The sequence below is a fragment of the Hemicordylus capensis genome, chromosome 2, assembly GCF_027244095.1.
Source record: "Hemicordylus capensis ecotype Gifberg chromosome 2, rHemCap1.1.pri, whole genome shotgun sequence".
NCBI classification, from domain to species: Eukaryota; Metazoa; Chordata; class Lepidosauria; order Squamata; family Cordylidae; genus Hemicordylus; species Hemicordylus capensis.
The window spans coordinates 238,840,023-239,083,643 of NC_069658.1; the positions used below are offsets into that span (position 1 = coordinate 238,840,023).

The 243,621-nt window shown below is 48.8% G+C and overlaps 4 protein-coding genes across 7 annotated transcripts; all 4 read left to right on the forward strand.

Annotated features, from left to right (window-relative positions):
- The first annotated feature begins 7,728 nt into the window (after positions 1-7,728).
- On the forward strand, positions 7,729-58,720 carry LOC128344060 (H-2 class I histocompatibility antigen, Q9 alpha chain-like). 2 transcript variants are annotated; one of them, XM_053293493.1, is made up of 8 exons: positions 7,729-7,885; positions 17,079-17,354; positions 46,821-47,096; positions 49,242-49,529; positions 50,261-50,347; positions 52,116-52,151; positions 56,410-56,442; positions 57,014-58,720. In XM_053293493.1, the coding sequence occupies exons 1-8, from the start codon at positions 7,816-7,818 to the stop codon at positions 57,016-57,018; spliced, it is 1,071 nt and encodes a 356-aa protein (XP_053149468.1). In that variant the 5' UTR covers positions 7,729-7,815; the 3' UTR covers positions 57,019-58,720. The 2 variants fall into 2 exon arrangements, with proteins under 2 accessions (XP_053149468.1, XP_053149469.1); XM_053293494.1 differs by lacking the exon at positions 17,079-17,354 and having other exon boundaries at positions 7,736-7,885.
- A 39,152-nt stretch (positions 58,721-97,872) lies between these two features.
- On the forward strand, positions 97,873-118,059 carry LOC128344062 (class I histocompatibility antigen, F10 alpha chain-like). Its single transcript, XM_053293496.1, has 6 exons — positions 97,873-98,152; positions 107,498-107,788; positions 108,752-108,838; positions 110,008-110,043; positions 115,741-115,773; positions 116,350-118,059. The coding sequence occupies exons 1-6, from the start codon at positions 97,897-97,899 to the stop codon at positions 116,352-116,354; spliced, it is 708 nt and encodes a 235-aa protein (XP_053149471.1). The 5' UTR covers positions 97,873-97,896; the 3' UTR covers positions 116,355-118,059.
- A 14,430-nt stretch (positions 118,060-132,489) lies between these two features.
- LOC128343240 (H-2 class I histocompatibility antigen, Q9 alpha chain-like) lies at positions 132,490-193,560 on the forward strand. Of its 2 annotated transcripts, none has more exons than XM_053291971.1 (8): positions 132,490-132,645; positions 152,105-152,380; positions 176,157-176,432; positions 178,526-178,810; positions 179,515-179,601; positions 180,770-180,805; positions 191,244-191,276; positions 191,852-193,560. In XM_053291971.1, the coding sequence occupies exons 1-8, from the start codon at positions 132,579-132,581 to the stop codon at positions 191,854-191,856; spliced, it is 1,065 nt and encodes a 354-aa protein (XP_053147946.1). In that variant the 5' UTR covers positions 132,490-132,578; the 3' UTR covers positions 191,857-193,560. The 2 variants fall into 2 exon arrangements, with proteins under 2 accessions (XP_053147946.1, XP_053147945.1); XM_053291970.1 differs by lacking the exon at positions 132,490-132,645 and adding an exon at positions 138,729-138,885.
- Positions 193,561-208,013: 14,453 nt separating this feature from the next.
- On the forward strand, positions 208,014-227,529 carry LOC128345147 (class I histocompatibility antigen, F10 alpha chain-like). 2 transcript variants are annotated; one of them, XM_053296638.1, is made up of 6 exons: positions 208,014-208,759; positions 213,633-213,908; positions 219,958-220,233; positions 222,574-222,855; positions 223,612-223,698; positions 225,473-227,529. In XM_053296638.1, exons 1-6 carry the CDS (start codon positions 208,690-208,692, stop codon positions 225,508-225,510), a joined length of 1,029 nt encoding a protein of 342 aa, XP_053152613.1. In that variant the 5' UTR covers positions 208,014-208,689; the 3' UTR covers positions 225,511-227,529. The 2 variants fall into 2 exon arrangements, with proteins under 2 accessions (XP_053152613.1, XP_053152614.1); XM_053296639.1 differs by lacking the exon at positions 208,014-208,759 and adding an exon at positions 209,656-210,114.
- The last annotated feature ends 16,092 nt before the right edge of the window (positions 227,530-243,621 follow it).

Here is a 243,621-nt window from a genome sequence, read left to right on the forward strand (position 1 = left end):
GGTTTGAGCGATAGAACCTCCTTTCGAGGTCCCGGAAAGAAACCTTCAAGGAAACGGGACGGAACGGGTGCCCCCATACTAGGGAATTGGAACGTTCCCCTTCTCGTAATCAGGTTAGTAAACCTGTATGTCATGTATGCAATGCTCGTGCATAGGAATAGGGAGGGAAGACGCGACCAAGAGGTTCACGCAGATGAGACAGTAAATCTCTTCTGGAAAAGTTTGTATGGTTATGTGCAAAAAGACAAGAGTATCTCTTCTAAACAGCAATGGGACAAATTGTGGAAATGGACGTTGGAGGTAACCCCCCCGACTCCCTGATGTGCCTTGTGATGTGCCCCCTGACTACCTTGATGTGCCCATCCCCAAGTTACAGTACTACCTGCATATACTTCATAACCTTGTGTGTTTCCAAATCCTTGTGTGTAAATCTTTGTAGATATATCATGTACAAACAACCACTTTGTATATAATTGTGCTTTGGCAACGTACTGTATGCTTTGGTAGTTTGTTGGTTCAATAAAAAAAATCTTGTCCTATAAAAAAAATCTTGTCCTAACCAAGAGCTCGAACTGGTAACTTTCGCTTTTGAAAAGGGGATTCCTGCCGTGTCTCCACCTCCCCGTCGATCCCATGGCTGCAATTCTACTTACAGCCAACAGATGGAGCCCGCGCTCCATACGTGAAGATCTCGGACAACTCTGCAGATGTCTGGACTCCAATCTGTCCAAGTGCCTCCATCTTTCTTAATCCAAAAAGAACAACTGCCGATTAGAAAAGGATCCCCGACTAGCGAAAAGCAAAGCCACTTTGTCTTCCTTCTTTCAAGGCCACCACTGGGGTGTAGACCACCAGACCAGGGGCCTAGCTAGGGGAGAGGAGGCCCCTTGGAGTGAGGGAGATAATGAAGAAAGCAGGGAGGGCTGGAGCGGGGTGGGGGCCCCAGGTTCTTTGAACTCACCCGCTCAATTATTATAGCAACACCCCTGCTCCAGACCTCCCTTGGCAATACAAGCCACGTGAGAGGGACAGGGTTTTGTTTCGTTTTTAAATGTGCCACCAACAACCACCAGACACAAAACCTGTAGTTGCCTCCCTGCACCCTGCAAAAGCACAAAGGACTCCAAAGATCATTTGTGCCGTTCAAACATTCAAGTCATGCCAAAGTGGCATCATGTTAGATGATGTCAAAGGTGACTGATAGCCATAAGAACAGTCAAGGGAGGGGTCCAGGCTCCTTTAGAACCCAGACCCTGATCAAGCGGGCCCATTTCCCCTCCCCCTCCCTGCCAAAGGTGCTTGCAGACGCCACTGCTCTTCCCCACAGAGTCCTCCCCAATGAACACAACACTCCTCTGCAATAATGCTGCCAAGTTTCCAGTTTGGAGGAATTCCTCCCACTCTTGTGGTCTGCCCAGCCAGAGAGGCGAACTAGGCGGTCACCAAGGGCACCGAGCTTGAAGGGGCACCAAATTAGAGGAAAGCGATGCTTCCCCTCTATTAAATATTCTAGGTCGAGATAAATGGCAGACAGAACATCTTGCAGATCAGTGTGCAGGTTCTTTCCTTTATCTGAAGCACAGCACCCTCTTATGATGCTTTAATACTTGGAGTCAGTGTCTGACTGATGCCACGAGCTCTTGACTGCCTTCTTCGGAGTTGCAAGAAGAGGCAACCTTACATCGGCTGCCAGAGATTCTCTCCTGGGGACTGCTGGTTCTCCTGGGGCGGCGTTGTTGACATGACGTCACAGCCAGTATTCCCTCTAACAGGGATGCCCAGATTTTTTTGACTACAACTCCCATAATCCCCAAGGAACGGCCATTGAAGCTGGGGATTCTGGGAGTTGTAGTCAACAACATCTGGGCATCCTAAGCAGGGCCGGACTGGAGGCACCGAGAGGGCGGTGGAATGTATGTGGGGAGGGTGCCGGCTTTTGAGCAGAATGGGTAATTGGGGGTGGGAGTATTCACTGCTGCCGAGTGCAATGGGGTGCCCCACGGATGGGGCATACCGGAAATATGCCCCGTTGCCCTGTGGGCCAGTCTGAGCCTGCCTGTTAGAGGGAACACTGGTCACAGCAGCCTCGCTCTGTCACGCCACAAACCACTGAAATCTTCGGTCTCATACTTCGGCTAATGATGATGATAATGATAATGATGATTAGTTTGCATTTATATCCCACTCTTCCTCCAAGGAGCCCAGAGCGGTGAACTACATACTTAAGTTTCTCCTCACAACAACCCTGTGAAGTAGGTTAGGCTGAAAGAGAAGTGACTGGCCCAGAGTCACCCAGCTAGTATCAAGGCTGAATGGGGATTTGAACTCGGGTCTCCCCAGTCCTAGTCCAGCACTCTAGCCACTACACCACGCTGGCTCCTCGCTGCATCCTAATGATGCAGAAATGATCTCATCCCCTGCTCAGTGACTCACTAGGAAAGGTTTCCTAGAGAGAGAAGAAGATGCTCCTCTATTGTCCTGTAGCCGCCTGACTGGCAACATCTCCCGCGCACCCGGGTGGGCATCCAGCAAGCAGCAAGCAGGGAACAGCCGTGTTTTCTCCCTGCGCAGGCTCACTGGTGGTGGGCTTTGTTCTTTCGTTTCCCCACCAAGAAGCATCAGCAGTGTACCGTAATGTTGCTAAGCTTTTGGTTTCTGTCTCTTTGGGCTGGTCTCACCCATCACGAAGCTGAGATCTGAAGGGGGCGTGTCCTGATGGGGGCAGGGCAGCTCTCTCTGGCTTCCTGGAACCGGCAGCCATTTTGTGCCCGACGGCAGGCAGGCTGAGAAGAAAACAGAAATGCAAAATGGCCTCGTCCTGCTGCTGGAAGGGGCTGCCCAGGCGGTTCTTTAGCTGGCATGATTACAATCATGCCACACAAACTGGACACACACACACATAAGTCACATACAAGCCAACCAGTCACAGTTCGGAGTTTATTAAAAGTTTACGAATGAATGTTCCCATCCGAAAGCTAATTGACTAACAGGAGGAGCAATTAAATAGCAATCGCTGGGAAAGCCTCAAATGTGGGCCACAGGATGGAAAGTAGGCATGCATCCCTCCTGCCAAGCGAACAGGTGATCCCTACCGAGCAAACCAAATGTGCACTCTGTACATGCTCAGAGAAACTCTGTCTCTACACTGCTCTCTTTTTAAAAGAGGCTTTTGTCAGGGGGAGGGGAAAGATGTACTGAACATTCTCAGAAAGTGTTCTTAGCACCATTTCTTAAAAAGAAAGAAAGAACTCAGCACCAGGGGCAAATTAACCTTTTTTCCTTCTATAGGCAGAAAGGCTTTTGCCACCCTTAAAAAAAACAAAAAAAAAACCTGTTGTGCAGTAGCAGGAGTACCCTGGGAGGCGGGAGAAAAGTCCTCCCCCTTTACTTCAGTTTTATAAAAAGCCACCATGGCAGTAGCTGCTGTGGGAAAGGGGTGCGACCGGGTGAGGGGAAAGTTCCCCTTTTTGCACCTAAAAGATCGCCACTGCCAGCGGCGGCTGGCTGAAGGGGGTGGGGGGCGAGGAGGGGAGAGTGCCACCTCTTTTTACCCCTAAATTAGCCCACTGCTGACTGTGCAGACAGTGGCCAGCTCAGCTCCTGCCTCCTCCGCAGTGAATGCATACACAGGCTGAGGCTCTGCTATCAACTGCAGCCTGTTTCCGGCTCCCCCATTTGGGCCAGGAAGTGGGCACCCCATGGACACTGTTGGACAGAGAGAGAGAGAGAGAGGACCCCACTGGCTTGGGGAACGGGTGTGAAGAGTGGAGCCAGCCTGGCCCTCTTGGCAGCACCTTCTTCGGCCATGAGGAGACCCCTCATGCCGCTACAGAAAGCCAGCTGGGCAGTGAGCTTGGCAGCCGGGATGGCCCAGAGGGGCAGCCCCCCACGTCCCAGGACCAGCAGAGCTTGCCGCCCGCACAGTCTGGGGCAGGCCTGGAGAGGTAAAACGGAGCACGCTCCCCTCCTCGCCCCCCACCCTCCCTGCAGCCTGCCGCTGCCATCACACCCCATCACGATGCCGCCAGCTGTGATCTTTTAGGGAGCACAAGGGGGAACTTTTCCCTCATCCAGTCGCCCCTCTCCCCACACCAGCTACTGCTGTGGTGGCTTCTTAAACCATTGAAGTGGGGGTGGAACTTCCCTCTCGCCCCCTGCTGCCGCCCTCAGAGACAGAGGCAGGGCAACATTGGAGGAGCTGCTCCTCAAATTTTGCCACCGTAGGCAGATGCCTCCTCTGCCTCTGTGTTAATCCACCCAGGCTCAGCACTAAGGGAAAAGCTCAGATACACTTTGCCCAGCAGCACCTTTGAGTCTTCTTTCCAATATAATGAGTTCCCCGCCGGTGGAAAATCCTCTGTACTTTCTCAGAGATGCTCACAGTTGCACTCTGACCTCTGGATTTCAGGGGGAGGTCTAGGGCCTGCACTCCCCCTGGCGACCCCCCAATCCTCCTTAATCTGTGGTGCGATAGCCACTGGCCCGCACTGCACTGGGCAGCCGAGGGCGATTATAACCTGTGCTGGGTGCTTTATTTTTGTATTTATTCGATTTATTCATTTATGAGACAGAGAGACAGAGCTTTACAGACAGAGAGGGGAGTGGGGAAAGAAATATGTGGGATGGGAATATATTAAGTGGTGTGTTGAAATGTTTCTGCTGCTAATGCATATTTGAATACATATATACCTCTTGTGTATTCTTACACTCTTGTGAGTTCAGTTGCTGTGATGGGCCACACCACTTTCCTGCATTCCAGACAGAGGCAGGCAAAGGACCTCTTCAGAGATACGTCATTACCCCATTGCAGGGTCTAATCTGGAAAGCGCCCTGAAGTCTAATCATTGTCCGGTTGCATCCTTCCACTCTGAAAGGGAGGGGGGACATTTTGCAAGACTTTTCCAGTAACTGGGACCAGAGGTCATTTCTGACCTCTGAGCCAGTTTCTGCTTTACAGTGTGGTGTAGTGATTAGAGCGTTGAACTAAGATGGGGGAGACCCGAGTTCAAATCCCCATTCAGCCATGAAACTAGCTGGGTGACTCTGGGCCAGTCACTTCTCTCTCAGCCTAACCTACCGCACAGGGTGGTTATGAGGATAAATTCATGGAGGACTGGTCTATCAATGGCTACTAGTCTGAGGCTATAGGCCACCTCCAGCCTCAGAGGCAAGAGGCAGGTGCCTCTTGAAAATCCAGTTCTTTTATTGGCATCAGGAGGCTTTGCATATGACCAAACTCCAAAACCCAAATGACCACAACCTTTTAAAGTTTAAATGGTTTATTCAAAGACTTGAGGCATGTCGAATGGCAATGAGCAGCAAAAGAGACATACAATGAAAATTCACAGCAAAGATACATCAAAATTGAAACATAACTTGTAAACTAATGGCTCAGCGGAGAAATGCTTGACGATCGAGCAAGAAGTTGCCGGTTCGAATCCCCGCTGGTACTATATTGGGCAGCAGTGATACAGGAAGATGCTGAAAGGCATCATCTCATACTGTGTGGAAGGAGGCAATGGTCAACCCTTCCTGTATTCTACCAAAGACAAACACAGAGTTCTGTGGGCGCCAGTAGGTTTGTGCCCGAAACGTTTTGGAGGCCATTATAGAAGCCTCCGAAACTTTTTGGCCACCGGGGCCATTTCGGCTTTCACAGGCAGTGGGGGTTCTCCTTTAAGGGTGGGGGTGGGTGCACTTACCCCTCCCACCGCACTTCCCCCGCCAGCGCTCCGTTGTATCAAAGTCCCTTGGGGTATCAGCGTACCTCCCTGTCGCCCCATTGCCATCCTCGGCTGGAAGTATCAGGCGCATGTGCGCCTGTCGCATGCATGCACGTGCATGACAGACGGGCTTACGCGCACATGACAGGATGACGACAACAGGGCAGCAGGGAGGTATGCTGCGCCCCGAAGGTTTTTTAAAGTAACGAGCGCTGGCGGGGGGAAAGCGGCGAGAGGGCTGTGTGCACCCTCCCCCACCACCTCCGAAACACGGAGGAACGGTTCCGGGCACATCCCTAGTCGCCAGTGATAAGGGCAGGCTGCCGTGCCCCTCCCTTTTAACCCAATGAATTCCAGTCTGCTTCATGCCATGCCTCAGAGATTTCCAGAGGCCTGAATACAGCAGCATTTCTCTCACACACACCCCGGTTCATTTCCAGAGCAGCCTTTGCCCCCTGCCAGGCCTTGCCCTATTTTGCCCCAGAAACAACATGGTCAGGCTGGAAAGGCCTTCAGCAGCACCCACAACAGAACTGCCATCACCCGTAATCTGTTGGAAATAGGTGGTGTTTTAAAGTTTCCCAGTAGGAAATCTTGCTGGGGGTGCAACTAAGAATCTTGAATTGGTTACATCATCAAAAAGAATCTGCTAAGTATAGTGTGGATTTCCAACTTTTAAACTGAATTTCACACATTGAACATCAAGCAATTGGTATGAGTTCCATTTGTATAAAAATTAATAAATGGAGACCATTCTGCCAGCACTGGCTGAAAGTCAGACTGAATTACTTCTGAGTAGTCCTACTGATAATATTTCATTAAAATGAAATATAAGATGTGAAAAGCCAAGGCCTAAAAACCGACAACTCCTTATGCAACATTTCATCTGCAGCAAGGCCTTGATGTTTGGCTCCGTAAAAGGTAAGGCACTGTTGTAGCTCTTTATTTGCTTTCAAAAAGGATTATAAGGCATTTCTTTTTTAAAACTGACCTTTTGTTCGGCCCATTAGGAATTTGTCAGGTGATTTTTGAGAAGATGCAATATTTCTTATTATTTCACACATTTACGCTGCTTTTCTGCAAGGTTGCACTCAAAGCGGCTAAAATACAAAAAAAAAAGAGCATGCTTGGCTCTTTGTTTACATTGTTGGGCTATTTAAGTGGTTATAATGTTTTTTATAACATTTTAATAATAAGGATATATTATCACTAGGACTTTGCGTTTTAGGAAAGTTGCCCGGCGTGATCTTTGAGAGAAAGAAAGAAAGGAATCGTCCCTCTCCTCCCTTTCACGATGGGCAGCGCCCTCTGCTGGTTGCAACATCCCCAGGAGGGCCCGGAGGAGGCTCAAAGGAGGGCTTCCTGCTAGCACAAGGAAGACAGAGGAATCCCTTTTTCCAAGACAAAATGAAACTCGCCCATCCATGGATTACTTCTCCAGGGGGCAGAAGCCCTTCCACCTCCTGCATGCTCAAAGATGCATTTTGGATTCACCTGCTTGAAGGAATACAGTTGAAGTCAAGTTCGTCTGGCTCTTGCTATTTAACACACGGACTTCATGCCAGCAAACAGGCGCTGCTGCCAGGCGCTGTAGCGGGAGGAGAACAGCCGCCACGCAGCCCCCGCGTCTCTCCTTTACTTGCTGCTGCCTGCAGGGCTGCCTGATTCTCTCACTAAGAAGCAGCATTTGAGCTCCGTCACTCATTCATGTGGAGCGCTGGCCCGCCCCGAGACCCTCCGAGCGAGCGCCCCCCTGATCTCACCCCATTTCCTCCTCCCTCCCTTTATTCTCCCCCATTTCCACAGCCGAGTCACCCGCCGCCCGAAGGGGATTCCCGAAAGGAAGTGGGAGCACAAACTTTCTCTTTCCCTTTCCAGCCGCCTAGCCTGCCGGCGACGGGTTTGCCCGGCAACCACTGACGTAATCCGAGTGGGATATTCCTACTGGTCGAATATTTCCTCCTCAGCCAATCGTGGCTTTTAGTCCGCATTCCTGGGGTGTGTCCTTCTTTCGCTCCGGAGTCCGGATTTGTGGGTTGTTGAGTCTTGCGACTCTCGAGAAGACAGTGAGGTGATCGGACTTGAGTTCAGGATGGGTTTCCCTCGGGGGCCGCTGTTGCTCCTGGGGGCGGCTGCCCTTCTGCTGCTGGGGTCCTGCCTCGGTGAGTATTTCTGCGGCGAAGCTCCCCCGTTTGCTCGCGGGGGGCAGAATTTGAACCTGGGTTCGGGGTGGGAGAAGCAGAGTCTTCGATGCAATCGGTTCCCCCGGCCTGCAGTAAGGCGAGGGGTGGGGAAAGGTTTTGGAAGCAGCGCCCCCCGAGCTCTCCCTTTGTGAATCCCTATTAGGTAGCCTGTATGTTTTAGTAAGTGCTCTGGGGCAGGGACCTCACCTCTTGTTCTGTCCGGTACAGAACTTAACTCGAGGAGGGTCTAGCAAATAAAAACAAATTCTCCTCCTCTCCCCCCAAACGCTCTTTAGTCCTTACCGGTATAATTGGCGATAACAGGAATGGATCACAGGATTCCCCGTGATGTTATGTGGGATCTCTGAGCCGAGTGCTAAATCTCGGTGGAATCTCTTTGGCAATTTCTCATCATGTTTTCCTTCTTCTCTGATTCTGAAGCCTGTACCTTCTTCTGTCTGCCTCTCGGCAAACTTGCCCTGCTGAAAATGCTGCGTATATGGGGTGTGTGTGTGTGTGTGTGTGTGATTCACGCACACAAAAAAGTTGGCCTGGCATTGGGATGCCAGAGGAGTGTGTGGTGGGTGGGGGTGGGGAATGCCTCTTTCTCTCCTGGGCTGCATGTTTGCCTGGCTGAAGAGACAACCTCTCCCTCCGCCCCCCAGCAGAGTGCATCAGTCCTGCAGACCTTTGGCTCCCTCAGATGTCCTTCCCCTTCCCACAAAGGCTTCTGTGTTCCTCTCCAGTGTGCAGTTGGTAAGCAGTTCTACTTCTAGGGTCTCTTTTGCCTTCTCTCTGCCCAGCACCGGGCACAGCATTGTAGACACCTCAGACTGAGTGGGGAGGAAGAAGCTGCAATTTAATTCAGACCACATGGTGGTGCTGTTGGTGGGTCCGTTGGGGCTTCAGTCAATCTGCTACCTGAGGAAGCCTCCTTGCCCGGCCCCACGATTGGTTTGTTGTCGAGAACAGGGAGCAGTGGGGAAGGCTTTGGAAATCCTCGGGGTGGGAGGAACTGCTTCATCCTGGCTTTTCTGATCTGGGGCACATGGAAGGAAGGACCTTTGTGGTTCTGTGGGTCCTCCTGGCCACAGAGGACAACTTCCCCTACTGCCTTTGAGGGAGGTGTCTGCTTTGAGGGAGGCAGGGGCGGCACACCCCCCTGTGTGGGGAGAAGAAGATTCAGCCCCTCTCCACCAAGGCTGTAGTCCTGGTCCCAGCCCCCCCCCCGGCTGCTCAGTCCCTGCTCCACTCTAGTCCTGGATGTCTACATTAGTCCCCACAAGCAACTTATCCCTGGGGGGCAGGGATGGGGGGAGAGTCGGCACAAGATATGAGGAAGCCCCACTGCCAGATGAAGAACAATCAATCTGGTCCTTTAATTCCATGGCCATGCCTTGCCTCTTCTGGGAAATCAGCTGAGAATGAGGAATCTGCAGCCATGTTCCCTTCTGACACCAGAGGGCACTATTTTATCATTGCAACTTCTGGTTTGCCCTGAAGGCCACTGGAGCTTGGAGGCAGCAGCCCTTTCTTTGCCCCCTTTAGGGCTGCCTGTGCTGCATCCCCCTCCTGAGGCACATGGACCCCTCCAGCCTCTCCAAGTGCCATCTCACTCTCCCCACTTATCTGTCTGCCTCCCCAATAGACTCGGGGAAGGCAAGAGAGAATGTCTCTTCAAAGGACAAAGCAGGGTTGTAGCTTTCGTTGGGTCCAATTAACCCTTTGCAAAGTAGCCAGCAGCACATGTCTGAATCCTCCAGGCCTCTTGTTCAGGCTGGATGTCACACAAAAGAATTGAGCAACCATGGAAGCCGCAGGACGCAAGCGCCTGTGCGCTGCTGTGAGTGGTTGTGCCAGTGCCCTGTTGTGCAGCCCCTTCAGGTCCGGTTTTCCTGTGCACAGCAGCCCTGGCAAGCCAGTTACACCGACTCATGTCAGCCAAAATCGCGATAGGGGCCAGCTGTGAACCGCCCCCTCCCCCCGCCCAGATGCCTCCTTCAGCTTCATCATGGAAAAAGACCCAAGGCCAGTTAAGACGCGAAGTGCGTGATGTGAGTGCCCTTGTGCTGTCTTGCGTTTCCTGGCATGGGGCACTTTGGTGGTTCTTTGGATCGTGCCCACAAAGGAGAACTTCCCCGGCTGCTTCTAGTCCAGATCCGATGCAACCAGGGGAGGCTTGCTCAGGGCTTGTGGTTTGAACTGGAGGGAGAGTCACCAGTAGCGTTGATCTGGACAAAGGTCTTGGAAGTGGTTTCAAGCTCCCTCATCTGATCTTCCCTGAAAGGAGATTGAGCTGGAGGGAGGAGTAAGAGATCTCAGAAAGCCACAGACCTTCTGAATAGGAGGGCTGAGTGTGTGTGTGTGTTTGATCAAAGCGGCCTGGCTTGTGGGTTGAAGAAGCCTTTAATTCCAACCACTGAGCTGCTTTTAGTGTGGCTTTTGAGATGAGGCTTGGGCTGCATGAGACAGATGCCACTGCAAGGAACAGTGAGAGTGGGGGGTTACTGATACAGACACCAGCCAGGCAGGGCTTATGTTCAAAATCTGGCTGATGTTCAGACTGGCCAAATGGCCTCTGTCCTTGCCTCTAGTGACATGATGGGCATCAGAGGGCAAACTGCATTTGCATTAAGCATGTGACTTGCCTTGCACAATTCTATTCTTCTAAAGAGCAAGGAGGGGGATTCAGATTGGAACTGCAGCACTGGGGGAGAGGAATTTCAGCCCTTTGCCCCTGCTGCAGTCCTGATCTAGATCAGGCCCCCTATGTGTGGGTAGAAGAATAAGGCCCCCTCCCCCAATGCTGTAATTCCAGTCCCAGCCCCTCCCCCCCACACACACACTTGCTGCTCAGTCACTGCTCTACTAAATTCCCGGATGTCCACGTTGGTTCCTATGAGCAACTATCCCACCTATCCCTGGGGTGTGTAGATGGCATTGGAGTCCTCACAACACAAGGGGAAACCCCATTGCCAGATAAAGAATCCAGGCTGCTCCTGGATCCCAAACTCTCCCTAGTTTCTCAGGTTGAGGCAGTGGCCAGGTGTGCTTTTGATCAGCTTTGGCTGATACACTAGCTACGTCCATTTCTGGAGGCAAATGACTTTAAAACAGTGGTACATATTTATTTATTTATCTATCATATTTTTATACTGCCTGATATAGGCGGTGTACAAATTTTAGTATTAAAAATCACAGGTTAAAATACATAAAACACAATAAAAACAATATAAAACAAATTATTAAAATTCTAATTAGAAGCTTGTGAGAACAGGAAAGTCTTGAGGGTCTTCCTGAAAACAAACAGAGAAGGAGATGCTCTTATCTCAGCAGGGAGCGCATTCCAAGGCCGTGGGGCAGCCACAGAGAAAGCACGGTCCCGAGTCGCCACCAGACGAGCCGGTGGCAACCATAACTGGACCTCTCTAGAAGATCATAAAAGGTGAGAGGGTTCATGGCAAAGGAGGCACTCTCTTAAATAGCCTGGACCCAAGCTGTTAAGGGTTTTATAGATAATAAGCACCTCCGCCTTGGAGGTGGAGTAGCACTATATGTTAAAGAAGGGATAGAATCTAACAAGCTAGAAAACCTAGGTGGTCCAGAGTCCTCCACAGAAACCCTGTGGGTGACAATACGCCTGAAAGGAAATGTGCTACTGGGGACGTGCTATCGCCCTCCGGATCAAAATTCTGACAGTGACTGGGAGTTGCAGGAGGAAATCAGGGAGGCGTCAAGGAGAGGCAGTGCTGTAATAATCGGTGACTTCAATTACCCACACATAGACTGGGTAAATTCACAGTCAGGTTATGACAAAGATAGATTTCCTGATACACTGAATGACTGTGCCTAGAACAGTTGGTTTTGGAACCAACCAGAGAGAAGGTGACCTTGGACTTCATCCTGAGTGGCACCCAGGACCTGGTGCGTGATGTCAGTGTCATCAACCCTTTAGGGAACAGTGACCATAGTGTGATCAAATTCAGCATACATGTGGGGAGAGAATCACCAAGGAAGTCTAACACAGACATTTTGAATTTCAGAAGAGGAAATTTCTCCAAAATGAGTAGTATGGTTAAAAGAAAGCTGAAAGGGAAAATCAGGAGAGTCACTTCACTCCAGAATGCATGGAGTTTACTTAAAACCACAACACTAGAAGCCCAGTTAGATTGTATACCCCAAAGGAGGAAAGGTATCACTAAGTTCAGGAGGAGGCCAGCATGGCTAACAGGTACTGTCAAGGAAGCCATAAAAGGGAAGAAAACTTCCTTCTGAAATTGGAAGGCCTGTCCAAATGAGGAGAACAGAAAGGAACACAAACTCTGGCAAAAGAAATGCAAGGTGACATTAAGGGAGGCGAAAAGAGAGTTTGAGGAGCATTTAGCTAAAAACATCAAGGGGAATAACAAAAACTTCTTTAAATACATCAGATGCAGGAAACGTGCCAGGGTGGCGGTTGGACCATTAGACAATGAGGGAGTGAAAGGGATTATTAAGGAGGATATGGAGGTTGCAGAGAAGCTAAATGAGTTCTTTGCGTCCATCTTCACTGCAGAGGATACTGAGCATATACCTGTTCCTGAACCAGACTTTTTGGGGATGGAGGCTAAAGAACTGAATCAGATAGGAGTGGCAAGAGTTGATGTTCTAAACTAGAAAAACTGAAAACTAGAAATCGCCAGGGCCAGATGGCGTCCATCCTAGAGTCCTCAAAGAACTCAAATATGAAATTGCTGACCTCCTTGTTAAAATATATAACTTATCCCTGCAATCAGGGTCTGTGCTGGAGGACTGGAAAATAGCCAGTGTAACACCAGTTTTCAAAAAGGGATCCAGGGGCGATCTGGGAAATTACAGGCTGGTTAGCTTAACGTCTGTTCAAGGCCATTTGATGGAAAGCATCCTCAAGGATAAAATGTAAAGCACATAGAAGAACAGGCCCCGCTGGGAGAGAACCAGCATGGCTTCTGCAAAGGGAAATCTTGCCTCACAAAACTTTTGGAGTTCTTTGAGAGTGTCAACAAGTGTGTGGATCAAGGTGATCCAGTTGACATAGTATACCTGGACTTCCAAAAAGCTTTCGACAAAGTTCCTCATCAAAGACTCCTGAAAAAACATAGAAGTCATGGGATAAGGGGGCAAGTACATGTGTGGATTGCTAACTGGTTGAAGGACAGGAAACAGAGGGTCAGTATAAATGGAGAGTTTTCACAAAGGAGGGAAGTAAGAAGTGGGGTTCTCCGGGGATCTGTACTGGTACCAGGGCTTTTAAATGTATTCTTAAATGATCTAGAAGTAGAGGTAAGTAGCGAGGTGGCCAAATTTGCAGATGATACCAAACTCTTTTGGGTAGTGAAATCTATAAATGGATTGTGAGGCGCTCCAAAAGGATCTCTCCAAACTGGGTTGAGTGGGTGACAAAATGGCAAATGCGGTTCAACGGGATGTGGAGAACCTCACTGGTGAGGCTATTTCATAAACAGGGTGCAACCACCAAAAGGGTCTTCTCTCTGGTAACCAACCACTTCACCTCATTTGGCAGGGGCACCCAGGGAGAGCAGGGTCTCTGATGAAGATCCTACGGTACAGGTAGGGACATATGGGGCAAGGTGCACTCTCAGGTAACCCGGTCCCAAGCCATTTAGGGCTTTAAAGGTTAAAACCAGCGCCTTGAATTGGGCCTGGGAATGGACTGGGAGCCAGTGCAGCTGACAAAGCAGTGTCGTGATATGCTGTCCCAGTTGCAGTTAATAATCTTGCAGAAGTTCCCTCCTGCCCTCATTTGATCATCCTTGAAACGAAGTTGAACTGAAGGGAGGGATTGGAGAGATTGCAGAAAGCCACAGACTTGTTGAGTTTGAAGTGTGTGAGATCAAAGCAGTCTCTCCTGTGGTTGAACATGGTTGTCTTCCATTCAAAGTAGTGAGCCGTCTTTAATTTGGCTTTTTAGAACTTCTAAGAACAGCCCTGTTGGATCGGGCCCAAGGCCTAGGATCTGCGCCAGGAGTATCAGGTCTGCCGTCTGTTGACACAGGAGAGGATGAATTAGTGATCTCAACTTGTCTTTGTGCTCGGAAGGTAGAGACACTGTCACATTCTGAGTGTTGATGAGGGCTCCAAAGTGTTGAAGGGACTGGGAGAGGCAACAAATGACCTTTCTGATCATGGATGACGAATCCATGGTTCAGGAGCGGTTGTGTGGTCTGTTGAATCTCCATGTAGGCCTGTTGATGTGTCTGAGATCTGATGAGCATATCGACTAAATAGGGGTGGATATGAATGGCTTGCAAATGTAAGCGTACCACAAGGGTCACCATCACCTTTGAAAACACCCATAGGGCCAGTGAGAGGCCAAAAGGCATTGCCCTGTATTGAACTGGGGATTATTGCAAGCGAATCTGTGGTAGTGAGTGCGTATCGGGATGTGTACGTAGGCATCTGAGAGGTCTATGGAGGTAAGGAATTCCTGGGATTACACAACCTCCTTGATGGATCGCAGAGATTCCATGTGGAATGGCTTTTTTTTATGAACAGGTTCAGATGCTTGAGGTCTAGGACCACACCCCAGGACCCATCTTTCTTGGGCACCAAAAACAATATGGAGAATATGCCTTGCCATAATTCTGTTGATGGTACTGGTTCCATTGCCTTGATCTCCAGCAGATGAAGAATAGCCAGATACATCTATAGTTGTTTGGATCAGTTTCTGAGGATGGGTCAGGGGGAGGTGTCTCAAACCCTAATGCATAGCCATTTGGATTGTGTCCAGCACTCAGCGGTCAGGAGTGGAGGCCCACCAGGGTGAGTCTCCCCCTGACCAGAACAGAGTCATTGTTTACACATTTGGTAATTGAGGGTGGAGGGGAATCATCTGTTGTGGTCTGGAAGACCCCATTGTGTGTTGCTGCCACTGGGGATGCCAACCAGGTTATTTGGTTGTGGGTCTCTGATCTCCGAAGGAGGAGATATGTTCTGTTGGGAGGAAAGAAGCTATTATGGGGCCTTCCTGATTCAACCTGAGCGATATCTAAAATTAACTGAGCGGACATCAAAAAATTTGTGAGTGCGGACACGTGAGCACGCCTTAGAGGGAAAACTGGTGCCACCAGACTAGTAGTCATTGATAGGGACCTATTTGCATCAGCAAGCAACCATAGACTTCCACGCTTCTTCACAAGGTTTCAGTCCCCCTGGGTGGAAGCTATAGATCCATTAGTGGCACCACACTCCCCCTCCTCTCCAGCCTTCTAGATGCATTTCCCCTGAGGGCCATTATTTGGAGAGTCATTCAAAAAGTGCTGTTAGAAAGCTCAGACCTGATCATCATCGCACCTTATTGGCCCCAGAGGCCATGGTTTTCCGACCTACTGAATCTCTCAATTCAGCCCCCTTGGCATCTTCCTCCACGACAAGACCTTCTGTCACAGGTCTCCACCCAGCCCCTTAGTGGCTCCAGATCTCCACGTGGAGGTTGAGCGCTCGGCCCTCGCTCAAGCGGGATACTCACTGGAAGTACAGCATACTATCCTAGTTTCTAGAAGATCATCCACCAGTAGAATTTACCAGTCTACTTGGTCAGTTTTCTTGGGGTGGGTGTGCCAGAAACATGTATCTCTGTTGACTGCAGGGGTCCCCGAAGTACTGGCTTTCTTACAATCTGGTTGGAACTTAAAATACGAGCTAGTACACTGAGACGTCAAACTTCAGCCCTCGCCTCAGTGCTCACATGGTCTTCCCCAGATTCTCCCTCTTTAGGAACATAGGAAGCTGCCATATACCGAGTCAGACCATTGGTCCATCTAGCTCAGGATTGTCTTCACAGACTGGCAACGGCTTCTCTAAGGTTGCAGGCAGGAATCTCTCTGAGCCCTATCTTGGAGAAGCCAGGGAGGGAATTAGAAACCTTCTGCTCTTCCCAGAGCGGCTCCATTCCCTGTGGGGAATATCTTGCAGTGCTCACACATCAAGTCTCCCATTCATATACAACCAGGGCAGATCCTGCTTAGCTAAGGGGACAAGTCATGCTTGCTACCACAAGACCAGCTGTCCTCTCCATTTACTCTCAGCTCTCTTTACTCTATTCTCACCTTACGAGGTTCCTTAGGGGCACCTCAGTAGGGTTCTTAATGCACTCACTAGGGCTCCCTTCCAACCGCTCTGCTCAATACCTTTGAAAACTCCTGTCATTCCAGGTGCTCTTCCTGGTTGCAGTTGCTTCAGGAGGAAGAGTGTCTGAATTGGGTGCACGCTCCAGTCGTAAGGAGCTCTATATGTTACACCAGGATGCAGTGGTGCTAAGACTAGACCACCTTGATTAAATCATGTCTACTCCAGATTCCCATCTGAAGTAATCAGGGGGTGATGAGCACGTGGAAGTTCTGCTACAGTCTTGGACTTTTAACTTGACCTAAGAGTTTCTTGCCAAAGGGACTTGCCCTTTGAGTCAGCTACAGGTGAACCAAAATGGAGATCTTGTGGTCCCGTGGGATCCAAGTGCAAATGGTGGTAACTACAGGCTTCTGGTTCCAAACCAGACATAGAAGGGTGCAGGCTCTTGTGTAACAACCTGTTTTTAGCAGAAAGCTCCAACAGGAAGGGAAAGTCCCCATACCAGCTAGGTTTCCACAGCTGTGTTTTGATCAAAATTTTGGTTGGGGTTGTGGGGGAATACAACCAATTTGAGTGTATCTAACAGGATCTTGGCAGAATGAGCAACTGTCCTTTTTGATATATGATGAAAACAATGGATAACTTCAACGATTTCCATTTATACAGTGATTGTTACAAGAACTATCTGTTTCTTTGGAAACAGTTCTCCTTGATCCCTTTGCCCTATTGTGGTCTGCAGATATTAAATCCCTGATATCTTTTATTTTCCACGTTCTAGCCCTTGTTCCCCCTCCCTCATTCTCCCCCCGCAAGACTTCCTTGCCTCTTCTTTCTCCCTGCACCCCACATACCAGTTTGCTTTGCCCCTCTCTCTTCTTTGGCCTCCTGGGGATCTCTCTCCCTTGCCTGGGGCATCTTCTCTGCTTATACAGAGCCCCCTCATCCCTCCCCACATGTGCAGAGTCTCCTCATTGGGACTGGTGGAACAGGATGGCAGGAACGCTCCAAGGCTTCAGATCTGCCCCCCTCCCTAAGTCTGCCCCCTTCTCTGTTCACTCTGCAGGTTCCACCTCTCATTCTATGAAGTATTTCTCCATGGCAGTGACAGAGCCTGGCCAGGGGCTGCCCCAATACATCACGGTGGCCTACGTTGATGACCAGCTCTTTGTTGAGTATGACAGCAACACCAGGAAGATGATGCCTCGAGTCCCCTGGATAGAGAAGGTGATAGAGGAGGATCCACAGTACTGGGACAGGGAGACCCGCAGAGAGCAAAGCATTGAGCCAGTGTACAGAGGGAATCTGAATATCGCAATGGATCGCTACAACCAGAGCAAAGGTGAGTGGAGGGAGCGGGGCCCATGAATTCCTCTGCATATGGGGGGATTCATGTGATTGCCATTGCGATATTGCAAGAAATACAGATAAGCAAATGTTTATGGCAACCATCCATATGCTTAGCAGTTCTATTGAAGGAGATCAGCAACTCTCAGCTGGACCGCTTAATTGCACTTGAGCCCCCACTAAGCTTCCAGATTACTTAAAGGACACTTTAAGCACATAGATCTTTACAGTGTGAGTGGCCTTCCTTTTTGCCATGGGTTCTGTAAAGAGGCCTTTCCTGCCCTAAGCACCGGCAACCTCCAGCTCTGTCAATCCATGCATTAAATAGGACTCTGTACCAATCGATGGACATGGACTTAGTGAGAGGAACTGGCATGCACCCTTCTCAATGACATCCTCACCTTCTTCCTCAATGTTCTCTTCCCCACCACCGCCCGTGCTCTGGTTAGAGCAGGGGTATCTACTCTGCTGCAGGTATTGAGTTACAACTCCCAATATCCTTGACTAACTGTTGGGCCCCTGTGGTTGGGAATTATGGGAGTTGTTGATGTACAACAGCTAGAGGGCTGAGGGTTGGGCATGCTTGGGCTAGAACAGCCCCATCACCTACTGCCTCGGCGTTTTCCTCTGCTGTGCTCCCCATCAGCCTTCTCTCTAAGGTGCACGCCTGGGCGCGTGTGCACATTCCCCAAGCCCTCCGCACAGCTTCCTAAAACTGTCGCTTGCCGTGGCTGCTGCTCCCCCACACCCCCGCCTTTCCCCATCGCCTCACCACCTCCACCTCTCCCCATCTGCCGTGGGCTCTCTGTTTGCCACCAGTACCGCCCAGGCTGTTCCTTCTCTTTCCCCCTCAACCAGCTTGTCAGCAACAAAGAACAGAAATAGGATGGAAAGGAGTAAGGACAGGTAGAATGCAATTAATTTCAGAAATAACCATTGTACAGAACAGGGATTGATTTTATTTTGGCTGTTTTTACCACATGTGTACATTAAACCAACTTTAGGATATCTTCATAGCAGCTGGTATCTATTCCTCCTAGAGGAACAGCTAAAAAGAGGAGATCTAGTTCTTGTGGTAGCAAGCATGAATTGTCCCTTTTTGCTAAGCAAAGTCCACCCTGGTTTGCATTTGAATTGGATATTACATGTGTGATGTCAGATATTTCCCTTAGGGGATGGGGCCGCTCTGGGAAGAGCATCTACATGTTTGCACGCAGAAGGTTCCAAGTTCCCTCTCTGGCATTTCCAAGATAGGGCTGAGAGAGACTCCTGCCTGCAACCTTGGAGAAGCTGCTGCCAGTCTGTGTCGACTGTACTGAGTTAGATGGACCAATGATCTGTGACTTGGTAGAAGTCAGCATCCTATGTTGCTCCTTTTTATTCATTCATTCATTCAATTCCTATACCACCCTTCCAAAAATGGCTCAGGGCGGTTTACACAAAGAAATAAATAAATAAGATTATTCCCTGTCCACAAAGGGCTCACAATCTAAAAAGAAACATGATAGACATGAGCAACAGTCACTGGAGGGTTGCTGTGCTGGGGGTGGAGAGGGCCAGTTACTCTCCCCTTGCTAAAAAAAGAATCACCACACTTAAAAGGTGCCTCTTTGCCAGGTTAGCAGGGGTTGCTAACTTTTAAACTGGTTGCTTCCTTATATGTGGCTGAGGGAGAGCAAGTTGTCTCAGCATAGGCTCACTCCAGTGGTTGTTACTTGTCTCCTTTGGGGCTTTTGTTTTAATAATGAGCCATTTGGGGTCAGGCAGCCATTTTGTCATACCTTTTGCAGTGTAAACTGCTTTGATAACTTTCCTCATTAAGAACATAAACATTTTATTATTATTTATTTATTTATTTTTACATTTATATCCTGCTCTTCCTCCAAGGAGCCCAGAGTGGTGTACTACATACTTGAGTTTGTCTTTCACAACAACCCTGTGAAGTAGGTTAGGCTGAGAGAGAAGTGACTGGCCCAAAGTCACCCAGCTAGTTTCATGGCTGAATGGGGATTTGAACTCGGGTCTCCCCGGTCCTGGTCCAGCACTCTAACCACTACACCACGCTGGCTAATGATAAATATTTGCCCCCAACCCCCCCCCCTTTTAACTCACCCCCTACAGTGCTTTATTCTGTCTATTTTCAAGCTCCCTTCTTATTTGGGGATGGGCTCCCTCCCAGGCTCCAGATACATTTGTGGGGTTCTGAAGAAACCATCGTCCCTCCCTGTGAGTTTTGGCCCTTCAGTCAGATGGGGAGCACCTCCTCCCCCTTGTGCCATTTCTTGCAGCACCAGCTGCTGATCAGAACTTGTTTTCCCGTCTGTTTTCCTGATCACTTTAAAATGGGCATGAAAAGAGGTGAGAAAGCAAGCACTGGCCAGCAGACGGGGCTACCAGAAAGAGGTGCAAGGAAGGTCGGTGCTCCCGGTCTGTCTGGAGCACCAAAAGTCACCAAGAAGGATGACAGTTCCCTACAGAACTCGAAGCAGGAGTGGCTTCCAGCTCTCGGAGTATCCGATGAGAGAAGCCACTTCAAATAAGCATCGTGGCATTATGCGCCCTCTCTCTCTAGTTCAGGCCTGCTCAACCTTGGCCCTCCTGCTGATGTTGGCCTACAACTCCCATAATCCCTGGCTATTGGCTACTGTGGTTGGGTATGATGGGAGTTGTAGTCCGAAAACAGCTGTGGGGTGCCTAAGTTGAGCAGGCCTGCTCTAGTTGAAGTGAAGCAAGCGAAGCAGCAGCAATCTGGACAGCTCAGCAGCTGCAGCCTCTCCGCCCCGGCTCTCTACTTCTGAGCAGCACAGTCAGATCAGCAAAGAGGGATTTTGGAGCTGGATCCCTCCGGGTGGGGCATTCAATGCAATCCCATTAGAGGGCTCTTTATTATGTTAATGTGGCCAGCTGTTCCCAGTTTATCCAGAAAAAAATCACACTAAACTACAGGATTTAAAAAACCCAGACAGAAATCGGGAAAAGCTTGAATTTGGAAGGGAAACCCCAAATAATGTATGAAGTGCTCCCAAAGATCTTGAACTGCCTTCAGTGGAAATCTGGCCGATGTGTGAACACACACACACTCTCACTCACACTCCCAGGGCGCTTTCCAGATTAGACCCTACAACAGGGTCTGCTAAGTGTGCTTCCTTACATCCACTAAGATACATCCACTAAGATGTATCTGCTAAGTGTGCTTCCTTACTTCCTGTGTTGTGACACCGCAATTCCTACGCGGTCAGCAGGGTGCCGTTCACATTTCCGATGCCTTGTTTCACATTTAATCGCCAGCGTAGTGCAGTGGTTAGAGTGCTGGACTAGGACCGGGGAGACCCGAGTTCAAATCCCCATTCAGCCATGAAACTAGCTGGGTGACTCTGGGCCAGTCACTTCTCTCTCAGCCTAACCTACCCCACAGGGTTGTTGTGAAAGAGAAACTCAAGTATGTAGTACACCGCTCTGGGCTCCTTGGAGGAAGAGTGGGATATAAATGTAGTAGTAGTAGTAGTGGATATAAATGTAGTAGTAGTAGTAGTAATAGTAGTAGTAATTATATAGTGCTATAACGTTGCGTGTGCAGCGTAAAAAAGGCTGTATTTTCCAGTTGTGGCATTTTTGCAAGACTGCTCCCCCTGCTGGTAGCTTTGCACAACAGCCTTTATTTACATTTTGAATGTGGTCTGCCCAAACTGAAGTATTTTACCACTATTGGGCAGGTAATCTATAAAGTGCCCAGGAGAGATTCGTGGTGAAAGTACAGTGTGAAAAACTGCCAAGTGGCTGGAGCTTGCAAGAGAGTCCATCTAAGCCTTTCCTCTCAGGAGCCAAAGAGGTTTATGAAGTAGGGATGTGCCTGAAGTGCAGTTTAGGAACTTTAGGGAAACTCAAAAGAGACCTTGTAAGAAAAAGGAGAGCAAGTGCTTACCTGCTCTCTCCCTGCTTTCTGACGCCCCTTCCAGTTTCCTGCTGGGGCAGTAGGCATCCCAAAAAGGCCTGTGTGGCATCAGTATGCATATGACGTCCTTTTGGGCCTGCCCCTGCCACCAGATAAGCTGCAGTGCACTACCTTTTACACCAGAACATGCTCAGGGAAAGTGGATTTTTAGAAGGAATTCTGAAAAAGAAACATACCACATTTTTCATGGAAACAGCCCTTCCAGGCTCCCACTCTCCCCTCTTTCTCCCTCGCCTCCACTCCAGCAAAGACTGGGGGGTGAGGAAGAAACACAGAAAAAGAAACTCTTCAGAAGGCGGGGGGAGAAATGTGCCCGAGGTGGCAGGAACCAGCTTGCCAGGCAGCAAATCTTCTTCAGAGTCTTCTGCTGGCTGCTGCATCTGTTCTCCCCACATGCTACCGCCCTTTCCTCCGTCTCCTTGTAGCCAGCTGCTGAGCCTGCTTGCTTGAATCGACCGTGGCTCCTGCTGCCTTGACTTGTACTCGTCCTCCCTCCCCCCTCACCAGTGGTGATGCTAACACATCATCATCACAGCAGCAGAAGCGGCTGGGCTGTCTGCTCACTTGGCAGCCTTCTCACCAGTGGTCTCTCTCATTATTTTCATCTGTGTGCAGAATGAATTTTCTTTTGGGCAAAAGTATCAAGGCAGTGTGTGCCCACACATGCATTCAGAGTGGGACCTTCCTGATTCAACCTGAGCGGGATCTAAAATTAACTGAGCGGGCATAAAAAAATGTGTGAGAGCACGCGCATGCCTTAGAGGAATCATTGCTTCTCACCCACCCGGGCAGGCCCCACTATAACTGTGCATGCCAAGCCGGGCTGGATTGGGCAGGGCAGGCAGCACTGCAACTAGCCCTCCTTGCCTACCTGGCCATTGCCCATGTGAGTCGCATCGCTGGGCTTGACTTCCTGGCATGCAGGGGCGTATCTTGGGTAGGGCAGGCAGGGCACGTGCCCTGGGCGCCACTTGAAGGGGGGCGCCATTTTTTTAAATGGAAAAAAAAAGTTTTAATGGCTACCGAAACAAAATGGCCACCACACATGCTCAAATGGCCTCTGCAAGGCCGAAGTATCTGGGAAAAGTCAAATTCTCCATTTATTTTTAAAAATTATGTAATAGTGATGCTACAATGCATAGTAGAGAATTAGACAGGCACTTCTGTTTAGTTTTCCAAGTACACCTCCACATAGTATTTGGGTATTTTATGAGCCCCAGCATACTGACATTTGTAGTTTTCGAGCATTTTTTGGTCTGGCTATGTCCACTGCGAAATAGTTTTTGAAATATTAAAAGATTAATGAGCTTGACTTGTATTTTTGAGCTGATATTATGGTAAAGTTATCTGAAAGATGGGTGTCAGATGTTTGGACAGGGGACACAATTTCAGTGCTTGCCCTAGGCGCTATTTTCCCTAGATATGCCTCTGCTGGCATGGTACAGGTGGGCTGCTCGGCATGGGTGGGCCCCAGGCCTGCAGGGGACCAGACATCCGCCCAGAAGTCTGGTCCAAAGGATACCTCTGCCTGCCATGGTCAAGGCAACCTTTTGCCCCTCGTCCCAGTTGCTTCAGTTCTTTGGGCCACCCTGTGGAGCCAAGTCATGGGGTTTTGTTTCTGAATAGTCTTGAATAATGTGGCTCTTCCCATTTTCTTGGTGGAATCCCAGGCAAGGCCAGCTGAAGGAGTTCTTCCAACAGGCTTTTTCTAGAATGTCCCCAGGGTTTTCCAGGTCCTATAAAAACACCTTCAGGAGACTGGGTAGAAGCTAGTGACCCAGTATTGTATATGATGATATTTGTAAAGGCTAAATCTCTTTTCGTATAAGGCTTTTACAGAGTGCTGTAGAAACCTCACTGCATTTCTGTCCCCAAATAAATTTAACTAATCTATTGCCACTAATTTTGTTGTTGAGGTATCAATGTTGAGACATTTTCTGGGGAGAGAAACCTTAACAGGAGATCGTTTAACTGCTGCCATTTTCCCCGAGCTTAAGAGTCTTTCAGAAAACCATGTCTTAAGCACCTCCGAGATTTTTCACAAGAGAGGGACTTGAGTTCAGCATAATGATGATCAATTAAAAAATACCTCAGTGCTGAATGGATTTCTGTTTCCACACAAGAGTAGAGTGTTGCTTAAATGCTCCTTTTAGTTTTGTCCTCAGCATTTTGCCCTCACAGCTCAGTTTAGTTATAGAACCTGATATTTTATTGGAAAAGAGTCAGTGGTAATAAGATATTCACATACTGAATTGACTGGTTTCATCAAGGTTAACCGCCTTGAGCCATTTTGGAAGGGCGGTATACAAATCAAATCAAATCAAATCAATAATATTACATGATCAGCATCTAAGTTATTAATTATTTATTTGGGGTGGGGGGGTTATCCCACCTTTTCACTCAGAGACCATCCAAGGCAGCTTAACAGTTAAAACACAAAGCCAATATAATCAAACTGCTGTAAAATCTCTAACAGATGTTGCTGCTGATGCTCCAGGTGCTGCTTCATGGGGAGGAGGAGGAGCAATAGCCGCTCCCTGGAGTGAGCTACCCAGCAAATGGGATAGATGTCCCAGCTGTTCTCTTCTGGTGATCAGGGGAGACCTCCACAGGTGGGCAGCTGGAGAGTCCAGAGTGGCTCCTGGCATTAGGGGAGATGGAAAAAAGACTTGCGAAGACCGAGTTGTAAGCTGCTCCCCACCCCCAAGGACTTGGGTGACATTCTTGGTTCCTTTGATGCTTAGTAGTAGTAATCTCCGTCCTCTTTTCATACATCCCCCCCACCCCAGATCAGTGGCAAACGGTTCAGTGCTGACGGCAAAGAATCAGGCAAGCCTCAGGGCACCCTTAGAGATTGTCCAGGTTTCCTTATTTATTATTATTTATTACACTTCTACTCCATCCCATCCAATGGCTCTGGGCAGTTTACAAACCCCAGCAAAATATACTCATTCAAAAATCAAACTTAAAAGCATAAAATCTAAGCAGTTAAAACCATTTTAAAGCCCTGGAAGGCCAGAATGTTGCCTCCAGCCGTGCTGGTCTCATCTTAGAGCGGGAGAGCCCCACGGCTGGCTGAGAGAGAAGCAGGAGGTCCCTCTTATCTCTTCTGGCAGAGTCCCTTTAGCAATCAAGAGAGATCGCTGCTTAGGAGGAAGAAATGCAGGCGGAGACTCTGTGCACACTGACCTGGGAAGAAGCGCCATGGCCCACAGTGGGACTTGCTTGGCAGAACAAATGCATCAGCGTGAGCTTTGTGAATGGAGAGCGACAGTCTGCCTCTGGCTCCGGGCAGAGGATTCCAAGTGCAGCCACAGGCAGGAGGACACTCGGACAGAGGGACTGATAATTTCCCTCCTGCATGATATCCCTGTGGACAGTCCCAGGGCAAAGGCTCTCTCGCTCTGGCCTTAGAAAATGCCCTCCAGATGCAGAAATGGTGGAGGGGGGGAAGTGGGTCTGCTCCCACTGGCCGAGCTCCCACTGGGTTCATGAGCCAAGGGGTGCAACTGTCCATGTATACCGTGGCAGCAGAGTGAGTGGGGGTGTTTCTAAATGGCCAAGACTTGGGGTGGGGTGGGGGGTTTCCAGTGTCGGAAGGCGGGGCCAGTGGGTATAGTCCCCCCCCATATTCAGGTAACATGAGAAAGGGAACGAGGGCTTCTATCAACAGGCAGCATCACAGCCCCGGGTCAGGCATGTGGGTCCCTCTCTCACCCTCACAAACACCTCCCATTAGTGAATGATGCTTCTGCAGTTGAAACCAGTGTGGCAGGTGCAGCCAAGGGAGAGGCGTCTGGGACCCAAACAGGATCTGGCCCCCTCTCCCCCTCCCTGAGGTTCCCGGGTCCTCTGGGGCAAGAGAGGCTGACCTGCTGGACCCCGTCTAAGCCAGGCAGGCTGGGTGGGAGGGACGCCTGGCTCCACTGGCAAATGCTTCCACAGCTGACACTTTGAGGATGGGAAGGGAGCAGGTGGGAAGCGGAAGGGAGGACCAAGCTGCCCCAGGCCCCAGTCTAGATGGCCGGACTCAGGCAAGCCCTGTGGCTGCTGCTCCCTCCGGCTGCCCTCTGGCCCCACTTCTCCCTCCTCCTGCTCTGGCCATGAATACTTGTGTCATGTTTTCCAGCAAAACTTCTCAAAGCTGCTTCCAGAGAGGAAAAGTAAAGCCTAAAGAGAGAAGCTTCCCTGTCCCCAAAGGGGCTCTCCGTCTAAAAAGAAGCATAAAGTAGACCCCAGAAACTTCTCCTGTGGGGAACTTTTCTTCCCCCTCCAAGAGGCAGCCTGGTGCCATCTGCCCCCAAGGAGCCCGCCTGGCACACGCCTCCCACGAGGGGCCCCCTCTTCCCAGGAGGAGCCTGCAGCCAGCCAGCCAGCCAGCCCTCCTTCTTCAGCAGGGAGTCAGGCCGAGGAAGGCGCTTCAGGCCAGCCTTGCCTGGGCCTTAAGGAGGGGCCTGGACAGGAACCCAGCCCAGCCTCAGAGCCACCAGACGCCTTTCCCCCTCAGCCGACGCAGCCCAGCAAACGGCGCGAGGAGGAGCCTGTGGGGAGCGTCCTGCTTGCCTCCTCCTCCTTCTTCTTCCCCGGAGGACTTCTTTCCCTCATGGCTCACTGGGCTCCAAGCCCTCCCAGCTCTCCCTCGTGCCTTCCTGGCCAGCCCTGCTCAGCCTTCCTTTCCTACCACTTGCCATGCTCTGACTGGGCTCCAAGTCTGCCCAGAAGGACTGGCTACATAGCAATAGAGTCCATTCTGACCCACCTGCCCCCCCCCACACACACCTCCTCCTCCTCCTCTGCCCTGACAATGGGGTTTGCTGATGGTCCAAGACCCCCAGCAAAGCCACAGGCTGGGCCCGGCCATACTAGGAGGGAGAGAGACTCCACACCAGCTCTTGCCCCTCTCAGATGTCTGCCTTGGGCCATCCAAACACAGGCACAGCTGGGCCTTGACCCTCACCGCCCCCAGTTGTAGGGTGGGGACGCTTGTGAGGCAAGAAGGGGGGGAGGAGACTGAGGGCAGCCTGAGAAGTGCCCACAGCCCATTGTAATGCAGCCCACAGTCCACCAGGTGGCACCACAATCCACCTCCTCCCACTGTGGAGGGTGGGCAGGTCTGACAACAGGATTCAGACTTCCTGGGGTTGTGCCTGGGAAGAAGGACCCCTTTGGGGTGAGTTGCTTTTTAACATGGTGATTCTCTTTATTTAACAGGGGGAGAGTAACTGGCCCTATATCCATCCCCAGCACAGCATCCCTCAAGTGACTGTTGCTGGTGTCTATTTTAGGTTTCTTTATAGATTGTTAGCCTTTTGGGGACAAGGATCCATCTTACTTACTTACTTACTTATTATTTCTCTATGTATATCACTTTGGGAACTTTTGTTGAAAAGCTGTGTATAAATATTTGTTGTGGTGGTTGGGGACCAACCTGACCCTTGCAAGCCCTGCAGGGAGCATCTCTTCTCACACTCTTTGCAAAGCTTGCAAGCAGCTCTAGGAGAGAAGGGGCTGTGCTGGGACTCTTCCCTTTTCCCTGCTCCCAGTGCCGTTTCCAGACCTTGCAAGGGTTGGTTTTGAAAGGGGGCTGGCCCCGCCAGGGCCATGGGGTAAGGTAGCATTTTGCCCCTTACCTCAGGCACTGCATCACCTTGGGCCACCCTGTGAAACCGAGACAAGAAGGAGGTTTTGTTTCGTTAGCAATATCGACTACTGCAGCTCTTCTTCCCAGTGGCTTGCTGGAATCCCATGCAAGCAGGTACGTATCCAGGGTGGGGCAGGCAGGGCAAGTGCCCTGGGTGAAGCTGAAGGGGAGGGCGCAAAGTGCCTGCCATGTCCTGCCCCCACAATTAAAAAAAAATAAATTAAAAAAAAAACATTTTCAAGTCTGGGCCACCGGTGCCCCCCTTGGTGCAGGCACGCTGCACAACTTGCCAGTCGCGAGATCTGTCCGGGTGAGGCGGGTGCTCTCCCTTTGGCTGCTGGCAAGTGGAGGAGTGGAGAGTGTGTGCCGCGTGGCTGGACGACGAGCAGCACAGCGTGCTGCCCTTGTGTCATGTTGTGTCGTGTGTGTGCTGCTGCCTGCTGCTGTGTGTGGCCTGGCTGCCGACACAAGGAAGGAGCGGTTTTTGCCCATTCTGATTCTGCTTGTGTTGTTGTTGTTGCCAAAGTAAGTGTGCTGCAGCTGCACTGAGCAGTCAGTTCAACAAAGAAATGTGTGTGTGTGTGTGTGTGTGTACTGTGTCCATCGTCCCGTCTGTCTGCACGGTGGACTGGTGGGGCATCAGGTCAGGCGGGAAGGAACACAACAAGGATGGAAACAATGAGAGAGAGAGAGAGAAATCTGCTGGAGGGAACCTAAAGTGGAGGTGTGTGTAGGCCAGGCTAGGAGGATTGTTCTGGTGTGGTGGAGGCCTTAGTTTGGGCAGCAGCGGGCAGGGGCGCTGCCCGCAAGGCATGAAAAGTGGCTGGCCTGGCTGGCTCCACAGTGTCCATTCCCTCAGCTGCTCAGAGCGTTGCTCATGACTCGGGGGGGGGGGGACACAACTCTCCTTGCTGCGACCGAGCACAGCGCAGCCCCGTCCTCCTCCTGCCTGCCTCTGTCCTGCCTGTGTGCCTCCCCCATTGCCGCCCCGACAACCCAGCAGAGAGAGAGAGAGCAAGGAGGAGCTCGGCGAAAGCCTTTCGTTATGGCCACGCCCACTTAGGAATTACTGGTTTGCCTCTGTGAGGCAGATTTGGGGGCTGAGTGAAAAACAAGGAAGACTCATGGGGCAAGCAATGTGCCTGAGCTTAAAGACAAGCATCCAGCTTGGTTTAACCTGATCGCTTATTGCTTTGAACTATGAGAACTTCAAAACTCTTGGCCCAATTCCCTCCATTCCCTTAAAGGGACAGAAAGTCCTTCAGACCCAGAAATCCAAGCGTCCCTCCTTTCCTCTATTCAGAGGCTTCCCAGAGCCAACAACCCCTCCCGCCTAGCCCTAGACCCTAACACGAAAATAAACTGACCAAACAGACCACGCAAAGGCAAGATTTCACAAGCCCCGACAGCTCTCCTGCCCCCGTTTTTGGAAGCCTTTGTACATCTGGCCGGACGAATCCTAATTCCCCCAGATTCAAAAACACCGCTAAATAGTTCAATACGTGAGAAAGAGTGAGAGAGAGAGGCATAGATCATCTCTTTTAACCAAGGGGGTGGGAGAGACAAGGAGTGGAAGCGGGAGAGGAGAGAACAGACTCAACTTTATCAAGAGATGTATGCCCCCGACGTAGTATGTAATCATTTTTTCTAAAGAGAATGAATCGATTTTCAGATGGGATCAGATGCGGAAATCCGATGGGGAACAGGAAAAGGAAATAATCGCAAGGAGCTGGAAATGCGGGCAGAATAGAGGCTGTTTTAGTATGATTGGCAAGACATTGGAACTCAAGGGTTTGGTTTTCATTTCCAGGGACTGACCTGCTTAACATCAGCACAGTTGTTGCTTCTGGTGCCTTGAGATCGCTTGGAGGTCAGGTTTTGGAATTCGTAGCACCCACAAAGCTTTTTATTTTAACATTCTTAGAAGTTATTCATGCAGTGCTGTTTTATTCAAAGCATACAATAAAATAAAATCTGCAGTCCAGAGCTATAGACTCTAGACGCTATAGCTCTGCTGCAGTCTATATCCTCAGCCTGCCTGCATGCAATCACTTAAGAGGAGGGAGAGAGGGCCGCTCGAAGGGCTTCTAAAGGTGAACAAGCCGGGGACTTATGAGAAATCAAAGTATGTCTCATGAGACTGAGCAGTGCAGGAGAGTGGAGACGGGGGTGGAAAGCACATGTACGTGGATAGGTGGGGATTCAGAGCAGGACCAGCTCTTGGGAATTCTCTGCCAGGGAAGCTAACCTTATATTTTTATATTTCTCTCTCCATTTAATTCATGCCTTGAGATCGCTTAGAGGTTTTGGAATTTGTAGCACCCACAAAGGTTTTTATTTTAACATTCTTAGAAGTTATTCATGCAGTGCTGTTTTATTTATTTTTGAGTTGCTTACGTCACTGCAACACAATACTTACACCTAATCAGTGCCAGCGCGTCCATTAAGGCGAACTAGACAGTTGCCTAGGGCGCCAAAATGGAGGGGGCGGGAGAAACGTGCCTCGCAAAAGAGCGCACGCAATTGATCCACCGCCTCTGCGCTGCTCCAGCTAAGCCTGGAGTGGTCCAGTGTTAAAAATCCTCGTCTTGGATGCCTTTAAATCAGCCAGACGCCCAATGCATGAGGAATGAGAGAGTCTCGCAGTTCAGCCCGACAGAGCTAGAGGGCGGTGGCGGCAGCGGCAACCTCTGAGGCTTGCAGAAAGGCTACTGCAGCAGGCGCAGGGAGAGCCGCCAGGGTCTTTCCCCAGCCGGGTGCGCAGGGAAGGGACGCGCGCGCGCCAAAGGAAAGGAGGAGGAAGAAAGGCCGCCCCAAGGAAGGCGAGAGGTGCGGGAGACGCTGCTGCGGTCGGGGGCTGCCTGCCCTGGGGGGAGACTGGACTCATGGGGTACACATTCCTGTCACAGCGACCAGTTGCGCGGGCGGGAGAGGCGAGTCCCGCTTTTGCTGCGTCCGTGGGGAGCTCATGCTCGTTGCATGTGCATTTCGCCTGAGAAATGGGACAGGGGAGGGGCTAATTTAATTTTTTTTCCCCGCGCACGCCCCCCCAATGTCTAATTTTGTGTGAGGCCAAGGTTCATATGAAGAGTCAACGCTCTGCTCTTGGCTGCGCTGAAGATTTACGTTGAAAGAAGCAGCAGCAGCAGTGGGCGTCATCTAGACTAAGTTAGTCATGACTAAGTCGTAGTAGTCCTGTTCAATTAATGGCACTTAAGTTAGTAATTTGTCTCATTGATTTCAATGATGTTTAGTCCCGAGGACTGATGACTAGTTTGGATGCTGTGCAGTGATTTCTTGTGACTTTTTTTTTTAAAAAAGTGGCAGTATTATGAACAAGTGGGGCTGCCGACCATAAAAAAACCTAGCCTTCCTTGTGCCGTTAACAGCAACTTAATCTGTAGCGATCAACAAGCTAAGTTGTTACGGTACTGATGTCTGTAGAATCAAGCTGCTGTGAAAGGCAGAGCCTGGTATAAGGCATGCATTTTGAAAGCAAAGGATTTGTGCCTTTGGCATGCATAAGTACAGAAGCCTATTGCCTTGCTTGTGTTATAACAAAATAATCACTTATTATGCACAACTAGTGAATTGGTTATAATAGCTACTTCTAAGGATCCCTAAGTCATCTAATGGTGCAACGAGGAAGTAACTTGCCTAGGAAGTAAGAGGTTGCTGGTTTGAGTCCCCACTGGTATGGGAAACACCTATAGCAGACACAGCAGCAATTTAGTAAGATGCTGAAAGGCATCATCTCATACTGCGCGGAAGATGGCAATGGTAAACCCCTCCTACCAAAGAAAACAACAGGGCTCTGTGGTCGCCAGGAGTCAACACCGACTCAATGGCCAACTTTAAGGATCCCTAGCAAGTACTTTCCCTCCACTCCCTTTCCCTCAATTGAATGACTGGAGATTTGGAGGGAGCCATTAGGACTTTATTTCAGTGAAAGTCTTCACAAGCTATTTTTTAATATCAGAGACCAAACTCAGCCTTGGACAGAGATAATACATCTGTGTTTGAAATATGATTGGCCGGGGGGGGGGGGCGCCAGAAGGTGATCTCACCTAGGGCGCAAAAAACCCTAGCACCGGCCCTGCACCTAATCCTGTCTTCCCAAGCAGAACAGCAGCAGATTGGTAGAGAATCTATATTATTTGGGGGAGTTTGTTGATGTATCCCCCCACCTCTTATTATAATCATCGCAAGAGGGGTGTGGAATTTTGTGGAATAGAAAATGAAATCAAATGGGAACAAAAAGATTTATATAATTTTACCAAACTGGGACAGAAGCTAAAAAGCAAAATAAAATCAGGTGACTAGTTTAGAATAAGAGTTTTGCTACAAAGGCAGATGCTGTGGACCAAGGTTTTTGAAAGACTGCCTTTCCCATATGAACCTATAATTTACTGATGCCCTCAGGGGGATTTATTACAAAGTAGGGGCGTTTTCTTGGATGTAGATTTTTTCCCTGTTAAAGAGCCAGATGGTATTTGAAACCAGATGGTTTTCCTCCCCAAAGGTGGATTAATCAAGCATGCTGTGCACAGGGGAGCATATTATACTCTTGCTTATCTGCACTGGTTTACTTCAGGGGCCAATTTAAGTTGCTGGTTACTACCTTTAGACCTGGGTACCCAAAGGATTGCCTTCTCCCTCATACTCAAAAGCAAAGACTTGGCTCCAAGTTTCTTCCATTTTCAGAGGAAATTCAGTCATACAAAGTTCAATGGGACTTTGCTTGTTTGGGGACAGTTACTTTCAGCATGTGCTTATTCTAAGGGTCAGGGCGCTCAACAGAATGATGCATTGGGGTGCCAGATCCCCCAGAGCCGGCCCTGATTATGGTAAAGACAAGTTATCTGAAAGATGGGTGTCAGATGTCTGGACAGTGTGTGTGTGTGGGGGGGGCGCAATTTCAGTGCTTGCCCTAGGCACCATTTTCCCTAGATATGCCCCTGCATGCAAGGCAAGTGAAAGGAGCTTTTCCAACAGTCTTTTCCTAGAGTGTCTCCAGGGTTTTCCTGGTCATATCTATAATTTTGTTCTTGTTGAGATATTGATATCGGAACATTTTCTATGGAGAGAAACCTGTGAAGGATCTTCTGTTAAGGTCCTTTAACTGTTGTCGTTTTTCCCAAGCTTAAGAGGCTTACAGAAAACCATTTCTTAAGAGGCTCCTAGTTTTTTCTCAAGAGAGGGACTCAAGTTCAGCATAATGATGATCAAATGTAGCAGATATAAAATACTGTACCTCAATGTTGAATGCATTTCTGTTTCCAGGGAATAGTCCGGTATTCCTTCATCCTCCTTTTGGTTTCGTCATCAATATTTTGCCCCCACAGCTCAGTTTAAGTATATAGCCTGACATTTTATCAGAGAAGAGTCAGTGGTAATAAGATAGTCCTATAATGAATTAATTGGTTTAGTCAAGGATAAATTAACATGAGGAGGATCTAAGCTATTTTTCCTTTGGAGTGATTTTTTTTATCCCATCTTCTGACTCAGAGACCCCCCCAAGGCAGCTTAACAATCAAAATAAAAACGAATAAAATGCCAGTGTACAAACCACAGGAAAACCCCTAACAGATCTTGCTGCTGCTCCAGCTGCTCTTCCGTAGGGGAAAACTAGCCCCCCTCCCTGGGATGTGGTCCCCAGCAAATAGGATAGTTAGCAGCCCTTGCTGTTTTCATTGCTGGGTGTGGAAGACCTCCACATGTGGGCCACTGGAGAGTCCAGAATGGTTCCTGGCTCTTCCTGGCATCAGGAGGAACAGGCAAAAGCCTTGGGAAGACTAATACTCCCTCCCCAGGACTTGGGGGTCACTCTTGGTTCATTGGATGCTTAGTAATAATAATAAGCTCAGTCCTGTTTTTATACTTTCAAAAATCTCAGTAGCAAATGGTTCAGTGCTGATGGCAAAGCACCAGGCAAGCCTCAGTGCTCCTGTAGATGTGGACCAAGGGCTTGTATAACACTGCTGGTCCCCTCTTAGTGCTGGAGAGCCCCATGGCTGGCTGAGAGAGAAGCAGGAGTGCCGGTCATCCTCCTTCATCTCCTCTGCCAACGTTCCCTCAGCAATAAAGAGATCTCACAAAGAAATTCAGGCTAAGATCCTGTGCATACTGACCTGGGCGTAATCCCCATGGAACACAGTGTGACTGGCTTAAAGGAAGAAAATGCAGAAGTGTGAGTTGTGTGGATGTAGAACTCCAGTCTGCCTTTGGCTCAGATGCTGCTGGCCCAGGATTCCCAGCATAAACCCAAGTGCAGCCACACGCAGGCAGACCCTCCAACATATACTCTGTGACTAGTTCTCTCAGTCCCAGGGCAGAGGCTCTAAAGAAAGCACTTCCCAGGTCCAGTAAACAGGGTGGGGCTGCACCCACCAGCCAAGGCCCCCCCCTCAGGGGCACATTGGACATTCATAAGCAAGTGGGGGCAGATGTCCATGCTACAGGGTGGCAACATGGTGACTGGCGGGTGTGTGTGTGTGAATGCCTAAGGCATGTCTACCAGTGAGGAAGTGGCCCGAGGGTGTGTTGGAATCAAGGGGGCAGTGGTGTCAGCAGGCACATCGGGGTCAGGAGGTGGGGACAGTGGGTGCAGTGGTCGTCCCCCACTCAGTTAACACAGGGAGGAATTAGTTGGAATGGGGGCTCACATGAACATGCAGCATCCCAGCCACAAGTCAGGCAGGGCTAGAAAAGGGGTGTGTGTCCCCTTTCTCACACTTCCACCCACCCACCACGAGTGGGATTGATGCTGCTGCAGCTGGAAGAGGCATGGCAGGTGGGCGGGCAGGGTGCAGCACAGGGGGAGGCATCCAGCACCCCAGTAGGATCTGGTCCCCTTTCCCCCTGCCCAAGGCGTCCCCAGACAGCCATCTATCTCCAGCAGGGAGTCAGGCCGAGGAAGGCATTCCAGGCCAGCCTAGTTGCATATGCCTGAAGGAGCATATGCATATGCCTTTCCCACTAAGTCAACTCAGCCCAGCAAACTGCTAGGTGAGGAGCATTTGGGGCATGTCCTGCTTGCCTTGTGATTCCCGGGAGGGTTCCTCTTTCTTTCCTTACTGTTTTTACTCGCTCACTTGGAGCCAAGCCCTTCTGACTCCAAGCCCTTCTGCCTGGCCCGCCAGGCCACCCCGGCTTGACCTTCCTTTCCTGCCACTTGCCAGGCCCTGACTGGGCTCCCAGCCTGCGTCTCGGATGCCCCCACTCTCATGCCTGCACACATGCACCCCCCATCCCACTTCTGCCTGCATGGCCTCCCTCCCCTGCTGCCCCCCCTCCTCCACCCTGTCCGTGAGTTGCCTGATGGTGCCAGACTCCCAGCAAAGGGCCCAGCCATGCCAGGAGAGGGAGAGAGTCCACAGCAGCTCTGGCCCCTTTCAGTCGCCTGTGTTGGGCCATCCAGACACAGGTGCAGCTGGGCCTTGACCCTCACCGTGCCCAGCCGCCTGGAAGGGTGGGAATGCTGGTGGGGGGAGGATACCGAGGGCAGCCGGAGCCTCTTGTGGGGAGAGAGGAGCAGAAGTGGCAGCTGCCCATGGCAGTCCAGCCCACAACCTGCCTCCTGCCCACTCCAGCTGTGGCGGGTGGGCAGGTCTGACAAAAGGAGCCAAACTTTCTGGGGTTGTCCCCTGGAAGGAGCCCCTTGAGAGGAGTTGCCTGGCCTTGCTCAAAGCAAGTCCTTCCTGAAAGCAAAGCCTTGGAAAGGCATCGAGGGGGAGCTCTTTTGAAAACTAGCAGCTGGGCTTTGTATCTCTGTTTATTTTTCACCCTAAACTGAATCCAGCACAAACCACTCTGTCTCTAAGCCACTACAGACGTATATCTGTGTGTGCCATGTATGTTAATATCTTTACATCCTCCACTCACTGAGCACAGGCGACCGGAGAGGCCTCGTTTGTGGTCCTTGAGCCCAAGTTCAAATCCCGGCTCTGATCGCAGTTGCTTCAGTTGCTCACCTGTAGAGTGGCAACAACTCTGGCCTCCCTTGCAGGGCTGTTGTGGCAGAGGCTGCACAGCATCCTGTGCAACTTCATTCACCTTCACAGTTGTCCCTGTGATGTGAATACCCGGCTCGACTTGGGTCCGCATTTTAGCCAATCAAACAGACTCAAGGGAATCAACCAGAGGCTTTAATTGCTTCGCGATAGCAAGGTACCCAATGCAGCTCACGCTTCACATTGAATACAATGAGTTACAGCTAGAGATGTTCTTTTATACAAACAACAACATGAATGCAAAAAGGCTCTTGACCCTAATGCACATAGCAACTGTGACCTAACCCCTTTCAAGCACGCATGTCCATCAGGTGATTTCCCTAATATGGTTAGATCCGCTCTTTCTTCAGCGTTAGCATTTCAAGCGTTTCTCATGGGAACCTGGCTTGGTTAGCATTACAATTGCTACTATGCGAGCTAGAGAGATAAGAGTAGTGGCAGCTATTGTCAAAGCAATGTTGCAGAGTTTGTGTCCTTGGGCTTTGCTGAGGTTTCTCTGAGTTAGAGCTTTTTAGCTTTCTAAGCAAAGGGAGTTTCTTTGGTTTACTAACAAAATGGAGTAGCTTTGGTTTGCTAAAACACATCAGTGGGGTTTGCTGATGGTCCAAGACCCCCAGCAAAGCCACAGGCTGGGCCCAGCCATACTAGGAGGGAGGGAGAGAGACCCCACACCAGCTCTTGCCCCTCTCAGATGTCTGCCTTGGGCCATCCAAACACAGGCACAGCTGGGCCTTGACCCTCACCGCCCCCAGTTGTAGGGTGGAAACGCTTGTGAGGCAAGAATGGGGGGAGGAGACCGAGGGCAGCCTGAGAAGTGCCCACAGCCCATTGTAATGCAGCCCACAGTCCACCAGGTGGCACCACAATCCACCTCCTCCCACTGTGGAGGGTGGGCAGGTCTGACAACAGGATTCAGACTTCCTGGGGTTGTGCCTGGGAAGAAGGACCCCTTTGGGGTGAGTTGCTTGGCCCTTCAGCGAGCAGAGTCCTGGGACACACAGCCTTGGAAAGGCATCATGGGAAAAGGTCTCCTGAAAACTGGCTCCTGGGCTTCAGATCTGTGTTTATTTTTCACCATAAATAGAATTCAGCCCCAACCACTCTCTTATCTCTAGGCCGTTCTAGACCTAGATCTGGGTGCTCCAGATATGTTACTATCTTTGCATCCTCCACTCACTGAGCAGAGTCCTGGTTGCTGGTCCTTGAGCCCAAGCTCAGATCCCTGCTCTGGTCACAGTTGATTTATTTAGTACATTTATATCCCGCCCCATACAAAAAGGTGCCTGGGTGGTGAAGTTGCCTCAGTTCCTCATCAATAGGAGGACAGCAACTCTGGCCTCCCTTGCAAGGCTGTTGTGTCAGTAAACAAGGTCATGGCTGCAGAGCTCTTGGCCCACCCAGCATCTTCTGCAGCTTATTAGCTCCCCTGTTGTCCCTGGGGAATCTGATTACCTCTCTCCATTAGTGGTTCCCAACCTGGTGGCCTCCAGATGTTGCAGAACCAGAACTTGCATCATTCTCCGCTACAATTTTTTGCAGATTTTCCGTATGGGTGGGGTGGTGGTATTTTCACTGTTTGTGGCTGAAATGCTGTGCTTTGTTGAAACTGACTGTGCTTGTTTGAAGGCCCCACCGCACAGTCCTTTACTGCCCCCCATCAAGCCTACCCCCTCCTTTCCCCCTTTCTCTCACTGCCTCTCATAAAGCCTGCACCCCCCCCCCTTTCCCAAGCCAGGCCTACTGCCCCATCCTTTCCCTCTTTCTTCTGATCAAAGTGTAATCTTCCTATCAAAAATTAAGAGGAAAAACTTCTCTAATTTTCCTTCCTTACAAGTGCTCCATGTTAAGTGTGATGATTTTCCAGAGGTGGAAAAGAAGAACAATGCATTTTATTGTTATGTATTTTGTACAGATTGTATTGTATTTATTTCATTAGAATAAATTTTAATTCAATTTATTTTATATTAATTTAAATTAATCTTGGCCTGCCAGAACTTCAAAAGCTAAATTTTGATTAAATTCATTTTAATTAATTTCACTTTAATTTGATTGATATTGTTACTTTAATGATCAGCACCCTAAAAATTGACCTCGGCCCCCATGAGCCAAGTCACGGTCGGTTTCGGCCCACCAGGTCATTCGTGATGTGCACCCCTGGGCTAGAGCTTAGCTTTTTTTGAGGGGGGGGAATGAAAGTTGAAATCCAGGTGAATCTGGGAGGTCTAAGCAATCTGGGTGAGATGCTTAAAATCCAGGTGAAACCCTGAATTTGGGGGGGGGGGGCCTGGCATACTCCCAGGGAGCTCCCACGCCTTGCCAAGCCTGCAAGAAGCTCTAGGGGAGAAGAGGGGGTGGTGCTGCTGGCAACCTTGGCTCCCCCCTCTCCTTCATGCCGCTTTCAAAGCATGCAAGGGGTGGTTTTGAAAAGGGGCTGGTGTTGCGGATTTGGAGTGACTGGCACCTTTGGGGGGGTTCCCAGCTGTTGACACAGGTCAGTTTTGAGACTGTCAATGTAATCTTTTAAGCTGAGTAACTGCGGCTGCAATTTCCTAAAACGTCACTAGATGGCAGCAATGCGCTACTCGACTGGCTGGCTCTTGCCTAACTACTTGGATGCCAGCTAATTTAGAAGTATTGATCCATGAGATTTCTCTCTTCAGGGGAAGAGCTCCCCTTGTTCTCTGTCTCCAGCAGTGGAAATCCCACGGGGGGGGGGATCAGCTCTTTATTGGGAATGCTATCTTATAAAATTAGCTCTCAGCCTCGATGGGCCAGCGTGTTCACTCTAGGAAGCAGCTCTAGAGGCTCCACCTGTGGGGAAATTTTGGCTAGAATGGCCCTCACCTAAATTTTGGGGGGGTTTAATATCTGGTTTATTTTAAAATTCAAAACCTGATTTCGGGGTTTTTAATCACTGTAATTGTTTAATTGTTGTTTTAAAATGTTTTTAAATTGTTAATTGTTATGTTGGTGTTTTTAGTTTTTTTAGCTCTTTACTGTTTTAGTGGTTTGTTTTAATTGTAAACCACCCTGAGCCATTTTGGAAGGGCGGTCAATCAATCAATCAATCAAATAAATAAATCACAGTGCTGGTGGGGGATGGGGCTAATGGCCCCCTCCCCAGTCCTTAAAAGTAACCCCACACACACACTTTCCAACGGGCCACCACTGGTTCTGTACACACCACTATCGTGCAGCACCAGTTCCTTGTTCATTTAAGCAGATACTTAACATTTCTGGCTGGGGTGGAGGGAATGTCCTGTGCAGAAACCAAGCCTGGAGCCAGACACTATGCTATTATCACTTGTAGGGGAGAGTCCTGATCGTGCAGGCAGGGAGGTGTGATTTGAAGTGGCCCAAGACACATTTCTGGGTGTGCAGCACCATTTTTTTATTCATTTAAGCATGGAGTGAATATTTCTGCACATTCCTAGTGTAAGCAATTGGAATGAGCATCTTAGCTTAGCAGTACAATCAATAGCTTAAAAAAAAACCCACCTTTAATCTAAGTAATTTTATGGTAGGCAAGTTTTAAATGAATTAGACCAACAGAGAACCAAATACTTTGAACTTTTTGAAATTCATGTCAGTCTATGTAAAATTAAATAAAAACCAGCAATGGTGACCCAAAAAAGCATCACCCCGCCCCCTGTCATGGCCCACTCTCATTTTGGTAAATGTTTTATGTTTCTTGGGATACCTTCATGAGTACAGGAAACCAAATTTCATTTTTATTTTAATTGGTTTGACATTTAACCCTAAAATGACTGGACTACATCCCCCCCACCCACCGTGTAACATGAGCTGATGATGGAATATACGAATATCTGAAAGGACCTGTTGTTGGAGCAGGGCCACTCTGTTGCCAGATTTGGCTTATTTTAAGCCAAATTTTGGGTTACATCCCATTTGACCTACGAGTATACCCCTCAGGTTCTGGCACAGGGGAGGCAGTCAGGCACCAGACCCCCCTCCCCACCCACACCCACACTTTTCAGTCCTGGAGATATTTGAACCCTCACTGGGCTCCTCCTCAACACCCATCAGGTCACATTTTATAACATAACTGGACTTTCCTGCCCTCCCGTCTGAAAAATGCACCTCTTCTCTACACGCCCACTGGGGGCAGAGTGCCAGAAGCAAGGGATGTGCACGGAGGTTCTTCGGCGCTGGCGGTACTTTAAGGGCGGGGGAGGGTGTACTCACCATCACTCTGTCACATTTTCCCCGCCAGTGCTCTGTAATCTTTAAGCCCCTCAGGGTAATCTTTAAGCCCCGTCATGCGTGTATGTGCGCACGCAACAGGTGCATGCGCACTCGCTACTTCCGGCCACTTCTGGCCAACGGAGGAAATGGGGCAGCAGGGAGGAACGCTGCCGCCCTGAGGGGCTTAAAGATTAGAGCGCCAGCAGGGGAAATGCGGTGGAAATGTACAGCCTCCCCCGCCCTAAAAGTACTACCCCCGCCAGCACCGAAATGCTGAATACCCGCCCAGCGCCGAAACGTTTCGGAGGCCTTTACAATGGCCTCCGAAACATTCCGGGTACATGCCTACCAGAAGCTTCTGCTTAGCTGAGCTTGCAAGCAGAGACCCCAAGGACCCCTCCCACACCCCTGCCAACAGGACTGCCCACAGGAGCATCTGAGGGGAAAGCGGGGATTAGATTCACCAACACCCCGATTTGTGGGGGAGGAGGGCTGCATTTGAAAGATCCCTTTTGTTTGCATGTCGGTGTCACTCTGGCCTTTCCTTCCGAGAGAGAAAACTGGGGGATGTGCAGCATGTTGGATGTCCACCTGCCAGCTCAGGAAGCCCCCCTGCGCCCCCCCTCTTCTAGTAGCCTGAGCAATGAATGCAAAGGCCAAGAGATGCCTGAGGAGTGTTGGGGCACTTATGAGTCACTTTAAAGTTTGAGATCTTTTTATTTTCATATTAGCACATGAGGACATCTAGGTTACACAACAGATCCCAAAATAATTATCAGTTCAGTTCACATTGACTCCTGCAAAGGATGCCCATAATTCATAAGGGGGACCAGGCCCTTTCCAAGCGCTCTGCCTTTTCTGGGTCTCCCATCCTCCTCACAGGCCTGGGAGGCTGGGCCTTTTCAGTACTTTTCCACCTGCAACTTCTGCCGTGCTGATAGAGAAGGGCCCAGAACACTCTCCCACTTGCTGGCTATGGAGAACTTGACAAGAAATTCAAAGATTTCCAGGCAGAATATAATTAATTTCAGAAATAACCATTGTACAAAATGGGGATTTGTTTATTTTTATTTTGGCTGTTTTATTACATGTATAAATTAGACCAGCTTTAGGATATCCACCCCCCCCCCCAGCATCTCCCACCTGCACTGTTGTACATTCTGTACTCTTAATGCCAAGAAAAATACCAAAAATACATTTTATAGTGGTTATTTTAAAATAGGTAAAGGGGGATGAAGCAGGATCTTCCAGCACCTTTCTCCGGTCAGGGAGATTTCTGCCACCTTTTTCCTTCCACACACCCTTGGAATATGTACCACAGGAATAATTTAAACTTTAAAAACAGCCGGTATCTACTCCCTTCAAAGTGGTTGCTTTCTTCTGTTTCGCAGAGGGAGAGCAAGTCGTATCCGCAGAGAGTCCCTCCAGTGGTTGTTCCTTGCTGGTGTCTCCTTTGAAGCTTTTGTTTTAATAGTGAGCCCTTTGGGGTCAGGCCACCATTTTCCTCTAGCTTTTGCAGTGTAAACGGCTTTGATAACTTTCCTCATTGAGAAACAGTACATACATATTTTAGGTAATTATAATATATCTTTGCCAAAAAAACCCAAAACCCTTTAGCATTTTCCCCCTGCCTGGAATCTTTGAGCTTTATTCCAGATATTTTCAAGCTCCCTTCTTAGTTAAGGCTGGGCTCCCTCCCAGGCTCCAGACACATCTGTGGGGTTCTGAAGAAAGCACCGTCCCTCCTTGTGTGTTCTGGCCTGTCAGTCAGTCGGGGAGCACCTCCTCCTTGTGCGATTTCTGCAACACAACGCCAACTGCTGATCAGAACTTGTTTTCCCACCTTTTTTTCATGATCACTTTAAAATGGACATGAAAAGAGATGGGAAAGGAAGCACTGGACAGCAGTCGGGGCTACCAAAGGGAAGTGCAAGGAAGGTCAGTGCTCTCTGCCTGCCTGGAATGCCCAAACTCACCAGGGTGCTTTCCAGGTTACACGCTCCAGCTTCTTGCTAAGGGTGCTTCCGTACTGCCTGTGACTTGAAACCGCTTGCCTGTGCTGACAGCAAGGTGCTGTTCACATATCTGATGCGTTTTGGGGGGTTTTATCTTTGCATTTCAGTGTCACAACATCGCATATGTGTGGCCAAAAAAAGAGCTGTATTTCCCCTTTAGGGTTTATGTACATTTTGAGTATGATCCTGTCAAGCTGAAGCACTTCCAAGCACTGTAGAGCTCGCAGTCTGGAAAGCACCCAGGAGGGACAAAAGGTTCCTTCAGAAGGCCAGGCAAGTGTCTGAAGCCTGCAAGAGAGGCCATCCTTAAGAAAGGCAGGAGTTTGAAAAGATGCCAGATAAACCAGCATGTTGAAAAGCCCTTCCTCTCAAAAGCTAACGAGTTTTCCAAAGCAGCAAATCTCCCCACCACCACCACCACCACTCAAAGCTTCTTAGTTGGAAGTCCTGAAACCTTCGCAGGTTCTGTTTTTATGCATGATATTCTTAATTTGACCATACCATCAAGCACCCACCATTGAAAATTAGATCTCAAAAGAGCAAATGTGATTCAAAGCTGTGTCTTCGTTTCAGCAGGAAAGTTCCCATAAGAAATCAAGGAAGGAAAATACCACCACACCACCCCCGCATAAAAGCTGCAATAAATTGTAGCGGAGGATGATGCAAGTTCTGGTTCTGCAACATCTGGATGCCCCCCCCCCCCCGGTTGGGAACCACTGATGGAGAGAGTTCCTCAGATTCCCCGGGGACAACAAGGGAGCCACCCACTAGGTGGCCATCAAAGACTCCTCCCTCTCCCTGGAATGCAGCCCAGACTGCAGGGGCGGCCCTTTCATGAGGCAAGAGGAGGCAGTCACTTCAGGCAGCGGATGACAGGGCCCCAGCAGGGCAGTACCAGCTCTTTGCCCAGTTAGCTCCCCAGCTAACTGGAAAAACTGATGACTAGCTGCCTGCAAAGAGGCACCTTTTTAACGTGCTGATTCTCCTTATTGAGCAGGAGGAGCATAACTGGCCCTCTCCACCCCCAGCACAGTCCCTCCAATGACTGTTGCTGGTGTCTGTCTTGTGTTTCTTTTTACTACTACTACTACTACAGATATTTATATACTGCTCTTCAACCCAAGTTCTCAAAGTGGTTTACGTGGAAAAATAAATAGTACACAATCTATAATAATATAGATTGTGAGCCCTTAGAGGACAGGGAGCCAGCTTATTTATTTATTTATTTATTTATTGTTTCTCTATGTAAACTGCTTTGGAAACTTTTGTTGAAAAGCAATATATAAATTGCTGTTGGGGACTGATTTGACCCTTGCAAGCCCTGCAGGCAGCGTCTCTCCTCACACTCTTTGCAAAGCTTGCAAGCAGCGCTAGGAGAAAGGAGGCTGTGCTGGGACCCTTCCCTCCTCCCTGTTCCCAGGGCCACTTTCAGAGCTTGCAAGGGTTGGTTTTGAAGAGGGGCTGGCCCCACCAAGGCCGTGGGGCAAGGCAGCATTTTGCCCCTTGCCTCAGGCACTGCCACACCTTGGGCCGCCCTGCAAAACAGAGACAAGGAGGAGGTTTGGTTTCGTTAACAGTATTGACTAATGCAGCTCTTCTTCCCAGTGGCTTGCTGGAATCCCATCATGCAAGGCAAGCGAAAGGAAGTTTTCCAACAGGCTTTCCCTACAGTGTTCCCAGGACTTTCCTAGTCATAAATATATAATTTTGTTGTTAAGAGATTGACATTGGGACATTTTCTATGGAGAGAAACCTGAACAGAAGATCCTTTAACTGCTGCCGTTTGCCCCAAGCTTAAGAGACTTACAAAAAACCATGTCTTGAGAGCCTCCAGGTTTTTTCTCAAGAGAGAAACTCAAGTTCAGCATAATGCTAATCAAATGTAGCTGATATAAAATACTGTACTTCAGTGTTGAATGCATTTCTCTTTCCAGGCAATAGTGTTCTTTAATCCTCCTTTTAGTTTCGTCCTCAGCATTTTGCCACACAGCTCAGTTTAATTATATAGCCTGATGTTTTACTAGAAAGGAGTCAGTGTTAATAAGATACTCACATATTGAAGTAACTGGTTTAGTCAAGGATAATATAACATGATCAGCATCTAAGCTTTTTTTTCCTTTATTTGGAGTGGCTTTTTTATCCGACCTTCTCACTCTGAGACCATCCAAGGCAGCTCAGTAGTCAAAATAAACATTAATCAAAAGCCAATGTAATCAAACCGCAGGAAAACCCCTAACAGATCTTGCTGCTGCTGCTGCTCCAGCTGCTCTTCCACAGGCGAAAACTAGCCCCCCTCCCTGGAGTGTGGTACCCAGCAAACAGGAGAGCAGCCCCCACTGTTCTCATTGCTGGGGGTGGAAGACCTCCACCGGTGGGCAGCTGGAGAGTCCCGAGTGGCTCCTGGCATCAGGGGGGACGGACAAAAGCCTTGGGAAGACGGAATTGCAAGATACTCACTCCCCAGGATTTGGGTGTAACTCTTGGTTCATTTGATGATTATTAATAATAAACTGTTCTCATGTCCCCCCAACCCGCTCCCACTAGTAAAAAGGTTCAGTGTTGATGGCAAAGAACCAGGCAAGCCTCAGAGCACCCTTAGATGTAGTCCGGGCTTATGCAGCTCTGCTGGTCCCCTCTTAGAGCTGGAGAGTCCCACGGCTGGCTGAGAGAGAAGCAGGAGAGCCTGTCGGTCCCTCTCATCTCTTCTTTCAAAGTCCGCTCAGAAGAAATATCACTGGCTACGTGAAAGAAATTCAGGCTAAGATCCTATGCATGCTTGCCTGGGAGTAAGCCCCTTGAATACAGTGGGACTTCCTTCCAAGAAAAACATGCATAAGCGTGAGCTGCGTGAATGTAGAACTACAGTCTGCCTTTTTCTAAGATGCTGGCAAAGGATTAGACGCAGAAACCCAAGCTCACCCAACATGCAGGAGGACCCTCAGACATACCCTGTGACTAGTTCTCATGCATGTGACAGTCCTGGCCCAAAGAAACACCCCCCCAGATTCGGTAAACAGAATGGGGAGAGAGTAGGGCTGCCCCCACCGGCCAAGGCCCCCTCAGGTGCACATTGGACCTTCCTAAGCAAGTGGGGGCAGCAGTCCGTGCTACAAGGTGGCAGCTTGGTGACTGGGGGTGTCCATGAGTGCCAGAGGCTTGTCTGCCAGTGAGTGAGTGGCCAGAGGATGCACTGAACCCAGCGGCGGGGAGAGCGGGGTTTGTCCCACAGGCACATCAGGGTCAGAAGGTGGGACCAGGAGGTGCAGCCTCTTCCCCACCCCACATATGCAGTTTTAACAGGAAGAGGAATGAGTTGCAACCAGGGCTCACCTGAACACACAGCATCACAGCCAAGGGCCATGCAGACCTAGAACAGGTGGGTTCGTCCCCCTCTCACACTCACACACACACCTCCCATTAATGTGATTAATGCTGCTGCGGTGGAAACAGGCGTGGCAGGTGGGCAGGCTGGGTGCAGCACAGGGAGAGGCATCCAGCACCCCAGCAGGATCCGGTCCCCTTTCCCCCTCCCCAAGGTGCCTCTGGTCATCCAGCCAGCTCCAGGGAGTCCAGCCGAGGAAGGCGCCTCAGGCCAGCCTTGCAGATGCTTTAAGGAGTAGCCCAGACAGGAGCCACCGCTCAGCCCCAGAGTCACACAACGCCTTTTCCACAAAGCCAACTCAGCGCAGCAAACTGCTAGATGAGGAACATGTGGGGAATGTCCTGCTTGCCAGATTCTGCCTTGGGCCATTTGCTCACAGCTGGGCCTTCACTCTCACTGCCCCCAGTGCTTGCAAGGATGGGAATGCTTGTGAGGCAAGAATGGGGGGAGGAGACCAAGGGCAGCCTGAGGCTCTTGGGGGGAGAAAGGGAGAGAGAAGCAGAAGTGGCAGCTGCCTCTCGCAGTGCAGCCCACAGTCCACCAGGGGGCACCACAATCCGCCTCCTGCTCACTCCCACTGTGGAGGGTGGGCAGGTCTGACAAAAAGAACCAGACTTTCTGGGGTTGTCCACTGGAAGGAGCCCCCTGAGAGGAGTTGCTGGGCCTTGCTGAGAGCAAAGCCTTGGAAAGGCATCCAGGGGAAGGTCTTTTGAACACTAGCACCTGGGCTTTATATGGGTGTTTATTTTCAGCATAAATAGAATTCAGCACCAACAACTTTATCTCTAAGCAACTGTACACGCGTTTGTGTGTTCTATATCTGTTAAGATCTTTGCACCCTCCACTCACTGAGCACAGGTGACTGGAGATACCTGGTTGGTGGAGTTCAAATGCCTGCTCTGATCGCAGTTGCTTCGGTTCCTCACCTATAGGATGGCAACCACTGTGGCCTCCCTTGCAGGGCTGTTGTGACAGTAATTAAGGCAGAGGCTGCACCGCATCCTGTGCAACCTATTTACCTTGGCGTTCGCCCCTGGGGCTGCCTCTGAGGAATTATCTACACATAGTCAACCAGAATTTCCCAGTCCTCACTAGAGTCTTTGCATGACTCTCTTAGGAGAAAAGGCTCAAGGATAGGGGGCGGAGGGGAAGAGGTGTCCCAAAGCAGCCCAAGGGAGGCTTTGTGTTTACTGAAACTCCCTCCCTCCCACAGACACCCCCTCCAAAGGGCAGGAGAGTCCACCAAGGGTTGCTCTGCCTCCCTCTGCACCGAGCATTAGTTAGCTTTAGCTCTGCTGATAAAATCATGGATTAAAGAAAGAGGAAAACTGAGATTCCTGTTCACAAGCTTTATTCAAAACGAAATATTCTTTACATCGTGTTTTATTTACTTGACCTGCCCTAACCCTGAATCCCCCAGAGGGGCTGGGCCAGTAGAGTCAGTGGGGGACAAGAGGAGGTGGGGAGGGTCAAAGGGGAAAGGGGGGGGGCTCTCTTTGGAGGGGGGGCTCCAGAGGCCAGCCAGCTGCACTGAGCATCTCTCTCTCCTCCGCTTGTCCTCATTTCCTTTTTCTAGAGCCCCCAAAGTGACACGCCACCATTCATTCCGACCTAGGAACAGGCGCTGCTCCTCCTCCCAGCAGTTCTCAGGCAGGAGCGTCTCTCAAGGCTGCCGAGTCGACACTGACTCACAACTACTGGCGATGGAGAACCTGCTTCTCCGTCAGGAACCCTGGATGGGCAGGAGGGCAGGGAGGGGGCGCTTGAGGAGTGGCCCCCTGATAAAGTCTGACATCACCACCTGCCTGGAATAGGGGGGGAAGTGGGCGGGGTGGGGGGGCCTCTTCCCACTGCAAGCCCCCCCTTCTTCTTCTTCTTCTTTCCCCACCTTTGATAGTTTTTGGGGGGAGGGGGCTGCAGAGGCTGAGACTTCCCTGGCGGGGGGGGGGAGGGAAAGCGCTGCCTCCGCCGCCCTTTGGATGAAGCAGGAGGTCGCAGTCCCTCCCTCCTCGTCTCCTGTCGGGTCCCCAGCTGCTCCCTGGACTGGGGGCGGCCTGGAGCCTCGCTGGCCTCGGGCACAACCAGCCCCGCCGGACATGCCTGGGCGGGCCACACCCAGCGTCGCAGCCCAACCAAAACACCCCCTTCAGCCGGGACGAGGCCCCCGAGGAGGAGCCCCACCACCACCACCTTCAGCCTGGCCGCCTCACCCGGACTCACCCCGCCCCCCCCTTCCGCGTCTCTTACTTTCAGGGCTTCACACCTGGCAGTTCATGTACGGCTGCGAGCTGGGCGAAGACGGGCCCAGAGGAGGGCATTCTCAGTATGGCTACGACGGGAGGGACTTCGTCAGCTTGGACAAGGAGACCCTCACCTGGACGGCAGCCGACGCGGCAGCCCAAGTGACCAAGAGGAAGTGGGAGGCTGAGCCAGCCATTGCCCAGGGGTATAAGGCGTACCTGGAGGAGATCTGCATTGAGTGGCTGCAGAAGTACCTGGACTACGGGAAGGAGACGCTGCTGAGGAGAGGTGAGAGGCGGGGGCGGGGGCGGGGGCGGGGGCGGGGGCAGCTCCTCCTCCTCCTCTCCCCCCACCCGCCCTGTTTTCCTCCTAGACGGGGGAGGGGCAGAGCCGTCTCAGGCGGCACCAGTTATTGGCCAGAACTGAGGGGGAATCCCATTTTGGAAATCACACAAAATCAAACCGTTTCCTGGAAGGAGAAAAGTAGCCCCGCAGGGAGGGACACACAGCCGGCCCTAGACCGCCCTCTCCTTCGGGGAAATGTTTTTTTAAAGAACCACCTCGTGGAAAGCATAGTCCTTCCTCCTCCCTCCCACTTGTAGCCTCAAGTAGTACAGTCCACGCTAGTCAGTGTCACTCTGGAACCTACCAACTCCGTTTTAGGGGCAGAATCCAAGCCGAGCAGAGTCACGTGATCTCAGTCTGTTTTGCGGGTGGGGACTGAGGCGGGCCATGGGCAGCGCTCTGCTCTGCGTTCAGCCTTGTGAGACTGAACGGGGGTTAACTTCCACCCCCCCTTAGGTGGGAGGCTTAGGCTTCCGGTTTGAGGCTGCTGCTAACCCTCACTCAGCTCCCTGAGCAAAGAGGCCTTTTTAAAAGTGGTATTGATTATTGAACGGGGGAGAGGAGCAACTGTGTCCCTATCCAGTCCCAGCAGCACAGCATTATTCTTCCAGGGGCTGTTGCTGGTCTCTACCTTATGGTTCTTTTTTAGATTGGGAGCCCTTTGGAGGCAGGGCATGAAGGATCTTTATTTATTAGTGATTTTTCTATGTAAAACGCTTTGAGAATTTTTGTAGTAGTAGTGATGCATCCGGCAAGAAGCAGGGTTTTTAAAAACAGAGTATCTTGGAGCATACGCAGATTGCTCCAGTGAAAATTCCATCTTTTCCTTTCCTAAGAAAGCGTGTATCCTGTAGGAAGTATAGAAATCCTTGACAATGTCACCTTTTAAAAAAACAAACATTGTAAACTAAAAAGAATATTAAGCTTCATTTAAATAGAAACAAAGGCTGTGCTCACACGACTGGTGGACTAATCTTATCCAGCATAGCCTGAACTCTGCCAGTCACACACACTAGTGATCACTGATAGGAAAAACCTGGGAAAGTGCTGCAGATCCTGCTTAAAAATGGTACTTGACTGGGATCATTAGCCAGGATTCAGATCGGCTGAATTCCCAGTCAAGTGCCAATTTTAACCTGTATCTGCAACTCATTTCTGGGTTTTTATATTCAGTGACTGGGAGCGCATGCGAACAGTGGATAATGTTAGCCCGCCAGACATGTGGACGCGGCCAAAGTACAGATTAAGGAAGGACTGGGAGGACTCTCCATCCCTGTAGGGCAGCAAAGAACTGCTCTTCCTGCATCCCTCCCTCTGCTCCAAGGTCTGTCAGTATTCTGATTGGTTTACGGCCTTTCATTTTGGAGGAATCTGAACTAACTCAGTCATGGAAGGGGCTGGAGAAGATATTCACCCCAAAGTCCAGAAGGAGTTCACTGGACAGTTCAGAGAACCACTAGTTACTCCCTTTGAGCATTTTCCAGCATGACAAGATGTTGAAGGATGCTGTGGAGGCCCCCTCTCTGGAGGGTTTCATCTCTTGGGGGTGCTGCAGTTGTAGAATCACCACTGTGGAGGTGGGGCTAGAAAATGGTACCCGAATGTGGGGTCCTATTATACTGCAGCAGGAGCTTCAGCCTTTTTAAAGCAGCGTGCCCCTTCTGTTTGAAACATTCAGCTCAGCTCCCCATAGAGAATTTTGATCTGTGTCTACACAAAGACACACTGGTTGCAATCATGAGACCGTCCCTGGCTTACCTCCAGACTAAGTGACGCATGAGTCCCCCCGCTGAAATTAAGAGAAGTCAGTTTGTCTCACTAATTTCAATAGCACATCTCAAGAATCATTTCATCTGGATGTGACTCTTCTAGTAGTAGCCCAATCCTCTGATCAGGAGGCCATGGAGCTGCACTCTCTTCTCTGGTTGGTGAGCTTGGGAGGTGGGGAGTTCTCCTCTGAGTCCCCCTTAAAAGTACCCCCAGGGGTTCTGTGCCCCAGCCTGGAACTGCTGCACTGTAGCCTCCGTCCCTCCAGCCGATAGAAAGCTGCTAGTACCTCCACACAGACTAAGGGTGTCATTTCCACAGAGCCGCCATCAGTGAAGGTGACACGCAAAGTTAAGGCAGGCAGTGACGGCATGGAGACCCACATCTGCCAGGCCCACGGCTTCTACCCCAAGGAGATTGAGATCAACTGGATGAGGGACGAGGAAGTCTGGACTGAGGACACCTTCCATGGACAAGGCCCCAACTCGGACGGGACCTACCACAGCTGGCTCAGCGTTGAGATGGACCCCAAGGACAGGGGCCGCTACCAGTGCCGCATAAGGCACGACAGCCTGGAGGAGCCTGGATACTTCGTCTGGAAGGACTCTGGTGAGGGGGTGGGGGCCCTGGCTGGTTTGCCAGAGAGGGGGGTGGGGTTCCTAGTAGGTTATGTATGTATGTATGTGTTTATTTTGGCCCAAGGCCAGCATAGGTAGGTTATGGGGAGTGATTTTTTTACCATGGAGGAAAGAGGGAAATCCCAGAAGAAACCACTTCAGCAGCATCACAGTGAGGTGACACGCAAGGCCGGCAGGGATGGCCTGGAGATCCTTCTCTGCCAGGCAGCCCTTCTTCTACCCCAAGGAAACCACTTCAGCAGCATCAGAGGCTACATAGGCAGCTCCCAGAAGGCCCCTGTGTGTATCTTGGGTGCAAAGAAGCCGGTCAAGGCTGGAGGAGGGATGTGGCCACCACTACCAGGGGGGTGGGGACGAGTAGCCCTTGGAAGCCAGAGGAAGAAGCGTGCAGGTATTCTGGCTATGCAGGATGGCTTGAATGGGGGATAAAATGGAGATGAGGCAAGTCCAGGCCTTTCTCAATGACAAGGCTTTGCAAGCCTCCCTGAAGGACTTGGAGGCTGGGCTCTGGTGGGCCTCCCCAGAGAGGGACTCCTGCTCTATCCAGGGCAGTCCAGGGGGTGGAGGCCGTAGCCCAGGGGTCTGCATGGGGAGGGGTTCCCAAGTGTGGTCCTTGGCGTCTCTCCAGTTAAAAGATCTCTGCTGAGGCCGGGGAGAACTGCTGCCCTCTGATTCAATCGGTGTGCGTTTGTCCCATTTCAGCCTCTCTGCCTGTGGGAGTCATTGTGGGAGCCATCTTGGCAGCGGCAGCTGCTGTTCTGCTGGTGGCTGGTATCGTCTTCTGCATCAGTAAGTAACCTCTTGAGTGCATTTACTGGGTCGTGTGTGTGTGTGTGTGTGTGTGTGTGTGTGTGTGTGTGTCTAGATTGTGAGCTCCTTGGGGCAGAGAACTGCCTTTTTATTCCAGGTAATACACCATGCAGATGGAGCTTTGTAAATCAAGAAAGTGCTTGTGGCACAGGTTTCCTGGCAGGGGGAGATCGTGCCTCAAAGCCTGGGGGTACCCAGCCCCCAAGTATACTCAAATGTACATGGGCTAGAAAGTACTCAAAGGTGATATAGTCCACCCCTATGCTTTAGAAGCAAGATTCTCTCCATTGGGTAGTTAATCCTCTGCTGGGAAGCTACAAAATTCAGCTCCCACCATCCAGATTTAAGTGGCGGTGAGAAAGTACAGCTAGCCAGATTTTCACCTGTTTCCTTAACACGTTTACTTTGAATTAAGTCCCAGGGACTTTCTTGTATAGATATAGGCATTGATTTTTAATAGACTCTTCTTCCCCATGAACCCTCTCATTTTGGAAGGTTTAGCTGATGCCCTTACCTTGGGCATGAGCTGAGTGGTCTCTTCCCAATCCCTTCCTCTCTCTCCTAGTAGCATCTGTTATGAGCCTCCAAGGACACCACATGACATTGTGACTCAGTACACAACTTGCCTTGATCTGCAATATCCTCCACTCATTTTCATGCGTGGGCAAGTGGTGGGGGGCACTTTCAATTCTGTGCTCCCACAGCTGCCTCCCCCCACCCAGCCCAGTTCTTCTGATGCTGCGGCTCTGAGTTCTCCTCCAGTGTCCCAGAGTGAAGGCCCAGAGGCAACTGAGTTCCATTGGAGCAGAGCAGAACAGGCTTGGGGGTGAGACTAGGAAAGCCATCTGAACTTTACCAGTAGCAATTGTTGGGGGAATGTCTGGGACGTTGCCCCTTGGAGATTAAGCACAAACTAGGGGCAGCGGGGTGGGGGTGGGGACCAACTGTGTGACAGCTGCTTTTGCTCTCCATCTCCCACCTCCCTGACCAATTGACGTGCTGCTGTCTCCTGATTAGAGGCTTCAAGTGAGAAAACGCCTTCCCGGGAGGAGACAGGCAGGAGTGTCAGGCAGCATCCCTCCTTCCTCCTGACTGGCTGACCAGTGCTCAGGTTAAGCCCACCTCTCCCTCAGCCTGAAAGTCTCAAGAGCAAAGGAAATAATATTGCTGAGCATCAGCCAACCAGTCACAAAAAATAACAGAAGGGAGGGGATGCTGCCTGACACTCCTCCAGCTCCCCCTTCCCTCCGGAAACTGAGAGAAGGCTGAAAAGATCTTCAGATAAAGAAGATTAGGGACCCTTTTTGAATCCTGTCCTTTTTAAAAAAACAGGCTAAACTCATAATAATGTTTTTCCTAGGTTTCCTTCACTCTCCCCTCACAAATAACATTCCTTAGGAATTGGGCTGCCTCTACTGGATAACTCTTTACACACTAGTGTTTAGATTAGCTGTAAGATGTATCAGGGAATTGTTGTGTACAAGGCTCCAATCCAGAAATTCCACTGCATGTCGGTTCATGTTCTTTTGCAGCAAAGAGACCAGGGAGAGGGAGAGGAAGGTGGCATGGACCCTGGGAGTGGGACCCAGGGGCCCTTCTTCACTTTTTGTCCTGGAGCCCGCTCCAAACTTGCTCCTCCTAAGTGTGGGGTGGGTTAGGATCTTAGAGCCTTGTCTCTCAGCAAAGGGTGGGATTGGATGATCTCTGTGTTACGTTCAGCTCTGACTTGCTGGTTTTGTCTTTGCAGGGAAACGCCAACAGAGAGACTATAAAGCAGCATCAAGTGAGTGACTCTTTCTTCTTTGCCATACTGAGTGGAAAAGCAGTGTCCAGCACCACAAATTACTCCATAGCCCTCCTGAGAGGAGTTACACTCTAAGATAATTTCAGTAGGACCGTCTGGATGTCAGCCAGTATCTCTCTTTCATAAATGCAACAGGTGCAGAATGCCACCGCCAAGTTAATGTTGGGACCCACTTCTGTGCAGCTGATGACTCCCACTTTGCTCCCCATTTCTTGCTGGGTTCAGTTCCGGGTGCAACTTCAAAGCCCTACATGGTTTGGGTCCAGGGCGTCTTCAGGATCACCTGCTTCCATAGGATTCTGCCTGCCTGTTGGGGAGGGCCTGATTCGCATGCCAAGGCCCACTGAGTCTGTGAGACGAGGCCTTTTCTGTAGCTGCCCCCAGGCTCTGGAATTCCCTCCCACAGGAAGTTTGAGCTGCCTCTTCCCTTCTTGCCTTTGGAAGGCTGATCCCTTGACCTTGGCTGGTGGAGAAAGAGGGTTCCCTACTCTTTGGTTCTGTGTTACTGCTGATGTGCTCTTTTTGAAATATCTATTTTATTTCTGCAATTTATGATGCCTTGAAGTTTGTTTAGTCTCTTTGGAGGCTCTTTTGCAAAGCAGGGAAGGAGAATGAATGAAGACAGCAGCTGAGGGATATGTGAGGATCCAGAGTACTTAGGAGGGCCCTGAAGGCCACCGAGGACCTGCTGCTGCTGCTGACAGGCACAAAACTCCCCTGCCCCAGATGAAGGGGTCTGAGTAAGGCAGCTCCATGACATGAACTTAAATGGCCAGGCTGCTCAAGGTGTTTGGGGATCATAAGGAGCCTCGCCTGGTTCCAAATATAGAGCAGGGTTTCTGAACCTTGAGGTCCCACAACATCTGGAGACACAACTCCCATCATCCCCAGCCACAAAGGCTATGGCTTGGCATGATGGGAGTTGTAGTCCAACAATATCTGGAGACCCAAGGTGATACCCTGAAACTCTGATATGGAATATTTCTAGGCACAGAAATACTCCATTTGAAAATGGAAGCTGTTCATCTTTACCTCTCCTCAGTACAAATTAAATAGCTCCTTTTTGCACAACGCAAAAGTGCTTACTGCTAGGCTGTTCATACCGCTTACTTCCTCCATGCATGGTGGAAATTAAACTACTGCAAATCACCAGCAGGTGGCGCTGCATAACAACACATGGAGGCTGGAAAGCGCATGCCAGGGCCCATCAGTGGCTGCATTGTGCAAAAGGGAGCCTTGCGATCCGGACAGAGAGCAGGCAAAGAGCTTCCATTCTCCAAGGGGATATTTCTATGTCTGGAAACACCCATAAATGGCACAGAGAAAGAGAAGCTGAGGGGTGGCCTCTAAAACAGCAGCAGAAGTAGTCAGGAAAGAGCAGAGAATAAGTGGGGAAGAGATCCCTCTACGCGGGTGTCCTGACTGAGCAGTGTTCCCTCTAACAGGGTTTCCCAGATGTTGTTGACTACAACTCCCAGAATCCCCAGCTGCAATGGCTTTTGCTTGGGGGTGATGGGAGTTGTCGTCAACAACATCTGGGAATCCTTGTTAGAAGTAAGACTGGTCCTGAGTAGCCAGAGGCTTGCAGCTCCAGAGCACCACTCCTCCTCCTCCTCCTCCAGGGGAGAAGAGCTGGTCTTGTGATCGCGAGCATGGCTTGTCCCTTTGGCTAAGCAGGATCTGCCCTGGTTTGCATTTGGAGGGGTGACTCCATGGGAGCTCACTGCCTGCTGTAAGAGGCTCCTCTGAGGGTATAGAGTATCTACTTGGCATGCAGGTCCCAGCTTTTTTATTATTCTTATTATTTCTTGTTTACACAGTCAGACAGGTGTTATTGACTAGTTTGGTTTATCCAGACAGTGGGTCCATCCCAAAGACCTGGGATGGCTGAATTTTATTGTCAGTTGTTATAGATATCGTCGCAGAATATAGGCTGTTCCCAGTAAAGCTGCTTTTTGTAATTGGCTGATGGTGATTTCGGTGGCCCCTATGGTGTTGAGGTGCTCTTCAAGGTCTTTTGGAACTGCACCCAGGGTGCCAATTACCACTGGGATTATTTTGGTCTTTTTCTGCCACAGCCTTTCAATTTCAATTTGTAGATCTTTGTATTTGGTGATTTTTTTCTATTTCTTTTTCTTCTGCTCTCCCCTGGTATTGCTATGTCGATTATTTTAACTTGTTTCTCTTTCTTCTCGACTACAGTTATATCTGGTGTATTGTGTGGCAGATGTTTGTCTGTCTGTAGTCAGAAGTCCCATAATATTTTTACATCTTCATTTTCTTCAACTTGTTGTGGTGGTGTGGTCGCCACGCTGCGGGCCCACTGTGCCAGGCGGCTGAGTGCGATGGTTACCTATGCCGGGTGCTTTAGAGACAGTGGGGGAAATACGTTAAGTTGTGTGTTGAAATGTTTCCTGTGCATAGTTGTATAAATATTTCTGTTTTATATCCTTACATTCTTGCGAGTTCAGTTGCTGTTTGGGCCCTCAAGAACCCTCGTGTTAATACTACATGTGTCAGTCTGTGTGTAGGGTGATGATGCCTCTAAGGTCTTTAGCTCCAGGCTCCCAAATCACCTTGGCACACCTCTGTTCAGCCCTCCCTCCCCCACTCCCGGCTTCTTGCTTGCTTGGCCAAATGGAGGGAGAAAATATCAAGGGTCACAATGGCAGGAGTTTCGTCACCCTCCTCTCCTTTCCAGCTTCTTCCGCAGCCCTTCCAGCTCCTCCTCCTCCTCCCTGTCAGCTTGATTGCTGCCTGCAGAGAGACCCTCCCTTCCTCCCTGGCAGAGTCCCAAAAAAAGTCCCAGAAAAGTACCCTGAGCAGCCTCCCTCCACTACTCCCTTTCCCCAACTCCCTGCTTCCCAGGACCAAATAACTACACACACTTTGGTGTGGCTTGGCCAGTGTCTGTTCTTCCCCCCCAAAGAAGAGCAGCAGCTACATTGGCTTTCCCCCATTTAGATGGCCCTCCTTCTCAGTGACTGCTAATTGCCCTGGCAGAGACTGATCAGGCCTTGCCAGCAGCTATTTTCCTTAGAAAGGAGCAGCTCAGGAAGAACTAATCTGCCCACTTTCTGTGTGGCCTCCATCTTGGATTGCAGTGCATGATATTATCACAAACCATGCTGTTCAGGTGTCCATATGTGGCACAAAATCTATGCTAAATTGGGTGCAAATCAGTGCAGGCATCGCAAAGTTGTGGGTGGGGGCGGACACACGGGCAGCAAGATGATCTCATAAGGCGCTTTCCATGTGGAAAGAAGGCTAAAGACAGACCTGCGGGGCCAAACTTGAAGTTCAACATAGCACATGGCTTGGCCCTGAGCCCAGCACCTTCTGAGGGGGTCCAGAGGCCAGAAGGCTGAAGCCTACTCCACCTCCCTGCCTGCTTAAACGGCAAAGAATCCTCTCTTGTGCCTCCCTGAGTGTTTTCCGCCAGCCAAACTGACATTCAGTTTGCCACCAGAAGCAGTGCATGTGCAAGTGTACCCTTGTGCCTCTGACAAATTCAAATCTTTGCAAACATTCCGTGACATCACAACCATTCATCCAATGGGAAGTAAGGACAGCATGAGGGGAAGCAGCAGCAGCCAGTTTTTGTCTTTTTGCAAACAATTAGAGGTTCCAGCCATAAGATACTGGCAGCGTTAGATATAAAAAACAGCCACTGGATAAGCCAGTCAGTCATCTAAGAACCAACTGAGATGGGGAAGGCTTTTCATGGCTGCATGTTGTAGCAAAGGGAAAATGCTGCAGATCACAAGAGAGATACCACTTGGACCCCAGGGTGGAGATGGCAAAGCCTGACCTGCAAGAGCTCCAGACCTGGGGAAGAGCTCAGAGGCTGCTTCCTGGGAACCTCTGGGCCACCCACATGTGCCAGCTGAGGTGAACGGTGGGCTGACTGGGAAGGGAAGGTGGTCATGGCATGAAAAAGGAGAACTGAAAAGGAAACCCTTGAATTCCAGCCCTTCTCCAAACAACGCCCACAGTGCATTTGGAGGAACCACTCTAGGGACTCTTCTCTGTCTCTGTGGGGCTGGGCAAGTTGGAGATCTTCCAGGCTGCTCCTTAGCTGTAGTGCACGATGGATTTGCAGTGGCTTGTGGCATAATCAGATCTGAACGGATAGAGAAGGGAGGTGGGGAATAAAGAGGAGAGGAGTTGGGGAGGCTGGAGCCCCCTCCCTGCAGTGCAGGCAACACTGACTCCCTCTCTTTTCTCCCCTTTGCAGCAAGCGACAAGGGATCCGACAACTCTGCCACAGGTAAGGGGTCTCTGAGAGGGTTGGCATCCATCTCCAGATGGGGAGGGCTGCTGCCATGGTCTCTGTGGGGAAGGCGCCCAAATGTCAAAAGGGCTGCTACTTTTCTGTGGGCCAAACCTCCAGGCTCTTCAGGAGATGAGACCTGCCTCCCATTCAGTCTGCCCGTCTTTTCTCTCACCTGAACTCATGCAGAGTTGCCCTCCTCCGTTCCCTTCTGGGATGGGGGTTCTGCTCAGGATGCAAAGGAGAGCCAGAGTGGATCATCATAAAGTGATTTCTCCTCCAGGTCAAACTGCTGAGTCTCCCTGTGTGGCTTTTCTGCTTCCTTGTTAAACATGCATCTTGGCTTACTGACTTGAGCCATCCACTGGAGGCATTTGCTGTGCAGAAGACACTTCTAAGGGTTGCACCTGAACTCTGCTCTGATACATTGGGGCCTGGTGGTCTCAGCACAGAATTTGGATTAGAAGACCTTTGTGTGCCCTCCAGCTCTGGGTTTCTGACGTCCCCACCCCCCAGCAACAGCTTCATGGTTTTGACTTCTAACTTTTCTTGTTTGGGGTTTCTGCAGCTTGATCTCCTGCTGGGGTGTGAGGAGGCAGCAGAGAGAACCCACTGAAGGCTTGCTGTGAATGACGTCTGCTAAGAGCTCCTGCCAGTCCCAGACCCCCTGCCCCATTCTGCATCTGGCCCAGCTCCAGCATCCCACCTCCAGCCAGCAGAGCGATGTTGAATTCTGGGAATGTCTTTCGGAGGAGTTTGGGCTAAACTTTCAGCTGATTTGGAAATGTGTCCGTCTTGATCAGAAGTGTGCCAACTATTTACAACTTAAAACTTTTATAGGGTGTTAAAAATTAAGATAGATCATGTATGATTTGTGCTCAATTAAGTATGCCATTTTGATCTTAACCTACAGCTTGTTTCCTGCTGTGGTCCCCCCCACCCCACCCCCTTCCAAATCATGTCATTCTTTTGCCTTCCAAACTAAATTAAAAGCAAATAAGCATCTTGGGATTGTTTCAGGTACATTGTACATGAAGTTTAGGGACAGGGGAAAGGAGGCAGGAAGGAGGAATGCTTAGCAGGTAGAGAAGATTATGCTCTGAACCTGAAACAGAAGACAGCCTGAACTTAGGGTGACTGCAGGAACATGGATAGACTCTCAGGATTGAGTCAGAGTCAGATTTGGAGCCTTACCAGTCATCTCAAAAGAACCACCCACTGGAGCAGGGGGTGTGGGAGTTTTCATGTCTCTATTGCTCAAGAACCAGGCCCCAATTCCACAGCAGATGAGCAAAGGCAACCCCCTCCCTCTCCAGAGCACTGCTGCCAATGCACCCAATTAAAGTGGAGAAGGGCCCATTTAGCATCTCAGGGGCTTCCTCTCTGTGTCGTGCCCCATGACTTCTGAAGTTATGCCAGAGGTGAGGCTTGTTTTACATCCTCCTCTGCTGTGTTAAGGAGCAGTGGAGCCAGAGAGTATTGAAGCCTCCTAGTGGGAGGCTGAGGGTGGATGGAACAGCCCTCTCCAGAGTCCCATCTCCCACCACCCCCATCAATGGCTTGAAAGACTCCAGCTTTGCAGGCTGGTTCTCAGAGCTCTCGGGCTTGCCAAGGACAAGCCATTAGCAGGATCTGGACCTCAGCCCTGTCTGTGCCTCTTGGCTGCAAGCCCAGTGCTTGAGCCATCATGCAGAGAGGACAGTTCGCTGATTTGCAAAGACTGGAAGGAAGGAGGGAGAGGGTGGAACAGAGGAAGCTGCTGCCATATACTGAGTCAGACAATAGTTCCATCTAGCTCAACCATTATCTACGATGGTGGAGAGGAGAAGAGAAAGAGGCAGGCTGTAGCCTGGAGAGGGGTGGAGATCCCATACAGAAGGCAGGATGGACTTGTCAGAGTTTTGGCTGCAGGTCTCCAGCATATGTAGATCCTTGTATGATCCTCGGGAAGAGACCCACCAAGAAGTTTCCTGTGTTCATTCTGCCTAGCTAGTCTCGTTGACTTCAGTTGGCAATGACTGAGTGTGCCTTTCTGCTTGCATTCTTTTAAAAACAGATTTCCCGCCAATATCTCCTCTGTCCATTAAATGAGTTTGATGAATAGCCTTTTGTGTTGGAAGGATCACCCTGAAATGAACCTGAGCATCTTCCAGGTGCCACAGGAGGACTCTTTCTGGTCTAGCTAATGTATATATCTACATTTTGGACTGAACATGATAGTTGTAATTTTCCTGGAATCTCTGTTTGAAAATAAATGACTGGTGGATTCTCCCCATGCCTGTGGTTTTTGGTGTTTCTTGCCCTCTTTGCATGGGGGTTCCTGATACTATTATGTTCCTGAGAGTCTTGAGGACTTCCAGACTCAGCACCCAGAATTCACCTTGGTCCTCCAAGACCTTTGAAACCAAGCATTAGGCCTGTGTACCTTTTGAAAAGGTCAAATCTGATCCAAATCCAAACTGATCTGGTTCTGAAAGTTTTGGAATCAGATTCTGTGCAACCCGAGCATGTCAGATATTGGGTCAGAGTTGGATTTCTGGTCAGAAATCAGACTAAAATGAGATTTCTCCCCATAGATGTCAATGAGCAAACTGAAAAAAATTCACTAAAAACCGCCAGTTGGGCTTTGAAACTTGGCATACATGTGGGGCAGGATGGCAGGAGCCTCTGTGGCGAACTGGTCAATTCTCTGGTTTTTGGTGAATTTTTGAAATATAATATGTATATTAAAATTATGATAGAAAACAATAACACTTTATCCACATCAATACTTGAAATTTTTCAACAAAAGCTTTTTAATACATAAGATTTTATAAAAACTTGTTCGTGCATAAAACATATCCTAAAAGTCAATGGTATAAAAGGTTCCAACAGCTAGTAAACAAATTACTCTCATTACTGTCCTCAGTATTATAAGGATTCAGAGATGTCTGGACTCTCTCCTTAATTATTTGGATTCCTGGTGCAAGTCAGACACATTTCAGCCAATGGTCCTCCTCTGTGACTTTTCCCATATAGCATTTACAAGAGAACACCACAACTTCCACTTCTATAAATAAAATAGCCCAATCCTGTTAAAATTACTTACACCCCTATTTTGCTATGATACATTACTCCCTATAGCATAAGTAAAAGGGCACAAACTTACCCTTCTAGCCCAGAATGGTTTTCATCATTTCTCCAAAGTATATATCTGTGGACCACTTCCACATGTTTCTTCCCTAAAATACTAAACTTTTATTATTATAAGAGCTTAAATAAATCCTGGAGCCACTTCTCAATGTATAGTGGGCTCACCCATCAAGAACTTAGCATTAAACCAGAGTGCAGAGGGCCAAGCACCATCAATCTGCATGATCTCACCAACAAACTGAGGAAACGGCGTCTATTATATATTACTTATCCTTTTGCATGTTAGACAATAAAAGTAAAGGTAAAGTGTGCCGTCAAGTCGATTTCGACTCCTGGCGCCCACAGAGCCCTGTGGTTTTCTTTGGTAGAATACAGGAGGGGTTTACCATTGCCATCTCCCACTCAGTATGAGATTATGCCTTTCAGCACCTTCCTATATTGCTGCTGCCCAATATAGTACCAGTGCCAGAAAACCAATCAGAGAGGAGGAAACAGCCTGATCGGAATGTTGAAATGTTCAGGTCGAAATTGGGTTGTTCTCTTTCAAGTTTGAAACCGGCCCTTTATTCGAAGGGCATTCTGTTTCAAGCTCAAAACACGCAAAACACCACGTTTCAAGTTGGAATGTTCCAAATGCAAAACATTCTGCACCTCCCTTCTCCCTGATCTACTCCTGATCTGTGCCTGAGAGCAAAGTTGGGTAGGAAAAAGGGCAGGAAGTAGGACAGTCACATCAAAAGAGTATCTTGAATCACTTCCCAATAAGAGATATGAGGAAATGACTATAGATGGGGTGATTCCCAGCTGGAGTCCAAGAACCTCTCTCTTCTTGAATCTAATCCATTGCTTTGTCAAAATTATACCTTCAGCCCTAACCTCCTCTTTGACTCTTCCACCCTTTAATTCTTAGTGTAACATGAACTCCTGAATTCACAAGAGGAGAGTGTCGCACAGAGAACTCCAGGGTTACGCTTCTGGGAACATCTGGGCAGTAGGGAGCAGCTCACCTGCCAAGCGACACCAGACACATGAGAACAATGGCACTGGAGAAGACTTCTGAGTCATATTTGCTGCCCAGGATGTCAATCAAGTGTCCTGTGTAATAGGGGATGAATGTTTCACCTGGAGAGAGACCATAGGTGACATTTTAAGGGTGGCAGAGACACCTGCACTACATTCAGCTGACATATGCCTTTCTTCCTCCAGTGGTAAACTTTGAAGAAATCTGCTCTTCAGCTTTTCAGAGTGGTCCAGCTGAAATGGGGGAAAGCCAGCTGTAGACGGCACTGCTTGGCTAGCCATATAAGTCATATCGCCAAGACACTCCTCAATCTTCAGAGTAGTTCTGCTGATCTTTAAAAAATCTTTGTAGGCTTTTAAACTAAAAGAGGAAATATGAATAACCCTTTTTAAAAGATAAGCCACACATTTTATATTATCCTTGTTATTGTTCTTCAGCCATCAGGCTCCCATTCTTAAGATCAGCATGGCGAAAAGGCAAAGGACAGGCGATGGATGAGCCATGATCAGATTTGCTGAAATAATACAAAATGCGGCAGCCAGTTTGGTCTCCGGGTCATCTCAAAGAGACCATATTACTCCTATATTACAGGAATTGCACTGGCTGCCAATAAGTTTCCGGGCAAAATACAAAGTGCTGGTTATAACCTATACAGTCCTAAAAAGCTTAGGTCCACGGTACTTAAGAGAGCGTCTTCTTCTGCATGATCCCCATCGTCCACTGCGTACATCAGGGGAGGCCCATCAGCTGCCATATACGGAGTCAGACCATTGGTCCATCTAGCTCAGCCATTGTCTACGATGGTGGAGAGGAGAAGAGAAAGAGGCAGGCTGTAGCCTGGAGAGGGGTGGAAATGTCAGAGTTTTGGCTGCAGGTCTCCAGCTTATGCAGATTCTTCTTGTATGATCCTCAGGAAGTGACCCACCAAGAAGGTTCCTGTGTTCCTTCTGCCTAGCTAGTCTCGTTGACTTCAGTTGACAGTGATTGAGTGTGCCTTTCTGCTTGCATTCCTCTAAAAACAGATTTCCCTCCAATATCTTCTCTGTCCATTCAATGAGTTTAATGAATAGCCTCTTGTGTTGGAAGGATCACCCTGAAATGAACCTGAGCATCTTCCAGGTGCCACAGGAGGACTCTTTCTGGTCTAGCTAGTGTATAGATCTGCATTTGGGGCTGAACATGATAGTTGTAATTTTCCTGGAACATCTATTTGATTTAATAAATGACTGGTGGATTCTCCCACATGCCTGTGGTTTGTGGTGTTTCTTGCCCTCTTTGCATGGGGGTTCCTGATACTATTATGTTCCTGAAAGTCTTGAGGACTTCCAGACTCAGCACCCAGAATTCACCTTGGTCCAAGGCCTTCTAAACCAAGATTAACCCTGTGCATGCTTGAAAAAAATCACTAAAATCCGCCAGTTGGGCTTTGAAACTTGGCATACATGTGAGGCAGGATGGCAGGAGCCTCTGTAGCGAACTGGTCAATTCTCTGGTTTTTGGTGAATTTTTAAAATATAATTTGTATATTAAAATTATGATAAGAAACAATAACACTTTATCTACATCAATACTTGAAATTTTTTCAACAAAAGCTTTGTAATACATAAGATTTTATAAAAGCTTTTTAGTGCATAAAACATATCCTAAAAGTCAGTGGTGTAAAAGCTTTCAACAGCTAATGAACAAATTACTCTCATAACTGTTCTCAGTATTAGAAGTATTCAAATATGTCTTGCCTCTGTCCTTAATTATTTGGATTCCTGGTGCAAGTCAGACACATTTCAGCCAATGGTCCTCCTCTGTGACTTTTCCCATATAGCATTTACAAGAGAACACCACAATTTCCACTTCTATAAATAAAATAGCCCAATCCTGTTAAAATTAATTACATCCCCTATTTTGCTATTTTATATGGCACCCTATAGCAGGCCTGCTCAACTTTGGCCCTTCTGCAGATGTTAGCCTACAACCCCCATAATCCCTGGCTATTGACCACTGTGGCTGGGGATTATGGGAGTTGTAGTCCAAAAACAGCTAGGGGGCCAAAGTTGAGCAGGCCTGCCCTATAGCATGCATAAAAGGGCACAAACTTACCCTTCTAGCCCAGAAAGGTTTTCATCATTTCTCCAAAGTATATATCTGTGGACCACTTCCACATGTTTCTTCCATAAAATACTAAACTTTTTATTATTAAAGAGCTAAATAAATCCTGGAGCCACTTCTCAATGTATAGTGGGCTCACCCAACAAGAGCTTAGCCTTAAACCATAGGGCAGAGGGCCTGGCAGCCCCCCTTGCTATGAAGCCCTTTCAGCTGCTGCTGATACACTCCATTGCAATGTGCCCAACCTCAAGTCATGTATAAGAAGTACATGGAGCCATGACCCTTTACTATCTAAAAGGGGAAAGCGCTATTTTAAGGCCTTATGCTATGGACTAGGATGTATAGAAATTCAATACATAACTTCCCACCACTCAGTATTTTATACAATACTTTAACCAATTATTATAATTATAGTCACAGAATTAAAATATAAGACCAATTAATACCTTTATATAATTTAAAATAGAATATATGGAAAAATCATTCTCCATGTATTATTCTATGATCACTACTACAGTGGACTTCAACAATATATCAAATGTATAAATACATATGGCTAATGAAATCCAAACATACATGTGATGAAAGTGAGTTGTCACTCAAAACCACAATGGCAAGGAATCCAATGTTAATGAACATAATTAATCTATATGTATATTGCTGCCATCCAGTCAGTTATTTATTGCTATGGCCATATTCCTTAAAATGACTCACTAGGGATGTTTGAGCTTTTCCTCTCCGGATAGAGCTCCCATGTTCCCCAATGTGCAAAGAATTGAAATGTGGCTGCATAGAGAAGGTAGGAGCTTCTGAAAACAAACTCTACAGGAAATTACAGCAAAGAGAGGTATATTGGATACTTCAGCCACTAGCAGCAATATAAGTAAATTGGGTGCAGATGTAGGGACACCTCAATGGCGTAGTTTGTGATGACATCATCCACCTCAGTTCAAGATGGTGGACATAAACATGTGAAGCACAAGTGGGCTAACTTGGGGACCACCTAAACCAACTTGAGCCAAATTTGGTACAGATGTGGTGAGTGACACATAGGGAAACATCAGTGTCCTCATTACAAGTCTGTAATGATTTTATCCAACCTGATTCAAGATGGCAGATGCATGAAAGTTTGAGGCACAGAAGTGGGATAACTTGTGAACCAACTGATTTGAACCAAATTTGCTACATCTGTAGGGGCACATAGGGACACCTTAATGGCGTAATTGTGATGATGTAATTTACCCCCATTCAATATGGTGAATGCATGAACATTTGTGGCACAAGTGGGCTAACTTGTGGGCTGTCAGTGTCTAACCGATTTTCACCAAATTTAGTCCAATTTTAGGGATAGTGGGAAAAATGTAGGCAGATTAGTTATTACTAGAACAACTTGTTCTAATTAATGTCCACCATGATGTCCAATGATGTCCACCATGATGTCCATGATGTCCAATGTCCAATATGAATCCTGACATCAATTCCAACTTTCCTACATCAAATCAGAAATTTCTGATCAGCGTCTGGAAGGTCAATGTCTGATTTGAAATGCTGGATTTTTTAATCAATTTTGACAATTCCAGATGCATTTCGACATTTCTGATCTGACTTTGCAGAGGCCTACCAAGCATCACACTGAGACTAAGAAATCAAAGCATCTTAGGTTTAAGATGATAATTAAGGTGGTTACCATTTTCACTCATGCTCTAAAAAGTGTGGAAGTTCCAAGTTAAGGTGGTCACCTTAACTTGCTCACTTTGTGAGCATTAATTACTTTGTGGAGTCTCATATATAATGCTGGCTTTACAAATGAGGTTCATACACCCACGTTATGTTTTGGTCTTTCAGCTAGAGATTGTGTTGAGCCCTGGAAGCAATGCATCCAGGCAGAAATTCAACAGGGTCACATTCCTCAATCTCTAGCTACAGAGGTAGCTGTTTATTTTCTGCCAGATGCATCTCTACATGCACAGTGCTTCCCCAAACTGTCATCTTGTGCTGTAAGTCTCCAGGCAGACATTCAACAGGTCCATAGTCATCCACAATTACATATGAAAGACCCACCTGAAAGGTTTCTGCTTGATACATCGTGACTTGATCCATAGCAATGCTCAAATGGAGTGCTATGTGAATGTGCCATTAATACCAACTGGTAAACCTGCCAGCATCCCGCTGTAGTCTTCAAATAAGCTTCCCTGGATTCTAGAGGCTCCATAACGCCAAATTTCAGGAGGTCTGGAAAGGGTTTCGGTTTCATGATTGTTACAACATATAATGGTAGATCACAGTTTTTTACTTGTCACCTTAACTTGGAACAAAATGTGTCTTAATCAAGGCATTTATGAAGGAAAGTGACATAATTCAGGAGAGGGTGAGGTCAGAAAAGGTCCAGTGGGAGAAACTGCAGAAGCATCTGAAGAGAGTCTCAAAGGGAGCTTTGCCCTGCCACATTTGGTTTCATTATTTTTGGTGCCTCAAATGCTAAAATGTATCCCTGAAAAGAGGCATCTTCAGAGTAGAGATCCTCTTTGTATTAAGCAGGGGGAGAGTAACCAGCCCAGCTCAATCCCAGAACAGCACCCCTCCCAGTTACTGTGGCTGGGGTCTCCCTGCCTGGTGTCTCCTCTTAGACTGTGATGTGAACCCTCTGGGGACAGGGTGGGAACCATCTTGTTATTTGTCTATGTAAATGACCTTGCAACCCTTTTGGTGAAAAGCGATGTATATAAATAGTACTAATAGTATTAGCAACCCCCCCCCCTCTAAACAGTGATGCTTCCTACTGAAGAACACACCAGTCATGTGGGAGATCCCTCAGCTGCCCAGACCCTGTGGCTATAGTAGCGACCTTTCCTTTCCAGAACACCCCCACAACCCTGCCCTTGCAGAACTTCTGTGTTCCCAGAGGAGAGTCTTGGGATGCCAGGAGGATTCTGGCCGGGGACATCTTCTGCTTACCAACTCTCCCCCTTCTAGGACAAAGCCACTTAACACAAGTGTGTTAACTCTGCTCTAACCGGCCCCTGGATGCCCCCTTGTCCTGCACAGCTGCCTGGCCCTGGCCAAGCACCTGACTGCTCTGTGCCCTTCATGCCTCTCCTCACTAGTTCTTCCATGCCTCTCTCTCCTCTGCCCTCCATGTCATTGCTAAACCAGCACCTCCGAATCTGAAGTCAGATGCTGAGGGCGTGTTGGGGCTGTGAGGCGCGGCCCCTGATTGGCGGCGGCCCAGGTTCTTTGAACCCATTCACCCAATGGTGGCTCCGCCCCTGCCTTTACCTCCCTTCTAGTGACAGGGAAAAGTCCCTATTAATTGCACCCCCTTCCTTCCCTTCTAGATGCCCTGATCTAGGTGGTCTCCTTCCCAGCCCCATCAAGTGCCTGCTGCCCCCCTTGCTCCCCCCCCCGTTTTGCATTGCCTTCCTCCCCAATACCCCATCTGACCTGCCACTCAGACTGCACAACTGGCTTCTGGACCTGCCCAACGAAGAGCTCCAACTGGCAGCTTTTGCTTTGAAAAGGGGAACTTGAAGCCCTGCCTCTACCTCCCATCCTTTCCATGGCTGCAATTCCACTAAAGGCCAACAGATGGAGCCTGCACTCCACACAAGAAAATTTCAAGCAACTGTGCAGACATTTGGATCAGACCTGACCAAGCACCTACATCTTTCTTAATCCGAAAAAACCATCTGTGGATTGTAAACCACTGTCTGGAAGGATCCCAGACTAGTGACAAGCAAAGCCACTTTGCCTTCCTTCTTTCAAGACCACCACTACCCCTTAAGGCATGTGAGAGGGCCAGTTTTTTTTTAACTGAGCCTCCAATCAATCAATCACCAGACACAAAACATGTAATTCTCTCCCTGCAACCTGCAAAAGTGCAATTCTAAACATCATCTGTGCAGTTCAAAAATCCAAGTCTTGCCAAAGTTGTATCATGTTAGATGATGTCAGTGACCGATAACAATGAGAAAAGTCAAGGGAGGGGTCCGGGCTCCTCTAGAACCCAGACCCTGATCAAGCGGACCCATTTCTCCTGCCCCTCCCTGCCAAAGAGGCCTCCCATACAGACTCCCACAGATAACAGTCACACACTGTAACACACAAACCAGTGTCACACACACAGGCACAAGTCACACACAAACCAGTCACAGGTTATTATTAAGTTAGCTTAACCCGCGCTCAGCATCTGCCCACTAGTATTTGATTGCTCCCCTCACCTCAGAGATCTCTCCACCCTCACCTGAGCCACACTCCTGCTCCTCCTCTTCCCTCCCGTTGCCTCCATCCTCCTCACCCCTCTTGGTCACTTCTCCATTCCGTTGCCTCCATAGCCCTCACCACTCTTGCTCATGGCTGCAGCATTGCTGGCGCCTATTGGCCAACTGCAGCCCCCGATCCCCAGAGACTTCCCCACCCGAGCCCTGCTCCTGCTCCTCTCCACAGCAGCAGCAGCAGCAGCAGCTGACCGGGCCCTTCCTTGCTGCTGCCACCTCCATGGCCGCTCGTTCCCCTCAGGCCACTGACAGGTCCGGGCCAGTCCCTTGCCTGCCCGCCTCCCTCCGTCAATGGCCTCAGTTGCCCCAAACAGCAGCAGTGGTTGACTGGGCCCTTCCTTGCTGCTGCCGCCACCACCACCACCACCACCATGACTACTCGTTCCCCTCAGGCTGCTGACAGGCTCAGGCCCATCCCCTCACCCTTCCTTCTTTCTCTCTTCCTCTCCCTTATTTTTCTCTTTCTCTCTCCTCCACTTGCTCTTCCCTTCTGTCTTTCTTTCCCACCTCTCTTCCTCCCTTCCTGAGTTAACAGATCTTGTTCATCTAATTCACACAACGGCAGCTTCCTTCTCCTGAAGGGGCTCTTTCCTCCCTCATGACCCATCTTTTTGCAGACCCCTGCCTGCTCTCCTTTTATATATATAGATTCATCTCCTCTACAATCAACAGCATCTTCTGACCAGTAACAGTTGCATTCCAACTGACCTTAACCCAGGGGCGGAGCTACTATTGGGCGAACGGGTTCAAAGAACCCAGGCTACACCCAATCAGGGGCCACGCCTTGCAGCCCCGACATGCCCCCGCATCTAAAATCAGACACGGAGGTGCTGGTTTAGCTCCCGAACGGGAGCCATGCAACCTCCTTCGAAAGTTAAACAGCTGCTGCGTTTGCGGTGCGGCCAGGAGCGGCTCTTCCCTGCCTAAGCTTCTGGCTGTGCCGTGAATGCAGCACCAGCCTTAGTTTAGCACCCGAAGGGGCCGCATGGCCCCTTCAGGAGTTGGACTCCAACTCCCGAATGGCGCCTCAAGGCTCTGTTCAGGAACCAAACCAAACCCCCCGCGTCTGACATCAGACACGGGGGGTGGGGTGAGCGGAGCCACTGCCGTGGCCACACATGGGCCGCTGGCGGTCAGGCTCTGTGCCTGCCTTAATCAGGGGCATATCAAGGGGTAGGGCAGGCAGGGCACGTGCCCCGGGCGCCACTTGAAGGGGGGCGCCATTTTGTAAAATTAAAAAAATAAAATAAAAATGGCTGCCAAAAACAAAATGGCCACTGTGCATGCTCAAATGGCCTCTGTGAGGCCCTAGGTCATGCCAGGCCTTGCAGAGGCCATTTGAGCATGCGCGGTAGCCATTTTGTTTCCAGTGGCCTTTTTTTAAAAAAAAAAAAGATTATTTTTAAAAATGGCCACTGCACATGCTCAAATGGTACCTGCGAGGCCCTAGAGGCCCTCTGGGTTAGGGGAAACCTTTGCAAAAAAAAACCACCCTAGCCTTTAGGAAGCCCCCCAAAGGGGCTGCAGGTAAAAATAAAATAAAAAATAATAATATAAGACACTGTACACATATTCAGATTGGCGCTATGTACAGAGAATCAGGGCTTGAAAATACTGAGCTGACGCTTATGAGCTAGGATTGTATTCATTTGCTCTTACTTTGCTTCTTGTGATAAGTGAGTTAAATGTGATGTCTTAATAATATGGCTATTAATGGTGAGTTTGTCTTTGAATCAGTGTGAAATCCTTAATATTAAGGCCCACTGGGAGTTTCTTGCTCTCTTTCTCTCATTTTAACTGTCTTTCTGAAAGACTAGAATATATTCCAAGCAGTGACACAGTTTACTCTGCATATCCTTTAATTATTTACAGAGTATCTGGGTAAAGTCAAATTTTAAAACTTATGAAAAAGTGATGCTACAATGCATAGTAGGGAATTAGACAGGCACTTCTGTTTCGTTTTCCAAGTACACCTCCACATAGTATTTGGGTATTTCATGAGCCCCAGCATGCTGAAATTTGTAGTTTTCCAGCATTTTTTGGTCTGGCTAAGTCCACTGCTAAATAGTTTTTGAAATATTAAAAGATTAACGAGCCTGACTTGTATTTTTGAGCTGATATTATGGTAAAGTTATCTGAAAGATGGGTGTCAGATGCTTGGACAGGGAGGCGCAATTTCAGTGTTTGCCCTAGGCGCTATTTTCCCTAGATACGCCTCTGGCCTTAACCATCGCAGTCTCCTCCTCCCTATCTGCATATGGAATCCCTGCTGCCCAATCAGGTGCTTCTGCTCACGAGCTCTCACGAGAGCTGCCACGCACGGGATTAGCAACAGGTATGCCTTAGAGCCGGGTTTCTCAACAAGTGGGTCCCCAGATGTTATTGGACTTAAACTCCCATAATTCCCAGCCCCAGTGGCCTTTGCTTGGGAATTATGGGAGTTGAAGTCCAATTACATCTGGGGACCCACAAATTGAGAAACCCTGTCTTAGAGAATTATATATAGAGATAGGTAGACGGTTATGACTGCATTTTCCCATCCTAAGGCTAATTGACTAACAGGAGCAGTTAAACAGTCATCACTGAAACAGCCTCTAATGTTGGCCACAGGAAAGTAGGTGTGCTTTTCTCCTGTCAAGCAGATAGGTAATCCATAGTGAGAAAACCCAATGTGCACTCTGTACATGCTCAGAGACACTCTGTCTTTACACTGCTCTTTTTAAAAAACTGCTTTTGTCGGGGGGATGATGTGCTGAATATGAAAGTGTACTTAGCACCATTTTTTTTAAAAAGCAAGCACTAAGGGAAAAGCTGAGCTCAATGTTCCCTCTAACAGGGATCCCCACCCAGATGTTGTTGACTACAACTCCCATAATCCCCAGCCAAAGGCCATTGCAGCTGGGGATGCTGGGAGTTATAGTGAACAACATCTGAAAATCCCTCTTAGAGGGAACAGTGGCTCAGATACACTTTGCCCAGCACCTTCGATTCTTCTTCCAAATAAACTTAGTTCCCCTCAGGTGGAAACTCCTCTGTACATACTCAGCTCATGTTTCTTGGTCCTAAAATCTCTTCTCACAGAAGCTAAGAAGGAACACCCTCTGCAGGAACCCTGCCTGTCCCCTGGCAGCAGCAGCAACAAGACCAGCTCCCTCCCCGCATGCCAGACAAAGGCAGGCCAAGGACCTCCTGAAGTCTCCGCATGGCCCTGTGGCATCCTTCCACTCAAGGAGGTGGTGGGTGGGGAGGACCACATTGTGAGACTTCTCCAGAAACTGGGACCAGAGGCCATTTCTGACCTCTGAGCCAGCGTGGTGTAGTGGGTAGAGCATTGGACTAGGACCAGGGAGACCCAAGTTCAAATCCCCATTCAGCCACAAAACCTACTGGGTGACACTGGGCCAGTCACTTATCTCTCAGCCTCACCTACCTCACAGGGTTGTTGTGAAGATAAACATAACCATGTACACTGCTCTGAGTCTAGAAAGAGCAGGTTATAAGTGTAAATAAATGAACAAAATAAATTTCTCTACAAAGACCCCTATTAGAACTTAAATGATGCTCCTTCTAGGAGCTCAGGACCAAACTACATGTTATGACATAGGAACACAGAAAGCCGCCATATACCGAGTCAGACCATAGGTCCATCTAGCTCAATATTGTCTACACAGACTGGCAGCAGCTTCTCCAAGGTTGGAGGCAGGAATCTCTCTCTCAGCCCTATCTTGGAGATGCCAGGGAAGGCACTTGAAACCTTCTGCATGCAAGCACAGGTGCTCTTCCCAGAGCAGTCCTCCTCTAAGTGGATCCCCTGCTAACTTGGCAAAGAGGTGCCTTTTAAACATGGTGATTCTCTTTATTTAGCAGGGGGAGAGTAACTGGCCCTGTCCACCTCCAGCACAGTATCCCTCCAGTGACTCTTGCTGGTGTCAATCAGGTATATTCTTAGATTGGGAGCCATCTCATTCATTCATTCATTCATTCATTCCATTCCTCTGTGTATACTGCTTGGGAAACTTTTGTTGAAAAGTAGTATATAAATATTGTTGTTGTTGCAAGCATGCAGGTGCTCTTCCCCAGTGGCCCACTCCCCTACGGGGAATTTCTTACAATGCTCACATATAGTCTCCCATTCAAATGCAAACCAGGGTGGACCCTGCTTGGCAAAGAGGACAATTCATGCTTCCTACCACAAGACCAGCAATACTGGTCATCTCATTTCTGGTCATCTCATTCACCCTTGCGAGTCCCCCCCACCTCCTTCCTAAATAGCAGCTACATGGCAGAAATTAAAGTGAAGGATCAGATGGAGCTTCCTTATATCGAGTCAGCCCCTTGGTCCATCTGACTTCTTGTTGTCTACACACTAACTCACAGTGGCTGCCCAGGTGTTCAGACAGGGGCCATCCTCAACCCTACCCAGAGAGAAACTGTCAGAGACTGAACTGGGGACCTTCTGCAGGCAAAGCAGCTGCTCTGTCCCAAAAGGATGAGACCCAATACACCTAGATAACCAGTTTTGCTTCAGGCAAGTGAACCCCTGTTGTTATCAACCCCTGTTGAAGGACAGGAAACAGAGGCTAGGTATAAATGGACAGTTCTCTAAATGGAGGGAAGGAAGAAGTGGGGTCCCCCAGGGATCTGTACTGGGACTGGTGTAGGGGTAAGCAGAGAGGTGGCCAAATTTGCAGATGATACTAAACTCTTTTGGGTAGTGAAATCCAAAACAGATTGTGAGGAGCTATCTCTCCAAACTGGGGGAGTGGGCGACAAAATGGCAAATGCAGTTCAATGTAAGCAAGTATAAAGTGATGCATATTGGGGTGAAAAACCCCAACTTCACATATACGCTGATGAGGGTCTGAGCTGTCGGTGACTGAGCAGGAGAGGGATCTTGGGGTTGTGGTTGACAGCTCGTTGAAAGTGTCTATTCAATGTGCGGCAGCTGTGAAAAAGGCCAATTCCATGCTAGGGATGATTAGGAAGGGGATTGAAAATAAAACGGCTAACATTATAATGCCCTTATACAAAACTATGGTGTGACCACACTTGTAGTACTGCGTACAATTCTGGTCACCACATCTTAAAAAGGACATTGTTGAACTGGAGAAGGTACAGAAGAGGGCAACCAAGATGATCAGGGGCCTAGAGCACCTTACGAGGGAAGGCTACAACACCTGGGGCTTTTTAGTTTAGAAAAGACGACTGAGGGGAGACATGAAAGGGGTCTATAAAATCATGCATGGTGTGGCGAGAATGGAGAGAGAGAGAGAGAGAGAGAGAGAGAGAGAGAAGTCCCGTCCCCCACAACCCTGCCACGTAACACTAGAACCAGGGGTTATCCAATGAAACTGATTGCCAAGAAATGTAGGAACGACAAGTTCTTTTTCATACATTGAGAATTCACATTGTGGAATTCTCTGCCACAGGATGTGGTGACTGCCAGCATCCTGGATGGCTTTAAGAGGGGTAATTCATGGAGGAGAGGTCTATCAATGGCTACTAGTCTGAGGGCTATAGGCCACCTCCAGCCTCAGAGGCAAGGTGCCTCTAAATACCAGTTGCAGGGGAGCAATAGAACTAGAGAGGGCAAGCCCTCGCCTCTTGCCTGTGGGCTTCCCAGAGGCATCTGATGGGCCACTGTGTGAAACAGGATGCTGGGCTACATAGGCCTTGGATCTAGCCAGCAGGGCTGTTCTTATGTACCCTCGCTGATCAGAAGGAAAGGTAACCCCGTCGTATCCATACCGTGCATGACAGACACAGCTTGGCCATCACAATACTCAGTGAGTGAGACAATACAGACGTACCAAGGGAGGCTGCTGGCTGCATCAGTGTGCTTTCTGAGTGGGGCAAATTCTGAGACATTCCTTTCCCTCAAATCCCAGAGAGCTGCTTTGGTCATTTGGCCTGTTCAGCAGCCAGCTACAACCATCTGGATTCCTTAAAGGGAAACCAGCTTACCTAGTTTCTTACATCAAGTGTGGGAACTGTCTTCTTCAGACTCTCCAAGAGTCCCTCTCCCACACCTTCTCCATCCTCTTCCCGAACACAACCACATCCAGAGCAGAGATCATCACTATTTTTCAAGTGGGGGCCACTTTGGGAAAGTGGGGGACATCACCCACTGTGCTGACCTCTGTGAAGTACTGCACTTTTCTCAGTGCCAGCAGGTAGGCCTTTAAGAGAGATGGAGCCCTCTCTGAAGAGGTCTGGGAGGCAAGCATTGGAAAGGGCTACACTTCCCAGCACTCTGCATGTGCCTCCCAAGTTGGTGCAGGGGCTCAAGAGGGCTCTGTTGCCCTTAAAAGAGCTCCTCCCCAGCTGGGCAAAGCACAGAAGAGCAAGCTGAGAATGGCCGACTCCACATCATGGTGCCAAGAGGACTTTGCAGAGTATCCAGCTTTTTCCAACACAGGCCCCATAAACAATTAGTCATGGAGCTGCATTTAAGGTTGATGGGGGCCGCCACTGCCCCACCCAGGCCTTACAATGAAGAACCCAGTGCCAGGGTCATTGCAGACTCTTTACTGTAGGAGCCTGGAAAATCAACTCCTCACTCCTTGTTGCTCTTGAGAACACCCTTCTTGGATTTGCCAGTTGAGCTTCACTTCCAATTTCTGGCAAGAAGTGTGGCAGGAATGGAAGGTTGTCTGGATACCGAACAAAAAGACTGGACTTAGATTCTTCCCACTCTATCCCTAGGTCTCAGGGCTGCTTCCAAGAGATCCACACCGCCTAATTCCAGCCTTACAAGAACCCTGCCAGGTAGACAGGTTGCTTGGAGAGATGTTGCCTAAGGGCAGACTGTAAATTTTATGACTGAGGGAGGATTTGAATTCAGCTCTTCTGCATCCAGGCCCCACCGTTTACTTTTTCACCAGTCTGCTTCATCCCATGCCTCAGAGATTTCCAGAGGCCTGAATACAGCAGCAATCTCTCTCACACCCCACCACTGGTTCATTTCAGAGCAGCCTTTGTTCCCTGCCAGAACTTGCCCCATTTGGCCCCATAAACAACATGGTTAGGCTGGAAAGACCCTCAGTGGCACCCACAACAGAACTGCTATCACCCTCAATCTTTTGAAAATATATGTTGTTATAAAGCTTCCTAGTAGGAAATCTTGCTGTGGGTGCAACTACGAATCTTTAATTAGTTAGGTCATCAAAATAAGTTTTTTAAAAATTTAATATGAATTTCCAACTTTTAAATTGAATTTCGCACATTGAACATCAAGCAATTGTTAGGAGTTCCATTTGTATAAAAATTAATAAATGGAGACCATTTTGTCAGCACTGGCTGAAAGCCAGAATGAATTACTGAGTAGTCCTATTGATAATGTATCTTTATCCTTATTAAAATGAAGTATAAGATGCGAAAAGCCATGACCTAAAAACTTACACCACCTTGTCCAACATTTCACCTGCAGCAGGGCCTTGATAGGGTTGGCTCCACTCTACCTCTTTATTTGCTTTCAAAAACTATTGTAAGGCCTTTCTTTTTCAAAAACTGGCTCATTAGATGATGTTTGGCTCATTAGAAGTTTGTCAGGTGATTTTTGAACTAATGCAATATTTATAGCAATAGCACTTATATTTATATACCGCTCTATAGCCGGAGCTCTCTAAGCGGTTTACCATGATTTTTTAGCATATTGCCCCCAACATTCTGGGTACTCATTTTACCGACCTCGGAAGCATGGAAGGCTGAGTCAACCTTGAGCCCCTGGTCAGGATCGAACTTGTATCCTTCTGGTTACAGGGCAGCAGTTTTTTTACCACTGCACCACCAGGGGCTTATTATTATTTAACACATTTATATGCTGCTTTTCTGCAAAGATGCACTCAAAGTGGCTAAAATACAAAAAAGAGCATGCTTGGTTCTCTGCTTACACTGGTGGGGCTGTTTCTGTGGTTATAATGTTGTTAACATCACTAAGCTGCCTAGTGATGCTTTAAATAAAGAAAGGAGTCACCCCTCTTTTCCCTTTTATTTATTATTTATTTTGTTTTATTATTAAAACTTTTATACTGCCCTTCCAAAAGGCTTTTAGGATGGGCAGCATCCCCTGGAGGGTTTCCTTCTAACACAATTAAGCCAGCCAGGAGGGAAGATTCCTTTTTCGAAGACAAAATGAAATCTTTACATTTATGACTTATGCAGGTGGCAACCCTTTCATCTACTTACTGCACGCTCAAAGAAGCATTTTGGATTTACCTCCTTGAAGGAATACAGCTCGTCTGGCTCCTGTTCTTTCACACATTCACTTAATGCCGCCCATGTGCCGCCAGGCGCTGTAAGAGGAGAGCAGCTGTGAGGCAGATTCTTCCGTCAACAAAAAGCATTTTATCTCCATCATCATGATGAGCACACTGGCCCGCCTCGAGCCCTCCAAACGGGCGCCCTGATCTGAGCTCACCCTATTTCCTCCTCCCTTCCTTTATTCCGCCCCCCGGGGATTCCCGAACGGGAGGGACCACACGAACCTTCTCTCTCCCTTTCCAGACTCCTGGCCTCCAATTACGACGGGTTCGCCGCCGCCGGGCAACCACTGACGTAATTGGAGTGGGATATTCCTACTGGTCGAATATTTCCCCCCTCAGCCAATCGTGGCTTTGTCTGGATTCCTGTGGGTGTGTCCTTCTGTTGCTCCGGAATCCGGAGAGGGGGTGGTAGCGAGTCTTCTGGCGACACCTCGAAAAGACAGATGAGGTGGTCGGAGAGCGCGCCATGGGTTTTCCATGGGGGCCCCTGTTGCTTCTGGGGGCAGCTGCCCTTCTGCTGGGGTCCTCCCTCGGTGAGTGCCTCTCTGGGGCCAAGCAACCCTGTCTGCTCTCGGAGGAGGCGCAGACTTTGAACCTGGGTTCAGGCAGGGAGGGGGAAGTAGGGACTTCTGTGCAATACCTTTTCCTGGCCTGCTGCTGTAAGGCGAGGGGTGGGCCGTCCCGAGCGGTGTGGGGTAGGGATGTGGGGTAGGGAATTCAAACAACTCCTGAGGAAAAAGGTAGTATTTGTGTCTCTCTCCGCCTGAGAGTATAACTTAGGAAATATTGTCCAAATTGGCCACACGCTGCTCAGTGTTAACTGTTGGGTCCCACTTAAATATTCACTTCCGTGAGATTTTTCCTCTAGAATTCTGCACCTCTGAGGATTGTAGCTCTTGTGGGCAGCCTCTTCCTTTCCTGTTGGGCATTTTCTGGTCTAGAGTGTTGCAAAGGCGTCATCATTGTGTGGTGATGGGTCAGGAACCGCATCCCTCCCTCCCTCTTTACACTGCCTGTCAGGTTAAACGAGACCAAATATACTTCCTGCAGTCCACTCTTTTTTGCCAGCCTTAGTACCCAATCCAAAAATTGTGGATACTGCCCCACTCCAATCACTTGGGTGACAAAAGAGCCAGTGCCCTCCTCTCTTGCTGAAAGGGTGCTGTGGGCTTGACAGCCTGGCTCAGCCCCACCAAGATGCTCCTGGACCCTTGACCAGAGAGTGGCAAAAGCCCCAGCGCTGATCTGAGATCCAGAGCAGGAAGGGGTGCCCAGAGGCGTAACTAGGGAAAACGGCGCCCAGGGCAAGCACTGAAATTGCGCCCCCCGCCCCCGCCCCCACGGCCCCTCCAACATACATCTGACTGTCACGTAATCTACTCTTCCACCAGTGCCTGCCTATGCTCACATTCTGCCTGGTACAGAAAGTGATCCTCTATAAACACAAACTCAGCTATCTGGCCTCAAGCCACACCCCTGTGATTAGGGCTATTACAAAATATCTGTGTATTCAGGAGGCCATGCAATTTTGAAGGTACACCATAAATTCAAATATTAATTTATCTGAAAGTTATGCTTGTTAATCTGTTAATCTGTTTGAGCAACAATTAGAAGCCACTGTTGCTAAAAGAGATTTGAATGTGTTTTTATTTTAACTTTTTATATTATTCATTAGATAGCACTCTACGTGTAGGTATTTCTTCATAGTAGTCACTTAGTGCTTCCTCCATTTGTATGCCTTTCACTAAGTGACAGTGTAATGAGAAAAGCTACAGTAAGTGAAAGTAGGAGGCAGGTGTAGGAGTAGTATTGGGAGTCATTGTAAATTCTTCTTGGAGAAGGCGCTGCCAGTCTGTGAAGACAATAGTGAGCTAGACAGACCAATGGTCTGACTCAGTATATGGCAGCTTCCTATGTTCTTTTTAAGTAGCCAGATATCTGGATGACAGCAGTATTCCATTAAATTTCATGGCAATTACTGTCTTTAATAAACACAGTGTTGGTAGCACTAAATCCCCACTCACTGCCGTACAATAACTGCAAAGTGTAACCCTGTACTCTTTATGAATACTTCAGCCTGTGTTTAAAGCAACAAAATCACTTTCTGGGAAAATGCATCTAGCAGCAATCAGTACACATCATATTAAAACCAAGATATACTGAGCAGCACCTTCATAATTTTTAGTGACACATTTTGGGTTATAGTGGATAGATTGCAGGTTTGTATGCGCATTAACTTGTGCCAGTTATGGCTAAAGAACAATCTTAAAGCCCCACAATAACTAAACCACAAAGAGACATTTGTTAATACAGGTCACATACCACTTTGTTTCCATATGTAGTTGCTTGAATATATCAATGACAAGGACACTGATATAGTAAAATAATATGAAGCCTTATAGTAAAATGATATATTTAGCTCGTATTAACTATAGTTAATGGTGGGCTATGAACTGAAGCCCTCATAAACATTGCCGCCGCCCCCCTTACCCCACAGTCTTACCACACTCAGCTAAGCCAGTGGACTAAACATCTATCTTCTGCCCACAGAAAGCAAGACAAGTGTTATTTTTTTAATGCTTTCCAAGCCAGTAAAGTTTGGAGTGCTCCCTCTAGATTTATTCGAGTTCCTAAGTGCTTTTACAAATCACTGGCTGAGCTTATTTTGACCATTGCTCATGAGGTCTTAGCCCCGGTGCCTGTTTTTCATGGCAAAGCTCAGCCAAGAACAAATGAAATTAAACAGAATGCCTTGGAGCATACACAGAGTGCATTTGATCTGGAACTCAAAAATGTGTAATGCTCCCTTCCTTCTGTCCTTTACGAAGCTTCTGAAAACGTATCTATTTTGCCAGGCTTTTTATTTTTAGTGTGGGGGTGGGTGGGTTGTGTTGGGTTTTTTTGTTTGTTTATGGCTGCTCCAACAAATGCAAACACGGTTCTGCAGCAGGCAGGCTCCCTGCTTCTGCCCCCTTTCCCGCCTTTTCGCAGAAGATTTGGGAATCTAGACAGCGGGGAGTGGGTAGGTTGCTCCCTCCGCCAGCCCCTGTGCGGAATACATAGGGGCGCCGCCAGGGCTCCCTTACTTACTGCTCCTGGACTGGGCTTTGCCTCCGAGCGAGCAGCTTCTCTCTCCTGCCTCCAGCTGGAGGGCTCTCAGCGTTCCCGCCGCCTTGTCTTGGCTCCCGACGTGCCCAGGCAACCCTCACTTCCGGCTTCCATGCGACTTTCCCCCACATACAGAGTGGCTGCATTCTGCCACTCTGTATGCAGGGGGGAAAGTCGCATGGAAGCCGGAAGTGATGCAACCCTCACTTCCGGCTTCCATGTGACTTTCCCCCACATACAGAGTGGCTGCATTCTGCCACTCTGTATGCAGGCGGAAGTCGCATGGAAGCTGGAAGTGAGGGTTGCCTGGGCGCCGCGGCACGTTTTTTGCATAATTTTTTTTTTAAAATTTGGGATTGGCAGGGGTCATGGCAGCGCCCCCCACGTGACCAGCAAAGATGGCGCTGGGGGCACGTGCCCCCCCTGCCCCCCCAATCGTTACGCCTTTGGAGAGATCCTTTTGGAGCTCCTCACAATCCGTTTTGATTTTCATTACCCGGAAAGAGTTTGGTATCATCTGCAAATCTGGCCACCTCACTGCTTACCCCACTTCGAGATCATTGATGAATAAATTAAATAGCACTGGTCGCAGTACAGATCCCTGGGGGACCCCACTTCTTACTTCCCTCCATTGTGAAAACTCTCCATTTATACCTACCCTCTGTTTCCTGTCTTTCAACCAGTTAGCAATCCACACATGTACTTGTCCCCTTATCCCATGACCGCTAAGTTTCCTCAGGAGTCTTTGATGAGGAACTTTGTCGTAAGCTTTTTGGAAGTCCAGGTAGACTATGTCAGCTGGATCACCTTCATCCACACACTTGTTGAAACTCTCAAAGAACTCCAAAAGGTTGGTGAGGCAAAATTTTCCTTTGCAGAAGCTATGCTGGTTCTCGCCCAGCAAGGCCTGTTCTTCTAGGTGCTTTACAATTTTATCCTTGAGGATGCTTTCCAAGAATTTGCCTGGAACGGACGTTAAGCTAACCGGCCTGTAATTTCCCAGATCACCTGTGGATCCCTTTTTGAAAATCAGTGTTACATTGCCTACTTTCCAGTCCTCCAATACAGAGCCCGATTGCAGGGATAAGTTATATATTTTAGCAAGGAGGTTGGCAATTTCACATTTGAGTTCTTTGAGGACTCTTGGATGGATGCCATGCAGACCTAGCGATTTGTTAGTTTTTAGTCTTTCCAGACAGTTTTGAACATCATCTCACTTCTATCTGACTCAGTTCTTTAGCCTCCATCCCCAAAAAGCCTGGTTCAGGAACAGGTATATGCTCATTATCCTCTGCCATGAAGACGGACGCAAAGTACTCATTTAGCTTCTCTGCAACCTCCATATCCTCCTTAATAATCCCTTTCACTCCCTCATTGTCTAATGGGCAACTGCCTCCTTGGCAGGTTTCCTGCTTCTGGTGTATTTAAAGAAGTTTTTGTTATTCCCCTTGATACTTTTGGCTAAATGTTCCTCAAACTCTCTTTTTGCCTCCCTTATTGTCACCTTGCATTTCTTTTGCCAGAGTTTGTGTTCCTTTCTGTTCTCTTCATTTTCAGAAGGAAGTCTTCTTCCCTTTTATGGCTTCCTTGACGGCACCTGTTAGCCATGCTGGCATCCTCCTGGACTTAGCGGTACCTTTCCTCCTTTTGGGTATACATTCTAACTGGGCTTCTAGTATTGTGGTTTTGACTAAACTCCATGCACTCTGGAGTGGAGTGACTCTCCTGGTTTTCTCTTTCAGCTTTCTTTTCACCATACTCCTCATTTTGGAGAAGTTTCCTCTTCTGAAATTTAAAGTGTCTGTGTTAGACTTCCTTGGTGATTCTCTCCCCACATGATTGATGAATTTGATTCCACCATGGTCACTAAAGGGTCGATGACACTGACATCCCGCAACAAGTCCTGGGTGCCGCTCAGGATTAAGTGCAAGGTCGCCTTCTCTCTGGTCGGTTCCAAGACGAACTGTTCTAGGGCACAGTCATTCAGCATATCTAGAAATTTGACCTCTCTGTCATTACCTGACTGTGAATTTACCCAGTCTATGTGTGGGTAATTGAAGTCACCCATTATTACAGCCCTGCCTCTCCTTTACGCCTCCCTGATTTCCTCCTACATCTCCCAGTCACTGTCGGCATTTTGTTCCGGAGGGCGATAGCACGCCCCCAGTAGCACATTCCCTTTGAAGCCCTTATATTGTCACCCACAGGGCTTCTGTGGAGGACTCCAGTCCTCCTAGATTTTCTACTTTGTTAGATTCTATCCCTTCTTTAACATACAGTGCTTCTCCACCTGCAAATCGCCCCTCCCTGTCCTTTTTCTAGAGTTTATATCCAGGGATAACAGTGTCCTACTGGTTCTCACTGTTCCACCATGTTTCTGTTATGCCCACTATATCTATTTCTGCGTTAGCAACCAAGCACTCCACCTCAACCATCTTGGCTCGGAGGCTTCTGGCATTGGCATATAAGCACCTATATGCTGAATCTCTTCCCTGGTGTATGCTATATTTCTTTTGACTCTTTGACTAGCTGGCACAGGCTTCTGTGTGCTCTTTATGTGTTTCTGCTCTGTCCCCTTCTGTTTTATCTAAATCCTTTGCACCCTCGCACTTTAAAGGATGGCTTTTGCCGAACCAGATACTGCCCAGCTCCTTTCAGCTATTCCCCAGGCGTCATTTTAAAAGCTGCTCTGCAAACTTTTTGATTTTAAGCAGCAGCAGTCTGGTTCCATCTTGGTTCAAGTGCAGCCCGTCCCTTTTGTACAGGCCTTGCATTCCCCAAAATGTATCCCAGTGCCTAACAAATCAAAACCCCTCCTCCCGGCACCAACGTCTCATCCACGCATTGAAAGCTCTGCCTGTCTCACTGTACCTGTGCGTGGAACAGGTAGCATTTCTGAGAATGCTACCTTGGGGGTCCTGGACTTCAATACGCTACCTATCAGCATAAATTTGGCTTCCAGGACCTCCCGACTACATTTCCCCACATCATTGGTGCTGACGTGCACCACGACAGCTGTCTCCTCCCCAGCACTGCCCAAGAGCCTATCTAGACGCTGCGTGATGTCCGCAACCTTCGCCTCAGGCATACAAGTCACCATGCGGTCAACACGCGGGTCACAAACCTATCTCTCTATACCTCTAATGATCGAATCACCCACTAAAAAGAGGCCCCCACCCCCGGAGGAGTATCCCCTGTGTGTGAGGATATGGACTCGTCTTCCACAGAAGGAGTCCCTTCTAAAGGAGCATTTCCCTCTTCCTCAGACTGATGTCCTCCTTGCCCAAGACCTTCATTCTCCCTGACAGCAGAGGAGCTACCAGCCCTGGAGGGGGATGCCTCTATCATATCCCTGAAGGTCTCGTCCACATGTCTCTCTGAGCTTCTCCAGATCTGCCACCTTGGTCTCAAGGGAACAAATTTGTTCCCTGAGAGCCAGGCGCTCCTTGCACTGAGCGCACACCCATGACTTCTGCCCATGGGTCAAATAGTTATACATGCGGCACTCTGTGCAATACACTGGGAAGTGACCCCTCCTCAGCTAACTTTTTATATTCATAACTGGTTTTGTTGGCTGTTTACAGGATTTAAAGATAGTTTATTAGAAGGATAGGTCTCAGCTGTAATGATCAGCTATTTCACTGTCCAAACAGCCTTTCTCAAGAATATGAGGGAGGGATTTGTACTTAGGTTCTCTTCTCCACCAGGCTCCTTGTGATTGCAGGGGCTTTTTCCAGGCTCCCCCACACACTTTCTGCTAAACTCCTGCAAAATCCCCATTAAACTCCTGCAGTACTCCAACGTCCTGTTTGCTATCCCTGTTCGCTGTGTTCTTATTATTCCCTTGAGGGTTCCTTTTTCTTTCCTTACTGTTTTTACTCGCTCACTTCGCTCCAAGCCCTTCTGACTCCCTGCAGCACCTGCCTGGCCAGCCCGGCCACCCTGGCTCAGCCTTCCTTTCCTGCCCCTTGCCAGGCTCTGACTGGGCTCCCAGATTGGCTGCACAAGTGCCTCGGTTCCCCCCCTCATGCCCGCACACATGCACCCCCCCATCCCATTTCTGCCTGCATGTCCTCCCACCCCTTGCTGCCCCCCCCCCACCTTGACCGTGGGTTTACTGATGGTACCAGATTCCCAGCAAAGGGCCCAGCCATGCCAGGAGAGAGAGAGTCCACACCAGCTCTGGCCCCTTTCAGGTGTCTGCATTGGGCCATCCATACACAGGTGCAGCTGGGCCTTGACCCTCACCTTGCCCAGCACCTGGAAGGGTGGGAATGCTGGCGAGACAAGAAGGGGGGGAGGAGACTGAAGGCAGCTGGAGCCTCTTGGGGGGAGAGAGGAGCAGAAGTGGCAGCTGCCCATCACAATCCAGCCCACTCCAACTGTGGCGGGTGGGGAGGGAGGGTCATCATGGTTCCGGTGGAGAGCATTTCATCTGCTCTGGCATCTCTCAGGCTTTTTTAATTAACCAACTCTGAGAAGCTGGAACAGAAGCAAGAAGCTTGATTCTCCAGAAAGTGGAGGGACTTCTGCAACTACCTGCATACTTGCCAGGGTGCTGGTTGGAGCAGCAGACCCCACCTGGGAATCTTTTCTTTGGCTTTCCATCTGCTTGCAGGCTCAACTTGAGAAGACGACGTTCTTGGAACGAAACAACAGTTTGCCATCCCCCTACCCCCCTATTCTATTTTATTTTTATTTCTCACTAGTATTTTTAAGCCCGTTAAAATAACGGGCGCTAGTTGTGGGCATGCATGCATGCATGCACGCACACACCCCACCCCTTGAGACGCCGCGGCTGGGCTTCGTTCCTGGGACCGAGGATTACATTAACGGGCGGTAGAAGAGTTGTGGAGAATTGTTTGCAAGAACAGTCTTTCTTCAAGGGTTTTTCTTTCTTTCTTTCTTTCCTTCCTTCTCCCTCCCTCTCGCCCTCCTTTCCTTCCTTCTTTCTTTTTTCTTTCTCTCTCTCTCCCTCTTTCCTTCCTTCCTTCTCTCTCCCTCTCTCTGCTTTCCTTCCTTCCTTCCTTTCCCCTCTTCTGTGCAGAATGGAACCTCCATGTCCTGGGGCATTTTGTTTGCCTCCCATGAGCGTGCATGGAGGGGCTTCGGGAGAGGAAGGCCCAGTGAGGGAAGAGAGAGCATTGGTGGCAACCGCAAACAATGGCTAGCTGGTAGCCTGAATGTGTGGATGTGTGTGTCTGTGTCTCAGAGAGATGGAGAACATGCATTGCACACACACCCTCCTCAGCAGCACCCCCATTGTCCTTAACTCCCTGTGGCTAGCAGCTTGGCCGTTATGTCCCTATCAAGAGGCATGGGAGAGAGAGACACACACAAACACACCCTTTCCAGGGCTGCCCTGATACATCTTCTGGGCTGGCCATGCTTGGTGCAGCAGGGATGGGTGGGCATGGAAGGCAAAAGGCGGGGTGGTGGGAGAGAGGAGGGTGGGGAGGAAGGAGGGCAGCAGGGCGGAAGCAGCAGCCAGAGAAAGCTCGACCCAGCCAGGGCAGGTGTGCCAGAGAGGCCTGAGCGGTGCCTTGCCCTCGTGTGCCATGGCGGGATGGGCGGGAGGAGCAGCCGCCGCCGCAGACAAGGGGCCGCGTGGGCTCCTGGTCGGGCAGGGCCTGGCCCTTCGGCCCTCGGACATACTACTCACCGAACCCGCCAGCAGGCCAGCTGGGGGGGCACGTGGGGGGCGGCGGCGTCTGAGGCGAGGATGCCTCACACTCGCCTGCTTGACAGCTCGATCCAGCGGCGGCGGAGCAGGCAGGGGCCCGCCCAAGGGGCTCCTGAGCCAGCCCCTCCGTGTGCGTGTGTGGCGGCGAAAGGTGACGCAGGGCAGGGCAGGGCAGGGGGCCACTTCCCTCTTCCTCAGGGATTCCCCCCGTCCTCTCAGGCACGCTCGGGGCTCGGCTCCCTCTCCCTCCCCCTCTGGCGCGCGTCCCCCCCCCCCCGACCTCCTCCACTACCCGGCGCTCTTTCACCCCCTCGCCTTCCATTCCCGCCCACCCGGTGGGCTCCCTCCTCCGTCTTTCCCTTCCTCCCTGCCTGCCCTTCCTCCGGAGTCCGGGCGCTGCTGCTGCCGCTGCCACCACCTGAGGGGAGCCGATGGGGAAGGGAGGAGGGAGCGCGCGCTGCCCAGCGGGTGGCGGCTGAGGAGGGCAAGGCGGGACGACTGAGGAGGGCAAGGAGGGACTTCCCTCCCCGTTCCCCTCTTCTCCTCCTCCCGGTCCCGATGTCCGTTTTAACGGCAGGGCTCCTTCCGCCGCTGCCGCCTCTTCCCTCCCGCTTCTCCTCCGTCTGGCCTGGAAACAACATGGCCGCCGTGTCCCTGCGGCCGTATCTTTCTCAGACGTTCTGGGCATGCGCTCTGCGCATGCCCAGAACGGCCGAGAAAGACACGGGCAGGGACATGGGTGCACACTTTAGCTCTTTATTATAGAGGATATTTTAGTTATTGTGTACTTGGTTTTCTTTTAGAACTGAACTAGTCATCTATATATATAATTCTCCTGGGTGTGCCCAGGAGAAATGCGTCCCGGCAGCCCAGCTGATTGGCTGGGCTGCAGGGGGCGCCTGATTGGCTGGCAGCACACCCAGGAGAATTCGCTGGCTGCGGAGGCAAGGCGGCAGGCCCAGGGCCCCGGCGGTGGAGCCCAGCGAGGCGGTGGGCCCAGCAAGGTGGCGGCGGCCCCGGCCGTGAGGCGGGCCAAGACGGCAGGCCCAGCGCGATAGCGGCGGGCCAGGCCGTGGTGGCGGGGCCCAGCGAGCGGCGGGCCCAGCGAGGTGGGGCAAGGCGGCGGGGCCCAGTGAGGCGGCGGGGCCGTGCTGGGCCCGGCCGCGGAGGCAAGGTGGCAGGCCTGATGGCGGCACTCTGGGGCCGGCCGCGGCATTGGCCGCGGCACTCTGGGGCCGGCCAGGCCCGCTGGCGGCGGCGGCCGCACTCTGCCGCACCGGAGACGGGGGGCGGGAGGAGAGAGAGAGGTAGCCTGGCCTGGCCGGGCCCGGCCGCGGAAGCGAGGTGGCGGGACTGGCCGGGCCGCGGAGGCGAGGCGGCGGGACTGGCCAGGCCCGGCCGCGGAGGCGAGGCGGCGGCGGCGGCCGCACTCGGCCCCCGCAGGGCGGCGGCCGCACGGGTCAGCTAGTACTATATATTTTTGGTTGTTGTAGATCCTTAAGTAAATTCCTTCTCCTTTTCTCTCAGAGTTAAGACTGCTTGTCTAAGCTTGCCAATTACATTTATTTTTTCTTTTCTTAATTGGACTGATTTATGGCATTTAACGCTCAGCTGCTTCACTGAAATTCTTTCCTGGCAGTTTTAAGGATCAACACAATTTATTCCTTGTTTATGGTCTCCATTTGGTCTCCGTTTGTTGTTGTTGCTTTTTTGTTCCTGTACTAGATAACTTCTATTTGCTTCAGTTTTAAATTTCACTCCCTGACTGGATTATCCGTTTCTGACTGTGTTACCAATGTGGATTACAAATATTTCATTTATACATTAGAGACTTTACCCTTGGGCAAATTAATTTTCACTTAGGGGATTACTTTTTTGGTTTCACTTCAACGCGGATGGAGATCTGACTGAAGCTTCCTTATTTCTGGCTTCAATATATAGTTTTGCTTTGTTCTGCTATGAGTAATCGGGTTATCAATTGGATTATTTACAACCTAGGATTTATTATACCTTATTTCTTCTGGGGGGCCATTCGGATGAGAAAACTTTGAGAAGAAACTTTTGTTCAGTTTACAGAATGAAAGCGGTGGAAGCTTCCAAGTTCCCACAGTAGAATAATTAATTATTTAACTTTGCCTGTTCGCCACAAGATGGAACCAGATACCATTACATCCTGAGAATCTGAAATTTTAATTTGATGGGCTGAAGAGTTAACCAGTCCCACGGAGACTTACTGAATCTAATTCTTTTTTTTTTTTTTTTGACATTTAATTTTTATTGATTTTTAACACTAATAACAACCATAACAAACACAACAACAAGAATGGACTTCCCGCTCATCTCCTTCGTGAAATAACAAATCTAAAGTTTATCTTAAAACTTTAAAAGCAAACCATGAACCTGCCTCCCCTGCTCTTCCAACTCCAAAATCATCTGTAAGATCTATATTAGAGGAACAATTCTTTAAATACAACGAATAAAGTTTCCAATCTTCTCTGAAATGTTCCAAACTTTGAACTGTTATCAGTATAGTGATATCTCTAAATAATAACAACTCACTATAATTTACCTTATCCTAATTAATAAAAAAAAGGGGGGAAAAACAAAAAAAAACAAAGAAGAATAACAACACACCTCTGGAAACCTTAGGGAGAGAAGAAATTAAACATTAAGATAAAGAAGAGAATGACAAAAAGAAGAAAAAAAGAAAGAAAAAAGGGATAATTAAAAAAAAAAGACAAACCATTAATCTACTCTCAAATTAAAACTTTATAGACCCTGATCTTCTATCCATATTGTAAATTCTGCTGTCACCACTCAACCCAAAATCTCTATCAAGCCTTCTCCCCCAATTCAGTTGGTCTTTCACTTTAATACATATGTCACTCTAGCCACCATCAACACCTACTAATAAACACCACCCCATTATTTGCTTTAATTCATTGTATACCATGTCTCAGTAGGCCCCAACCCTCCCACATATCTACCCAATGTCAAGTCAAAAACACAAGAAAGGAGGGAAAAAATAAATAAATAATAGATAAAAAATAAAAATAAAATAAAGATACCCTCAACATCCCCTCATATCTCCAAAATCCAGCCTAGACATTTTTATACATCAGTATCAACTTTTTAAATATCAAGATCCATCTATAAATCATTTTATAATAATTTTCACTTCAAATATATCATGCTGCAAATTTTAACTCATTAGACCATAGCTTTTCCCAGTCCGTCACCTCTATATCATGCCCAACATATTAAACCCATTTTAAAATATCTACCCTAACCAACTCCTCTCTTATCTCGTCCAAAAACAACAATAAAAATTCGGTCAGCTCTTGGTTTGATTAAAAGCTGTACTGGAAAGACTTTCATTCGTTCATTTCTTTTAACCACATCCAAGATCAAACAAGAATCTGTCTTAATTTGAGTCTCCTTCTTGTCCACTGTAAATCCCACAGATGCTGTAGAATCTTCTCCAATTATTTCCCCAACCTTCTGATTAAATAGTTCTAGGGTATCTTGTCTAATTTCCAACAAAGCCATTTGATCTGGAATTCTTTCTCTATTGTCCTTCGATGCCTCCAGATCCTTCTCCCCCGTTTCAATCGTTGGTTTGAATTCTCTCATCTGCGTGGTCTCTGTATCGGCTTGTTGAAAAATAATACGAATTGACCGAAGGACAGCTGCGTTTGCCAGCATGATCTTTTTTAGTTCCAGCACCTTTTCCATAGCTAGAACTTAGTGGCATGCAGGGGTTAAAGAAGAAAGTTACTTGCACGGCCGATTTTGACCTTGATCTCAAAATAGAAAGCACAGGCCTGTGCTTATCTTGAAAGTAAACAGTCTGCAGCGTCTGTGGCTAGTGTTATGGAGCTTCTGTTATTTCCATTATTCCGATTGGTTAGACGCAGTGATAGACAGAATAAGTAACAAATAAGCGTCTCTCTTTTTCTTTTAACTTTAAAACCTCATAAATCTCTTCTTGAACTCTTCTTTAAAATTTGAAAGTAACTGTCCCCATTAGTCAACTTCTCTCCCTGTATTAAATTCAATCGTTGAGAACCCTTCTGTATTTAGCAAACCAAGAAAATAATATCCATTTCTTTAGTTATAATCCATAGAAGAACTTACGAGCTAGTCTGTGTCATCCCGGGTGCTGGAGGAGTTTAAATCTTCTGTAAAGATTCTTCACTGAAAGAGGTGAGCTTCTTAACCTTGAATCATTAATTATATCCCAATCTTAGAAATTGTCTGCTACGTAGCCTTGAATCGTAAAGATTTTCTGAGGAGGAGGTTAGCAAAGATGGAGCCCCTTCTCTGCCGATCCGCTTCCACTAAACAACTGAGCTCTGGCTCAGTCCCCGTAGTAGCGATTGGCATATGAGAAGACGTGGGTTATCTTGAGCCTAAAAATCCTTTAATCCAGGACGGCATGAAAGTTTTGAAGCCTCAAAACCTTCTTATTTCCCCCCAACTCAGTCTCCCCTCAGCAGGGGAGCAGTTGCTACGCTGGCAGTCCAACCGGAAGTACTGAGACTTACTGAATCTAATTCAATTCAATTATTTTGTTACTATAGTGTCAAAATCTATTGCGTGTATTAGCATTGGTTTATTGATACAGATATTATTTTCTGATATTATTCCCTGTTATTGAAATTGTTTTGATAAACACTATAGGAATAGGGAAATCTATACACTTTGAGATATATACAAATATACGCATATTTTTATCTTGCTAAGGTTTTTCTATTTTTTCTCTTGCATACTGGATTATTGGGTTACTGATATTAGACTATTGATATTAGATCAGTTTAAATAGAGGTGTAACTCATTTATTCCCTGTATTTTTAAAAGCTGTATATGATCCAACTGGGAATAGGGAAATCGATTTATATATATATTAGTACTCATATACATACTTTTATCTTTTTGGAAATAGAATGGAATATTATTCCCTGTGATTAATAGCTGTGGATTATAACCTCATTAGGGAAGCTGATGCAGATTTTCTTATTCTGATATTGTTTCATGTATAAATACTTTAGCGTGAAATCTATAAGAACGATGCATAAAAAGAAAGAAAAAACAACTAGGGCTAAGAGAGACTCTGATGCCGAAACAGATAACCCTGAGCCTTTAGCAGGCTCAGGTTCTTTTTCTAAATTTCAAGAGACTTTTCTCAAGGAATTACACAGTGTCTCATCTTGAATCCAAGGTCTAGATGCTAAGTTTGATACTTTCCAGACAGAGATTACATCAAAACTTGACACTTTTCCACAAAAACTGGCTCAACATGACCAACTTTCCTCTCAAGTACTTCAAATTAAAGAGGAGCTGACAGAGGAGAAATCATCTCGAGAAGCAGATTTTAAACATTTAGAAAACCGAATTGGAATCTTGGAATCTCAGCAACGAGCTTATAACTTAAAAATCTGTGGATTGACAGAACAATTTGGGAAGGATGATCTTTTGAATGCCGTTGAAGCTTTACTTTCGGAATATTTAGGACATGATTCAGAAAGCTCTTTAATATTCAAAGAGATCTATAGAGTGAATTCCAGATATGCCCGAGAGAGAAAGGTTCCAAGAGACATTTTGATTAAATTTCAAAGCAAAAACATCAAGGATGAAATTCTCCAAACACAAAGAAGGACTCCCTTAGAGCATAATAATAATCGTCTACAAATTCTTACTGACTTTCCTTTTGATATTCTACCTAAGCAGCTTGAATTGAAATTTCTTACAACTGTGCTTCAAGAAAAGGAAATAAGATATAGGTGGTGTATACCATTTTGTCTGGAGGTCTTCATGGATACCGGGAAAGCACAGATATTTACGCCTTCAGACACTGCTCATCTTTTAGAATCTTTACGTATTTCAGATACTACTGCTTCGAACCAATCAACCAGAGAAAACTTTACAGAAGAACAAAAAAGTGACCAGGCTTCCACCTCCAAAGTTTAATAATAGATAATGGCCTATCCCAAGAAATTAATTTAGTGAACATTAACAGCCTAAACAATCTGTTTAAGGGCAGGAAAACCGTTTTGAAATTGAAGAAAGAAAAAGCAGATATAATTTGCCTCCAAAAAACACACATTAAATCCACTAATGTCAGTTTATTGACTTGTAAAGCACTTGGTCACTGTTATGTTGCTTCTGGTCCTAAGAAGAAAAATGGAGTAGTAATTTACATTAAGAACTTGAATTGGACCTTGGAAGAACAATTGCAGGATGATTTCGGGTGATTTATTATACTTACATTTTGTACTCCTCAACAAACAAAAGTTACCATAGGGTCTATTTATGCTGCAAACGATAATAATGTTCAATTTTTTCAAGAAATTTCCTGTCATTGTTAGATGTTGCTGAAGGGGATCTGCTTATTGCAGGGGATTGGAATGCTGTTATTTCTCCATTGATGGATAAATCTGCCCAAAAAAAGAGAAAGAATTCTGGGAAGCTGCCTAGAAATGTATTTGATTATATGAAAATATTAACAACTGAAGATGCATGGAGACTCAAGCATCCTTTAGAAAGAGACTTTACTTTTTTCTCCCAACCTCATCAAACATATTCAAGAATCAATATGTGTATGTCTCAAAGTCATTGTTACCAAGAGTATATAACATGGAAATAGCTCCACTTACTTATGCTGATCATAATCCAAAGTTCCAAAACTTTAATATTGATCTAAAGAGATGGAGATTAAATAACTTTCTTTTACAACAAGAAAAGATGGTTTCAAAATGCAATGAAGAATTGTTGTTGTTTCAAGACTTCTGATGTCTCTACTTTCTGTGTTTTAGGATTCAAGTAAGGCCTTTATGAGGGGAATTTTAATTTCAGAATCTTCTAAGAGGAAGAAGGATTTACAAAAGCAAAGGGATCGGATACTTAATGAATTAACCCGTTTAGAGGCTCTCCATAAGACAAACCAATGCCAAGATATTTGGCAAAACATTTAAGAACTCCGTAACAAATGGACCTTATAGAATCAAAAGAGACATATAGGAAAATGTGAAACAAAGACATTTTGAAAAAGGCAACAAACCGGATAAGTTACTGGCTTACCAATTAAGAAGAGAACAAGAAAAAAGAACTATAACCTCAATCTGGAATGACAAAGAATTTGTTTTGACTAATGATGAAATGACTGAGCAATTCATGGAATACTATTCTAAGCTTTATAAAGAAGAAAAGAAAGACCCTGAAAGAATTAGACACTTTTTAGAGGAGATACAAATAAAGTCATTTTCAGACTAACAGAAGAACTGTCTGAATAAACCTATTTCCTTGGAGGAAACATAAATTGCAATAAGGAATCTTAAGAATAATTCACCAGGCCCTGATGGACTATCGTCTATGTACTACAAAAAATTTCAAGAGAAGCTGATTGGTCCATTAACAGAAGTAATGAATGTGATTTTATCCCATTATGCTTTACCTGTCTCTTGGCATTTATTTCTTTAATTCATAAAGAAGGGAAAGATCCTGCTCATCCTGAATCATATCAACCTATTTCTCTGCTGAATGTTGATTATAAAATATTTACTTCAATTTTGGCGGCGAGACTAAGAGGATTTCTGTCTGAGATAATCCATACAGACCAGACTGGATTTATCCCAAAATGACTTACGAAAGACAATATAAGATATGCTTTGAATGCAATTGAAAAAATAACCACTACACATACAAAAGCCACAATGATTTTTCTAGATGCAGAAAAAGCTTTTGATAATTTGGACTGGTCTGTCTTGTTTGCTGTTTTGGAAAAAATGAATTGCGGTTCAAATTTTCTATCTTGGATTTGTAGTATATATTACCAACAATCAGCCAAAATAATAGCAAATGGGTCTCTTTCTCAAAATTGCATTATAAGTAAAGGTACAAGACAAGGTTGTCCACTTCCCCCACTGCTATTTATACTCGCTCTAGAACCCCAGGCAATTAAGATTCGACAGGAGCAACAAATCTGGGGTATCAATATGGGGAACCAAGAACATAAAATAAAATTGTGCGTGGAAGATGTCCTTCTTACTATTACTCAGGTTAAAGACTCTTTTGACACATTTATGACACAGATACATAAGTATGGTTCTGTCTCTGGTTACAAGATTAATAATGATAAAACACAGATTTTGACCTGGAATCTTACAAAGGCGGAAACAGAACATTTTCATAATGTTTCAGGATTTCAAATAATGAAGAAGCCAATTAAATACTTGGGAATTAAATTAACAAGGAATAACAAAGATCTGCTTGAAAACAATTATTTACAAATATGGAAACTAATCAATGCTGATTTGGATAGATGGGAAAAGCTGACTCTTTCGTGGCTTGGTAGGATTTCTGCAATAAAAATGAATATATTACCAAGAATGAACTTTCTTTTCCAAATTATTCCTATAAAGATCGCTGACAAGATTTTGAATAAGTGGCAGAGGCAGCTAATTCATTTATTTGGAATTAGAAAAAACCTAGAATTTGATTTAAAGTTATGCAGGATCTAAAAGAGAGAGGTGGGCTAGCCATTCCCAATTTGAAGCTTTATTATTATGCCAACTGCCTGACTTGGATTTCCGATTGGATTACAACCACTTATGGTCGTTTTGCCAGTATGGAGAGCTCTGGTCTTTCCAGAGGACTGCATAATTTTCTGTGGGTAACCAGTACAAGAAAAGATTTGGAGATACAACAAGATGCTATCAGACAAAGTCTTTTTTGTGTTTGGGATAAATACCAAAAAAGAATAAGTCTGAGATTATCTCCTTTGGTGTCAATTTTGAACGTTTACTTTTATGAAGAAGAATCTTCTTATAAGTACAAATTTTGGGAAAGACAATTTATATACTTTGCAAAGTTTAACTCAAGACTTAACGCAGAGCAAGTCAGATTCTGAATCTCAACAACCACCTTGGTTTCAACAGGTCGAGATTAGTTTGATAGTACGGAAAGAGTTACAAATACAAGGTGGAAAACTTAGAGAACTGACTGACTTTGAAGACTTAATTAGCCAAAATAGGGACTATTTGTTGGGGAAAATATATAATCTGTTGCTGAAATATGAGACAGAGATTAGAGCAGGTTAAAGAGTGCATGATAAAGTGGATGCAGAATTTCAAGAGGACGATTGATATTTCTGACTGGGAATACCAGTGGAAAAGAAATGTTAAATTTACAATGTGTTATAACCTAAGGGAAAACTGGTATAAGATATTTTTCATTTATGTTCAACTTGGGATCCCTTTATAAACTTTAATATTTGACAAGGACATCATTTGTTCCCATTGTCCGGACTTGATTTGTGAAGCTTTATGTACCCAGCTTTATGCAACCAAAAGTTAATCAGATGTAATCAAATGTTGATCATTGCTGCCAAATTTTCTTAGAACTGTTAATATATTTAGAATGTTTTTTTCTAGTACTTGCTTAAAGAAATATTATGACACTGTATTTTTTTCCTTCTGCTTTATGTTTCAATAAAATTGAAAAAATGTTAAACAAACAAACAAACACCAACTGTGGCAGGTGGGCAGGTCTGACAAAAGGATTCAAACTTTCTGGGGTTGTCCCCTGGAAAAAGCCCCTTGAGACAAGTTGCCTGGCCTGCTCAAAGCAAAATCCTTACTGAAAGCAAAGCCTTGGAAAAGGCATCGAGGGGGAGGTCTTTTCAAGACTAGCAGCTGGGCTTTCTCTCTGTTTACTTTTCACCATAAATAGACTCCAGCACAAACCACGCTGTCTCCAAGCAACTACAGATGTATATCTGTGTGTGCCATGTATGCTAATATTTTTACATCCTCCACTCATTCGCTTGTGGAGTCTTTTGGTCTCTCTCTCCCCGCCCGGTGAGAGCTTTTCAGGTGAGAGTGGGAGTGGGGAGTCAGCTGAAACATCTGTTTCTTCAGAATCAATCTCTGAGTTTAGAGTAAAATTTGTGGCTCACGCCGATGATGTTACCTTATCATTATCAGACGAACGTGAAGTTCAGGTTGTATTAGACCTTTTCTTTGAATACGGCAAGATTTCCGGCTCTGAATTAAATGTAGATAAAAGTTTTTTGTTAAAGTAGATCATGCAAGGCAACAACTCCTCCGCTTGCCTATTTCTGAGTGCAAAGATAATCGACCTTTGGAATAGGGACTAATGTGGTAAGATACAATCAACATCTTGGGGATCAAATTTGGTATCAAAAAGCAAATTTGGGTGAAGAATTGGACTAATTGAGAGGAGAAAACCAAAATGAAAATCACCTTATGGAGAAAATGGAATATTACCATGTATCAGCGAGTGGTTTATATTCAAACGTATCTGATATCTATGGTGTATAACTTGGCGGTCGTTTATCCTCCTCCATTCAATCTCCTTCGATCTCCGAAGTGAGGCTCCCTCTGGATTCTGACCAAAATTGGGTCCAGGGCAAAAACACAAAGCAGAGGGCTCAGTGGGCATCCCTGATGAACCCCTGAGTGTAAAGCGATCTGATCGTCCCACCAGCCATTGATCTGTGGCGTCACTGTTGCGTTGGTATAAAGCAACTGAATCCAGTTAACAAAGGGTGGAGGGTGGGGGATATGGCCTTTGCTTTCAACAGTGTCCATAGGTATTTATGGTTCACTTTGTCAAAGGCTTTAATCTGGTCCAGCAATAGAAAATGACCTTTCCAGCGCTTCTGCTGGATAGAATAAAAACATTTCCTCAATAAACATAAAGAGTCGGTCATCTTCCTTCCCGAGACTGTGCTTGTCTGCAGACTGTGAATCAGTTTCGGAGTTACTTTTGCCAGTTGATTGTATAAAACCTTTGCAAAAATCCTGTAATCAACGCTGGTGAGGGTTAAAGGCCTCCAGTTTTGCGGTAGAGTGATATCGCCTTTCTTGGGGGAAAAGATTAAGAGGACCAAAGGACATACTCAAACAGCCATTGTCCAAGAAAAAATTAAAAAGTTTTACACGCTCACTGAAAGAAGCCAATTCGGAATTTTGGGGGGGATTTGCTTTTTACACTAAAGAAATGGAAGGTCGTGCCGGCCCTTTTTAAAGGATCCTTCTCAATCAGGCAGATTAGGAAAGTGATTTACACCAGTGTCTTAGAAGAGGCCTCTTTTAAGCCAGCTTTAGAACGCAAGCACCAACAAGGTCATCGCTCACAGTACCTGTTACAACCCAAGAGCCCTATCACTCTGTTCAAGAAGAAGAAAATCCCTTTCCACTTGTGGGAAACAAGGTGGCGTTTATACCACCAAGTCCTGCCGCTTAACACGATCAAGTTGTGGCTTCCACCAGACCTACAGGTATGCCCCAGTATCGTTTGCCAACAAGAAGCCTGTACACTAGAGACATCATTTAGGGAAACCCACTCACACTTCCTAAAAGAGTGTGTTGTGGCAAAAAAGGTGTGGCATAGAGTAAGCACGATGTTAGATTGGCCTGAACTGGAAAACCAGACTTGGGAAGTGTTGGAAATTCTCTGTGGTGAGAGAATCCCTTTCTCATTATAGCAGAGTGCACAGAGGCACAACACAGCGGTAGTTTAGTTAGGCATGCGTGTATGCTGAGAGTAAAGTAACTTGGAGCCAATTCATAGTTTCAAATCAATATAAAAGGCATTTATTAAGGAACTCCATTCTAGATAGGAAAATGAGGAGTTAGGATCTCTAATCTATCTATCTAGCTGGATGCAGATGGATTCTGTATCTTCTCTGCACATAGGGTGCAGGGAGAGAGGCTTGCCATGTTGCAAGGTAGAAGGGCAGGTAGGGAAGAGAGGAGAGGAAGGAAGTTAGTCCCTGAGATTAGCAATCTACATATCCAAAGGGATAGTGTCAGAGCAGTAGAGAAGGGATGACCAATGTCTTGACCCTCTAGCCCTTTGACTCACTAGTCTGTCATCCACTGTCTGAGACAAGACAGCGCAAAGTCCTTAACTTCCAACAGGAAGAACTAGCGTCTGGATTATGTAGTAGAACCTCCTTCCTGGGCCCTTGCAAGAAGCTTTCAAGAAAATAAAACAGGACGGGTAATGCAACATCAGGGAATTGGACTGTACCATTTTCTGTACTTTGGTTAGTAAACCTGTGTGCAATTTATGCAATACTTTTACACCGGAACGGGGAGGTTAAGCGTGATCGAGAGATACAGATGAAACTCGGAAAATTAGAATATCGTGCAAAAGTCCATTAAGTTCAGTAATGCAAATTAAAAGGTGAAACTGATATATGAGACAGACGCATTACATGCAAAGCGAGATAAGTCAAGCCTTAATTTGTTATAATTGTGATGATCATGGCGTACAGCTCATGAAAACCCCAGATCCACAATCCCAGCAAATTAGAATATTACATGGAACCAAGAAGACAAGGATTGAAGAATAGAACAATATCGGACCTCTGAAAAGTATACAGTGTACTGTGCTTGATTGGCCAGCAAACTCGCCTGACCTGACCCCATAGAGAATCTATGGGGCATTGCTGAGAGAAGGATGAGAGACATGAGACCAAACAATGCAGAAGAGCTGAAGGCCGCTAATGAAGCGTCCTGGTCTTCCATAATACCTCATCAGTGCCACAGGCTGATAGCATCCATGCCACGCCGCATTGAGGCAGTAATTGCTGCAAATGGGGCCCAAACCAAGTACTGAATACATATGCATACTTATACTTTTCAGAGGTCCGATATTGTTCCATTCTTCAATCCTTGTCTTCTTGGTTCCATGTAATATTCTAATTTGCTGGGATTGTGGATTTGGGGTTTTCATGAGCTGTACGCCATGATCATCACAATTATAACAAATTAAGGCTTGACTTATCTCGCTTTGCATGTAATGCGTCTGTCTCATATATCAGTTTCACCTTTTAATTTGCATTACTGAAATTAATGGACTTTTGCACGATATTCTAATTTTCCGAGTTTCACCTGTACATGTCGATCAGACTGTGTGATTCTTTTGGAAAAGACTGTATGGTTATGTGCAAAAGGACAAATGTATCTCTTCCAAATGTCAATGGCATAAAGTATGGAAATGGACACTAGATGTGACTCCTCCGATCACGTGATTTATGTACTATGTATCCCAACTTGTTTAATCTCCCCTTTGTACCGTTTGCAATTGGCCTATGACCTGTTTGATTTAATACTTCATACCTGTATATCTTTATATGTGTGTAATATAAAAACTATTTCTTTGTATATAATTGTACAATGGTACCGTACTGTATGCTTTTGGTAGTTTGTTGACCCAATACAAAATCTGTCTCCCCCACCCACCCCAAAAATCTGTCTTCTCAGTTCCTGGGCACAGGTTTCCTTCCAAGGCCTCAATCCTCTGCACCTTTACCTGGGAGTAACCCCTACTCCCAAAGATGGAGAACTGGCTTCTCAATAACACTGGGCATGATTGAAAAGTGGGGGAGTATTTGGGGCAGGAGCTGGAGAAGCCCCGGATTGTCAGACATCACACCCCCACACACACACAATAGTGGAAAGAAAGGGGTTATTCCCCACTGCAAGCACTTCTTTCCCCACCATTGATGGGGGGGAATACAGTGGCTGAGACTTCCCTGGGAGGGGAGGAGGGAAGACACTGCCTCCTCCGCCCTTTGGACCCAGCAGGAGGATCATACTCCCGCCACTCTCCTGTCGGGTTTCTCCCAACACCACCCTGGGCTGGGTGGGTCCTACCGCAGTCCGGGGTCTCGGGCAACCAGCCCCGCTGATGTGTCTGGGCAGGCAACACAGTATCCAAACCCCCGTTTTAGCTAGGATGCCCGCGAGTAGAAGGCCCCATCCCTGGCCCGGCCAACTCACCTGGACACAGCCCCCTTCTGTGTCTGAAAGAGGGCTTCATACCTTGCAGCACATGTACGGCTGTGAGCTGGGCGAAGGCGGGTACAAAGGAGGGCATTGGCAGGAAGCATATGATGGGAGGGACTTCCTCAGCCTCGACAAGGAGACCATCACCTGGACGGCAGCCAACATGGCAGCCCAAGTGACCAAGAGGAAGTGGGAGGCTCTGCCGGGCTTTTCTGAGGGGCGGAAGGCGTACCTGGAGGAGACCTGCATTGAGTGGCTGCAGAAGTACCTGGACTACGGGAAGGAGACGCTGCTGAGGAAAGGTGTGTGGCGGGGGAGGGAGCAGCTCCCCTTTTTCCTCCCAGATGGCTGGAGAGAAGTCTCGAGCGGTACCAGTTCAGGCCGCAGCTGAGGAAGGGAAAAACCCATTTTGGAAATCAAACAACATCAAACCATCACCTGGAAGGAGAAAACTAGCCCTGCAGGGACACACAGACGTCCCTAGAGGTCCCTCTCTTCTTGTTCTCTCCTTTGGGTGAATATGAAAACATACAATGGAAAGCACAGTTCCTCTTCAATCCCAGCCACACACACACCCCGCCCTGTAGCCTCAAATAGTAGCATCCACTCTAGCAGTTCGGGAATCTACCAACTTGTTACAGACCAGGCCTGATCTATATACTAAATATGCTCATTAGCTAGTATACAAAACAGGTCTGGACCAAGTTCTTTTATATTAGTGACCACGTTTGATCTGGATGCAAAGAAGAAAGGAAATCAAAACCAGTCCTCAAGATTCAATGGGCTTTATTGAGTATAACAACATAATCTAGCAAGCAGAAAGCAGAATACTCTATCAATATTAGCAACAGTATTTAAACAGAACATCCTACCCAGTATCAATATTCACCCGAGTGCCTAACTACCATATGTGTATGCATTTAAATCTTCCTAAAGTCTAATACATTTCAGATACAGGCAGAAAAGACGGGGGGGGGGGATGGCTGAGGGATGGCATGGTTTGGGGGAGGTTAGTAGAGGAAAAGAAGGGGGGGAAGGAGAAGGGATTAGGGAAAGGATGGAGGGAATTCCCAAGGCTTGTAAAGGAGGAGCATATTTACCAGGAACAGAGGCTTGAAAGCAGAGGATCACTTCAGTTGAAGGAGTGAGGCGCTTGGCTGAGACAGGAATTTGTTGCAGTGCTCAGATCAGGCAGCTTGGGCAGAAAAACTCAGGCATTGCTGTAGTTTCTGTTCATGGACAGAATTCCTGCTTGGCCCCGTGGCTTTGGCAGCAAACTCTGGGATCCTGTGAGCAGCTTTGCTGTAGGCAAAGATTGCTGAACTCTCTGTCTAAAAAGCCTCATTCTTTATAGTGTATTTTCTCTTTGATCTATACAAATCTCATCTTTTCCTGGATTCCCCAGAAGGGGTGACAAAGCTGTTACTTTCAGGACATTGTCTTTTAATTACTCAGGATATTGGCCAGTTCAGAGAATTCTGAATCTCATCTTCTGCAATCTGTGCACTCAGGAAGGGGGGGGGGAAGCAAGTGTTAGTGGAAAGACTAAATCTACAGGTGTTCTCCCAGGATGGAATTTCTATAGACAGCAACTGAGTAATCCCCCTTGGGGCAGGGCAGAGCCAATCATTGACAATGATTAGCATTGATTTCTTGCCAGGACGGGGGAGTTCAGCCCCTGGCCTCTTCCACAGACATTATCTGATAGTGAGTTATATTTTAGCATATTGATTAGCTCAGGCCCAGCCCTTTGTGTTTTGTTAAGTATCCAGTTTCACAATGCAATGCTGGAATGTCTCACCCAGAGGCAAAGCAGGCAGTTCACCCAATTTACAAAACAATGCTGGATTCCTCCTGCTCCAGAGAGCAGTTTGACCTGGGTGCTAGTTCAGGTATCATTTCATTTCTTGATATAAAATGGAGTCAGACACAGGCCTATATTTCACCTTACTTCTGAGTTGGTACCTCTGGTTCTGATATGTTATAGATCGTTCATAACAAACTGCGTCAGTTACAGGGGCAGTAACCCAGTGAGCAGAGTCTCGTGGTCATTCTGTTTTCTGGATTGGACGGCAGGTGGAGGTGGCTGAGGATCACGGGCAGCCCCTCCCTCATGGTTTATTGAAAGGAAAAGCTTCCCCCCACCCCCTCACCCAATCTGGAAAGCTGGGCCAGCCCTGCAAAGTTTGCTTCTGGACTGAAGGAATCTCTACTTCTCCCCCCGCCCTGCATCGCCCCTAGATTGGCAAGCTTAAGACCTCCCCCACAGATGTGTAGGAGACTCCAGACATTTGAGGAGCAGCAGCAGCAGAAGTTATCTGAGCTCCTCTCTCTGCATTCAGCTTTAAGGTGGAACAGGGTTCCACCCCGTGAGGTGGAAAACTTGCACACTTCTAGTTGAAGGCTGCTAACTGCGAACCTGAGCAAAGAGGCACCTTTTAGAGTGGTCTTAAGCAGAGGGAGCACAACTGTCCCCATCCAGTCCCAGCTCAACACTCTTCCAGTGGCTCTTGTTGGTCTCTACCTTATGTTTCTTTTTAGATTGTGAGCCTTTGGGGAAGGGAACCACCCTTTGGGGAAGGGAACCATCTTTACTTATTATGTATTTTTTCTGTGTAAATCACTCTGAGAATTTTTGTGGAAAACCAAAGTTGTAGTAGTAGTAGTGATGCATCCGACAGGAAGCAGATTTTTAAAGCACCCCCTCCCAATGCAGGGTAACAACAGGAGCCAGCAGCAACAAGCAAGCAAGTATGATATCACAGATGCAGCAGACTAGTGCCAACAACAGCATCAAATGTGTCCTGCCATCTCTCCCCCAAGCATTTTTTATCCACAAGCAACAGACTCAGCTACATCTGTGGCACCCAGCCATAAAGCGGGTTAAGTAAGGATGCAAAACAACATTCTGTCAGTGGAACAGTGAGGTTCCCCCCCACCTACACAAGTAGAAGAGTGGTGATGACAACAATGGCACACAATTTTTGGTGATGGAGCACAACGGATTGGAGCCTGTGGCACCAGCAGCACAAGCTATTGTAGATGCAAGCAATCTAGTTTGAATAAAAACGTTGATGATGCTAGAAGTCACAATAGGATCCAATCTTCATTGCAAAGAAACCCAAAGAGAGAGAGAGAGAGAACCTGTCCTGTGCCCATCCATGAGGTCCCCAAAATACACAAGCACACCAACAAACCAAACCAAGGCATTTGAATTGCACACACACACACACACACACACAGCTACACTTGAGATTATGTAGGGGGGAAACATAGTATACATGTTCATGTGTGCTCTGCAAAAGGGTTAGTGCGTTTAGGGTTGAAATTTTGGCCATGGCCTCAGAATGCTATGTGCTCTCTAATTCTGTGTGATAGACATTTGTGAGGGCACCAGCAGCAAGCCCATCCTTGGCCACGGCTCGGGATGGGGGTGGGTGGGTAGGTGGGTGCATGTGTGTATGTCCTGCTGCTTCAGTCACAGTCCTTCCAGGGTTGGGGAAAGCAAAGCAAAATCTCAGACAACAAACATTACAAGTGAAAGCCACATTACAAAACAGAAATGCATGAACAACTCATCGTCATCACATCATCAGCATCAGCAAGCATCATATTCTTGACATTCATCATTTTCAGTTTGGTATCAATTCCAAACAATGAAAGCAATTTTTTCATATCAGCATGCATCTTCCAAAACCCTCTCTCCTGCCTCCCCCACCAAACCACAGCCTCTGTGGCCATAGTGGCGCCAGGCCAGGAAGCACCACCCACCTCCGTCATGGGCCTCGTGGTGTCACGCATGGTTGAAACAAATCAAACAAACACTATTCAACATTAAAGGGAAACAAAGCAAACCCTCTGTGACAGTGTGCTCCGTGTGTGTGTGTGTGTGTAGTTCGACGTAAGCATGTGTGAGACATAGCATCCCAAAAACGTTCCTGTGCCTGCACACACAGCAGCCTGCCTCTGTCATGGATGGTGTGCCGCTTCTGCCTTCTGGGTGCTCCTGCAAGAGGGAGGGATCCACAGATGTATGCTGCTGAGAGTGACTGCAACTCCCATTGTCCCTAGTCTGGATGGTGGCCAGCCATTGCAATAGGGGGGAATGGGATTTGTAGCCTCTCTCAGCAACATCTGGGAGAACCCCTCCCTGATGCAGGGAGCACTCACTTGTCCTAGCCCTGAGTGCCAGCACAGCAGCAGCGCCCCATCTCACCATTCTCGGGCTGGCAGTGCAGCAGTGCCTGTGTGCGTGTCTGGATGTGTCAGCAGCAGTAAGGGGCAGAGACTGGGACACATCTGGGTCAGGATGAGCGGCTGTGGTGTGGGAGGCTATGCATAGGGGGGTGACACGAGTCACTAACCCTCCACAGCCAGCTTAGGTTAGCCCAGCAGGGGGAGGTCGGCCTTCAAGAAGACCAGCTTCTCGACCAACTCAGCATCCAGATGTGAGTGTAGAGGGGTCACCACATCCCCAGCCATGGAGAACAACCTCTCGCTCGAGACACTGGTCAGCGGGCATGAGAGGAATCAGCCAGCAACAGTTCCCAAGTCTGGCCAGACATGACGACGCGTTGCCCAAAACTGGCACGGCTCCGTCTCTTGGCCTTCCACTGGCTCCTGCAGGTATAGCAGAACAGACTGCTCAGTACGGCAGCAGGGAGTGATAGGCTCCTCCTGTCCCCCTGGCAAGGCATCAAGCAAACCTCTGTGAACCACCAGGTGGTGGAATGCAGAGGTGGCACTGGCCACTCCACTGGTGCCATTGCCAGAGAAACCACGCTGCTGCACTGGGAAAAAGTGGTGGTGGTGGCAGTGCTGCTGGGGGTGGAATGCGCACTGCTAGGCTGCGCACCAGCCCCCTCCTCCTGGTCGTTGTCTGCACCTAGCCTCTTCTCCTCTGCACACCTGATGTGCTCAGCCAGGATGTCCCTCCACCTGGGCAGCTGGGCAGCAGTGACAGCTCTGCCCTTCATCCTTGGGTCGCAGATGCATGCCAGAACATGCCATGCAGATGCACCAAGGTGTCGTGAGCCGTTCCACTACCCCAGTCCTCAGCCGACCTGCCAGGGTGACTGTGTCCCCAGTGGTCAGAGTGGCCTGGAGATCACCCATGGTCTTCCGGAGGGCAAAGCCCAGCTCAGTGTAGCTGCCTCAGTACACAAGCTGTTCGTGGCAGCATTGAACAGCTCAAATACTAAGACCAGATCAGAAATGAGCTTCCAGTCCACAGTGGACAGATCGCACACATCCAAGCCACTATGCCTTGCCAGGCTGTGGATGACTCTCTCTTGCTCCTGCAGGTGCTGGAGCAAGAGAAAGTTGGAGTTCCACCGGGTAGGAATACCAGGTTCAAAGCATGTGCAGCACAAGTGATGTGCACAAATTGAACCTGCCTGGCCACCTTACTAATGTTGGCTGAGTTGTCGGTGACCATGAAGCCTCGGCAGAGGTTTGCCTCCCCGGCTAGCCATGTCCCCACCTGTTGGTCCATGATTGCCGACAACTCATCCAACCTGTGGTCTGTGCCCATCATTTCCACATGCAACACTGCCCAAGAAGGCTTGCCAGCATGGGAGGAGATAGATACAGCTTCAGCGGAGCTGTATGTCCCCTCACCCTCATGCCCCCACCAGTGGGCTGTCAGGGACATAAAGGCAGTGTGCAGCCCACTGTGGCTTGCCCAGAGATCCACAGTGAAGTGCACACTGGAGTTGGGCCTGGCTGCACACAAACGGGCCAACACAGCCTCCCTGCACACATGGTACAGGGAGGGCACCACCCTCCTACTGAACATGGTACGTGAGGGGGATTTTGTACTCTAGGGCAAGCAGCTAGAGCAGATGGCAGAAGCCGACGTTCTCCACAATATTATTTATTTATTTGATTTATATACCGCCCTTCCAAAAATGGCTCAGGGCGGTTTACTAAAAGGCTGATCGTCCAAAGCCATCATTTCCCCAATGGCCCGGATACTAAGATGTGGTTTGGGGCGATCAGACCGCTTCCCCAGAGGCTGCACCCACCACTCAGTCAACTTTTCCTGCCTAGGAGCAGGAGCTACTGACTGCTTGCTACTAGTGCTAGAGGAGGCCTAACACTGCTGCCAATAGAGGATTAGAACCCTGGGTGCCGCTGCTGCAGGTGCAACAGCAGACCCAACGTGCTGAAGTGCTTAGGGTCCTTGCCCCTGCTAACAAGTGCCTTGCAGTGGATGAAGGAAGCATGGCTGGGATCACCAGGGCAAAGCTCAAAGTGATCCCACACCACACTGCTGGACTCTCCTGTGACACGGGGCTGCTTGGGTGGTAGCACTTCTGCTGGTTCCTTCTGGGGTACGCCACCACCACTGCCCTCAGAGCTGGCCTGGGAAGTCCCAGGGACATGAAACACAGGGGCTTCCTGCTGGGCTTCCTCAGATGCAACCTTGGGGCCCTCACCTCCCACAGGGACTGGTGGGGAAGACGGCAAGGTGGATCTGGCTGGACTGGTCGCCGGCTCCACCTGCACCACCTCCACATCTGCCACAGGAAGAACGTCTTCCCTGGCAGGGGAGGCCCTCCCCCCTAACTGCTGCCCAGCCACAGGCCTTGGTGTAGGACCAGGCAGATGAGAGAAGTCCAGCCTGTGCACCAAAGCAGAGGCAGGGTTGACTTGGGGAATAGGCCCCTGTCACCGTCCACCACCATGACCAGCAAGAAAAAACCCTCCCCCTACCTGGCACTCTTCCGCCCCTCCCAGCCATCTCTTTTGGGGCTTCTTTTTAAAACCCTGACTTAAAAAAAACTTTTTTTAAAGAATTAGGGGGCAAGGGGCAGAAGTGAGGTAAGTGTCTTGTCTTGTCTTGGTCTTGTGGTCTTGTGGTAGCAAGCATGACTTGTCCCCTTATAGCTAAGCAGGGTCTGCCCTGGTTGCATATGAATGGGAGACTAGAAGTGTGAGCACTGTAAGATATTCCCCTCAGGGGATGGAGCCACTCTGGGAAGAGCAGAAGGTTTCAAGTCCCCACCCCACCCCCCGGCTTCTCCAAGATAGGGCTGAGAGAGATTCCTGCCTGCAACCTTGGAGAAGCCGGCTGCTGCCAGTCTGTGAAGACAATACTGAGCTAGATAGATCAATGGTCTGACTCAGTATATGGCAGCTTCCTATATTCCTATGAAGGGGACACTCAGTTGGGAGAAGGGCCAAGAACGGGCTGGGCTGACTTCAGCAGAATGTGCCCCCTGCAGTTGGGGGTGGGTGGTAAGGAAGGAGGCTAGAGTCTGTGCCCACTACCCACTCAGAGCCTGTAGGCTGGGCAGGGCACAGGAAACAGACACAATATAGGCTGCTGTTGCTGGACTACTGGCCTGGGCTGATGGCCGAAGGCTTTGCTTTTTTAAAGCAAAGTTGGGAGTGGGGGTGGGTGATAAATGGGTGCAGCGAGGAGGCTGGAGTGCGTGCCCCCTCAGAGCATGTAGGCTGCTGGACAGAGAATATATATATACCAGCACAACTTATAAAGTGCCCACTGCTGCCACCTGGGCCTTGGAAGCATATATGTAACCAGTATAGCTCATATAAAGTTGGACTACATTGAGCAGTCACAACTAAAAATCAGGCTGATATATGGCACTGAGGACTGGAGGACAGGCCTCTGTTTTTTAAAAATGCAAAAAAATAATAATCTTTGGAATGGGGAAAAAGGCAGAATTGTTTTTTAAAACCACAAGGCTACACTACCCTTCTAACCACCTACTAGTACTAGCTAACAGGGATTCCTCCCACAAACAGAACCCCTATTTAAACCTCTTCTAAACTAAACAACACACAACTTTTTAAATCCAATTGCAACCCCAAACCTCCATCCAAACAGGAAAAAAACCCAAGAATACACAATTTCAGAGACGTGTGTGTGTGGTGTGGTGTGTGTGTGTGTGTGTGTGTTTTTAAAAAAAGGGTACTCACTCAGGCTAAGGCTTTGTCCACGTTGCATCCAGTATTCCACTCCTGTGGTCTGGTTTCTTTCTTCTTCAGCCTTCAGATGGGGGGCTGAGACAAAAGCCTGGAAAATCGGGGGGGGGGGAGGTGGCTGGCTGGCCAGGTGGCCAGTGGCTGGAGGCACTCTAGGGCTGGTGGCTGGCACAGGCAGGCAGTGATTCTCTCAGCAGCAGGAAGGAGTGCAAAAAAGTATCAGATAGAATTCTCTTCTCTAGAATTCTCTTTTTCTCTACAAAAAAGCAATTAATGCAGCAGAGAATCCCCCCCCCACCCGGCTGGCACAGGCACTGGCAGGCTGGCACAAGCAGGCTGGTGGCATTGGCAAGCAAGGCAGGCTGGCAAGGCAGAACAATAGGCAAGGCAAAGCAAAGGAAAGCGCTCTCTCGCTCTCTCTCTCTCTCTCTCTCTCTCTCTCTCTCTCTCTCTTTTCTCCCACAAGGCAGAAAGACAGAATGGTGGCTGCTGCCTCCTTAAATCCCTTTGAAAATCCCTCCTTGAACTCCCCTGCCCCCCCACACACACCCTTACCCCTTCTTCGACCTCCCCCTGGTCAATGCTGGGTCATTTAGCACTTGCAAGAGCCAAAAGAGCCACAAGGAGACAATTGTCAGCAGATCAGCTTATGCTTTCGCTTACCAATCTGAAGCCTGAAAGGGCGGGAAATTCAAATTGACGTCAAACACAAAATGGAGACTACACACAGAGATCGCCACAAAGTGGAGGTCCAAAACAACAAAACTTTCAGATCCGAAATTTGGGCAATTTTTTTGTGCACAAATCGCCTGAAACGGCCTGATTCAGGTACAGCTCATTCTGTACCCGAAACGTTTCACACATCCCTATTCTCTATCCTCCTAGGGCAGCAAAGAACTGCCCTTCCTGCATCCCTCGCTCCAAGGTCTGTCCATATTCTGATCGGTTTACAGTCTTTCCTTTGGGAGGAATCTGAACTAACTCAGTCATGAAGGGGGCTGAAGATATTCACCCCAAAGTCCTGAAGGAGTTCACTGGACAATTCAGAGAACCTCTAGTTACTCCCTTTGAGCATTTTCCAGCATAAACATGTTGATGTTCCACATGTGGAAGGATGTTGTGGAGGCCCCTTCTCTGGAGGGCTTCATCTCTTGGGGGTGCTGCACTTGTAGAATCCCTAATCTGTGGAGGTGGGGCTAGAAAATGATAGCAGAATGTGGGGTCCTATTATAGTGCAGCAGGAGCTTCAGCCTTTTTAAAGCAGCGTGCCCCTTCAGTTTGAAACATTCAGCTCAGCCATCCCATAGAGAATTTTGATCTGTGTCTACACAAAGACACACTGGTTGCAATCATGAAACTGTCCCTGGCTTACATCCAGACGCAGGAGTCCTCCTGCTGAAATTAAGAGAAGCCCGTTTGTCTCACTAATTTCAATAGCACTTCTCAAGAATCACTTCCTCTGGATGTGACTCTTCTAGTAGTAGCCAAATCCTCTGATCAGGAGGCCCTGGAGCTGCACTCTCTTCACTGGTCGGTGATCTTGGGAGGTGGGGAGGGCTCCTCTGAGTCCCCCTTAAAAGTACCCACAGGGGTTCTGTGCCCCAGCCTGGAACTGCTGCACTGTAGCCTCCGTCCCACCAGCTGATGGAGGCCTGCTAGTACCTCCACACAGATTAAGGGTGTCCTTTCCACAGAGGCCCCAGCAGTGAAGGTGACGCGCAAAGTTAAGGCAGGCAGTGACGGCATGGAGACCCACATCTGCCGGGCCCACGGCTTCTACCCCAAGGAGATCGACATCGACTGGACGAAGGACGGGGAAGTCTGGACTGAGGACACGCTCCGTGAGAGTGTCAGCCCCAACTCGGACGGGACCTACCACAGCTGGCTCAGCATTAAGATGGACCCCAAGGACAGGGGCCGCTACCGGTGCCGCATAAGGCACGACAGCCTGGAGAAGCCTGTGGACTTCGTCTGGGAGAACTCTGGTGAGACACCGAGGAGGGAGGGCAGAGGGGCCTGGCTGGTTTGCCAGAGACTGGGTGGGGGCCTTGGTAGGTTATGGGGAGTGATTTATTTTACCATGGAGGAAGGAGGGGAATCGGAGAAGAAACCGCTTCATCACAGTGAGGTGACACGCAAGGCCGGCAGGGATGGCCTGGAGATCCTTCTCTGCCAGGCAGCCCATGGCTTCTACCCCAGGCAAACGGCTTCAGCAGCATCAGAGTTAGGCTTGTGCCCAAAACGTTTCGGAGGCCATTATGAAGGCCTCCGAAATGTTTCGGCGCTGGGGGCAGTTTCGGTGCCGAAACGCCGACGGGGTAGCACTTTAAGGGCGGGGGAGGGTGTACTCACCTCTCCCACCGCATTTCCCCCACCGGCACACTGTCATTTTTAAGCCCCTTGGGGCGGGAGCCTTCCTCCCTGCTGCCCCGTTTCCTCCGCTGGCTGGAAGTGGCCGGAAGTGGTGAGCGCCCGTCATCCATAATCAGAGTCTATATAAGCAGCTCCCAGAAGGCCCCTGTGTGTATCTTGGGGTGCAAAGAAGCCGGTCAAGGCTGGAGGAGGGATGTGGCCACCAGTACCAAGGGGGTGGGTGGGGCTGAGTGGCCCTGGGAAGCCAGAGGAAGAAGCCTGCAGGTATTCTGGCTATGCAGGATGGTTTGAATGGGGGATGAAATGAAGAAGAGGCAAGTCCAGGCCTTTCTCAACAACAAGGCTTTGCAAGCCTCCCTGAAGGACTTGGAGGCTGGGCTCTGGGGGGCCTCCCCGGAGAGGGAATCCTGCTCTATCCAGGGCAGTCCAGGGGGTGGGGGCCGTAGCCCAGGGGTTTGCCTGAGGAGGGGCTCCCAAGTGCAGTGCTTGGCGTCTCTCCAGTTAAAGGATCTCTGATGAGACTGGGGAGAACTGCTGTCCTCTGATTCAATCGGTGTGTGTTTGTCCCATTTCAGCCTCTCTGCCTGTGGGAGCCATTGTGGGAGCCATCTTGGCAGTGGCAGCTGCTGTTCTGTTGGTGACTGGCATCGTCCTCTACATCAGTAAGTAACCTCTTGAGTGCATTTACTGGGTCATGTGTGTGCATAGATTGTGAGCTCCTTGGGGCAGAGAACTGCCTTTTCATTCTGGGTTCATTCGTACCATGCAGATGGTGCAATATCCTCCAATCATTTCCATGAATAGGCAAGTGGGGAGGGCACTTCACTTCTGTGCTCCCAGAGCTGCCTCCCCACACCCAGCCCAGTTCTTCAGATGCTGCTCTGAGTTCTCCTCCAGTGTCTCAGAGTGAAGGCCCAGAGGCAACTGAGTTACATTGGAGCAGAGCAGGCTTGGGGATGAGACTAGGAAAGCCATCTTAACTTTGCCAGTAACAATTGTTGGGGAAATGTCTAGGATCGTTCCCCCTGGAGATTAAGCACAGACTAGCTTGCTTTTGCTCTCCATCTCCCACCTCCCTGATCAATTGACATGCTGCTGTCTCCTGATTAAAGGCTTCAAATAAGAACATTCCTTTCCACGAGGAGACAGGCAGGAGTGTCAGGCAGCATCCCTCCTTTCTCCTGACTGGCTGACCAGTGCTCAGGTTGAACCCACCTCTCCCTCAGCCTGAGAGGCTCAAAAGCAAAGGAAATATTGCTGAGCATCGGCCAACCAGTCACAAAAAATATCAGAAGGGAGAGGATGCTGCCTGACACTCCTCCAGCTCCCCCTTACCTCCGGAAACTGAGAGACGGCTGAAAAGATCTTCAGATAAAGAAGATTAGGGACCCTTTTTGAATCCTGTCCTTTTTAAAGGACAGGGTAAAACCATAGTAATGTTTTTTCTTGGTTTCCTTCACTCTCCCCTACAAAAAACATTAATTAGGAATTGGGCTGCCTCTACTGGATAACCCTTTACACACTTGTGTTTAGATTAGCTGTAAGTTGTATCAGGGAATTGTTGTGTACAAGGCTCTAATCCAGAAATTACACCTTCCGTAGGTTCATGTTCTTTTGCACAAATACACTGGGGAGAGGGAGAGGGAGGAGGAGGCAGGGACCCTGGGAGTGGGACCCAAGGGCCCTTCTTTGATTTCTGTCCCAGAGCCCTCTCCAACCTTGCTCCTCCCCTGGGGGATTTAGGATCTGAGCCCTGACTTTCTGCAAAGGGTGGGATTGGATGATCTCAGTGTTCGCTTCAGCACCTGACTTTCTGATTCTGTCTCTGCAGAGAAACGACAAAAGAGAGACTACAAAGCAGCACCAGGTGAGTAGGTCTACTCAAGAGTAATTTGGTTTGGATATCAGCTAGTATTTCTGTTTCATAAATGTGACAGGTGCAGAATGCTGCTGCCAAGTTAACGTTGGGCCCCACTTTGCTTTCAGTTTCTTGCTGGGTTCAGTTCTGGGTGCAGCTTCTCACCTTCAAAGCCCTACATGGTTTGGGTCCAGGATGTCTTCAGGATCACCTGCTTCCATAGGATTCTGCCTGCCTGTTGGGGTTTGCTGGGGAGGGCCTGATTCGCATGCCAAGGCCCACTGAGTATGTGGGGTGGGGCTGTTTCTGTAGCTGCCTCCAGGCTCTGGAATTCCCTCCCCCAGGAAGTTTGAGCTGCCTCTTCCCTTCTCGCCATTGGAAGGCAGCTCCCTTGACCTTGGCTGGTGGAGAGAGAGGGTTCCCTAGTCTTTGGTTCTGTGTTACTGCTGATGTGCTATTTTTGAAATATCTATTTTATTTCTGTGATCTATGATGCTTTGAAGTTTGTTTAGTCCCTTGGGAGGCTATTCTGCAAAGCAGGGAAGGAGAATAAGAATGAATAAAGAGAGCAGCTGAGAAGTGTGTGAGGATCCAGAGTACTTAGGAGGGCCCTGAAGGCCACAGAGGAGCTTCTGACAGCCACAAAACTCCCCTGCCCCAGATTAAGGGGTTTGAGTTAGGCGGCTCTATGACATAAACATAAATGGCCAGGCTGCTCAATGTGTCTGGGAGTCATAAGGAGCCTCATCTGGTTCCAAATATAGAGCAGGGTTTCTTAACCTTGGGCCCCCAGATGATGTGGGACTACAACTCCCATCATCTTCAGCCACAAAGGTAATGGCTGGGGATGATGAGAGTCGTAGTCCCACAACATCTGAGGAGCCAAGGTTCAGAAAAATTGATATAGAGTATTTCTAGATTCAGAAATACTCCATTTGAAAATGGAAGCTGTTGATGTTTACCTCTCCTCAGTACTATGTACATATCTCTCTTTTGCACAACGCAATAGTGTTTTCCAGAAGGCTGTTCATACTACTTATTTCCTTCATGCATGATGAAAATTTAACTAGCTTTAAAGTGGCCTCAAAATACATGCTTTTCATCAAGGATTTCCAGCAAATCGCCAGCAGGTGGCGCTGCATAACAGCACCTGGAGGAAGGAAACAGCACCACCAGCCCATCAGTGGTAAAGCTGCTGCCTTGTGCAAAAGGGAGCCCTGTGATCTGGACAGAGAGCAGCAGGCAAAGAGCTTCCGTGTTCTAAGGGGATATTACCATGTCTGGAAATGGCTATAAATGGCACAGAGACCGAGAGCGGAAGGGTGGCCTCTAATGCAGCAGCAGCAGTCAGGAAAGAGCAGAGAGGAAAGTGAGGGAAGAGAGCCCTCTAGGCAGGGGGTGTCCTGAGTGAGCAGAGGCTTGCAGCCCATGAGCACCACTCCTCCTCCGGGGGAGAAGAGCCAGTCTTGTGGTAGGGAGTGTGAATGGCCCCCTTGCTAAGTAGGGTCTACCCTGGTTTGCATTTGGAGGGGTGACTCCATGTGAGCTCACTGCCTGCTGTAAGATACCCCTCTGAGGGGATGGGGCTGTAGTTTGGGGTAGAGTGTCTGCTTTGCACACAGAAGGCCCCAGGCTCAATCTGTGGCATCTCCAGGTAGGGCTGGGAAGGAGCCCTGCCTGAAACCCTGGAGAGCCATTCACTGCCAGTCAGTGTAGATAATGCTGAGCTCGGCTTGGTATAAGGCAGCTTCCTAGGAGTTCAGCTCTGGGTGTGGATTTCAAAGACCTTCCCCTTTTGGGTCTTGCTGCCCCACACCCACCCACCCATCCGCTGGCCTCTGCCCCCTGCCCCCTTCCTGCTGATGCTTTGGAGGAGCCTTGTTTTACCTCCCCCCCTGCTTCCACTCCATGTCTCCCCCACCCAGATCTTCCCAATTAGTGGGTAGTTCCAAATTGAGAGGTCCAGGCGCTCTCCACACACTGCGTGGCCCCCATGGCCATGCCCACCCCGATAGCCACACCCCATGGCCACACACCCCAATTAGACAGATGCATTCGCTTTAGGGGTTTTGTTTGTTGCAAGAGGTCAGGGGCGGCTTCCTTACCCTGCAGAGCTTGAACCTCCTCTGGTTATTCACCACACACTGACCTCAGAGATACAGGAAGCTGCCTTCTGCCAAGGGAGACCGGTGGTCCTTCTAGCTCAGGAATGCCTACGCTGAGGGGCAGCAGATCTCCAAGGTTTCATGCAGGAATCTTTCCCAGCCCTACTAGAGGTGCCAGGGGTGGAACCTGGGACCTTCCTCAGGCAAGCCTGCAGATGCACTTAAATCTGAGCTAGGGTTGCATCCCCTAAGGGGAATTCCTTACAACACTTATGTAGAGTCACCCATCCAAATGCAAACCAAAGCAGCCCCAGCTTAACAAAATCACGCTCACTACCCCAAGACCTGCTCTCCCTCCCAATGGAGACCTTGATGTCTCCATTGCAGCCACAGAGTCAGCTGAGGGAACCCAGAGCAGATATCACGCAGTCTCCCCAAGTGACCCCGGGGACCAATCTGCCATTTCTTGACCTACAATTGCTCAGATCTGCTCTCTCCAGTTGAATTCAGATTCACCAGGCAAAGAGCTCTGAGCTCTGGGCACAATCAGGAGCCAAATAGCAGAGAGCGAATCGGCTGTTTCCTGGGGCAAAAAGGAGGACCAATCAAGGCAACCCTTGGAGGAGGTGCTGCTCTCCACCTCCCCCACTTCCCATTGGGTGGATTTCTTGTCACTGCTGCCAGCCAGATATTCAGCCCCAGAAGCACTCCTACCCCTGGACTTCCGGGCTGAATTCCAGGGCCCCCCAGACCTCTTTAGTCTGTCCTGGGTGGTGTGTGGTCGCCACACCCTGGGCCCACACTGTGCCAGGCGGCTGAGTGCGATGGTGAACTGTGCTGGGTGCTCTAAAGACTGTGAGGGGAGCAGGGAAAGAAATATGTGGGAAAGGAATATGTTAAGCTGTGTGTTGAAATGTTTCTGCTAGTGCATAGTTGCATAAATATCCCTGTTTTATATTCTTACACTCTTGTGAGTTCCGTTGCTGTTTGGGCCCTCAAGAACCTACATGTTAATAGTGTGTGTGTGTGTGTGTGTGTGTGTGTGTGTGTGTGTGTGTGTGTAGAGGGCGATGATGCCTCCAAAGGCCTTTAGCTCCAGGCTCCCAAATTACCTCGGCGCACCTCGGTTCAGCCCTCCCTCCCCCACCCCCGGCTTCTTGCTTGCTTGGCCAAATGGAGGAAGAAGAGATCAAGGGTCACAAAGGCAGGAGTTTCTTCACCCTCCTCTCCAGCTTCTTCCGCAGCCCTTCCTGCTGCTCCTCCTCCTCCCTGTCAGCTTGATTGCTGCCTGCAGAGAGACCCTCCCTCCCTCCCTGGCAGAGTCCCCAAAAAAGTCCCAGAAAAGTACCCTGAGCAGCCTCCCTCCACTAGTCCCTTTCCCCAACTCCCTGCTTCCCAGGACCAAATAACTACACACACTTTTAAAGGTGTGGCTTGGCCAATGTCTGTTCTTCCCCCCCAATGAAAAGCAGCAGCTAAATTGGCTTTCCCCCGTTTAGATGGCCCTCCTTCTCAGTGACTGCTATTTGCCCTGGCAGAGCCTGATTGGGCCTTGCCAGCAGCTGTTTTCCTTAGAAAGGAGCAGTTCAGGGGAGAACTAGTCTGCCCACTTTCTGTGTGGCCGCCATCTTGGATTGCAGCGCATGAGGTCATCACATACCATGCTGTTCAGGTGTCTGTATGTGGCCTACTCAACTTCCCTCCCTGCTTGCACGGCAAATAATCCTCTCTTGTCCCTCCCTGAGTGTTTTCCGCCAGCCAAACTGATGTTCAGTTTGCCCCCAGAAGCAGTGCATTTGCATCTTGCACCTCTGAAAAAATCAAATCTTTGCAAACATTCCGTGACATCACAACCATTCATCCAATGGGGAGCAAGGAGAGCATGAGGGCAAGCAGCAGCAACCAGTTTTTGTCTTTTTACAAATTATTGGAAGTTCCAGACACAATATACTGGCAGCGTTATATATATAAAACAGAGCAGCTGGATAAGCCAGTCAGTCATCTAAGAACCGACTGGGATGGGGAAGGCTTTTCATGGCTGGATGTTGTGGCAAAGGAGAAATGCTGCAGATCACAAGAGGGATACCACTTGGACCCCAGGGTGGAGATGGCAAAGCCTGACGTGCAAGAGTCCCAGACCTGGGGAGGGCTCAGAGGCTGCTTCCTGGGAATCTCTGGTCCACCCACATATGCCAGTTGAGGTGGACGGTGGGCTGATTGGGAAGAGAAGGTGGTCGTGGCATGTAAAAGGAAAACTGAAAAGGAAAACCTTGAATTCCAGCCCTCCTTCAAACAACGCCCACAGTGCATTTGGAGGGACCACTCTAGGGGCTCTTCTCTGCCTTCTCTGTGGGGCTGGGCAAGTTGGAGATCTTCCAGGCTGCGCCTTAGCTGTAGTGCATGATGGATTTATCTATCTATCTATCTATCTTTCTATCTATCTATCATATTTTTACACCACCCAAAACTTACATCTCTGGGCGGTTTACAACAAGATTAAAAAATTAAAACATGAATTAAAAACAAAAACAAAACAAAACAAAAATTTAAAAGCAAGAAATTTAAAACACAATTTTAAAATTTTAAAACAATATTCTAAAAATAACATTCAAAACAATCAAAACAATATCAGTTAAAAGCCTGGGTGAAGAAATTCATCTTTAAGGACTTTTTAAAGGATGTCCGAGCTGGGGAGGCTCTTATTTCACTAGGGAGCGCATTCCAAACCTCGGGGAAGCAACTGAGAAGGCCCATCCCTGAGTAGCCACTCTCCTGATGATCTCAATGGGCAGTGGGGTTCATGATGAAGAAGAAGTTCTCTTAAATACCCAGGGCCCAAGCTGTTTAGGGCTTTATAGGTTATGACAACCACCTTGTATTTTGCCCGGAAACATATCGGCAGCCAGTGTAGCTCCTTCAGTACAGGAGTAATATGGTCTCTCCTAGATGACCCAGAGACGAGCCTGGCTGCCGCATTCTGGACCAACTGTAGTTTCCGGACTACGTACAAGGGCAGCCCCACATAGAGCGCATTGCTGTAATCCAGTCTGGAGGTTACCAGCAGATGTACCACTGTTTTGAGGTCATCTATCTCAAGAAACGGACGCAGCTGGCGTATCAGCCGGAGCTGATAGAAGCCACTTCTGGACACTGTCTCAACCTGGGACACCAAGGAGAGACTTGGATCCAGAAGCACTCCTCTAGACTGCGTACCTGTTCCTCTGGGGAAGTGCAACCCCATCCAGAACAGGCAGATCAAAATAGTCTCTCGAGTTCCGACCCCGCACAATGAGTACCTCCGTCTTATCTGGATTCAGTCTCAGTTTGTTATCCCTTATCCAGCCCATTACCATTGCCTCCAGGCAGGCATTTAGGGAGGTTATGCCCTCTCCCGATGATGCTGAGTTCAGATTTTGAAGAACAGCAGTCTCCAAGGGACACCATTTGCAGTGGCTTTGCAGTGGCTTATGACATAATCAGATCTGAATGGATAGAAGGAAGATGGGGAATAAAGAATAAAGAGGAAAGAAGTTGGGGAGACTGGAGCTCCCACCCTGCAGTGCAGGCAACACTGACTCCTTCTCTTTTCTCCCCTTTGCAGCAAGTGACAAGGGATCCAACAGCTCCGCCACAGGTAAGGGGTCTCTGAGAGGGTGGGCATCCATCTCCAGACAGGGAAGGCTGTTGCCATGGTCTCTGTGGGGAAGGTGCCCAAAGGGCTGCTACTTTTCTGTGGGCCAAACCTCAAGGTTCTTCAGGATTGGGGCACACACTGGTTGAGAGCTGCCTCCCATTCAGTCTGCCCATCTTTTCTCTCACCTGTGCTCATGCAGAGTTGCCCTCCTCCATTACCTTCAGGGATGGGGGTTCTACTCAGGATGCAAAGGAGAGCCAGAGAGGACGCTCATAAAGTGATTTCCCCTCCAGGTCAAACTGCTGAGTCTCCCTGTGTGGGTTTTCTGCTTCCTTGTTAAGCATGCAACTTGGCTTGCTGGCTTGAGCCATCCATTGGAGGCATTTGCTGTGCAGGCACCTCTAAGGGTTGCACCTGAACTCTGCTCTGATACATCGGGGCCTGGTGGTCTCAGTACAGAATTTGGATTAGAAGACCTTTATGTCCCCTCCAGCTCTGGGCTTCTGAAGCCCCCACCCCCCATCAACAGCTTCGTGATGTTGGCTTCTAATTTTCTCTGGTTTGGGGTTTCTGCAGCTTGATCTCCTGCTGGTGTGTGAGGAGGGAGCAGAAAGAACCCACTGAAGGCTTGCTGTGAATGACGTCGGCTAAGAGCTCCTGCCAGTCCCAGACCCCCCACCCAATTCTGCATCTGGCCCAGCTCCAGCATCCCACCTCCAGCCAGCAAAGCGATGTTGAATTCCGAGAATGTCTTTCAGAGGAGTTTGGGCTAAACTTTCAGCTGATTTGGAAATGTGTCTGTCTTGATCAGAAGTGTGCCAACTATTTGCAACTTAAAACTTTTATAGGGTGTTAAAAAAATTAAGATAGTTCATGTATGATTTGTGCTCAGTTAAGTATGCCATTTTGATCTTAACCTACAGCTTGTTTCCTGCTGTGGTCCCCACCCCCCCACCCCACCCCCTTCCAAATCATGTCATTCTTTTGCCTTCCAAACTAAATTAAAAGCAAATAAGCATCTTGGGATTGTTTCAGGTACATTGTACATGAAGTTTAGGGACAGGGGAAAGGAGGCAGGAAGGAGGAATGCTTAGCAGGTAGAGAAGATTATGCTCTGAACCTGAAAGAGAAGACAGCCTGAACTTAGGGTGACTGCAGGAACATGGATAGACTCTCAGGATTGAGTCAGAGTCAGATTTGGAGCCTTACCAGTCATCTCAAAAGAACCACCCACTGGAGCAGGGTGTGTGGGAGTTTTCATGTCTCTATTGCTCAAGAACCAGGCCCCAATTCCACAGCAGATGAGCAAAAGCAACCCCCTCCCTCTCCAGAGCACTGCTGCCAATGCACCCAATTAAAGTGGAGAAGGGCCCATTTAGCATCTCAGGGGCTTCCTCTCTGTGTTGTGCCCCATGACTTCTGAAGTTATGCCAGAGGTGAGGCTTGTTTTACATCCTCCTCTGCTGTGTTAAGGAGCAGTGGAGCCAGAGAGTATTGAAGCCTCCTAGTGGGAGGCTGAGGGTGGTTGGAACAGCCCTCTCCAGAGTCCCATCTCCCACCACCCCCATCAATGCCTTGAAAGACTCCAGCTTTGCAGGCTGGTTCTCAGAGCTCTCGGGCTTGCCAAGGACAAGCCATTAGCAGGATCTGGACCTCAGCCCTGTCTGTGCCTCTTGGCTGCAAGCCCAGTGCTTGAGCCATCATGCAGAGAGGACAGTTCGCTGATTTGCAAAGACTGGAAGGAAGGAGGGAGAGGGTGGAACAAAGGAAGCTGCTGCCATATACTGAGTCAGACAATAGGTCCATCTAGCTCAACCATTATCTACGATGGTGGAGAGGAGAAGAGAAAGAGGCAGGCTGTAGCCTGGAGAGGGGTGGAGATCCCATACAGAAGGCAGGATGGACTTGTCAGAGTTTCGGCTGCAGGTCTCCAGCATATGTAGATCCTTGTATGATCCTCGGGAAGAGACCCACCAAGAAGTTTCCTGTGTTCATTCTGCCTAGCTAGTCTCGTTGACTTCAGTTGACAATGACTGAGTGTGCCTTTCTGCTTGTATTCTTTTAAAAACAGATTTCCCGCCAATATCTCCTCTGTCCATTAAATGAGTTTGATGAATAGCCTTTTGTGTTGGAAGGATCACCCTGAAATGAACCTGAGCATCTTCCAGGTGCCACAGGGGGACTCTTTCTGGTCTAGCTAATGTATATATCTACATTTTGGACTGAACATGATAGTTGTAATTTTCCTGGAATCTCTGTTTGACAATAAATGACTGGTGGATTCTCCCCATGCCTGTGGTTTTTGGTGTTTCTTGCCCTCTTTGCATGGGGGTTCCTGATACTATTATGTTCCTGAGAGTCTTGAGGACTTCCAGACTCAGCACCCAGAATTCACCTTGGTCCTCCAAGACCTTTGAAACCAAGCATTAGGCCTGTGTACCTTTTGAAAAGGCCAAATCTGATCCATATCCAAACTGATCTGGTTCTGAAAGTTTTGGAATCAGATTCTGTGCAACCCGAGCATGTCAGATATTGGGTCAGAGTTGGATTTCTGGTCAGAAATCAGACTAAAATGAGATTTCCCCCCATAGATGTCAATGAGCAAACTGAAAAAAATTCACTAAAAACCGCCAGTTGGGCTTTGAAACTTGGCATACATGTGGGGCAGGATGGCAGGAGCTTCTGTGGCGAACTGGTCAATTCTCTGGTTTTTGGTGAATTTTTGAAATATAATATGTATATTAAAATTATGATAGAAAACAATAACTCTTTATCCACATCAATACTTGAAATTTTTCAACAAAAGCTTTTTAATACATAAGATTTTATAAAAACTTGTTAGTGCATAAAACATATCCTAAAAGTCAATGGTGTGAAAGGTTTCAACAGCTAGTAAACAAATTACTCTCATTACTGTCCTCAGTATTATAAGGATTCAGAGATGTCTGGACTCTCTCCTTAATTATTTGGATTCCTGGTGCAAGTCAGACACATTTCAGCCAATGGTCCTCCTCTGTGACTTTTCCCATATAGCATTTACAAGAGAACACCACAACTTCCACTTCTATAAATAAAATAGCCCAATCCTGTTAAAATTACTTACACCCCTATTTTGCTATGATACATGACTCCCTATAGCATACGTAAAAGGGCACAAACTTACCCTTCTAGCCCAGAAAGATTTTCAGCATTTCTCCAAAGTATATATCTGTGGACCACTTCCACATGTTTCTTCCCTAAAATACTAAACGTTTATTATTATAAGAGCTTAAATAAATCCTGGAGCCACTTCTCAATGTATAGTGGGCTCACCCATCAAGAACTTAGCATTAAACCAGAGTGCAGAGGGCCAAGCATCATCAATCTGAATGATCTCACCAACAAACCCTGAGGAAACGGCATCTATTATATATGACTTATCCTTTTGCATGTTAGACAATAAAAGTAAAGGTAAAGTGTGCCGTCAAGTCGATTTCAACTCCTGGCGCCCACAGAGCCCTGTGGTTTTCTTTGGTAGAATACAGGAGGGGTTTACCATTGCCATCTCCCACTCAGTGTGAGATTATGCCTTTCAGCACCTTCCTATATTGGTGCTGCCCAATATAGTACCAGTGCCAGAAAACCAATCAGAGAGGGGGAAACAGCCTGATCGGAATGTTGAAATGTTCAGGTCGAAATTGGGTTGTTCTCTTTCAAGTTTGAAACCGGCCCTTTATTTGAAGGGCATTCTGTTTCAAGCTCAAAACACGCAAAACACCACGTTTCAAGTTGGAATGTTCCGAATGCAAAACATTCTGCACCTCCCTTCTCCCTGATCTACTCCTGATCTGTGCCTGAGAGCAAAATTGGGTAGGAAAAAGGGCAGGAAGTAGGACATTCACATCAAAAGAGTATCTTGAATCACTTCCCAATAAGAGATATGAGGAAATGACTATAGATGGGGTGATTCCCAGCTGGAGTCCAAGAACCTCTCTCTTCTTGAATCTAATCCATTGCTTTGTCAAAATTATACCTTCAGTCCTAACCTCCTCTTTTACTCTAATTCCACCCTTTAATTCTTAGTGTAACATGAACTCCTCAATTCACAAGAGGAGAGTGTCGTACAGAGAACTCCGGGGTTACGCTTCTGGGAATATTTGGGCAGTAGGGAGCAGCTCACCTGCCAAGCGACACCAGACACATGAGAACAATGGCACTGGAGAAGACCTCTGAGTCGTATTTGCTGCCCAGGATGTCAATCAAGTGTCCTGTGTAATAGGGGATGAATGTTTCACCTGGAGAGAGACCAGAGGTGACATTTTAAGGGTGGCAGAGACACCTGCACTACATTCAGCTGACATATGCCTTTCTTCCTCCAGTGGTGAACTTTGAAGAAATCTGCTCTTCAGCTTTTCAGAGTGGTCCAGCTGAAATGGGGGAAAGCCAGCTGTAGATGGCACTGCTTGGCTAGCCATATAAGTCATATCGCCAAGCCACTCCTCAATCTTCAGAGTAGTTCTGCTGATCTTTAAAAAATCTTTGTAGGCTTTTAAACTAAAAGAGGAAATATGAATATATATATATATATATATATATATATATATATATATATATATCACAGAAAAACAAATATATACATGTGACACTTAAACCCTTTTTAAAAGATAAGCCACACATTTTATATTATCCTTGTTATTGTTCTTCAGCCATCAGGCTCCCATTCTTAAGATCAGCATGGCGAGAAGGCAAAGGACAGGCGATGGATGAGCCATGATCAGATTTGCTGAAATAATACAAAATGCGGCAGCCAGTTTGGTCTCCTGGTCATCTCAAAGAGACCATATTACTCCTATATTACAGGAATTGCACTGGCTGCCAATAAGTTTCCGGGCAAAATACAAAGTGCTGGTTATAACCTATACAGTCCTAAAAAGCTTAGGTCCACGGTACTTAAGAGAGCGTCTTCTTCTGCATGATCCCCATCGTCCACTGCGTACATCAGGGGAGGCCCATCAGTGGCTACCTTCATGTCATCTGGTGGCCTCCCAGAGACGGGGCTTCTCTATTTTTGCCCCGAGACTTTGGAACGCACTTCCCGTGGGAATAAGAGTCTCCCCATCTCTCGTGTCTTTTTAAAAGTGTCTAAAGACTTGTCTTTTTACCCAGGCCTTTTAGCTTTTTAACTTGGTAACTTTTTAAATTTTGGATTACAGTATTTATTGATTTGTTTTAAACTGTTTGTATTTAATTGATTTTAATGTTTTGGTTTTGGTTGATTGTGAACCTCCCTGAGACCTTGGGTTAGGGCGGTATAACAATGTGTTAAATAAGTAAATAAAGTGCATGCTGGTTGCAAAACTGGGATCATACTGCAAGTGAATAGTTATGCCCAAACTCACTTCAGAGGGAGACTCCTGGTACTGGTGCACTCAATAGCACAATTAATTGTCCTCTTTAGATGTTTGTTCACACCACCTTCCATTCTGCTCACATGGGTCAAACTCATGTTGACTGGATCTCACCTTCACTTGGCTGTATTCTTTTGAACTGTCTTCATCCATTTTACAAAGAAATATCCTTCAGGCATCCATCAGACTAAAGATAGTTTGCCATCCCATCTGTGCGTTACATCACCTCTATGCTAAATCTGAACAGCTAGAGGAGGAAAAGTCAGGTATATCTCGTGGCTCCCTTGCCAGTATCCAACTCCTGACCTTGAAGACTGATGCATCAACATGAGAGCCTGAGCATTTTCCAAAATGGAGGCACCGATACAGCAGGCCAGCCTCATAATGAGGTGCTCTTAGCCAGTTGCCTCAGGCAGCAGATTATCAGGAGGTGGCGTGGTGGGGGGGGGAGAAGAGCGCCTGCCCATCTTTCCGCCCCACCTGTTTGCCACAGCATGGGATCGCCTGCCTGTTGCCATCGATGTCACCTGGAATAAACATGCCTACCCATGCTGGCCACCAACACCTCTGCCTTGCTCATATTTGCAAAGGAAGAGAGGAATGGAAAGGAAGAGGAAGTAGGGGAGACACTCTAGCCGGCCACTCCCCTCTCCTTCCTTTCTGCTGCTGCTCCATCCCTTGCCTCCTTCCCAAATGCAAATGAGGCAGTGGTGGGGGTCGCTGTGGGTAGGTGAGGCAGATGCTCTTAGGCCAGTGAGCCAGAGGGCAGCGGTTAGGGGGTGGGCAACGTTTGATGCCCCACCTCAGATGCCCAAAGATGCATGGGGGGCACTGGTAGACTTGAACTCCAGAGCCAATTCAGCCATCCAACTCCTTGGGTCCACTTGGGCCAGTCAGATAGACTCTGGGCTCCCCCTTCTTTTGAAGTCTATAGGTGTAAACTAGTACTTACCCCATGGTCAGACCATGCGGCTGTGGGATTTATTTGTAATCTCTCTGAGGTAATTCCACATGGTAAGCCCTTGTGGCGATTACACCCAAAAATGTTAAGTGATTAATATCTCAAAGGTGTCCTTTTATCAGAACTGAGGCGACAGATCCCTCGGCTATTAGAGGCAGAAGATGATCTTTTGGGAGCCTGGGAGACATTTAAAAAGAGGGTGGGCTGCCATACTAGGGCAGTGACCAGCCGGACATATAAGAGAGGGGTCAAAAATTATCAGAAAGCGATCACCCAGCATCTGAGGATTGTTGATAAGATGAACAGGGGAGAAGCCTTCGACGTGGAATCATGCCGCCGCTATAAAGAGACAATCAGGACATTTCAAAATGAGCTGCGGCACAGGAGTTTAGAAAATAAGCGGTATCGCTTCAAAGGGTCTGTAGTTGAAAAAGGGGAGTGGGCAAAGGACAAGATGCATGCATCTAGTTTGACATCCCAAGGCCTGCGATCGGATGGAAGTAGCCCACTAATGGCCGACCCGCATGATATGTTAAAGATCATGGCCCAGTTTTATACAAACTTGTATGCATTGAAGAATATTTCTGTAAAGGACATTCAATCCTATATAGATAGGTTCTGCAGTCTGAATGAATATGGTCTCGACTATTCCCTCACTGGGCGGGGGGGAGCTCTTTGACCCATCCTGTAACGATAGAAGAGGTCAGAGCAGTTATCTCAGTGGGAAAGAACACATCGGCCCCGGGGCCTGATGGTCTGACATGGCCTTTCTATAAGATTTACGCAGACCAGCTACTACCAGTTTTAGTAAAATTATTTAATTTTATCCTAGACAATGGGCATTTAAATAGGTCCTTTGGGGACGGCCTCTTAATTTCCCCCCCAAGAAAGGTGATACCACTTTACCACAAAACTGGAGATCGATAACCCTCACAAATATCGATTACAGAATCTTTGCCAAAATCCTAAATAATAGATTGGCGAAAGTGGCTCCTAAATTGGTCCACAGCTTGCAGACAAGCACTATCTCGGGAAGAAAGATGACAGACTCATTGTGTCTGCTGAGAGAACTTTTTTACTCTATACAGAATGAAAGTTGGAAAGGTCACCTCCTCTTATTGGATCAAGTTAAGGCCTTTGATAAAGTGAACCACAATTATCTGTGGACATTGTTGAAAGCTAAAGGTATACCACCCCTATTCGTGACTTGGATATAGCTGCTCTATAGAAATGCAAAGGTGACACCACAGATTAATGGATGGTGGGGCGATCCGATCATTTTGCATTCGGGTGTCCGCCAAGGATGCCCACTGAGCCCATTACTTTATGTTTTTGCCCTGGATCCGATCCTGATCAGGATTCAGAGAGAACCCCATCTGCAAGGACTCTCGGTCTCTATCCCTCCGCCCTGTGAGATCTTCCCGGGAGGGAGGAGGAGGGAGAGTAATGGGATAGCCGAACCACCTGTCCACTCAGAACCGCACTCTGAGTTTAGGGTAAAATTTGTAGCTCATGCCGATGATGTTACATTACTGTTATCGAATGAAAATGAAATCTCTGTAATACTAGACCTCTTCTGGGAATATGGCAAGATCTCGGGCTCAGAATTAAATGCTGACAAAAGTGTATTTGTTAAAATGGACCCCGGACGCCAGCAACTCTCGTGCCTACCCATCTCTGAATGTGAAAGTGAAGGGGCCCCAGAGTCCAAACTGAAGTGAGTAGATACAGTAAACATTTTGGGGATTGAATATGGGATTAAGGAAAAAGTCTGGGGGGGAAATTGGACAGATTGGGAAGAAAACGTAATGCTTAAAATCACCGTGTGGAAAAAATGGAGCCTTGCCATGTACCAGAAAGCGGTTTACATCCGGACTTACCTGATACCCCCGGTGCATAACCTGGCGGTAGTCTATCCTCCCCCGCTCGATCTCCTTCGGAGAGTTGAAAGCCAGATCTTCCGTCTAGTATGGCACACAGCATCCTTCCCTTTGGCCCGTGTGGTAGCATTTAAGGAGGTTGAGCAGGGAGGCCAAGCCCTGCAACCCTATTTTGTAACTGAATTCATGTCCTACAATTTTGGAAACTGGATTTTCGTGAATGTCCATAATATGTCCAACCTCCTGCAAAAAACCTGGGTCTCGCTTTTCGCTCTGCATTGGCGCAAGTCAGCATGGGGCATAGCATGGTTGGGCAAAGGATCTTTCAATGGTGGTAATAATAATAATAATAATAATAATAATAATAATAATAATAATAATAATTCGATTTCTATAGCGCCCTTCCAAATATGGCTCAGGGTGGTCTACAAAGAGAAATAACAAATAAGATGGCTCCCTGTCCCCAAAGGGCTCACATTCTAAAAATAAACATAAGATACACACCAGCAACAGTCACTGGAAGTACTATGCTGGGGGTGGATAGGGCCAGTTACTCTCCCACTGCTAAATAAAGAGAATCACCATGGTAAAAGGTGCCTCTTTGCCTAGTTAGCAGGGGCAATATCACACAAGTATTAAAAAGAGAACACCTGGACTACTTGAGAGATTTGTTATTCACACTTAAAAAATGGAAGGTTGAACCGGATCTATTTAAAGGATCCTCCTCAGTTAAGCAGCTAAGGAAAACAATTTATGGAGAGATTCTAGAAGTGGGTTTCTTAAAACTTGATTTAGAACGTAAACGCTACAAACACCGCACTTCACAGTACTTGTTGCAACCCGATCACCCTATCGCTCTCTTTAAGGAGAAAAAAGTCCCTTTCCATTTATGGGAAACAAGGTGGCGCTTATACCATCAAGTACTACCACTTAATGCGGCTAAGCCATGGCTCCCAGAGGACCAGCAAGAGTGCCCTAAAATCACTTGCAAACAGAAAGCTAGTGAACTAGGTAAAACATTCAGGGAAACCCACTCACATTTCTTAAAAGAGTGTGTGGCAGCCAAAAGAGTGTGGCAGGGAGTAAGCAAGCTGTTAGAGTGGCCTGATTTGGAAAAACAGACTTGGAAAGAACTAACCTCGGGTTTGAGCGATAGAACCTCCTTTCGAGGTCCCGGAAAGAAACCTTCAAGGAAACGGGACGGAACAGGTGCCCTCATACTAGGGAATTGGAACGTTCCCCTTCTCGTAATCAGGTTAGTAAACTTGTATGTCATTTATGCAATGTTCGTGCATAGGAATAGGGAGGGAAGACGCGACCAAGAGGTTCACGTGGATGAGACAGTAAATCTCTTCTGGAAAAGTTTGTATGGTTATGTGCAAAAAGACAAGAGCATCTCTTCTAAACAGCAATGGGACAAATTATGGAAATGGACATTGGACATAACCCCCCCCGACTCCCTGATGTGCCTTGTGATGTGCCCCCTGACTACCTTGATGTGCCCATCCCCGAGTTACAGTACTACCTGCATATACTTCATAACCTTGTGGGTTTCCAAATCCTTGTGTGTAAATCTTTGTAGATATATCATGTACAAACAACCACTTTGTATATAATTGTGCTTTGGCAACGTACTGTATGCTTTGGTAGTTTGTTGGTTCAATAAAAAAAAATCTTGTCCTATAAAAAAAATCTTGTCCTATAAAAAAAATCTTGTCCTAACCAAGAGCTCGAACTGGTAACTTTCGCTTTTGAAAAGGGGATTCCTGCCGTGTCTCCACCTCCCCGTCGATCCCATGGCTGCAATTCTACTTACAGCCAACAGATGGAGACCGCGCTCCATACGTGAAGATCTCGGACAACTCTGCAGACCTCTGGAATCCAATCTGTCCAAGTGCCTCCATCTTTCTTAATCCAAAAAGAACAACTGCCGATTAGAAAAGGATCCCCGACTAGCGAAAAGCAAAGCCACTTTGTCTTCCTTCTTTCAAGGCCACCACTGGGGTGTAGACCACCAGACCAGGGGCCTAGCTAGGGGAGAGGAGGCCCCTTGGAGTGAGGGAGATAATGAAGAAAGCAGGGAGGGCTGGAGCGGGGTGGGGGGCCCAGGTTCTTTGAACTCACCCACTCAATTATTATAGCAACACCCCTGCTCCAGACCTCGCTTGGCAATACAAGCCACGTGAGAGGGACAGGGTTTTATTTTGTTTTTTAATGTGCCAACAACAACCACCAGACACAAAACCTGTAGTTCCCTCCCTGCACCCTGCAAAAGCACAAAGGACTCCAAAGATCATTTGTGCCGTTCAAACATTCAAGTCATGCCAAAGTGGCATCATGTTAGATGATGTCAAAGGTGACTGATAGCCATAAGAACAGTCAAGGGAGGGGTCCAGGCTCCTCTAGGACCCAGACCCTGATCAAGCGGACCCATTTCCCCTCCCCCTCCCTGCCAAAGGTGCTTGCAGAAGACACTGCTCCTCCCCACAGAGTCCTCCCCAATCAACACAACACTCCTCTGCGATAATGCTGCCAAGTTCCCAGTTTGGAGGCATTCCTCCCACTCTTGTGGTCTGCCCAGCCAGAGAGGCGAACTAGGCGGTCACCAAGGGCACCGAGCTTTAAGGGGCACCAAAATAGAGGAAAGCGATGCTTCCCCTCTATTAAATATTCTAGGTCGAGATAAATTGCAGCCGGAGCATCTTGCAGATCAATGTGCAGGTTCTTTCCTTTATCTGAAGCACTGCATCCTCTTGTGATGCTTTAATGCTTGGAGTCACTGTCTGACTGATGCCGCGAGCTCTTGACTGCCTTCTTTGGAGTTGCCACGAGAGGCGACCTTACATCGGCTGCCAGAGATTCTCTCCTGGGGACTGCTGGTTCTCCTGGGGCGGCGTTGTTGTTGACATAGCGTCACAGCCAGTGTCCCCTCTAACAGGGATGCCCAGATGTTTTTGACTACAACTCCCATAATCCCCATGGAAAGGCCATTGAAGCTGGGGATTCTGGGAGTTGTAGTCAACAACATCTGGGCCTCCTAAGCAGGGCCGGACTGGAGGCACCGAGAGGGTGGTGGAATGTATGTGGGGAGGGTGCCGGCTTTTGAGCAGAATGGGTAATTGGGGGTGGGAGTATTCACTGCTGCCGAGTGCAATGGGGTGCCCCACGGATGGGGCGTACCGAAAATATGCCCTGTTGCCTTGTGGGCCAGTCCGATCCTGCCTGTTAGAGGGAACACTGGTCACAGCAGCCTCGCTCTGTCACGCCACAAACCACTGGAATCTTCGGTATCATACTTCGGCTAATGATGATGATGATGATAATGATGATTAGTTTGCATTTATATCCCACTCTTCCCTCAAGGAGCCCAGAGCGGTGAACTACATACTTAAGTTTCTCCTCACAACAACCCTGTGAAGTAGGTTAGGCTGAAAGAGAAGTGACTGGCCCAGAGTCACCCAGCAAGTATCATGGCTGAATGAGGATTTGAACTCGGGTCTCCCCAGTCCTAGTCCAGCACTCTAGCCACTACACCACGCTGGCTCCTCGCTGCATCCTAACGATGCAGAAATGATCTCATCCCCTGCTCAGTGACTCACTTGGAAAGGTTTCCTAGAGAGAGAAGAAGATGCTCGTCTATTGTCCTGTAGCCGCCTGACTGGCAACATCTCCCGCACACCTGGGTGGGCATCCAGCAAGCAGCAAGCAGGGAACAGCCGTGTTTTCTCCCTGCACAGGCTCACTGGTGGTGGGCTTTGTTTTTCCATTTCCCCACCAAGAAGCATCAGCAGTGTACCATAATGTTGCTAAGCTTTTGGTTTCTGTCTCTTTGGGCTGGTCTCACCCATCACGAACCTCTGATCTGAAGGGGGCGTGTCCTGATGGGGGCAGGGCAGCTCTCTCTGGCTTCCTGGAACCGGCAGCCATTTTGTGCCCGACGGCAGGCAGGCTGAGAAGAAAACAGAAATGCAAAATGGCCTCGTCCTGCTGCTGGAAGGGGCTGCCCAGGCGGTTCTTTAGCTGGCATGATTACAATCATGCCACACAAACAGGACACACACACACACGAGTCACATACAAGCCAACCAGTCACAGTTTGGAGTTTATTAAAAGTTTACGACTCAATGTTCCCATCCGAAAGCTAATTGACTAACAGGAGGAGCAATTAAATAGCAATCGCTGGGAAAGCCTCAAATGTGGGCCACAGGATGGAAAGTAGGCATGCATCCCTCCTGCCAAGCGAACAGGTGATCCCTACCGAGCAAACCCAATGTGCACTCTGTACATGCTCAGAGAAACTCTGTCTCTACACTGCTCTCTTTTTTAAAGAGGCTTTTGTCGGGGGGGGGGAGATGTACTGAACATTCTCAGAAAGTGTTCTTAGCACCATTTCTTAGAAAGAAAGAAAGAACTCAGCACTAGGGGCAAATTAACCTTTTTGCCTTCTATAGGCAGAAAGGCTTTTGCCACCCTTAAAAAAACCCAAAAAAACTGTTGTGCAGTAGCAGGAGTACCCTGGGAGGGGGGAGAAAAGTCCTCCCCCTTTACTTCAGTTTTATAAAAAGCCACCATGGCAGTAGCTGCTGTGGGGAAGGGGTGCGACCGGGTGAGGGGAAAGTTCCCCTTTTTGCACCTAAAAGATCGCCACTGCCAGCGGCGGCTGGCTGAAGGGGGTGGGGGGCGAGGAGGGGAGAGTGCCACCTCTTTTTACCCCTAAATTAGCCCACTGCTGACTGTGCAGACAGTGGCCAGCTCAGCTCCTCCCTCCCTCCTCCGCAGTGAATGCACACACAGGCTGAGGCTCTGCTATCAACTGCAGCCTCTTTCCGTCTCCCCCATTTGGGCCAGGAAGTGGGCACCCCATGGACACTGTTGGACAGAGAGAGAGAGAGAGAGGACCCCACTGGCTTGGGGAACGGGTGTGAAGAGTGGAGCCAGCCTGGCCCTCTTGGCAGCACCTTCTTCGGCCATGAGAAGACCCCTCATGCCGCTACAGAAAGCCAGCTGGGCAGTGAGCTTGGCAGCTGGGATGGCCCAGAGGGGCAGCCCCCACGTCCCAGGACCGGCAGAGTCCCTCTCGGCCCTTGCAGAACCAGAAGAGTAGCCTCGATTCCCCCAAGCGGCAGGCAGATGGGGGGCTGGAGAAGGAGAGCCGGGAAGGGCCTGCAGTCTAGAGCAGAGCCTCAGCTCCTGCCTGCATTCACTTGGGGGGAGGGGGGAGCTGAGCTTGCCGCCCGCACAGTCTGGGGCAGGCCTGGAGAGGTAAAACGGGGCACTCTCCCCTCCTCGCCCCCCACCCTCCCTGCAGCCAGCCGCTGCCATCACGCCCCATCACGACGTTGCCAGCAGTGATCTTTTAGGGAGCACAAGGGGGAGCTTTTCCCTCATCCAGTCGCCCCCCCTCCCCACACCAGCTACTGCTGTGGTGGCTTTTTAAACCATTGAAGTGGGGGTGGAACTTCCCTCTCGCCCTCTGCTGCCGCCCTCAGAGACAGGCAGGGTAACATTTGAGGAGCTGCTCCTCAAATTTTGCCACCGTAGGCAGATGCCTCCTCTGCCTCTGTGTTAATCTGCCCATGCTCAGCACTAAGGGGAAAGCTCAGATACACTTTGCCCAGCAGCACCTTTGAGTCTTCTTTCCAATATAATGAGTTCCCCGCCGGTGGAAAAGCCTCTGTACTTGCTCAGAGATGCTCACAGTGGCACTCTGACCTCTGGACTTCAGGGGGAGGTCCAGGGCCTGCACTCCCCCTGGGGACCCCCCAATCCTCCTTCATCTGCCCTGGGTGGTGCGATTGCCCCTGGCCCGCACTGCACTGGCCAGCCGAGGGCAATTATAACCTGTGCTGGGTGCTTTATTTTTGTATTTATTCGATTTATTAATTTATGAGACAGAGAGACAGAGCTTTACAGACAGAGAGGGGAGTGGGGAAAGAAATATGTGGGATGGGAATATATTAAGTGGTGTGTTGAAATGTTTCTGCTGCTAATGCATATTTGAATACATATACTTCGTGTGTATTCTTACACTCTTGTGAGTTCAGTTGCTGTGATGGGCCACACCACTTTCCTGCATTCCAGACAGAGGCAGGCAAAGGACCTCTTCAGAGATACGTCATGACCCCGTTGCAGGGTCTAATCTGGAAAGCGCCCTGAAGTCTAATCACCGTCCTGTTGCATCCTTCCACTCTGAAAGGGGGGGGGGACATTTTGCAAGAATTTTCCAGTAACTGGGACCAGAGGTCATTCTGACCTCTGAGCCAGTTTCTGCTTTACAGTGTGGTGTAGTGATTAGAGCGTTGAACTAAGATGGGGGAGACCCGAGTTCAAATCCCCATTCAGCCATGAAACTAGCTGGGTGACTCTGGGCCAGTCACTTCTCTCTCAGCCTAACCTACCACACAGGGTGGTTGTGAGGATAAATTCATGGAGGACTGGTCTATCAATGGCTACTAGTCTGAGGCTATAGGCCACCTCCAGCCTCAGAGGCAAGAGGCAGGTGCCTCTTGAAAATCCAGTTCTTTTATTTGCATCAGGAGGCTTTGCATATGACCAAACTCCAAAACCCAAATGACCACAACCTTTTAAAGTTTAAATGGTTTATTCAAAGACTTGAGGCATGTCGAATGGCAATGAGCAGCAAAAGAGACATACAATGAAAATTCACAGCAAAGATACATCAAAATTGAAACATAACTTAGTAAACTAATGGCTCAGCGGAGAAATGCTTGACGATCGAGCAAGAAGTTGCCGGTTCGAATCCCCGCTGGTACTATATTGGGCAGCAGTGATACAGGAAGATGCTGAAAGGCATCATCTCATACTGTGTGGAAGGAGGCAATGGTCAACCCTTCCTGTATTCTACCAAAGACAAACACAGAGTTCTGTGGGCGCCAGTAGGTTTGTGCCCGAAACGTTTTGGAGGCCATTATAGAAGCCTCCGAAACTTTTTGGCCACTGGGGCCATTTTGGCTTTCACAGGCAGTGGGGGTGCTCCTTTAAGGGTGGGGGTGGGTGCACTTACCCCTCCCACCGCACTTCCCCCGCCAGCACTCCGTTGTATCAAAGTCCCTTGGGGTATCAGCGTACCTCCCTGTCGCCCCTAAGAATCTTGAATTGGTTACATCATCAAAAAGAATCTGCTAAGTATAGTGTGGATTTCCAACTTTTAAACTGAATTTCACACATTGAACATCAAGCAATTGGTATGAGTTCCATTTGTATAAAAATTAATAAATGGAGACCATTCTGCCAGCACTGGCTGAAAGTCAGACTGAATTACTTCTGAGTAGTCCTACTGATAATATTTCATTAAAATGAAATATAAGATGTGAAAAGCCAAGGCCTAAAAACCGACACCTCCTCATCCAACATTTCATCTGCAGCAAGGCCTTGATGTTTGGCTCCGTAAAAGGTAAGGCACTGTTGTAGCTCTTTATTTGCTTTCAGAAAGGATTGTAAGGCATTTCTTTTTTAAAACTGACCTTTTGTTTGGCCCATTAGGAATTTGTCAGGTTATTTTTGAGAAGATGCAATATTTCTTATTATTTCACACATTTATGCTGCTTTTCTGCAAGGTTGCACTCAAAGCGGCTAAAATACAAAAAAAAAAAAGAGCATGCTTGGCTCTTTGTTTACATTGTTGGGCTATTTAAGTGGTTATAATGTTTTTATAACATTTTAATAATAAGGATATATTATCAATAGGACTTTGCATTTTAGGAAAGTTGCCCGGCGTGATCTTTGAAAGAAAGGAAGGAATCGTCCCTCTCCTCCCTTTCACGATGGGCAGCGCCCTCTGCTGGTTGCAGAATCCCCAGGAGGGCCCGGAGGAGGCTCAAAGGAGGGCTTCCTGCTAACACAATGAAGGCAGATTGATTCCTTTTTCGAAGACAAAATGAAACTCGCCCATGGATTACTTCTCCAAGGGGCAGCCCTTCCACCTCCTGCATGCTCAAAGATGCATTTTGGATTCACCTCCTTGAAGGAATACAGTTGAAGTCAAGTTCCTCTGGCTCTCTTGCTATTTCACACACGGACTTCATGCCAGCAAACAGGCGCTGCTGCCAGGCGCTGTAGCGGGAGGAGAACAGCCGCCACGCAGCCCCCGCGTCTCTCCTTTACTTGCTGCTGCCTGCAGGGCTGCCTGATTCTCTCACTAAGAAGCAGCATTTGAGCTCCGTCACTCATTCATGTGGAGCACTGGCCCGCCCCGAGACCCTCCGAGCGAGCGCCCCCCTGATCTCACCCCATTTCCTCCTCCCTCCCTTTATTCTCCCCCATTTCCACAGCCGAGTCACCCGCCGCCCGAAGGGGATTCCCGAAAGGAAGTGGGAGCACAAACTTTCTCTTTCGCTTTCCAGCCGCCTAGCCTGCCGACGACGGGTTTGCCCGGCAACCACTGACGTCATCCGAGTGGGATATTCCTACTGGTCGAATATTTCCTCCTCAGCCAATCGTGGCTTTTAGTCCGGATTCCTGGGGTGTGTCCTTCTGTCGCTCAGGAGTCCGGATTTGTGGGTTGTTGAGTCTTGCGACTCTCGAGAAGGCAGTGAGGTGATCCGATTTGAGTTCGGGATGGGTTTCCCTCGGGGGCCCCTGTGGCTCCTGGGGGCGGCTGCCCTTCTGGCGGGGTCCTGCCTCGGTGAGTATTTCTGCGGCGAAGCTCCCCCGTTTGCTCGCGGTGGGGGGGGCAGAATTTGAACCTGGGTTCGGGGTGGGAGAAGCAGAGCCTTCGATGCAATCGGTTCCCCTGGCCTGCAGTAAGGCGAGGGGTGTGGGAAGGTTTTGGATGCTGGATCCCAAACAGTGCCCGAGCTCTCCCTTTGCGAATCCCTATTAGGTAGCCTTTATGTCTTAGTAAGCGCTCCGGGGCAGGGACCGCACCTCTTCTTCTGTCCGGTACAGAACTTAACTCGAGGAGAGTCTAGCAAACATAAAAACAAATTCTCCTCCCCTCCCCACAAACGCTCTTTAGTCCTTACCGGTATAATTGGCGATAATAGGAATGGATCACAGGATTCTCCATGATGTTATGTGGGATCTCTGAGCCGAGTGCTAAATCTCGGGGGAATCTCTTTGGCAATTTCTCATCATGTTTTCTTTCTCTGATTCTGAAGCCAGTTCCTTTTTCTGTCTGCCTCTCGGCAAACTTGCCCTGCTGAAAATGCTGCTTATATTGGGTGTGTGTTTGTGTGTGTGATTCGCGCAGACAAAAAAGTCGGCCTGGCATTGGGATGCCAGAGGAGTGTGGGCCGGGCGGGCGTGGGGAATGCCTCTTTCTCTCCTGGGCTGCATGTTTGTCTGGATGAAGAGACAACCTCTCCCCCCACCCCTCCAGCAAAAGTGCATCAGTCATGCAGACCTTTGGCTCCCTCAGATGTCCTTCCCCTTCCCACAAAGGCAGAGGCATAACTAAGGAAAACGGCGCCCAGGGCAAGCACTGAAATTGCGCCCCCCCCGTAGCCCCCTCACCCCCCAACATACATCTGACTGACACACATGTGTTTTTTCCTCACAACAACCCTGTCAAGTTGGCTTGTATCTCAAACATCAGAATTATGATGCAATGATATAGATACTACATTATACTTAGGTTTTTCCTCACAACAACCCTTGTCTGTAAATACTTGTCTGTAAAGAAAAATTGGATTATAGATTTACAGGACTTAAAAAATGCAATACAACCAGACACAAGCTTGGTTTCAGTGATGACTGTGAATAATGAAATAGGAGTGAAACAGCAGGTTAGTAACACTGGTAACATCTGCAGTTCCCATAAGGTTTTCTTTGGTTCAGATTTGTTTGCTTCATTGAGATTGTATCACCAGGAAAGAAAGACCCAGAACATCAGAAGCATTCAGGGATTGGGATAAGCAAGGTGTGGAGGAGGAGATGCGACAGGGCCTCAGAGCAGTTCTTGGAGCATCCCCCTGAATGTGCAATGGAAAGCTAATGTGCAGCATATTCGCCAGCAGCCCACAGTTCCACCCATGTGTGCCCGTGTCAGCGCTAGCCTCTGTTTACTATGCCAAGAAGCAAAGGCTCTCTTGGAGGTCGGGAGAAGCACCACAGCGTTCACAAGCCAATCCATTGGTAGCTAGTGTATGAACCTGCACCAATTTCTGTCCGTGATCTCCAACAGGAGTCAGCATGTTGCATATAAGGGTGAACTGCTGGTAAGTGTGCAGGGACTAAGTGCACCTTAGGGATCGAGCGGTGGGGGTGGACAGCGGGGGGGAGACAGGAGTCTGGAGACTAGAAAAGGATGCACACATTCGGGTAGCACACCGCGTGGAATGAGTGGCGGATGATGGTGTGTGCTAATTTGTGCAGTGCTCATCAGCGAACATGTCCCGGTATAAGTGGCTGAGTGGGAGAGCAGGAGGCAGCTTCTGCAGTCTGTGCTGCCACCGAGCATGTCATGGGCTGTGTGTGTGTGTGTGTGTGTGTGTGTGTGTGTGTGTGTGCATCCACCCTGTGTGAGATGCGGAGTGCGTGTGCGTATGCGTGTAGGTGCTTCGCAGCTCAAGGTGAGCGTGCCTGCTGGGGAAGAGCAAGAGCTGAGAAGACTGTGCAGGGGGCAGCAAGTGAGCGCCAGTGGGGAAAAGGAGGGGACCAAAAAGGTGCGAGTCTGGCTGTGAATGGGCAGCAGGTGGGGACGTGGCCAGGGAGCGAGACGGGATGGAGCTGCTGCGTCCATGACCGGCACCTCCTCAGGCCAGGGAACTCAGAGCCCCACGCCCGCCCACCCACCAGCGGCTGCTCGGAGGTCCCACGGCGGCACCGCCACACTTCCTCCTCTCCCCCCTACGGCCCCCTTACCCTGGTGTAGGCAGAACCGCAGGGGCAGGAAGCACGAGAAGAAGTATTTTCCCCAGCAGATCAGGGAAGCGAAGCACCAGCTCAGGCACGTCATCACTGCTGTTGCTGTTGCCGCCGCCGCTGCTGCCGGACAAGAGACCGCGCTTCGCCCCAAAGTGGGGGGTCCCCTTCACACTCCAGCCCCCCGGGAGGGAGAAGAGCAGGCAGGCAAGAGTTGGTGGTGCAGCGGCCGCGCCGCGTCCCTTTCTCTTTCCCAACCCTAGCCTCTGCAGAGCCCTGCGCGCCGTGGCGCCTTCCCTTAGCCCGGCAGCGGAGGGAGAGAGAGAGCAGCTGCGCTGCTGCTGCTGCGGACTCTCCGGGCGGCGGGGCACCGATGCCGGCCAGATGGATCCCCGCAGCACTGCCCCTCACCGCACGCGGCTTCTCGACCTACTGAGCGCTGGCGATGGCGACCGTCCCCCCTCCCTCCCTCCCTGACAGGCAGTGGCAAATGGCAAGACGCTCTCGGCAGCCCCGCAGTGCGCGTGTGGGCTCAGGGAGATGCCGGCCGCATTGCGCTGGATGATGGATCGCCTCCCTCCAACCCGCCCAGGAGCGCTCCGGGCCGCGGGCGGGGGGGCGCATGTGCCACAGCCGCGACCCGGCGGCCCGACACTCACGCCCAGCCAGCTGGACCGCGAAGGACGCCCGGAGTTCGCCCGCCTCCACCAAGTGGAAAGGCTGCCCTCTCTCCCCGGTGGGTTGCCCCTCATTGATCCTGAGCCACGCTCCCCCTTCCCCAATCAATAACCCACACACCTCCGCCGTCGAGGGCTCTTAGGTGCCCCCAGCCCCAGCAACGCTCTCCGTCCTCGCTCGCTCGGCGACCGCGCCACGTGCAGAAGGCCGGCGAGCCGAGCTGAGAGGACGGACGGGACGTCATCGCGCACACATGCGCAGCGCGACTTGGCACGCCGGCTGAGTCGCACATGCGTGCATGATGAGACCGGCTGGCAAAAGGGCCTCGCTCACATCGCTTGTCTTTGAACTACTGGCGCCCGCCACGGCGCCCGCCGCCAAGCCCAGGCCAGCATTCTTTTTAAAATTTTAAAAAGAAAATTAAAAAAATTGGGGGGATCGGCGGGGGTCATGGAGGCGCCCCCCACGTGACCAGGAAAGATGGTGCCCAGGGCACGTGCCCCCCCCCAGCCCCCCCATAGTTACGCCTCTGTTGAGGATACCATGGACAGCCAGGAAAACAAACCAATGGATCATAGAACAAATCAATTCAGAATTTTCACTCAAGGCATAAATGACCGGCTCAAACGATCATACTTTGGACACATTATGCAAAGATCCAGCTCCCTTGAGAAATCCATAATCCTCGGGAAAGTTGAAGGAAAGAAAAGAAGAGGACGACCAGCAGCAAGGTGGATGGACTTGATCGCGACAGCAATGAATGCACCACAGAGAGACCTTAGAGGCCAAGTTGAAGACAGATCACCCTGGAGAGAATCTATCTATGTGGTCGCTAAGAGTCGATACCGACTTGATGGCACTTAATCAATCAATCAGGCAATCAATCAATGTTATGTAAAACTCCTTTTCCTTGGACCTTGACACTAGGTAAGCACTGGGAAGGGCTACACTTCCCAGCACTCTGCGCATGCCTCCCAAGATGGTGCAGGGGCTCAAGAGGGTTCTGTTGCCCTTAAGAGCCCCTGGTGGCGCAGTGGTAAAACTGCCACCCTGTAACCAGAAGGTTACAAGTTCGATCCTGACCAGGGGCTCAAGGTCGACTCAGCCTTCCATCCTTCCGAGGTTGGGAAAATGAGTACCCAGAAATGTTGGGGGCAATATGCTAAATCATTGTAAACCGCTTAGAGAGCTTCCAGCTATAGAGCGGTATATAAATGTAAGTGCTATTGCTATTGCTTAAAGGAGCTCCTCACCAGCTGGGCCAAGCACAGAAGAGCAAGCTGAGAATGGTGGTCTCCACGTGGTGCCAAGGAGACGGAGCAGAGGATTCAGCTTTGTCCAACACAGGACCTATAAACAATGAGTCAGGAAGCTGCCCTTAAGGTTGATGGGGGCCAGCCGCCACTGCCCCCCCAGGCCTTACAATGAACAATGCAGTACCAGGGTCATGGCAGACTGTTAATAGGAGGAGTCTCGAAAATCAACCCCTCCCTCCTTGTTGCTCTTGAGAACAACACACCCCTTGGATTTGCCAGTTGAGGTTCCCTTCCAATTTCTGGCAGGAAGTGTGGCAACAACAGCAGTGGCTGGTTTTCTGGAAACTGATCCAAGCCTTGATTTAGATCCCTCCCACTCTGTCCCCAGGTCTCAGGGCTGCTTGCACCCGATCTACATCACCTCATTCCAGCCTTACAAGAACCCTGCGAGGTAGACAGGTTGCTTGGAGATATGTTGCCAAAGGGAATCTTATGTGAATTTTATGACTGAGGGAGGATTTGAATCCAGCTCTTCCACATCCGGGCCCCACCTTTTACATTTCCACCAGTCTGCTGATTCATCCTGTGCCTCAGATATTTCTAGAAGCCTGAATATAGCAGCAATTTCTCTCACACCCCCACTAGATCATTTCCAGAGCAGCCTTTGCCCCCTGTGAGGCCTTGCCCCATTTTGCCCCATAAACAACATGGTCAGGCTGGAAAGTCCCTCAGAGACACCCACAACAAAACTGCCATCTTCTTTAATCTTTTGAAAATATGTGTTATAAAGTTTCCCAGTAGGAAGTCTTGCTGTGGTGGCAACTAAGAATCTTTAATTAGTTACATAATCAAAAGGAGTTTGCTCAATTTCATGTGGATTTCCAACTTTTAAATTGAATTCCACACATTGAATTGGTATGAGTTCCATTTGAATAAAAATTAATAAATGGAGGACATTTTGCTGGCACTGGCTGAAAGCCAGACTGAATTATTTCAAAGTAGTCCTATTGATAAAGTATCCTTATCAGCATTAAAATGAAATATGTGAAAAGCGTAGCCAAAAACCTGCACCACCTCATCCAACATTTCACCTGCAGCAGGGCCTTGAAAGCGCTGGCTCCACTCTACCTCTTCATTTGCTTTCAAAAAGGATTGTAAGGCATTTATTTTTTAAAACTGGAATTTGTCAGGTGATTTTTGAACTAATTTAATTATTATTATTTAACACATTTATGCTGCTTGCAAGGTTGCACTCAAAGTGGCTAAAATACAAAAAAGTGCGTGCTTGGTCCCTTCCTTACGTTGGTGGAGCAGGGGCTGTTTCTGTGGTTATAATATTTTTAGCTTCGCGTTTTACGAAATAGTGGTTTGAAATAAAGGAATAGTCTCTCTTCTCCCTTTTGCGATGGGCAGCGCCCTCTGCTGATTGCAGAGAAACTTCTGGTTGCAGATGAAAGGGCTTTCATCTCCTGCATGCTCAAAGGAGCATCTTGGATTTAGCTCCTTGAAGGAATACAGTTCATATCTGGCTACTGTTGTTTCATCTGTTAACTTAATACCACCCATCATTACCAGGCGCTGTGCGCGGAGAACAGCTGTGATGCTGCCCCCGTCCTTTGCCTGCTGCAGGGCTGATTCTCCCTTTTTGCTAGCATTATATCTCCATCGTGATTATGAGCACTAGCCCGCCTCGAGCTCTCCAAGCAAGCGCCCTGATCTGATCTCGCCCCATTTCCTCCTCCCTTCCTTTATTCTCCCCCATTTCCACAGCCGAATCACTCGCCGAAGGCGATTCCCGAAAGGAATTGGGAGAGCACAAACTTTCTCTTTCCCTTTCCAGCCGCCTAGCCTGCCGACGACGGGTTCGCCCGGCAACCACTGACGTAATCCGAGTGGGATATTCCTACAGGTCGAATATTTCTCCCTCAGCCAATCGAGGCTCTTAGTCCGGATTTCTCTGGGTGTGTCCTTTTGTCGCTCCGGAGTCCGGATTTATGGGTTGTTGCGTATTGCAGCGCTTCGAGAACACAGTGGGATGGTCGGACTTCTTAAGCTCGAGATGGGCTTCCTTCGCGTGGCCCTGTTGCTCCTGGGGGCGGCTGCCTTTCTGGTGGGGTCCTGCCTCGGTGAGTACCTCTGGGGCGAAGCTCCCGCTTTGTTCGCGGGGGGCGCAGAATTTGAACTTGACTGCGGGGTGGGAGAAGGCGCAGAGCTTTCGATGCAATAGGTTGCCCTGGCCTGCAGTAAGGCGAGGGGTGGGGTGGGAGGTTTGGGATGCTGGATCCCAAACAGAGCCCAAGCTCTCCCTTTGCGAATCCCTATCTAACCTTTATGTTTTGTAAGCGTTCTGGGTTAGGGACCGCTTATTGTTCTGTCCGATACAGAGCTTAAACTTGAGGGTCTAGCAAAAATAAAAATAAACCCTCCTCTCCTCCCTACAAATCCTCTTTAATCATTACTAGCATAAATAGCGATAATAGGAGTGGATCACAGGATTCTCCTGATGTTATGTTGGTTCTCTGAGCCGAGTGTTGAATCTCTTGGTCACGGTGGAATCTCTTTGGCAGTTTCTCACTTTGTTTTCCTGCTCGGCTGATTCTGAAGCCGGTTGCTTTTTCCGTCTGTTTCTCAACAAATTTATCCTGCTGTAATCTGCTGAAAATGCTGTGTATTTCCGGGGGGGGGAGGGATTCGCGCACACACACACACAAAAGCGGGCCTGGAATTGGGGCCAGATGATCACCCTTATTTGGTTACATCCTGTTTTATTAACTTCTCAGCAAAGAACGGTGAGAACCAAGTTTCTTTAGATACAATTTAGTGGAGAGATAATCATGTGAGGCCGTGTCCTTGCGCTGGCCAGAGCTGGGCTGGGGTTACTTTAAGTTAGAATTAGGTTTTCTAAGCAAACTTGGAGATGCTTTGGTATTCTATGTAAAATGGAGTTACTTTGGTTTACTCAAACACATCACTTACACATATGATCAAAATGGCAGGATGTCCACCACCACCACTTCAGGCATTCTGTCCTCCCTGGGTTTCTTTTCTTTTTATGCATCTGCCTAGTTCTCCTATCGCAAGTTACTTATCCCGGGGGGGGCAGGGATGAGGGGAAGAGATGTCACATGTGGAAGCCCCATTGCCAGATTAAGAATGATAATTTCTTTAATTCCATGGCCATGCCTTGCCTCTTCTGAGAAATCAGCTGAGAATGAGGAATCTGTAGCCGTGTTCTCTTCAGACACCAGAGGGCGCTATTGTATCATTGCAACTGCTGATTTGCCCTAAAGACAACTGTTGCAGTGACAGGCAGCAGCCCTTTCTTTGCCGGCTGCAAGTCTGTCTTTAAGCTCCGTTTCACTCACTCCACTTATTTCTCTGCCTCCCCAAACAGAATCTGGGAAGGCAAGAGAATGTCTCTTGAAAGGGCAAAGCATGGTTGTACTTTTCATTAGGTCCAACTAAACGTACACAAAGTAGCCAGTAGCACATGTCTCAATTCTCCAGGACTCTCTTTCAGGTTGGATGTCACACAAAAGAATTGAGCCTGAGGGGGAGAGAAAACGTGGGCCTAATGGAGGAGTCCCAAAGGCTGCAGGTAGTATAGTCCAAAGGGGGAGGGCAGGAGATCTTAGGCAGGGTTAATTTACTAGTTTCTGCCAGGTGAGAGTCATCGCTCCTGGAAGAGGAAAACACCATTGGCAACCCTTCCCACCAGCACTTTAAAACACACGCACAACATCTCTCAGTGACTCTGATCTGTCACCAGCACGGATTGGAATGTGCAGTCCCCTTGCAAAATGGGAGCAAAAGACAAGAGAGAAACTGCAGTCTTTGTGTTGGCAAAATGAGATTCTAGGTAGTGAACTAGGTAGAGTCAAGAGAAGCCAAACTGGGCACTCTTACCCAGGGTCAGGAGAGCACTGCGCCACACCACGCCCCCCCCCGTGAAGTCCTGTCTTCAGATGTCCCGTGAAGTTGTGCAACAGTGGAAGCAGCATGATACAAGTGCCCATGTGCTGCTTTGTGTTGTGCCACACTGCCATGATGTGCAGCCCCTTCAGGGCTGGTTTTCCTGTGCACAGCAGTCCTGGCAAGCCAGATACCCCAGTCTTGTCAGCAACACCCAGATGGGGACCAGCTATGCACCCTACAGATGCCACCTTCAGCTTCATCATGGAAGAAGACACAAGACCAGTTAAGACACACAATGCAGGTAGACTTCTCGGTAACCTTCCTTGCCAAGCAGCGCAGAAGCCAAGAGAAGAATTTCAGTCTGTAGATTAGCAAGACTGGAGATTAATTTTAGGTGATGAATGAGGTAAAGAGAAGGGGTACTTGTGTCCAGTGGATGGAAAGAACTGCCTCCCCCCCAAGCTAATGTCTGATCTTAAAGAGCTAGATGAACCCCAGTAGGGTTGCACAGCAATGGAAGTAGCATGATGCAAGTGCCCTTGTGTCATCTTATGTATGTATGTATGTATGTATGTATTGTTAAATTTATATACTGCCTTTCATTAAACAATCCCAAGGCGGTTCACAGCAAAATTTAAAAACAAGATGGTAAAAAGACACAATTAAAATATTAAGTGAAAAATATAAAATAAATCTGATTAAAAATTTAAAATAAAAGCAATACAGAATACAAAGAGTAGCAGCAGAGAATCAAATAAATGCCTGAGCAAAAAGCCAAGATTTTACACTCTCTAAAAGCTGTGATGGAGACCGAGGAGCAAATAGCCACCAGGAGAGCATTCCAGAGTCTGGGGGCAGCAATAGAGAAGGCCCTGTCCCGCATGCACAACAACTGAACCTCCTTCATTGTCAGCACCCGGAGCGGAGCCCCCTCAGATGACCTCTTCAAAAGGGCAGCAACCCTTGGGAGCAGGCAGTCCCTCAGGTATCCCAGGCCCAAACCGTTAAGGGCTTTAAAGGTCAAAATCAGCACCTTGAATTGGACTCGGAAACAAACTGGTAGCCAGTGCAGCTCTTTCATACAGTGCTACTCCACCTCCAAGGTGCCCCTCCCTGTCCTTTCTATAGAGTTTATACCCAGGGATAACAGTGTCCCACCGGTTCTCACTGTTCCACCATGTTTCTGTTATGCCCACTATGTCTATTTCTGCATTAGCAACCAAGCACTCCAGCTCACCCATCTTGGCTCGGAGGCTTCTGGCATTGGCATACAAGCACCTATACACTGAATCTTTCCCCTGAAGTATGCTATTCTTATGACTCTTTGACCTGCTGGCACAGGCTCCCGTCTGCTCTTTATGCGGTTCTGCTCTGTCCCCTTCTGTTTTATCTGAATCCTTTGCACCCACCGACTACATTTCCCCACATCGTTGGTGCCGACTTGCACCACGACAGCTTTCTCCTCCCCAGCACTGCCTAGGAGCCAGTCTAGACACTGCATGATGTCCGCAACCTTCGCATGAGGCAGGCAAGTCACCGTGCGGTCAACACGCGGGTCACAAACCCATCTTTCTATAACTCTAATGATCGAATCGCCCACTACAGGGAGGCCTCCACCCCCCGGAGGATGGAGGAGTATCCCCTGTGCAAGAGGATATGGTCTCATCATCCATAGAAGGGGTCCCTTCTAAAGGAGCATTTCCCTCTTCCTTAGACTGATGTCCTCCTTCTCCTTCTTGATTGTAGAGGAGAGGAATATGAATAGAGAGTGAGTGAGCGAGCAGGGGTCTGCGAAGAGAGGGGTTGTGAGGGAGGAAAGAGCCCCTTCAGGAGAAGGAGGCTGCCATTGTGTGAATTAGATGAAGAAACAAGATGAACAAGATCTGTTAACTCAGGGAGGAAGAGAAAGAGAGAGAAAAGAAGGGAGGGGAAGAAAGACAGAAGGGAAGAGTAAGTGGAGGAGAGAGAGGGGGAAAAGAAGGGAAGGGTGAGGGATGGGCCCAAGCCTGTCAGCTGCATGAGGGAAATGAGCAGCCATGGTGGTGGCAGCAGCAAGGAAGGGCCCAATCAACCATTGCTGCTGCTGTGGGGAGGTCTCTGGAGAAAGGGACTGCAACTTGGCCAATAGGAGCCAGCAACGCTGCAGCCACAATCAAGAGGGGGAATGGGCGATGGAGGAAAGGGGTGGAGGAGTGACCAATAGGGGTGAGGGGGATGGGAGAAATGGGATGGAGGAGGAGCAGGAGTGCGGCTCAGGTGAGGGTGGAGAGATCTCTGAGGTGAGGGGGGCTGTGGCGGGATGAGGGGAGCAATCAAGTACTAGCGTACAGATCCTCTGCTCAGGTTAAGCTAGTTGTAGAATAGTCTGTGTGGGCTGCCCTTGGGAAGCATTTGGATACTTCAGCTAGCGTCAAGAGCCGTTCTTTGACTGTTAACTGGGACAGCCTTTTGGAAACAGATGTTGCCAATTTTGCTCGATTTGCACTGGCAGTGAACTGGTGGGCCCAGTTCAGAGTTTAAGGCTGCTAAAATCCTAAATGATTTGGGATCTGAGCTCCTGAAGGACCTTTCCCTCATATTTCTGTGTGTTCTGTAGTTGTTATCAGTGGCCCTGATCTGGGCCCAGTTTATCAGACAGGCATTCCCTTAGAACAGGGCCTGGACAGTGGTGGCCCCAGATCTCTGGAAAGCGCTCACTGTGGAGACCAGGCAAGCCTGTACTCTGCAAACAGATTAAAATGTGGCTTTTTTGAGAGAGTCTTTGATATTGGCTGATTTGCTGCTGCTGTGTTAACATTGTGCTGTATTTATGATGTTGGCAATGAGGTTATTGATTTGTGTGTTTCATGATCTCTTGATTCTTTTGTGTTTGTGTTGTCTGATTTGGGTATTTTAAAGAGAAAAGCAGGATACAGGTGTGCTCTCTCTAGATAAATAGATGGATGTGCATGCACATATATGCGTGCGCACATGCACACACGCATGCACTATTCCTGTGTAAATGTGCAAGGCACTCCTTGTGTGTGCATGTGTGACTGGAGCAGGAGGAGGAATATCTGAGCAGCAACTAGATACAGATGAAATGCAAACTAATCAGGACCCTTTACCAAGCAGCAGTTCTTACCAGTTGGGAGGATGTGCACAATGACAAGCAGTTGGACTTTGAAAACCCTTGGGGTGTGTAAACCCTTGGGGTATGTGGGTGGGACATTTTTAGGCCTGGGTTTCCTGACATGGAGCTCATTGAACGATTTTGGTGGTCCTTTAAATCCTGCCCACAAAGCAGAACTTCCCCCCACCCCAGGGCTTCTTTTAATCCAGATCAGATGCAGCCAAGGGGAGGCTTGCTCCAAGCTTGTTGTTTGAACTGGTGGAGAGCCACCAGTAGGGTTGATCTGGACAGGGGTATTGGATATGGTTTCAAGTTAATAATAATAATAATCTTTATTTGTTAGCCGCCCCATAACAAATTGTTCTCCTCATCCACAGAACATGATGATAAAAACACATCATCCATGGAAAACAAGAAATAAAACACACAACACATTAAACCATAACAGATCAAAAAAAGATACGGGGAGAAAATACAGAATACAATACAAAACAATTTAAAAGGTATTTTAAAAAATCAGTTAAAATCAGATCAAGATTTCAAAGGCCTGAGTGAACAAAAAGTTATCTTACCTGGTATCTGAAAGAACAAAGTGATGAAGCCAGGCTAACCTCACTGGGGAGGCTATTCCATAAATGGGGTGCAACCACCAAAAAGACCACCCCTCTCCCTGGTAGCCACCCTCCTCACCTCCTTTGGCAGGGGGACCTGGAGGAAGGCCTCTGAAGAAGATTTTAAGGTATGAGTAGGGACATATGGGGCAAGGGGCTCTCTTAGGTAACCTGGTCCTGAGCCATTTAGGGTTTTAAAGGTTAAAACCAGCACCTTGAATTAGGCCTGGAAACGGACTGGGAGCCAGTGTAGCTGACGAAGCACTGGCATAATATGCTCAGAACGTCCAGTCTCAGTTAATAATCTTGCAGAAGTTCCCTCCTGCCCTCATTTGATCATCCTTGAAATAAATTTTAACTGAAGGGATGGACTGGAGAAACTGCAGAAAGCCACAGACTTGTTGAATTTGAGGTGCTTGAGATCTAAATGGTCTCACTTGTGGTTGAACATGGCTATCTCTTCCATTCAAAGTAGTGAGCCACCTTTAATTTGGCTTTTTAGAACTTTTGAGAAGTATTTTAGGCTGCTGTGCACAGATGTGCCTGCAAAGAAGAACAAGGGTGTGGGATATATCTCTGCAGGGTTTGCTCATGCAAACACCCATCATCTGTGCCCCTGTATGTGTGGTCAAAAGCTGTGGGTTGAAGACTGAGTATCCATCGCCACTCCTCCTGCTTCAGGCAGTCTTTCTTCTCTGAGTTTCTTTTATTTTTAAACACCTGCATAGTTATCCTATCAAGGCTTGTTGGATACTTTTATTTTTTGTAATGTATCTTACTTTGAATTTTTGCACTTTGAAATCTGCTTTTGAGGGAGAATGAGGAAGTTTAGTTACTGACCCAAAGACTAGCCAATCAGGGCTGTGCAAACCCAGTTTTTGGTCAAAATGACAAGACGGGCTCCTTCTTTTCCTGATTCAGGCTCACCACTGACATGTTAGAAATCTGAAGGCAAACTCCATTTGCATTAAGCACGTCACTTGCCTTGCATGATTTTATTCTTCTAAATAGCAAGGAGGGGGAATCAGATTGGAACTATGGCACTGAGGGAGAAGAGTTCCAGCCCGTTGCTCCTGTTGCAATCCTGATCTGGATCAGGCCTCCCTGTAGAACTAAAAGATTAACACCCCCTGCCCCCCCCCCCCAATGCTGTAGTTCCAGTCCCAACCATCCCTTGCTGCTCAGACACAGCTCCACTAAAGTTCTGGATATGTACATTAGTTCCCATGATCAACTGTCACATTTACCCTGGGGGCAGGGATGGGGTTGGAGTCCTTAAAAGACACAGGGGAGCCCCATTGCCAGATAAAGAATTTTAATTTTAATTTTTTTTAATTTTATGGTCGTGCCGTGCCTTGCCTCTTCTGGGAAATCAGCGGAGAATGAGCAATCTTCAGCCATGTTCTCTTCAGACACCAGAGGGCGCTATTGTATCATTGCAACTGCTGATTAGCCATGACGGTGACTAGAACTGGGAGGCAGCAGCCCTTTCTTTGCCCCCTTTGGGGCTGCCTCTATACCCCACTCCTGGTGCACATGGACCCATTCAGAGGCTCAGAGGCTCTCAAAGCTCCATCTCACTCACTCCACTTATTTTTCTGCCTCCTCAGATAGAGTTGGGGAAGGCAAGACATTTCTTCAATGGGCAAAGCAGGACTGTACTTTTCATTGGGTTCAATTAAACCTATTGCAAAGTAGCCAGTAGCACATATTTGAATTCTCTAGATTTTTCGCACGGTGCTTTTACGTCAGATCTCCCCTGGAAGCAGCCAGATGTACTTCAAATCTTCCCCAGAAGGGACTGTGTGCTTTCACACTTTGGCCAGATTCTCCCCAAGAATCACTTCACACACAACTTGGATTTTTCCTTCCAAGTTTAAGCTTAGCCCGCTTTATGTCCAGGGTAAAAAAAAAAACACCCTGTATTTCACTGGCCTTTTCAGGATAAGGTGAGAGTGGCTGCCAGGAGCATTTCCACACAGGGCTGTTACCCCAAATCTCCTTTGGAAGAGAGTGTGTGTGTGTGTATTCTCACACACAGGCCAGACTTACACCAAGGTCCATTCGAGATCTTTGGAGCCACCCCACATACAAAGTGGGCTTTCTCTGCTGAATTCTAGCTTGTCTCGATGTATTTCCGGGTTTTTTAAAATCCTGGTTTTAAGTGAGTTTTTCTTAAAACACCGCGGAGCAAATGTCAAGGAGAGGCATTTACACAATCAACATGACAAGAGGAAAGCACTCTTTAGGAATGCAAATAGAACTGCCTTGCCTAGATGTGAAGAGTGGAAAAACCAGTTTTCCGTTTCAGCAAGCTCTTTGAAAGTTTTAGTTACAAATCCTCTTGTGTATGCTCAAGTTGACATTTTTGAACAATATTAGTCACACCACACATGTGTTGGGGGAGGGAGGGAGAGAATCTGTTAATGTATACAGATTCTCCCTGTCTAGGACACAAGGTTTTGAAGGCAACATTGCGTTCCTCCCAATGGAGCTCACACACTTCCTCTCCCTCTCCATTGGTTAGAAGGAAAATTCAGAGGCATGCAATGTGAACCTGCCCCAAAAGAAAACCCGAGAGTAGCGGGGAGGGGCTGCTTCCCTCAGATGCCACGAGTATAATTCGCTCAACATTTAACAAGAGCTGGAAGCTATGTGTGGGAAAGTTCCCGTCAAGCTTTTGAGATGCAAGCTGTAGGGAACTGCCTTCTGTAATGCAGTGATTCTTATTTGAAGTGCCTTCACTTGTGGCATATTCCAGAGCTGAAGCACTGTGTGAAAAACTCCCAGGACTCTTTCAGGCTGGATGTCACACAAAATAATTGATTATGAGGGGCAGTGGGGAAATGGCTTACTTAGCAAGCAAGAGGTTGTCGGTTTGAATCTGTGCTGGTATGTTTCCCAGACTATGGGAAACACCTATATTGAGCATCAGTGATACAGGAAGATGCTGAAAGGCATTATCTTATACTGCATAGGAGATGGCAATGGTAAACCTCTCCTACCAAAGACAGCCACAGGGCTCTGTGGGCTCCAGGAGTCAACACCAACTCGACTGCACACCTTTTTACCTTTATGAGGGGGAGAGAAAACCTGGGCATAATGAAATAGCCCCAAGGACTGCAGTCCAGATAGTCTTAATGTGGGCTGTAGGAGGTCTTATGCAGGGTTAATTTACTAGTTTCTGCTAGGTGTGAGAGAGCTCCTGAGAGAAACACAATTGGTGGCCCCTCACCCCACAACCACTTAAAAAATAAAAAAAATTGCATATTATTTATTATTGGATGGTAGGTGGTACCCATGGGGACCTGCCCACCACCCAAATTCGGTGCCCCAAGACCTTGTTAAAGGGTCCGGATTGAATCAAAGCAAATACAAATCAAATCTGGAGGGGTAAACAATTGAGTTTGGAAACACAATTTATGCCCCCCCCACTTAAACAATAAAATAAAATCTAGCAGTGACCCAGATCTGTCACCTGCACAAATTGGAACACCAGTTTCCTTGCAAAGGGGAGAGAAGACGCCAAGAGAAACAATGCAGTCTGTATGCAACAAAACTAGATTAATTTTATGTGGTGCATGGGTTAAAGTCAAGAGAAGACAAATTGAGTACTTGTACATTCTTGGGTACTTGGGTATGTGTTTGGGAGCACACATCCCCCTCCCCCAGGTAATGTCTCATCTTCAAGTGCTAGATAGAATATTGTGGGGGTTGCGAAACAATGGAAGTAGCACTTAGCAATAGCAATAGCACTTACATTTATATACCGCTCTATAGCCGGAGCTCTCTAAGCGGTTTACAATGATTTAGCATATTGCCCCCAACATTCTGGGTACTCAGAATTCTGGGTACTCAGAAAGTAGTGTGATGCCAGTGCCCATGCACTGTTTTAAGTTGATGTGCAACTACCCTGTTGCACAGCTACCACCAGAGCTGGCTTCCCCATGCAGAGCCACTCTGATGGGTCTTTTCTCTGCATGTCATGTTTACCATTGTGCCCATGGGAGACCAGTTGTGGACCCCAATAAGGCTGCTTTGATTTCTATCATAGAAGCAGGCAAGAGACCAGTGTGGAGATCAGGGCTTTGGAATATGCTTCCTGTTGAAATAAGAGCCTCTCCTTCTCTGTTTGCTTTTAGGAAGACCCTCAAGACACACTTGTCCTCTCAGGCTTTTAACTGAAATTAATGTTAAGCTGTTTAATTGATTTCATCCCATGAGATTGTTTTAACTTTTTTATTCTGTGAAATTGTTCTAATTGTTTACTCTGTTTTATATTTGTCATATTTTAAATTGTGTACACTGCCTAGATATGCACATATTGGGTGGTAAATAAAGGAGAAATAATAAATAATATGCAAAATGTTGGCAGACTGGTCAGAAACAAGCAGCAGTATGCAAATTGCATTTGGGTTCTTTGCCTTATAGATTGGGGAGGCTGCTCCACAATGAGCACCCAAGTCTCTCCTACTCCAGAAAAATGTCCAGCTGCTGTCTCCAGAGCCCAACAAAAAGGAGATTGTCCCACAAAAACTGTGATCCCAAAAGGGGGCATACATTAGAGATGCAACCAGTTGAACTGAGCATTTCCATATAGCCAGGGGTTGCTATAAAAGATAGGTACTTAAAAGTTTTACCACCCAATATGTGCATATCTAGGCAGTGACCAGGCCCGCAGCCTCCCTTTTGATGATTAAACTAAATCATAACCCCTCAAGTATAACTATGTAAGTATTTCATAATACAGCTCCTGTGAAGGTGGAAACAGCAGAGCGCTAGGTGAGGCTAGGGGCTCTCTCCCATACTCTGTGCAGGTGCCTCCGCGGCTTCACTTCCTTTCTGGAAGAGGTGATGGAGGTGGCTTACCAGGGCCAGTGTCGTGAATTTTTTTCTTAGCCTGTCCGATTTTCTTATGCTATTCAGCAGAGCATGCTCAACTGCATAGGCGCATGCTCGGTATGATCAAAGGAAGCTGCTTTATTTTTCTTCTTCCCACAATTCATGTCAGATTTTATTACCTTCAGAATGGGAACAAAACAAATCCAAATTCTAGAGAAAAACATTTTTTCCCCACCCCACCCTTTTTGGTGTGTATTATTTGGCACTCTGAAATACCAAGAGGGAACTACCACAGTGTTAAGGCAGATTTGAAGTGCTGTGGAATGCCTGGAGAGCTGGTAAGAAAAGAGCATGTTCAGTCTCTCCATTTGGAGACAGTGCCCTTACCTAACAGAGTAATGAAAAGTGATGGTCCAATCCCTCAGACTTCACCTATTGGCAAAGGTTACCCTGGTGAGAGGGTATTGAACATTTATGGTCTAGTCCATCATCAAACATTACCCATCAGAAAAATTTCCTGTGTATTGAAATGTGAATGGAATCTGACAGACTAATGAAAAATTATGATCTAGTACATCAGAGTCCAGCTCATCAGAAAATATTACTGAAATCAGAGCGAGTAATGAGAAATTATGGTCTATTAGAAAGCATTACCCCAGGGTGTAGCTAGGTAATTTCAGGTTCTGAACTTAGTGGCATTATGGGGCCCCCTTGTTACTGGGCCTGTGGCAAACTTGAAGATGTGCATGCTGCTGCTTCTGTTAAGAAGCCTTTGCTCAAGCTCAGAGGCCCTCTCACCCTTGGTATTTGTCCATGCCTTCCCCGCTACTGTGTCTCCAAGCTGGAGAATGTAGTGGTACTGAATACCTTGCAAGCTATTTGAAATGGTCCACCGATACACTGAGTTATACCATTGGTCTAAGTGCATATGTTCAGAAATAGTGGGATAATTTCCGAGAAAACATGCATGGAAGTGGGCTCCACTAGGATAGATACCACATACATAATTTGAGAACTATGACAAGCCAAAAGTATCCTAATGGCTAAGTAGGAGGACATAAACAGTATGTTTTTACTGTTTACTGAGTGGAATATAACTTGTTAATATGGCCTTGAAATTTATATCAATTGCAATATTCAAGCACCATGAATATTGCAACTATGACGTTTTGGTGAAAACAGAGCCATTTGCAATCATCATTTTTGCCAATAGCAATGACAAATACAGATTCCTTTCCCTTGTGGTGAAAACTAAACAATGGGCACATTCTGCTTGCCTAAGCAGAATTGGTTCAGACAGACATAAACTGTCCCAAGTCATTTTGAAAAACTATTGATCCCAAAGAACAAGAAAATCTTGATTTGGATAAACTAGTATATCAATTGTACCACAAGACCAGAGGAGAGCTGGTCTTGTGGTAGCAAGCATGACTTGTCCCCTTAGTTAAGCAGGGTCCATGAAAGGGAGACTAGAAGTGTTTGCACTGTAAGATATTCCACTCAGGGGATGCTCTGGGAAGAGCATCTAGGTCCCATGTTCCCTCCCTGGTGGCTTCTCCAAGATAGGGCTGAGAGAGATTCCTGTCTGCAACCTTGGAGAAGCTGCTGCCAGTCAGTGAAGACAATACTGAGCGAGATAGACCAGTGGTCTGACTCAGTATATGGCAGCTTCCTATGTAGTACATAAATGCTGGAAGCAAGCGTTTATATAGGACTCTTTCTCAGGCCAGATATTCAGAAAAATAGCATATGTTGCTGTTCAGGTTATGGTGCTTACCCAGTTCATGAGGTTACAGGGATGCCAATGACAACTGTTGACTTTGGCTAAGGATGGAGCAAAATGGATGCCAGCTCAAAGTCAAGGCTTCATCCAGCAAGGTTTTTTGGTTAGAGACAATTTATTATTTGAGAGAGAATAGATTAAACATCAGGGGTTCTTAGCCTTAAGTCCCCAGATGTGGTTACATCTGCTCTCATCCCCAGGCATCATGCCCTGGCTATTTTGGCTGGGGGTGATGGGAAATGTAGTTCCAAAATTGAGAACCCTGGATTAGTTTCTATCCTTAAAACAAACTGATTCGCAAGCATCTGACAAAATGGGCTCCAACCCAAGAAAGCATCTGCTCCAAGGAACGTGTTGAGCCTTTAAGGTGCCACAACACTCTCCATTGCTGCTGCAAGAGGCTAATATGGCTACCCATTTTGGAGAAGGAAGACTTGCACTTTGCAACCATATTATTCATTCCACGTGTTGAGGCACCTATTCTTACCAGAAAGCCCCAACAAGAAGGATACGTCCCCTCCACAGCTGTGTTTTGATCAAAATTTTGTTCAAGGGGGGAAATATACCCAACTGAGTGTCTCTCATAGGATAATGGCAGAATGAGCAACTGTCTTTTTTGGATACACATTTAAAATAATGGATAACTTTAAAAACTGTAACTGTACAGTGATTGTTATACAGAACTGTCTGTTTCTTTGGAAATAGTTCTCCTTCCTCCCTTTACCCTAGGGTGGGCTGTCAATATTAATTTCCTGATATCTTTTATTCTCCACATTCTGGCCCTTGTTCCCCCTGCCTCATTTGCCTCCTCCCCCCCGACCTTCTTGCCTCTTCTTTCTCCCTGCATCCCACATGCCAATTTGCTTTCCCCCTCTTATGCCCCTCTTTCTTCTTTGACCTCCTGGGGATCTCTCTCCCTTGCCTAGGACATCCTCTCTGCATATACAGAACCCCACATTCCTCCCCACATGTGCAGAGTCTCTTTCTGTTCCACCAGTGGGGCTGGTGGAATAAGATGGGAGGAGTGCTTAAAGGTGTCAGATGCCCCCTAAGACTGCCTCCCGTCTCTGTTCTCTCTACAGGCACCTCCTCCCACTCCCAGAGGAATTTCTTCATGGCGGTTTCAGAGCCCAGCCAAGGGCTTCCCCAGTTAATTGCTGTGGGGTATGTGGACGATCAGCTCTTTATTCAGTATGACAGCGACACCAGAAGAGCGATGCCTCGAGTTCCCTGGATAGAGAAAGTGGTGGAGTTTGATCCCGGGTATTGGGACAGGCAGATGCAGATCGCACAGGGCATGGAGCAGGTGTTCAGAGACAATCTGAAAATCGCAATGAATCGCTACAACCAGAGTGGAGGTGAGTGGAGGCGGGGGAGGGGCCCAGGGATTCCTCCCCATATAGGGGAGATTCATGTGATTGCCATTGTAATATTGCAAGAGAGACCTAAAAGCATATAATGTTAGTTAAAGATGGCAGCCATCCATATGCTTAGCAGTCCTATCCCAGGAGATAAGAACATAAGAACAGCCCTGCTGGATCAGGCCCAAGGCCCATTGTCAGCTGAACCACTTACCTGAACTTGAGCCTGGACAAAATTTCCAGATCATTTAAAGACACAGCAACACTTAGAGCTTTACAAGGTGAGTGGCCTTCCTGTTGGGCTGGGCCAAGAGGCCTCTCCCTGCCCTGAGCACCAACAACCTCCTTCCAGCTCTTTCAGTCCATGCATTAAATAGGACTCTGCACAGGAGCTGCTGGACATGGACAGAGTGAGAGGACCTGGTGTGCACTCCTCTGGCAACAGATCCTCCCCTCCTTCCAAAATGTTCCCTTCCTCCACCCCTCTTATGCTCTGCTAGAGCAGGTGTGCTGCAGATGTTGGGCTACAGTTCCCAATATCCCTGCCTGTTGGCCCCGGTGGTTGAGAATGATGGAAGTTGTAGTTCTACAGCAGCTGGCAGGGCAAAGTTAGACACACACACCAAATACAAGGTGTGGAAACAGGAAGGAGAGGAGTTGGGGAGAGGCACCCCCCTTATCTCTAAGAGGACAATGAAGATCAAGGACCTTTGGGGGCATTGGGGGTGTGTATAGGGGATGGGATTAGAGCTGGCTCCTAAGATGGAGGAGCAGAGTAGCCATGTCTTTGTTTTCCACATGTAATGGCTTTAAATTCTGCAGCAGGAATTGGAAGCATTTCCATTTCCCATTCTGTTGAAGGAGTTGGGAGGCTGTGTGGCCCAAGGCAGACATACCGGCCTTAAAGGGTGATGTAGCTGTGATTATGCAGCCACCCTTTTAGGGACAAACTTTGAAATTGGAGTCCCAAAGCAGCTGGCTGGGCAGACCAGCTGGCCCTTTTCATAGCCATGACATTACTTTCACCCCCTTGCCCAAATTTTTATTTTAAAAATAATTCTTAAAAGCTCCAAATGCATTGACTTTGGGGCCAAGCAGAGGGAGATGCTTAATCAACAGCCCAGAATTGGAAACTAAATGGGGAAAGTAGAACAGAAATCCCCACAGCTTGCTTGAAGCAGGAGGAGTGGGGCAAACCCCCCAGTCTTCCAGATGCTGATGTATTCCAACCTGAGCTCAAATTACAAGAGGTGGGGGACCCCATGGGGAATCCAGACTAGGAAGAAAGAGGTCACCTTATATTCTTAATGCCACCTGCTGGAAATGCAGCAATCCACCACCTTTTTCATACTCCTCACCTTATGGTGCAGCAGGGAAATGACTTGATTAGCAAGCCAGAGGTTGCCAGTTCAAATCAATCCCCTCTGGTACTTATACTGGGTAGCAGCGATATAGGATGATGCTGAAAGGTGTCATCTCATACTGTGTGGGAGATGGCAATGGCAAATCCCTCCTGTATTCTACCGAAGACAACCACAGTCTCTGTGGTTGCTAGGAGTTGACAATGACTGAATCGATGGCACACTTCTTTCTGGGGGGAAACCAGCTCTTGTTTCATTAATTGCAACATATTGCCAGCAGATGGCACTAAGAATAGAGTGTGACCTCTTTCTTCCTTTTTTGCATTCCCCATTAGGCCAGTCATTCTATGCAAAAAAAGTGGCGGTGAGGGTGGGGGCAGTCAACCTCAAACAAATTGAAATAAAAGTGAGTTGTACTCTGGAAGGTATTCCAAGAAACTTATTGGATGTCTACCAAAATCTGAGTAGGGCATTATTTAGGTGAAGGCTTCTTTGAGACACCTTCACTGGTTTTTAGTTAGTTTTTAATGCAACATGAACTTAGAAAATACATATATTTGGTCCTCTGTTGATCTAATTCATCTAAACCTTACTCAGATTAAAGGTTTAAAAAGTTATTGATTGTACGGTTAAGCTAAGAAGCTATTTCAAATAGCTTACACTAGGAAAATGCAGAAATAGCCAGTATATGTTTAAATGAATAAGGAAATGGTGCTTTACATCCCAAAGTAAGGCTTGGGAGAGGACTCTTCCCTGCAAGATGTAGTAGCATCGTACCTGACCCAGTGCTTGGTTTCACCACAGGACATGGCTGAACACGTTCTGCCTGAAGTGTCCAGTATATGTTTACATGAACAAGAAACTGGTGCTGCTGTGCACACTCCAGAGTGAGCCCTGGGCTACCCCAAACCACACATCCACACAACTCAGACTTTTCTCTAGTTGGGGATCATTTTCATGAAAAGAGCAACTCGGGTGATATATTGGATGAGAAGCTACTATACTCATTCCCCGCCCCCCTCAGTTTGATTTTGCTGATAGTACAGACTTCCTTGTGCTTTCGTCTTCAGTTTGATCATGCAAAAATACTATGTACCAAGCTAAATTTCACACTTTTGCATTTTGATGGGAAAGGAAATGATAGTATGGGATGCACTCTGGCTTTGTTGATGTGTCCACCTTCATTCACAACTTTTCACAACTTATTCTGCTGAAATGAGCTGCTAAACGCACAAGTACATCAGTGCCACATGCTTCACAATGACAGTGTTAGCATCAGTATGAATACAATTCAGTACAACTCTTCTATAAGCCTCCCCATGTCTGGCTACCAGTGCACTTGTATCCAGTGTGGGATTGGATGACTTTTTCATCTTCATTGAAGCCACCAGAAACAATTATATTCCAGGCACTTAAGAACAAGACTATGGAAAGGAAGCCAGCAAGATCAGCCTTGTTGTCTGGGAGAGCCAAGAAACGTGGCCAGTGGTTTGGCAGTGAATCAGTTCTTCTGTCCAACAGATCTCTGAATTGGCTTAAGGTCTCTTGATCCTCCTTGTCTTGTCCCTCCTTTCATAGATACTGACCTGTATTGGTCACACGTACTGTTAATCCTGTTGAAATGGTCTCCACTCTGAAACATTAGATTTCAAGAAGTGGTCAGTGAAGTCACTGAAAGTGGTACAGCCATGAGGTTCCCCTATTGCAACCACACACGCCTGGCCATCCATCATGTGCTTCCAGTGGCTCATTCAGCAGAATGAATTGTGAAAAGTTGTGGATTAAGTTGGACACACCCGCAAAGCCACAGTATCTTCCTGTGCATGCCATCTGTGGGGAATTGTCTGACTAGCAGGTTTCTATTTCATTCAATCACAGGCTGGGCATAGCCTGTGATTGCATGGAATCTTCCACATTGCTGGGCACAGCAAGAAAAAGGATAGGGAAGCATTTGGGTCAGGTCCAGGTCTTGTTAAAAAAACTATTTAAAGGGGATCTTCAACAAGGAAACAAGCAAGTCCGTAGAGAAATTCGTCTTCAGGATCTACCATGTTGCTAATGAAGACATCTGGGATAAGGCAGCAGCAGGGGTTTAGTTTGGCCAGTGTCCGTCTCCTGAACATTGCCTCCTCGCAGGTTCCATGTCTAAAGAGCTCCTTGTCAGCCAGTGGTGTGGAGGCCAGCAACTGGGACCATCCCAAACCTCATGAGCTGGGCAAAATGCCATGGGAAACTTGTTCCAAAGCTGATGTTGCTACCTCAGATACCTGATGCTTGTATTAAAGCCATCACAAGTGGATGGTCCACTGGAAAAAGATTAAACAGCTGTAGTTGTAGGAGAGGGGAAGTGCAGTGCCCCCACAGCATTCTAGACACTCCCCCTGAATTCAGCACAGTCAGGTTTGAGGGGGAAATGAGTACAGCAGCTTCTTGTCCAAAATTGCTCTTCTCATGAAAGTGTTCCCTGACTAGGAAAGGCTTCTGGCCCTGTGGGTGTGTGGTTTGGGGTAGCCCAGAGCTCCCTTGGTGGGGTGTGCAGCACCAGTTTCGTGTTCATTTAAGCAGATACTAGACATCTGGCTTGGGCAATGCCCTGATCAGAAACAAAGCAGACACTGGGTCAGACATTCTGCTAGTGTGTCTGGTAGGGCAGAGTCTTCTGGTCCTGGGAGTGTGCAGTTTGAAGTGGCCAAAGGCTGATTTTGGGGTACACAGCATCATTTCCTTATTCATTTAAGCCTATACTGGCTATGTTTGCGTATTTCTAGTGTAAGCTACTTTGGTCGCTAAGAGTCGACACTGACTTGGCCGCACTTAATCGAACAAGCCAGCTATTTGAGTTGGCTGCTCAGCTTAATGGTACAATCAATAACTTTTTTTTTACCTTTTTAACCTGCATATGCTTTAGGCTAGGCAAGTAAGTTTCAAGTGAAATAGACCAACAGAGGACCAAATATACGCATTTTTCTACGTTCATGTCACTCAAATTAAATGAAACAAAAACCAGCAATGGTGGTCCAAAAAAGCCCCTACTCCCCCCCCCCCGCCAAAAGTCCCACTCAGATTTTGGTAGAATTTTGTTAACATTCCTTGAGATATCTTCCTGAGTCCAAAAAACCAAATTTCATTTTAATTGCAATTTGTTTGACATTTAACCCTAAAATGACAAGCCTACATGTTTTCTGTTGTAACTTGAGCTGATGTTGGAATATATCAGCCTATATTGAAAAGAGCCTATTGTTGGAGCAGGGAGGAGTGTCGGGAGAAGAGGGGAAGCAGGCTCGGCAGAACCTCCCCCCCACACACACACACCCCTAAATCGTACAGATATTTGAACCCTCATCTTCAGCCCTCAGCAAGTCACATTGCATAACAGGACTTGGCTTTTCTGCCCTCACCCCCCATCATGCACCACTCCTCTCTTCTCCATGCTTCTACTTGGTGTAGAGTAGGGGTGTGAAATTCGGGATTTTGGGTGATTCGGCTCGGACCCGAACCGAATCACCCCTGTTCTGTTTTGTGCCCGAATCTGGGTCACCCGAATCACCCTTGATTCGGTTCAGATTCGGATTTAATCCGAATCGATTCGGGGGGATAAAAAGGGGCCCAGGGGCAAAATTTTGGGGTGGGGTGGTAGTGCCCAATGGGTAGAGTCTACCACCCCAGTTTCAGGGGGATTGGGCAAAATCCTGATTTTTGGTGAATTTTTAAAGTTTTAGTGACTTTGGGGCAGTTCGGGGGCATAGCATGGGATCTGGGCAAAAGTAGTGGAGTGGGGTGGGGTGGTAGTGCCTAATGGGTGCAGGCTACCACCCCAATTTCAGGGGGATTGGGCAAAGGGCTGATTTTTGGTAAATTTCTGAAAATTTCATGTCTTTGGGGCATATTGGGGCAGAAAGTGGGGCCTGGGGCAGAATAGTGGGGTGGGGTGGTAGTGCCTAATGGGTGGAGGCTACCACCCCAATTTCAGGGGGTTTGGACAAAGGGCTGATTTTTTGAGAATTTTTGGTGACTTTGGGGCAGTTTGGGGGCAGAAAGTGGATCTGCCCCAAAAGAGTGGGGTGGGGTGGTAGTGCCTAATGGGTGGAGGCTACCACCCCAATTTCAGGGGGATTGGGCAGAGGGCTGATTTTTTGAGAATTTTTGAAGTTTGGGTGTCTTTGGGGCAGATTGGGGGCAGAAAGTGGATCTGCCCCAAAGGAGTGGGGTGGGCTGGTAGATAGTGCCTAATGGGTGGAGGCTACCACCCATCCCCAATTTAAGAGTGATTGGGCAGAGGGGTGAATTATGGTGAATTTATTTGTATGAGGTTTGTCTTCATAAGGTGAAGTGTGCTAAATTGATTACTTCCTCATATTCATAGTAAAGGAAAGTGTGAAAAAGTGAAAGCGGGGTCATGAGAGTTGTTTAATTGAAAAATAGCTCATTTGCTATGATAGAATGAGAATTCACACCTCTTTCTTTGCCTTGTCCCCTTTGCTAAGCAGGGTCTGCCCTGGTTTGCATTTGAATGGGAGACTACATGAGGGTACTGTAAGACATTCCTTGTAGGGGATGGGGCTGTTCTGGGAAGAGCATCTGCATGCAGAAGGCTGCAAGTTCTCTCCCTGGCATTCCAGATAGGGCTAGGAGAGACGACTGCCTGCAACCTTGGAGAAGCTGCTGCCCGTCTGAGTAGAGAAGACTGAACTAGATGGTCGGAAGGTCTGACTACCTGGTACTTGACTAAGGCAGCTTCCCACAGTGGTCCCCCAGTGCGACACCCTGCAGAGGATGCCCATAATTCATATGGGGAGACCAGGCACTTTTCAGATGCTCTGAGAGGAATGGATAGATAAAGGGAGGAATGCTAGTCTTGTGGTAGCAAGCATGAATTGTCCCCTTTGCTAAGCAGGGTCTGTGCTTGTTTGCATTTGAATGGGAGACTACATGTGAGCACTGTAAGACATTCCCCTTTGGGGGTGGGGCCGCTCTGGAAAGAACATCTGCATGCTTGCATAGAGAAGATTCCAAGTTCCCTCCCTGGCATCTCCAAGAGAGGGCTGAGAGAGACTCCTGCCTTTACCTTGGAGAAGCTGCTGCCAGTCTGGGTAGACAATACTGAGCTAGATGGAGCAATGGTCTGACTCAGGATATGGCAGTTTCCTATGTTCCTCTTAAAATGGTTGCTTTCTTATATTTCATGGAGGGAGAGCAAGTTGTCCCAGCCACTGTTCCCTCTAAGGCATGTGCACGCTCACATGTTTTTGGATGTCCGCTCAGCTGATTTTAGATCCCACTCAGGTTGAATCAGGAAGGCCCCATTCTGAGTGCACGTGCACACACACGGCCTTGATACTGCCGCCCAGAACAAAACTCATTCCACACAGAGATGAAACAAATTAGAGGGACCCCTGGTCCCAGCACAGGGTCCCTCCAGTGGTCATTACTTGCTGGAGTCTCCTTTGAGGCTTTTGTTTTAATGATGAGCCATTTTGGGTTGGGCAGACATTTCCTCATACCTTTTGCAGTGTATAAACTGCTTTGATAACTTGCCTTATTAAGAACATAAACATTTTAAATAATGGTGATATATCCCCCCCCCCAAAAAAAAACCCTTTAGTATTTTTTTAGCTCCCCCCCCCCAATGCTTTATTCCATCTATTTCCAAGCTCCCTTCTTACTTGGGGATGGGCTCCCTCATAGGTGCCAGGTGCATTTGTGGGGTTCTGAAGAAACCATCGTCCCTCCTGGTGAGTTTTGGCCCTTCAGTCAGACAGGGAGCTCCTCCTCCTCCTCCTCCTCCTTGTGCCATTTCTTGCAGCACCAGCTGCTGATCAGGACTTGTCTTCCCATCTTTTTCCTGATCACTTTAAAATGGGCATGAAAAGAGAGGGGAAAGCAAGCCCTGGCCAGCAGACGGGGCTACCAAAAAGAGGTGCGAGGAAGGTCAGTGTTCCTGGTCTGTCTGGAGCGCCAAATCTCACCGGGAGGGATGGCAGGTTCTTTTAGAATGTGAAGCAGGAGTGACTTTCAGCTCTCGGAGTATCCAATGTATGAAGCAACTTCGAATAAGCATCATGACATTATGCTCCTTCTCTCTTTAGTTCAGGCCTGATCAACTTCGACCCTCCTGCAGATGTTGGCCTACAACTCCCATAATTCCTGGCTATTGGCTACTGTGGCTGGGGATTATGGGAGTTGTAGTCCAAAAACAGTGAGTGGGGGGGCTAAGTTGAGCAGGCCTGCTCTAGTTGAAGTGAAGCAGCAGCAACCTGGGCAGCTTAGCAGCTGCAAACTCTCTGCCCTGGCTCTCTACTTTGCACAGCACAGGCAGATCTGCAAAGGGACTTTGGAGCCAGATCCCTCCGAGTAGGGGGTGGGGTGGGGTGGGGTGTTCCATGTGATCCCATTAGAGGGTTCTTTATTATGTTATGTTAATGTGGCCAGCCATTCCTGGTTTATCCAGGAAAAGCTCACTAAACTACAGGATTTTAACAACCCAGAAAGAAACTGGGATAAACTTGAATTCAAAAGGGAAAACCCAAATCATGTGTGAAGTGCTCCCAAGGAACTTGAACTGACTTCAGCAGAAATCTGGCCACTGTGTGAACGAACACACACACACACACACACACACACACACACACACACACTCTCACTCACTCCCAGGGCACTTTCCAGATTAGACCCTACAACAGGGTCACAATGTATCTGCTAAGTGTGCTTCTGTACTTCCTGTGTTGTGACACCGCAGTGCCTACACTGCCAGAAGGTGCCGTTAACATTTCCAATGCCTTGTTTTGGATTTAAATGCTGTGATATAGTGCTAGAACGTTGGGTGTGCAGCACAAAAAAAGCTGTATTTTCCGGTTGTGGAGTTTTTGCAAGACTGCTCCCCCTGCTGGTAACTTTGCACAACAGCCTTTATTTACATTTTGAATGAATCAGATCTGCCCAAACTGAAGTATTTTACCACTGTTGAGTGGGTAACCTGGAAAGCACCCAGGGTAGATTTGTGCTAAAAGTACATTGTGGAAAAATTGCCAGGTGGCTGGAGCTTGCAAGAGAGTCCATCATTATATAAGGCAGGATCTTGAAAAGATAGCAGATTATATGGAAAAGCCTTTCCTCTCAGGAGCCAAAGAGGTTTACAAAGTAGGGATATGCCTGAAGTACAGTTTGGGCACCTTTAGGGGAAACTCAAAAGGGACCTTTTAAGAAAAAGGAGAGCAAGTGCTTACCTGCTCTCTGCCTGCTTTCCGCTGCCCCTTCCAGTTTCCTGCTGGAGGGGTGGCATCCCAAAAAGCTCTGTGTGGCATCGGCATGCAAATGGCGTCCTTTTGGGCTTGCCCCTGCCACTAGATAAGCTGCAGTGTGTTACTTTTTACACCAGAACATGCTCAGGGAAAGGTGGATTTTGGAGTGTGTATGGGTATTTTTAGAAGGAATTCTGAACAAGAAACATACCACCTTTTCCATGGAAACAGTCCTTCCAGGCTTCCACTCTCCCCTCTTCCTCCCTCGCCTCCATTCCAGCAAAGGCTGGGGGGTGGGGAAAAGAAACACAGAAAAGAAACTCTTCAGAAGGCGGGGGGGGGGGGAGAGAAAAGTGCCTGAGGTGGCAGGAACCAGCTCACCAGGCAGCAAATCTTCTTCAGAGTTCTCTGCTGGCTGCTGTATTTGTTCTCGCCACCGCCCTTTCCTCCATCTCCTTGTAGCCAGCTGCTGAGCCTGCTGGCTTGAATTGAGTGTGGTTCCTGCTGCCTCGACTTGCACTCCTCATCCTCCCTCCCCTCTCACCAGTGGCAATGCTGACGCATCATCACCACAATGGCAGAAGTGGCTGGGCTGTCTGCTCACTTGGCAGCCTTCTCACCAGTGTTTTCTCTAACATTTTTCATCTGGGTGTGGAATGAGTTTTGTTCTGGGCGACAGTATCAAGACAGTGTGTGCGCATGTGCATTCAGAGTGGGACCTTCCCGATTCAACCTGAGCAGGATCTAATATTAACTGAGCGGACATTAGAAAATGTGTGAGCGCATGCACGTGTCTTAGAGGAAACACTGCTTCTTACATGCCCGGACAGGCCTCACCATAACCGTGCATCCCAAGCCAGGCTGGATTGGGCAGGACAGGCAGCACTGCAGCCAGCCCTCCTTGTGAGTCACATCGCTGGGCTCGACTTCCTGACATGGAGCAGGTGGGCCACTCGGCATGGGTGGGTCCCAGGCCTGCAGAGGACCAGACTTCCGCCCGGAAGTCTGGTCCAAAGGGTACCTCTGCCCGCCATGGTCAAGGCAACCTTTTGCCCCTTGTCCCAGTTGCTTCAGTACCTTGGGCCACCCTGTGGAGCCAAGACATGGGGTTTTGTTCTTGAATAGTCTTGAATAATATGGCTCTTCCCAATTTCTTGGTGGAATCCCATCCAAGGCCAGCTGAAGGAGTTCTTCCAACAGGCTTTTTCTAGAATGTCCCCAGGGTTTTCCAGGTCCTATATAAACACCTTCAGGAGACTGGGTAGAAGCTAGTGATCCAGTATTGTATATGCTGATATTTGTAAAGGCTAAACCTCTTTTTGTATAAGGCGTTTACAAAGTTATGTAGAAATCTCACTGCATTTCTGTCCTCAAATAAATTTGACTAATATATTGCTATGAATTGTTCAGATATCAATGTTGAAACATTTTCTGGGGAGAGAAACCTTAACAGGAGATCGTTTAACTGATGCCATTTTCCCCAAGCTTAAAAGTCTTATAGAAAACCATGTCTTAAACCAGTATAGAAATTGAATGAATGAATGAATGAATAATAATTAAGCGCTTCCTGAATTTTTCCCAAGAGAGAGACTTGAGTTCAGCATAATGATGATCAAATAAAAAATACCTCAGTGGTGAATGGATTTCTGTTTCCAGGCGAGAGTAGAGTGTTTCTTAATCCTTCTCTTCATTTTGCCCTCAGCATTTTGCCCCCACAGCTCAGTTTAGTTATAGAACCTGATATTTTATTAGAGAAGTGTCAGTGGTAATAAGATATTCACATACTGAATTAACTGGTTTTGTCAAGGATAATAATAGCAGCATCTAAATTATTAATTATTTGGGGTGGGGTTTTTATCCCACCTTTTCACTCAGAGACCATCCAAGGCAGCTTAGCAGTCAAAATAAAAATCAACAAAAAGCCAATACAATCAAACTGCAGGAAAATCCCTAACAGATCTTGCTGCTGATGCTCCAGCTGCTGCTTCATGGCGGGGGGCGGAGGGGGAGAAATAGCCCCTTCCCTGGAGTGAGCTACCCAGCAAATGGGATAGATGTCCCAGCTGTTCTCTTCTAGTGGGGTGGGGGGAGACCTCCATAGGTGGACAGCTGGAGAGTCCAGAGTGGCTCCTGGCATCAGGTGGGGATGGAAAAAAGCCTTGGGAAGACCAAGTTGTAAGCTACTCCCCATCCACAAAGACTTGGGTGACATTCTTGGTTCATTTGATGCTTAGTAGTAATAATCTCCGTCAGGGGCGTAACGAGGCTGGAGTGGGCCCAGACAAAATTTTAAAATGGGCCCCTCGCTGATACACACACACTCACTTCACATGTGACTTGCCTCTGGGGGGCCCCTCGAGGCGTGGGGGCCCCCAGGCAGCTGCCTCCCCTTGCCTAATGGTAGTTACGCCCCTGATCTCCGTCCTCTTTTCATACTCCCCCCCGCCCCCCCGATCAGTGGCAAACGGTTCAGTGCTGATGGCAAAGAACCAGGCAAGCCTCAGGGCACCCTTAGAGAATGTCCAGGTTTCCTTATTTATTATTATTCATTACACTTCTACTCCATCCCATCCAATGGCTCTGGGCAGTTTACAAACCCCAGCAAAATATAATCATTCAAAAATCAAACTTAAAAGCATAAAAACTAAGCAGGTAAAACCATTTAAAAACCCTGGAAGGCCAGAATGTTGCCTGCAGCCATGCTGGTCTCTTCTTAGAGCGGGAGAGCCCCACGGCTGGCTGAGAGAGAAGCAGGAGGGCCGGTCGGTCCTTCTTATCTCCTCTGCCAGCGTCCCCTCGGCCATCAAGAGAGATTGCTGCCTAGGAGGATGAAATGCAGGCAGAGACTCTGTGCACACTGACCTGGGAGGAAGCGCCAAGGACCGCAGTGGGACTTGCCAGGCAGAACAAATGCATCAGCTTGAGCTTTGTGAATGGAGAGCTCCAGGCTGCCTCTTGCTCCGGGCAGAGGAGTCCAAGCGCAGCCACAGACAGGAGGACACTCGGACAGAGAGACTCATGATTTCCCTCCTGCATGATGGGCCTGTGGACTGTCCCAGGGCAAAGGCTCTCTCGCTCTGGCCTTAGAAAACGCCCCCCAGATGCAGAAATGGTGGGGGGAGAGTGGGTCTGCTCCCACTGGCCAAGCCCCCACTGAGTTCATGAGCTGGAGGTGCAACTCTTCATGTATACCATGGCAGCAGGTGAATGGGGGTGTTTCTAAATGCCCAAGACTTGGGGTGGATGGGTTGCTTTCCAGTGTCAGGATGCGGGGCCAGTGGGTATAGTCTCTCCCCCCTTCCCCACCCCCAGTATTCAGGTCACATGAAAAGGACTTAAAGGGAGCGAGGGCTTCCGTGAAGAGGCAACATCACAACCCCGGGTCAGGCATGTGTGTCCCTCTCTCACCCTCACACACACCTCCCATTAGTGAATGATGCTTCTGCCATTGAAACCAGTGTGGCAGGTGGGTGGGGAAGATACTGGGTGCAGCCAAGGGAGAGGCATCTGGGACCCAAAACAGGATCCCGCTCCCCCTCCGCGAGGCTCCCGGCTCCTCTGGGGCAAGAGAGGCTGACCGGCTGGACCCCGTCTAAGCCAGGCAGGCTGGGTGGGAGGGATGCCTGGCCCCGACGGCAAATGCTTCCACAGCCGACACCATTGAGGATGGGAAGGAAGCAGGTGGGAACTGGAAAGGGAGAACCAAACTGCCCCAGGCCCCTGTCGAGATGGCCCTGTTGCTCTGACTGGGCTCCAAGTCTGCCCAGAAGGACTGGCTACGTGGCAACAGAGTCCATTATTATGACCCGCCTTGCCCCCACCACACACACAGACACCTCCTCCTCCTCCTCTGCCCTGACAACAGGGTTTGCTGATGGTCCAAGACCCCCCAGCAAAGCCACAGGCTGGGCCAGGTCATACTAGGAGGGAGAGAGACTCCACACCAGCTCTTGCCCCTCTCAGGTGTCTGCCTTGGGCCATCCAAACACAGGCGCAGCTGGGCCTTTGCCCTCACCACCCCCAGTTGTAGGGTGGGGATGCTTGTGAGGCAAGAATGGGGGGAGGAGACCGAGGGCAGCCTGAGAAGTGCCCACAGCCCATAGCAATGCAGCCCACAATCCACCAGGGGGCACCACAATCCGCCTCCTGCCCACTCCCACTGTGGAGGTTGGGCAGGTCTGACAAAAGGATTCAGACTTCCTGGGTTGTGCCTGGGAAGAAGGACCCCTTTGGGATATGTTGCTTGGCCCCTCGGAGAGCAGAGTCCTGGGACACAAAGCCTTGGAAGGCATCATGGGAAAAGGTCTCCTGAAAACTGGCTCCTGGGCTTCATATCATATATTTTCACCATGAATAGAATTCAGCCCCAGCCACTCTCTTATCTCTAGGCCATTCTAGACCTAGATCTGGGTGCTCCGGATATGTTAATATCTTTGCATCCTCCACTCACTGAGCAGAGTCCTGGTTGCTGGTCCTTGAGCCCAAGTTCAGATCCCTGCTCTGGTCACAGTTGATTTATTTAGTACATTTATATCCCGCCCCATACAAAAAGGGGCCTGGGTGGTGAAGTTGCCTCAGTTCCTCATCAATAGTATGGCAACAACTCTGGCCTCCCTTGCAAGGCTGTTGTGTCAGTAAACAAGGTCATGGCTGCAGAGCACTTGGCCCACCCAGCATCCTCTGCAGCTTATTAGCTCCCCTGTTGTCCCTGGGGAATCTGATTATCTCTCTCCATCAGTGGTTCCCAACCTGGGGGGCTCCAGATGTTTCAGAACCAGAACTCGCTTCATCCTCCGCTACAATTTATTGCAGCTTTTCCGTATGGGTGGTGTGGTGGTATTTTCACTGTTTGTGGCTGAAATGCTGTGCTTTGTTGAAACTGACTGTGCTTGTTTGAAGGCCCCACCGCACAGTCCTTTACTGCCCCCTCATCAAGCCTACCCCCTCCTTTCCCCCTTTCTCTCACTGCCTCTCATAAAGCCTGCCCCCCCCCCTTTCCCAAGCCAGGCCTCCTGCCCCATCCTTTCCCTCTTTCTTCTGATCAAAGTGTAATCTTCCTATCAAAAATTAAGAGGAAAAACTTCTCTAATTTTCCTTCCTTACAAGTGCTCCATGTTAAGTGTGATGATTTTCCAGAGGTGGAAAAGAAGAACAATGCATTTTATTGTTATGTATTTTGTACAGATTGTATTCTATTTATTTCATTAGAATAAATTTCAGTTCAATTTATTTTATATTAATTTAAATTAATCTTGGCCTGCCAGAACTTCAAAAGCTAAATTTTGATTAAATTCATTTTAATTAATTTCACTTTAATTTGATTGATATTGTTACTTTAATAATCAGCACCCTAAAAATTGACCTCAGCCCCCATGAGCCAAGTCATGGTCGGTTTCGGCCCACCAGGTCATTCGTGATGTGCACCCCTGGGCTAGAGCTTAGCTTTTTTTGAGGGGGGAAAATGAAAGTTGAAATCCAGGTGAATCTGGGAGGTCTAAGCAATCTGGGTGAGATGCTTGAAATCCAGGTGAAACCCCGAATTTGGGGGGGGGGGGGCTGGCATACTCCCAGGGAGCTCCCACGCCTTGCCAAGCCTGCAAGAAGCTCTAGGGGAGAAGAGGGGGTGGTGATGCTGGCAACCTTGGCTCCCCCCTCTCCTTCATGCCGCTTTCAAAGCATGCAAGGGGTGGTTTTGAAAAGGGGCTGGTGTTACGGATTTGGAGTGACTGGCACCTTTGGGGGGGTTCCCAGCTGTTGACACAGGTCAGTTTTGAGACTGTCAGTGTAATCTTTTAAGCTGAGTAACTGTGGCTGCAATTTCCTCAAACGTCACTAGATGGCAGCAATGCGCTACTTGACTGGCTGGCTCTTGCCTAACTACTTGGATGCCAGCTAATTTAGAAGTATTGATCCCTGAGATTTCTCTCTTCAGGGGAAGAGCTGCCCTTGTTCTCTGTCTCCAGCAGTGGAAATCCCACGGGGGGGGGGGGATCAGCTCTTTACTGGGAGTCCTATCCTATAAAATTAGCTCTCAGCCTAGATGGGCCAGCGTGTTCACTCTAGGAAGCAGCTCTAGAGGCTCCAGGTGGGGGAAAATGTTGGCTAGAATGGCCCTCACCTAAATTTTGGGGGTTTTAATATCTGGTTTATTTTAAAATTCAAAACCTGATTTTGGGGCTTTTTAATCACTGTAATTGTTTAATTGTTGTTTTAAAATGTTTTTAAATTGTTAATTGTTATGTTGGTTTTTTTAGTTTTTTTAGCTCTTTACTGTTTTAGTGGTTTGTTTTAATTGTAAACCACCCTGAGCCATTTTGGAAGGGCGGTCAATCAATCAATCAATCAAATAAATAAATCACAGTGCTGGTGGGGGATGGGGCTAATGGCCCCCTCCCCAGTCCTTAAAAGTAACCCCCCACACACACTTTCGAACGGGCCACCACTGGTTCCGTACACACCACTATCGTGCAGCACCAGTTCCTTGTTCATTTAAGCAGATACTCAACATTTCTGGCTGGGGTGGAGGGAATGTCCTGTGCAGAAACCAAGCCTGGAGCCAGACACTATGCTTCTATCGCTTGTAGGGGAGAGTCCTGGTCATGCGGGCAGGGAGGTGTGATTTGAAGTGGCCCAAGACTTATTTCTGGGTGTGCAGCACCATTTTTTCATTCATTTAAGCATGGAGTGAATATTTCTGCACATTCCTAGTGTAAGCAATTGGAATGAGCATCTTAGCTTAGCAGTACAATCAATAGCTTTAAAAAAAACAAACACCTTTAATCTAAGTAATTTTATGGTAGGCAAGTTTTAAATGAATTAGACCAACAGAGAACCAAATACTTTGAACTTTTTGAAATTCATGTCAGTCTATGTAAAATTAAATAAAAACCAGCAATGGTGACCCAAAAAAGGCTTGCCCTGCCCCCTGTCATGGCCCACTCTCATTTTGGTAAATGTTTTATGTTTCTTGGGATACCTTCATGAGTACAGGAAACCAAATTTCATTTTTCTTTTAATTGGTTTGACATTTAACCCTAAAATGACTGGACTACTTCCCCCCCCACCCACCGTGTAACATGAGCTGATGATGGAATATACGAATATCTGAAAGGACCTGTTGTTGGAGCAGGGCCACTCTGTTGCCAGATTTGGCTTATTTTAAGCCAAATGTTGGATTACCTCCCATTTGACCTACGAGTATACCCCTCAGGTTCTGGCACAGGGGAGGCAGTCAGGCACCAGACCCCCCTCCCCACCCACACACACACTTTTCAGTCCTGGAGATATTTGAACCCTCACTGGGCTCCTCCTCAACACCCATCAGGTCACATTTTATAACATAGCTGGACTTTTCTGCCCTCCCGTGTGAAAAATGCACCTCTTCTCTACACGCCCACTGGGGGCAGAGTGCCAGAAGCAAGGGATGCGCACGGAGATTCTTCGGCGCTGGCGGTACTTTAAGGGCGGGGGAGGGTGTACTCACCATCACTCCGTCACATTTTCCCCGCCGGTGCTCTGTAATCTTTAAGCCCCTCAGGGTAATCTTTAAGCCCCGTCATGCGTGTGTGTGCGCACGCAACAGGTGCATGCGCACTCGCTACTTCTGGCCAATGGAGGAAATGGGGCAGCAGGGACGAACGCGGCCGCCCCGAGGGGCTTAAAGATTAGAGCACCAGCGGGGGAAATGCGGTGGAAATGTACAGCCTCCCCCACCCTTAAAGTACTACCCCTGCCAGCACCGAAATGCCGAATACCCGCCCAGCGCCGAAACGTTTCGGAGGCCTTTACAATGGCCTCCGAAACATTCCGGGCACATGCCTACCAGAAGCTTCTGCTTAGCTGAGCTTGCAAGCAGAGACCCCGAGGACCCCTCCCACACCCCACACCCTGCCAGCAGGACTGCCCACAGGAGCATCTGAGGGGAAAGCGGGGTTAGATTCACCAGCACCCCGATTTGTGGGGGAGGAGGGCTGCATTTGAAAGATCCCTTTTCTTTGCATGTCGGTGTCACTCTGGCCTTTCCTTCCGAGAGAGAAAAGTGGGGGATGTGCAGCATGTTGAATGTCCACCTGCCTGTTCAGGAAGCCCCCAGAAGCCCCCCATGCACGCCCCCCCCCCCCCTTCTGGTAGCCTGAACAATGAATGCAAAGGCCAAGAGATGCCTGAGGAGCGTTGGGGCACTTATTAGTCACTTTAAAGTTTGAGATCTTTTTATTTTCATATTAGCACATGAGGACATCTAGGTTACACAACAGATCCCAAAATAATAATCAGTTCAGTTCACATTGACTCCTGCAAAGGATGCCCATAATTCATAAGAGGGACCAGGCCCTTTCCAAGCGCTCTGCCTTTTCTGGGTCTCCCATCCTCCTCACAGGCCTGGGAGGCTGAGCCTTTTCAGTCCTTTCCCACCTGCAACTTCTGCCATGCTGATAGAGAAGGGCCCCGAACACTCTCCCACTTGCTGGCTACGGAGAACTTGACAAGAAATTCAAAGATTTCCAGGCAGAATGCAATTAATTTCAGAAATAACCATTGTACAAAATGGGGATTTGTTTATTTTTATTTTGGCTGTTTTATTACATGTATAAATTAGACCAGCTTTAGGATATCCACCCCCCCAGCATCTCCCACCTGCACTGTTGTACAATCTGTACTCTTCATGCCAAGAAAAATACCAAAAATACATTTTATAGTGATTATTTTAAAATAGGTAAATGGGGATGAAGCAGGATCTTCCAGCACCTTTCTCCGGTCAGGGAGATTTCTGCCACCTTTTTCCTTCCACACACCCTTGGAATATGTACCACAGGAATAATTTAAACTTTAAAAACAGCCGGTATCTACTCCCTTCAAAGTGGTTGCTTTCTTCTGTTTCGCAGAGGGAGAGCAAGTTGTATCCCCAGAGAGTCCCTCCAGTGGTTGTTCCTTGCTGGTGTCTCCTTTGAAGCTTTTGTTTTAATAGTGAGCCTTTTGGGGTCAGGCCACCATTTTCCTCTAGCTTTTGCAGTGTAAACGGCTTTGATAACTTTCCTCATTGAGAAACAGTACATACATATTTTAGATAATTATAATATATCTTTGCCAAAAAAAAACCCAAAACCCTTTAGCATTTTTCCCCTGCCTGGAATCTTTGAGCTTTATTCCAGATATTTTCAAGCTCCCTTCTTAGTTAAGGCTGGGCTCCCTCCCAGGCTCCAGACACATCTGTGGGGTTCTGAAGAAACCATCGTCCCTCCTTGTGTGTTCTGGCCCGTCAGTCAGTCGGGGAGCACCTCCTCCTTGTGCCATTTCTGCAACACAACGCCAACTGCTGATCAGAACTTGTTTTCCCACCTTTTTTTCATGATCACTTTAAAATGGACATGAAAAGAGATGGGAAAGGAAGCACTGGACAGCAGTCGGGGCTACCAAAGGGAAGTGCAAGGAAGGTCAGTGCTCTCTGCCTGTCTGGAATGCCAAAACTCACCAGGGTGCTTTCCAGGTTACACGCTACAGCTTCTCTGCTAAGGGTGCTTCCGTACTGCCTGTGACTTGAAACCGCTTGCCTGTGCTGACAGCAAGGTGCTGTTCACATATCTGATGCGTTTTGGGGGGTTTTATCTTTGCATTTCAGTGTCACAACATCGCATATGTGTGGCCAAAAAAAGAGCTGTATTTCCCCTTTAGGGTTTATGTACATTTTGAGTATGATCCTGTCAAGCTGAAGCACTTCCAAGCACTGTAGAGCTTGCAGTCTGGAAAGCACCCAGGAGGGACAAAAGGTTCCTTCAGAAGGCCAGGCAGGTGTCTGAAGCCTGCAAGAGAGTCCATCCTTAAGAAAGGCAGGAGTTTGAAAAGATGCCAGATAAACCAGCATGTTGAAAAGCCCTTCCTCTCAGAAGCCAACGAGTTTTCCAAAGCAGCAAATCTCCCCCACCACCACCACTCAAAGCTTCTTAGTTGGAAGTCCTGAAACCTTCGCAGGTTCTGTTTTTATGCATGATATTCTTAATTTGACCATACCATCAAGCACCCACCATTGAAAATTAGATCTCAAAAGAGCAAATGTGATTCAAAGCTGTGTCTTCGTTTCAGCAGGAAAGTTCCCATTAGAAATCAAGGAAGGAAAATACCACCACACAACCCCCGCGTAAAAGCTGCAATAAATTGTAGCGGAGGATGATGCGAGTTCTGGTTCTGCAACATCTGGATGCCCCCCCCCCCCCGTTGGGAACCACTGATGGAGAGAGTTCCTCAGATTCCCCGGGGACAACAGGGGAGCCACCCAATAGGTGGCCATCAAAGACTCCTCCCTCTCTCTGGAATGCAGCCCAGACTACAGGGGCGGCCCTTTCATGAGGCAAGAGGAGGCCGTCACTTCGGGCAGCGGATGACAGGGCCCCAGCAGGGCAGTACCAGCTCTTTGCCCAGTTGGCTCCCCAGCTAACTGGAAAAACTGATGACTAGCTGCCTCCAAAGAGGCACCTTTTTAACGTGCTGATTCTCCTTATTGAGCAGGAGGAGCGTAACTGGCCCTCTCCACCCCCAGCACAGTCCCTCCAATGACTGTTGCTGGTGTCTGTCTTGTGTTTCTTTTTACTACTACTACTACTACTACAGATATTTATATACTGCTCTTCAACCCAAGTTCTCAAAGTGGTTTACGTGGAAAAATAAATAGTACACAATCTATAATAATATAGATTGTGAGCCCTTAGAGGACAGGGAGCCAGCTTATTTATTTATTTATTTATTTATTTATTGTTTCTCTATGTAAACTGCTTTGGAAACTTTTGTTGAAAAGCAATATATAAATTGCTGTTGGGGACTGATTTGACCCTTGCAAGCCCTGCAGGCAGCATCTCTCCTCACACTCTTTGCAAAGCTTGCAAGCAGCGCTAGGAGAAAGGAGGCTGTGCTGGGACCCTTCCCTCCTCCCTGTTCCCAGGGCCACTTTCAGAGCTTGCAAGGGTTGGTTATGAAGAGGGGCTGGCCCCACCAAGGCCGTGGGGCAAGGCAGCATTTTGCCCCTTGCCTCAGGCACTGCCACACCTTGGGCCGCCCTGCAAAACAGAGACAAGGAGGAGGTTTGGTTTCGTTAACAGTATTGACTAATGCAGCTCTTCTTCCCAGTGGCTTGCTGGGATCGCATGCAAGGCAAGTGAAAGGAAGTTTTCCAACAGGCTTTCCCTACAGTGTTCCCAGGACTTTCCTAGTCATAAATATATAATTTTGTTGTTGAGAGATTGATATTGGGACATTTTCTATGGAGAGAAACCTGAACAGAAGATCCTTTAACTGCTGCCGTTTGCCCCAAGCTTAAGAGACTTACAAAAAACCATGTCTTGAGAGCCTCCAGGTTTTTTCTCAAGAGAGAAACTCAAGTTCAGCATAATGCTAATCAAATGTAGCTGATATAAAATACTGTACTTCAGTGTTGAATGCATTTCTCTTTCCAGGCAATAGTGTTCTTTAATCCTCCTTTTAGTTTCGTCCTCAGCATTTTGCCACACAGCTCAGTTTAATTATATAGCCTGATGTTTTACTAGAAAGGAGTCAGTGTTAATAAGATACTCACATATTGAAGTAACTGGTTTAGTCAAGGATAATATAACATGATCAGCATCTAAGCTTTTTTTTCCTTTATTTGGAGTGGCTTTTTTATCCGACCTTCTCACTCTGAGACCATCCAAGGCAGCTCAGTAGTCAAAATAAACATTAATCAAAAGCCAATGTAATCAAACCGCAGGAAAACCCCTAACAGATCTTGCTGCTGCTGCTGCTGCTCCAGCTGCTCTTCCATAGGGGAAAACTAGCCCCCCTCCCTGGAGTGTGGTACCCAGCAAACAGGAGAGCAGCCCCCACTATTCTCATTGCTGGGGGTGGAAGACCTCCACCGGTGGGCAGCTGGAGAGTCCCGAGTGGCTCCTGGCATCAGGGGGGACGGACAAAAGCCTTGGGAAGACGGAATTGCAAGATACTCACTCCCCAGGATTTGGGTGTAACTCTTGGTTCATTTGATGATTATTAATAATAAACTGTTCTCATGTCCCCCCAACCCACTCCCACTAGTAAAAAGGTTCAGTGTTGATGGCAAAGAACCAGGCAAGCCTCAGAGCACCCTTAGATGTAGTCCGGGCTTATGCAGCTCTGCTGGTCCCCTCTTAGAGCTGGAGAGTCCCACGGCTGGCTGAGAGAGAAGCAGGAGAGCCTGTCGGTCCCTCTCATCTCTTCTTTCAAAGTCCGCTCAGAAGAAATATCACTGGCTACGTGAAAGAAATTCAGGCTAAGATCCTATGCATGCTTGCCTGGGAGTAAGCCCCTTGAATACAGTGGGACTTCCTTCCAAGAAAAACATGCATAAGCGTGAGCTGCGTGAATGTAGAACTACAGTCTGCCTTTTTCTAAGATGCTGGCAAAGGATTAGACGCAGAAACCCAAGCTCACCCAACATGCAGGAGGACCCTCAGACATACCCTGTGACTAGTTCTCATGCATGTGACAGTCCTGGCCCAAAGAAACACCCCCCAGATTCGGTAAACAGAATGGGGAGAGAGTAGGGCTGCCCCCACCGGCCAAGGCCCCCTCAGGTGCACATTGGACCTTCCTAAGCAAGTGGGGGCAGCAGTCCGTGCTACAAGGTGGCAGCTTGGTGACTGGGGGTGTCCATGAGTGCCAGAGGCTTGTCTGCCAGTGAGTGAGTGGCCAGAGGATGCACTGAACCCAGCGGCGGGGAGAGCGGGGTTTGTCCCACAGGCACATCACGGTCAGAAGGTGGGACCAGGAGGTGCAGCCTCTTCCCCACCCCACATATGCAGTTTTAACAGGAAGAGGAATGAGTTGCAACCAGGGCTCACCTGAACACACAGCATCACAGCCAAGGGCCATGCAGACTTAGAACAGGTGGGTTCGTCCCCCTCTCACACTCACACACACACCTCCCATTAATGTGATTAATGCTGCTGCGGTGGAAACAGGCGTGGCAGGTGGGCAGGCTGGGTGCAGCACAGGGAGAGGCATCCAGCACCCCAGCAGGATCCGGTCCCCTTTCCCCCTCCCCAAGGTGCCTCTGGTCATCCAGCCAGCTCCAGGGAGTCCAGCCGAGGAAGGCGCCTCAGGCCAGCCTTGCAGATGCTTTAAGGAGTAGCCCAGACAGGAGCCACCGCTCAGCCCCAGAGTCACACAACGCCTTTTCCACAAAGCCAACTCAGCGCAGCAAACTGCTAGATGAGGAACATGTGGGGAATGTCCTGCTTGCCAGATTCTGCCTTGGGCCATTTGCTCACAGCTGGGCCTTCACTCTCACTGCCCCCAGTGCTTGCAAGGATGGGAATGCTTGTGAGGCAAGAATGGGGGGAGGAGACCAAGGGCAGCCTGAGGCTCTTGGGGGGAGAAAGGGAGAGAGAAGCAGAAGTGGCAGCTGCCTCTCGCAGTGCAGCCCACAGTCCACCAGGGGGCAGCACAATCCGCCTCCTGCTCACTCCCACTGTGGAGGGTGGGCAGGTCTGACAAAAAGAACCAGACTTTCTGGGGTTGTCCACTGGAAGGAGCCCCCTGAGAGGAGTTGCTGGGCCTTGCTGAGAGCAAAGCCTTGGAAAGGCATCCAGGGGAAGGTCTTTTGAACACTAGCACCTGGGCTTTATATGGGTGTTTATTTTCAGCATAAATAGAATTCAGCACCAACAACTTTATCTCTAAGCAACTGTATGTATGTGTGTGTTCTATATCTGTTAAGATCTTTGCACCCTCCACTCACTGAGCACAGGCAACTGGAGATACCTGGTTGGTGGAGTTCAAATGCCTGCTCTGATCGCAGTTGCTTCGGTTCCTCACCTGTAGGATGGCAACCACTGTGGCCTCCCTTGCAGGGCTGTTGTGACAGTAATTAAGGCAGAGGCTGCACCGCATCCTGTGCAACCTATTTACCTTGGCATTCGCCCCTGGGGCTGCCTCTGAGGAATTATCTACACATTGTCAACCAGAATGTCCCAGTCCTCACTAGAGTCTTTGCACGACTCTCTTAGGAGAAAAGGCTCAAGGATGGGGGCGGAGGGGAAGAGGTGTCCCAAAGCAGCCCAAGGGAGGCTTTGTGTTTACTGAAACTCCCTCCCTCCCACAGACACCCCCTCCAAAGGGCAGGAGAGTCCACCAAGGGTTGCTCTGCCTCCCTCTGCTCCGAGCATTAGTTAGCTTTAGCTCTGCTGATAAAATCATGGATTAAAGAAAGAGGAAAACTGAGATTCCTGGTCACAAGCTTTATTTAAAACGAAATATTCTTCACGTCTTGTTTTATTTACTTGACCTGCCCAAACCCTGAATCCCCCAGAGGGGCTGGGCCAGTAGAGTCAGTGGGGGACAAGAGGAGGTGGGGAGAGTCAAAGGGGAAAGGGGGGGCTCTCTTTGGAGGGGGGGCTCCAGACGCCAGTCAGCTGCACTGAGCTCTGGGCATCTCTCCCTCCCTCGTCCTCATTTCCTTTTTCTAGAGCCCCCAAAGTGACACGCCACCATTCATTCCGACCTAGGAACAGGCGCTGCTCCTCCTCCCCGCAGTTCTCAGGCAGGAGCGTCTCTCAAGGCTGCCGAGTCGACACTGACTCACAACTACTGGCGATGGAGAACCTGCTTCTCCGTCAGGAACCCTGGATGGGCAGGAGGGCAGGGAGGGGGCGCTTGAGGAGTGGCCCCCTGATAAAGTCTGACATCACCACCTGCCTGGAATAGGGGGGAAGTGGGCGGGGGGGGCGCTCTCCCCACTGCAAGCCCCCTTCTTCTTCTTCTTCTTTCCCCACCTTTGATAGTTTTTTGGGGGAGGGGGCTGCAGAGGCTGAGACTTCCCTGGCGGGGGGGGGAGGGAAAGCGCTGCCTCCACCGCCCTTTGGACGAAGCAGGAGGGGGAGAGTCACGGTTCCTCCCTTCTCGTCTCCTGTCGGGTCCCCAGCTGCTCCCCTCCTCCCCCCCCCACGCCTTTTCTGGGCCCTGGACTGGGGGCGGCCTGGAGCCTCGCTGGCCTCGGGCACAACCAGCCCCGCCGGACATGCCTGGGCGGGCCACACCCAGCGTCGCAGCCCAACCCAACGCCCCCTTCAGCCGGGACGAGGCCCCCGAGGAGGAGCGCCCCCCCCCCCCGCCCTTCAGCCTGGCCGCCTCACCCGGACTCACCCCGCCCCCCCCTTCTGCGTCTCTTACTTTCAGGGCTTCACACCTGGCAGTGGATGTACGGCTGCGAGGTGGGCGAAGACGGGCCCAGAGGAGGGTATCTGCAGTATGGCTACGACGGGAGGGACTTCCTCAGCTTGGACAAGGAGACCCTCACCTGGACGGCAGCCGACCTGGGAGCCCAAGTGACCAAGAGGAAGTGGGAGGCTGAGCCAGCCATTGCCCAGGGGCAGAAGGCGTACCTGGAGGAGATCTGCATTGAGTGGCTGCGGAAGTACCTGGACTACGGGAAGGAGACGCTGCTGAGGAGAGGTGAGGGGGGGCACCTCCCCCTCCCCGTGGTGCTGCTCTCCCCCCACCACCACCTGCGCTCTTTTCCTCCTAGACTGACTGGGGGGGGGGCAGAGCAGGCGGTACCAGCTACGGCCAGAGCTGAGGGGAAATCCCATTCTGGAAATCACACAAAATCAAACCGTTTCCTGGAAGGAGAAAACTAGCCCTGCAGGGAGGGACACACAGCCGGCCCTAGACGGCCCTCTCATTCTCTCCTTCAGGGAAATGTTTTTGATTTATTTATTTTTTTAAACCACACAGTGGAAAGCATACTCCGTCCCTTCCCCTGCCCCCCCCCCGCTTGTAGCCTCAAGTAGTACAGTCCACTCTAGTCACTCAGAAACCAAGCCAGCAGAGTCACGTGATCAGTCTGTTTTGCAGGTGGGGACTGAGGGGGCCATGTGCAGCTCTCGTTGGCATTCAGCCTTCAGGCTGAACAGGGTTTCCACCCTCTTAGGTGGGACACTTAGGCTTCCGGTTTAAGGCTGCTCCCTGAGCAAAGAGGCCTTTTTAAAAGTGGTATTGAACGGGGAGAAGAGCAACTGTGTCCCTATCCAGTCCCAGCAGCGCAGCATTATTCTTCCAGGGGCTGTTGCTGGTCTCTACCTTACGGTTCTTTTTTAGATTGGGAGCCCTTTGGGGCCAGGGCATGAAGGATCTTTATTTATTAGTGGTTTTTCTATGTAAAACACTTTGAGAATTTTTGTAGTAGTAGTGATGCATCCGGCAAGAAGCAGGTTTTTTAAAAACAGAGTACCTTGAAGCGATTGCTCCTGTGAAAGTTCCATCTTTTCCTTTCCTAAAAAAGTGTGTATCCTGTAGGAAGTATAAAAATCCTTGACAATGTCCCCTCTTTAAAAACAATTAAACATTATAAACTAAAATGAATATTAAGCTTCATTTAAATAAAAACAAAGGCCATGCTCACATGACTGTTGGACTAATCTTATCCAGCATAGCCTGAGCTCTGCCAGTCACACACACTAGTGATCACTGATAGGAAAAACCTGGGAAAGTGCTGCGGATCCTGCTTAAAAATGGCACTTGACTGGGATCATTAGCCAGGATTCAGATCGGCTGAATTCCCAATCAAGTGCCAAATTAACCTGTATCTGCAACTCATTTCTGGGTTTTTGTATTCAGTGACTGGGAACACATGCAAATGGTGGATAATGTTAGCCCACCAGACATGTGGACGTGGCCAAAGTACAGATTAAGGAAGGACAAGGGGGGTCTCTCCATCCTTCTAGGGCACCAAAGAACTGCTCTTCCTGTATCCCTCCCTCTGCTCCAAGGTCTGTCAGTATTCTGATTGGTTTACGGCCTTTCATTTTGGAGGAATCTGAACTAACTCAGCCATGAAGGGGGCTGAAGATATTCACCCCAAAGTCCTGAAGGAGTTTGCTGGGCAGTTCAGAGAATCGTGCTAGTTTCCTCCTTTTGAGCATTTTCCAACATAACCAGATGTGGAAGGATGCTGTGGAGGCCCCTTCTCTGGAGGGTTTCATCTCTTGGGGATGCTGCAGTTGTAGGCTACCCAATCCATGGGTGTGGAGGTAGAAAATGATACCAGAATGTGGGGTCCTTTTCTCCGCTTGTACTACGGCAGGAGTATAAGCCTTTTTAAACTAGTGTACCCCTTCTGTCTGAAACAGTCAGCACAGGTGCCCCATAGAGATTCTTGATCTGTGAGTACACAAAGACATACTTATTGCAGTCATGAGACCGTCCCTGGCTTATATCCAGACTAAGTGACGCACGAGTCCTCCCGCTGAAAATAAGAGAAATGAGTTTGTCTCACTAATTTCAACAGCACATCTCAAAAATCACTTCCTCTGGATGTGACTCTTCTCACTGTAGTAGCCCAATCCTCTGCTCAGGAGGCCATGGAGCTGCACTCTCTTCTCTGGTTGGTGAGCTTGGGAGGTGGGGAGGGCTCCTCTGAGTCCCCCTTAAAAGTACCCCCAGGGGTTCTATGCCCCACCTGGAACTGCTGCACTGTAGCCTCCGTCCCACCAGCCGATAGAAAGCTGCTAGTACCTCCACACAGACTAAGGGTGTCATTTCCACAGAGCCCCCAGCAGTGAAGGTGACACGCAAGGCAGGCAGTGACGGCATGGAGACCCACATTTGCCAGGCCCACGGCTTCTACCCCAAGGAGATCGACATCGACTGGATGAAGGACGGGGAAGTCTGGACTGAGGACACGCTCCGTGAGAGTGTCAGCCCCAACTCAGATGGGACCTACCACACCTGGCTCAGCATTAAGATGGACCCCAAGGACAGAGACCGCTACCGGTGCCGCATAAGGCACGACAGCCTGGAGAAGCCTGGGGACTTCGTCTGGGAGGACTCTGGTGAGACACCGAGGAGGGAGGGTCAGGGGGGGCCTGGCTGGTTTGCCAGAGACGGGGGTAAGGGGTCCTTGGTAGGTTATGGGGAGTGATTTTTTTTTACCATGGAGGAAGGAGGGGAATCCCAGAAGAAACCGCTTCAGCCGCATCACAGTGAGGTGACATGCAAGGCTGGCAGGGATGGGCTGGAGATCCTTCTCTGCCAGGCAGCCCATGGTTTCTACCCCAGGCAAACAGCTTCAGCAGCATCAGAGGCTACATAGGCAGCTCCCAGAAGGCCCCCGAGTGTATCTTGGGGTGCAAAGAAGCCGGTCAAGGCTGGAGGAGGGATGTGGCCACCAGTACCAAGGGGGTGGGGCTGAGTGGCCCTTGGAAGCCAGAGGAAGAAACCTGCAGGTATTCTGGCTATGCAGGATGGCTTGAATGGGGGATAAAATGGAGATGAGGCAAGTCCAGGCCTTTCTCAATGACGAGGCTTTGCAAGCCTCCCTGAAGGACTTGGAGGCTGGGCTCTGGGGGGCCTCCCTGGAGAGGGACTCCTGCTCTATCCAGGGCAGTCCAGGGGGTGGGGGCCGTAGCCCAGGGATCTGCATGGGGAGTGGCTCCTAAGTGCAGTGCTTGGCGTCTCTCCAGTTAAAGGGTCTCTGCTGGGGCCGGGGAGAACTGCTGCCCTCTGAGTCAGTCAGTGTGTGTTTGTCCCCTTTCAGCCTCTCTGCCTGTGGGAGTCATTGTGGGGGCCATCTTGGCAGTGGCAGCTGCTGTTCTGTTGGTGACTGGCATTGTCCTCTACATCAGTAAGTAACCTCTTGAGTGCATTTACTGGGTCATGTGTGTGCTTAGATTGTGAGCTCCTTGGGGCAGAGAACTGCCTTTTCATTCTGGGTAATATACCATGCAGATGGTGCAATATCCTCCAATCATTTCCATGCATAGGCAAGTGAGGAGGGCACTTCACTTCTGTGCTCCCACAGCTGCCTCCCCCTACCCAGCCCAGTTCTTCAGATGCTGCTCTGAGTTCTCCTCCAGTGTCTCAGAATGAAGGCCCAGAGGCAACTGAGTTACATTGGAGCAGAGCAGGCTTGGGGATGAGACTAGGAAAGCCATCTGAACTTTGCCAGTAACAATTGTTGCGGAAATGTCTAGGATCGTTCCCCCTGGAGATTAAGCACAGACTAGCTTGCTTTTGCTCTCCATCTCCCACCTCCCTGATCAATTGACATGCTGCTGTCTCCTGATTAAAGGCTTCAAATAAGAACGTTCCTTCCCAGGAGGAAACAGGCAGGAGTGTCAGGCAGCATCCCTCCTTCCTCCTGACTGGCTGACCAGTGCTCAGGTTGAACCCACCTCTCCCTCAGCCTGAGAGGCTCAAAAGCAAAGGAAATATTGCTGAGCATCGGCCAACCAGTCACAGAAAATAGCAGAAGGGAGAGGATGCTGCCTGACACTCCTCCAGCTCCCCCTTCCATCCGGAAACTGAGACACAGCTAAAAAGATCTTCGGTTAAAGAAGATTAGGGACCCTTTTTGAATCCTGTCCTTTCTTAAGAACAGGGTAAAACCATAGTAATGTTTTTTCTTGGTTTCCTTCACTCTCCCCTACATAAAACATTAATTAGGAATGGGGCTGCCTTTACTGGATAACCCTTTACACACTAGTGTTTAGATTAGCTGTAAGCTGTATCAGGGAATTGTTGTATACAAGGCTCCAATCCAGAAATTCCACTGCATGTCGGTTCATGTTCTTTTGCAGCAAATATACTGGGGAGAGGGAGGAGGAAGGAGGAGGCAGGGACCCCGGGAGTGGGACCCAAGGGCCCTTCTTTGATTTCTGTCCCGGAGCCCTCTCCAACCTTGCTCCTCCCCGGGGGGGATTTAGGATCTGAGCCCTGCCTCTCTGCAAAGGGTGGGATTGGATGATCTCTGTGTTACGTTCAGCTCTGACTTTCTGATTCTGTCTCTGTAGAGAAACGACAAAAGAGAGACTACAAAGCAGCACCAGGTGAGTGTCTCCTTCTTCTTTGCAAGACTGAATGGAAAAGCAGTGTCCAACATCATAAATTACTCCATAGCACTATAGAGAGGAGTTATACTATATGACAATTTCAGTAGGACTATTCAAGAGTAATTTGGCTTGGATATCAGCCAGCATTTCTGTTTCATAAATGTGACAGGTGCAGAATGCTGCTGCCCAGTGCCAAGTTAATGTTGGGCCCCACTTCCGTGGGGCCGATGACTCCCACTTTGCTCCCCATTTCTTGCTGGGTTCAGTTCTGGGTGCAGCTTCTCACCTTCAAAGCCCTATATGGTTTGGGTCCAGGGTGTCTTCAGGATCACCTGCTCCCATAGGCTTCTGTCTGCCTGTTGGGGTTTGCTGGGGAGGGCCTAATTTGCATGCCAAGGCCCACTGAGTATTTGGGGCGGGGCCGTTTCTGTAGCTGCCCCCAGGCTCTGGAATTCCCTCCCCCAGGAAGTTTGAGCTGCCTCTTCCCTTCTCGCCATTGGAAGGCAGCTCCCTTGACCTTGGCTGGTGGAGAGAGAGGGTTCCCTTCTCTTTGGTTCTGTGTTACTGCTGATGTGTTATTTTTGAAATATCTATTTTATTTCTGTGATTTATGATGCTTTGAAGTTTGTTTAGTCCCTTGGGAGGCTCTTCTGCAAAGCAGGGAAGGAGAATAAGAATGAATAAAGAGAGCAGCTGAGAAGTGTGTGAGGATCCAGAGTACTTCAGAGGGCCCTGAAGGCCACAGAGGAGCTGCTGCTGACAGCCACAAAACTCCCCTGCCCCAGATTAAGGGGTTTGAGTAAGCCAGCTCTATGACATAAACATAAATGGCCAGGCTGCTCAGTGTGTCTGGGGGTCATAAGGAGCCTCATCCTGTTCCAAATATAGAGCAGGATTTCTTAACCTTGGGCCCCCAGATGATGTGGGACTACAACTCCCATCATTTTCAGCCACAAAGGTAATGTCTGGGGATGATGGGAGTCGTAGTCCCACAACATCTGAGGAACCAAGGTTCAGAAACATTGTTATAGAGTATTTCTAGATACAGAAATGCTCCATTTTAAAATGGAAGCTGTTGATGTTTACCTCTCCTCAGTACTATGTACATATCTCTCTTTTGCACAACGCGATAGTGTTTTCCAGCAGGCTGTTCATACTATTTATTTCCTTCATGCATGATGAAAATTGAACTAGCTTTAAAGTGGTCTCAAAAGACATGATTTTCATCAAGGATTTCCAGCAAATCGCCAGCAGGTGGCGCTGCATAACAGCACCTGGAGGAAGGAAACAGCATTGCAAGCCCATCAGTGGTAAAGCTGCTGCCTTGTGCAAAAGGGAGCCCTGTGATCTAGCCAGATAGCAGCAGGCAAAGAGCTTCCGTGTTCCAAGGGGATATTCCCATGTCTGGAAACGGCTATAAATGGCACAGAGACAGAGAGCGGAAGGGTGGCCTCTAATGCAGCAGCAGCAGTTAGGAAAGAGCAGAGAGGAAAGTGGGGGAAGAGAGCCCTCTAGGCAGGGGGTGTCCTGAGTGAGCAGAGGCTCGCAGCCCATGAGCACCACTCCTCCTCCGGGGGAGAAGAGCCAGTCTTGTGGTAGGGAGTGTGAATGGCCCCTTTGCTAAGCAGGGTCTGACCAGGTTTGCATTTGGAGGGGTGACTCCATGTGAGCTCACTGCCTGCTCTAAGATTCCCCTCTGAGGGGATGGGGCTGTGGTTCAGGGGTAGAGCATCTGCTTTGCACACAGAAGGCCCCAGGCTCAATCTGTGGCATCTCCAGGTAGGGCTGGGAAGGAGCCCTGCCTGAAACCCTGGAGAGCCATTCGCTGCCAGTCAGTGTAGATAATGCTGAGCTCGGCTTGGTCTAAGGCAGCTTCCTAGGAGTTCAGCTCTGGGTGTGGATTTCAAAGACCTTCCCCTTTTGGGTCTTGCTGCTCCACACCCACCCACCCATCCGCTGGCCTCTGCCCCCTGCCCCCTTCCTGCTGATGCTTTGGAGGAGCCTTCTTTTACCTCCCCCCCCCCCCGCTTCCACTCCATGTCTCCCCCACCCAGATCTCCCCAATTAGTGGGTAGTTCCAAATTGAGACATCCAGGCGCTCTCCACACACTGCGTGGCCCCCATGGCCATGCCCACCCCAACAGCCACACCCCATGGCCACACACCCCACTTAGACAGATGCAGTCGTTTTAGGAATTCTGTTGCAAGAGGTCAGGGGCAGTTTGCTAATCCTGCAGAGCTGGAACCTCCTCTGGTTATTCACCATGCACTGACCTCAGAGATACAGGAAGCTGCCTTCTGCCAAGGGAGACGGTCCTTCTAGCTCAGGACTGCCTATGCTGACTGACAGCATCTCTCCAAGGAGGTTTTATGCAGGAATCTCTCCCAGCCCTGCTAGAGGGGCCAGCGGTAGAACCTGGGACCTTCCTCAGACAAGCCTGCAGATGCACTGAACACTGCATTAGGGTTGCTTCCCCTAAGGGGAATGCCTTGCAGCACTCACATATAGTCACCCATCCAAATGCAAACCAAAGCAGCCCCAGCTTAGCAAAATCATGCTCGTTACCCCAAGACCTGCTCTCCCTCCCAGTGGAGTCCTTGATGTCTCCATTGCAGCCATAGAGTCAGCTGAGGGAACCCAGAGCAGACATCAGGCGGTCTCCCCAAGTGACCCCAGAGACCAGTCTGCCATTTCTTGACCTACAATTGCTCAGATCTGCTCTCTCCAGTCGAATTCAGATTCACCGGGCAAAGAGCTCTGAGCACAATCAGGAGCCAAATAGCAGAGAGCGAATCGGCTGTTTCCTGGGGCAAAAAGGAGAACCAATCAAGGCAACCCTTGGAGGAGGTGCTGCTCTCCACCTCCCCCACTTCCCATTGGATGGATTTCTTGTCACTGCTGCCAGCCAGATATTCAGCTCCAGGGCCCCACAATCCTCTTTAGTCTGTCCTGGGTGGTGTGTGTTCGCCACACCCTGGGCCCACACTGTGCCAGGCGGCTGAGTGCGATGGTGAACTGTGCTGGGTGCTCTAAAGACTGTGAGGGGAGCAGGGAAAGAAATATGTGGGAAAGGAATATGTTAAGCTGTGTGTTGAAATGTTTCTGCTAGTGCATCCTATACCATAAAATGCTTGGGCGTGCGGTCGTGCTGCCCGTGTCTTTTTGGGCTGTTCTGAGCATGCGCGTGCTCAGAACGGCCCAAAAAGACACGGCCGCCCAGACACGGCCGGCCATCTTCTTTTAAATATTGCGAAGGACGACTAAAAGGCCTAAAATGCCCCATTAAAATGCCCCCGCGGCTGTCGCCGCCAACCGTCCGCCCCCCTCTCCAAGCTTTAAACCCCCACGTTTAAGGACCAAAACGGCCCTTGAAAATGCCCCCGAATGCCCACGTGGCTATCGCCGCCAACCGCCCGCCTGCCCTCCCAGCTGCCAAAACCTGCTTACCAACACAACTCTCCTCCCCGGGAGCACGTCCTAAAATCGCTTGCATGACCAACGTAGAGAAGGAGAGAGGAGCTCGCGTGCAGAGCAGCTCCCTCCTTAAAGCCTCTTCCTGCACTGCCGCTTTGGCCGAAAAGGACGCCTATTGCGTCCTTTTCGGCCAAAGCGGCAGTGCAGGAAGAGGCTTTAAGGAGTGAGGAGCTCTGCACGAGCGCTCCTCTCTCCTTCTCTACATTGGTCATGCAAGCGATCTTAGGACGTGCTCCCGGGGAGGAGAGGTCTGGGCAGCTGGGAGGGCTGGCGGTAGTTTGGCAGCGGGAGCCCCGGGGGAATGCTCATGGGCCGTTTTGGCCCTAAAACGCGGGAGTGTGGGTTTTTGCTTGGAGGGGGGGTGGCTGGTTGGCGGCGGCAGCCGCGGGGGCATTTTAATGGGGCATTTTAGCCCTTTTAGTCATTCTTGATAATATTTAAAAGAAAATGGCCGTCCGTGTCAGGGGGTGGTGGAAAGGAGGACTTGGGAGGGCGGGCTGCCATAACACACAGTTGCACAAGCAAGTAAGTAAACACAGTAAGCCCCTTTCCCCGGCCAACCAATCACATATTGCGAAATTCCCCCCCACCCCTTCCAACTAAGGGCGGGAAAACAGCCTGCAGAAATAATGGCTGCACGCAGCAGCCGAGTTCACTAACGGTCTTCACTTCACCGTTAGAGGAGATTATTCCGAGAGCAAAACAGGACGCTTATTTCTGGCTCTTCATTGCCAAAATTAGCTCATAACATCCAGGAGTGGCTTTCTATTAGTGATTTACAACCAAATACTGCCAGGAGTCTAAACTCCCTGAAGGGAGTCAGCACACCAACCGGCAGGGAAGCCCTCAGAACCAGAGAAAGTGCTTCTCCACTCACAGTGGAGCAAACTTTGATCTTTTATTTAGCAAGCTTAACAGAGCACAGCACGTTGATGATGACTGTCACCACATTGTCAAAATTTACTAACGAGAACCATGATATCAGGCTGCAGTCACAACTCCCTGAGGGGAGACAGCACACCAGCCGACAGGGGAGCCCTCACAAGCAGAGAGAGTTCCTTTCCACTCACAGTGGTGTATAAATAAATACTATGAGGGCAGAGGGGGGAGAAATACACAAAATTACTTAAACCAAAAATAAAAATAAAAATTCATGAATATGTTAGAACAACGCAAGGGAGAAGAAATAGCAAAACACAAAAAAAGGGGGGGGGGATACAGGAAAACAGTAAAGAGAGTAAGAGACAGAGAGATAAAGAAACAAACAGAAAGATTAAACCAAAAAAAGGAAAAATAAATAAAGGGAGGGTAAAAGCTAGCGCCCGTTATTATAACGGGCTTAAACACACTAGTAGTTGCATAAATATCCCTGTTTTATATTCTTACACTCTTGTGAGTTCCGTTGCTGTTTGGGCCCTCAAGAACCCTCGTGTTAATACTGCGTGTGTCACTGTTTGTGTGTGTGTGTGTGTGTGCGCGCGCGCAGGGGGATGATGCCTCCAAAGGCCTTTAGCTCCAGGCTCCCAAATCACCTCAGTGCACCTCTGTTCAGCCCTCCCACCCCCACTCCCGGCTTCTTGCTTGCTTGGCCAAATGGAGGGAGAAAATATCAAGGGTCACAAAGGCAGGAGTTTCTTCACCCTCCTCTCCTCTCCAGCTTCTTCTGCAGCCCTTCCAGCTCCTCCTCCTCCTCCTCCCTGTCAGCTTGATTGCTGCCTGCAGAGAGACCCTCCCTCCCTCCCTCCCTGGCAGAGTCCCCAAAAAAGTCCCAGAAAAGTACCCTGAGCAGCCTCCCTCCACTAGTCCCTTTCCCCAACTCCCTGCTTCCCAGGACCAAATAACTACACACACTTTTAAAGGTGTGGCTTGGCCAATGTCTGTTCCCCACCCGCCAATGAAAAGCAGCAGCTAAATTGGCTTTCCCCCATTTAGATCTCCCTCCTTCTCAGTGACTGCTATTTGCCATGGCAGAGCCTGATCAGGCCTTGCCAGCAGCTGTTTTCCTTAGAAAGGAGCAGTACAGGGAAGAACTAATCTGCCCACTTTCTGTGTGGCCGCCATCTTGGATTGCAGTGCATGAGGTCATCACATACCATGCTGTTCAGGTGTCCGTATGTGGCCTACTCAACTTCCCTCCCTGCTTGCATGGCAAATAATCCTCTCTTGTCCCTCCCTGAGTGTTTTCCGCCAGCCAAACTGATGTTCAGTTTGCCCCCAGAAGCAGTGCATTTGCATCTTGCACTTCTGACAAATTCAAATCTTTGCAAACATTCCGTGACATCACAACCATTCATCCAATGGGGAGCAAGGAGAGCATGAGGGCAAGCAGCAGCAGCCAGTTTTTGTCTTTTTGCAAATTATTGGAAGTTCCAGACACAATATACTGGCAGCGTTATATATAAAACACAGCAACTGGATAAGCCAGTCAGTTATCTAAGAACCAACTGAGATGGGGAAGGCTTTTCATGGCTGGATGTTGTGGCAAAGGAGAAATGCTACAGATCACAAGAGGGATACCACTTGGACCCCAGCAGGGGCGTATCTAGGGGTAGGGCAGGCAGGGCACGTGCCCCGGGCGCCACTTGAAGGGGGGCGCCATCTTGTAAAATTAATTCTTTTTTTAAAAATGGCTGCCAAAAACAAAATGGCCACTGTGATGCTCAAATGGCCTCTGTGAGGCTCTGTGTCATGCCAGGCTTTGCAGAGGCCATTTGAGCATGTGCGGTGTCCATTTTGTTTTCAGTGGCCTTTTAAAAAATAGAAAAGATTATTTTTAAAAACGGCCACTGCACATGCTCAAATGGTCCCTGCGAGGCCCTAGAGGCCAGCGGGGTGAGGGGGAATCTTTGCAAAAAAAACCCCAGCCTTTAGGAAGCCCCCCAAAGGGGCTATGGGTAATAATAATAACTAGTATTTTAAAGCCCGTTATGATAACGGGCGCTAGCTTTCTATCCCGTCTCTTCTGTCTCTCTCTCTCTCTTTCTGTCTCTTCCCCCCCCCCTTGTCCCCTCTCTCTTGTTGTTTTTTGTTTTGTTGTTGTCTCTGTTTTTGTTCTTCCTTATTTTGCTTTTACTTTTTTTTTGGGGGGGGTGGATGAATAACGGCCAAAATGGCCCATGAGAAGGTGGCCGCCCCCGCCTATCGCCCTCCCGCGCACCCAGCTGCCGGAGCCCACCTTACCCGCTCCAGCCCGAAGGAGAAGAGAGGAACTCGGAAACAGAGCTATTCTCTGTGTTAAGCTGCTGCCTATACTGTCGCAATGGACGCAATAGGCATCCTTTGCGTCCATAGCGGCAGTTTGAGCAGTGACTTAGCACAGAGAGGAGCTCTGCTCGTGAGCTCCTCTCTTTTCCCTCGGGCTGGAGCGGGTAAGGTGGTCTTCAACAGCTGGGAGGGCGATAGGCGGGGGCGGCGACCTTCTCATGGGCCATTTTGGCCCTTAATCTTTTGGGGGGGGGGAGCGGGGAAGGTGATTTTGGGCAGCTGGGAGGGCGGGTGAGCAGGCGGCGGCGGCGGCTGTGAGCGGGCGGGGGCCTCGTTGGCGGCTTTGCCGCCACCTCGCCCAGCTTCATTTTGGGCAGCTGGGAGGGCGGGTGAGCAGGCGGCGGCGACGGCTGTGAGCGGGCGGGGGCCTCGTTGGCGGCTTCGCCGCCACCTCGCCCAGCTTCCCTGTCCCCCGTCTCGGTCTTCCCCCGCCGCCATTGCCCTCGCCTTTTTCAGGGTGGCCGCTTCTGGTTGCCTCGGCCTCCTCTCGCCGTGCCGCAGCTCATGGCTGAGGCGGCGGCTCCGCCGCCGCCTCGGCCACTTTCCCCCGCCGCCACACACCGGCTAATGGCCGCCCGTGGCTGTGGGACACTGGTGTCTGAGGTCCTGTGTCCCTTGGGCTCTTCTGGGCCTGCGCTTTGCGCAGGCCCAGAACAGCCCAGGGAGGCAGGGACGCAGATCCCCAACGTTCCAAAGCCACGGCCACTCACTTAGCCTTTTATTATATAGGATAATTGATTTTTAAAACTTATGTAATGGTGATGCTACAATGCATAGTGGAGAATTAGACAGGCACTTCTGTTTAGTTTTCCAGGTACATCTCCACATAGTATTTGGGTATTTCATGAGCCCCCACATACTGAAATTTGTAGTTTTCCAGCATTTTTTGGTCTGGCCACATCCACTGCTAAATAGTTTTTGAAATATTAAAAGATTAACAAGCTTGACTTGTATTTTTGTGCTGATATTATGGTAAAGTTATCTGAAAGATGGGTGTCAGATGCTTGGACAGGGGGCGCAATTTCAGTGTTTGCCCTAGGCGCTATTTTCCCTAGATACGCCTCTGGACCCCAGGGTGGAGATGGCAAAGCCTGACCTGCAAGAGCCCCAGACCTGAGGCAGGGCTCAGAGGCTGCTTCCTGGGAATCTCTGGGCCACCCACATGTGCCAGTTGAGGTGAACGGTGGGCTGACTGGGAAGGGAAGGTGGTCATGGCATGAAAAAGGAGAACTGAAAAGGAAACCCTTGAATTCCAGCCCTTCTCCAAACAACGCCCACAGTGCATTTGGAGGAACCACTCTAGGGGCTCTTCTCTGCCTCTGTGGGGTTGGACAAGTTAGAGATCTTCCAGGCTGCTCCTTAGCTGTAGTGCATGATGGATTTATCTATCTATCTATCTATCTATCTATCTATCTATCTATCTATCTATCTATCATATTTTTACACCGCCCAAAACTTACGTCTCTGGACGGTTTACAACAAGATTAAAAAAGTAAAACATGAATTAAAAACAAAACCAAAACAAAACAAAAATTTAAAAGCAAGAATAAAACACAATTTTAAAATTTTAAAACAATATTCTAAAAATAACATTCAAAACAATCAAAACAATATCAGTTAAAAGCCTGGGTGAAGAAATGCATCTTTAAGGACTTTTTAAAGGATGTCAGAGCTGGGGAGGCTCTTATTTCACTAGGGAGCGCATTCCAAACCTCGGGGAAGCAACGGAGAAGGCCCGTCCCTGAGTAGCCACCAGACGAGCAATGCAGATGGACCTCTCCTGATGATCTAAATGGGCAGTGGGGATCATGATGAAGAAGACGTTCTCTTAAATACCCAGGGCCCAAGCTGTTTAGGGCTTTATAGGTTACTAGTATTTTTAAGCCCGTTATGATAACGGGCGCTAGCTTTCTATCCCGTCTTTTCTGTCTCTCTCTCTCTCTTTCTGTCTCTTCCCCCCCCCCCTTGTCCCCTCTCTCTTTTTGTTTTTTGTTTTGTTGTTGTCTCTGTTTTTGTTCTTCCTTATTTTGCTTTTACTTTTTTTGGGGGGGGGGGTGGATGAATAACGGCCAAAATGGCCCATGAGAAGGTGGCCGCCCCTGCCTATCGCCCTCCCGCGCACCCAGCTGCCGGAGCCCACCTTACCCGCTCCAGCCCGAAGGAGAAGAGAGGAACTCGGGAACAGAGCTATTCTCTGTGTTAAGCTGCTGCCCATACTGTCGCAATGGACGCAATAGGCGTCCTTTGCGTCCATAGCGGCAGTTTGAGCAGTGACTTAGCACAGAGAGGAGCTCTGGTCGTGAGCTCCTCTCTTTTCCCTCGGGCTGGAGCGGGTAAGGTGGTCTTCAACAGCTGGGAGGGCGATAGGCGGGGGCGGCGACCTTCTCATGGGCCATTTTGGCCCTTAATCTTTTTTGGGGGGGAGCAGGGAAGGTGATTTTGGGCAGCTGGGAGGGCGGGTGAGCAGGCGGCGGCGGCGGCTGTGAGCGGGCGGGGGCCTCGTTGGCGGCTTTGCCGCCACCTCGCCCAGCTTCATTTTGGGCAGCTGGGAGGGCGGGTGAGCAGGCGGCGGCGACGGCTGTGAGCGGGCGGGGGCCTCGTTGGCGGCTTCGCCGCCACCTCGCCCAGCTTCCCTGTCCCCCGTCTCGGTCTTCCCCCGCCGCCATTGCCCTCGCCTTTTTCAGGGCGGCTGCTTCTGGTTGCCTTGGCCTCCTCTCGCCGTGCCGCAGCTCATGGCTGAGGCAGCGGCTCCGCCGCCGCCTCGGCCACTTTCCCCCGCCACCACACACCGGCTAATGGCCGCCCGTGGCTGTGGGACACTGGTGTCTGAGGTCCTGTGTCCCTTGGGCTCTTCTGGGCCTGCGCTTCGCGCAGGCCCAGAACAGCCCAGGGAGGCAGGGACGCAGATCCCCAACGTTCCAAAGCCACGGCCACTCACTTAGCCTTTTATTATATAGGATGACAACCACCTTGTATTTTGCCCAGAAACATATCGGCAGCCAGTGTAGCTCCTTGAGTACAGGAGTAATATGGTCTCTCCTAGATGACCCAGAGATGAGCCTGGCTGCCGCATTCTGGACCAACTGTAGTTTCCGGACTACGTACAAGGGCAGCCCCACATAGAGCGCATTGCAGTAATCCAGTCTGGAGGTTACCAGCAGATGTATCACTGTTTTGAGGTCATCTATCTCAAAAAAAGGACGCAGCTGGCGTATCAGCCGGAGCTGATAGAAGCCACTTCTGTCCACTGTCTCAACCTGGGACACCAAGGAGAGACTTGGATCCAGAAGCACCCCTAGACTGCGTACCTGTTCCTCTGGGGAAGTGCGACCCCATCCAGAACAGGCAGATCAAAATAGTCTCTCGAGTTCCGACCCCACACAATGAGTACCTCCGTCTTATCTGGATTCAGTCTCAGTTTGTTATCCCTTATCCAGCCCATTACCATTGCCTCCAGGCAGGCATTTAGGGAGGTTATGCCCTCTCCCGATGATGCTGAGTTCAGATTTTGAAGAACAGCAGTCTCCAAGGGACACCATCTGCAGTGGCTTTGCAGTGGCTTATGACATAATCAGATCTGAATGGATAGAAGGAAGATGGGGAATAAAGAATAAAGAGGAAAGAAGTTGGGGAGACTGGAGCTCCCACCCTGCAGTGCAGGCAACACTGACTCCTTCTCTTTTCTCCCCTTTGCAGCAAGTGACAAGGGATCCAACAGCTCCGCCACAGGTAAGGGGTCTCTAATAGGGTGGGCATCCATCTCCAGACAGGGAAGGCTGTTGCCATGGTCTCTGTGGGGAAGGTGCCCAAAGGGCTGCTACTTTTCTGTGGGCCAAACCTCAAGGTTCTTCAGGATTGGGGCACACACTGGTTGAGAGCTGCCTCCCATTCAGTCTGCCCATCTTTTCTCTCACCTGTGCTCATGCAGAGTTGCCCTCCTCCATTACCTTCAGGGATGGGGGTTCTGCTCAGGATGCAAAGGAGAGCCAGAGAGGACCCTCATAAAGTCATTTCCCCTCCAGGTCAAACTGCTGAGTCTCCCTGTGTGGGTTTTCTGCTTCCTTGTTAAGCATACAACTTGGCTTGCTGACTTGAGCCATCCACTGGAGGCATTTGCTGTGCAGGCACCTCTAAAGGTTGCACCTGAACTCTGCTCTGATACATCGGGGCCTGGTGTCTCAGTACAGAATTTGGATTAGAAGACCTTTGTGTCCCCTCCAGCTCTGGGCTTCTGAAGCCCCCACCCCCCATCAACAGCTTCGTGATGTTGGCTTCTAATTTTCTCTGGTTTGGGGTTTCTGCAGCTTGATCTCCTGCTGGTGTGTGAGGAGGGAGCAGAAAGAACCCACTGAAGGCTTGCTGTGAATGACGTTGGCTAAGAGCTCCTGCCAGTCCCGGACCCCCCACCCAATTCTGCATCTGGCCCAGCTCCAGCATCCCACCTCCAGCCAGCAGAGCGATGTTGAATTCCGAGAATGTCTTTCAGAGGAGTTTGGGCTAAACTTTCAGCTGATTTGGAAATGTGTCTGTCTTGATCAGAAGTGTGCCAACTATTTGCAACTTAAAACTTTTATAGGGTGTTAAAAAAATTAAGATAGTTCATGTATGATTTGTGCTCAATTAAGTATGCCATTTTGATCTTAACCTATAGCTTGTTTCCTGCTGTGGTCCCCCCCACCCCACCCCCTTCCAAATCATGTCATTCTTTTGCCTTCCAAACTAAATTAAAAGCAAATAAGCATCTTGGGATTGTTTCAGGTACATTGTACATGAAGTTTAGGGACAGGGGAAAGGAGGCAGGAAGGAGGAATGCTTAGCAGGTAGAGAAGATTATGCTCTGAACCTGAAAGAGAAGACAGCCTGAACTTAGGGTGACTGCAGGAACATGGATAGACTCTTAGGATTGAGTCAGAGTCAGATTTGGAGCCTTACCAGTCATCTCAAAAGAACCACCCACTGGAGCAGGGGGTGTGGGAGTTTTCATGTCTCTATTGCTCAAGAACCAGGCCCCAATTCCACAGCAGATGAGCAAAGGCAACCCCCTCCCTCTCCAGAGCACTGCTGCCAATGCACCCAATTAAAGTGGAGAAGGGCCCATTTAGCATCTCAGGGGCTTCCTCTCTGTTTCGTGCCCCATGACTTCTGAAGTTATGCCAGAGGTGAGGCTTGTTTTACATCCTCCTTTGCTGTGTTAAGGAGCAGTGGAGCCAGAGAGTATTGAAGCCTCCTAGTGGGAGGCTGAGGGTTGTTGGAACAGCCCTCTCCAGAGTCCCATCTCCCACCACCCCCATCAATGGCTTGAAAGACTCCAGCTTTGCAGGCTGGTTCTCAGAGCTCTCGGGCTTGCCAAGGACAAGCCATTAGCAGGATCTGGACCTCAGCCCTGTCTGTGCCTCTTGGCTGCAAGCCCAGTGCTTGAGCCATCATGCAGAGAGGACAGTTTGCTGATTTGCAAAGACTGGAAGGAAGGAGGGAGAGGGTGGAACAAAGGAAGCTGCTGCCATATACTGAGTCAGACAATAGGTCCATCTAGCTCAACCATTATCTACGATGGTGGAGACGAGAAGAGAAAGAGGCAGGCTGTAGCCTGGAGAGGGGTGGAGATCCCATACAGAAGGCAGGATGGACTTGTCAGAGTTTTGGCTGCAGGTCTCCAGCATATGTAGATCCTTGTATGATCCTCGGGAAGAGACCCACCAAGAAGTTTCCTGTGTTCATTCTGCCTAGCTAGTCTCGTTGACTTCAGTTGACAATGACTGAGTGTGCCTTTCTGCTTGCATTCTTTTAAAAACAGATTTCCCGCCAATATCTCCTCTGTCCATTAAATGAGTTTGATGAATAGCCTTTTGTGTTGGAAGGATCACCCTGAAATGAACCTGAGCATCTTCCAGGTGCCACAGGAGGACTCTTTCTGGTCTAGCTAATGTATATATCTACATTTTGGACTGAACATGATAGTTGTAATTTTCCTGGAATCTCTGTTTGACAATAAATGACTGGTGGATTATCCCCATGCCTGTGGTTTTTGGTGTTTCTTGCCCTCTTTGCATGGGGGTTCCTGATACTATTATGTTCCTGAGAGTCTTGAGGACTTCCAGACTCAGCACCCAGAATTCACCTTGGTCCTCCAAGACCTTTGAAACCAAGCATTAGGCCTGTGTACCTTTTGAAAAGGTCAAATCTGATCCAAATCCAAACTGATCTGGTTCTGAAAGTTTTGGAATCAGATTCTGTGCAACCCGAGCATGTCAGATATCGGGCCAGAGTTGGATTTCTGGTCAGAAATCAGACTAAAATGAGATTTTCCCCCATAGATGTCAATGAGCAAACTGAAAAAAATTCACTAAAAACCGCCAGTTGGGCTTTGAAACTTGGCATACATGTGGGGCAGGATGGCAGGAGCCTCTGTGGCGAACTGGTCAATTCTCTGGTTTTTGGTGAATTTTTGAAATATAATATGTATATTAAAATTATGATAGAAAACAATAACACTTTATCCACATCAATACTTGAAATTTTTCAACAAAAGCTTTTTAATACATAAGATTTTATAAAAACTTGTTAGTGCATAAAACATATCCTAAAAGTCAATGGTATAAAAGGTTCCAACAGCTAGTAAACAAATTACTCTCATTACTGTCCTCAGTATTATAAGGATTCAGAGATGTCTGGACTCTCTCCTTAATTATTTGGATTCCTGGTGCAAGTCAGACACATTTCAGCCAATGGTCCTCCTCTGTGACTTTTCCCATATAACATTTACAAGAGAACACCACAACTTCCACTTCTATAACTTATGCTATAGGGAGTAATGTATCATAGCAAAATAGGGGTGTAAGTAATTTTAACAGGATTGGGCTATTTTAGCCCAGTCCTGTTAAAATTACTTACACCCCTATTTTGCTATGATACATTACTCCCTATAGCATAAGTAAAAGGGCACAAACTTACCCTTCTAGCCCAGAATGGTTTTCATCATTTCTCCAAAGCATATATCTGTGGACCACTTCCACATGTTTCTTCCCTAAAATACTAAACTTTTATTATTATAAGAGCTTAAATAAATCCTGGAGCCACTTCTCAATGTATAGTGGGCTCACCCATCAAGAACTTAGCATTAAACCAGAATGCAGAGGGCCAAGCATCATCAATCTGCATGATCTCACCAACAAACTGAGGAAATGGCATCTATTATATATGACTTATCCTTTTGCATGTTAGACAATAAAAGTAAAGGTAAAGTGTGCCGTCAAGTCGATTTCGACTCCTGGCACCCACAGAGCCCTGTGGTTTTCTTTGGTAGAATACAGGAGGGGTTTACCATTGCCATCTCCCACTCAGTATGAGATTATGCCTTTCAGCACCTTCCTATATTGCTGCTGCCCAATATAGTACCAGTGCCAGAAAACCAATTAGAGAGGAGGAAACAGCCTGATCGGAATGTTGAAATGTTCAGGTCGAAATTGGGTTGTTCTCTTTCAAGTTTGAAACCGGCCCTTTATTCGAAGGGCATTCTGTTTCAAGCTCAAAACACGCAAAACACCACGTTTCAAGTTGGAATGTTCCAAATGCAAAACAATCTGCACCTCCCTTCTCCCTGATCTACTCCTGATCTGTGCCTGAGAGCAAAATTGGGTAGGAAAAAGGGCAGGAAGTAGGACAGTCACATCAAAAGAGTATCTTGAATCACTTCCCAATAAGAGATATGAGGAAATGACTATAGATGGGGTGATTCCCAGCTGGAGTCCAAGAACCTCTCTCTTCTTGAATCTAATCCATTGCTTTGTCAAAATTATACCTTCAGCCCTAACCTCCTCTTTGACTCTAATTCCACCCTTTAATTCTTAGTGTAACATGAACTCCTCAATTCACAAGAGGAGAGTGTCCCACAGAGAACTCCAGGGTTACGCTTCTGAGAACATCTGGGGAGTAGGGAGCAGCTCACCTGCCAAGCAACACCAGACACATGAGAACAATGGCACTGGAGAAGACTTCTGAGTCATATTTGCTGCCCAGGATGTCAATCAAGTGTCCTGTGTAATAGGGGATGAATGTTTCACCTGGAGAGAGACCATAGGTGACATTTTAAGGGTGGCAGAGACACCTGCACTACATTCAGCTGACATATGCCTTTCTTCCTCCAGTGGTGAACTTTGAAGAAATCTGCTCTTCAGCTTTTCAGAGTGGTCCAGCTGAAATGGGGAAAAGCCAGCTGTAGATGGCACTGCTTGGCCAGCACCAGTCATATCGCCAAGCCACTCCTCAATCTTCAGAGTAGTTCTGCTGATCTTTAAAAAATCTTTGTAGGTTTTTAAACTGAAAGAGGAAATATGAATATATATATATATATATATATATATATATATATATATATATATATACACACACACACAGAAAAACAAATATATACATGTGACACTTAAACCCTTTTTAAAAGATAAGCCACACATTTTATATTATCCTTGTTATTGTTCTTCAGCCATCAGGCTCCCATTCTTAAGATCAGCATGGCGAGAAGGCAAAGGACAGGCGATGGATGAGCCATGATCAGATTTGCTGAAATAATACAAAATGCGGCAGCCAGTTTGGTCTCTGGGTCATCTCAAAGAGACCATATTACTCCTATATTACAGGAATTGCACTGGCTGCCAATAAGTTTCCAGGCAAAATACAAAGTGCTGGTTATAACCTATACAGTCCTAAAAAGCTTAGGTCCACGGTACTTAAGAGAGCGTCTTCTTCTGCATGATCCCCATCGTCCACTGCGTACATCAGGGGAGGCCCGTCTGTGGCTACCTTCATGTCATCTGGTGGCCTCCCAGAGATAGGGCTTCTCTATTGTCGCCCCGAGACTTTGGAACGCACTTCCCGTGGGAATAAGAGTCTCCCCATCTCTCGTGTCTTTTTAAAAGTGTCTAAAGACTTGTCTTTTTACCCAGGCCTTATAGCTTTTTAACTTGGTAACTTTTTAAATTTTGGATTATTTATTGATTTGTTTTAAACTGTTTGTATTTAATTGATTTTAATGTTTTGGTTTTGTTTGATTGTGAACCTCCCTGAGACCTTGGGTTAGGGCGGTATAAAAATGTGTTAAATAAGTAAATAAAGTGCATGCTGGTTGCAAAACTGGGATCATACTGCAAGTGAATAGTTATGCCCAAACTCACTTCAGAGGGAGACTCCTGGTACTGGTGCACTCAATAGCACAATTAATTGTCTTCTTTAGATGTTTGTTCACACCACCTTCCATTCTGCTCACATGGGTCAAACTCATGTTGACTGGATCTCACCTTCACTTGGCTGTATTCTTTTGAACTGTCTTCATCCATTTTACAAAGAAATATCCTTCAGGCATCCATCAGACTAAAGATAGTTTGCCATCCCATCTGTGCGTTACATCACCTCTATGCTAAATCTGAACATAAGAACATAAGAACAGCCCTGCTGGATCAGGCCCAAGGCCCATCTAGTCCAGCATCCTGTTTCGCACAGTGGCCCACCAGATGCCATTGGGAGCCTACAGTCAGGAGTTGAGGGCATGCCCTCTCACCTGCCATTACTCCCCTGCAATCTGAACAGCTAGAGGAGGAAAAGTCAGATATATCTCATGGCTCCCTTGCCAGTATCCAACTCCTGACCTTGAAGACTGATGCATCAACATGAGAGCCTGAGCATTTTCCAAAATGGAGGCACCGATACAGCAGGCCAGCCTCATAATGAGGTGCTCTTAGCTAGTTGCCTCAGGCAGCGGATTATCAGGAGGTGGCGTGGGGGGGGGGGGAGAAGAGCGCCTGCCCATCTTTCTGCCCCACCTGTTTTCCACAGCATGGGATCACCTGCCTGTTGCCATCGATGTCACCTGGAATAAACATGCCCACCCATGCTGGCCACCACCACCACCTCTGCCTTGCTCATATTTGCAAAGGAAGAGAGGAATGGAAAGGAAGAGGAAGTAGGGGAGACACTCTAGCCGGTCACTCTCTTCTCCTTTCTTTCTGCTCCTGCTCCTGCTCCATCACTTGCCTCCCAAATGCAAATGAGGCAGTGGGGGTTGAGGTGGGTAGATGAGGCAGATGCTCTTAGGCCAGTGAGCCAGAGAGCAGCAGTGAGGGGGTGGGCAACATATGATGCCCCACCTCAGATGCCCAAAGTTGCATGGGGGGCACTGGTAGACTTGAACTCCAGAGCCAATTCAGCCATCCAACTCCTTGGGTCCACTTGGGCCAGTCAGATAGACTCTGGGCTCCCCCTTCTTTTGAAGTCTATAGGTGTAAACTAGTACTTACCCCATGGTCAGACCATGCGGCTGTGGGATTTATTTGTAATCTCTCTGAGGTAATTCCACATGGTAAGCCCTTGTGGCGATTACACCCAAAATGTTAAGTGATTAATATCTCAAAGGTGTCCTTTTATCAGAACTGAGGCGACAGATCCCTCGGCTATTAGAGGCAGAAGATGATCTTTTGAGAGCCTGGGAGACACTTAAAAAGAGGGTGGGCTGCCATACTAGGGCAGTGACCAGCCGGACATATAAGAGAGGGGTCAAAAATTATCAGAAAGCGATCACCCAACATCTGAGGATTGTTGATAAGATGAACAGGGGAGAAGCCTTCGACGTGGAATCATGCCGCCGCTACAAAGAGACAATCAGGACATTTCAAAATGAGCTGCAGCACAGGAGTTTAGAAAATAAGCGGTATCGCTTCAAAGGGTCTGTAGTTGAAAAAGGGGAGTGGGTAAAGGACAAGATGCATGCATCTAGTTTGACATCCCAAGGCCTGCGATCGGATGGAAGTAGCCCACTAATGGCCGACCCGCATGATATGTTAAAGATCATGGCCCAGTTTTATACAAACTTGTATGCATTGAAGAATATTTCTGTAAAGGACATTCAATCCTATATAGACAGGTTCTGCAGTCTGAATGAATATGGTCTCGGCTATTCCCTCACTGGTGGGGGGGAAGCTCTTTGACCCATCCTGTAATGATAGAAGAGATCAGAGCAGTTATCTCAGTGGGAAAGAACACATCGGCCCCGGGGCCTGATGGTCTGACATGGCCTTTCTATAAGATTTACGCAGACCAGCTACTACCAGTTTTAGTAAAATTATTTAATTTTATCCTAGACAATGGGCGTTTAAATAGGTCCTTTGGGGACAGCCTCTTAATTTCCCCCCCAAGAAAGGTGATACCACTTTACCACAAAACTGGAGACCGATAACCCTCACAAATATCGATTACAGAATCTTTGCCAAAATCCTAAATAATAGATTGGCGAAAGTGGCTCCTAAATTGGTCCACAGCTTGCAGACAAGCGCTATCTCGGGAAGAAAGATGACAGACTCATTGTGTCTGCTGAGAGAACTTTTTTACTCTATACAGAATGAAAGTTGGAAAGGTCACCTCCTCTTATTGGATCAAGTTAAGGCCTTTGATAAAGTGAACCACAATTATCTGTGGACATTGTTGAAAGCTAAAGGTATACCACCCCTATTCGTGACTTGGATATAGCTGCTCTATACAAATGCAAAGGTGACACCACAGATTAATGGATGGTGGGGCGATCTGATCATTTTGCATTCGGGTGTCCGCCAAGGATGCCCACTGAGCCCATTACTTTATGTTTTTGCCCTGGATCCGATCCTGATCAGGATTCAGAGAGAACCCCATCTGCAAGGACTCTCGGTCTCTATCCCTCCGCCCTGCGAGAACTTCCCAGGAGGGAGGAGGAGGGAGAGTAATGGGATAGCCGAACCACCTGTCCACTCAGAACCGCACTCTGAATTTAGGGTAAAATTTGTAGCTCATGCCGATGATGTTACATTACTGTTATCGAATGAAAATGAAATCTCTGTAATACTAGACCTCTTCTGGGAATATGGCAAGATCTTGGGCTCAGAATTAAATGCTGACAAAAGTGTATTTGTTAAAATGGACCCCGGACGCCAGCAACTCTCATGCCTACCCATCTCTGAATGTGAAAGTGAAGGGGCCCCAGAGTCCAAACTGAAGTGAGTAGATACAGTAAACATTTTGGGGATTGAATATGGGATTAAGGAAAAAGTCTGGGGGGGGGGGAATTGGACAGATTGGGAAGAAAAAGTAATGCTTAAAATCACCATGTGGAAAAAATGGAGCCTTGCCATGTACCAGAAAGCGGTTTACATCCGGACTTACCTGATACCCCCGGTGCATAACCTGGCAGTAGTCTATCCTCCCCCGCTCGATCTCCTTCGGAGAGTTGAAAGCCAGATCTTCCGTCTAGTATGGCACACAGCATCCTTCCCTTTGGCCCGTGTGGTAGCATTTAAGGAGGCTGAGCAGGGAGGCCAAGCCCTTCCTGCCCTGCAACCCTATTTTGTAACTGAATTCATGTCCTACAATTTTGGAAACTGGATTTTCGTGAATGTCCATAATATGTCCAACCTCCTGCAAAAAACCTGGGTCTCGCTTTTCGCTCTGCATTGGCGCAAGTCAGCATGGGGCATAGCATGGTTGGGCAAAGGATCTTTCAATGGTAATAATAATAATAATAATAATAATAATAATTCAATTTCTATACCGCCCTTCCAAATATGGCTCAGGGTGGTCTACAAAGAGAAATAACAAATAAGATGGCTCCCTGTCCCCAAAGGGCTCACATTCTAAAAATAAACATAAGATACACACCAGCAACAGTCACTGGAAGTACTATGCTGGGGGTGGATAGGGCCAGTTACTCTCCCACTGCTAAATAAAGAGAATCACCATGGTAAAAGGTGCCTCTTTGCCCAGTTAGCAGGGGCAATATCACACAAGTATTAAAAAGAGAACACCTGGACTACTTGAGAGATTTGTTATTCACACTTAAAAAATGGAAGGTTGAACCGGATCTATTTAAAGGATCCTCCTCAGTTAAGCAGCTAAGGAAAACAATTTATAGAGAGATTCTAGAAGTGGGTTTCTTAAAACCTGATTTAGAACGTAAACGCTACAAACACCGCACTTCACAGTACTTGTTGCAACCCGATCACCCTATCGCTCTCTTTAAGGAGAAAAAAGTCCCTTTCCATTTATGGGAAACAAGGTGGCCCTTATACCATCAAGTACTACCACTTAATGCGGCTAAGCCATGGCTCCCAGAGGACCAGCAAGAGTGCCCTAAAATCACCTGCAAACAGAAAGCTAGTGAGCTAGGCAAAACATTCAGGGAAACGCACTCACATTTCTTAAAAGAGTGTGTGGCAGCCAAAAGAGTGTGGCAGGGAGTAAGCAAGCTGTTAGAGAGGCCTGATTTGGAAAAACAGACTTGGGAAGAACTAACCTCGGGTTTGAGCGATAGAACCTCCTTTCAAGGTCCCGGAAAGAAACCTTCAAGGAAACGGGACGGAACGGGTGCCCCCATACTAGGGAATTGGAACGTTCCCCTTCTCGTAATCAGGTTAGTAAACCTGTATGTCATGTATGCAATGCTCCTGCATAGGAATAGGGAGGGAAGACGCGACCAAGAGGTTCACGCAGATGAGGCAGTAAATCTCTTCTGGAAAAGTTTGTATGGTTATATGCAAAAAGACAAGAGTATCTCTTCTAAACAGCAATGGGACAAATTGTGGAAATGGACGTTGGACGTAACCCCCCTGACTCCCTGATGTGCCTTGTGATGTGCCCCCTGACTACCTTGATGTGCCCACCCCCGAGTTACAGTACTACCTGCATATACTTCATAACCTTGTGAGTTTCCAAATCCTTGTGTGTAAATCTTTGTAGATATATCATGTACAAACAACCACTTTGTATATAATTGTGCTTTGGCAACGTACTGTATGCTTTGGTAGTTTGTTGGTTCAATAAAAAAAATCTTGTCCTATAAAAAAAATCTTTTCCTAACCAAGAGCTCGAACTGGCAACTTTCGCTTTTGAAAAGGGATTCCTGCCGTGTCTCCACCTCCCCGTCGATCCCATGGCTGCAATTCTACTTACAGCCAACAGATGGAGCCCGCGCTCCATACGTGAAGATCTCGGACAACTCTGCAGAGGTCTGGACTCCAATCTGTCCAAGTGCCTCCATCTTTCTTAATCCAAAAAGAACAACTGCCGATTAGAAAAGGATCCCCGACTAGCGAAAAGCAAAGCCACTTTGTCTTCCTTCTTTCAAGGCCACCACTGGGGTGTAGACCACCAGACCAGGGGCCTAGCTAGGGGAGAGGAGGCCCCTTGGAGTGAGGGAGATAATGAAGAAAGCAGGGAGGGCTGGAGCGGGGTGGGGGCCCCAGGTTCTTTGAACTCACCCACTCAATTATTATAGCGACACCCCTGCTCCAGACCTCCCTTGGCAATACAAGCCACGTGAGAGGGACAGGGTTTTGTTTCGTTTTTAAATGTGCCACCAACAACCACCAGACACAAAACATGTAGTTCCCTCCCTGCACCCTGCAAAAGCACAAAGGACTCCAAAGATCATTTGTGCCGTTCAAACATTCAAGTCATGCCAAAGTGGCATCATGTTAGATGATGTCAAAGGTGACTGAGAACAATAAGAACAGTCAAGGGAGGGGCCCAGGCTCCTCTAGGACCCAGACCCTGATCAAGCGGACCCATTTCCCCTCCCCCTCCCTGCCAAAGGTGCTTGCAGAAGACACTGCTCCTCCCCACAGAGTCCTCCCCAATGAACACAACACTCCTCTGCAATAATGCTGCCAAGTTTCCAGTTTGGAGGAATTCCTCCCACTCTTGTGGTCTGCCCAGCCAGAGAGGCGAACTAGGCGGTCACCAAGGGCACCGAGCTTTAAGGGGCACCAAAATAGAGGAAAGCGATGCTTCCCCTCTATTAAATATTCTAGGTCGAGATAAATTGCAGCCGGAGCATCTTGCAGATCAATGTGCAGGTTCTTTCCTTTATCTGAAGCACTGCATCCTCTTGTGATGCTTTAATGCTTGGAGTCACTGTCTGACTGATGCCGCGAGCTCTTGACTGCCTTCTTTGGAGTTGCCACGAGAGGCGACCTTACATCGGCTGCCAGAGATTCTCTCCTGGGGACTGCTGGTTCTCCTGGGGCGGCGTTGTTGTTGACATAGCGTCACAGCCAGTGTCCCCTCTAACAGGGATGCCCAGATGTTTTTGACTACAACTCCCATAATCCCCATGGAAAGGCCATTGAAGCTGGGGATTCTGGGAGTTGTAGTCAACAACATCTGGGCCTCCTAAGCAGGGCCGGACTGGAGGCACCGAGAGGGTGGTGGAATGTATGTGGGGAGGGTGCCGGCTTTTGAGCAGAATGGGTAATTGGGGGTGGGAGTATTCACTGCTGCCGAGTGCAATGGGGTGCCCCACGGATGGGGCGTACCGAAAATATGCCCTGTTGCCTTGTGGGCCAGTCCGATCCTGCCTGTTAGAGGGAACACTGGTCCCAGCAGCCTCGCTCTGTCACGCCACAAACCACTGGAATCTTCGGTATCATACTTCGGCTAATGATGATGATGATGATAATGATGATTAGTTTGCATTTATATCCCACTCTTCCCTCAAGGAGCCCAGAGCGGTGAACTACATACTTAAGTTTCTCCTCACAACAACCCTGTGAAGTAGGTTAGGCTGAAAGAGAAGTGACTGGCCCAGAGTCACCCAGCTAGTATCAAGGCTGAATGGGGATTTGAACTCGGGTCTCCCCAGTCCTAGTCCAGCACTCTAGCCACTACACCACGCTGGCTCCTCGCTGCATCCTAACGATGCAGAAATGATCTCATCCCCTGCTCAGTGACTCACTAGGAAAGGTTTCCTAGAGAGAGAAGAAGATGCTCGTCTATTGCCCTGTAGCCGCCTGACTGGCAACATCTCCCGCGCACCCGGGTGGGCATCCAGCAAGCAGCAAGCAGGGAACAGCCGTGTTTTCTCCCTGCACAGGCTCACTGGTGGTGGGCTTTGTGTTTCCATTTCCCCACCAAGAAGCATTAGCAGTGTACCGTACTGTTGCTAAGCTTTTGGTTTCTGTCTCTTTGGGCTGGTCTCACCCATCACGAACCTCTGATCTGAAGGGGGCGTGTCCTGATGGGGGCAGGGCAGCTCTCTCTGGCTTCCTGGGACGGGCAGCCATTTTGTGCCCGACGGCAGGCAGGCTGTGAAGAAAACAGAAATGCAAAATGGCCTCGTCCTGCTGCTGGAAGGGGCTGCCCAGGCGGTTCTTTAGCTGGCATGATTACAATCATGCCACACAAACAGGACACACACACACATGAGTCACATACAAGCCAGCCAGTCACAGTTCGGAGTTTATTAAAAGTTTACGACTGAATGTTCCCATCCGAAAGCTAAGTGACTAACAGGAGGAGCAATTAAATAGCAATCGCTGGGAAAGCCTCAAATGTGGGCCACAGGATGGAAAGTAGGCATGCTTCCCTCCTGCCAAGCGAACAGGTGATCCCTACTGAGCAAACCCAATGTGCACTCTGTACATGCTCAGAGAAACTCTGTCTCTACACTGCTCTCTTTTAAAAAGAGGCTTTTGTCGGGGGGGGGGGAGATGTACTGAACATTCTCAGAAAGTGTTCTTAGCACCATTTCTTAAAAAGAAAGAAATAACTCAGCACCAGGGGCAAATTAACCTTTTTGCCTTCTATAGGCAGAAAGGCTTTTGCCACCCTTAAAAAACCCCCAAAAAAACCTGTTGTGCAGTAGCAGGAGTACCCTGGGAGGGGGGAGAAAAGTCCTCCCCCTTTACTTCAGTTTTATAAAAAGCCACCATGGCAGTAGCTGCTGTGGGAAAGGGGTGCGACCGGGTGAGGGGAAAGTTCCCCTTTTTGCACCTAAAAGATCGCCACTGCCAGCGGCGGCTGGCTGAAGGGGGTGGGGGGCGAGGAGGGGAGAGTGCCACCTCTTTTTACCCCTAAATTAGCCCACTGCTGACTGTGCAGACAGTGGCCAGCTCAGCTCCTCCCTCCCTCCTCCGCAGTGAATGCACACACAGGCTGAGGCTCTGCTATCAACTGCAGCCTCTTTCCGTCTCCCCCATTTGGGCCAGGAAGTGGGCACCCCATGGACACTGTTGGACAGAGAGAGAGAGAGAGAGGACCCCACTGGCTTAGGGAACGGGTGTGAAGAGTGGAGCCAGCCTGGCCCTCTTGGCAGCACCTTCTTCGGCCATGAGAAGACCCCTCATGCCGCTACAGAAAGCCAGCTGGGCAGTGAGCTTGGCAGCCGGGATGGCCCAGAGGGGCAGCCCCCACGTCCCAGGACCGGCAGAGTCCCTCTCGGCCCTTGCAGAACCAGAAGAGTTGCCTCGATTCCCCCAAGCGGCAGGCAGATGGGGGGCTGGAGAAGGAGAGCCGGGAAGGGCCTGCAGTCTAGAGCAGAGCCTCAGCTCCTGCCTGCATTCACTTGGGGGGAGGGGGGAGCTGAGCTTGCCGCCCACACAGTCTGGGGCAGGCCTGGAGAGGTAAAACGGGGCACTCTCCCCTCCTCGCCCCCCACCCTCCCTGCAGCCAGCCGCTGCCATCACACCCCATCACGATGCCGCCAGCGGTGATCTTTTAGGGAGCACAAGGGGGAACTTTTCCCTCATCCAGTCGCCCCCCTCCCCACACCAGCTACTGCTGTGGTGGCTTTTTAAACCATTGAAGTGGGGGTGGAACTTCCCTCTCGCCCTCTGCTGCCGCCCTCAGAGACAGGCAGGGTAACATTTGAGGAGCTGCTCCTCAAATTTTGCCACCGTAGGCAGATGCCTCCTCTGCCTCTGTGTTAATCCGCCCATGCTCAGCACTAAGGGGAAAGCTCAGATACACTTTGCCCAGCAGCACCTTTGAGTCTCCTTTCCAATATAATGAGTTCCCCGCCGGTGGAAAAGCCTCTGTACTTGCTCAGAGATGCTCACAATGGCACTCTGACCTCTGGACTTCAGGGGGAGGTCCAGGGCCTGCACTCCCCCTGGGGACCCCCCAATCCTCCTTCATCTGCCCTGGGTGGTGCGATTGCCACTGGCCCGCACTGCACTGGGCAGCCGAGGGCAATTATAACCTATGCTGGGTGCTTAATTTTTGTATTTATTCGATTTATTAATTTATGAGACAGAGAGACAGAGCTTTACAGACAGAGAGGGGAGTGGGGAAAGAAATATGTGGGATGGGAATATATTAAGTGGTGTGTTGAAATGTTTCTGCTGCTAATGCATATTTGAATACATATACCTCGTGTGTATTCTTACACTCTTGTGAGTTCAGTTGCTGTAATGGGCCACACCACTTTCCTGCATTCCAGACAGAGGCAGGCAAAGGACCTCTTCAGAGATACGTCATGACCCCGTTGCAGGGTCTAATCTGGAAAGCGCCCTGAAGTCTAATCACCGTCCTGTTGCATCCTTCCACTCTGAAAGGGGGGGGGGGGGACATTTTGCAAGAATTTTCCAGTAACTGGGACCAGAGGTCATTCTGACCTCTGAGCCAGTTTCTGCTTTACAGTGTGGTGTAGTGATTAGAGCGTTGAACTAAGATGGGGGAGACCCGAGTTCAAATCCCCATTCAGCCATGAAACTAGCTGGGTGACTCTGGGCCAGTCACTTCTCTCTCAGCCTAACCTACCACACAGGGTGGTTGTGAGGATAAATTCATGGAGGACTGGTCTATCAATGGCTACTAGTCTGAGGCTATAGGCCACCTCCAGCCTCAGAGGCAAGAGGCAGGTGCCTCTTGAAAATCCAGTTCTTTTATTTGCATCAGGAGGCTTTGCATATGACCAAACTCCAAAACCCAAATGACCACAACCTTTTAAAGTTTAAATGGTTTATTCAAAGACTTGAGGCATGTCGAATGGCAATGAGCAGCAAAAGAGACATACAATGAAAATTCACAGCAAAGATACATCAAAATTGAAACATAACTTAGTAAACTAATGGCTCAGCGGAGAAATGCTTGACGATCGAGCAAGAAGTTGCCGGTTCGAATCCCCGCTGGTACTATATTGGGCAGCAGTGATACAGGAAGATGCTGAAAGGCATCATCTCATACTGTGTGGAAGGAGGCAATGGTCAACCCTTCCTGTATTCTACCAAAGACAAACACAGAGTTCTGTGGGCGCCAGTAGGTTTGTGCCCGAAACGTTTTGGAGGCCATTATAGAAGCCTCTGAAACTTTTTGGCCACCGGGGCCATTTCGGCTTTCACAGGCAGTGGGGGTTCTCCTTTAAGGGTGGGGGTGGGTGCACTTACCCCTCCCACCGCACTTCCCCCGCCAGCGCTCCGTTGTATCAAAGTCCCTTGGGGTATCAGCGTACCTCCCTGTCGCCCCATTGCCATCCTCGGCTGGAAGTATCAGGCGCATGTGCGCCTGTCGCATGCATGCACGTGCATGACAGACGGGCACATGACAGGATGACAACAACGCGCACATGACAGGATGACAACAACGCGCACATGACAGGATGACGACAACAGGGCGGCAGGGAGGTATGCTGCGCCCCGAAGGTTTTTTAAAGTAACGAGCGCTGGCGGGGGGAAAGCGGCGAGAGGGCTGTGTGCACCCTCCCCCACCACCTCCGAAACGCAGAGGAGCGGTTCTGGGCACATCCCTAGTCGCCAGTGATAAGGGCAGGCTGCCGTGCCCCTCCCTTTTAACCCAATTCATTCCAGTCTGCTTCATGCCATGCCTCAGAGATTTCCAGAGGCCTGAATACAGCAGCATTTCTCTCACACACACCCCGGTTCATTTCCAGAGCAGCCTTTGCCCCCTGCCAGGCCTTGCCCCATTTTGCCCCAGAAACAACATGGTCAGGCTGGAAAGGCCCTCAGCGGCACCCACAACAGAACTGCCATCACCCATAATCTGTTGGAAATAGATGGTGTTTTAAAGTTTCCCAGTAGGAAATCTTGCTGGGGATGCAACTAAGAATCTTGAATTGGTTACATCATCAAAAAGAATCTGCTAAGTATAGTGTGGATTCCCAACTTTTAAACTGAATTTCACACATTGAACATCAAGCAATTGGTATGAGTTCCATTTGTATAAAAATTAATAAATGGAGACCATTCTGCCAGCACTGGCTGAAAGTCAGACTGAATTACTTCTGAGTAGTCCTACTGATAATATTTCATTAAAATGAAATATAAGATGTGAAAAGCCGAGGCCTAAAAACCGACACCTCCTCATGCAACATTTCATCTGCAGCAAGGCCTTGATGTTTGGCTCCGTAAAAGGTAAGGCACTGTTGTAGCTCTTTATTTGCTTTCAAAAAGGATTATAAGGCATTTCTTTTTTAAAACTGACCTTTTGTTCGGCCCATTAGGAATTTGTCAGGTGATTTTTGAGAAGATGCAATATTTCTTATTATTTCACACATTTACGCCGCTTTTCTGCAAGGTTGCACTCAAAGCGGCTAAAATACACACACACGAAGAGCATGCTTGGCTCTTTGCTTACATTGTAGGGCTATTTAAGTGGTTATAATGTTTTTATAACATTTTAATAATAAGGATATATTATCACTAGGACTTTGCGTTTTAGGAAAGTTGCCCGGCGTGATCTTTGAGAGAAAGAAAGAAAGGAATCGTCCCTCTCCTCCCTTTCACGATGGGCAGCGCCCTCTGCTGGCTGCAGAATCCCCAGGAGGGCCCGGAGGAGGCTCAAAGGAGGGCTTCCTGCTAACACAATGAATGAAGACAGAGGAATTCCTTTTTCCAAGACAAAATGAAACTCGCCCATCCATGGATTACTTCTCCAGGGGGCAGCAGCCCTTCCATCTCCTGCATGCTCAAAGATGCATTTTGGATTCACCTCCTTGAAGGAATACAGTTGAAGTCAAGTTCCTCTGGCTCTCTTGCTATTTCACACACGGACTTCAAGCCCGCAAACAGGTGCTGCTGCCAGGCGCTGTAGCGGGAGGAGAACAGCCGCCACGCAGCCCCCCCGTCTCTCCTTTGCCTGCTGCTGCCTGCAGGGCTGCCTGATTCTCTCACTAAGAAGCAGCATTTGAGCTCCGTCACTCATTCATGTGGAGCACTGGCCCGCCCCGAGACCCTCCCAGCGAGCGCCCCACCGATCTGACCCCATTTCCTCCTCCCTCCCTTTATTTTCCCCCATTTCCGCAGCCGAGTCATCCGCCGCCCCTGAAGGGGATTCCGGAAAGGAAGTGGGGAGCACAAACTCTCGAGAAGACAGTGAGGTGGTCGGACGTGAGCTCGGGATGGGTTTCCCTCGTGGGCCCCTGTTGCTCCTGGGGGCGGCTGCCCTTCTGCTGCTGGGGTCCTGCCTCGGTGAGTATTTCTGCGGCGAAGCGCCCCCCGTTTGCTCGCGGGGGGCAGAATTTGAACCTGGGTTCGGGGTGGGAGAAGCAGAGCCTTCGATGCAATCGGTTCCCCCGGCCTGCAGTAAGGCGAGGGGTGGGGGGAGCTTTTGGATGCTGGATCCCAAACAGTGCCCGAGCTCTCCCTTTGCGAATCCCTATTAGGTAGCCTGTATGTCTTAGTAAGCGCTCTGGGGCAGGGACCGCACCTCTTGTTCTGTCCGGTAGAGAACTTAACTCGAGGAGGGTCTAGCAAACATAAAAACAAATTCTCCTCCCCTCCCCACAAACGCTCTTTAGTCCTTACCAGTATAACTGGCGATAATAGGAATGGATCACAGGATTCTCCATGATGTTATGTGGGATCTCTGAGCCGAGTGCTAAATCTCGGCAGAATCTCTTTGGCAATTTCTCATCATGTTTTCCTTCTTCTCTGATTCTGAAGCCTGTTCCTTTTTCTGTCTGCCTCTCGGCAAACTTGCCCTGCTGAAAATGCTGCGTATATTGGGTGTGTTTGTGTGTGTGTGTGTGTGTGATTCGCACACACAAAAAAGTTGGCCTGGCATTGGGATGCCAGAGCAGTGGGTGGGGGTGGGGAATGCCTCTTTCTCTCCTGGGCTGCATGTTTGCCTGGATGAAGAGACAACCTCTCCCCCGCTCCCCACGCCCAGGAAAGGTGCGTCAGTCATGCAGACCTTTGGCTTCCTCAGATGTCCTTCCCCTTCCCACAAAGGCTTCTGTGTTCCTCTCCAGTGTGCAATTGGTAAGCAGTTCTAGGGTCACTTTTGCCTTCTCTCTGCCCAGCACCGGGCACAGCATTGTGGACACCTCAGACTGAGTGGGGAGGAAGAAGCTGCAACCTAATTCAGACCACATGGTGGTGCTGTTGGTGGGTCTGTTGGGGCTCCAGTCAATCTGCTACCTGAGGAAGCCTCCTTGCCCGGCCCCACGTTTGGGTTGTTGTCTAGAGCAGGGAGCAGTGGGGAAGGCTTTGGAAATCCTCGGGGTGGGAGGGACAGCTTCATCCTGGCTTTTCTGATCTGGGGCACATGGAAGGAAGGACCTTTGTGGTTCTGTGGGTCCTCCTGGCCACAGAGGACAACTTCCCCAGCTGCTCTGAGCCCAGATGCATGTAACCGAGGGCAGGCTTGCTCCGAGTTTGTGCTTTGAACGAGGCGGGGTGGGGTGGGCAGATGACTGGGCAGGGGTCTTGGGAATGGTTTCCAGCTCCCTCCTGCCCTCATTGGATCGTCCTTGAAAGAAAGTTGACCTAGAAGGAGGAATGAGAGAGATCTCAGAAAGCTGCAGATCTTTTAAATGCGAGAGGTGTGTGTGTGTGTGCTATACCAAAGCACCCTTGCTTGTGGGTTGAAGATGCCTCCCATCCTAACAACTGACTGAGCATTTAAGCATTTGCATAGTTATTTTTATATTTCTTTTTGCATTTATATCCTGCTCTGCCTCCATAGAGCCCAGCTTGAGGGGGAGAGAAAATTTGGGCCTAATGGAAGAGCCCTGAAGGCTGCAGATTGCCTTAAGATGGGGGGCAGTACATGGTTATTTATGTTTATCCCCAGAACAACTAGTTCTCTGATCGCAAGCTTGTTTGAATCTTTTATTTTATTTAATGTATTGTTCTGGTATTTTTACACTTTGAATTCTGCTTGGAGGGAGGCGGGCATGTGGTTAGGTGATTTTGTTACTGACATAAAGACCAGCCAGTCAGGGCTTTGCAAATCCAGTTTATGTTCAAAATGGCAAAACAGGCTCCATCATGACCCCCTGAGGCTGATTACTGACATGATCACATCGGAGAGTAAACTGCATTCTATTTATTTATTTATTTATTTATTTATCACATTTGTAAACCTCCCCATCCAGAGGCTCGCATGTCATTTGCCTTGCATGATCTCATTCTTCTAAATTGCAAGGAGGGGGATTTGGAGTGGAGCTGCGGCAACCCCCCCTGTGTGGGTAGAAGAAGATTCAGCCCTTCTCCACCAAGGCTGTAGTCCTGGTCCCAGCCCCTCTCCCTGGCTGCTCAGTCCCAGCTCCACTCTAGTCCTGGATGTCTACATTAGTCCCCACGAGCAACTGTCATACTTATCCCTGGGGGGCAGGGATGGGAGGAGAGTCGACACAAGACATGGCGAAGCCCCATTGCCAGATGAAGAACAATTAATCTGGTCCTTTAATTCCATGGTCATGCCTTGCCTCTTCTGGGAAATCAGCTGAGAATGAGGAATCTGTAGCCATGTTCTCTTCAGACACCAGAGGGTGCTATTGTATTATTATTATTATTATTACATTTATATCCTGCTCTTCCTCCAAGGAGCCCAGAGTGATGTACTACATACTTGAGTTTCTCTTTCACAACAACCCTGTGAAGTAGGTTAGGTTGAGAGAGAAGTGACTGGCCCAGAGTCACCTAGATAGTCTCATGGCTGAATGGGGATTGGAACTCCGGTCTCCCCGGTCCTAGTCCAGCACTCTAACCACTACACCACGCTGGCTCTCAACTGCTTCTTTGCCCTGAAGGCCACTGGAGCTGGGAGGCAGCAGCCCTTTCTTTAGGGCTGCCTCTGCTGCATCTCCCTCCTGATGCACGTGGACCCCTCCAGCCAATCCAACCTCCATCTCACTCCCTCCACTTATTTGTCTGCCTCCCCAATAGACTTGGGGAAGGCAAGAGAATGTCTCTTCAAAGGACAAAGCAGGTCTGTACCTTTCATTGGGTCCAGTTAACCTTTTGCAAAGTAGCCAGCAGCACATGTCTGAATCCTCCAGGCCTCTTTTTCACGCTGGATGTCACACAAAAGAATTGAGCCTGAGGGGGAGAGAAAACTTGGGCCTAATGGAGGAGCCCCAAAGGCTGCAGTTCAGATCGTCTTAAGATGGAGGGCAGGAGATCTTAGGCAGTGTTAATATACTCGTTTCTGCCAGGTGTGACATGGAGGGAGCCCCTAAAAGAGGAAGACACAATTGGTGACCCTCCTCACCATCACTAAAAAAACACCCCAAAATATCTGGCAGTGACTCTGGTCTGTCACCAGCACAGATTGGAACATGGAGTCTCCTTGCAAAGCGGAGAGCAGAAGACAAGAGAGAAACTGCAGTCTTTATGTTGACAAAACAGGAAATTAATTCTAGGTGGTGAACTAGGTAGTGTAGAGAGAAGCCAAACTGGGTCCTCTTACCTGGCGTCTGGAGAAACCGCCCCAGGGTTTGCGAGTGCTCCGCAAACCCTGGTTTTTTAAAACCGTGTGTTGCTGTGGCATGGCTCCGCGCTGCGGCAGCTCAAGAGTAGACACCTGACCGGGAGGCTCCAAAGCAGCCTCCCAGCTTGGGGGTCTCTCCAGCATGACCTGCGTGCTCGGGGCAGGGCATGCTGGAGCTTCCGGGGGCCACGCAGCCCCCAATCCCCCCAGCCCCCATCGGCTCCATAATGGAGCCGGCAGTTGTGTGGGTGGCCGGTTTGGCCTCCCAGATCAGACTGACTGCTCGTCTGCGGGGAGAGCAGGTTTAGCCTGCTCTCCCCACAAACCCCATCCAGGCTCATCTCACTGATCATGAGAAGAGCCTCAATATATCATGGCATCTTTAAGGACTAACAAATATATTTTACCACAACATTATCAGATGCTTGGTGTGTTATCCTTGTGTGTGTGTGAGTGAGAGAGAGAGAGAAACTGCACTGTCTGCCAGCTGATGATATCACTTCAGGGCTCTGAAAAAGTGGGCTTCAAGTTCACCCCATAAAATCTTCTGTGCTGTATCCGTCTTTAAGATGGCACAGCACACTGCGGCTGCAATAGACCAACAGGGCCACCCCTTTTGAAGAGAGATGGGTTGCACTTCATAACCATATTATTCATTCCACATGCTGGGGTGGGGGTAGCAATTTTTAGCCAAGCCCAACAGGAAAGAAAAGTGAATTCTCTGCAGGTTTCCACATCTGTGTTGTGTTCAAAAATTGTTTAGGGGGAAACTACACCGAGATGAGTAGCCCCAGAAGGAGCATGACAGACTGAGCAAGACACACAGGCAGGCGCAGAGAGAGGCGTGTGCACACACCTGTTTCTTTGGAAAGAATGCTCTCTATGGAGGGAGGAGAAAAGCCATTTTTTGGCAGGGAAAGCCAAACAGGGAGGAAAGGTGTTGGGAAGCCCCTCCCTCTCTGCAGGTCTCCACAGTTGCATTCCTCCCCCCGACCCCACCAGAAAAAGTCAGGGATTGTTATATGAGAAATTATATTATACAGAAACTGTCTGCTTCTATGGAAATATTTCTCCTGCCTCCCTTTCCCCAGAGTGAGACATTCATCCCCAAGTCTTCTTTATTCCTCGCATTCTTCCCTCTCCCTCATTGCACGCACACACACACACACACGGCCCTTGCGGCCTCCTCTTCCTCACCCCACAGTACCAGTTTGCCCTTCCCAGCTCCTTCACACTTCCAAAAATACCGCCCTTCCAAAAATGGCTCAGGGCGGTTTGCACAAAGAAATAACAAATAAATAAGATGGATCCCTGTCCCCAAAGGGCTCACAATCTAAAAAGAAACACAAGATAGACACCAGCAACAGTCACTGGAGGTTCTGTGCTAGGGGTGGATAGGGCCAGTTCCTCTCCCCCTGCTCAATAAAGAGAATCACCACCGTAAAAGGTGCCTCTTTGCCAAGTTAACAGGGGCTTCCCTCTCCTGCCTGTGCATCCCTCCCTGCTTATACTGAGCCCCCCTCCCCACACATGCAGGGTCTCAGTGGGGCTGGTGCAGGATGGCAGGACTTCTGAAGGGCTGCAGATGCCCCCTAACTGTGTTCCCCTTATTTGTGTCTTTTGCAGGCTCTTCCTCCCACTCCTTGCAAAATTTCTACATGAGTGTGTGGGAGCCTGGCCACAGGCTGCCCCAGTTCATTGCTGTGGGGTACGTGGATGGCCAGCCCTTTGTTCACTATGACAGCAACACCAGGAAGAAGCTGCCTCTAGTGCCCTGGATAGAGAAGGTGGTGAAGGATGATCCTGAGTACTGGGACACGCAGACCCAGATCCTTCTGGGCAATGAGCTGGCGTTCAGAGATGCCCTGACTAAACTGCAGGCTCGCTACAACCAGAGTGGAGGTGAGTGGAGGCGGGGGAGGGGCCCAGGGATTCCTCCCCACATAGGGGGATTCATGTGATTGTCATTGTAATATTGCAAGAGATACAGAAAAGCAAATAATGTTAGTTAAAGGTAGCAGCCATCCATATGCTTAGCAGTCCTATCCCAGGAGATCAACAACTGTCAGCTGAACCACTTACCTGAACTTTAAAGACACAGCAGCACTTAAACCTTTACAAGGTGAGTGGCCTTCCTGTTGGGCTCTGCCAAGAGGCCTTTCCCTGCTCTGAGCACCAGCAACCTTTTGGCTCTTTCAGTCCATGCATTAAATATGGCTCTGCACGAGAGCCGCTGGACATGGACAGAGTGAGAGGACCTGGCATGCACTCCTCTAGCAAAGAATCTTCTCCTCCTTCCGAAATGTTACCTCACCCCCCCCCCCCCCCGCGCAACCCCACATATGCTCTGACTAGAGCAGGTGTGTCCAGCCTTAGCCCTGCTGCAGATGTTGGGTTACAGTTCCCAGTATCCCTGCCTGTTGGCCACTGTGCTTGGGAATTCTGGGAGTTGTAGTTCCACATCAGCTGGTGGGGCAAGGTTGGACCCCCTCCCCCGGGCTAGAGCATCCCCACCAGCAGCTGCTTCAGCTTCTTCCTTTGCTGTGCCTCGGCATGTCTTTCCATCTCCATACTGCCCCCAGCCCAGATAGTCCCTTCATCCCTGGGCCACTGGCCACAGGAGGGGTGGCTGCTCGGTGGGAAGTAGATAGTGGAGGGAGAAGCTTCTTTATCTATTCCTCCCCTCCCCACCCCAGCAGCCTACAGGGAGTGGGTGTAGGGGAGAGGAGTAGGGAGAGGCCACCCCTTCATCCCTGAAGAGGAAAATGAAGATCAAGGACCTTTTCGGGCACTGGGGTGTGTGGTGGGTGGGGTAAGAGCTGCCTCCTAAGATGGAGGGGCAAAGGTTGCCATGTCTTCATTTTCCACATGTGATGAATTTTAATTTTGCAGCAGGAAAAATATCCATTGCACAGTCCCTCCCCCATGAAGCCTCCCCGCTCAGCTTTCAAAATGGAAGCATTTCCATTTCCCATTCTGTTGAAGGAGTGGGGAGACCCTGTAGCCTAAGGCAGACATACCAGCCTAAACATAGCTGTGAATCTGCAGTCACTCCTTTGTGGACAAACTTTGAAAATGGAGTCCCAAAGAAGCTGGCTGGGCAGACCAGCTGGCTCTTTTCAAACCCATGAAGCAACTTTCACCCCCTCACCCAGATTTTTATTTTTAAAATAATTCTTTAAAGCTCCAAATTTATCGTCTTTGGGGCCTCAATGGGCAGTGGGGCTCATAATGAAGAAGACGTTCTCTTAAATACCTAGGGCCCAAGCCATTTAGGGCGGGCTTTATAGGTTATAACCAGCACCTTGTATTTTGCCCAGGAACCTATTGGCAGCCAATTATGTATTTTGTACAGATTGTATTGTACTTATTTTATTAGAATGAATTTTAATTCAATTTATTTTATATTAATTTTAATTCATCTTGGCCTGCCAGAACTTCAGAAGTTACATTTGATTAAATTCATTTTAATAAATTTCACTTTAATTTGATTTAATTAATTGATTGATATTGCTACTTTAATAATCAGCACCCTAAAAATTGACCTCGGCCCCCATGAGCCAAGTCACGGTCAGTTTCGGCCCACCAGGTCATTTGAGTTGTGCACCCCTGGGCTAGAGCTTAGCTTTTAAAAAAAAGGGGGGGAAAGAAAGCTGAAATCTGGGCGAATCAGAGAGGTCTAAGCAATCTGGGTGAGAGGCTTAAAAGCCAGGTGAAACCTGGAATTTCGGTGGGGCCTGGCAACTCTACTCCCAGGGAGCTCCCACGCCAACCTTGGCTCCTCCCTGTCCTTCATGCCACTTTCAAAGCATGCAAGGATTGGTTTTGAAAAGGGGCTGGTGTTGTGGATTTAGAGTGACTGGCACCTTTTGGGGGGTCCCCAGCTGTTGACACACGTCAGTTTTGAGACTGTCAATGTAATCTTTTAATCTGAGTAACTGTGGCTGCACTTTCCTCAAACGTCGCTAGATGGCAGCAATGCGCTACTTGACTGGCTGGCTCTTGCCTAACTACTTGGATGCCAGCTAATTTAGAAGTATTGATCCATGAGATTTCTCTCTTCAGGGGAAGAGCTGCCCTTGTTCTCTCTCTCTCCCACAGTGGAAATCCCACCCAGCGGAGGATCAGCTCTCAACCTAGGGGAAATTAGCTCTCAGCCTCGATGGGCCAGCGTGTTCACTCTAGGAAGCAGCTCTAGAGGCTCCACCTGTGGGGAAATTTTGGCTAGCTTGGCCCTCACTTTTGGAGGACTTGAATCTTGTGTCTTCCTGTCATGGGGAGAGGTCACCGATCCAACCAAAGGGGGCACCTGACAAATGGGTCCTCTTATTGCCTCAATGGGCTTTTTGTATGATTAGATCCCAAACTCAATGACCACACCTTTGGGGAAAAAATTATTCAAAGACTTGAGACATATAGACTGGCAGATGTGTGGCAACAGATTCATAAAATGGTTAATGTGGGGCAAAAGGTACATCCAAATATAAGCATAAGCAAACTATAAGATTCTAAGAAGCATACAATGTGTGGCATTTGAAGCTACTGTTAAGAAGGATATTGTGAATAAGAAAGTCCACCCATCCACCCCATGCCCCCTAACCCTTTTCTCTACTAAATGGATCTAAGCCTAAGCCTAACCTAAGAGCAATCCTGTTTCCCCTTCTGGCAGCTTGAGGCGTTTTCCTGGAACAAACTAAACAAAGAATTAGCTACTCAGTGGATAGGTTTGTATATCAGAATATGAATTACACAGAGAAAGGATATATGCTTAGAAGAGGCTCAAATACTTGAGATTTAATAAGAAAGATTGTTGAGAAGGGGAGAGAGAGAAAATACTTTCTGAGAGATCAAGCATCTTGGACAAAGGGAGGATCCAAGAGGAGAGAAACAAAGGAAAAAATGTGCAAGAAGGGAAAGGTCAAATACCTAACCCTAACCCTGGGAGTAATCCCCATGGAACACAGTGTGACTGGCCTAAAGGAAGACAATGCAGAAGGGTGAGCTGTGTGGATGTAGAACTCCAGTCTGCCTTTTGCTCAGACGCTGCTGGCCAAGGATTCCCAGCATAAGCCCAAGTGCAGCCACACGCAGGCAGACCCTCCAACATATACCCTGTGACTAGTTCTCTCAGTCCCAGGGCAGAGGCTCTAAAGAAAGTGCTTCCCAGGTCCAGTAAACGGGGTGGGGCTGCACCCACCAGCCAAGGCCCCCTCAGGGGCACATTGGACATTCATTTTCAGTTAAGGAATTAGTTGGAATGAGGGCTCACGTGAACACGCAGCATCCCAGCCACAAGTCAGGCAGGCCTAGCAAAGGGGTGTGTCCCCTCTCACGCCCACCCAGCACGAGTGGGATTGATGCTGCTGCAGCTGGAAGAGGCATGGCAGGTGGGTGGGCAGGGTGCAGCACAGGGGGGGGCATCCAGCACCCAGCAGGATCTGGTCCCCTTTCCCCCTGCCCAAGGCGTCCCCAGCCAGCCATCTCCAGGGGGGAATAGGGCCGAGGAAGGCATTCCAGGCCAGCCCAGTTGCATATGCCTTAGGGAGGGGCCTGGACACCCACCTTTCCCACTAAGCCCAGCAAACTGCTAGATAGGGATCATTTGGGGCATGTCCTGCTTGCCTTGTGATTCCCTGGAGGGTTCCTCTTTCTTTCCTTACTGTTTTTACTCGCTCACTTGGAGCCAAGCCCTTCTGACTCCAAGCCCTTCTGCCTGGCCAGCCAGGCCACCCCGGCTTGACCTTCCTTTCCTGCCACTTGCCAGGCCCTGACTGGGCTCCCAGCCTGCGTCTCGGATGCCCCCACTCTCATGCCTGCACACATGCACCCCCCATCCCACTTCTGCCTGCATGGCCTCCCTCCCCTGCTGCCCCCCCCCACCCTGTCCGTGAGTTGCCTGATGGTACCAGACTCCCAGCAAAGGGCCCAGCCATGCCAGGAGAGGGAGAGAGAGAGAGTCCACAGCAGCTCTGGCCCCTTTCCGGTGTCTGCTTTGGGCCATCCAGACACAGCTGCAGCTGGGCCTTGACCCTCACCGTGCCCAGCCGCCTGGAAGGGTGGGAATGCTGGTGAGGCAAGGTGGGGGGAGGATACCGAGGGCAGCTGGAGCCTCTTGGGGGGAGAGAGGAGCAGAAGTGGCAGCTGCCCATGGCAGTCCAGCCTGCCTCCTGCCCACTCCAGCTGTGGTGGGTGGGCAGGTCTGACAAAAGGAGCCAAACTTTCTGGGGTTGTCCCCTGGAAGGAGCCCCTTGAGAGGAGTTGCCTGGCCTTGCTCAAAGCAAGTCCTTCCTGAAAGCAAAGTCTTGGAAAGGCATCGAGGGGGAGCTCTTTTGAAAACTAGCAGCTGGGCTTTGTATCTCTGTTTATTTTTCACCCTAAACTGAATCCAGCACAAACCACTCTGTCTCTAAGCCACTACAGACATATATCTGTGTGTGCCATGTATGTTAATATCTTTACATCCTCCACTCACTGAGCACAGGCGACCAGAGAGACCTCGTTTGTGGTCCTTGAGCCCAAGTTCAAATCCCGGCTGTGATCGCAGTTGCTTCAGTTGCTCAGCTGTAGAGTGGCAATAACTCTGGCCTCCCTTGCAGGGCTGTTGTGGCAGTAATTAAGGCAGAGGCTGCACAGCATCCTATGCAACTTTATTTACCTTCCCAGCTGCCCCTGGGGCTGCATCCGAGGAATTGTCTACATTGTCAACCAGAACTTCCCAGTCCTCACAAGAGTCTTTGCATGATATTCTCACAAATATCTTCTTAGTGAAAACAAAATCAATGACGGGGGGTGGGGGATGTTGACATGATCATGTTCCTCCCCCTCCTTCCCTCCCTTCAAAAATAACTGGATACCCCTAAGCAACACAGGAGAGGGGTTACATTTTTAAACAGATGGAGGAAAGACTCAGGGATATTGGGGGAGGGGGAAAGGTATCCAAAAGCATCCCGAGGGAGGCTTGGCACTTATTGCAAACCGTCCCACCCTCCCAAAGACACCCCCTCCAAAGGACAGGAGAGTCCACCAAGGGATGTTCTGCCTCCCTCTGAGCATTAGTTGCCTTTATCTCTGCTTATAAAATCATGAATTAAAATGAGGAGAAAAATGGTGAGAAGCTTCATTTCAAATGAAATAGTCTTCACACAGTGCTTTATTGACTTGGCCTTCCCTGACCCTAAATTCCCCAGGGCGGCTGGGCCAGTGGTGGGTGGGTGGGTGGGTGGGTGACACCCTCTCTGTGGCAGGAGGAGGTGGGGAAAGTCAACAGCAAAAGCGGCTCTCTGCCGAGGGGAGGGTCCAGCATCTGCACTGAGGTCCGAGCATCTCTCTCTCCCTCTCTCTCTCATTTCCTTTCCATAGAGCCCCCAAGGTGGCATCTAGAATAGAAATACACAATAGCCCCTCCCCAGTTCCCGGGCACGGGCTCCCTCCCAAGGCCACAATCCTCTGCACCTTTATCTGGGAGTAACCCCTACTCCCGAGGTGGAGAACTGGCTTCTCAGTAGCTCTGGGCACGATTGGAAAGGGGGGGGGGAGTATTTGGGGCAGGAGCTTGAAAAGCCCCGGATTGGCCGACATCACCCCACCCACTCAGTAGGGGAAAGGGGGTGCTCTCCCCACTGCAAGCACTTCTTTCCCCACCATTGATGGAAGGAAGGGGCTGCAGTGGCCGAGACATTCCTGGCGCTGCCTCCCCCAGCAGGAGGATGACACTCCCGCCACTCTCCTGTCGGGTTCCTCTCAACACACACACACCCCACTGTCCACTCCCTGGGCTGGGTGGGTCCTGCTGCCGTTTGGGGTCTCTAGCAACCAGCCCCACTGACACGCCTGGGCGGGCAACACAGTATCCCGGGAGCCCCCTTCAGCCAGGATGCCCGAGAAGAGGAGCCCCCCCCCAGCCTGGCCACCTCACTCGTTCACCCCCCCCCCTTTTCTGCCTCTCTTTCAGGGCTCCACACCTTGCAGTTCATGTACGGCTGCGAGCTGAGCAAAGACGGGCACAAAGGAGGCTATCAGCAGGATGCATATGACGGGAGGGACTTCCTCAGCTTCGACAAGGAGACCCGCACCTGGACGGCAGCCGACGCGGCAGCCGAAATGACCAAGAGGAAGCGGGAGGCTGAGCCAGGCTATGCCCAGGGGTATAAGGAGTACCTGGAGGAGGAATGCATTGAGTGGCTGCAGAAGTACCTGGACTACGGGAAGGAGACGCTGCTGAGGAGAGGTGAGGAGGGTGTGGGGGGGGGAGCTTTACTTTTCCTCACAGACATGGAGAGACGTCTTGGGCAGTACCAGTTCAGGCCGCAGCTGAGGGAGAGGAAATCCCATTTTGGAAATCATACAATAATCATACAATCCCATTTTGGAAATCAAACCATCACCTGGAAGGAGAAAACTAGCCCTGCAGGGACATACAACGGGACCTGGACGTCCCTCTCTTCTCATTCTCTCCTTCGGGGGAATATTAAAACACACAATGGACAATGGAAAGCACAGTTCCTCTCCTCTCCCTGCCACACGCCCCCCCCCCCAGCCTCAAGTAGTAGAGTCCACTCTAGCAGCTCGGGAACCTACCAACTGTGTCCGTTTCAGGGGTACAAACCCAGAGAGCAGAGTCACATAGTCAGTCTGCTGGGTTGGACTGCAGGGCGTGGGATGAGGGTCACGGGCAGCCCCTCCCTCATGGCTTGTTGAAAGGAAAAGCTCCCCCTACACTTGGAAAGCTGGGCCAGCCCTGCAAAGTTTGCTTCTGGACTGAGGGAATCCCTCCTCCTCCTCTCCCCACTTGCACTGCCCCTAGATTGGCAAGCTTAAGACCTCCTTTCCCCATCCTTCGTAGATCAAACGGAGACTCCAGGCGTTTGAGGAGCAGCAGAAGTTATCCGAGCTCCTCTCTCTGCATTCAGCCTTAAAGTGGAACAGGGTTCTGCCCCCTGAGATGGAAAACTTGCACACTTCTAGTTTAAGGCTGCTGACTGCGAACCTGAGCAAAGAGGCACATTTAAAGTGGTGGATCCTTTTAAAGTGGTCTTAAGCAGAGGGAGAGCAATTGTCCCCATCCAGTCCCATCACAGCACTCTTCCAGTGGCTCTTGCTGGTCTCTATGTGTCTTTTTAGATTGTGAGCTCTTTGGGGTCAGGGAACCATCTTTACTTATTATTTATTTTTTCTATGTAAACCACTTTGAGAATTTTTGTGGAAAACCAGAGTTGGAGTAGTAGTAGTGATACATCTGACAAGAAGTAGATTTTTAAAGGACACAGTACCTTGGAACATATGAAGATTGCTCCTGTGGAAGCTTAAAAATTTTAAAAAATTGTTTTAATTAAAAAATAATTAAATAATTAAAAAATAATTAAGCATTGTAAACTAAAATGAATATTAAGCTTCATCATAAAAATAAAAACCAAAGGGCGTGCTCGAACGACTGTTGGAATAATCTTACCCAGCGTAGCCTGAGCTCTGCCAATCACACACACTGTGATCACTGAGCAGAAAAACCTGGAAAAGTGCTGTGGCTCCTGCTTAAAACTGGGACTTGCTTGGGATCGTTAGCCAGGATTCAGATCAGCTGGATCCTGGTCATGGGCCATTTTTAACCTGTATGTGCAACTCATTTCTGGGTTTCTACGACCAGTGATTGGGAGCTCGTGCAACTGGTGGAGCATGTTCACATTAGCACACCAGTCATATGGACTTGGCCAAAGTACAGATGAAGGAAGGACTTGAAGGACTCTCCATCCTCCTAGGGCAATGAAGAGCTACTCTTCCAGCATCCCTCCCTTGAAATCTCCAAACTCTGTCCAAGTTAGGATCAGTTTACAACCTTTCATTTTGGAGGAATCTGAACTAACTCAGTCATGGAAGGAGCTGGAGATATTCACCCCAAAGTCCTGCAGGGGTTCATAGGGCAATTCAGAGAACCACTTGTTACTACCTTTGAGCCTTTTCCAGCATGACAAGATGTTGAAGGATGCTGTGGGGGCCCGTTCTCTGGAGGGTTTCATCTCTTGGGGGTGCTGCAGTTGTAGAATCCCCAATCTGTGGAGGTGGGGCTAGAAAATGATAGCAGAATGTGGGGTCCTATTATATTGCAGTGGGAGTTTCAGCCTTTTTAAAGCAGCGTGCCCCTTCTGTTTGAAACATTCAGCTCAGCCATCCCATAGAGAATTTTGATCTGTGTGTACACAAAGACACACTGGTTGTAATCATGAGACCATCCCTGGCTTACATCCAGACTAAGTGACGCAGGAGTCCTCCTGCTGAAATTAAGAGAAGTCAGTTTATCTCACTAATTTCAATAGCACTTCTCAAGAATCACTTCATCTGGATGTGACTCTTCTCACTGTAGTAGCCAAATCCTCTGATCAGGAGGCCATGGAACTGCACTCTCTTCGCTGGTCGATGATCTTGGGAGGTGGGGAGGGCTCCTCTGAGTCCCCCTTAAAAGTACCCCCCGGGGTTCTGTGCCCCAGCCTGGAAGTGCTGCACTGTAGCCTCCGTCCCACCAGCTGACAGAAGGCTGCTAGTACCTCCACGCAGACTAACAGTGTCATTTCCACAGAGCGTCCAACAGTGAAGGTGACACGCAAGGCAGGCAGTGACGGGATGGAGACCCACATCTGCCGGGCCCACGGCTTCTACCCCAAGGAGATCGACATCGACTGGATGAAGGATGGGAAAGTCTGGACTGAGGACACCTTCCTTGGACAAGGCCCCAACTCGGATGGAACCTACCACAGCTGGCTCAGCGTTGAGATGGACCCTAAGGACAGGGGCCACTACCGGTGCTGCATAAGGCACGACAGCCTAGAGGAGCCTGTGGACTTCGTCTGGGAGGACTCTGGTGAGACACCGGGGTGGATGTGGGTCGGGGGGGGGGCTGGCTGGTTTGCCAGAGAGGGGGGTGGGGTTCCTGGTAGGGTATGTATGTATGTATGTGTTTGTTTTGGCCCAAGGCCAGCATAGGTAGGTTATGGGGAGTGGTTTATTTTACCATGGAGGAAGGAGGGGAATCCCAGAAGAAACCGCTTCAGCCGCATCACAGTGAGGTGACACGCAAGGCCAGCAGGGATGGGCTGGAGATCCTTCTCTGCCAGGCAGCCCATGGCTTCTGCCCCAAGGAAACCACTTCAGCGGCATCGGAGGCTACACAAGCAGGTCCCAGAAGGCCCCCGAGTGTATCTTGGGGTGCAAAGAAGCCGGTCAAGGCTGGAGGAGGGATGTGGCCACTAGGCAAGGGGGTGGGTGGGGCTGAGTGGCCCTGGGAAGCCAGAGGAAGAAACCTGCAGGTATTCTGGCTATGCAGGATAGCTTGAATGGGGGATAAAATGAGCATAAGGCAAGTCCAGGCCTTTCTCAATGACAAGGCTTTGCAATCCTCCCTGAAGGACTTGGAGGCTGGGCTCTGGTGGGCCTCCCCAGAGAGGGAATCCTGCTCTGTCCAGGGCAGTCCAGGGGGTGGGGGCCGTAGCCCAGGGGTCTGCATGGGGAGGGGCTCCCAAGTGCGGTGCTTGGCGTCTCTCCAGTTAAAGGATCTCTGATGAGGCCGGGGAGAACTGCTGCCCTCTGAGTCAGTTGGTGTGTGTTTGTCCCATTTCAGCCTCTCTGCCCGTGGGAGCCATTGTGGGAGCCATCTTGGCAGTGGCAGCTGCTGTTCTGTTGGTGACTGGCATCGTCCTCTACATCAGTAAGTAAATTCTGAGTGCATTTACTGGGTCGTATGTGTGTGTGTGTGCCTAGATTGTGCCTAGGCACACACGTGTGCCTAGATTGTGAGCTCCTTGGGGCAGAGAACTGCCTTTTCATTCTGGGTAATATGCCATGCAGATGGAGCTATGTAAATCAAGGAAGTGCAGATGGCACAGGTTTCCTGGCAGGGGGAGCTCATATCTCAAAGCCTGGGTGTACCCACCCCCCAAGTATACTCAAATGTACATGGGCTAGAAAGTACTCAAAGGTGATCTAGTCCATCCCTGTGCTTTAGAAGCAAGATTCTCTCTATTGGGTAGTTAAATAATCCTCTGCCGGGAAGCGACAAAATTCAGCCCCCACCATCCAGATTTAAGTGGCGGTGAGAAAGTATAGCTAGCCAGATCTTCACCTGTTTCCTTAACACGTTTACTTTGAATTAAGTCCCAGGGATTTTTTTGCATAAATATAGGCATTCATTTTTAAAAGACACTTCTTCCCCATGAACCCTCTCATCTTGGAAGGTTTAGATGATGTCCTGACTGTGGGTATGGACTGAGTTGTCTCTCCCCACTCCCTTCCTCTTTCTCCTGGCAGCCTCCCCTATGAGCCTCCAAAGGCTCCTCAATATGTCGTTGTGTCTCAGTCTGCTACTTACCTTGAGCCTCAATATCCTCCACTCATTTCCATGAAAGGGCAAGGGAGGTGGACTTCAGTTCTGTGCTCCCACAGCTGCCTTCCCCCCACCCAGCCCAGTTCTTCAGATGCTGCTCTGAGTTCTCCTCCAGTGTCCCAGAGTGAAGGCCCAGAGGCACTCCAGTTACATTGGAGCAGAGCAGAACAGGCTTGGGGATGAGACTAGGAAAGCCATCTGAACTTTACCAGTAGCAATTGTTGGGGAAATGTCTGGGACCTTTCCCCTTGGAGATTAAGCACAAACTAGGGGTAGCAGTTTGGGGGGGGAGACAAACTGTGTGACAGCTGCTTTTGCTCTCCATCTCCTACCTCCCTGACCAATTGGCATGCTGCTGTCTCCTGATTAGAGGACTCGCCTTGGCTTCAAGTGAGAAGAATCCTTCCCAGGAGTAGGCAGGCAGGAGTGTCAGGCAGAATAACTCCTTCCTCCTGACTGGCTGACTAGTTCTCAGGTTGAGCCCACCTCTCCCTCAGCCTGAAAGGCTCAAGAGCAAAGGAAATAATATTGCAGAGCATTGGCCAACCAGTCACAGAAAATATCAGAAGGGAGGGGATGCTGCCTGACACTCCTCCAGCTCCCCCTTCCCTCCGGAAACAGAGACTCAGCTGAAAAGATCTTTGGTTAAAGAAGATTAGGGACCCTTTTTGAATCCTGTCTTTTTTAAAGAACATGCTAAAACCATAATAATGTTTTTCTTGGCTTCCTTCACTCTCCCTCCACAAAAAACATTCCTTAGGAATTGGGCTGCCTCTGCTGGATAACCCTTTACACACTAGTGTTTAGATGAGGTGTAAGCTGTATCAGGGAATTGTTGTGTACAAGGCTCCAATCCAGAATTTACACTGCATGTCGGTTTATGTTCTTTTGCAGCAAATATACTGGGGAGAGGGAGGAGGAAGCAGGGACCCTGGGAGTGGGACCCAAGGGCCCTTCTTCACTTTTTGTCCCGGAGCCCACTCCAACCTTGCTCCTCCCCTGGGGGATTTAGGATCCCAGCCCTGCCTCTCTGCAAAGGGTGGGATTGGAGGATCTCTGTGTTACATTCAGCTCTGACTTGCTGATTTTGTCTTTGCAGGGAAACGCCAACAGAGACTACAAAGCAGCACCAGATGAGTTTCTTCTTCTTCTTTGCAAGACTGAATGGAAAAGCAGTGTCCAACATCATAAATTACTCCATAGCACTACTGAGAGGAGTTATACTATGATGATTTCAGTAGGACTACTCAAGAGTAATTTGGTCTGGATATCAGCCAGTATCTCTGTTTCAAAAATGAGACAGGTGCAAAATGCTGTTGCCAAGTTAGTGCTAATGTTGTAGTGCTAATGTTGGGACCCACTTCCATAGGGCCAGTGGCTCCCACTTTGCTCTCAGTTACTTTCTGGGTTCAGTTCGGGGTGCTGCTCCTTGCCTTCAAAGCCCAACATGGTTTGGGTCCAGGGTGTCTTCAAGATCACCTGCTTCCATAGGATTCCGCCTGCTGGTTGGGGTTTGCTAGGGAAGGCCTGATTTGCATGCCAAGGCACACAGAGTAGGTGGGACAGGGCCTTTTCTGTAGCTGCCCCCAGGCTCTGGAATTCCCTCCCATAGGAAGTTTGAACTGCCCCCTCCCATCTCACCTTTGGAAGGCTGATCCCTCAACCTTGGCTGGTCAAGAAAGAGGGTTCCCTAGTCCTTGGTTCTGTGTTACTGCTGATGTGCTATTTCTAAAATTTCTATTTTATTTCTGCACTTTATGATGCTTTGAAGTTTGTTTAGTCTCTTTGGAGGCTCTTTTGCAAAGCAGGGTAGGAGAATAAGAATGAATGAAGACAGCAGCTGAGAAGTGTGTGAGGATCCAGAGTACTTCGGAGGGCCCTGAAGGCCACAGAGGAGCTGCTGCTGCTGTCAGGCACAAAACTCCCCTGCCCCACATGAAGGGGTCTGAGTAAGCCAGCTCCATGACATGAACTGCCAGGCTGCTCAAAGTGTTTGGGGATCATAAGGAGCCTCGCCTGCTTCTTAACCTTGGGCCCCAAGATTATGTGGGACTACAACTCCCATCATCCTCAGCCACAAAAGTCATGTCAGGGGATGATGGGATTTGTAGTCCAACATAATCTGACGACCCAAGGTTCAGAAACCCTGATATAGAGTATTCGTAGATACAGAAATACTCCATTTGAAAATGGAAGCTGTTTCTGATTACCTTTCCTCTGTAGAAATTACATAGCTCCCTTCTGCACAGCGCAATAGTGTTTACCAGTAGGCTGTTAATACTGCTTTATTCCTTCATGCACAATGAGAATTAAACTAGCTTTAAAGTGGTCTCAAAAGACATCGTTTTCATCAGGGATTTGCAACAAAACACCAGAACCTGGGACGTTCCTCAGGCAAGCCTGCAGATGCTCTTATCTACCATTGAGCTAGGGTTGAATCCCCTAAGGGGAATTCCTTACACTGCTCACGTAGAGTCACCCATCCAAATGCAAACCAAAGCAGCCCCAGCTTAACAAAATCACGCTCGCTACCCCAAGACCTGCTCTCCCTCCCAATGGAGACCTTGATGTTTCCATTGCAGCCACAGAGTCAGCTGAGGGAACCCAGAGGAGACATCAGGCGGTCTGGAGACCAATCTGTCATTTCTTGACCTACAATTGTTCAGATCTGCTCTCTCCAGCCCAGCCCACTCCAGTTGAATTCAGATTCACCAGGCAAAGAGCTCTGGGCAGAGCACAACCAGGAAGCCAATAGCAGAGAGCGAATCGGCTGTTTCCTGGGCAAAAAGGAGGACCAATCAAGACAACCCTTGGAGAAGGTGCTGCTCTCCACCTCCCCCACTTCCCACTGGATGGATTTCTTGTCACTGCTGCCAGCCAGATATTCAGCCCCAGAGGCTCTCCTACCCTTGGACTTCTGGGCCAAAGTCCAGGGCCCCCCAATCCTCTCTAGTCTGTCCTGGGTGGTGTGTGTTCGCCACACCCTGGGCCCACACTGTGCCAGGCGGCTGAGTGTGATGGTGAACTGTGCTGGGTGCTCTAAAGACTGTGAGGGGAGCAGGGAAAGAAATATGTGGGAAAGGAATATGTTAAGCTGTGTGTTGAAATGTTTCTGCTAGTGCATAGTTGCATAAATATCCCTGTTTTATATTCTTACACTCTTGTGAGTTCTGTTGCTGTTTGGGCCCTCAAGAACCCTCGTGTTAATACTGTGTGTGTCACTGTGTGTGTGTGTGTGTGTGCGTGTGCGTGCGCAGGGGGATGATGCCTCCAAAGGCCTTTAGCTCCAGGCTCCCAAATCACCTCAGTGCACCTCTGTTCAGCCCTCCCTCCCCCACCCCGTGCTCGGCCAGATGGAGGGAGAAAAGATCAAGGGTCACAATGACAGGAGTTTCTTCACCCTCCTCTCCTCTCCAGCTTGTTCCACAGTCCGTCCTTCCTCCTCTTCCTCCTCCCTGTCAGCTTGATTGCGGCCTGCAGAGAGACCCTCCTTCCCTCCCTCCTTGGCAGAGTTCCAGGAAACAACCGGTGTGCTTCCCCTGGGTGCCCTCCTTCCACTACACCCCGTCCCCAACTCTCTGCTTCTCAGAGCGAAACAACTACACATACTTTTAAAGGTGTGGCTTGGCCAACGTCTGTTTTACCCCCGCTATAAAAACCAGCAGCTTAATTGGCTTTCCCCCATTTAGATCTTCCTCCTTCTCAGTGACTGCTAGTTGCCCTGGCAGAGCCTGATCAGGCCTTGCCAGCAGCTGTTTTCCTTAGAAAGGAGCAGTTCAGGGGAGAACTAATCTGCCCACTTTCTGTGTGCCCGCCATCTTGGATTGCAGTGCATGAGGTCATCACACACCATGTTGTTCAGGCATCCGTATGTGGACAACATCTTTACCAAATTGGGTGCAAATCAGTGCAGCCATCGCAAAGTTGTGGGACACACGGACAGCAAGATGATCTCATAAGGGCGCTTTCCATGTGGGAAGTAGGCAAAAGACAGACCTGTGGGGCCAAACTAGGTGTCCAATGTAGCACATGTCTTGGCCCTGAGCCCACAACCTTCTGAGGGCTGGGAAGTGGTGGGAAGGGGTCTAGAGGCCAGAAGAAAGCTGGCCGAAGCCTACTCCACCTCCCTGCCTGCTTGCACAGCAAAGAATCCTCTCTTGTCTCTCCCTGAGTGTTTTCCGCCAGCCAAACTGAGATTCAGTTTGCCCCCAAAAGCAGTGCATTTGCAAGTGTACTCTTGTGCCTCTGACAGATACAAATATTAATAAACGTTCCATGACATCACAACCATTCATCCAGTGAGAAGCAAGGGGAGCATGAGGGCAATCGGCAGCAGCCAGTTCTTGTCTTTTTGCAAATGATTGGAGACTCCAGCCATGAGATACTGGTGGCATTGGATATAAAAAACAGCAGCTGGATCAGCCAGTCAGTCATCTAAGAACCGACTGGGATGGGGAAGGCTTTTCATGGCTGGATGTTGTGGCAAAGGAGGAATGCTGCAGATCACAAGAGGGATACCACTTGGACCCCAGGGTGGAAATGGCAAAGCCTGACCTGCAAGAGCCCCAGACCTGGGGAGGCTGCTTCCTGGCTGCTTCCTGGGAATCTCTGGGCCACCCACATGTGCCAGTTGAGGTGGACGGCAGGCTGATTGGGAAGGGAAGGTGGTCGTGGCATGTAAAAGGAAAACTGAAAAGGAAGCCCTTGAATTCCAGCCCTTCTCCAAACAACGCCCACAGTGCATTTGGAGGGACCACTCTAGGGGCTCTGTGGGGCTGGACAAGTTGGAGATCTTCCAGGCTGCTCCTTAGCTGTAGTGCATGATGGATTTGCAGTGGCTTATGGTATAAAAGTAACAGGGGGAGCAGGGCCATTCCATCTGCCTTGCTGGGACTCACCATCTAGCCCCTGTGGACATTCCAGCTCAGACGGAGTGCAGCCTGCTTGTCGGCTGCCAAGTTCCAGCTGGCTGGTTGCCAGTCTCCCAGATTGCTGAGTTCTATCACCTGCCGCTAGTCATGGGAGCTGCTTGAGAGGGGAGTGGCTTTTGGGGCTTGCAGGCTTAAAAGCAAGGAGTCTCGCCAAAGGTGTAGCCATCGGGCCGCCTGTAGGCGGCCTCCAAAGAGGGCCAACCTTTGGGGCTGGGCCTTCGGGAGTGGGGCTGGGGGGTTGGGTTGGGCCAGGCCTTTTGCAGACATGTGTTTGGGCTCTCTTGAGTGGAATGGTGCTGAGGGTGTGCCTGGCAGTTTGGGTGCAGCTATTACTGTAGTGGTGAGGAATAGAAGAATTGGCACTGGCAGAGCAGCTGGCCGTTACAGGTGAAGGGAAATCAGTAATTTAGTAACTGTTTCCACTTCCAACTGCTCTGTCAACTCTCAGGCCTCAGGGAGCAGCTCCAACAACCCAGAGAGTCTGGCCTTGCTCCTCTGCAATGCCAGGTCAGTTCAGAATAAGACCGAAATTGTCCACGATTTGATCGTGGATGAGGGAGCTGACCTGGCATGTATAACTGAGACTTGGTTGGGGGAGGCGAGTGGTCCAGTGTGTGCTCGGCTTCTCCCACCGGGTTACTCTGTCGTGGAACAGGCCAGGGGAAGTGGGCGGGGGGGTGGAGTGGCTGTGGTCCATAAGAATACCATTTCTCTTACCAGGGTCCCTGTGAGACAGTTGACTTATATTGAGTGCATATTTTTCAGGCTGGGAACTAGGGATAGATTGGGGATTCTGTTGGTGTACCGTCTACCCTGCTGCCCAACTGACTCTCTAACTGAACTGATGGAGTTTTTTTGCGGATTTGGTGTTGGAATTTCCTAGACTTTTGGTGCTGGGGGACTTCAGTATCCACTTTGGGGCTGGCATGTCTGGTATGGCTCAGGAGTTCATAGCAGCCAGGGGCGTAGCTATAATTGAGTGAAAGGGTTCAAAGAACACGGGCCCCCAGATCCTGAGGGCCCTCCAGCTCCATCCCTCCCTATTTTCTTCATTGTCTCCCTCACTCTGGGGGGCCACCAGAGAGAGGGATGAACAAGGCCCCCTCTCCCCTAGCTATGCCCCTGATAGCAGCCATGACAATTATGGGCCTATCCCAATTAATTTCTGAACCAACTCGTGTGGCCAGCCACGCACTCGATTTGGTCTTTTGTTCAGATCAGCAGGGTGTTCCATGGGTGAGGGATCCGGTGGTTTTCCCATTGTCATGTACGGATCGCTACCTGGTTACGGTTGGTCTCACAGCCACAAGCCACCCCTGCAGGGTGGACCTATTAGGATGGTCCGTCCAAAAAGGCTGCTGGATCCAGCAGGATTCCAAAACGCCTTGGAGGATTTTGATGTTGGTACAGCCAGTGATTCTGCCGATGCCCTGGTGGGAACCTGGAATAGGGAACTCAACAGGACAGTAGACATGATTGCTCCTTCCGACCTGCTGCAGAAATGGCCCCCTGGTATACTGAGGAGCTGCGGGGGCTGAAGCGGTTGGGTAGGCGACTAGAGCGCAAGTGGAGGAAAACTCAGTTCGAATCTGACAGGATTCAGCATGTGACCCATTTGAGGACTTATGCAGTGGTGGTGCATGCAGCGAAAAAGAGATTCTGGTCTGCGCACATTGCGACTGCAGGTTCACACTCAGCGGTGCTATCCTGGGTTGTGAGGAGTTTGATTTCTGCTCCTTCTACTTCCAATGAGTCCCCGGAGTTGCTCTGCTGTGATGCCTTTAATAGGTTCTTTGTGAATAAGATCTGTATTTGGGCCGACTTGGACTCCACTGTTTCTGACGGTCTATGGAAGAGTTGTCCAGTGATCCCTCTTGCAGTATTAGATTGGATCAGTTTCAATTTGTGACTCCTGAAGATGTGGACAAGCTGCTTGGGCGATGAGGCCTACCATCTGTTCTCTGGATCCTTGCCTGACTTGGCTGCTTCTATCTAGTAGGGAGATTGTTGGAGGTGGCCTGGTTAATATCATAAATGCATTGCTGAGGGAGGGTAGGGTGCCTCCTTGTCTGAAGGAGGCCAAGGCTCTTAAAGAAGCCTTCCCTGGACCCCTTAGCGATGGATAGTTACAGGCCAATCTCCAATCTCCCTTGGTTGGGCAAGGTGATTGAGAGGGTGGTGGCCGACCAGCTCCAGGAAGTCTTGGAGAAAACTGATTATCTAGACCCATTTCAAACTGGTTTTAGAGCTGGCTATGGGGTTGAGACAGCCTTGGTCGGCCTGATGGATGACCTTTACCGGGGAATTGACAGAGGGAGTGTGACTCTGCTGGGTCTTCTGGATCTCTCAGTGGCATTCGATACCATCGACCATGGTATCCTTCTGGATCGCCTGGGAGAATTGGGGATAGGGGGCACTGCCTTGCAGTGGTTCCGCTCCTGTCTCTCGGGTAGATTCCAGATGGTGGAGCTTGGTGACAGTTGCTCCTCAAAACGGGAGCTGTTATATTGAGTCCCTCAGGGCTCCATTCTGTCACCAATGCTTTTTAATATCTACATGAAACCGCTGGGTGAGGTCATCAGGAGGTTTGGTGCTGGATGTTATCAGTATGCTGATGACACCTAAATCTACTTCTCCTTTTCATCTTCAGTAAATGGCAATCATTCTCTAAATGCCTGCCTACAGGCAGTAATGGGCTGGATGAGGGATAACAAATTGAAACTGAATCCAAGCAAGACGGAGGTGCTCATTGTGGGGGCTCAGAATATGAGGGGTATGTTAATAATCTGGATTATTAATATTAATAATCTGGATCTGAATAAATAATCAGATCCAAACTGATAGAGAAGGAAGGTGAGGAATAAAGAGGAAAGGAGCTGGTGAGACTGGAGCCCCCTCCCTGAAGTGTAGGCAACACTGACGCTCTCTTTTTTTCCTCTCCCCTCTGCAGCAAGCAACGAGAGATCCAACGACTCCATCACTTGTAAGTGGCCTCTGATCGGGTGGGCTTCCATCTCCAGATGAGGAGGGCCATTTCCCTGGTTGCTGTGGGGAATGTGCCCAAATGTCAAAGGGCTGCTACTTTTCTGTGGGCCACACTCAAGGCTTTTCAGGAAATAATACCTTATTTCAGGAAATAAGTTGGAGATCTTCCAGGCTGCTCCTTAGCTGTAGTGCATGATGGATTTGCAGTGGCTTTTGGCATAATCAGATCTGAACGGATAGAGAAGAGAGGTGGGGAATAAAGTGGGAAGGAGTTGGGGAGACTGGAGCCCCCTCCCTGCAGTGCAGGCAACACTGACTCCTCCTCTTTTCTCCCCTTTGCAGCAAGCGACCGGGGGTCCGACAGCGCGCTCATTGGTAAGTGGCCTCTGAGAGGTTGGGTATCCATCTCCAGATGAGGAGGGCAGTTACCCTGGTTGCTTTGGGGGATGTGCCCAAGTGTCAGTGCTGCTACTTTTCTGTGGGCCAAAGCTCAAGGCTTTTCAGGATTGCGGCACACACTGGATGAGAGTTGCCTCTCATTCAGTCTTTTCTCTCACCTGAGCTCATGCAGAGTTGCCCTCCTCCGTTCCCTTCTGGGACGTGGGTTCTGCCCAGGATGCAAAGGAGAGCCAGAGTGGATCCTCAGGAAGTGATTTATTCTCCAGGTCAGGCTGCTGAGTCTCCCTGTGTGGGTTTTCTGCTTCCTTGATAAGCATGCAGCTTGACCTGCTGACTTGAGCCATCCACTGGAGGTTTTTGCTGTGCAGAAGACACTTCTAAGGGTTGCACCTCAACTCTGCTCAGATACATCGGGGCCTGGTGGTCTCAGCACAGAATTTGGATTAGAAGACCTTTGTGTGCCCTCCAGCTCTGGGTTTATGACACCCCCACCCCCCATCAACAACTTCATGATGTTGGCTTCTAACTTCCTCCTCTCTTGTTCTGGGTTTCTGCAGCTTGATCTCCTGCTGGTGTGTGAGGAGGGAGCAGAGGGAACCCACTGAAGGCTTGCTGTGAATTGCATCTGCTAAGAGCTTCTGCCAGCCCCGGACCTCCCACCCAATTCTGCATCTGGCCCAGCTCCAGCATCCCACCTCCAGCCAGCAGAGCGATCTTGAGTTGCAAGAATGTCTTTCGGAGGAGTTTGGGCTAAACTTTCAGCTGATTTGGAAATGTGTCTGTCTTGATCAGAAGTGTGCCAACTATTTGCAACTTAAAACTTTTATAGTGTGTTAAAAATTAAGATAGATCATGTATGATTTGTGCTCAATTAATCATGCCATTTTGATCTTAACCTATAGCTTGTTTCCTGCTGTGGTCCCCACCCCCCCACCCCACCCCCTTCCAATTCATGACATTCTTTTGCCTTCCAAACTAAATCAAAAGCAAATAAGCATCTTGGGATTGTTTCAAGTACATTGTACATGAAGTTTAGGGATGGAGAAAGGGCTGTTGGCTGGAAGGAGGAATGCAACGTAGTGTGACTGCAGGAACAGGGATGGACTCTCAGGATTGAGTCAGAGTCTGATTTGGAGCCTTGCCAGTCATCTCAAGAGAACCACCCACTGGAGCAGGGGGTGTGAGAGTTTTCATGTCTCTATTGCTCAATAACCAAACCCCAATTCCACAGCAGATGAGCAAAAGCAACCCCCTCCCTCTCCAGAGCATTGCTGCCAATTCACCTGATTAAAGTGGAGAAGGGCCCATTTAGCATCTCAGGGGCTTCCTCTCTGTGTTGTCCCCCATGGCTTCTAAAGTTATGCCGGAGATGAGGCTTCTTTTACATCCTCCTTTGCTGTGTTAAGGAATGGTGCAGCCAGAGAGTATTGAAGCCTCCTAGTGGGAGGCTGAGGGTGGTTGGAACAGCTCTTTCTAGAGTCCTGTCTCCCACCACCCATCAATGCCTTGAAAGACTCCAGCTTTGCAGGCTGCTTCTCAGAGCTCTCTGGCTTGCCCAGGACAAGCCATTACCAGGATCTGGACCTCCGCCCTGTCTGTGCCTCTTGGCTGCAAGCTCAGTGCTTGAACTGTGGGCTTGCATAGAGAGGAGAGCTGGTCTTGTGGTAGCAAGCATGACTTGTCCCCTTAGCTAAGCAGGGTCTGCCCTGGTTGCATATGAATGGGAGACTAGAAGTGTGAGCACTGCAAGATATTCCCCTCGGGATGGAGCCGCTCTGGAAAGAGCAGAAGGTTCCAAGTTCCCTCCCTGGCAGCATCTCCAAGATAGGGCTGAAAGAGATTCCTGCCTGCAACCTTGGAGAACCGCTGCCAGTCTGTGAAGACAATACTGAGCTAGATAGACCAATGGTCTGACTCAGTATATGGCAGCTTCCTATGTTCCTATGAACCATCAGGCAGAGAGGGCAGTTCACAGATTTGCAGAGTCTGGAAGGAAGGAGGGAGAGGGTGGAACAAAGGAAGCTGCCATATACGGAGTCAGACCATTGGTCCATCTAGCTCAGCCATTGTCTACAATGGTTGAGAACAGAAGAGAAAGAGGCAGGCTGTAGCCTGGAGAGGGGTGGAGATTAGGGTTGTGCGTTTTGTTTTGTTTTTGGCCCGAATCCGAAACACCCCCATTTTGTTCTTTGTTCGAAATCAGCCAATCCGAAAGATTTAATGGAGTTTACACGTCTGTAAAGTTCTTCCCCATAGGGAATGTTGGGCCTCCATAATTCCTGCCCCATAACGACACTTGGGGGGCACCAGGGTGGCCCAGAGCGAGTGGTGGTGTAGAGCACGTAGGGTGCCAACCACCCCATGGGTTGCTAACCTATGGGGTACTGGGTTCTATTGTTTCTGAGATTTTTGAATGTAGATTCTCCGGTAGCATATAAGAGTGGATTCATGGTTTGCCGTTGAAAATCTCATATGTTACCAAAGAATCTACACTCAGAACACCTCAGAAACAACAGAACCCAGCAGCCCATGGGTTAGCAACCCATGGGGGTGGTTGGCACCCTATGTGCACGACACCACCACTTGCTTCCGGCCAGCCCAGTGCGTCCCCCCCCCCCGGCCCGGTGGAGTTATGGGTCTGCTGAAACCTCCATTATTCCCTAGGGGGGAACACCTTAAAGACACATAAACTTCAACAATTCTTAAGAAATCAGCCGTTTGCCCTATTCCTTTGGAATCTGGGTTGTTGCAGGCACCCCTTGGGGCACTGCCACCCAACCCACTGTTTTGCCCCTCAGGACCTCTTTCTGCCCCAAATCTACCCCAAAGAATGTCAACTGCATAAATTCTTTAAAAACCAGCCCTTTTCCTAATTCCTTTGGAATCTGGGTGTCAGCAGGCACCCATTGGGGCACTACCACCTGACCCACTCTTCTGCCCCTAAAGCCCCCTTTCTGCCCCAGATCCACCCCAAATAACCTCAACATCACACATCAACAACAGCAGAGCTTTGGAAAAAACCAGGCAGATTTCCAAAGGTCATGCACAGCCACATCCCCCAGAAATGCAATTGACCTACACACACAACAGTGTGCACACTGCCCCACTGGCCAATGAGGGTAAATGCACACTGCCCCACTGGCCAATGAGGGTAAAATTTACCCTTAAATTTCCTTAAAAGGAATAAGGAGGCAATTGCCAGCAGATCAGCCCATGTTTTCACTGGCCAATCTGCGGGCTGGAAGGGCCGGAAATTCAAACAGATGTCAAAACTCAAAATTGAGTCTGAAGGAGAAAGACTTTTTGTGATTGCAAAATAGAGTTCCAAAACAGCCAAAACAACAAAACATCATGTATCCGAAACAGGGACATTTTGTTTTGGCTACAAAATTTTCTGTTTTGAGCACTGGGTGTTTTGTTTTGGCTACAAAACAGCCGAAATGGCCTGTTTTGTTCACAAAACGTTTTGTATCCGAAACGAAACGCACATCCCTAGTGGATATGTCAGAGTTTTGGCTGCAGGTCTCCAGCTTATGCACATTCTCCTTGTATGATCCTCAGGAAGTGACCCACCAAGAAGGTTCCTGTGTTCATTCTGCCTAGCTAGTCCCGTTGACTTCAGTTGACAATGATTGAGTGTGCCTTTCTTCTTGCATTCCTTTAAAAACAGATTTCCTTCCAATATCTTCTCTGCCCATTAAATGAGTTTGATGAATAGCCTCTTGCGTTGGAAGGATCACCCTGAAATGAACGTGAGCATCTTCCAGGTGCCGCAGGAGGACTCTTTCTGGTCTAGCTAATGTATAGATCTGCATTTTGGGCTGAACGTGATAGTTGTAATTTTCCGGAACATCTGTTTGACTTAATAAATGACTGGAGGATTCTCCCACATGCCTGTGATTTTTGGTGTTTCTTGCCCTCTTTGCATGGGGGTTCCTGATATTATTATGTTCCTGAAAGTCTTGAGGACTTCCAGACTCAGCACGAAGAATTCACCTTGGTCCTCCAAGTCATTCTAAACCAAGCATTAGGCCTGTGCATGCTTGAAAAGGTCAAATCTGATCCAAATCCAAACTGATTGTTTCTGAAAGTTTTGGAATCAGATTCTGTGCAACCCGAGCATGTCAGATATCGGGCCAGAGTTGGATTTCTGGTCAGAAATCGGACTAAAAATAGGATTTTCCTCCATAGATGTCAATGAGCAAGTTGAAAAAAATTCACTAAAAACTGCCAGTTGGGCTTTGAAACTTGCCAAACATGTGGGGCAGGATGGCAGGAGCCTCTGTAGCAAATTGGTAAATTATCTGGTTTTTGGTGAATTTTTGAAATAGAATATATGTATATTAAAATTGTAAACAACTTTGCTGGCTTTAAGTGGGGTTTGGATGACTTCATGGAGGAGAGGTCTATCATCGGCTACTAGTTAGAGGGCTAGAGGCCACCTCCTGCCTCAAAGGCAGGATGCCTCTGAGTACCAGTTGCAGGGGAGTGACAGCAGGAGAGAGGGCACGCCCTCAACTCCTGCCTGTGGGCTTCCAGCGGCATCTGGTGGGCCACTGTGCAAAACAGGATGCTGGACTAGATGGGCATCCTTGGGCCTGATCCAGCAGGGCTGTTCTTATGATAGAAAACAATAACACTTCATCCACATCAATACTTGAATTGTTTCAACAAAAGCTTTTTAATGCATAAGATTTTATAAAAGCTTGTTGGTGCATAAAATATATCCTAAAAGTCAATGGTGTAAAAGGTTTCAACAGCTAGTAAACAAATTACTCTCATAACTGTCCTCAGTATTAAAGTAAAAGTGTGCCGTCAAATCAATTTCAACTCCTGGCACCCACAGGAGTGTCCCTATGTGTCCCTACAGCTGTAACAAATTTGGTTCAAATCAGGCGGTTCACAAGTTATTCCACTTGTGCCTCAAACTACCCAAAATGGGTACAGTTGTAGGGATACATGAGGGCACCCCAATGGCGTAGTTTGTGAAGATGCCATCCACCCCGATTAAAGACGGTGGACGTGTGAATGTTTAAGGTGCAAGTAGGCTAACTTGTGGACCACCTAAACCAATTTTGAGCCAAATTTGGCACAGTTGCAGGGGCACATAGGGAACCCTTAATGGCATAGTTTGTGATGATGTCATCCACCCCGATTCAAGATAGCGGACTCATAAACAGATGAGGTGCAAGTGGGCTAACTTTTGGACCATCTGACCAATTTTGAACCAAATTCGGTACAGTTGTGATTGACACATAGGGACACCTCAGTCGTATAGTCTGTAATGTCATCCAATCTGATACAAGTTGACAGACGCGTGAAGGTTTTGAGGCGCAAGTGGGATAGCATGTGAACTGACTGATTTGAACCAAATTTGCTACAGCTGTAGGGACACCTTAATGACATAGTTGTGATGATGTAATGTATCCCAATTCAATATGGTGAAAGCATGAACATTGGTGGTGTAAGTGGGCTAATTTGTGGACTGCCTAACTGATTTGCACCAAATTTAGTCCAGTTGTAGTGATAGTGAAAGGAATGTAGGCAGATTAGTTATTAGTGTCCAACATGACTCCAATGTCCAATATGACTCCTGCCATCAATTCCAACTTTCCTACATCAAATCAGAAATTTCTGATCAGATTGTGGAAAGCCAATGTCTGAATTTAAATGTTGGATTTTTTAAACTATTTTGACCATTTCAGATGAATTTTGACATTTCTGTTTTGACTTTGCACAGGCCTACCAAGCATCACATTGAGACTAACTAAGAAATCAAAGCATTTTAGGTTTAAGATGAGAATTAAGGTGGTTACCATTTTCACTTGCGCTCTAAAAAGTGTGGAAGTTCCAAGTTAAGGTGGTCACCTGAACTTGCTCACTTTGTGAGCAGTAATTGCTTTGTGGAGTCTCATATATAATGCTGGCTTTACAAATGAGGTTTCATACACGCACATTATGTTTTGGTCTTTCAGCAGGAGATTGTGCTGAGCCCTGGAAGTAATGCATCCAGGCAGATATTCTACAGGGTCACATTCCTCAATCTCTAGCTACAGAGGCAGCTGTTTATTTTCCACCAGATGCATCTCTACATGCACAGTGCTTCCCCAAACTGTCATCTTGTGTCATAAGTCTCCAGGCAAACATTCAAGAGGTCTATAATAATCCACGATTACATATTAAAGGCCCACCTGACAGATTCCTGCTTCATACATTGTGACTTTATCCACAGGAACCCACACATGGACTGCTATGTGAATGTGCCATTAAAACCAACTGGTAAACCTGCCAGCATCCCTCTGTAGTCTTCACGTAAGCTTTCCTGGATTCTAGAGGCTCCATGATGCCAAATTTCAGGAGGTCTGGAAAGGGTTTCGATTTCATGATTGTTACAATGTTCAGGGCTTCTAATGGTGGATCACAGTTTTTTACTTGTCACGTTAACTTGTAACAAAATGTGTTTTAATCAAGGCATTTATGAAGGAGAGTGACATAATTTAGGAGAGTGCAAGGTCAGGAAAGGGTCAAGTGGGAGAAATTGCAGAAGCACACAGAAGCATCTGAAGAAAATATCAAAGGGAGTTTTGCCCTGCCACACTCGGTTTCATTATTTTTTCTTCTTCCCAACTACTCTCCCCTTTCTAGTACAAAGCGACTTGTGCTAACTCTGCTCTAACGGGCTCTAACTCTGCTCTATGTATTCTACAAGTATTCTATGCAGCTTCTATTGCCGTAATCAGCAATACACAATATTTGAAATACGCTCATCTGCTTCACGGTATTTCTTCAACTTGATTGGAGGACTGTGGCCTGAAACGAGCTGTTCATAATAGCTCTGCCCTTCTGCACCTTTCTGAGGCCATCAATGAACTTCCAGATCGTAGGATGGCACATTCCAAGTTCGGCTCGGAGTAGACGATGAGCAGCTTTGGCATGGTTGTTGGTTCGATCATCGGCACTCATTGGGGCTATTCTCATGACCAACAAAAATCGGGCTAGCAGAGGCTAGCCCGATTTTTGTTGGTCGTCAGAACCACTGGGCTCTCAGCTGAGCCCGGTAGTTCTGGAGCGGCTAACCCGCTCGAGAAACCCTGGCAAAAAGCAGGTTTGCGGAGCAAGCACTCCTGCAAACCTGCTTTTTGCGATCGTGAGTAGCCCTCTGGCCGGGAGACTTAAAAGCAGCCTCCCGGCTTGGGGGTCTCCCTAGTATGCCCTGCGCGCTTGCGCAGGGCATACTGGGGCTTCCGGGGGCTGCGCGGCCCCCGTTCCTCCCACCCCCCGCCGGCACTGTCTTGGAGCCGGCCATCGTGTGGGCGGCCGATCCAGCTGCCCAGGGCTCCCAGCCCACTCACCAGACAAAACCGTGTCTCACTGATTGTGAGACGCTGTCCATTGTTTTGCTGAACAGATTCCACATTGGTGGAGGAAACAGAGGAGACAGCAGAGGCGTATCTAAGGGAAATAGCGCCTAGGGCAAACACTGAAACTGCGCCCCCTGTCCAAACATCTGACACCCTCCTTTCAGATAACTTTACCAACTATCCGCTGAAAAATACAAGTCAAGCTTGTTAATCTTTTAATATTTCAAAAACTATTTAGCAGTGGATGTAGCCAGACCAAAAAATGCTGGTAAACTACAAATTTCAGTATGCTGGGGCTCATGAAATACCCAAATACTATGTGGAGGTATACTTGGAAAACTAAACAGAAGTGACTGTCTAATGCTGTACTATGCATTGTAGCATCACTATTACATAAGCTTTAAAAATCAATGGAGAATTTGACTTTTCCCAGATACTCTGAAAATAATTAAGATATGCAGAGTAAATTGTGTCACTACTTGGAATATATTCTAGTATTTCAGAAAGACAGTTAAAATGAGAGACAGAGAGCAAGAAACTCCCAGTGGGCCTTAATACTAAGGATTTCACACTGATTCAAAGACATACTCACCATTAATAGCCACATTATTAAGACATCACATTTAACTCACTTATCACAAGAAGCAAAGTAAGAGCAAATGAATACAATCCTAGTTCATAAGCTTCAGCTCAGTATTCACAAGCCCTGATTCTCTGTACATAGTGCCAAACTGAATATGTGTACAGTGACTTATATTACATTATTTTTTTTACCTGTAGCCCCTTCAGGGGGCTTCCTAAAGGCCATGGGGGGTCTGCAAAGGTTCCCCCTCCCCCACTGGCCTCTAGAGCCTCTCAGGGACCATTTGAGCATGTGTGGTGGCCATTTTAAAAAATAATTTTTTAAAAAATGGCCACTGAAAACAAAATGGCCACCGTGCATGCTCAAATGGCCTAGGGCCTCACAGAAGCCATTTGAGCATGTGCAGTGGCCATTTTGTTTTCAGTGGCCATTTTGATTATTTTTTTTAATTGCGCCCCCCTTCAAGTGGCACCCGGGGCATGTGCCCTGCCTGCCCCACCCTAGATACGCCCCTGGGAGACAGACTACCGTGTCCTCATCTACCTGGATAATGCAATCAATACAAGATGTTGCATATAAATAAATAAACTGTCTAGATTCTCAGAGACATTTTAAGATTAGAGAGGGCCCCATCCCCAGCGGTATTTGCCCTCTAAAAAAGAGTTAACACTTTTAAAGGGTTGCAAAGTGTTAATTTGAGCCAATAGCAGGAATTAATGTTATTCATTTTTCAGAAATATGCATAGTGTTCTTTTTTGTATACTATTAGCTATGGACATATGGTTTTTTTTTAATTTGACTATTGTGACTTGCACACTCTTTTTTTTTTTTTTAATTGTAGGATATAAAAGCTGTTACAAATAAATATTTTTAGATCTCTGAAACAATTAACAGAGAGATGGGGGAGGGTCTACCTGGTTGCAATTTAAATAATTAAATAATTGTGTGTGCAGGCTGTTCCCGGCACCTGCTTTGAAGCAGAAACAAATTCCTACCTGGATGACCAATGTAGCTGTCCTCGAACCAGTTGAGAAGAGGTTGAAGCTCTTCAGGAAGATATTCCTCCAAAGTGGCAACATGTTCCCACAAGTCAGGGACAGGCACGAATGCTAAGGCCACAACCATTTTGGCCTTAAGGGCGAACTCTGTGTCCCCATCGAATTCTTGAAGAGCACCTATTGATGCCAAATGCTTCCTCATATTCTGAACCAAGTGGAAGAAGCAGCCATTCAGAGCTGTTTCTGGGAAGCATTCCCTTATGGCACTCATCGCAGCCATTTCGTAGTTGTAGTGAATGGATTGTGGCTGTATGTTAGGTGCCAGTACATAAGAACATCCCTGCTGGATAGGGGTGTGTCCGAACCGGTCCAGAGGCCATTCTAAAGGCCTCCGGACTCTCCGGACCGGTTCGGACCTGGCCGGTCTGGGTCCGGTTGGGGGGTCTTTCTTTAAGGGCGGGGAGGGCTTACTTACCCCTCCTGCCTCTTTGCTCCCTCCAGCGCCAGTATTTTACAGAGTAATTGGGGTGCTGGAAACCAGCCGCCCCCACCCCCCCCCACCCCCGCGAGCAGATTAGGGCCAAAGCTACCACTGCTACCGTCGCCCGCCCTCCCTCCCTCCAAGCCGCCCGCTGGAGTCCTCACCAGATGTTGTTTTAAAGTTTGGGGCGGTGTACAAATCTGATAGATAGATAGATAGATAGATAGATAGATAGATAGATAGATAGATAGATAGATAGAAATTCAATTTCTATACCACCCTTCCAAAATGGCTCATAAAACAAAAATAGTTAAAACCAATCAACAATTAAAACAGAGATTTTAAAATGCCATAAAACAACAGTTAAACAATAAAAAACAGTTTAAAAACCCTGAAAAACCAGGTGCATTAAAACCCTATACAACTTGGAAGGCCAGGACAAACAGATAGGTCTTAAGGGCTCTCCTAAAAACCAATAAAGAGTTCGAATTATGGATTTCTGCAGGAAGTTCGGTTCGTGTCTGATCCAAACTGATTTAAAATCAGCTGCCTGTTGCGGCCAAGGCACCTTGAGAGGAAACGCTGTTTCCCTCTTGCATTGGTGGGGTGTTGTGGTCCCTCGGCCCCCTATAACCTCCTGGTCTGCACCGCTGGTGGAAGACGGTGGTTCCCTTTGTGACCTCGCCAGGGGTGGAACCTCTAGCCAGGATAAGTGGTGGAGGGAGAGAGGAGGGCCGCCTTGGCTCGGGCTTTGCAGAAACGGAGTCCAGGTAAACCTTCCTCGGGGGAGGGGGAGCAAGCATGCGTACCAAGGAGGGCTAAGCGGCGGAGGGAGGTGGCATGGTGTGCAAAAGGGTCATTGATTGCAAAAATCAATGCAAAAGGGTCATTGATTGAATAGTGAATTCTATATTTTGTGTCTAGAGGTTGGAGGCTCATTTAACAAAAACCTGGCCCTCTCACGTGGCTTAGGGAGCACTGCTGGCCTTGAAAGATGGGAGGCAAGGTGGCTTTGCGTTTCGCTAGTATGATCTTTCCAGACAGTGGTTTATATTAATCAACAGATGTTCTTTTCGGATTAAGAAAGATGTTTGTAGGTGCTTGGACAGATCAGATCCAGATGTCTGCACAGTTCCTAGAAATGTTCATGTGTGGAGCACGGGCTCCATCTGCTAGCCCTGAGTAGAATTGTAGCCATGGAAAGGATGGGAGGTGGAGGCAGGGCTGAAATTCCCCTTTCAAAAGCGGAAGTTGCCATTTGGAGCTCTTCGTTTGGCAGGTCCAGAAGCCAATTGTGCAGTCTGGGTGGCAGGTCAGACGGGGGATTGGGGAAGAAGGTGATGCAAAACCAGTGGTGGGGGGAGAGCATGGGGGGCAGCGGGCACTTGCTGGGGCTGGGAAGGAGACCACCCAGATCAGGGAATGGGACAACTTGCCACGGCCAACTTGCCACCAGTCAATTGGACGCGGCCAACTCACTGCAGGGACAAGTTGCCGCAGGGAACAACGC

What these genes read in the sequence shown, in the direction of transcription:
- LOC128345147 (XM_053296638.1), top strand. Translation starts at nt 208,690, where the DNA reads ATGGGTTTCCCTCGTGGGCCCCTGTTGCTCCTGGGGGCGGCTGCCCTT. An exon ending in TCGCTACAACCAGAGTGGAG is followed by an intron (nt 213,909 to 219,957) that starts GTGAGTGGAGGC and finishes CCTCTCTTTCAG; the next exon opens with GGCTCCACACCTTGCAGTTC. An exon ending in CTTCGTCTGGGAGGACTCTG is followed by an intron (nt 222,856 to 223,611) that starts GTGAGACACCGG and finishes GTCCCATTTCAG; the next exon opens with CCTCTCTGCCCGTGGGAGCC.
- LOC128343240 (XM_053291970.1), top strand. Translation starts at nt 138,795, where the DNA reads ATGGTCGGACTTCTTAAGCTCGAGATGGGCTTCCTTCGCGTGGCCCTG. An exon ending in TGGCATTGTCCTCTACATCA is followed by an intron (nt 179,602 to 180,769) that starts GTAAGTAACCTC and finishes CTGTCTCTGTAG; the next exon opens with AGAAACGACAAAAGAGAGAC. An exon ending in AGACTACAAAGCAGCACCAG is followed by an intron (nt 180,806 to 191,243) that starts GTGAGTGTCTCC and finishes TCCCCTTTGCAG; the next exon opens with CAAGTGACAAGGGATCCAAC.
- LOC128344062 (XM_053293496.1), top strand. Translation starts at nt 97,897, where the DNA reads ATGTACGGCTGTGAGCTGGGCGAAGGCGGGTACAAAGGAGGGCATTGG. An exon ending in GGAGACGCTGCTGAGGAAAG is followed by an intron (nt 98,153 to 107,497) that starts GTGTGTGGCGGG and finishes TCCTTTCCACAG; the next exon opens with AGGCCCCAGCAGTGAAGGTG. An exon ending in AGACTACAAAGCAGCACCAG is followed by an intron (nt 110,044 to 115,740) that starts GTGAGTAGGTCT and finishes TCCCCTTTGCAG; the next exon opens with CAAGTGACAAGGGATCCAAC.
- LOC128344060 (XM_053293493.1), top strand. Translation starts at nt 7,816, where the DNA reads ATGGGTTTCCCTCGGGGGCCGCTGTTGCTCCTGGGGGCGGCTGCCCTT. An exon ending in TCGCTACAACCAGAGCAAAG is followed by an intron (nt 17,355 to 46,820) that starts GTGAGTGGAGGG and finishes TCTTACTTTCAG; the next exon opens with GGCTTCACACCTGGCAGTTC. An exon ending in CTTCGTCTGGAAGGACTCTG is followed by an intron (nt 49,530 to 50,260) that starts GTGAGGGGGTGG and finishes GTCCCATTTCAG; the next exon opens with CCTCTCTGCCTGTGGGAGTC.